General features: G+C 37.5%; 1 protein-coding gene and 1 long non-coding RNA gene across 2 annotated transcripts; both read right to left on the bottom strand.

The window, feature by feature from the left end:
* Nucleotides 1-84,661: 84,661 nt before the first annotated feature.
* LOC120526647 (triadin-like) lies at nt 84,662-285,532 on the bottom strand. Its single transcript, XM_039749804.1, has 17 exons — nt 285,529-285,532; nt 285,405-285,434; nt 281,667-281,687; nt 281,399-281,425; nt 245,832-245,867; nt 243,929-243,961; nt 239,425-239,445; nt 213,861-213,902; nt 210,812-210,853; nt 209,479-209,526; nt 199,858-199,905; nt 181,271-181,309; nt 158,529-158,636; nt 154,267-154,314; nt 150,227-150,280; nt 143,589-143,618; nt 84,662-84,947 (listed from the first exon to the last, which is right to left on the bottom strand). Exons 1-17 carry the CDS (start codon nt 285,530-285,532, stop codon nt 84,820-84,822), a joined length of 759 nt encoding a protein of 252 aa, XP_039605738.1. The 3' UTR covers nt 84,662-84,819.
* Nucleotides 285,533-285,671: 139 nt separating this feature from the next.
* Nucleotides 285,672-287,237, bottom strand: LOC120525808. The gene is made up of 3 exons (XR_005633023.1): nt 287,089-287,237; nt 286,819-286,848; nt 285,672-286,052 (listed from the first exon to the last, which is right to left on the bottom strand). It is a non-coding gene; the product is annotated as an uncharacterized LOC120525808 (long non-coding RNA).
* Between the last annotated feature and the right edge of the window lie 1,121 nt (nt 287,238-288,358).

Here is a 288,358-nt window from a genome sequence, read left to right as displayed (position 1 = left end):
TGCTCTCCCTAAATCTACTACATCAGTATTTCTATTAATAGCTTTAATTTGAACAACATACAAATCTATACTAATAAAAGGCAAAGCCCTCACTCACTCACTCACTCACTCACTCACTCACTCACTCACTCACTCACTCACTCACTCACTGACTCATCACTAATTCTCCAACTTCCCGTGTGGGTGGAAGGCTGAAATTTGGCAGGTTCATTCCTTACAGCTTCCTTACAAAAGTTGGGCAGGTTTTATATCGAAATTCTACGCGTAATGGTCATAACTGGAAGCAGTTTTTCTCCATTTACTGTAATGGAGATGAGCTTCAACGCCGTGGGGGCGGAGTTTCGTGTGACATCATCACGCTTCCCACGTAATCACGCAGTACATAGAAAACCAGGAAGACTTCAAAAAAGCGCTCAAGAAAACATGCATTATATAATTGAGAAGGCAGCGAAACAATAAGAAGCGAGCGAGTGACATATACAACCATATTCATGAGTTCTGCTACTTCGGAAACAAAGCACGATGTAAACCTACACTTTAAATTAAGTTCATAGACAGGCTGGCGCTGGCGTTTGTAATTTAGTGCCTGCCCATATAAGGCCGTCCGTCAGCGGCAATCCAATAGCAAACTGCCACGGGTAAATATTCACGGGTGAAGGACTGTGCTTATGGAGAGGAAGATGAGATGGTCAGGGTGGTGTTTGACACAAACTCAGCGAAACTGAAAGTTTTAAGTGCCAGGACTAAGGTAACATTAAATACAGCCATGGACATAGCAGGAGATGGCACCAGCACAGCTGGGAACCTTCGATGCATGTACACCGAGTGGCTCACGTGAACTGACGCAGTGCACAGATAAAAGGCAACAGTTCCAAAGAGCTGAACAAAACCGAATTACACAATTGAAAAGGCAGCAAAAAATATGAAGCGTCTCATACATACAAGCATATTCATAAATCCAACTACTGCGGAAACAAAGCACACGTTGGAAAAAGTCAATGTCCCGCTAAAGGAAGACAGTGTAAAAAACCCGTGCATGCAGTGTGTCAGGTCTCAGATAAAGAAGAAGACGAGCTGTTTATTGATGCAGTAAGAAACGAATCGATGAATGAAACCTGTTATCTTTACAACGATTGACAAACGCGGAATGTAACTTGAACACAACACATCCTACAAATACGAACCTGATTGAAAGAAATAATGATAATCAAATCCTTGATGACAGCAACACTCAGTAACACTCACAAAACAAATACTGTATATTGACAGTCATGTTACGTTATTTTTAAAATGTTCCCTTTTCTTTTTCTAGCTTTTTTAACACACTACTTCTCCACTGCGATACGCGGGTATATATATATGTATATATATATAACCCGATCTACATACTCGAATAATGGATACTTTATTCGCCATCAATGATTGTTTTGGTAAAGCCATACTCAGTGTATTCATTAGATGAACGGTAAAAAGTAAGGGCGAGGGGAGGATGACTAATTGAGGCATGCAGGCTGTAGTGCGCGTCAACTCTATCTGAATTGCGCGATCACATTTGAAAAATATATCTTTTCAAGTTCTATTTAGTCCATATGTGTCAAACTCAAGGGCGGGGCCACATCCGCCCGGCGTGTAATTATATCCGCCCGAGATCATTTTATATACTGTATTATTGTTATTAAAGCCCGGTATATGAAGCGCTGGTAACACAATAAACTACAGATCCCATAATGCAACGCTAGCTCACACGATGCTGAAGAGAAAAGTTGATTCTGAAAATAGAGCCTTTAAAAACCGATGGGAGGCTGAGTATATGTTTACTGAACCCGTGTGTCTCATTTGTGGAGCTATTGTGGCTGTAATTACAGAATTTAATCTAAGACGGCACTATAAAACAAAACATCAGGGTAACCTGAAAGACCTGAATGCAATGCAGAAGATACAGAAAGCAGAAGAATTAAATAAGAATCTGACACTTCAGCGGACGTTTTTACCCGTGCACAATCACAAAGTGATTTCAATTGAGGCTGCTTTTATGGGAGACACAACCACTTGCCCCACTTTCCCTGTTGCCAAGTAATGTTAAACCAAGTCGTCACTACGGTGTTCCCAAATCGCACTTTGCTGATAAACTGAGCGCACTGAGTTTGCACGCGCTTTGGTGACTTTGAAGAACAAAAAGTCCGTCTACATGCGGCTCGAACCTTGTGCATGTTTGGTAGCACATATCTGTGTGAGAAGCTCTTCTCAGTGATAAAGACTAACAAAACAGCACACAGGAGTCGCCTCACTGATGAGCACCTGCAATCCATCCTGAGAATCTCCACAACACAGAACCTCACACCAAACAGAAACGAACTTGTGGCCAAAAAAGATGCCAGGCGTCCAGCTCTAAAATGACATATGAGCAAAGACAACTGAATGATTTGATTTGTTATTGCTGAAAGGAACACATTTTATTTATATTTCCAGGTTTTGTTATGCAGCATGTTCATATTTGAATTTGTATAATTTTGACAGGATATATTTTTATGGAGAGAAAATCTTTTGGGATATTTAAAATCTAAGTTTATTTTTTATAAAATATAAAATTACATAAGAGTAAAGAAATTTGAATGTTTGTTCTTTTAATGTTTACTTTATTTCTAACTTGTATAATTTAGACAGGATATATTTTTATGGAGAGCAAAATATTATAAGTTGTTTAAGGTTTGAGTTGATTTATTCAGGAATAATATTCCTGTCTGTTTTTACCATTCCTACCAAAGATATTTCTGTCAACTAAATAAAAATTCCTTCTATTTAAAATTTAAATAGAACTTGAACAAATACGATAGTTCATAATATCCACGCAGACTTGCACGTAAGAGCGGGAGTTATCCGTTTTAACAAGCAGCGTATTGCACTGATACGAAATAGCTGTGTGTGTATATATGTAGATATGTATGTATATGTATATATATGTTTATATATGTGTGTGTGTATGTATATATATATGTATTTGTGTGTATATATGTGTGTGTATGTATATGTATGTGTATATGTATAGATATGTATATATATATGTTTATGTGTGTGTGTAAATATATATATATATATATATATATATATATATGATAGCAACACTCATCACTCACAACAGTGACAAAACAATTACATTGACAATCATGTTACGTTATTTTCAAAATGTTTCCTTTTCTTTTTCATTGCTTCTTTAACACACTACTTCTCCGCTGCGAAGCGCGGGTATTTTGCTAGTAAACAATAAATAAACAAAGAAACACACATCAAAAACTCAAATATAACTTTTAACATCAAATGCAAATACCTTTTTTAAAATAATCAAAACGTGAAAGTAAATGTTTAGGAGTTTCTTTTTTGCATATTATAGCATCACACAACTACATTTTCTGAAGGCAAAGTCATCTGTAAGGTCATCAAACAATTGCTTCTGTTCAAGGTCTGAGTTGATGTTGATGATTGTCAAGCTGCTTATACATTATTGTGCCATGGATGACCTCAAGTGTGTTTTGAAAAACTGGTAATTGGAAGGGTTACTGCAATGCAAAGGGTAACACTTAGATTTAGTATTAAATGGCAATGACATGCCAATTGATTTCTTTACTTGACAAATGAAGGCCTGATTAGTAATAACAATAACAATAAAAATAATAATAATGGTCTGGGGTGTCAGTGTGCTATTATTCTTTGTTACTTGTTATAGTCAACAGCATCAGTTGTGACATGATACTTTAAGGATAAAGTTCTGCACAGGTATCCAGAAGGTTACTGGTTCAAATCACCATTACTGTCAAAAAAGATCCTGCTCTGTTGGGCCATTGAGCAAGGCCCTTAACTTGTAATTGCTCCAGGGGTACTGTAAAATAGCTGACCCTGTGCTCTGTCCCCAAGGGGTATGCAAAAACTAACAAATTCCTTATACAAGAAATTGTGTAAGGCAAAATAAATAAAACTAAAAGATACAACAGCAAAAACAATTCTAGTACTACTACTATTACCACTACTATTACCACAACTATTACCAATAAAAACAATAATAAAAAATTATAGTATTATTATTAAAAAAAAATGAAATGCAACTACTGTTACTACTAATAAGTGTAACATGTAAAATACTACTATTAATAAAAATGCTAATATAAAACCAACTACTACTACTAAATGTGTTTAATAAACGTACTTAATGCAGTGCATAGAGGGTCAAAAGGAAGCTGAATATTTAGATACTTAAAAAATCATTGTGTGTGTGGTTGGATCAACATGAGTCATATGCATACAAAAGAAATTTCCCAGGCCCATAAAGTTAGTTTTAAAAAAGGCTTAGTGAAAATTCAAAATAAAACAGTTCACACAAGAATAGAGGAAAAAGTTGATATGCACACAGAATAAAAGACAAAAAAGGAAAAATTGTTTCTTCTTTAAACTTAACTTTTCTTGTTAAACTTAATTTAAAAGTTGTGTTGTTCCTTTATGGCAAACTTATCTACACTTTACTTAATACAACCAGCATGTTCTATACATGCATGCATACATACATACATACATATTAAATTTGAAGAAAAACTGGAAAAACTGAGGTGTTCTAAAATTTTGAATGGTAGTATATGTACTGTGTACGTTACTTTTAAATCAAATAATAAATAATATTACGTTAACTAAAGTAATAAACTGAAAAATAAAAAAAATCATTTGCAAATTCCTCAGAGATAGTGACTATGCTGTACGTAACTGCTGTTAAGTGTGAGGCAGCAGTGCTAACCACCGAGTTGGATTTTCCTCAGGGTATGGCTGTTCTCATCTCTAAACTCTTAGTTGTACAATTGTAATTGACTGGTGATTATAAAGTAGTTTTATTTCCACAATTCGAGAACACTAGAGAGAAATCCATTCACCACCAAGGTTTGAGGTGCAAAACCAAGAATCAGCCATGTGAGAATAAATCAAAGGACAGGCTTACAAAAATGTTTTGGAATTCAAAGTCACATTATAAATGACAAAGGTTCAAATGAAAAAATTAAAAAAATAACACTATAAAGGATTGGCAAAGCATGAGCACAATCTGAATCAAAATGTAATGATCAAAAAAGCTATTGTACTAGCTTTAAAACACAAATATTTGATGAAACTCTGGGAAATCATGAAAGGTAGCAAAATCTACTGGAATTAAGTCACATAGTGTTTTTATAGAAATCCATATTCTTCTTCGAACTGGTGATTGTAAAATAAAAATTGTTTTCTATCACTTAAAATAAATTCCATTAACTTAACATTACTAGCACATGTATAAATTAAAGTAAAGAGAGTTTCTGCTGTATTACATACTTAAATACAGTTTTCAGCTGTTGTTTGACAAGTTTGATTAAAAGTTACTGGCTAAGCCAGCTTCACTCCCTGACGACTCAATAAGCTGTAGAATTTTGGAGCTTTGCTGCAGGATCTTTGCCAGAACAACACCAGTGTGTTTAAACAGGAGGAAGAAACAGCTGGGAAGTAATTTAACAGGTGTCTGCTGATTTACATTTGGCCTGAGAACAGAAAGAGAATTAATGTTCTACACAACGTACAAGCAAAAAATATTGGACTAGGAGGCATCATTTGGTCCTTGTTTTGTGTCTAGTGTGAGTTTATCTGCTGAATATAATACAGACAAGGATGGATCAAAAACACGTCTCCATAAATTAATATTGGCTCTTAAGTGTCTCTGGACATCCCATAACTGCAAAGATATTAACTGTGAAACTGAAAAGATCAGTAGTCTTTAATAAAACTGTGGTTTAAAATAAAACCATTTAACAGAATGTTTTATTTCCATTAAAAAGAGATTTACAGAACATTTTTGTTTTATTATAAATTGTTATGCAACACAATACAGCCATGTTTAACACAGAATTTAGCTGCTTAACTATTTTTTAACTCCCTAATTCCTTTGTGGATGCACTGCAGCATGAACTCTGACAAACTGCATCATCCGTTAAGTTGGGACCATGGAAGTAGACTGGGCACTCTTAAATAAAGCCAGGAAAAGTTATCGATTCATTTTATTCACTCTCCATCCATTCAGCTTTAACCCAGTTTACTGTTATGGGCACACACTATATTGAAAATTTGAACTTTCCATCTCAACATGGAAACTGGTTGGCTTTCAAACTGACCATTTATTAATTTGTTAATAAGCATAGCCTGACCTTAATTAAACAGCGACTCTTAATAGCTGTGGTTCTAATAATTTTTTATTGCTTATATTTTTTAAGGCGAATTCAGGATTTAACTGAGAAGAGTAAATGAAAAGCAGAGAGAAAATAGATGGGACAAAAATCAGGGTCCGTCAGAGCTGTAACCAGAAAAACACTAACCTAACATTTTTAAATGGCTTATCTCTTTGTTCATTTCAACTATTTTTTGATCAAAGCTCTTTACCTTGGAATTTCCTGAAGTGCAAAAACTATAATTCCCTCAATACTCTTGAGCCCTAAGACCGTATTGATCTTAAGTAGCAGCTCTTTACTACAATGGCACGGTATTTGATCAAAGATTTCTTTAGTTTATCTTTATTATTTTCACATGTTGAGATGTAAACTAATTATGCATTTAGTTTTATGGCAAAGGTTATGTTTAAATTGCATGGTCATGATTCACCACGTTGTTTATGTAATTATAGTCTCTATGTAGTTGGCATAGCTTAAAATGACTACTTTAAAGTTGTGCATCCGTCATACTCTTCAGATTTCTAGGTACCAATGATTTACTTTAAATAGTTTCATAGCTAATGTAATGTTTTAATTATACACAAAGGTTTGCCATACTGATCATGTGTTATACAGTCTCATTACAGTTGGAACCACATGATTAGCACATTTGAAAGCAGGTTACAATCATAATTCAGAAATTCCTTTTGTTCCTTTCATGGTTGTTATGTTTACTTCACATATTGGTTTAGGTGATATGTATTTGTTTTAAGCATTCTGTATATACTCTGCATTTGTCTCTTTAATATTTGTATCAGCAATCCTTCCTCAAGTCTTGAAGAATGTGGCCTGTCTCTCAATATGTGTCAGCTAATAGCTGACTATCACTAATCCACTACTCAAACTGGACAATTTAATGGGTCACTCAAAGCCCTTCCCTTACTAGCAATTACTACGTACATTTAACATCCGTCTCTTAACAAATCCTAAGGACTTGAAGTGGTTGTACCTTTTTTCTATACTTTTTTTTCTCATTGTTTTTCACTTGGGTTTATATAAGTAGCATGAATATATTTGTTAATATCAGCGTTTGTTCTCATTTATTTTGAGTTACTTTAAATTTTTTACTATGTTTATATAATTTGTAATCAACAGATATGCAATAATCATGTTTTTGACAAATTTTTTCTTTATGTTTTGTAATTGTGAAATCTGTTTTTTTCTTTTTTTCCGTTGTTTTTGGGTTGATTTATTTTTCAAATTATTATTATAATATTGATTTTGACAATTAAACTGATATATTTTTGGTATTACATACAGCATGTCTTTCTAGTTTATCCTGGTTTATTATTAACTAGCAAAATGCCTGCACTTCACAGCGGAGAAGTAGTGTGTTAAAGAAGTAATGAAAAAGAAAAGAAAACATTTTGAAAATAACGTAACATGATTGTCAATGTAATTGTTTTGTCACTGTTGTGAGTGATAAGTGTTGCTGTATGTGTATGTATATGTGTATATATATATATATATATATATATATATATATATATATATATATATATATATTGTCGCAAAAATGAGACATAGACAGATAAAGGTTTGGGGCAGCCACCCGTGTAATATGGTATCCTGGCTGCAAAAGTCGTTTTTATCAAAATAACCAGCACTGAAGTGCATACAAAGGAGTCCAAAATGAGACTGAGGAAAAAGGGAAAAGGGGCAGGTTTTTAAAGGGGAAGACAGGAAGTGAGGTGATAAGGATCAAGCACGTGGTCTTCAACCATTGGATCACAGCTGGACGTGACATCAGAGGGGCCGGAGCTGGTGAGGTCGCCTTCCATTGGCTCGGTCCCGGAAGTGATGTCAAGAGAGCCAGGTGGACTCCCCCGGGAATGGTCTAGAGGCAAGGGAGAAAAAGAGTCAGTGTACTCTGCCACATCCCGGCATGCCTCCGATCTGCCTTCACTCAAGCCCTTTAGCTGCCCCCCATGCGCACGTGTGTGACAATATATATATATAGATATATATACACACACACACACATAAACATATATATATATATACATATCCATATTTATACATATACACATATATATATACACACACATATATACATATTGTGAACGATAGGGGGCACTCTCGCTCCCTTGAACCCCTGTCCACGACTCCAGACACCAGGTAAAAGTCCTCAAGTTGACTTTATTTTTCTCCCACAGTGCACAAAGCACACTCTCCACCACAATACTCATTAACAAACAAATACTCAATAATAAACAATCCTCCAGCTCCCAGACGCGTTGCCACCCTTCCACCCAGCTCAGCTCGTTGTCTGGGAGATCCCATAGTCCTTTTATACCTCCTGACCCGGAAGTGTTTCTGCCCAATAGTCCACAAGTCCTTTTCCTTCCGGGTCAGGGTAAATAGTCACTTTCTTCAACCCGAAGTCCGTCGCTCTTCCTGTGACGAACCTCCGGGTCACAGGCACGAAGAAGCCCTCGGTCCTCCCTGCAGCTCCCTCCTGTGGCCCCCACGGCATCCAGCAGGGCTTTGCATAAAAACTCCAATGTCCATGATGCCCTGCTGGTCTTCTGGGGACCTCCACGCTGCAAGGAGGGCTCCACCTGGCGGCTTGGGGGTATTGGCGGGATAAATGGCCGGCCATCCATTACAGTATTCCCCAGCGACAATTATTATTCGGCGGCCTGCCCGAGAGGGAAGTCTTCTTCCAAGAGGACGTCCTGGTTGAGCCTTGATTAAAACGAACATCTTGGTCCCTGGAGAACCTAGGGGGAATATTATTCCAAATTGACATCTTGTCCCCCTCTCTCCAAGGACAGTTCCGCCAAATATGGCCCAACCTTCGGCACCCGTAACACTGCCTCTGTCCTCCTGGTATTCTTCCCCTACGGGACTGAAAACAATAAGGAACTGTTAGGTCCGCCCCTTTTGCTGGGAGAGAAACCCCTGCCGCCTCTACTGGTGCTTTTTCTCTTTTTGCTTCTTTCCCTTTCTTGTCAGGAGACCCCCGGTTTATTTTCGGGATCTCCTGCTTGATCTGGGGTTTGACCACAGTCTGAGTCTCTCTACTAAATGAAGAGAGCCCCTTTACTGTTTGCACCCCTCTTGATTTACAATTTACCGGCGGCGTCTTCAGGGCTGCCTCGCCCGGGAGTCAGCACTGTCTAGCTGCCCGGATCGATTAGCCCTTCCGCCGACCACTTTCGGTTAACGATACCGACCTCTTTTGTAGGGTACGCCGTGTATTGGCACCCGCTATTTATTAAAAGCGGGCACGGATCACCCCGCGTCCCTCTATTATTTACGATACGGGTCTCGCTTACCTGTATCGCCGCATCATTGATTATGGGAGGCTCCCCACCAAATCGCCGCACGTAGGCCCTCACCTTCTCCAACGGCTCTCTGGCTGCCGCTCCCAAATCCCCGACGATCTTTTCAATGGTCGTCAGGACCTGCAAGACACTCGCTACGGGATCGATTAGTTTTTCGAGCTCCCGCAAGTTTATACAATTATTTATTTCGACCGGCAGAACACTCACTTCCTTGTTCGCGTTACCTGCCGACCGGGAGCCAATGAGCACGCCCGCTTCAGGCACGTGCTCTGACGGGTCTCGTGGAGGCTTCTGGGATTTGGAGTTCTCAGAGGGTCGAGTTGCCTTCTTCGGCGAACTGCGGTCTGCCTTTAATATTTTTTCGTCATCCCGATCAGCTACTTCCCGACCCTCCTTAACTTCTTGTGTGTTGAGTGATGCCTCGCTCGCCTCCCCCTTCCCCTTCGGAAAGACCAAGTCCGTTCCTTCGGGCTTGAAGGTGCAAACAGCAGGACACGGAGCTCCTCCTTCCCAGAATGCACCGGGTTTGCTACCGTGTCCCTTGTCGGCTGCCATCATGCGGAAGTCGATTTCTAGGTGCTCTGGTGTCGACAAGAGAAGGCCGTCGTTTTCGGGGCAGTCTCCTTTTCCCCTCGGAGCCTCCAGGTGGTCATCTCCAAGGTACATGCACGGGACAAGGTGAGAAACAATAAAAGGATTTTTAAAGTCGTTCCCGGCACGTACCTTAGAGGGATCGTTGCTTCCTGAAGGGTTTCTCCGGACTTGTAAGGCCTCTCCTTAACTCCTCCCGAGCGTCGGCCATTGCACCTACGGCACTCCCACTGGCGTTGTCGCTTTGCTTGCCCTTCTTTTTTCCCATTTTGGACTCGGCGTTTTCGGGTTCTGGCGATGCTGTGGTGATTCCTGATTCTGTAGTCTTCTCGGGGTTCGTTTCCCACAGAAATTTTTGATTCAGGTCCTCTGCAAACGACGCTAGAGCATCCTGCCGACTACGCCACTGTGAACGATAGGGGGCACTCGCTCCCTTGAACCCCTGTCCACGACTCCAGACACCAGGTAAAAGTCCTCAAGTTGACTTTATTTTTCTCCCACAGTGCACAAAGCACACTCTCCACCACAATACTCATTAACAAACAAATACTCAATAATAAACAATCCTCCAGCTCCCAGACGCGTTGCCACCCTTCCACCCAGCTCAGCTCGTTGTCTGGGAGATCCCATAGTCCTTTTATACCTCCTGACCCGGAAGTGTTTCTGCCCAATAGTCCACAAGTCCTTTTTCCTTCCGGGTCAGGGTAAATAGTCCCTTTCTTCAACCCAGAAGTCCGTCGCTCTTCCTGTGACGAACCTCCGGGTCACAGGGCACGAAAGCCCTCGGTCCTCCCTGCAGCTCCCTCCTGTGGCCCCACGGCATCCAGCAGGGCTTTGCATAAAAACTCCAATGTCCATGATGCCCTGCTGGTCTTCTGGGGACCTCCACGCTGCAAGGAGGGCCCCACCTGGCGGCTTGGGGGTATTGGCCGGGATAAATGGCCGGCCATCCATTACAATATATATATATATATACATATATACACATACATCCACATATATATACATATCTACATATACACACATACATATACATACACACACATATATAAACATATATATACATATACATACATATCTACATATATACATTATATATATATAAACTCTTTGGGGCATCGATTCGTTTCTTACTGTATCAATAAACAGCTCGTCTTCCTCTTTATCTGACACGTGACACACTGCATGCACGGGGTTTTTTTTACACTGTCTTCCTTTAGCGGGACATTGACTTTTTCCACCACGTGCTTTGTTTCCGCAGTAGCTCCACTTATGAATATGCTTGTATGTGTCAGACGCTTCATATTTTTTTTGCTGCCTTCTCAATTGTGTAATTCGTTTTTTGTTCAGCACTCTTTGGAAGTGTTGCTTTTTGTCTGTGCACTGTGTCAGTTCACGTGAGCCGCTCGGTGTACATGCATCGAAGGTTCCCAGCTGTGCTGCTGCCATGTCGTGCGATGTCCACGGCTGTATTTAATGTTAGCTAAGACCCGACACTTAAAAGTTTCTCTCGCAATTTCACTGAGTTTGTGCCAAACACCACCCTGACCATCTCATCTTCGTCTGCATAAGCACAGTCCTTCACCCGGCAGTGTTTCTATTGGATTGCCGCTAACGGACAGCCTTATATGGGCAGGCACTAAATTACGTGGGAGGGGTAACTCCGCCTCCCACGGGCATCGAGCAGAAGTCTATTATAGTATATGGACAAAAAAATAGGTTCCAGTTATGACCATTACGCGTAGAATTTCGAAATGAAACCTGCCCAACTTTTGTAAGTAAGCTGTAAGGAATGAGCCTACCAAATCTCAGCCTTCTACCTACACGGGAAGTTGGAGAATTAGTGATGAGTGAGTGAGTGAGTGAGTGAGTGAGTGAGGGCTTTGCCTTTTATTAGTATAGATTTATCTCCCTGACATATCAGCTGCTTTGCCTGGTTGAAAATTAAGTTCTGGCTTTCCTGCGTTTCTTGCATTCAGCGATTGTTGTTTACTATCACTTAGAATAAATTCCATTAGTTTAACATTACTAGCTCATGTATAAATTCAAGTAAAGAGAGTTTCTGCTGTATTATAATATAGAAGATTAATTGTGCAAAAATTAAATGCATTCCAGTGTGTTAACTACATTAATTAATTGAAAACATATCAACCAAAACATCGATTGCTTTTCACTATGCCATGCAATTTTCTGGTCAGTTTAAAATGCAATACCAAAGTGCATTGCATTTTAATTCATTTTTGTAAATTGAATGTCATAACTAAAAGAAAAGTAGACATATTACATTTCACTCTGTGTGTATTGTATTTTTAATTGAAATAATGCTTTATTGTAGATGTGCCAAAACTAAAAGTTAGTTTGTTATTTTTAATTATATGATAACACCATGCAAAAATTAAATAGCCTACTTGCATATATATTGCATTTTAATGAAGTTAACAAGTTGGATAGCATTTAATTTTGGCATGAATAATCTTCCATATTTTTATACAGAAGACCATAAAACAAAATGATACCCACTATTTTTAGTGAAAATATACACAGAAGTCTAACCAAAACAGAGTCGCTAAACATGCCATGTTATTTAACTTAAATCTTGGACAACTCGAAAGAGTGCAATGTTGGCCTTTATACATTCACTAAGGAGAATAGAAAATCGAAGAAGATACAAAAAAAAAAATTACAAAAAATTAAAAACAAAGCAAAAATGATCACAATCATGACATATAGAATTTTTATAAGAAATTGAGATTGAAAGGGAATTTAGCTCAAAAGGTCTGGACCTGCCTTTCCATTCAAATACTCCTTGAAATAACTACATTAGACTGAAATGAGAGGTTGATTATCAATAACAATTTAAAATGGTACCAGGCAGCCATCTGTCTAAACTTTAATTTTTTTCCCCTTGGAACTGTGTGCCACAGGACTTTATTTGCTCTATAATATTTATGGAAATCAGGAGTAAGTTAATACTTTCATAGAAATATAAACAATTACATAATCTTTTTGATAACTGCTTACAAAATGAAATTTTGTGGACTAACCTTCAATTCAATTTTTATTGTCCGAAGAGGAACATTTGGTTAACCTGACCTTAACTTTAAAGTGTTCTGGTAAATGCAGCATATTAAAGAAAAGCATGACAGTAAAAAGTGTTCAATCGTATTTACTTAATATTTAACACTTATATAACACTTTTTTTATTTCATATACTTTGTTATTCCCCAATTGTCTTTCATATAACTTATATAATCCTTATATAATACTTTTGCATTCAGTTATATGAACAGGTGGAGCAAGGGCCAGGAGATGAACAAGTTTAAAGGGCAAAAATGAAAGAATAAAGGGAATAAGAGAATGTGTGGGTCAAAACCAAAAAAATCATACGGCAGGAATTCCAATAATAAAAATGTAAATCAGGAATTGCTGGTGAAAAGTATCCAGAAAAAAGGTTGGGCTAGGGTTTTTCTCCCTACCTATACTGATAAAAAGTTTTCTGAAGCAGACTTCTTTTTTTTACTTGGCTATTCAATACATAGCAGCATCTTTAAATACATTTTACCTGGATGATGTTACATGATATTTGGCAATGTGTCACATGCTTAACAGCAGTTTATTGCTTAAAACAATATGACCGTGGCCAGATGTAATAAACAAAATTGCTTGGAAAAAAAGATCAATAAAAGAAATAATTGAAAAAGGAATACTGATTTTGACACATCATAGCTGTTAAACTGCTGATAATAAGCCTCCTTGTAAGTAAGCACATTACCATTCACTGAACTCATAAAAAATTATTATTGTATTGTTTCCCCAAGCAATGGTCACAGTTTAGCAGGATGGCCAAAAGTTGAAGGACGAAAACAATTTGTGCCTGAGCCAGAAACCAGAAGACATGGCCATCCAAACTGTCTAAGCCTAATCAGAATTCATAGTTGAGTTTTAATGCAATCTAACTACCTACCTCATAACTCCAGTAAAAAAATATAGCCAGTCAACATTGAAATATCTAGACCTGGAAAATGGCAAATCAAATTGCATTATTTCCATCTCATTTTAGATAAAGGTTTTATGCTCAAAATGAATGAAATGTTATAGCATATGATAAATCAAGAGCATGATTATTGCAGTAGTCACTAATCGTTTTACAAGACACTGTGAAACAATGTGGTTACGACTGTTTCTTAAGGTCAAGACTGTGGTATTTTAAACCTCTTGTAATGTGTTAATAATTTGAAAAAAACCAAAAGACTATTAACAAAAGATTCACAGCAGTTGAACAGTGCTTTACCGTCACTGTTATTGTACAGCAAGGGCTGTTGCCCTTAATCAAATTTATTTTTTGGTTATTTAGTTTTTTTGTTTAACAGAGCAAGATGCAGAGGACAGGAAGATATTGAAAAAGATGATTCACTGTCGCAATCCCTAATGGGAGCATTCAACAGAAGAAGTCTTTTTGTTATTATTTAAATACGATTGTTTCATATTATATTAATTCTGTTTATGGGTTTGCCTTTGTATTTTTTAATATTATAATTTTCTTTCATTTTGTGTGTATTTGTTATCTGCCCTACCTCCTGTATGTGGTGCCAAAGGTGGAGGGGCCACCTAATTAGGCAGACAGGGTACTGGCCTCTGCAGTACTTAAACTGAAACTTTTGATTGTGGTTAATTCATATTTCTCACTCTCTCTTTTATTTTTATTCTCAACTGGATTTTCTGGTAAGGTATTTTTATTTTTTTTTATTTTTGGATTTGTTTATCCTAAAAGTAAAATTGTATTTTACTCTATTTTTGCCATTTTCTCCTATCCTTATTTGTTGTTCTTTGATACAACAGTTAGTTTAGGATCTTAGCATTTCAGCTTTCACTATTTTTCTTTTTTCCAATTTTGTGGCCTTCATGTTATTTTTCAGCTTTTAACAGCATTGACGCCATTTCTGGGTCTCTGCAGGTCTCATGTATAAACGGTGCGTACGCACAGAAATGTTGCGTAAGAACTTTTCCACGTTCAAATCGCGATGTATAAAACCTACACTTGGCGTAAAGCCACGCACTTTTCCACGGTACCTCATGCCTTGTCGTACGCAAGTTCTCCGCTCGGTTTTGCAAACTGGCGGCACCCAGCGTCAAAGCAATGCTACTGTTCTTGTGTGATTACTCATTATTTTCATGATGCGGCTTTATAAATACACAGAAACTAACCGCATATTGTTTATTAGTGTAATGCATCTGATTATAATTAACTCGTAACAATATAATGGTCCAGGGAACAGCCATAGTATTCTAAATACCATAACTGCTTTAGCGTTGTTATTCTCACTTCTATTTCTTCTTCTTCTTTCAGCTCCTCCCGTTAGGAGTTGCCACAGCGGATCATCTTTTCCCATATTTCTCTCACTGCACGACTCGGAGTATTTATATCACTGTATCTGAGTGTGAATCACAGCAGCAGCTGATCGGAAAGAGAATTATCGGTATACGGCTTTAAGGACACGCTACCTCAGCCACTGCAAAACGTTTCAAAACCTTTCCTGTACGGACCTTGCGGTTCAGAAACAGTTTAATCCCAAGAACTTTAAATGCACTCAATCAATTGCTCCTTGTAGAACGGTTTGTACTTATAAGTACAATTACCCCACTGTAAACTTGCACTACAGTTATAATATCTCATAACCTGAGCCACTTTATAAAGCGCGTATTTACATATGATGACGATATCATTTTTAAGGTGAAATGAAGCAAAATATGTTTGTTAAATTATACACATAAAACTTTAACTTCATTTAAATAATCTATATTCTTCACTGGGAGTGTCGTGAAGGATAGAATAATTAAACATGTACTACGAAGATATTTCAATGTTCTTTAAGCGTTTTGAAGAATCGGCGCTAAGCTTACAGATGGCTTAACGTCTATTACAGAGCTGATTTTATGGCGATCGGTTACTTGGGGAAAGAAAAGCAAGGACTCTTGGGCGCACGCAATATATATTGAATATAAAACAGAAAGAGAAAATAACAACACAGCTAAAAACGCAGCGACACATTTCGACAAAAGATAAATGCTTGTCATGAGCACGAGGCTCATGAAACACATGTTTAATAATGTGCTTTAGCTCCTATCATCATGAAAATGACATCACGTATACATCTCAGTATTTTAGTTATTCAGAGAGCTGTAATATCACAAATGTAATGGACTCTGTGTCCAGTTGGAGGAAGAGAGCCAGTTTAAGAAGCAAGTAGTGATTCACACACATAGATCACATACGAGTAGAAGATCAAATACAAAACAAAGCATTTAACGTGCTACTTCAATTACGATGTAATTTTGAGAAACTGGTTAATTAAACGATTTTAAGATGAAGTTTATAATGTTCTACTAAATGACAAAATAAACTACGTGATTAAAGTGGAAAATTCGAGATTAAAGTTGACATTTCGTGCTTTTTCCCTACCGTGTGCCTTTTTTCTCTGTACCCTAATAAACTTTCATATGACACTCAGACAGTGGGCTTACAACTCTTCTTTTCACGGCAACTTTGATATGTGACTTCTTTTTTATTTCCGGCACTGTGCGATTTTGTGAATGTGAGCTTTCAAGTTTCTCCAACACGCTATGTCACTCGATCAACTTCATTTTGTTGATTATACCACGGTTTATTTGAACAAATAGTATGTTTTTCCTTTGCCTCCACTTGGTATTCGCTGAAATTCTTATATTTTCCCCGTGCTTTTCCCATTGTCTTTTCACAGAAGGCTGCGCTTAAGGGCGATTTATATTGATTTGCATATTCAAATAGGCGTAATTCTGGGAGGATTTGGGGCGTTACAAAATCGCGTGCCAGCGTTAGTTTTCACGCTGATCGGGATTTATGTAGCGGGAGAACATGGAAGTTGGAGTATGCACAGATTCCTGCATCTGGATTTTTCTGTGCGTAAGCACATTTCGGCTTTTGTGCTTACGCCATGTTATAGTGCGAGTTCTACGCACGGCGTTATACATGAGGCCCCTGGTCATTTGTGAAGGAGTGTGGAGGCCTACTCACCTCTTTGTGGTGCTTTGTTGTTGCAGGATTTCACAAGAATCATCAGAATTACAGTATTTATCATGCTCTTACCAAGGCTCTCTCTGACACCAGCTTCCTATATTTTAGTTTGTTAATTTTGCCATGTTTTGTTAATTATTTTGTAATATTTTATGTTATTCTTCTTGCTACTTTCCTTTCATTTAAGATGTGTTTTGTCTTTATTATTTTATTAAGTGATCTTGTAATGGTTATTGTAATTTTGGTGTTTTTGTGTTATTTTTTGTGGCTTCGTGATACAGCACTGCCTGAAGCCTATTTAATTGCACAGCATAATGACAGAGGAATTTGTTTTCTTAACTTTTGTTCTTTGGCTCCTTTTTCTTGCATTTGGGAAATGCCCTAGAGAATCAGTGAGAAGATTTATGATGAGAGTACACATTTTCAACTGTACATTCGTATGTCATCCATTATGGCTGTTTCATTGTAAATTAAAGTTAGTTACTATCGAAAGATTTTAAGCTCAACTTAAAATAAAGACTACTGTATAGATGATCATTGAAATTCACCAAAGTATTTTCCTCAGCGAATATGCCATATTTTTTTTCTGTACAGTGTTTGCTGAATATTCTCCTGGTGCCCCATGCATAACGCCATGCGTAGAATTCACACTAAAACATGGAATACGGACAAAAGCGGAAATGTGCACACACACAAAGAAATTTAGATGCATAAATTTGTGTGTACGTCAACTTCCACGTTCTTCCACTCTATAAATCCTGGTCAGTGTGGAAAGCAACGCTCGTGCACGCGCTTGCCGCCCCACCCCGACTTCTCCCAGAATTACGCTTCTTTGAATATGCAAATCAATATAAATAGCCCCTTATGTTTTGCATTCTGTGTAAAGATAATGGCAAAAGCACGGGTGAAAATGAATTTCAGCAAATACAAAGTAAAGGCAAGGAAAAGCGTACTATTTATTGGTTTAAGCAGTGATATAAACAACAAAAGGAAATTGATTGAGTGACAGAGTGGTGGAGAAACTCGAAAGTTCGAGTTCAGAAAGTCGCACAGTGCCCGAAATAAATAAGTAGTTGTCAGATATCAAAGTCACAGTGAAAAGGTGAGATGTAGACCACCGTCTAAGTGTCATATGGAAGCATTTTAGGGTACAGAGGAAAGAAAAAAAATAGGGACACAATGGAAAAAATGTCAACTCTAATCTCGAAATTTCCATTTGTCACAAAAATGACCATCAAGCATTGAGAAGGTTTGGGGCAGCCACCCGTATAATTGTTTCCGGCTGCAAAATTGATTAATGAACAAAGACATGTTCATTCAACTGAGTCCAAAACAGATTCTCTGGAGACAAGATGGTGGCTTTAAACCCCTTATCAAGCGGGGTCATTTTTGCTAAATCGCTTGTAATTTGACCTCTCCAAATTAGAATCATTACTGTTATTGAACTATCTGGAGTATAAACACATGTTTGGTCTCTTTGTAAAGGTAACTTTCTCTAGTTTCACCCTTACTAGTCAGAATCACTGTAGGTGTGACTGATCAAAAGTTATACACATCAGAACTCACAGAAAAAAATAATTTTTTTGTTCTCGCCTAAGTTTTTTTGTGAAAATAAAGGCCTCTATAGCTGCAGTAGGTAGGTGGGGACAGAAACACACTATGTACCAACAGAATAACTTGTTGACTACTCACATTTCAAATTTGAAAAGAATACCTGTATAAATGACATTTTTACACCAGTTTTTATGTGGGCATGTCCAGGTGCTTTTTAGAGGGACCATTATCCACATTTTGGAACGTATGGAAAAAGTGTAATAACTTTTGAATGTTTCAACCCACATATATCAATGAGGGCTCTACTGAAAGCTTACACCTAAAGGAATCTATATCTACACACAGTGTCACTCTATTAGTTATGGAAATTCATATTCCATAATAAAAACAATAAAAAATACACATTTCAATATAAAAATAGTCAAAACAAGTCTTATGGGCCAAAAATATATATATATATTTTATTTTTTACTTTTTTTTTTATAAAATGCACACAAACTATATATATTTTTTTACAAACTGTTACAACACAGCTCAGCGTTTTTCCATGTGCCACTGATTGTAGCAATCCCTAGCAGGCAGAAAGCACAAGGGCGTGTCACATGTCGCTCTCTGCCATTAGACGTCTCCTGGTCCGATTCATCACTGTCACGCCGCGTACATGCCTCTACTACTTAATCGAGAGTGTATTTACGTTTATCTGTACTTTTATCCATATTTAAAATGCGAAAAAACTTGGTGAAATCACAATAAACAACCACGCACCAAGTCTGCAGACTGGCACAAATGCCAGCTTCGCGCAGCTCCGATCGGTTTTGTTTACAAGTTAGCATGGCAAGTTACATATCGGCGTGCTCAGCTGCTCATTGGCTGTAAGTTTGGAGTGTGGAGTTTGGAGTTTGGGTCACCCCCCAGACCCCTCGTAATTGGCCAACTTAGGTGTCAATCAGAAACTAACACTTCCGTGTAACATGCTTTAGCATGGTTATTGCTGACAGAAACAAATTACGTCTGATATGACCAATAGAAATGAAAAAAAATGTCGGAGCTAGTCTCAAGTTAAGAAACGTTTTCTGGAGTTTTTGTCCCTTTGAGGATCTATCATGTGTTTTGGACCTAATCGTTTTACTGGATTATATTCCCTGGAGCCTTACGGACAGAATGAGATCAATATTGCTCGGAAATATTGATGTTTGACTTGCAGAGAGCCTTCAAAGGTAGGAAAAGTCAGCTCTTAAAAGTATTTACTTCTCTGTAAAAAAGGATTTAGTGTCAGTGCTGTGGTTATTGTGTGTCAAAATGGTTTATATCATCGGAAAGATGAGACTCTGAATTTTCATTTGATGTGTAGTATGTCGAGGTGCATGACAGAGGGGCATGCACACATGGCTGTGACGTCGTCCAATCGTCGTTATGTACCGGGACCGGTACGTGTGCATGTTAAGTGGGCCAGTACAGGAAGTGATGTCATCAATACCGGACGCGGAAGTGACATCATTGGCTGCCCCAGAGCCGGACAGGATTTCCCTAAAATGGTCTGCAAAAGATTGAGAGGGAAAATTAATGCACTTCGCGACCCTCTGGTCTGGCATGGAATCACATGTATTCAAGCCCTTTAGTTGTCTCCTAAACACATGTGTGACAGGGTCCCCCCCTCAACCCAGACCTGTCGGGTCGGGCGTTCTGCACCGAGAGGTCATGAACGCAGGAGAGAGCATCAGCGTTGGCATGGAGAGAACCCTTCCGATAAATGAACGAGACCTTATAAGGTTGTAGATCAAGGAACCACCTTGTGACTTGAGGGTTAGACTCCTTATGCAGGGAAATCCATTGTAAAGGTGCATGGTCCATGACAAGGGTAAACTCCCAACCTAAGAGGTAGTACCTCAACTGTGTAATCGCCCACTTAATCGCAAGAGCCTCTCTTTCCACCGCCGCATACCTGGTCTCCTGATCCAGCAGTTTCCGGCTCAGGAACATGATGGGGTGTTCAGCACCTTAGACGCTTTGGCTCAGCACTGCTCCTAGGCCTGTCCGAAGCATCCGTCTGGAGGATAAAAGGCAGTGAAAAGTCAGGTGCCGACATCAGGGCCTTTTTTAAGTCACCGAAGGCTGCCTCAGTTGTCTCAGTCCATACCACAGTGTTAGGAGCCCTCTTCTTTGTTAAATTAGTCAAGGGCACGGCTCTCTCCGAAAAGTGTGGTACAAACCAGCGGTAGTATCCTACCAAACCGAGAAATGCCTGGACCTGCCGATTGGTTCGCGGACGGGGCCATGTGAAAATGGCTTCTATTTTAGAGCACTGCGGCTTCACAATACCACGACCCATCAGGTAGCCCAAATATTTGGCTTCTTCCAATCCAAAGAAACATTTTTTTGGATCGATTCAAAGACCGGCTTCACCCAGCGTCCGTAATACCACTCGGACGTGCTGTAGGTGTTCTTTCCACCTTGCTTGCGCCTCCTCCATGTGACTTTTCAATATGGGTGGAATTTTTGAAATCTATCGCATAATTGCATGATATATTCCAAAATATTAGTCGAGGGAAGGGCCTCTCCTTCCCAACCTTCTTTTAAAATGTCAAATATGCCCCGGGGTTGTCGTCCATATAATAATTCAAAGGGTGAGAACCCCGTTGAGGCTTGAGGGACTTCCCTGTAGGCAGAGTACGAGGGGGAGGAGTTGATCCCAATTCCTCCCATCCCCGCGGACCACCTTGCGAAGTATTTGTTTGAAAGTCTGATTAAATTTCTCTACTAAACCGTCGGTTTGAGGATGATACACCACGGTTTTCAAGTGCTTTATTTTAAGTAACTTGGCCATTTCCCTGAACGTTTCCGAGGTAAACGGCATCCCTTGGTCCGTAAGGACTTCTTTAGGAACCCCAACTCACGCAAAGACTCCCATTAGTTCCTGTGCGATTACTTTAGAATTAGCTGAGCGCAACGGAACAGCTTCTGAATATCGGGTCGCATAATCCACAAGGAGTAATATTTATTTATGTCCTCAGGCCGAGGGTTCCGGGGTCCCACTATGTCGACCCCTATTTTTTTCAAATGGGACTTCAATTAAGGGAAGGGGAACAAGGGAGCACAGTCCCTCCTTGGAATTTGCCGCAGCTGACATTGTGGACATGAAATACAGAAGCAGCGAACCTCTTCGTTAATTCCCAGCCAATAGAAATGGAGCTTAATACGCTCTAGTTGTGTTTAAGGTGCCCAGGTGGTTTTGCCGCCGGAAAGTTTGTGGGATTAGCAACAGCTTCCGCATCCCCCCTCGTGCTCACTGACCCGATATAATAAATCTTTTTCTATAGCAAAGTGGGGTCCTTGTGGCATGGGCTGATTGGTGCATTGGCAGTTGACTAGGAAAACTGCATTCTTAGCAAATTTAAGGGAATCCTCATTCCATTGTACCCTTTTAAATGAGGTCAGTGTTTGTCTAAATTGAAAGCTCAGATCTGAGAGAGGGTCTGGTCTGACCTCAAGGGGCGGAGAGTCATCCTGTTCTAGTGAGACGTGGACAGATGACATAGTGGTCCGCGATGGTCCAGGAAGTTCCCCGTCCTCCTCTTGGTCACCCATATCTCTCTCCACTGGCTGAGTACATGATGTGGAGATGACTTGAGATGGCAGATTCCCATCTGTAACTAGGTCCAATTTCGTATTAGGAGAGATCAGTACTTCACTGCTTTTAATATCAAACCAGTCTCGCCCGAGAATCACAGCGCACGGTGGATTTGGGAGGACTGCAACGATGATTCTTTTAAGTGAACCTCCATGGCTGATGAAACATCGGGCAGATTATTAGGAGCAGATATCTCCATGCACACTGGTAATTCTGGTCTTTGTTTTTAACCAATGTCGCGGTAGTACGTATCGGCGATCAACAATAGAAATGTTGCTGCCGGAATCAAATAGAGTTTTTTCTTTGAAACCATTTACTATCACCTCTCCCGTATGAGCCATTAACAAGGTGTTTGAAAGTGCACACAATCCACCCCTCTCTTTCCATTTACATTCTGCCTCGCTCCCGAGCGAAGGCAGCTCCCGCGGAATGGGGGACTCCGGTTTATGCCAAGAAGGCAGATTAAGAGGAACATAATCTCTACAGCGTAGTCTTAAGGACCGTTCTGCTCTCCCAAATTGCGAGGCTGTCCTATGACCTCAATGAGCTCGTTACAGTAGAAAATTCTCTCCAGACCGGCTGGGTGAAATGCTCTGGCAGGCAATTTATTAATAGAAAGCAGGCCACTTTTTTGACTATTTGAAAGGTGATGCATTCAGTTGGCCTTAACCAACCTGCCACCTCTTCCCAGAGAGTATCAAGCTGCTCTCGGGTAGGCCGCTTAGAGTCAAATCTCCATTTTTGTATTTTTCTCACCTGCTGGTCTGGGGAATCCCCACTGTTCTGGGGCCTTAGCCCCAGTGGGGAGGACAGTTCTCTCCTCCGAGAAAGCATAATAAGTCACCATTGCTTCCCCCATAGAATCTAGCCCACATCTGTGTTTCTCATCGACACTCTCCCTATTTGATTTAGGTGGCCCGGAACTAGACAAAGGGAGCGGAGTCTGCACCGTTTCTTTCTGAAATCTGAGAGTTAATCCCCATCTGATAGCTCGGCCCAGGTACTCTCCCACCTGGACATGATTTAGGTCCAGTCCCGTTCTCTTCAGGGTTTTCTCCATCTTGCCGGCTACGCCACTGTCACAAAAATGACCATTAAGCATTGAGAAGGTTTGGGGCAGCCACCCATATAATTGTTCCCGGCTGCAAAACTGATTAATAAACAAAGACATGTTCATTCAACTGAGTCCAAAACAGAACTGATTCTCTGGCGACAAGATGGTGGCTTTAAAAGCCAGTACAGGAAGTGATGTCATTGGCTGCCCCAGAGCCGGGCAGGATTTACCTAGAAAAAGATTGAGAGGGAAAATTTAGGTCTGCAAAAGATTGAAAGGGAAAATTAGTGCACTTCACCACTCCCTGGTCTGGCATGGAATGACATGTATTCAAGCCCTTTTGTTGTCTCCAAAACACACATGTGTGACACACTTTAATCATGTAGTTTATGTTGTCATTAAAGCAGAACGTCATGAACTTTATCTTAAAATCTTTTAATTTACTAGTTTCTCAAATCCCGTCGTAACTAAAGTAGCACGTTAAATGGTTCGTATTAAATGTGTTCTTCTATGTAGTATGTGTGTGAATCACTATGTGCTTCTTAAATTGGCTTTTTGTTACGCTGACAGGACACAATACATTACATTCATGATATTACAGCTCACTGAACAATTTAAATACTAACTTGTATACTTGATATCATTTTCATGATGATACGAATTTAAGCATGTATTAAACATGAGTGCACGTTGGCAGTGGTAGTGACGAGCTGGCGCCCCATCCAGAGATTGCTCCTATCTCCCGCAAGATGCTTGCTGCGGTGTGAACGACCCTTGATGAAATACTTTATTGCAGCAGTACTGTCTCTTTCAAATGTACTAACCCTCAATTCCTGTCCTTCCTTTTCTTTCTCCAAAAAACCAATTGCCACACAATCAACTCTGTAATAAAAGTCAAATCATCTGTAAGCTTAGAACGCAGATTTTTCAAAACTTTTAAGGAACATTGAAATATGTTCATAGTACATGTTTAATTATTCCATCTGTCTGTCCATTCGGGGTCGTGCCTGTCTGAGCAGGCATACAGTATACATTATTTAAATGAAGTCAAAAATGTATGTGTATAATCTAATATACTGTACATATTTTACTCCATTTCATCTTAAAAATGATATCTAGAGCTCCAAGAAGATAACACTTGAAAATCTAAATCGACTTAGAAGCCAGTCGTTTTCAACTGTAAATATGTGCTCTCTTCTCTTGAAATTAATTGAAGTCCTTGTATTGTTGTATTGTATGGTACATTGAGATGCAATATGCAAATCCTCCATAAATTTGTTTTCCTATAAAATAATAATACAATAAAAAACAATGAAAATTACACAATATGAAAGCAAAAGTACAATATACCTATACATATAGTGCAGATATCACAACTATAGTGGAAGTTTACAGTAAGGTAATTGTAATTCTAAGTACAAACAGTTCTACCGGGAGCACTTGATGGACTGATTGTGTGTGTTTGAAGCTCTTGGGATGAAACTGCTCCTGAACCTTAAGTTCGTGCAGGAAAGGCTCTGAAGTGTTTGCCGTATGGATGGAGTTCAAATAAACTGTACGCATGGCCGAGGCAGCGTGTGCTAGATGCTGTATCATAATAATCCTCTTTGCAATCAGCTGTGATTCCATACTCGGATACAGTGGGTTAAAATACTCTGAGTGGTGCACCGAGATTAACAACGCTAAAGCAGCTATGGTATTTGCAATAGCTTGGCCATTCGTTATATTGTTAAAGGTTGATTACAATCAGATGCCTTAAATTAAAAAAATGATATGCAGTTAATTTCAGTGTATCTGATAAAGCAGCATCAGGAATGTGAATCTAAAAAATGAAGGGAAACCACACAGGAACAGTAGCACTACTTTGAAGCTGGGTGCGTACGTTAGAGATTGAGCTGGCGTGGAAATGTGTGTGGCTTCACACCAAGTTTAGTTTTTATACAGCATGATGTGAGCATGGAAACAGGCATACGCAACATTTTTGTGCGTAAATACTATTTATACATGAAGCCCCAGGTGATTCACAGTGTGGCCAGCTTAGACAATTTTTTATTTCCCAGTGCCCCATGATGCTTTGTGAGGCAAGCGTGATGTTATAAAGCTGTAGCAGTCAATGTTGGATGACACAACCTCTTTGCAGGTATAGAATTCTGATTCTAATAGTTAGCTAAAAATTAGTAGAAAACTGGCAAACGAATTTAAACAAAAAATGTGCGCATAGAAGGAAAATGGAAATGTGTTGGTGTATTCATGTCTAAACACTAGAATTACCAGAGCCTACTAGAAAACTCGTAAATCCGTCCCACCTTAAATCTTTTCTCACCTCTCCGTCAGTCTCTTTTGTCCTGTAAATGTGGCGATAGCAGCAAGCAGCCTGCTATCCCATCCCACCGCCCACCACCGCGGTTCAATTCACAAAGAAGTTTGACATCATTGATCAGAAGGTTCATACTAATTCAGCGTGAGCAGGAACACTCAAGAATAAAACTGAATAAACAAAATTCACATCCACAGTCATTCTCAGTCAAACACAACACTCACATCCACGTCCACAATTTTCCCAGTCTCATTCGCACACAAGATCTGAAACAGTTTTCAAATAAAGAGGGAGTATAACAAAATAAAGTTTGTACCACATCTTTATCTTTACACGGCGTCAGATCGGAGGGGGGGTGTGTGGAAGCTTCAACCTGAGTGAGAGAATAAAACTGAAAAAAGAAAACTTTGACAAGTACTATAAATTTACAGAAGCAAATAAAATGTATGTTTTTATTGTATGATATAAGCAATAAGAGCAGCTCACTACTCAAAATGGTAAATTTGGGAAGCAGCTGATATAGAAAGCGCGACCTCCTGATTGAAAGGCAGCAGTTCTTAGCATTGCAGCACGCAAGCTGTCGTATTAACCGCCTACCGTAACCTGCTTATTTCTTCGGTTAAATTCTTGAATAAAAGTGCACTTGCTTTGTTATACTTGTACCTTTTGTGAAAATGTTTATTTCATATTTGTATTTCAGGCTTCACACATTATACATTTTATGTCTACATTTTGTCAATCTATACTAATAAAAGGCAAAGCCCTCACTGACTGACTCACTCACTGACTGACTCACTCATCATTAATTCTCCAACTTCCCGTGTAGGTAGAAGGTTGAAATTTGGCAGGCTCATTCCTTACAGCGTACTTACAAAAGTTATGAAGGTTTCATTTCGAAATTCTATGCGTAACGGTCATAATTGGAACCTACTTATGTACATATATACCAGCCATAGCCGCAGCTCGGTCGCCGTGTGAGGCGGAGTTACGTCCCTCATCGTCACGACCTCCACATAATTGAGTGCCTGGCCATATAACGGCGTCCGTCACTGGCAATCCAATAGAAACACTCTATCGCTAAATATTCACGGGTGAAGGGCCGTGCTTATGCAGATGAAGATGAGATGGCCAGGGTGGTGTTTGGCACAAACTCAATGAAACTGTGAGAGAAACGTTTAAGTGGCGGGTCTTAGCTAACATTAAATAAAGCCGTGGACATCGCACGACATAGCACAAGCACAGCTGAGAACCTTTGATGCATGTACACCGAGCGGCTCACGTGAACTGACTGTGAACGCAGTACGCAGACAAAAAGCAACAGCTCCAAAGAGTGCTGAACAAAAACCGCATTACACAATTGAGAAGGCCGCAAAAGAATATGAAATGAGTGACGCATACAAGCATATTCATAAGTGCAGCTACTGCGGAAACAAAGCATACAGTGGAAAAAGTCAATGCCCAGCTAAAGGAAGACAGTGTAAAAAAAACCCTTGCATGCAGTGTGTCACGTCTCAGATAGAGAGGAAGACGAGCTGTGTATTGGTGCAGTAAGAAAGGAATCGTTGAATGAAACCTGTTATCTTTATAACGGTTGACAAACACGGAATGTGTTGAACACAACACATCCTCCAAATACGAACCTGATTGAAAGAAATAATGATAATCAAATCCTTGATGACAGCAACACTCATAACAGTCACAAAACAATTACATTGACAATCATGTTACATTATCTTTAAAATGTTTCCTTTTCTTTTTCATAACTTCTTTAACACACTACTTCTCCGCTGCAAAGCGCAGTTATTTTGATATATATATGTATATATATATATATATATATACCCAGATCTACATACTCTCAAATAAAGGAACCACACACCATGGCGCAACGGAAGAGGCTTCACCTCTAGCGCTGGCGTCCGAGGTTCAATTCCTGAGAGTGGGTGCAGTGAGTGTGTACGCCTGATGAGCCCAGAATTAGGGCAAAACACGTGTCGCGTACTCTTTGCATTAATTGACAGTAAAACTATTTCAATATATATACAGTATATATGCACACACATACATATATATTAGTGCTTCCCGATTCATTTTACCCTCGCACCCCCTGTGACTGACGAGGCCGATTTCGCATCCCCTTGGTTTGAGAAGAAATATGAAAAAATATGAGGTTAACGCAGAAAAACAGATCACCAATTGAAGCTTTATGAATAATGGATACTTTATTCTCCATCAATAATTGTTTTGGTAAAGTCATACTCAGTGTAATCCTCATTCAATTTTCTAATTTTTTCGCGACTAGCCATGATTAAATGAACGGTAAAAGAGTAAGAGCGAAGCGACGGTGACTTATTGAGGCAGGCAGCCAAGAGCACAATAGTACGCGGGCTTGATGTGGTGCGCATCAAGTCGATCTAAAATGTGCGATCAGATTTGAAAAAATATTTCTTTTCCAGTTCTGTTTGGATATAAGTAGGTTCTATTTAGTCGACAGAAATATCTTTGGTAGGAATGTAAGTTGAATTTAGTCTTTAAATTTCTATGGTGAAGAAAAATGTATGCAATGATGACTAAATTTAACTTGCATTCCTACCAAAGATATTTCTGTCGACTAAATAAAAATTACTTATATTTAAAATTTAAATAGAACTTCAACAGATACGATAGTTCATAATACCCACGCAGCATTAAGTGCACGTAAGAGCGGAAGTCATCCATTTTAACAAGCAGCGTATTGCACTGATACGAAATACCCTGCCCATTTAATTATTTAGGAATGGATAGATAAATTAAGATTTTGTACAAATAACGTTTTTCATTTTTCTTCCTCGATGGATTCTGGCACCACAAGCAACAGTTGCTTGCACCCCAAAGGGTATATATATATAATGTGTGTGTGTATATATGTAGATATGTATATATACATATGTATATATGTGGATGTATGTGCATATATATATATATATATATATATACTAGCACAATACCTGCGCTTCGCAGCAGAGAAGTAGTGTGTTAAAGAAGTTATGAAAAAGAAAAGGAAAAATTTTGAAAATAACGTTAACATGATTGTTAATGTAATTGTTTTGTCATTGATATGAGTGTTGTTGTCATATCTATATATATCTATCTATATCTATATCTATATATCTATACTAATAAAAGGCAAAGCCCTCACTCACTCACTCACTCACTGACTCACTCACTCACTCACTCACTCACTGACTCATCACTAATTCTCCAACTTCCCGTGTGGGTGGAAGGCTGAAATTTGGCAGGTTGATTCCTTACAGCTTCCTTACAAAAGTTGGGCAGGTTTTATATCGAAATTCTACGCGTAATGGTCATAACTGGAAGCAGTTTTTCTCCATTTACTGTAATGGAGATGAGCTTCAACGCCGTGGGGGGAGTTTCGTGTGACATCATCACGCCTCCCACGTAATCACGCAGTACATAGAAAACCAGGAAGACCTCAAAAATGCGCTCAAGAAAACATGCATTATATAATTGAGAAGGCAGCGAAACAATAAGAAGCGAGTTCTGCTACTTCGGAAACAAAGCACGATGTAAACCTACACTTTAAATTAAGTTCATAGACAGGCTGCCGCTGGCGTTTGTAATTTAGTGCCTGCCCATAGAAGGCCGTCCGTCAGCGGCAATCCAATAGCAAACTGCCACGGGTAAATATTCACGGGTGAAGGACTGTGCTTATGGAGAGGAAGATGAGATGGTCAGGGTGGTGTTTGACACAAACTCAGCGAAACTGCGAGAGAAAGTTTTAAGTGCCAGGACTAAGGTAACATTAAATAAAGCTATGGACATAGCACGAGATGGCACCAGCACAGCTGGGAACCTTCGATGCAAGTACACCGAGTGGCTCACGTGAACTGGCGCAGTGCACAGATAAAAGCAACAGTTCCAAAGAGCTGAACAAAACCGAATTACACAGTTGAAAAGGCAGCAAAAAATATGAAGCGTCTGATAAGCATATTCATAAATGCAGCTACTGTGGAAACAAAGCACACGGTGGAAAAAGTCAATGTCCCGCTAAAGGAAGACAGTGTAAAAAAAACCCGTGCATGCAGTGTGTCAGGTCTCAGATAAAGAAGAAGACGAGCTGTTTATTGATGCAGTAAGAAACGAATCGATGAATGAAACCTGTCATCTTTACAACGATTGACAAACACGGAATGTAACTTGAACACATCGTACAAATACGAGCCTGATTGAAAGAAATAATGATAATCAAATCCTTGATGACAGCAACATTCAATAACACTCACAAAACAATTACTGTATATTGACAATCATGTTACGTTATTTTTAAAATGTTCCCTTTTCTTTTTCATAACTTCTACTTCTCCACTGCGATATGCGGGTATATATTTAAATGTATATATATACCCCTATCTACAGTACATACTCTAGCATAGACAAGCCACATGCTGTGGCTCAATTGTAGAGTCTTCAGCCTCTAATGCCGACATTCGAGGTTCGATTCCCGAGAGGGATGCACTGAGTATGTACGCGCGCTACTGATTCATTTCACCTTCGCATCTCCTTGGTTTGGGACGTATGAAAAATATTCGGTTAACGCAGAATCATGTTACGTTATTTTTAAAATGTTTCCCTTTATTAGCACAAGCACAGCTGAGAAGCTTCGATGCATGTACTCCATAACGCGTTAAAAATAACGCATTTAATCACACTTTCAATTCCAAGCAAACGGGAACTTTTGTCAATGCATCATTTCCTGGTACATCCATTACACTGATGCACACATCACAGCTACAAAAATGTTAGAGTCGGAATAAAGCGCGTTCCTACGACTGATCATTTCGACTTCCCGAAGCCTTGATAAAAGCATGGTTTTGTGCACAATGAAAAGCAAGCAAAATTAGATGCATTACAGAAAGCGGACTTTGTGGCTCTTACTGGGGATCATTGGACTTCCGTGACCGTTAGTAATTCTAAATACATCTAATTACAAAATGTTCAATGATCACACTGTTTTAGCCTAATGTACAAAATAATTTTGGCTAAGGTTACTCAGAGTTTAAAGATTAAGTTGGTCAAATTACCTTTTATGTTTCTGACTTATTTTTTTTAGAAGAAAAACTGCACTTTATGTTGAAATTTTGGTTATTATTATTTAAAGACAATACTATTCTGAAAATCTACTTAAAGTACTTAAACTACCACTTTATTTTTAAGTCTGCCCAATTTTAACCAGGGATGATATTTTTGTTTCTGTTTTGAATTCAAATGCAGTTTAAAGGCTTTTTTTCATAAATTAAAACAGCTTCAGTTTACAATATTCATGTACATGTCTATTATTTGATTCTGTCGCCCACTAAAACACTTTTAAATTAAAAAAAACATTTGCGATTTGGGGCAAATTTACGTGTCGATTACATACGATTAATCAAGATTAATTCTTACACAGCCTCTAATTAATTGGATTAATTTTTTAATCGAGTCCCACCTAATATATATATATATGTGGATATATATATGTAGATTTGTATATATAAATGTGTATATACAGTATATATGTAGATATGTATATGTGTATATACAGTATGTATATATATGTATGTGTGTATATGTATATATATATAACTGTGTATATATATGTGTATAGATGTATATATATATATATATATATATATTTATATATATATGCCAGCAACACTCATGACAATGACAAAACAATTACTACATTGTCAATCATGTTATGTTATTATTAAAATGTTTCCTTTTCTTTTTACTTCTCGCTGCCAATGCAGGTATTTTGCTATATATATATATATATATATATATATATATATACAGATATATATATATATACAGATATATATAAATATATATATACAGATATATATATTTATATATATATATAAATAGATAGATATGACAACAACACTCAATATCAATGACAAAACAATTACATTAACAATCATCTTACGTTATTTTTAAAATGTTTGCTTTTCATTTTCATAACTTCTTTAACACACTACTTCTCCGCTGCGAAGCGCGGGTATTTTGCTAGTATATATATATATAGCAAAATACCCGCTTGGCAGCTGAGAAGTAAAAGAAAAGGAAACATTTTAATAATAACGTAACATGATTGACAATGTCATTGTTTTGTCATTGTCATGAGTGTTGCTGGCATATATATATATATATATATACATGTGTACATATATACACACACACATATACTATGGGGTGCCAAACAGGCAAATACATTGATTTTCTGAATATATAAAGTCGGCGTCAATATATAAAGTAAAAACTTGAATATATAAAGTCATTCCGAATATATAAAGTCAAAACTTGAATATATAAAGTCACTGTCGGAATATATAAAGTCAAAACTTAAATATACAAAGTCAGCGTCGGTATATATAAAGTCAAACTTGTTTCTGAATATATAAAGGCAAAAGTTGAATATATAAAGTCAGCGCTGGAATATATAAAGTCAAAACCTGAATATATAAAGTCAGCGTCGGAATTTATAAAGTCATTCCTGATTATATAAAGTCAACATCGGAGTATATAAACTCATTCCTGACTATATAAAGTCAAACTCAAAATATATTGATTGAAACGACTCTGAACTGAACTAAGTTAATAAAAACATATTCAGAAAAATAAATTAAAAAAACACTGTTCGGTTAATGTTTTGAAAATGATGCATGTGCCCTGCCCAGGATTGTTTCCTGCCTTGCGCCCAGTGTTGGCTGGGATTGGCTCCAGCAGACCCCCGTTACCCTGTGGTCGGATTCAACGGGTTGGGAAATGAATGGATATTCCAGCGCTGACTTTGTATATTCCGACGCTGACTTTATATATTCAAGATTTGAGTTTATATATTCCAGCGCCGACTTTATATATTCTGACGCTGACTTTATATATTTAAGTTTTGACTTTATATATTCCAGCGCTTACTTTATATATTCCGAAATATTCCTATGCCGTCTTTATATACTCAGGTTTTGACTTTATATATTTGGGAATGACTTTATATTTTCAAGTTTTGACTTTATATACAGTAATCCCTTCTCGATCGCGGGGGTTGCATTCCAGACCCCCCCGTGATAGGTGAAAATCCGCGAAGTAGAAACCATATGTTTGTATGGTTATTTTTATATATTTTAAGCCCTTATAAACTCTCCCACACTGTTTATAAATATTCCCCGCAGAGTTATACAGCATAATAATTGTATTCTCTTAGATATTAGGTAAGATTCATTGAAATTATGTATATAAGCACACTGTTTATATACAGTAAAACCTAAATATTATTTTAAAGATATTGAGTGTCTCCGATATCACATATGGTACAGCCATTACGATAGACAGGCCACCAGCAATATATACATTACGCAACGAAGAAAAATAGTATACAGTAAATGTGTGTACAGTGACACTAAACGTACGTACATGTACTAAGTACTGTAAGTAGAAAATTAATTATGGTTACTCACCAACAATGACACGATGACTTGTCCGATAACAATGAGATAAATTTTACTGCACAACAAAGGAGAGCGTTACAGTTCTTCCAAAGTAGCCACTTCAGGCGATTGTGTAGCACTGCCGTTGTTCTTCTTCTGGCAGTCTTCAATGCAAATCCCTAAAGCAGATTCCATCCAGACTACTGCCTTATTACATCCACTTACAACTCGTTTTGCACCCTGGTTAAAAGGACACTGTGGCTGTAGATCTTATATTCCTTTCCTACTTTTTAAATAAAAAGAATCGTAGCCTTCAGCAAATCCAAAACGTTTACCTTTCGGTAATCGTTAACATCTTCCGTTTGCGCTTGGGCACGGCCCCTGAAGCAGTAGCAGATCGTTTTGGAGCCATAATGAAGGGCTTGACTATGCACAAAGATAAACACAAAAGAGCACAACTCTTTACACAGAGAAACACATTGATGCTGAATGAGCGAGACGAGACTACCTGGTTAACACTGCATTCAGCAGGCAGGAACTTAACTGCGTACTCTGATTGGTTAGCTTCTCAGTCAGGAGAACTTAACTGCGTGCTCTGATTGGTTAGCTTCTCAGTCATCCGCCAATAGCGTCCCTTGTATGAAATCAACTGGGCAAACCAACTGATGAAGCATGTACAGGAAGTAAAAAAGACACATTGTCCGCAGAACCCGCAAAGCAGCAAAAAATCTGCGTTATATATTTAGTTATGCTTTCATATAAAATCCGCAATAGAGTGAAGCCGCAAAAGTCGAAGCGTGAAATAGCGAGGGATTACTGTATTCAAGTTTTGACTTTATATATTCAGAAACAAGTTTTGACTTTATATATACGGACGTTGACTTTATATATTCAAGTTTTGACTTTATTTATTCCGACAGTGACTTTATATAATTAAGTTTTGACTTTATATAGTTAAATTTAGTCATCATTGCATAAGTTTTTCTATACCATAGAAATTTAAAGACTAAATTCAGCTTCCATTCCTACCAAAGATATTTCTGGCAAATAAATAGAACCTACTTATATCCAAATTCAAGCTATTGAGCTGTCGCCTGCCTGCCTGAATAAGTCACTCTCGCTTCGCTCTTACTGTTTTACCGTTCATTTAATCATGGCTTATGGTGGAAAAATTATAAAATGGAAGGAGGATTACAGATACGTATATATGTATGTGTATATGTAGATATATATGTATATGTGTATATGTATATATATGTTTATATATGTGTGTGTATGTATATATATATATGCATGTGTGTATATATACAGTATGTATGTGCATGTATATGTATGTGTGTATATGTAGATATGTATATATATATGTATGTATATGTATATATATGTTTATATGTGTGTGTGTGTGTATCTATATATATATATATATATATATACTGTATATATATGACAGCAACACTCATAGCAGTGACAAAACAATTACATTAACAATCATGTTACGTTATTTTCAAAATGTTTCCTTTTCTTTTTCCTTACTTCTTTAACACACTACTTCTCTGCTGCGCGGGTATTTTGCTAGTTATTACTAAAACATGAAAAACATTTCTGTGTTAACAACGTTTTTACATAGATTGTCGTTGACATGGAACACACATGAAATGTATGTACTGTATTCCAGCACTTCACTGGAAGATTAACACTGAGCACTGACAAACTTCTTTGTGAATTGAACTTCGGTGGTGGGCAGGGGGATGGGATAGCAGGCTGCTTGATGTTATCGACATATTTACAGGACAAAAGATGCTGACAGAGAGGTGAGAAAAGATTTAAGGTGGGCCGGATTGACAAGTTTTCTCGTAGGCTCTGGCAATTCTAGTGTTAAAGTTAATGTCTTTTTGTGTGGACTTATATGATGACCTAGTATATAATAGTGAGCTTATCTCCTTAATAATACTACTCAGAGTGCTGCACAGTTAGTGTAGACAGGAAGGAATGAAGAATGCATGTCCTTTAGCGTTGCACTTATTTAGAAGCAGTGTTAGTGAGTGAGCAAAAGCATCATGGAAAAAAAGGACACTTCAGTTTGAGAGAGTTGGGTGTCTGCTATCGAATCTGTTCAGGGCAAACCTTGAATTCATTCTTCCTGTATGATACTATCTGCAAGAAACTTTATCGTTCTGATATTTAATTCTAATAATTTTATCTCAAAGATGCACGGTGGTTGGTATGGCTGCCTCCCAACTCGGGTCAGACTTTTGGCCACAATTAATTGGTTTAGAATAATTTCTTTAGTCGTCAGTAACACCTAAAAGACCATTGCACCTTTATAATTTACTGAAAACTGGCTCAGTTTCTCCTTCCCCATTGACTTAATTACATTTCCCAGAGATTGGCAACTTTTCTAGACATTACTACAATTTTGTTGAGCCCAAGGCTACGTGAATTCAGTGGAGTTTGCTCATCACTATTCAGCAGGTCAATAAATCAATAGTATCACTATGCTGGTTTTAGTGTCTTTAATCATTATCTTAAAGAGTGTACCTCCATCAAGACTTTTTGAGTGTACTTGATGTTTATAAAATAAAACATCTCCCAAGTATTCAGAGAAGGTTGAACATGACATACTAAACTTTCAAAACCAATTTTGGGTTTTATTGATAAATTCCTAAGTATGCAAACCTGCCTCATAGCTCCAGAGCGCTGTTTCTGACATGGCTATGGTCTGTGTGGATTTTATGTATTTTCTTTTTATGGGTTTTTCCTAGGAAACTCTCAGTTTCCTCCCACATCCCAAAGATGTGCAGATTATTGCAGTCAATTGTAAACTGGCTTTTTGTGAATGAGTGTATTCCTGTGTGGCTTGGCACCTTGTCCAGAATTATGTCACCTTGTGTCTTGTTTTGCTAGAACTAGCACCAGAAATTCTGTCACTGAACTGGACAAACAGTTTAAAAATGAATGGAATATTGAACAAATACAATTAAAAAGTGACAAAACAGAAGAATTATTCAAAAATTACATAAGTGAATTAGAGTTGTTTAGTAATTTCTTTGTGACTATAATAAGCATCAAGAAAGAAACAAGGCTTTTTCAAAACCGTTCTATGTGTTTCCCCAGTATTGTTTATCATCATGTTTTTAGTCAATAATTATTGATTACTTTGCCTTTCTGTTTTTCCTATGTTGGGACCTTAAACTAAATTAAGAAGCTTTGAAAATCAATGAATGGATGGAAGCTTTTTCTATCATACATCTTGCATCAGAATTGTCTAATTAGGCTTATGCATCAGCATGTGGTCTCAAACCTTTCTTCTGGTATTAGCTATCATCATTTTAGTTTATTTTTTTTCACTATGAAGTGCTCTGAGAGAAACCTCTAGGGAAAACGCTACTTAAAAATAAATCCCTGCTCTTGACATGACTGTTGTTTAACGCAGTTAATTTGGACTTCCGGTTTTTTTTTTTATTGTTTTCTCCTTTTCAATATTTTCTGTTTAAATTGCATTCAGTTGTGTTTGATTCCCTGTGACTGAATAGCTAAACATTAGCTGTCTTATTCAAACGGATAATTAATTATTGAAGAGAGATGAGTGATAAAGAAATAAAAAAGAAATACAAAACACAGCATAAAAGAAACAATGGCTACTGACAAGTGGGAACATGCTCCAAAAGGCAAGTTGTTCAGAGGAATATAATCTTGAGAATTACAACACTAGGCGGCACTGAGAGAAAATGAACATGTTTTTATAACGCCTTTCTTTAAAGTATTTAAAACAGAAAGTTTTCATTATTTTTCTTTATTGGTTCTTTTACTTGATGCTTTAAGAAAGTAAGCTGGAGACAGAGTCTTGTATAAGATATAGGAAGACAAGGCTGTGCAAACTTATTACTAGACAGCCACATTCATTGTGACCATCAAAATCTAAATGCTACATTTAAATAACTCCTTTATTTTGTAAGACTCTTTGTTCAGTGTCTTTGTGTTATAACCTTCTGACAAATATTCACATTGTTCAGTGTACTACATTTTTGTCTGTTTGGTCTGACTCAGGTATGCCTTTCTAAATGGCTGCTATAACAGATGTCACCTCATCAAATTGACTTTTTAGCAAAGAGGTTATGTAACTGAAACAAATCCATATAAACAAAATGATATACTTTCACAAATCCTACAGATCTACTCAGCTGTTTTAAAGAAAGGCAAGATTTTAAAATATAACTTTTTTTAAATACAAGAGTGAGCAAACAGACTTACAATTAGGCATGTGGTTCCATAACCAGCTCAAAGCAGCAGCTGATTGTCAGATTACTCACAATAAAAATGTACAGCCACTTTGGCCCTCCGGGACATTGCTTGTGCAATAAGAGGATTACAAAATACTGTGGGATGTGCAGCGTACTTAAAGATAAGCCCCACTACAGAGGGAATAAAGTCTCACAGCGAGAGCTGGCACCTGCCTTCCTCTCCCAACACAATATAAATTGTATTGCCTGTGAGAGATTTAAATTTTATTTATAGAGTAATGTATAGCTATATCATCTTTTCATGTTTAAGGGTTGGTTCCTGAGAAGCACAGTTGGTTCTGGGAAATAGTGAATATGAGTGGTGTGGACAGTAGGGGGTGCTTCAGCTCCCTAAACACCTAACACAAATATACACAAGACACAAGTTAAAAGCCAAAGAGTCTTTACTGTGGGAAACTAATCCCCAAATGTTTCCCACCACAGACGCAAGTATGCACAATAAACAGCACAATAAAGCAATTCTTTGTCTTCTGTCTGTTGCTTCTTCCTTCACACCAGCCCACAAGCTTTGTCCACTTCCTCCCAACTCTGGCTCTGCGATGCGAGGAAAGCAGTTCCTTTTATTTTAGCCTTCCCTTGAAGTGTTTCCGAACTTCCACAGAGGTGGTCTGTGAGCATTTTCAGGTGAAGTGGAGATCCCATGATGAAGGTCCTCCCCAATGATTCAGCTCCTCCTTGCGGCCCCCAAGGGACCCAGCAAGGCTGTCTTTCAGAACTGCAATACCCGACATGTCCTACTCTCACCCAAGTGGAGATCTGAGTCTGGGCTTGCTGTCATCTAGAGTCCTGGGGGAAGACAAAGCCCTGTGTGAGCTGTCTACTCCATTCTTCCACCCTAAGGGCATTCTGGCCGGGTAAGTATGCCAGCCATCCCTCATAGTGGCTAATGGAGTACTGCAGATATGCCATCATAATGAATGCAAGGACTTGGAAGGACTTGTGCAATAAATATTTTATTCTTCTCTAGCATTTTTAGTTATTTTATTTGTATTTCGTTCTTCTATATCATATAGCTATACTAAGTAAATAAGTGAAGTAGATTCATCTAAATCATATAGCAATGCAGAGTAAATAAGTGAAAATACAATACATTTAATTATTTTTAAGGATGAGAAAGAGAATGCAAGAATGTAAGAGACTGTCTTACTTAATTAACTAAGTTTTAATTACTGTATATACTTGCGTATTAGTCGGATCTTGAAACCTGAAAAATCAATCATAAAATCATACCCCTACTTATAAGCCCGTTCAAAAATACAACACAATTTTTTTACATCTTCTTGCCTCCTCCAATTTTGCACCAGTTTCTCTGACACATCGAATTTTGTTCCAGCAGAGCAGTTACCAATTTCTTTCACCACTTCAACGACTTTTAATTTATAACAAGCTTCATATTTTCTTCTGATCGAACGCGCCATTGTAGATAAGGGATGCTCTTACAATAAAGGTGTATGAGGGTATGAGATACAAAAAACACAAAACAGCGCCAATGTCACTTCAGAATAGTTCACGTATTACCATGTGGCCACCCAGGCACAATACATAGGAAACAAATGCAGTGTGCTCCATGGTTACTCTCTCAGGTGTGCATTAGCATATCATAATCTCTTGGACCAATAGTGTGATTTTTCCGCATTCGACTTATATGACTGACATTATAAAATATCGGAAATTATACGGTAAAATCAAGCCCCGACTTATCTGTGGGAGAACTTAAATGCGAGTATATACGGTAAATCATTTCCCTAACTAACAGCATCAATAACTCTGTGCTTAGGTTTAAGACTAAGTAGACCGATTGAGTAGCTTAGTTAATGAGTCCTCAAGTTTGGTCATGTAAGGTGTAGGAAATAGGGTGGGATTTCACACAGTTAATTAATTATCCATTTTGCGTTTGGTAATACCATTAATTAATCAAATAATTTGGCAAGGCTCCTACTTTATTTATCTTACCTTTCTTTGTAGTACAAGGCAGGTCTTCAACCATAAGACTTGTATTAAGGCATCTCATAAACCTTAAGAAACAGAATAATACAATTTATTGATAAACAAAATGATTATAGAAATATGATAACTGCATATTGTGACCAATAGTACTGCACTCCAAACCTCATATAAAACTATACAAACACAACTCCCTGGTGCAAACAAATGATTTATTGCAAAAATACCTTTCCAATACAGCCTTCTTTATCCAGCACCATAAAATATACCCTTCTCTCTGTCTTTCCTTTTCTCACTCCATTCCTTCTCAGTGAATTTTTTCCTCTTGTCCTCAGGTGAGGCAGAGGGCTCCTTTTTAAGCCAGACCCTGGAAATACTTCTAGTGTTTGAACAAGGTCTGGAGAAGGTACTGCTGGTTCTTTCAGAAGTTTCTACAAAGTAGGGACAGTTCATCCCTGTAGCTACCCCTGGTGGCACCCATGGCATGCAGCAGGGCTGTCCCCCACGACTATACTTTCCAGGTTGCCCTGCAGGCAGGAAAATGGGAACAGAGACATAGGGGCATGGTCCTGTAGTGTGTCAGGGGAGTATATACTCCGAAATAGCTAACTCTTCTAATCATTCCATTATTCCAACCTCCCACTCCACCCTCCCTTCCTGGCAAGGAACCACCCTTCTTCCTGAAGTGGATTGCCTGACAATCCTCTATGGAACTTATAACATATATGTTAACATATAAGACAGAATGCAGACAGACTAGATAAACAAATATATAACAGAGAGAGGCTGGCTATTTAGTCGCTATTTTGAGTTTTAAATTATCTTGGCACAGTAAATATTTTTACTAGTCTTTAAAGGTGATGTCCAATGTTGTGTGCAGTTGTTGCTTCATGTTCAAGTGGAGGATTCTTCTTGCATTGGAGTACATTCTTTCTCTATGCTGCATGATCCTTTGTTTGTGATGCTGTTTTCTCAGCTTGCTCTCTACTATTAGGCCCTTTGCTGTGTCATCTGCAACTTCATATTTTAAAACATTACTCTTGTTGGCACAAGAGTTTAGATGTTCATATTTCCTTCTTTCAGTTAACGGTTACTTCTTAAGTTTTGGGTAACAGCTTTGGTTTGGCAGACTGGATCTTAACTTTATGGTCCACAAAGAGAAAATATTGTCAGTTACAGCTACCTCAAATAGGTAGTGACTCATTGCTTTTAGTTTCAAAGAGAGATTTTGCAAGGTCATGTTAGAGAGTGTGAGAGCCGAGTATTCCCCTGAGAGTTTCCACAGTGTGCCCTCAGAATTCTCCAGAGAGTGTGAGTTCCTCTGTCAGAGAGTATGCGTGGGTACTTCTAGTTTTGCTTCTAGTTCTAGTCTCACGCTATGAGGAGAGCTAAGCGGGCTTACGCACAGAACAGAGGATTAACAAACACTTTAGCGGCACCATGTCACGCATGTGACAGGACGTTCAGACAATTATAAACTACAAGCCCAACCCACACAGCAGTGACGGTGATGCCTCCCTACCGGATGAGCTGAAGAAGTTCTTTGCATGGTTTGAGGCACAGAACAAAGAGCCTAAAAGAAAAGCAACGCCTCCCTCCACTGACCAGGTACTCTGTCTCTCCACAACTGACGTGAGGAGGACTCTATCCAGAGTCAATCCACGCAAGGCTGCAGAACCTGACATCATACCTGGCAGTGTGCTCAAAGAATGCTCCAGTCAACTAGCTGGTGTCCTCACAGTACAATCCTCAACACATCTCTAAGCCAGTCATCAGTCCCAGCATGCTTCAAGTCGACCACCATTATACCAGTGCCGAAGAAGTCATTAGTGACATGCTTGAATGACTAACGACCAGTTGCACTTACGCCAATCATCATGAAGTGCTTCGAAAGGTTAGTCATGTCACACATAAAAACTAATCTCCCTGCCTCCCTTGACCCTCTTCAGTTTGCATACCGCTCAAACAGGTCAACTGAGGATGCCATATGCTCTGCCCTTCACCTCTCCCTGACAATAAAGTTTGCTTTGACTTTGACTTGACTTTGACTTTTTAAGAAGAAATTCTAACCTCTCCTGATTGGATTAAAGTCACTTCCAGCTGCAAAATAAGTGTCTCCTCTTGGCAAGTTCTTCTGTTTTTCCAACCAAATTGTTATTCTTTGAATTATACAGTAGGCTGTTGTTCTTGCTTGAGTGTTTTCTGCATCTTATGGATCAAGAATTCTCTGTAAATATGTCAGTGCAACTGTGGTTTACACCTTTGCTATCAGATGAAGTACAGGCAGATCTTAGTACTAGCTGGAGTTTATTTACTTACTTTGGAATGTAAATTGTGAATTTTGTGCAGCTGGATATCTGTTACATCTGCTGCTTGGGGTGCCACTAACGCCTAGCAGAATGGGCAATGCCCACTTTGTCCTGCAAGGCTGTAACAGCTCAAGGTATTTACTCCAACCTAGTTTCGTATTTCTGAACTTGTTATTCAATTCTATTACTTTCATTTTGCCAGCCTAATATTGTCTTATATTGTATTGTACATTGTTTTCTGAGGATATTATTGAAATGATTCGAAACCTGGAAAATATTAACAGTTCCTTGCCATTCAGTTCTTCAACCTCCTTTCTTTAAAAAATATTTGATTCAAATTAATAAGAATAACTATAACCTTAAAATAACCCTAACGCTTAGCAGAATCCTGGAGGGTGCATGGGAGTTTGCCCAACCAGTCTATATGTGTTTTGTGGACTTGGAAAAGGCATTCGACCGTGTCCCTTGGGGAATCCTGTGGGGGTTGGTCCGGGAGTATGGGGTACCGAACCCCCTGATAAGAGCTGTTCGGTCCCTGTACAACCGGTGTCAGAGCTTGGTCCACATTGCCGGCAGTAAGTCGAGCCCGTTTCCAGTGAGAGTTGGACTCCGCCAGGGCTGCCCTTTGTCACCAATTCTGTTCATAACTTTTATGGACAGAATTTCTAGGCACGGCCAGGGTGTTGAGGGGGTCCGGTTTGGTGGACTCAGGATTGGGTCACTGCTTTTTGCAGATGATGTTATCGTGTTTGCTTCATCAGGCCAAGATCTTCAGCTCTCTCTGAAACGGTTCGCAGCTGGGATGAGAATCAGCACCTCCAAATCCGAGACCGTGGTCCTCAGTCAGAAAAGGGTGGAGTGCCCTCTCAGGGTTGGGGGAGAGATCCTGCCCCAAGTGGAGGAGTTCAAGTATCTCGGGCTCTTGTTCACGAGTGAGGGAAGAATGGACCATGAGATCGACAGGCGGATCGGTGCGGCATCCGCAGTGATGTGGGCTCTGCATCGGTCTGTCGTGGTGAAAAAGGAGCTGAGCTGTAAGGCAAAGCTCTCAATTTACCAGTCGATCTACGTTCCTACCCACACCTATGGTCATGAGCTATGGGTAGTGACCGAAAGAACGAGATCGTGAATACAAGTGGCTGAAATGAGTTTCCTCCACAGGGTGTCTGGGCTTTCCCTTAAAGATAGGGTGAGAAGCTCAGTCATCCAGGATGGGCTCAGAGTAGAGCCGCAAGCCAGATGAGGTGGCTCAGGCCTCCTGGACGCCTCCCTGGTGAGGTGTTCCGGGCACGTCCAACCGGGAGGAGGCCCCGGGGAAGACCCAGGACATGCTGGAGAGACTATGTCTCCCGGCTGGCCTAGGAACGCCTTGGGATTCTCCCGGAAGAGCTGGAAGAAGTGGCCAGGGAGAGGGAAGTCTGGGCCTCTCTGCTTAAGCTGCTGCCCCCGTGACCCGACCCCTGATAAGCTGAAGAGGATGAATGGATGGATGGATGGATGGATAAGAATAATTTAGATGATGAACTCCTTTGTCATTGTTAGTTTGCATCTGGTTAAGAACACAAGAAGCAATCTAAACCAGTGAATTTTACACACATTTTCATTACAGTAATAATATATTGACATTCAGTACTTTATCTCTATATATACTGTATATAAAATCCAGCATCTTTCAGTCTGTATGTCTGTCCGCTTTTCACAAGAGAACTAGTTAACGGATTTAGATCAGATTTTTTTCTATAATTTGCTTCAACATGCCGGTTGATTTTACGACTTATATCAATGTATCATAGTTCGCTTGCGGTACTGATTTTTTGTGCGAATCCAAGAGACGCACAGCGGGCTGAGTGGAGTGGGGGCAGGGCCCTCTTCGCTCACACGCAAGCTTCGGTATGTTCCTTACCTCTGCTTAGGTAGCAAACGAGAGAACTACTTAATGGATTTAGATCAGCTTTTTTTCTATAATTTGCTTGAACATTCAGGTTCATTTTGCGACCTCTTTCATCATGCTAAGAATCATAGTTCACATGCAAGAGTGATATATTTGCGGTAATCTGAGACAGAGGCTGTGGGCCGAGGGGAGGGGGAAGCATGACGTCAGGAGTAGGGACTCGGTCAGGGCCCTCCTCACTGTCCTGTTCCACTACTACAAGGACGGAGCTGCAGGGAATGGCTAGTATAGACTAAAAGAAACAACGGCATCACACGAAAACACTTTGCTGCTCTTTAACTTCTGCCAAAATAAAAATCCAAATTAATTATCTCATACTGAAACAATATAAGATATAAAAAACGAGACACAAAGAAAAATTAGACTATACCATTACTGCGCACCATTGACACAGAAATTCTGTGGAGCAAGAGATAAATGTGCTGGGCTTTCAAATATGCTTTTATAACATGAAATAACTACCTGCAAAAAGAAAATTATACAGTATTTGTATATACTGTATGTATTTTCCCTTGGAAAAAAATGTACAGTATATTGTAACGTAAGAGCTTGCATGGACCAGCAAGCAAAAGATCAGCTCAGCATTGACCCCATTAAGGAGAAGAAAAGTGAAGAATTAGGGCTTTGGCCAGGACTTTGGAGCATCTGTACACAGATTAGCTGTATCATATCAGTTTGTTTATCAAAGTAAACAGAAAAGGAATCAGGGATTTCCAGCAAGGGTTAAGAGTAGTTTTGCTACAATTGACACTAAAACAAAGAGCCTCTGCTTGATAACAGATAGGTCAAGTGAAGAAAAGTCTAGAAATAGAAAAATGTGGAATGGCAAAGCAAATTTAATAGAGAGAATAAATGTAAGAAGATCTGTCAGGCCAGACCAAAAGGATGAACATAGAAGAACAGTTGCAAAAACATGCATAAATGTGCCTGGTGTGTTCAAAGAACAGTACTGATAGTTTACGTCAGAGTACAATCCCCAACCATATCATTTACATGGAGTGGAATATAATTGTTAACAAAAATTAAATTGGTTTTGTTGACAGTTAGGATGTTCATAACTTTTATGGACAGATTTTCTAGGCGCAGCCAGGGTGTTGAAGGGGTCTGGTTTAGTGGACTCAGGACTGGGTCACTGCTTTTTGCAGATGATGTTATCCTGTTTGCTTCATCAGGCAGTGATCTTCAGCTCTCTATGGATCAGTTCGCAGCTGAGTGCAAAGTGGCTGGGATGAGAATCAGCACCTCCAAATCCGAGACCATGGTCCTCAGCCGGAAAAGGGTGGAGTGCCCTCTCAGGGTTGGGGGAGAGATCCTGCCCCAAGTGGAGGAGTTCAAGTATCTCGGTGTCTTCCGGGAGGGGCTCAGAGTAGAGCCGCTATTCCTCCGCATCGAGAGGAGTCAGATGAGGTGGCTCGGGCATCTGATCAGGGTGCCTCCTTGACGCCTCCCTGGTGAGGTGTTCCGGGCACGTCCAACCGGGAGGAGGCCCCGGGGACATGCTGGAGGGACTATGTCTCCCGGCTGGCCTAGGAACGCCTTGGGATTCTCCCGGAAGAGCTGGAAGAAGTGGCCGGGGAGAGGGAAGTCTGGGCCTCTGTGCTCAAGCTGCTGCCCCCGCGACCCGACCCCAGATAAGTGAAAGAGGATGGATGGATGGATGGATGGTTGGATGGTATGTTCAAAGGCTTGATTCATCAAATATATCACCCAGAGTACAAGTACACTTGGTAGGTCCGGGCTGAAAACCATTTGTGGTCCCTCCAGTGATAGCCATGTTATGAAAAATAGAATTGATGAACTCATTTTAAAATAACAGTCTAAATCCACTGTACTAATTCCCTTCATAAATGTAAACACTACATTCATGTCTTCTCTTAATCTTCCTTTGCTTAAACTGAAAAGGCTGAGCTCCTTTAATCTTTCCTCATAACGTAACCCCTGTAGCCCTGGAATCAGAGGTACTATATCTTTTTTATAAAAAAAATTGTACACAGTACTCCATAACATGCCTACTCAGTACATTATAAAGCTTGAGGATATGCTTCTTTGGGGCTAGAAAAAAAATGACCTTACATTGAACCAGTACTCAATGTTGGGGATGAGGAATTTGAGTGGAAGCATTGCACTAACAAAATGAATGTGGTTAAGAATATTCACTTTTATAATAACCAATCTAGATCTGAAAGACACAGGCATAGATGACTATGAAGTCAGAAATTTTATCATATTACAGAGTGTCCGGTGATAACAAAGAGTGATGGTATCTTGCAACAAGGAGAGATTTCAATGGCTATGTACTTAATTGATATAACTAAAAGGGTGTAAGGGGGAAATTAACACAATGTACAAAGCAAATTTAAGGATAAAAAAAATATTTTGACCAATTTATTTTGTAACCTGAAAGACATTCATAATAATGAAATCTTTTTCAAATATGTGAGAAATCATTAGGCACATTGCAGCGATTGCAGACATTGTTTGGCATGTTGTAATGAGACCAGTCTGATCCAGATGAAGCAGTGTGTGTATAACACATTATAGGCACCTCGCCAGAAACTTGGCCAGAGGTTTATCGTCCATGGTAGTTTGTGCACTCTCCAGTTCTTTGCCTTGTTTTAAATAGAGAGCAACTAAGGCTGAGTTTACAGAAGGGTTCAGCTTGTTCTGGGTAAGAGCAGTATTCAGCATCTGAATATATACTGATTTATGGTGAATACAAAATAGCAGATTAAACCTCAGAGGACAGCCCATCTTGGCCAGTGGCTCTGTTGGCTCTTATTGAGTCCAGACCATCTTTTAGATTTGCCTTGGTAAGTAGGGAATCAAGTCCCTCCTTCCCCAGTTTGTTTAATTGGGATAGGGGTAAATTCTTAAGTAAAGCAGAGAGTTCAGCTGGAGAAGAAAATGAGTTTTCAGAAAATAATTTTGAGTAATGTTCATGAAAGGATTTGCTATTGTGCAGTGGGCCATGGATAGTGGTGCTTGAATTATTTTTAAAGGCAGAAATGAACACAATAAATTTAATTCAGTTCTTGTAGTAGAAATAAAAGCTTTGTGGACAAGGCCTTTAACGTTGGGGTGTTTTTTTTCCCCAAGAGTGGATATTTGTGCCTCTAAACCATGGATCCTTTCATGACATGCCTGAGCAAAGCTAGCAGAGTAACCTATGGTAAAATCCCTAATTGTGTCTTTAACAGTGAAACAAACAAAAGTGGGATTGTGATAGAGTTAGAATTAATGGTTAATAATTGTCCAACAAAGAGCACAAAAATCAGAATTCCTAAGCAAAGGAGTACTGAAGCAACACCTTCTGGTACCTTTCGGGCTATGGGCATATGGATGCAAGAGTAAGCACAGCAATTGTCTGGCAAGGAGGCCATATACAAGCTTGAGTCAGCAAGAGAGAACATCAGTGACTGAGAGACAAGAATGCAATTCAGTCTGAACCGAGTACGAAAATGAGTAGAACAATAGGAGAAAACCTTAGCAGGCGGATCAAGCAAGTGAAACGAATCAGTCAGGTTCATGATATGATGTAAGATTGCAAAGGGAATTGGTAGAATTGGGCACATACTGATGAGGTGAAACAAAAGATCTATCAAGGACAGGAATCATTAAAAATTAAAAACCTTACTAAGCCTAATATACTGTAGAGCACTTCATATCCCTTAATCACTGCTACATTGATCTTTCTGTTTGTGTTCTTTCTCACTTTTTAAAGAAAAACAGAAAAAGCTTAAGTTCATTCTCATCCTCGGATCATACATTTCTCCAGGATTTAATGAGTGACTTACTTTTTAGTCTCTTTCTTCATCATCTCAAATGGCAGGTTTTTCAACACCTACTCTAGCTTTTCTTCTTTCATATGCACTGACTTGCCTTCCTCTCCTATATTATGTTACCATCATTTTTCCTTTTCAGTTGCACACCAGATGAAGGCTATACAGACGAAGCGTATCTTTTGCCTTATTTCCTTTTTGAACATTAATTAATACCATGCAACGGTAAGGTAAGGAGTGCTATGAACTTACTCTCTCTCTCTCTCTCTCTCTCTATATATATATATATATACCCCTACAGATTTTATTTTTTTCTCCAGCCTTTGGAGTTTTTTTTTGTTTTTTCTGTCCACCCTGGCCATCGGACCTTATTCTTATTCTATGTTAATTAATGTTGACTTATGTTTATCTTTTATTGTGTCTTCTATTTCTCTATTCATTTTGTAAAGCACTTTGAGCTACATTTTTTTGTATGAATATGTGCTATATAAATAAATGTTGATTGATTGATTGATTGATATACAGTATATATAGGGCTGATTTTAGGGAGTTTTACTTAATGCATACCAAAGTTTAAATTATATTTAATTTCTCTTAATGTGTGGCAGCAGTTATCAAATTCTGTTAAACATTTGCATTTCACTAAACAAGGACTCTCCTGCCTTTGAAATGATTATTGTCACATAAACCACAGCAATACAGTTTCCATTGACATTGTTTCTGGAAAGATGTCAACAGTCCTGTTGTCATTTAGCAGACTAAATCCCACACTGCTGGGTTTCTGTTTGTTCTGCTCCTCTGCTGACCATCAGCCTATGCAGCAGCTTATTTATCTCCATACCATGTCTGCAGCCAACTAATCCAAAGCTTAGTTTATGGTTTGCTTCTTGTCTGTACAGTTGGATAAGTCAAAGTCAAGCAGCAGCTGCCTTGTCTCTGTTTGTATATGCAATAAGCCAATCCATAACCACATAGACAGCTGCTTTCTTTCTGACTTACATGACAAGTCATGCATCTTCTACCTAAACATCAGTAGCCTTGTATGGTTTTAGTACTCACAGTCACCTAATCCAACCCAGGCAGATAATACCTTGCTTCTGTTTGATCTGCAGTCCAGCTAAAAAGTCTGTGATGATATCACCTGTCGTTGATGTTTTGTATTTTGGATATGAATTGAACCTGACACTTGAATGGTTTTGGTCCTGGCTGTCAGACCTTACTTTATTCTTTGTTGCTTAGTTTTGCCTAATCTTATTTTTACATTTTTCATCTTTTTTCTTCATCTTGTAAAGCACTTTGAGCTACATAATTTGTATGAAAACGTGCTATATAAATAAATGTTGTTGTTGTTGTGGTTGTCTTTTTATCAAGACCGACTGTGTGTGTTTCTGGTTCTGGGAATTCATTTTATTGACTCATTTGAGAAATGAATTTTCTTTTATGGAAGAATTTCTTGTCAATTACCCTTGCTTTGTTTCTGTGAGTTTGTCTTGCGCTAAGCTTTGGCTGCTAAAAATTAGCGTCAGTACGAGAATAAAAGTACATATTACTATGTATTGTAAAGTCATTACTTTACTTTTAGTCTTGCCTTATTATTTTCCTGTCACAATTCACAGCTGGATTGTGACATGTAGAAGTTGCCTCATTAATTGATGCTTGCAAGCATTTTGAGGACCTCATTTATAAAACAAAATACTGCAGCTTGGCTATTGCTGCTTCTGAAAGCTGTAAAGAAAAGTGTTGTTTTATGAATCCCTGATTATTGAAATAACTATTAAATAATTAAGGATTACTTTACTTTTGCTTTTGGGTGGTTGGTGAAAGAGTTTTAGGGACTTGGACTGTTTAATGACAAATAATTCTCAGGAAAGAAGATTTAGCTTCATCCATCCATCCATCCATCCATCCATCCTCTTCGCTTATCCGAGGTCGGGTCGCGGGTAGCAGCTTAAGCAGAGAAGCCCAGACTTCCCTCTCCCCGGCCACTTCTTCCAGCTCTTCTGGGAGAATCCCAAGGCTTTCCCAGGCCAGCCAGGAGACATGGTCCCTCCAGCTTGTCCTGGGTCTTCCACGGGGCCTCCTCCCGGTTGGACGTGCCCGGAACACCTCACCACTTATTCTTAAAAGATTTAGCTTCACAACCTAAATATTCTTTTAAGAAAACATGGGTTTTTAAGGAAGAGTTCGGAGTTTGGGTTCAGTCTTAAGACTTCTGTCCTTTTAAATATGAATAAATGATCTCAATAAGAAAGTACATAGAAAGCTACAGACATTTGCAGATGACACTAAATTAGAAAAGAAAGAAACACATAACCAGAGACAAATCGTAATCATAGTCAAATACCAGGACAAAATTATTTGTAACAGGAATTCAGTAATAACAAAGAATGAATGCAAAGACGTTTTGGGAGTATCCAGACTTGGACAAACAGAAGTGCACAGCTTGAACGTTAAACCTTTGATATCACACACAGCATACATTGGGTTGACTTTACCTGGCTTTTAAAAATAACTAGCACCTTTAAGAAAATCAAAATGTCATTGTTGGAGAATATTACTTATTTTTAATATTGTTAAAAATAACTGAATTACAAAAACAAATATGACTGTAATATTTCTTACTTCTAAACAACTTTTTAGATAAATAAATAAAACTGAAAGCCTGATCATGACAGCCATGTTGTGTGTTCATTTTTCATGGGCACCGCCACTTTCTCTTTCTTGTTGCCATGATGCTGTTTGTTTACAGGGCTCATGATGCAATTGCCACCAGACCTGTAAGATCATAGCAGTCATGTGATTTAACACTAGAATTTCCAGAGCCTACGGAAAAACTCATAGATCCGAGTTTTATACAACTCTATACAACTCCAAGCAACTGACACACAGGTAAACAGACTTTAGCTGAGAAAACTGTGTGCTGGTGGGGGATGTGATAGCTTGCTGCTTGCTGCTTATCAACAAATTTAAAGGACAAAAGACGCTGATGGAGAGGTGAGAAGCAATTTAAAGTGGGACGGACCTATGAGTTTTTTCGTAGGCTCTGGTAATTCTAGTATTAAACATGGCCAATTGTGTTAAGATGTGTCTAAACTTTGTTAGAAAATGAAGAAAAGGACTCACAACAGATGCAAAATTTTAAAGGATAAGTTTGGTATTTTTCAAGTTAAGATTTATTCTTCACAGACAAGGTATAATATGAATTTACCACACCAGAATTATGTTCTAAAATTAAGGGTTTTGTATAAATTTAAAAACTATCTTGCATGCACTGGTGCTTTAGAATGGGGCACAAAGCATCACTGGATCACGAAGGAGCCTGTTCAGCTCCCGTTGCTCTGCCACGGATGTCAAACTGTCCAGCTCCATGCCTATAATAGAGCTTGTCTTCCTAAAACCATAAAAATGTACGTCTTTTTTTCCAGCCAAGACAGTTGTTGAGTATTGATTCATGTCTTGCAATGGAGAAGAAAAAAACACCAATATTATGATATTCAGCCATTTTAAAAGACGACCAGCCATGCACACTACCTAAACACTTGTCTCCTTCCACAATAACCTCCTCTCAAAATACAAAATCACAGAAACTGTTTGTGCCACGTGGTTGTTTTCATATACTTCTGTATTTTATGTGAAATCTCACACAAATAGTACCAGGAAAATGCTATGAAATTATTATTTCCAGATCCCTTTTTTTGTCACAAAAATGTACCTGAAATACGGAAGGCCTTTTTTTTCCTTTTCTCAAAACTCAAACAGGGGCATATTTGATAAGTTTTAAAACGTTTATTTTCTAGGGGTGCAATGTACATTTCCTCCACATTAATGGGCTAGTGCAGACAAGATATATTTTAAAATGTATAGGAAACGTTTAACTTTAGTAAACAATTTTAAGTGGCAACGTTTTTGAGGAAATAACTGTCTTGAAAAATATTGAAGTTATCCTTTAAGTGAATAAATTTCCATTTGAATTCTGTTTTTGTTTTTGGTTGTGTTTAATGATTACTAATTTAAATATCTTCTACAAAATAGTTAGGTCTTTAGCATATCAGTCCTTGGCTTTGACTGACTATATCACTTTGCAATGCCCTTAAAATCTCTGTTTAAATAAAATAAACAGTTCGGGATAGCTACAATAGCTATGCTAAGTGATGAGGTTTCTATTACTTGTTTGTGAAATTCCAAATGATTTCTACTAAATGCCTAGGTAAGAATGAAGAGAAGTGTTTTTTGTTCTATGTGCTTTTTATGGTACTGTGCTGTAGTGGGAATGAAAGACAAGCAAAGACTTGTCCCAAGAGTCTGTCTGTGTCAGGGTTAGCCGGCTGGTGCACCCCCGGTGGCCATAATATATAATACAGAGTATATATCATTGCGCTTTTACAGAGTTCTTATATTTGTGTCACTGACTGTCTTTGCAGGGACCTTGAATTTTGATGGCTGGAGCCACAGCCTGCTTGATGAACAAGGTGTGGAAAGCAGCCCGGACACAAACAGGCAGACACCGATGGTTTAATCCCAAACATACATTTTTTCGTGCTCCAAGTGCCTCTTAATGAGCTTCCAGCGGCACTTCCTGGTGTGGCGGAAGTGCTGCATGAGCACCAGGAAGCACTCCAGGTGTCCCTGGTTTTTCTTCCTCCACCACCTCCAGGTGTGGCAGAACTGCTGATGTCCAGGGCTCTTCGGGCATCCGGGTGCCCCCAGGCTGTGACCACGGGCCCCTATAGGGTTGAGCTTCCATGCTCTGTTTCTGTGGTCCCCATACCAACCAGGGCGGTTGCCCTCTCATGGTCCGGAGGAGGCATAGTCCCTCTTCCGGTCCTTTCAGGCTTCCTGGCTACTTACTGCCCCCAGCCACTCACCACAAAGGTCACTGGCGAGCAGAGCATATTCTCGATGAATTTTGCTGATCAGCACTACCCACCACCCTTAAAAACTATAATACAAATAATGGGACACGAAAAATAAATTAAACTAAACAAGTAAAAGAAGATAATTAGCAGTTGCAACGCAATTAAGAGACAATGAACATTAAACATACTACCTGAATAAAAAAAATTAAACCACAATAAAAAAAGAGACAAGAAACAAAATCCAAGAGTAAGATGCGTGACAAAATCATAGCAACCTGAAGGTCTGCATTTTCATGAAAATCCTGCAGGACCCCACTCAAGATTTTGTAGTGCAGTTGATGTGAGAAGTTACTGTAAGACTTTATTAATTAGGTCAGGAGCAGGCAGTCAGAGAATTGATGGACAACCAATAGAATTGCTTGTTAAAAAGTAAATCAACAAAATATCAGCCCACTATAGCAGTGTCGTCTGCAAACTTTTGCACGTGGCAGGACTCCGAGTTGTATTGGAAGTCCGATGTACGTATATAGGCTGAATAGGACCGGAGAAAGTACAGTCCCCTGTGGCGCTCCTGTGTTGCTGACCACAATGTCAAACCTGCAGTTCCTGAGATGCACATACTGAGGTCTGTCTGTAAGATAGTCCATGATCCATGCCACCAGGTATGAATCTACTCCCATCTCTGTCAGCTTGTCCCTAAGGAGCAGAGGTTGTCTGAATTTTTTTTTAAAGTAAATTTGCAGATGATTTATTACGGCATTGTGGTGCATACTATATAGCAACTAGTAAAGTCAGGTGCAAAATTTCAGATTACGGGTTGGAGTTTTTTTATGCTGTGTTAATAATCCATTAGTAATATTAATAATTGCTATTTATGTATATATCAACTATATCAATAATATAGTTGAGAGTATGATGAGGGTTTTGTGGGTGTGGTAGAAAGCAGACAGAAACAGGAGGGAACTTTATTTGAGGTTGACCTGGAATGGGTTGAAAGTATGTTAAGAGTAGTTGAAAGTGGGATTGAAAAAACCTGTAAACCAGACTTGCAGAGACCTCACAAGTGGGAGAAAAAAAGTGCTTTCAGAAAACAATAGATCGAAAATATCATGAGCAATGCCAGGTAAATGTTCTTGTACAGAAATTTCTCATAATCCACTGTGCTTGACGGGTAGAAAGAAAACCATAGCACAGTGTGTTTCTTTGCTTTACCTTGGATTAATGCACATGGAGGGTACATGTGGAGAATTCACATTTCAGTGTAAATCATCATTGTAGTACGCCTGTGTAAGGGAATAACCTCTGTAGGAATTTGTAAAGTGCCTACAACTGCACCTATCAGTTTACCAAAGGCATTGTGTAACATTTGTACCCAGAAAATAACCAGCGGAATGATGAGATAATGATGACAATTAAAATTTTATATTTTGCTGTCCGTAAGAAGTTCTTTTTTAGTCACAGATAGATTGCAGTGACTTTTAATCTGTTTAATCATTTTGGGATCAAGATAAAGGTGTGTTAAAGATGATACCCTTTATCAGTATGCTGATTGGTGCAAACTAAAGTGCTTCTTAGCTCTGTTATGAAAATGATTTTTTTTTTTATTTACTTGAGATCATTGCTTTACATTTTTCCTCAGTCTTGTCCCATAAAAAAAAACTCACACTGTTCAGCTCCATCTGAACTATTGTGGTGCTGAGGTATCACCTGTTGCGTGGCTGCACTTGGGTCCTAATCTGGATCCTGAGTTGATTTCTCGTGTGGTGGGTGCGGCAATGCACTGTATCAGTATGTGCTCCTAACCTCCTCCTCCTTGTCTTTGGAACTGGGCTGTTCACATGGCAAACTCCTTTAGGTTTGTTGTAATAAAGCATGTCCAGCAGATGCAGCTATTTGTAACAGTGATCGTGGCTTTTCTTTATTTAAAATGCTAATTTCTCTTACATCCTGGAAGCTGGTGAGGAGAGACAGTCCGAGTTTGTAGTGATGCCACAATACATTATTTTCATATAGCAATGCTTGCACACAACATGTTTCATACAAAGCATTTTTTTTCTTTTCCTTCTAACATTGTCATTTTCTAATCAGCTAATCCAGACCAGGGTTGGAGTCTAACCCAGCTAGCAAAGGGCGCAAGGCAGGAACAAACTCTGGACAGGGTGCCAGCCCATCACAGGGCAAAAATGTACACGTCCACACACCAAACACACAATGCTTTAGCTCTAAGGGGTTAAAAGCTAAGAATCAGGACTGCAATGAAGATGAATAGGCACCTGCACACAGACTGAATGTAATGTATCTGACCAGTTATCCATATAGGGAGGAGATGCTCCCCATGATGCTCCCTTCTAAGAAGATTTCCAGGCAGAGTGAGAGAAATAGCATTGGAATAATTCCAGTAAGAAACAAGGGCAACTTTTGCAGTGGCTGTCGCTAAAGTAATTAGCCTTTGATGGATAACAGAAGATACAGTGAAGGAAGGTCTAGTAGTATAAAAATGTGAGGAAGAAGAGGAATGTTAACAGACCGATGTGATGGAAGAAAACTAGAAACACCAAATCACAAAAAATAAAAACTTAACACTGCAGAGCAATTCAAAAACATGCGTGGAATTGTTTTTATTTAAATACTAGGTGTACATTATGTAGGCATAATTTATCAAGTATATTGTCGAAAAAACCAAACATAAGAGTCATAAAAAGGTTTGGGGCAGCCACCCGTATATTAGTATCCTGTCTGCAAAGTTGCAAAATGTATAACAGCACTGATATGCACATCCTGTATATATACTGTGAATGGGATCCCAGATTGGGGGGGATTACAAAAGAGTTCGGAAACCTCACACTATGAAGAAGAAAAAAAAGGATGATTCAGCTTCTGATTGATAACTGTGCTGCCCACAACATGCTTCCACATCTAGATAACGTTCGCATTGAATTCCCCCCACCCAATTGCACAGCAGTGGTTCAGACATTGGATTTAAGCATCATTCGCACCCTGAAAGTGTATTATTGCAAGAAAATGCTGAGAAAAATTCTCATCAGCATAACTTGTAGACAGGAGAAGATTAAAATTAACGCGGAAGAAGCTATTGAAATGATTGCAGACGCAAGTTAAAGAAAGCACTATAGCAACAAATACAGAATCTCATTATAATGAAATTTTCATATATATATCATATAGTCTGAGCCTTTGAGTTCTTCTGCAATAAGGGCATTACATCTAATATTAACTAAGTTTGCCTCTATACTACATTTTCAGAGAGAGCACTGTTATTCTGTTTTTGTGAACATAAAATCATCAGCTTGGGAGTGTGCTTCTGGTGCAATATGATTGGAGATTTTATAACTTTCCCACATCAGATTAGAGAGGCTTCAAGGACTAAGAGATATGCCTGTTTCAGGAGATTAGTGAAAATCGCCTGCAGTCTTGCTGCCTGTGAATTAAGTACAGTATTCCCTGTGAGCTGTGAAAAAAATTTCACTTATCAAATGAGATTTATTTCTGATTTATAGCATTATTAACTGTTTTTTATTCCTTGGTTTTGATTTCTACACTAAAACTAATAAGATATAATAGCAGAATAAACAGTTGTTGCAGGAAAAGCTTGGAAAATTATCACAAGTTGAAGCTGCAAAGCAATTTCTCTGCAGAAATTAAAATTATTAAGAGAACTAAACTGGATATTGTTGTGTCTACAAAGTACACCGTTTCTCACTTGCTGGAATGCTCTTTATTTTTCAAGCCTCGAAAACACAACAACCGAAGGAAGGTGCACGCTATTCTCACACATGCGCGCATGCAATTACCATTACAAACATCATGTTATCCAAAATTCCCCCCCCACCCCTTCCCAAAAGTCAAGTATTAAAGGATGTGGCAAAATCCCGTAAATGACCTGGACGTTGACGGACCCGCTGGGGTCGCTGCTGTTGAGCAACTGATGGTTGGGAGATCTGGGGTGTCACTTCACATACATTGCTACAGCTGTCATCTGATGGAGCTGCTGACCTAAAATGGGTACTATGAAACTCAGAACTTGGTATGGTAAGGTCAGGTGCTGACACTTTATGCAGGTGACGGGCATGCCAGCAAGAGCCATCCTGTAACAGAAATGTGGCTGGCCCCAATTGCCTAGTAATTTGAAGAGGTGAAGAACGAAAGGAGAGCAGCTTATCAGCATGATGTAACTTCTGTACTCTCACCCAGTCACCGGAACTGATATTAGGCAACTTCACTCTGTAGCACTGATCAAATTGCTGTTTCATTTTCTTTTGCACTTGTCTGACTTTGACAATTGCTGAGAGTGCAGAATGATTTAAAGCCATTGGGCAAAGACGATCTAGTGGAAGTGGGAGTTCCCGACCCATCATTAACTTAGCTGGGGATTTCCCAGTGGTTGAGTGTTGAGTTGCCCGGTAGTGAAGTAGGGTTTGGTTGAGGGCAGTATAAAAATTGCAACCTCCTTGAGCAAGATGTGCCCGGATACCATTTTTAAGTGACTCTCTCAACCCCTCCATTTTCCTGTGGGTTATAATAAGCTGTCTTGCGGTGTTCAATGCCATGATTCTTTAGGAATGATGCGAATTCTGCTGAGATAAATTGAGGCCCATTATCAGTTGTGATTACACGTGGAAGTCCAAAACGGGCTATCAGAGCCTCCAGTATGTTGATCACAGTCTTTGTAGTGACTGTACTCACCGGAACAACTTCAAGCCACTTAGAATGCAGATCATATATGACCACAAGAAAACGATGATGGGGAGGAGCGCTGTGAAGTTCACCACAAATGTCTAGCTGCAGGTGCTCCCATGGGTGTGCTTGCCACTGAAGGGGCTGAAGTGGTGGAGGAGTAGGTAACCCTGTCTTTCCACTAACCAGACAAGCAGAGCAATCCTTAACAAGGACTTCTATATCGTTGTCAATACCTGGCCACCATACCCGATCTCAGCACCTCTGTTTCATTTTGACAATTCTTAGGTGACCCTTATGAGCCATCGCCAATATACGAGACCACAAACTTTGTGGAACCACAGCACAATAACCCCGAGCAATGCAGGTGTCATTCCAACATGATAGTTCCTCTTTTACACGTGCAAATGGGATCAGCTCATCGGATACATGTTTGGGCCAGCCATCTCTAATAAAAGTGCATAATAATTCGAAAACAGTTTCCTCTTCTGAAACTTGCTGAAGCCCTGTAAGTGATACTATATCCTGTAGCGGTCTATGCAGCAGCTAAATTAGGTCATTGTGTCAGCAGTTTGGTTGTGAAGTGGCTCCAGTGCTGGTGTAAAGCATGACACTAGGTCAGCTACTACATTTTCCCGCCCTGGCTTAAACTCCAGCTGGAAATTATATTGTTGTAAACAATCAGACCACCTATGTAACTGGAGGGGCTTATGTCCTGTTCCAGATGTTGACAGCAAAAAAGTGAGAGCCTGATGGTCTGTCCTCAGAATGAATGGTCTTTCATATAAATAAGTTGTTGTTTTAGGAGATGGAATGCTTCAGCATCTGCAGAGGTCCAATCCCAGGGTGCATCCTTTTTTATGAGCTTGCGTAGTGGGGTTGTGATAGCTGAATATTGTGGCAGGAAGCTTAAGTAATAGGATGTCATGCCTAAAAATGAAGCAACTTGTGCAGCTGAAATGGGTTCAGGAAGACTGCAAACAGCATCCACATTGGACTGCAAGGGTTTAATGCCTTCAGCTGATAAGTGGAACCCAACAAAATCAATTTCTGATGCTGCAAGGATACACTTCTCTTTATTTAAGGTGAGGTTGTGTTTTGTAAGCTGCTGTAACACACGTTGTAGCCTTTCATTATGGACAGAGAGTGTTCGTCCGTGCACTACGATGTCATTCAGATACACAAATACTCCTGATATCCCAGCCAAGAGTGATGACATTATTTTCTGAAAATAACTGGGCGCTGAGCAAAGCCCAAATGGCATACGGGTATAACGGAACACCCCAAGGTGTGTGACAAATTCAGTGAGATCCCTACTATCAAGATGTAGTGGTATCTGAAGGTAGCCTTGTCGTAAGTCCAGTTTAGTAAAAACAGTGGAACCATGAAATTAAGATGTTCTCTCCTCAGCTGTTGGTAGTGGGTATCTGTCTGGGACCACAGCCGTGTTAGCTACACGAAAGTCAATACAAAGACGCAACCCACCTAACTTTTTACGAGCAATTACTAGATTGGAGATCCAGGGTGATGCACTAACTGGTTCTATAATCCCTTCCTCCACAAGCTGTTTCAACTGTGCAGTAACATCATCTCTCAGTGCTAGTGGTGTTCGGCGCAGTGGCTGAATGACAGGAGGTATGGACGGATTAAGTTTGGGCTTGTGCACAAACTCCAATAGGCATCCTAGGCCATTAAACAGTGCAGGCAATTTCTGCACCCATGGAGAAGTGACTTGCAGGATTTCTGCACCATCGTAATCAAGAACAGTAAATCCGAGTCTGAGGAAAAGGTCAATACCCAGAATATTGGCTCCTTGCTTTGTAACATAAAAGCAAAATTCAGAAAGAGATCTTGTTCCATAACGAACATGTAACAGCGATGTTCCCAGAACATCAATCTTAGTGTGCCCATAACCTGCCAAAGCTATTGATGGCCTCTGCAAAGGTAAGTGAGAATAAAACTGCTTGTATGTAGCATAATTAAGAAGAGACACTTTAGAACCCGTATCCAAAAACAAAGGTATACACACATCCTGTATATATACTGTACAAGTCTTGAAGTTAGGAGAAAGAGACTGCACTGCATGGATAGATGCTGGTGCTGAATGTGAAGGTGAGGGCTGCCCAGATGCAGACACTTGGAACGAACGACAGCATCTTGCAAAATGGTTTAATTTGTTGCATTTTCTACATCGCTGACCTCTTGCTGGGCAACTTGTGTCCCTGTGCTGGTGATGGTTAGATCCACAATTCCCACAATATTGTCCTGAAATATTGGGGTTTCTCCACGCTTGCAGGATTGGGGCAGCTGTCTCGGCAAAGTTATCACTGAAAACGGGCTGTAACGTCTGCGCTGATAAAGCAGGAGCTGCTGTCAGCTGCACCATGCTCTGCTGATTCAACCTGGCACACAATCTCTATCGCTTTCTCTAGTGCAAGTTCGTCAGATTCCATCAATAATCTCTCCCTCATAGGTGCACTATGCATTTTCTCTATCAGCTGATCCCTTATCATCTTGTTTTGAAGCAGACCAAAATTGCAGGGCCCCGCTAATTCCCGTAGCACGGCTGTATATTGTGGGATTGACTCACCCGCCAACTGACTACGCTGACGAAAGTGAAACCACCGTAAAAGGACGCTTTGTGTTCCAGAAAAATGCTTCTTGAGGGCCTGAACTGCCACGTCATATGAGTCGGCTGCCCCCAATGTATGAAAAACATGCTGCCCTTCTCCGCCTAGACAATAAAGCAAGACGTCAGGTACGGAGTCCAAGCCAAGCGTGATCAGATAAGTTTGAAAAGATTCAAACCAGCGAGTCCAAGGCACCGAAGGATCACCAGGTAAAGGTAAGAAAGGAGGTGATGGCAGCGAAAGTTCAGCCATTCTTGTCGGCAAATGTTGTGTCTACAAAGTACACCGTTTCTCACTTGCTGGAATGCTCTTTATTTTTCAAGTCTCGAAAACACAACAACCGAAGGTGCATGCTATTCTCACACATGCGCAAAAACATATGCGCTCACTTTCCATGCGCGCATCGAATTACCATTACAAATATTATGTTATCCCGCAGATATGTGTAATGCATTACATTTTATTCATGCACAAGTGTAGAAAGGTTGAGGAGGAAGTACAAAAAATGGAGAACACAAATGATATTGCTACACAAATGAAAGCATTTTTTTTTTCTATTTAAACTATGGAGGCATGGACCAGAAACACCTCCTGATGCTGAACTCCGAACAAATAGTAATCAGTTACAGATACACAAAAACTATTTATGAGTAACAAATTTAAGAATATAAGGTTGGGTAAGTTCACAAGATGCATAAACAGGATACAGGTGATCAGAAAATTAGAAAAATTATGCTCACGCTTGGCACAGAAATACACAAAGATCACAATGTAATTTAAGCAATCCCTCCTTTTCATCCTTCCATACCATACCATTTCCTTCAAACCACTAGGGCCCTCTCTTCTTTTGTTGGTCCTGCTAATGATTCTCCCTCCACTTTCAACTACTAACGCAACAAGTGTGGCACTGGAAAAGAGGTTTAATACTGCATGAATGACTCCTGGGGCAAGGAATCGCTTCAAGAAACCCTTGAACTGTCCTTCTAGAACTGTCTGCCTTCTAGAACTCCTTCTAGTAACCACATATATCCCTGCAATCCCTAGTCATTTGTTCTAACTTAATAGGCTAAAGTAATGGCTTCCCTGACATCCAGTAATCATCAAAGGAATGGAAGTAAAGGTTGTATGGAGACGCACAGACTCAGTAAGTTAAGTAGAATGGGCAGTGGGTATAAGAGTGCGCTCTCTAAGGGCAAGAGCAGAGAGAAGTGTACTAGGCAGTGCGGCATAAATACTAATAACTTAATTACAATTACTACCTTAGATGAACAACGTATTAAAACTATAAAAACAGATTATAGATTAAATAAAAAATACACACAGAGCGGCGCTAACAAAAAAAACTCTTTCTTTTCCAAACACCAATGACACACATAGAATTCAGCTCTGCTCCTCCGAAACATTAAATATGGCACTATTAAATGTTAGAGCATTAACTAACAAGATGTTTTTTATCAATGATCTTATTAGTTATTAGAAAAATTTTTTTTATTGCACTACGTGCCTCCTCCTTGAACCGTCACCTTATCGTGGTGGAGGGTTTTGCGTGTCCCAATGATCCTAGGAGCTATGTTGTCCGGGGCTTTATGCCCCTGGTAGGGCCACCCAAGGCAAACTGGTCCTAGGTGAGGGATGAGACAAAGAGCGGTTCAACAAACCTCCAATGATGAGCAAACTTTGGACGACGTTTTCCCTTGCCGGGCGCTGGTCACCGGCCCCCTCTGGAGCCAGGCCTGGAGGTGGGGCTCGATGGCGAGCGCCTGGTGGCCGGGCCTGCACCCATGGGGCTCGGCGGGCACAGCCGAAGAGGTAACGTGGGTCCTCCTCCCCATGGGCTCACCACCTATGGGAGGGGCCAAGGAGGTTGGGTGCAGTGTGAGTTGGGTGGTGGCGAGCGGGACCTTGGCGGTCTGATCCTCGGCTACAGAAACTGGCTCTTGGGACGTGGAATGTCACCTCTCTGAAGGGGAAGGAGCCTGAGCTAGTGCGCGAGGTCGAGAGGTTCGGCTAGATATAGTCGGACTCACCTCGACGCACAGCTTGGACTCTGGAACCAATCTCCTTGAGAGGGGCTGGACTCTCTACCACTCTGGAGTTGCCCCGGTGAGAGGCCGAGCAGGTGTGGGCATACTTATTGCCCCCACTGGAGCCTGTGCATTGGGGTTTACCCCGTGGGCGAGAGGGTGGCCTCCCCGCGCCGGGTGGGGAAGGGTCCTGACTGTTGTTTGTGCGTATGCCAACAGCAGTTTGGAGTATCCACCCTTTTGGAGTCTCTGGAGGGTTTGCTAGAGGGCATACCTTCTGGGGATTCCCTCGTTTTGCTGGGAGACTTCAATGCTCACGTGGGCAATGACAGTGAGACCTGGAAGGGCGTGATTGGGAGGAATGGCCCCGATCTGAACCCGGCGGTGTTTTGTTATTGGACTTCTGTGCTCGTCATGGATTGTCCATAACAACACCATGTTCAAGCATAAGGGTGTTCATATGTGCACTTGGCACCAGGACACCCTAGGCCTCAGGTCGATGATCGACTTTGTGGTCGTGTCGCCGGACTTGCGCCATATGTCTTGGACACTTTCGGGTGAAGAGAGGGGCGGAGCTGTCAACTGATCACCACCTGGTGGTGAGTTGGCTTCGATGGTGGGGAAGATGCGGTCAGACCTGGTAGGCCCAAACGTGTTGTGAGGGTCTGCTGGGAACGGCTGGCAGAGTCCCCTGTCAGAAGTAGCTTCAACTCCCACCTCCGCAGAACTTCAACCACGCCCCGAGGGAGGTGGGGACATTGAGTCCAATGGGCCATGTTCCGTGCCTCTATTGTTGAGGCGGCTGACCGGAGCTGTGGCCGCAAGGTGGTCGGTGCCTGTCGTGGCGGCAATCCCGAACCCGTTGGTGGACACCGCGTGAGGGATGCCGTCAAGCTGAAGAAGGAGTCCTATAGGACTTTTTGTCCTGTGGGTCTCTGGAGGCAGCTGATAGGTACCGCAGGCCAAGCGAACGCGGCTTCGGTTGTTGCTGAGGCAAAACTCGGGCATGGGAGGAGTTTGGAGAGGCCATGGAGAACGACTTTGGACGGCTTCGAGGAGATTCTGGTCCACCGTCCGCGTCTCAGGAGGGGAAGCAGTGCAGTGTCAACACCGTATATGGTGGGGATGGTGCGCTGCTGACCTCACTTCGACGCTAGGGTCGGTGGGAGGAGTACTTCAAGACCTCCTCAATCCCACTAACATTCCTTCCAATGAGGAAGCAGAGCCTGGGGACTCTGAGGTGGGCTCTCCCATCTCTGGGACTGAAGTCACCGAGGTGGTCAAAAACTCCTTGGTGGCAGGGCCCCGGGTGGATGAGATACGCCGGAGTTCCTTAAGGCTCTGGATGTTGTAGGACTGTCTTGGTTGACACGCCTCTGCAACATCGCATGGACATCGGGACAGTGCCTCTGGATTGGCAGACCGGGGTGGTGGTCCCCTCTTTAAAAGGGGACCGGAGGGTGTGTTCCAACTATAGAGGGATCACACTCCTCAGCCTCCCTGGAAAAGTCTATTCGGGGTTCTGGAGAGGAGGGTCCGTCGGATAGTCAACCTCGGATTCAGGAGGAACAGTGTGGTTTTCGTCCTGGTCGGAACAGTGGACCAGCTCTTCACCCTTAGCAGAGTCCTGGAGGGTGCATGGGAGTTTGCCCGACCGGTCTACATGTGTTTTGTGGACTTGGAAAAGGCATTCGACCGTCCCTCGGGAATCCTGTGGGGGTGCTCGGGAGTATGGGGTACCGGACCCCTGATAAGAGCTGTTCGGTCTCTGTACAACCGTGTCAGAGCTTGGTCCGCATTGCCGCAGTAAGTCGAGCCCGTTTCCAGTGAGAGTTGGACTCCGCCAGGGCTGCCCTTTGTCACCATTCTGTTCATAACTTTTATGGACAGAATTTCTAGGCGCAGCCAGGGTGTTGAAGGGGTCCGTTTGGTGGACTCAGGATTGGGTCACTGCTTTTGCAGATGATGTTGTCCTGTTTGCTTCATCAGGCCGTGATCTTCAGCTCTCTGGATCGGTTCGCAGCTGAGTGTGAAGCGGCTGGGATGAGAATCAGCACCTCCAAATCCGAGAGCATGGTCCTCAGCCGGAAAAGGGTGGAGTGCCCTCTCAGGGTTGGAGGAGAGATCCTGCCCCAAGTGGAGGAGTTCAAGTATCTCGGGGTCTTGTTCACGAGTGAGGGAAGAATGGAGCGTGAGATCGACAGGCGGATCGGTGCGGCATCCGCAGTGATGCGGCTCTGCATCGGTCTGTCGTGGTGAAAAGGAACTGAGCCGTAAGGCAGGCCTCTCAATTTACCAGTCGATCTACGCTCCTACCCTCACCTATGGTCATGAGCTATGGGTAGTGACCAAAGAACGAGATCGCGAATACAAGCGGCTGAAATGAGTTTCCTCCGCAGGGTGTCTGGGCTTTCCCTTAAAGATAGGGTGAGAAGCTCAGTCATCCGGGAGGGGCTCAGAGTAGAGCCGCTGCTCCTCCGCATCGAGAGGAGTCAGATGAGGTGGCTCGGGCATCTGATCAGGATGCCTCCTGGACGCCTCCCTGGTGAGGTGTTCCGGCACGTCCAACTGGGAGGAGGCCCCGGGGAAGACCCAGGACACGCTGGAGGGACTATGTCTCCCGGCTGGCCTGGGAACGCCTTTGGGATTCTCCCGAAGAGCTGGAAGAAGTGGCCGGGGAGAGGGAAGTCTGGGCCTCTCTGCTTAAGCTGCTACCCCCGCGACCCGACCTCGGATAAGCGGAAGAGGATGGATGGATGGATGGATGGATGCACTACGTGCACTAAAATGTGAATGAAATGTGGCTTAGCTCAGATGCTGCTGCAGTTTAAATCGAATCTGCACCTCCGAATTACAGTTTTACTCGTGCGGATCGCCAGGGAAAGAAGGCCGGCAGTTTGGCAAACATTTACTCGTGCCAGTTAAAGTGTAAAGATGTCAGTTTTGATAAATTCAAGTCCTTTGAGTATCTCGCCATTGTTATTCATGGAGGTTCTCACTTTCTGGTATTATCCATGTATAAACCTCCTAAATTTAACGCGTCTTTCTTTGAGGAATTCTCAGACTTAATGTCAATTTTAATTACTAACTATGACACACTTTTAATAGTCGGCGACTTTAACTTTCATATCGATAATCAGTGTGACCAAAAAGTAAAAGAATTCATAAACCTCCTGGACTCTTTTGATTTGAGACAGCTCGTTAATCAGTATACACATAAAGTAGGTCATAAGTTAGATTACCAAAGGACTAAAAGTTGATGTAAAGCAGGTCATTGATATTGGTCTATCAGACCATTTTCTTTTACTATTTAATATAGAAATAATGATAGAAAACATTCATGAGAAGCATATTGTTAAAAAACGCTTCTTTGATTCATCAGCAGCTTTAAAACTTGCAAACATTCTAAGCAATCAGTCAGTTTATAGTACTAACTATAATAGCGAGGATAATGTAAATAGTAAGGTGGAAAAATTTAATACTAAGGTAAGAGCTGTTGTTGACATAGTTGCACCTGAAAAGACAGTTAAAAATCTTCTAGCATTGTTATACCATGGAAGACCCAAAGAGTGTCTGATTTAAAGAGAACATGCCGGAGAGCTGAGCGTAAATGGAGGAAAACTAAACTAACTATCCACTATGAAATATTGAAGGTTGAAATAACAGAATACAATAACACAGTCCGTCTTGAGAGGCGCTGCTATTTCTCTAAGATTATAAATAACAATGCTAGTAATCCCAGAGTCTTATTCTCTACGATTGATCGTCTGCTAAACCCAGGCAACACAAAGGAATGCCTCCAAAATACTTCCATTGAAACCTGTGAGGCTATTGCTGTATTCTTCAATCAAAAAATGAATGATATTAGAAATAATATAGTATATCTCCCCAACACTGCGGATCCTCCTGAGCCCCAGTATTCCGTTATAAACAAATTAAATTCTTTCACCAGGATAGATTTACCTGATTTACATAAAATAATTTCTCAACTGAGACCCTCCACTTGCATCCTTGACCCAATAACATCAGGCATGCTAATTGATAATATTCTTGACATTTTAAACTCGTCATTAGATACGGGGTCTTCCCAGACTGTCTTAAGACTGCTGTAGCTAAACCTCTACTCAAGAAAATTAATATTGACCCCTCTGCTTTTGAAAATTTTAGACCCATTTCTAACCTGCCTTTCTTAAGTAAAATTTTTAGAGAAGGCAGTCATTATGCAGTTAAATAACCATCTCAATAAAGATGCTATTCTTGATAAATTTCAGTCAGGTTTTAGAACAAATCACAGCAGAGAAACTGCACTTGTTAATGTAGTAAATGACTTGCGGGTAAATGCAGACAGAGGTCATTCATCTGTTCTCATCCTCTTAGATCTGAGTGCTGCATTTGACACCATTGATCACAATATTCTTAGAAATCGCCTTAGTCAATGGGTGGGCCTCTCTGGCAGTGTCTTATATTGGTTTGAGTCCTACCTGGCAGATAGAAAATTCTTTGTTAGTTGTGGTAATTATACTTCAAAGACACATGATATCCGATATGGTGTTCAGCAAGGCTCTATCCTGGGTCCGCTGCTCTTCTCAATCTACATGCTTCCGTTAGGTCATATTATCTCGAGGCACAACGTGAGCTACCACAGCTATGACACACAGCTGTATTTATCAATTGCACCCAATGATGCACACAATGACCCAGACATTGTTATTTCACTAACACAATGTCTTACTTGTGTTTCTGAGTGGATGAATAGTAATTTTCTCAAGCTAAATAAAGAGAAAACAGAAATTTTAGTGATTGGCTATAATGGAGACAATGAGATTATTAGAAATAAACTTGATGCATTAGGATTAAAAGTCAAGATGGAGGTAAAAGAACTTAGGGGTAAATGTTGACTGTAACCTGAATTTTAAATCACATATAAATCAGACCACTATGACAGCATTCTTTCACTTAAGAAACATAGCAAAAGTTAGACCTCTTATATCATTGAAAGATGCTGAGAAATTAGTTCACGCTTTTGTTTTCAGGTGTCTAGATTACTGTAACGCACTCCTTTCAGGACTACCCAAAAAAGACATAAATTGTTTGCAACTAGTGCAGAATGCAGCTGCTAGAATCCTAACTAGGAAAAGAAAATCCGAGCACATTTCTCCAGTTTTGATGTCACTGCAATTGTTACCTGTGTCATTCAGAATTGACTTTAAAATCGTAACCTTAGATCCTCAAATGAGTGTCTGCTTAGAATTCCAAGAGCAAAACTTAAAAGAAGTGGTGAGGCGGCCTTCTGCTGTTACGCACCTAAAATCTGGAATAGCCTGCCTATTGGAATTCGCCAGGCTGATACAGTGGAGCACTTTAAAACACTGCTGAAAACACATTACTTTAACATGGCTTTCTGATAACTTCACCTTCATTTAATCCTGACACTCTGTATATTCAATTCATTATAATAACTATTCATGGTGGCTCTAAAATCCGTACTAACCCCTACTCTCTCTTCTGTCTCTTTTCCCGGTCTTCTGTGGTGGCGATCTGTGCCATCACCACCTAATCAAAGCACCGTGATGTCCTACATTGATGGATTAAAAGCCAGAAGTCTGCATGACCATCATCATCAATTCCTTCTAAGAGAACCCTAAATACAAAGAGGACTGTTTCATTTATGTTAGGTAGAATCCTCAGAGGGGGCTGGGCGGTCTCGTGGCCTGGAACCCCTGCAGATTTTATTTTTTCTCTCCAGCTGTGTGGAGTTTTTTTGTTTTTTCTGTCCTCCCTGACCATTGGACCTTACTCTTATTCTATGTTAATTAGTGTTGTTTTGTTGTAATTCTTACTTTGTCTTTTGTTTCTCTTTTCTTCATCATGTAAAGCACTTTGAGCTACATTATTTGTATGAAAATGTGCTATATAAATACTGTAAATGTTGTTGTTGTTGGATCAGCTGAACCTTTGCCACCCTGCAGAGTTTCTTCACTAAATGTGGAAGTCTGCCATGAGGGTCCTAGGAGCACTAATTTTCTATGCCATTGTAATACTTTATGTAAATGTATAGACATTTATTTTTATTTATTTCATTGTTTCATATTGGGTATATTCAGTATGGGTTTTTGTGCGTTGGCTATTGCAACACTGTAGTTTTCTTTTGCAATCAATGTATCTGTCAATCCATCACTAAGACTGGTTTTCTCTCATACCACTGCATGTCCTTCCTTTATCTTTATGCCAGTACTCCAGAAATCAACATTTCTGGGTTTTCCATAGTGTTAAGAAATTGAGCATCACCAAGCAATTTTAACTCACCTGTACTGGCACAGCTAGATAGGTTGCCATTGCTAATTTATTTTCTGTTCAGGTGTATTCTGACCAAATTACTGTCTTGAGCTACTTTCAAATACCTGCAATATGGTCTTTGCTGAGGCATCCTTCTCAATGTAAACAGACGTAGACCTAACATTGCCTTTATGTATCACCCTGGGAAAATGTACAGTCAAAGTTTTATATCAACCACTTGTACTTTAATTTCTACATATCTTTTATATCCATTTGAATGTGAAAATCCAGTACACTCATTTTCAAACACCATCATCATCTTCAGTTTAATAGCCATTTTTCAATTTTATCCAGGTCAGTTGGTTGCCCTTTAAATCTTTTTCTGCATCTTCTGCAGCCTTTGGCACCCCTTGAACTGAAACTCATTCTAACTCCACTTCCAGCTATGTATTCTCTGCCCTCCTTCTTGGCCACATTCCCTCTAGCCCGTCTTGGTGCACCTCTTCCCCAATCATCTTCTGCTTTTTTTTTTGCACATGTCCAAACCTCCTTCGTATGTTTCTCCTCACCAAGTCTTTCTGATACAGTACAATACAATACAATACAATTTATTTTTGTATAGCCCAAAATCACACAAGAAGTGCCGCAATAGGCTTTAACAGGCCCTGCCTCTTGACAGCCCCCTAGCCTTGACTCTCTAAGAAGACAAGGAAAGACTCCCAAAAAAACACTTGTAGGGAAAAAATTGAAGAAACCTTGGGAAAGGCAGTTCAAAAAGAGACCCCTTTCCAGGTAGGTTGGGCATGCAGTGGGTGTCAAAAAGAAGGAGGTCAATACAATACAATACACAAAACAGAACAAATCCTTAATACAGCATAATAATTAAAATTTTACAAGTATGGACCAGAATTTAACAGTAGATGATATCACATAATATGATTTGGATTTGTTTAGAGTCCTGGAGACCTCCGCCATCAAGCTGGCTCCCCCATTTGGCCATTCAACAGCTGAAACATTGCTTGGCCAGCCAATCTGATGAAAGGACCCCTCTGCCCCACAATTCCTGCAATCCTCCATCAGGGATGATTTTACCATAAGCAGGCACAACAACTTGGCAGGTGGGCCGTGGCACAGAGTGCCACATTTGAGTACCGAGAAAAGAAACAGAATAGGTGAGGGTTATAACTCAGCATTCGTATTCCTCTTATCCCATGACAGTCCACACATCCATCCAGATTTCTTGTTCAAATCTCACTTCCAAAAAGTATACTACTCCTCACTTTTCTATTTTTAAATATGCGGTATTGGGTCATACATCAATTCATTTGTTCAGAGTTACAGGCCTTGCACACGTCGTGCCCTGCTTTAAATTTTTCTTAACAATATTAATTTGCAATCACTTATACTGCAGGCATAATTTAATTTTATAGGTTGCGTTGTAAAAAGGTTTCTTTCACATAATAATAATAATAATGATGATGACTGTATGCAGATATCATTCATGAAAAATTGTAAAAACGACCCCTACTCATGTAACAACACAAAGGCAAATACACTCTAATAATTTGCACATCACTTCAAAGTGAATGGTGTGTGATGCCATTAAATGTAATGCACTTACACATTAAAATGACCTAAGCAGTCATGTAATGACACATCCTGCACAATCAAAGATATACGGTATAATTACGTCTATGATCAGAGAAAATGGCAATGACTGTGTCTCTGATATGAATATGTGCAACACTGGAGCACCACAAGAACAGTCCTGTCTCCTATAAATATAAGTCTTGTCACTTGTAGAAATTCTCAGATGATTCTGTACTTATTGATTAATGGGGTGAGGCAGAGTACAGGAGTCAGGTATAAAAGATTACTTCTTGGTGCAGAAAGAAATGTTTGTATGTTCACATCAGCAAAACAAAGGAACTGGTCATTGGCTTTTTCCCACACCAAGGAGCCTTCATGTCCAGTCACTATTCAAGGAGTGGATGCAAAAGTGGTGCAGTCTAACATGTACTTGGAGGTCCTCATTAAAGACATGTTAAACTGGTATCGTACCACAAGGGAACTATGTATCAAAGGGCAGAGCAGGCTCTTTTTCTAAGGAGACTGCGTTCCTTTAATGGGGGAAGTGACATCATTTCATAAATAACCCACCAAATCAACAGGCTAATTAAAATAGCAAGCTCAGTTACCCCCCTGGAGGTAGTAGCAAAGGAGGGAATGAAAACAAAACTGAGTGCCATTATGAAAAATTTTGCACATCCTCTTTCTAACATACTGACACTGAGTACTTTCAGCCAACAAATTGTTCAGCAGAAGTGCGTCAAGAAACACTACTGGGACTTCTTTATACCAACAGTAATACTTCTGCATAATGCCTCCCTGTGACAGAAGTTAGAAATTTCATTTCCTTTTAATATTCTTCCTTTCTAGTCATTCTGTTGTGTGTTAGTGTGTGTTTACATATTTATTTATCCATTTATCAATTATTTATTAAAAGTTCCATCTAGGCGAGTTTGGAAGATAGATTAATGGACAAACATGAGAATAGCTTATTTTGCTTTGCTAAAATAGTTGGCTGACAGTATGAGTTAAAAAGAATATTCTAAGACTGAGTTGATCCTTTCACAGAAAGTGAAGGATTTCTCAACAGTTGTCGATGCTTTGACATGTTTTTAATGAACTGAGACTGTGTCTGAAAGAGAGGGCAAACCAATCAGAAGTAGTTCCTGACCACTAATATACTGCAATAAGAAAAGTGCAGGCAGGTCTCGATATTCCACCTTTTCATCATCTGCAATAAATTCACTTCCCCATTCCAAATTGCAATAATAAGCGGTTTCAGGAAATGAACCTATTAAACATTATTGTTCTTTGGACAGGTTTCTCAAATAAATGGGACTATTCTGGTCATGGTGTAAGATATGGCAAGCAAGAAGGGCTTCATTTGTAAAAACTAAGACATGGAGGGCTTTCTTTGAGTACAAGGTTAGTGAATAGAAAAGAGGAATGAAAAAGCAAATTGTTGGAAATCCAAAAAACAATGCAAAATATTCTCATCCTAGACTAAAAATTCCTTCTTTAATTAACCTATGAAGGATTTTTTTATGTTTATTTTAATGCCCATCTCCATCATAAAAAACTTCATCATCATGATGTCATGTGTTGTAATGTTGTAGACTTGTGTAAAAGGCAATGGGTATCGTTACCAGAAACAACATGGCAATAACCATGAAAGACAATGAAAAAAATGACATAAACATAGCATTAGGAAATAACAGTAATACAAATCAGAATTCTCATGCACTTGTGACTGGTACATTCTGCAAAACTGCAACATTAGCCTTTGCTAACCAGAGCCACCTTTAAGAAATGATTGGCTCATTGGTGGGTTACGTTTAATGGCAATCAATTATATTTTCATTTGATTTACATTACATGTGAGAGGTTCATTTCGTTATACAATAGCCTATTACCTTGTCGCAAACCCCCAGAGACCAGTGAAGCACAAACCTCCTAAGACACACATTAATGTTTATGATCTACAATGCTATATAAAATTGCAGTAAAGCATTATATCCATGTGTATGACGATGAAATGCCAGATACCCTTCAGTATTAAATACACATCAGCAGCTTTGCAAAAGAAGAAACAAAATCTTTGCTGAATATCTCAGTAATTTATATGGTTATTTACTGCTAACCGGTTTCACTGACTGTTGATTTTCATTCTAAAGTTTTTTTTTCCTTATTTAATGGGCCATTTTATAGATGTATCCTTACCCCTTTGCTAATTTATGTAGGGTGTTTAAATATTAAACACATGGACCTGGTCATGCTCAATTTGACTACAAACAACATACATTGAATTTCAATGAGCTTTACGACCTGGATGAACTGAATAGTCTCCTCTTCATTGTGAAACTTCTTCAGTCCTTATGCATGTTCAGGTTTAATACTTGTTTCATAAATATAATTAGAAATTGGCTTTTGTCTCACTTTACATATAGATTGAAGAATTTACATTTGTAAATAAGTCCCTTTGCAACAAGAAAGTTTACAAACGAAAACAGTGCAATCCCACACAAGCTGAGCAGAAATGAGAATCAGACTCTGTCAGCCATGCGACACAAACAGATTTGTAAAGAGCTGAAGGCACTAAAGATGGATAGAGCTATAGGACCCTATGTGTTTCAACTGTGCATCCATTAGCAAACAATTGACATGTGTTCATTCAGTGAGTGCACCCATTAAAACAATGAAAACAGGTATGTAGTCTAGTGATTTGAAAATCCATCCATCAGTTTTCAAAACCCACTTAATCTCCTTCAGGGTCACAGGAGCAAAAGCCTTTCCTGGAAATCAGGCAGGTTCTAACAGTGGTTGGGCCACAGGACATGCAAATGCATGGCCACAACTGATCTGTTTAGATCAGCCAGCTCCTTTCCAACTAAAAACCAAAACAGTTATAATGTGTGATTTATTTATAGGATTATTTCAAAGAATGGTTAAAATATTATTTTACATTTAATCACTTGATTTGTAACACTATATTTTTCTGAAAAAACAAATTAAAGAAGAGCACTTCAATGCAAATGATAGCACTATTGGGTTCTGCCAGACATTTGCTTACACTACAAGGCCTGTTAATGCCTGGTTAACCATTTTATTCAAACATAACACTGTTGACGGCATGTATATGATAGACAGCATTTGAATGCTTCACCGACTTTAACGCACCATTGCTCTGCACAGCCTCTATCAGGTCACTACAGACATCTCAGATAAATATCTTTTGTGCACAGGTTACTCTTTTGTCTCTTTGTGTCTAGATTAGTTTTTCCATTTATAAAACATCTAAAGTACAATAAGGGAAATGGCTTTATATCAGTGGCAGATGACTAAAGTCAATGCATTCATTAACTTGATACACTGTGCCTATAAAAATTATTCACCATCTTGGATTTGTATTTTTTGTTATACAACTTGGAATCACAGTCAGTTACTGTGCATTTGGACTTTTTTGACACAGATCAACACAAAAATGCTCTTTAATGTCAAAGTGAAAACAAATCTTTGGATAGTGGTCCTAATGATACATATGTTAAATGTGTTACATATGTAAAGCCAGGAATTGGATAAACCTAGCATTACCTAGGTAAAGCTTTCATTATCTAAAGAGATTACCCGGGTAAAGTTAGAAACTCATATGTTATTCCAGCTTTACCCAGGTCTGCTGGATCTTGCGTTCTTTACCTGGGTAATGCCAGGTTTATCCAATTTTTGGGCTTTACCCATAACACATGTAAAACATCATATAAGCATTCACTCATCTTTAATATGACACACCTCCAATACTATTGTAGCCAATTTGTTTTAAAAGCCACATAATTAAAGTAGTTCCTGACCACTAATACATTGAAATCAGAAAAGTGTGGACATATCTCAGTATTCCAGGTTGTCATCATCTGCAATATACTAACTTCCCCCATTTTGTTTTAAAAGTCACATACTTAGTTCAATTGAGAATACCTGTCTGTAGTCAAAGTGATTAAATTGATTGTATTATAAATTATCTGGAAGGTCCAACTTGTGGTGAGTCAGTATTATGGGCTAACCTATATAATGAAGACAAAAGAGTAACTGCGTGAAAGGTACAAGTCAAGGGATGAAGACTAAAAATATCCAAGTCACTGAATATCCCTTGGAGTCTGGTTAAATCAGTAACTGAGAAATGGAAATAATATGACACAGCTCTACACTAGTCCATCTACCACAACTGAGTGACCAAGTCACCTAGAAGAGCTCAGTCTGGATGAGGTTGGAGAGATTGTGCAGACATCGACTGTTACCCGGGTGCTTTATCAGTCACTGGTGTATAGCAGAGTGGCAAACAAAACGCCATTGTTAAAAAAACACATTCAGCTAGATCAAGCCAGAAGGTGCATGGGAGAATCTAAAGTTGCCTGGAAGAAAGTTCTATGGTGTGATGAGACCAAAAATTAACTTTTTGGTCTAAAGATTAAGCGCCATGCTTGAACACTACACATTACCATCCCCACCATGAAGGATGGTGGTGGCATGATCATGCTCTGGGGGATGCTTCTCTGCAGCAAAGCCTTGAGGGCTTGTGAAGGTAGAACGTAAAATGAGTCCATCAAAATATAGGGAAATCTAGGAGGAACACCTGAGGCAGTCTGCAAGGTACCTGCACCTTGGGAGAAAATTCTTTTTCCAGCAAAATAACAACCCCAACCATAAAGCCAAAGCTGTACAGGAATTGCGCCATTGATATCATAAAGTTGTAGAGTCAGAGTCCAGATATCAAACATAATGAAACTTTGTAGCTGCACTTGAAAAAGGATGTACACTGACGATTTCCATGTAACCTGACAGAACTTGAGCAGTTTTGCAGAACAATGGTGAAAAACTGCAGTATCCAGATGTGAAAAACAGAGACCTGAGGACTCACACTCAGGGCTGTCATGGCTGGCAAAGGTGCATCTACTAAATACTGACTTGAAGGGAGTGAATGCAATCAAGTATCTTGTGTTTTGAATTTGTGATTAACTGCTGAGGTCTATTTTCACTTTGACATTAAAGGACTATTTTCCATTGATTAGTATAAAAAGGCCAAATTAAATTCACTGAGATTCAGTGTTGTGTAGCAATAAAACATGAAAACTTCCAAGAAGGCACTATAAAGTAAAATTTCAGTATATGTTACCTGAATTGCTTTTGCATTTTTCTAATAATGAAATTTTATTTCCTAAATATTTCAAATAAATGACATACATAAATACCTTCTAGAATGGTAATGTGGTTTGAGCTGCTACTTCCTCACAAGTTCAGAGTCCTTTGTTCAAACCCGGCCTGCAGACTAACTCTGTTCCGTCAGCACATTCATCATTTTATATGCAAGTTTGTTTTTTTCTCTTTGAGTTTTTTATGCAGAACCACGATTGTTAGGTTAAAAACTGGATCTATGTGTTGGAAAATCAATGGATAATATTTGACTGGCATAAAAATTGGATCAATAGAAACAGTGCATGATTTATTTTGATCATAAAAAGATCTCATAGGATATTTTCATTTTAAATTTCTGTAGTGTAAATTATATGATTGCTAAATCTAGGTATAGAGCAGGGGTCCTCAATCACGGTCCTGGAGGGCTGGAGTGGCTGCAGGTTTTCCTTCCAACTGGGTTCCTAGGATCTCAGTCCTTGCTGATGATGAAACTTGGTATTGAACTGTATGTCTTGTTAGTGCTTTCATTCATCCAAGAGAAATTGTAATTACACTGTAGAGTTTCTTTACCTGAGAGTATTATCCATGTGTTTTGTGGACTGGAACAGAATTAAACTTAATGCTCCTTCCAATTCACCTCTCATTTATTTCTAAACATTTTTTTTTAAAAACAGACACTTTTAATGGTGCATATGCACAGGTTTAAAAGGAAGCATGTTGGCTGGAGAGCTGCTGGTTTATTGGTTATCTGCATTTTATTATTAACTAATGTCTGATTAACAAAACAGTTAAAATTTTAAATCCAGCTGCTAAAACTAGAATAGGCAATTAAGGGTTCTGAATTGTAACAGGCAAGATAACTAAAATTAAGCCCAAAAATGGATTGCTTTAGTAGTAAATAAACGGGCTCTAATTAAAAAATTGGTTGAAATGGAAACCTGCAGCCCTCCAGGACTGTATTTTAGGACCTCTGATCTACAATGTAACTAAAATTTGTCTTTGATGAATAACGGCACTAACAAGGCATGCAGTTATAAACACCAACTTTCATTATCAGCAAGAACTGAGTTCTAATTAGGACACTGGCTGGAATGAAAACCTGTAGCCACTGCGGCCCTCCAGAACCGTGACTGAGAACCCCTGGTATAGAGTATAATTGCCAAAACTTAATTCCACAGTGTAGTTTGTTCCTATTTTTTACTTATGGTAAAAAAAAAAAAAAAAACTTTCTTGATTTAATCTTTTTTTGGTATGTTCTTTACCATCTGCCACTGGCTAAACAGTATCCTGAAACATCATACTGCCATATGGAGTGGAAAGGCAGTGCTGGAGAGACACATCACGGCAGCTGTTCTGCTATACATGACTGTGCAATATAAGGGACACCTGCAAATTCACTGTTTAGAAACTTGTGATTGTTAAAAAAAATCATTGACAGCCAGGCAATAAGCTTCACTGTCTGGCAGCTAATGTTAATAAGCTGCAGCTCCTTTTTCACGATGAGTTTATTTATTCTGGTTTTTAGTCGCTCTGCGGCACAGTAGCATCATGGTCATTAAACCTGTAGTAATATGTATTCTTCAGATAGTAGGCAGTTCATTTTTATTCTGTAGGCTTAATTACAGAATGTATTATGTATCAAAGAGATGTCCTCACTTCCTATGTAATGTATTCTTCCGTCACCAGTACTTGCTGAAGGGAACAAATCACCTTTGAATGGAAGATCAGTCATTTTTTTTAGGATAAACTCTTGCAGTCCACCTTTGTTCCCTTTTGCATCCATCCAACAGTACATCCGTTCATTCATTCATTCCCTGAACTTGTGTTTTCCAATGAGCAGTCGAGGAGAACTGGAGCCAAACTTAAATTAAGTGCCACTTTATCGCGGTGCAAACACAGCTACTCATCCCTCAAATTGGATTAGTTTACATTTGCCAGGTATCTTTTGATTATGAGGGTGAACTGGAATACATGGAGTAAACCCACTTGAACAAAGAAGCAATGTAATGAATAACCAGACTGAATTTCTGGGTGTGTCAGAAGTGCTGCAGGGAATTCAGTCTTCCTTCCAGCAGCACTCCCAAATCTGGCGGAGGAGTGCTGCATATTCCAGTCCTGGGGCTATCCCGGTGCCCCTTGGCGGTGGCCACGGTGGAGCATAGGGTTGGATTCCCCATCTCAGTGGCCCCTGTACAACCCAGGGGTGCTGCCCCCTTATGGCCCAGGGAAAACACTGTCTTCCTTCCAGTACGTCTATACGTCCGACATCCCGCTGGGGTAAGGTCCCTGGACATTTGTCACACAGGATATCAAATGAATAATAACAGAATGAAAAAAAATTTTTATCCATAATATATTTATTTCTATTATCATGTATCATACAGAATAGCTTTAGTAACATTTCATCTGTAGTACCTCAAAAACAATGCATTGATTGATTTATACATGGATGACATTTGGAATAAATATTATTGTTCCATATGAATCTGCTATCACTTTTATCAAGGAAGTAGCTGAGCAATCATTAAGTTAACAGCAGAACTTCATCTTCACACTTATTGGTCTTATTGTTTTACTTGCTTGGAAAATAAAATTGTTAACACTAATGACTTTAAAGGAATACTCCACCCAAAAATTATATTTTTTATGTGTTACTTACCCTTTAGTAGTGATGATTGAGTCTCTTGTAGTCATGGTGAGCAGAGATAAACAAAAAGTTTTTAATATAATACAAGCCAAAGGTGACCAGTGCTATACAATGGCAAAGAATATGAACACCGTGTTTAGCATTTTGTGAACAAACAACTACATGACTGACATGTGGTTTATGAGACATGAGAAATATGATATTATTTTTCTCTCCATGGATGCTTTTCACTGGCCACTATTGGCTTCTATTATATCAAAAAACATTTTATATCTCCGCTGTCTTTGAAAACATGAGATTACATTTACATTTATTTGCTTAGCAGACACTTTTATGCAAAGCGATTTACAAAAGAGGCAAACAATTGAGTAATATTATGCTGGGGCCCATTTGTTCAGCAAGTGTAATAAGACTAGAAATAAACATTGATTGGCACAAGTGAAAAGCTGTACTGTAATAACTCATACATTTACAATCATTGATTACAGTCACTAAAACAATTAAACAAATTAACCAAGAATGTAAAATATCGCAGAGCAAAGTTTTTTCTTTTTTTTTCCTTTATCAATTCGACAGATATTCACATAACAGATGGGTCGTCAATCACTTATTAAATACACTGAGAGAGTCAGCAGTACAGGTGGAGGTGGGCAGCCATCACAACAAAACACACAGGGTAACATATATTTCCTTGAAATTGACCGATAATAAAAACAATTGACAACAGACACTACAAATATGCAACATAGGCACCAAACGTGTCCACCCCAATCCACCTGAAGACACACGTAAATACAGTCACTTACCTGCTTACAACAGACTGTTTAATCATAATTAATTTATATCCTTCACAGGACAGGAAGATATGGAAAAACATGATCCGTTGTGACAACCCCTAATGGGAGCAGCCAAAAGAAGAAGAAGAAGAGGATTGTGACAGAAAACTGAATGCCATTAAGTAAACCCTTTTGCATCTGTAAGAGGCATGCCTATGTCACATAGTGGTAACCCATCCCCAGAATTAAATCAAGGGCTGAAACCAAATGAAGTGGAAACGTTATTTTCTAAACCACATTTCTATACATTTTTTCATCTATTTTTATTCACAGCAATGAAATACCTCACACATAGTTAAAATAAGTGATACCCAGGCTTTCACATTAATATTTGTTGATGTTTAGGTGAGTTAGCTTTTTAGAAGAAAATAAATGATCATTTCAATTTCTTACATTTGATTATTATACAGCCACACTTCCATCTTTTAATGACTTTTACTACTGTATTTATAAATATTATGAAAGTTTACTGCTAATTAATCTTATCCTGTATGTACTGTACAGGCTAAGCAGAAGTACAGAGTGTGGCTAATCTCTTTATTTACATCATTTATCAAAGAACAGGGTGCTGAACTGTACAGGACAGCTAATCACACTAGGACTTCAATTCACTCTAAAGCATTACATTTTACAAAAATTTTTTGGACAACGCTTTAAAAAACTACAAGCATTTCACTAGTAACTAATCATAAATTTAGATGTGATTGATTAATATTTGAATAATAAATGAGGAGATCATGCAGCCATGCATTTTTTATTCCAACATCTAAGGCACTGTCTCAGGTTGGTGTACCAGTCCATTGCAGGTCACATTCTTGCACACACCAACCCTCATACTGTAGAGCTGCCAATTAACCTAACATGTTCCAATATGTCTTTGTGAGTACCAGGAGAGAAAGAAGCAATAAAGAACCTTGGAAAACATGTCATAGTCATTTTTTATTTATCTTTATTGATTTCTTAAAAATTACATTTACAGATCTCTATATTGATAATTGTATTGCATTTTTATGCTTGAAGTTTAATCTTTCAGTTACATTTTCCTTCTATATACAAATTATAAACATTGTTTAAATCAACCTATTCAACATCCCCCACCTCTCACCTACATCTGTTCTGCTGGGTGGAAAAAGTAGCAGGATGTAAATAAGGGATCAGAAGAAAAGATGCAGCCAGAAGGTAGGCAAAGATCATATCCAGAAAATCAAGAAGAAAATGAGAACTTCGGAACTTGAGAGTCAAAAAGACCAGCAAAAAATTTCAACCATGAAATCAAAAATGAGAAAAAAAAGTGAAAGATGGTTATTCTAGCAATCTCAGATTATAAAAAAATTCATTGTATATGAACTTTTATTCTGTTACCTCGATGACAACACATACCCCAATGAATAAACAAATAATGGCTCCTATGAAAAGCAGTGAAATGATGCTTAGCTTTAAGCATGTTTAATTAGAGCCAAAATGAAAAACCAACAAACAAAATGTAATCTCCTTAAACAAAACCACAAATGGGTGCAAGAATTTAAAAAATATCCTTTGGCAAATCAAGAAAAAATTAATTTAAAACAACATTACAGGGAGTCCTCGGGTTACAACGTCTTGACATACAACATTTCGAGTTTACAATGCTCACTCCTGTAAAAACCTAAAAAAATTGAGACATGAGTTACGCCATTAGCGTCGTACTTACAGACTACATTGGCGAACTAGTTTGGTTGCGCACAGCAGAAGAATACGCAGTAATGCAGCGTGAGGGAGTTGGCAATATAGCTTTGTTGCTCATGGAGGAAGTGTTCTGTTTGTGTGACTTTGTGGCCCTTATTATGGCTCCTAAACGAAAGTTACAGTCTTCAGATGGTAGTGCTTCGAAGAAGAGGAAAGCCATCACAATGGAAGTGAAATTAGACATTGTAAAGAGATCAGAAGGAATAAAGGTAAGGAATTTTTTTACACTCATTTTTTGTCATTTCTTCTGTTACTACAGTACAGTGTACAGTACAGTATATTTATGTCGTTTTCCTTTTTCTGTGACTTCTGTGTTTTCATGATCTACAGTAGATTATGATTTTGCAAATGTGTTAGGATAGGTAAGTGTGTGTTTCAATTTACACCAAAATTCAGATTACATCACTGTTGTAGGAACGGAACTGTGTCATAACCCGAGGACCCCCTGTATAATGATATCTGTTCCTAAGGCAATAGTGGCTATTGTGGATAAAAATCTGGGCAATGTCTCCACAGCATATGAACCGTTTTAAAGAATTTACCCAAAATTCAGGTTACATCACTGTTGTAGGAACGGAACTGTGTCATAACCCAAGGACCCCCTGTATAATGATATCTGTTCCTAAGGCAATACTGGCTATTATGGATAAAAATCTAGACAATGTCTCCACAGCATATGAATTGTTTTAAAGAATTTACCCATTAATAATCCAAGGGAATGATTGGAAAAGGACTTTTCAATTAAAAATTCAGAAAAGGAATGGAGCTTAGCCTTTCAAACATTACATTCAATGTGCCAAGCAAATCAAAATTCAACTATATACTGTATATCTTGAAAAAGTGGTACCCCGGAGAACGTCCACCTTGTGACCGAAGTCATCAAGTGCCTGCATTGCTAATCCACGTAGTTTGTGTATTACCTCTCAGATAGCCTTGGATTTAACATCACTTCCAGTGCCTTAATGGTAATTAAAGTGGGATTAAAGTATATTATGTAAATTTGGTTTTAATATTCTATACCACATTACTTGTACAAAATGATATTCAACTGGAAGAATCCCAGTCCTTCTTCTATAATTTAGTAGGGAAGCAATGCATTAGATGATCTCAAATTAGGAGAAATCAAATTCTCTTTAAGCACAGAACTTCTCAAGTACTCATTAATATAATTTTAAAATAAGCACGCTGAGCCCGTGCTTAACTGTTTTTACTCTCCTTGCTGCTTTATCATGTACAGTATAAGGAGCTATTTCAGATGGAGCTCTCTATTTGCATTACACTCTTTGTCAGGTATGGACTGACTTTTTCATTTTTTTGAAGCCCATTGCTGTATTTGCTATGCTATTCTTATTTGTTTGATTCAATTTTATTCTGTTATAATGTTCTATTTTTTAAATAAAGGAGAAAAATTGGCTTATCCAAAGATACACTGTAAAACAGATGTTTTAATGCTATTTAATTCACATAGTTACATACAGTATTTCATCAGTTGGTGTTCACAAATTAACTTTATTAAGCGCTTTCATTCACCACATAACAAAGAAATCAACAGAAAGTTAATGCTATGAATAATAAAACCCATGCCGGAAAAAAACATAAAAATAAGGTTTTAAATGAAATATATTACAAAAAATAGCCTATTATTAATAAATTAAGCTAAACAAAGATCATATGATTCATGGCAACGAGACTTTGTCAAACATATAGAGTTTCAGCCTTCAATAAACAAACACTTCAACCTAATCTTCCTTTTTTCAAATCATACATTCCTATAACAGGCTTCTTTTTATTTTTTATCCATTCTAGATCAACATTGTTTCAAATTATCCTTCTTTACCACACATGCACAGTAGCCACCATATAAATATACAGTATATATACATATAATCCTTCCATGCTGTCTGAATCAAAACTTTTAGACAAGGCAGAAAAGCAAACACAGCATAAGCCACACACTCACACACATATCAAGAAGCAAGCAGCTGAGAGAATAAAAGATTTATGTGAGGGTCACTTGTGACCAGTTCATTTCAACAGAGCACATTTTAGCACATTTAATGGATAAATTAAAGTTGAGTTGTTGTGAAACCTAAAAAAATATATTAAATGTAGTACTTTAATACTATTTATAATGAATTGTCATTGATCACTGTACTTTAATAGATATGGTTTAGGATAGCTAATTGTAAATGTTCAAAATTAACAGTCATCTTACAATTCATCTTACATCCAGCCTTTATGCAAAGGTCTTTAGCTTTTCTTTTCTTTTCTCTTCTCTGTTACCCATAAGAATAGATTAAATGGGTCTGAAATTTATCACAATATATATCTCCCTTCCATTTTTACCTTGTCACATCAATACAAAATGGAAAAATAGATGATGCCTATATGTCTAAAAAAACCTTAAATATTGAGATGTCATTTTAAAAAATATTGAGATGTCATTTTAAAAAGCAACATACCGTATTCCACCAGAAACAAATTAACTGTGTTTTATTTCTGCTGGTATGTGTTCTTATTGGAATGCATAATAAGCATTCTAAATGAAGAAACATTGGAATCTTGAGGTGAGCATTACTACTATAGTGTTCTTACTAAGTAACTACTCATCAACTGCAGTGTCTGTGTCAATAAAGTATAACTATGTGCAGTTGGATCAAACATGATGATAATTAAGTATGCATTCTATAAGGGATAACACTGGAATTATAAAAATGAACATTATTAATGTGGTCACAATATTTTGTCATTTTCTTAGTTCACGTGTACTTATATAACAGTAAACTAAGTAAATTCCGTATCTGTGTCAATGCAATGTAACATTTCATTACCATATACTGTAATGGCATGTATACATTTTCTTATCCAACCATCTGCTTTTTGAACCCACATATTCCAGTTCTTGGTTGCTTCAAGCTAAAGCCAATCCTGGAAATATTTGGAACAAAGCAGAAGCTGGCCTCACCTGGAGTGTAAGACCATCACTGGGCACTCTCACACACACACAGTCATATAGGAACAATTTAAAGTCAGTGGTTAACATGTCATGATAAATCTGAAATACATTGTAGAAATAGTTAAGTTAAACATGAGATTTTAGTGTAATTAATGTGTAACGTATGAGCAGTCAGCAAAACTTCAGACAAGTTAAATTTAGTGTTGTGCTAAAGTGTACTATTTTCCCTGGGAACCTTTTTTCAATATTTACATATTACAGCACAAACTTTCAGTTTTTCTAATTATTTCATGCTTTCTTATTTAAAACAAAATCAAACTACTATTTTTACCATTTTTAATGAAAAAAACAAGTACACTAGGTAAAATAATGGAAGATTTCTGTGTAGATTGGTTTGAAGCACCTTGCTCCCCACGCAGTTTCCAGCGTTTTTGGGGCCCTAAACAGTATACTTATTATTGGATGCCCGTCCACCTCCTCTGTGTGAGAGGGGGTCCCCCAATAGCTGAGGGGCCCTAAACAGTCACTTAGCTTGCTTATGCCAAGAAATTGACGCATTGGCTCCCTCTATTCCCTGGGCACACTTTAATAGCTGGTAGCGACTGAATAAAAGAAAGCCAGTAAACTAAAATCTAGAATTTTTAAAACATTCCCACTCTTTCCATATATCACAGCACTGCAGCGATGAAAATGCTATTTACAACTAAAATTTACAACAGGAGAAATATTTTGCAAGAAATATCTACTCATTGTTGCATATTCACACCAAAAAAATACTTTCCATAACAACCATCTATCAATATAAACTAAAAAAAAGCTACAAACCCGCATGCAGCAATCTGAATCAGGCAAACTGAATATCGCTTTCATCCAAATACTGATGAAAAAAGATAGTAATTTATTAGTTTTTTAAGCACCTAAAAAATGTAATTTAAAATAACAAATAAATTAAAAATCATCATTACTTAGAGAAAAATGGCTAGTATTACTATAGGATACCAAATTTTCAGATTTGTAAAAATTGTTCAGTCACTATATCTAAATTTTAAAAATAACACTGTATTAATGAAGCTGAACATATTTTTACTCACTATACCCATTTAATCCAGTTATATGGTACAAGAGAGACTAACCCAGCAACAATAGGCATGGATCAGAAGCCAGACCTGTATAGGGCCAGTCCATTGTAGTTAATCAATATTATGAATATTCAGAAATAAATTTAAGACAACCTGTGCAATTAGTTTAAATCTTTTTTCAGACCGAAAACCCCATTTCTATTATAATGCAGTAGTTATGTTGTGCTGTTACTGTAAGACTTCGGCTTTAGCAAGTATAGTTATTTTCTGTAAACTTTACTACTAATAATATGTTTACATGTATATAGCATGTTAGTTCACCACAGTCTAGAATTAATTTTGTAAGCTAGTGTATACTCAGCACAACTTTCATTTGTTATATCGGTTTAATTGTCAAGAGGGGTCTGAAAATGTATATGAAGTTTAATTTTGTCTGGTTACTACTGATAGTCATTTGTGGTAAACTTGCTAAAAACTATGAAACTAACCCTGAGTTGTTTGAATTTCCCTACCCTACTATTTCCAAGAAACCGACCTTTCATATATGTATTTTACCAAAAGGAAATGAGAACACAAAGAAAAGCATATTTAAAAGCAATGCAGCAACAGCACCAGGCTCCTAATCAGAATGGAGCACTTAAATCATCCTTATCTCTGAAGAAGGTTTACTCTTCTAGACAAGGAAAATAAAGCAAAAAAAAACTTCATCCTTCCAGTCATCCATCTCTCCAGTCAGCAGAATACTGTTTAAAATGCCAATATCCGTCTCTGATCTCTATAGCATGACCGAAAGCCCCACAACAAGTTTGTAGTGCAAATTTCCAAAAATCCCTCTGACTCCTTGGTGTTAATGTCCCGGTGCTCTTGTCTCTCTCTTCAGTGACTGTGGATTTGGGTTTAGCATTGGAAAGGGGAAACCAGTGTGGTAGCCATTATTTCCATCCACAAATACACACTGAAAGTAACGCATTGTGCCTGTAATGAGAAAAAAAAAAAAAAGTTTAGCTTATATATTGGCATATAATAGTAATGACATGTATTTCTGCTTCAGACATGAATTTCAAAAACATTGTCTTTTTGAACAGTTTATGATACATATAGACTTAAGCAACAAAATGAAACTAGTTAAGGTATTTGTTAAAAAATCATTTTCATTATATACAGTATGATGTGTGTTTCTATTTATTTTTTTAAATACAGGTTACAGTAATCTTGGCTTACATCAAGATACAAATAAGAATATAAAAGCCCCAATGTTTTTTCACATTCATTTTTAATTCATTTTCATCTATCAATTTCCATTTTATACTTTCAAATGAATAAAACTTTTTGTTAAATCCACAGCAGCTGATGCTATCGGACACATCATCAGTGATGTTCCTGGAATCATTAGGTGTTCTGAGTCTTTCAACATCATACTCCCTCATCCAGGTGACAGAGATGGAACTGAGTAATCAGCAGCTTGTTGTCTAGTTTGTACGCTAGCTACTTAGACCCTGACTCTATTCTCCCATGAGGCCATCCATCGACAGGCTCTCTTCGTCACTTCATTGGTCTTGTGGATGGCTCTCCTCCTTCCACTGCCTACTATACCAAGAAAACTGAGGGCCTTGTTTACAGAGCAAACTGCAAAACCCCTGTAACCAACTTCCACAGGAAGGCGCCTGGTTCTCCATCCTGCTTGCTGGCATCTTCTGACCAGTCCCGCATATTTGATGAGCTTCATCTCAGAGGCCTCTTCTAGACGTTCTCCCCATGGGACTGTCATTTCCAACATCGCCACTTGTTTGATAGACACAGACATGTATGGTCGCATGACAGTGAAAGCAGTGTGACTGGGGAACGTTAGCTGTCATTTGAGGTATACCTACTGACAATACCTTGCTGAGGCGTAGATGCTTAAGGATGATTTTCCTGTGTTGTTTTTTTTTTTTGGTTGCTCTAACAAAAGCAACTAGTGAGGAACAATACTGCACAATTCTGATTTTGTCACCATTTTCAATCATCTTGTGCTTTTGTATGCATGGGTTCCCAAAAGTAACCTACAACACTTGATCACATGCAGACACAGTTAAGCAGCACAATCAGTTGCTGGCTGTTTAGCTGAGCAGTAGAAATTAATACATGTGATTTCCAGCATCCCAAGTAGGAATTCCCAATTGTGCCATTTCAGGGAGTATAGTTGCTGAGAGAGAGGCTTTGGTTGGGTGACACTTTTACAGATTCCTCAGCCAAACAGCACATCTCTGCTGAGGAATCAATAGTCATTTAGTGATGGTTTGTCATGTAATCATTATGCATTTTTGAACTCCATGAAGGTAGGTACCATGAGGTACTGTATCATTACAAAAAAGTTGTTGTTGGGTGTTTAAGCACAAGGTCAACTTATCATACAGAACCGTGGTATATTTTAGGTAAATTAATTTGCTTTATGACTTCACTGTCATTTTATTAAGATTGAAATGTCTATCGTAAAAATATAAAACATGATTTATTTTGCTGATATTTCCATCAATAGACATTTTCAGTGCACATTCTGACTTAACATACAAAATCGGGTTACGAACATCGGCAGAAACAGATTTCATTTGAAACCTGAGGGCCATCGTTATAAAGAGATCAGAACACAGAGTACAGTTCAGTATAACAATCATCACAGTCATGCAGATATTGTGCTTAAAAAACATCAAACTGAACACTCAACTGCTTTCCCTACCCAATGTATATTAAGACAACAGAGATGGTTTAGCTGAGGTCAAGCATGCTTACTTTAAAAAAAGCATTCTTTTTTTCTTGTCAAATTTAAAAAAATCTTAAATCATTGCTTGAAAAGAGAAATACATTTTTGCCCAATCTGAGGTGCTATAAAGATATCATTTTTAAGAGTAAAGAGATATGATTTAGGATTATTCAAGTTAAGCAAAATGAGCCTCTGTGCCAACAGTGTAGTGTAGGAAATTACCATACCGCAATAGATTTTTCATTATATAACATTATCCTATCTGGTGTTAATTTGATTATTGGTGTTAGAGAATTGGGAATGATGTTAGATCATAGACCATCAGATAGATTTTTAATAATTTTAACACAAAAAGAACACACCCAAAACGCATGACCTATCAAGGTCAAGTGATAACATCACTTGTTGACAGTTTATAACTAATGTCAGGCTTGGGTCACACAGTTGCACAGATTCATTCAGGGTTTTCAAGAAACATAAACTTTGATCGTAAAGAGCATAATAAAGCATAAAGAATAAAGCAGAGGATGTCTGGGGAGAAGAAAGACAAGGCAATAAGACAAAAGGACAGCTGCTGTACAGGCTTTTAAATGTTCGAGATGCAGATCACGTGGCACAGTAACAGCAGCAATCCAGCAGCTAATCAGAGGAGGTAAAAAACTATTTGTTTCCCATTGTATCACCATTTAAGAGGGGGTTTCGGAGGAGCGACCGCATCTTCTAGGGGTGCGTTCAGCCCCACTCTTCACACTAAATATTTTACAGTTGGGCATTTTTAGTTCAAGTATGGCATGCTCTTGCACAGATTTTAAGGATGGATGAATTCCTTTTCTTATCTAATAATAAACTTCTTAAATTTGTTGGTAAAACATAGAAATCCTATCTGTATGTTCAGCACAACAATCCTGCATTCCTTGAGAGACAGATATAAAGATGAGGAAAATGTGTCATGTTGCTTTTAAATAATAATGTGTTGCTAATAGATAGGCATCCTACCTAATAACTTCCACAGAACAAATACTGTATAAATAAAGAAAATGAAATTATGAAGAAAAGTCATGGGAGGCTTTTACCCAAAAATGTCTAGGGTTCTCTGAAGTCAAGGAAACAGTATGGACTCCTTTCAGCACAGTGTAGTACCTCCTAACGCAGACTTATATACTTTACAGAAAATCACCGTCTCTTGATTACTGTGCTTTGTTCCCCCACATCTAAGCAGCATGGAGCTCAATTTATATAGAAACTCATTATGAAGACTGTGTATTTTGCAAACCTTCCACAAAAATTTCCTGGCTTATTTACGCTAGAATACTTGGTGTTATATTTTATTAAATACAGTGTATGAATTACTTGTGTTTTTTAAGGGTCAGGTGTGTTATCCTACTCTGTCATTTCGAAGGAGAGTTTGTATGCTAAGTCCTTCTTATTTACTTCCAGAGGGACCCTTTTACAGGCTGCTGAAAGGACAATCAATAGGGGATGATGACCACAGCCAAACAGACTTGAAGCATTTCTTGTTTCCTTCTTTATCTTTATCACACTTTTGTCACTATCCTACCTACTGACATGAGGGCTTTTTTAGTATGCCTTTTATCAATAAGCCCCGGCTCAGTCTAGCAACAAATGTTAACATAAAGAATTCTTGTTATTTATTGTGCACACTTTGTAGTGAAATGGTGAATAAAACTGAGTATCTATTATTTAGTAGTGAACATCTGACAAAATGCATGTTTTGTCAAAAGGTTTGAGTTTGTTTTAGAATGTTCAAATATGCCAAACATCAACGATTCAAACACCCAGGCATCACAAAGTGCAGGTGAATCGTGTAGTCTCTCCACAGGACCCAACTGAAGGTTATGAGGTATGAAACTAAATTTAAAAGTTGTAAGAAAATGTGGATGGTTATGTTTTATTAATGTCACCGGGAGTCGGCAGTTATTGTGCAGATGAGCCCCTGAAACAATTGCTTCTGGAACAGAAAAAGCGAATAATCAATATTCAAATCAATCTTTTTGCACTGCAAATCCCATATAGTCGTGAAAAAAACAACATGTGTGTGTTTGGCATGGTAGCATGTCATTTTTTAAGTAAATTTTGAAACTAATGATTACAGGCAACTTAGTAATCATCATATCATTAGTGATCACAGGTTGGAGTATTGTTTCCTTTTTTTCCAATATTGTAGAATCTTCTGTTTCAAGAATCCATTCAGGCTACAGTTAGATCCATAAATATTTGGACAGAGACAACTTTTTTCTAATTTTGGTTCTGTACATTACCATAATGAATTTTAAATTAAACATCTCAGATGCAGTTAAAGTGCAGACTTTCAGCTTTAATTCAGTGGGTTGAACAAAAAGATTGCATAAAAATGTGAGGCAAGTAAAGCATTTTTTAACACAATCCATTTATTTCAGGGGCTCAAAAATAATTGGACAAATGAAATAATTGGAAATAAAATGTTCATTTCTAATACTTGGTTGAAAACCCTTTGCTGGCAATGACAGCCTGAAGTCTTGAACTCATGGACATCACCAGATGCTGGGTTTCCTCCTTTTTAATGTCTGCCAGGCCTTTACTGCAGCGGCTTTCAGTTGCTGTTTGTTTGTGGGCCTTTCTGTCTGAAGTTTAGTCTTCAACAAGTGAAATGCATGCTCAGTTGGGTTAAGATCAGGTGACTGACTTGGCCATTCAAGAATTTTCCACTTCTTTGCTTTAATAAACTCCTACAGCTTTGGCTGTATGTCTTGGGTCATTGTCCATCTGTATCATGAAATGCCGCCCAATCAATTTGACTGCATTTAGCTGGATTTGAGCAGACAGTATGTCTCTGAACACCTCAGAATTCATTCGGCTGCTTCTGTCCTGTGTCACATCATCAATAAACACTAGTGTACCAGTGCCACTGGCAGCCATGCATGCCCCAGCCATCACAATGCCTCCACCGTGTTTTACAGATGATGTGGTATGCTTTGGATAATGAGCTGTTCCACACCTTCTCCATACTTTTTTCTTGCCATCTGGTAGAGGTTGATCTTGGATTCATCTGTCCAAAGAATGTTTTTCCAGAACTGTGCTGGCTTTTTTAGATGTTCTTTAGTATATTAAAGTCCAATCTTGCCTTTCTATTCTTGAGGCTTATGATTGGCTTGCACCTTGCAGTGCACCCTCTGTATTTACTTTCCTGCAGTCTTCTCTTTATGGTAGACTTGGATATCGATACGCCTGCCCCTTGGAGAGTGTTATTCACTTGGTTGGCTGTTGTGAAGAGGTTTCTCTTCACCATGGAAATGATTCTGCGATCATCCACCACTGTTGTCTTCCGTGGACACCCAGGTCTTTTTGTGTTGCTGAGTTCACCAGTGCTTGCTTTCTTTCTGAAGATGTACTAAACTGTAGATTTTGCCACTCGTAATATTGTAGCAATTCCTCGGATGGGTTTTTTCTGTTTTCGCAGCTTAAGGATGGCTTCTTTCACCTGCATGGAGAGCTCCTTTGACTGCATGTTGGCTGTTCACAGCAACATCTTCCACATGCAAGCACCACACCACACCTCAACTCCAGGCCTTTTATCTGCTTAATTTATAATGACATAACGACGGACTTGCCCACACCTGCCCATGAAATAGCCTTTGAGTCAATTGTCCAATTACTTTTGAGCCACTGAAATGAAGGGATTGTGTTAAAAAAAATGCTTTAGTTGCTTCACATTTTTATGCAATCGTTTTGTTCACCCCACTGAATTAAAGTCTGAAAGTCTGCACTTCAACTGCATCTGAGTTGTTTCATTTAAAATTCATTGTGGTAATGTACAGAACCAAAATTAGAAAAAAGTTGTCTCTGTCCAAATATTTATGGACCTAACTGTATATGCCTAATTCATGTACCTTTTAGAAGGAAGAATCAGAATGTTGATTGGCAGTGTGAAAGAACATTTGTGGGAGGAGGAGAAAGTAGGCAGAAGCAGGAAGAAATGGATGGAAGTTTATTAGACCCAGATGAGAATGGATTCAAACAGTCAGTGTCATGCAGAGTAGACAAATATTGCACTGGACTCCAGAGATGGTTTTTGTATGGCAGTGGGTCTGAAAATGCAGTTTTTTACATTCTTCACCAAAGAACACTGAAAATATATTTAGTGTTCAGCAAGGTGGGGCAGATAGCAGTGTTGCTACTTTTCATTACTTGAACTAAATGAACACGTACAGACCTTTAATTTATCGAGTATATATCACACCATACCATTTTCCAAACCTGTTAATTCTGAGCAGGGGCATGGAGGGCCGGAGCTTATCCCAGCAAAGCATAATGTGCAAGGCAGGAGCAATCCTTTAGACAAGGGAGCCACTCCATCACAAGGGAGCACACTCACACTCACACTCACACACACACACATAAGGGCCAATTTAGCATCATCAATCCACAGGACCTACATGTCTTTGGACTGTGGGAAAAAAAACCCAGGCAGATACAGGAAGAACATGCAAACTCCACACAGGATGGACCCAAGACACAATACCTGGTCTTATTACTGCAGGGCAATAGCGTTACCACTGTGCCACCATGCCATCCATACAGTATATACCATTATCCTTTATTCAATACCATCATGAAGCACTTTAAAATATACAAATATAGGACAGCAGTTTATTTACTGAATGTTTTTTACATTTAGTGTACCAGATAGGTTTAATGATTTATAGCCATGTCAAACAGTAAGTACACCCCATGAAATGTTTTTCATTCTTAAGACATGTGGATATATCAAGATTTGACCTTCATTACATAGTATGTATAGACAAAGGTGATATAATAAACATTGTGCCACATTTACATTTGGTAGTCCATTGTATAATTTAAGTAAACATAAATGCAAACTTCACATGTGGAAAGATTAAGTACACCCATACACCTATCACTACCTCAAATGCCTAAAATTAAAATTGGATGCAGAAGATCACAACATCAATACATGTTCTTGGAGGAACCTGCCTTGTTTAAACTTTAGTTTGCTTTGTTGTTGAAATGTTTCCATTCTTAGATCAAAAGAGCTCTCTGAGGCTATTCAAAATTAGCTTACAGATCTCTATGAGTCTGGGAAGGGATTTAAAAAGGTCTCCAGACAATTGGAAATCAGCCATTCCAGTGTCTGGTAGATCATTAACAAGATTTCACATAACTGCCAACTTGTCCATGCCAGGCCACCCCAGCAAGTTCAGCCTAAGAGCAGAACACAAGATGCTAAAAGAAGGCTCTATAAAAACCCACAATTTCACTATGGGACCTACAGGTAGTTCTTGCCATTGTTGACGTCAAAGAACAGAAGTCTACAATTAGAAAGAACTTGCACAGATCTAGATCTACATGGGAGGTGTACTAGGAGGAAAACTTTGCTGTCCAGAAAGAAGATCAGGAGTAGACTAAAGTTTGCCCATGAACACTTAGACAAAAACTAGGACTTCTGGAACACTGTGCTCTGGACAAATAAGGCAAAGATACAGTTTTTTCACCACAGTATCAGAAGATATGTATGGCAAAAACCAAAGAGAACATTTGATCAGAAGAACCTGATACCAACTGTAATTATGGTCATGAAACTATTATGGTTTGTGGATGCAGAGCATGGGTAGCTCACCATCATAGAATTCTCTATAATTTCTTCATAATATCAGAGGTTGTTTGAGTTTAATGTGAGAGACCATCTGTCAGAATGTTGAAGATCTACTGAAAGTGGACCTTTCAACATGAAGATGACCCTAAATATAAAAGTAAATCCATCATGTAATGGCTAAAAAGTGATGCTGTAGGAGGATTTGAAACTGGCTATGCACACAAGAGACCGCTTAAATATTACACAGCTGAAAGCATTCTACATGGAGTAGTTGGAAAAAAATTCTCCAAGTTGATGTCATAGACTGGGTGCTAGTTATAAGGTATACCTACTTTAGGTTGTTTCTGGAAAATGCAGCAATACCAACTATTAGAGCCAAGGGTGTGCTTACTTTTTTCAAAGATGAAAATGGCATGTTTTTATTTTCATTGAATAAATTATTGCAAAATCAAATTTTCACTTATTTAAATTACATCACCTTTATCTATTAATACTGTTTAAATTAAATCAAAATCAAATCTTGATATGCCTGCATATGTTATGAAAGATAAACATTTCATGGGGTGTACTTACTTTTTCCCATGACTTTAAGTGCTGCACAGTGATTTAGGAGTAGGGATTGAATCAGCATCCTGGTGCTTTAGAATTCAATCTCTTTACTACTAGCCTACACTGCTGATTTACTGTAACTTCTAGCTGGGTTGTCTTGCACGTGGAGGTTGTATATTTTACCTGTGTTCATGTGAGTTTCCTCCTATATACTGTCAGGTTAAATGTCATCTATAAATAGGCTACATGAGTAAGTAATCACAACAAATACCAGACATCTGCCCTAGGCAGGCTACGCTACGTTAAATCAGTCAGGATACCTTCAAGCTTCCTGAGACCCTGTGCTGAAAAAAGCAACTAAATGATCTTGCAGCAAATATTTCTGATGCTGAAAAGAATTGTCATCTTTTTTTATAACTCTGTGAGGCAGAAATTGCCAAAACTCATTTCTACTTGTGCCTGAGATCTGTGTTCAACAACTTGATAACCTAAGTATATCTGTCACTTAGAAAGGATGAGCTGTACTACAATAAAATGTCAGAATGTGATTGTGTGCATGTACATTTTGTTTATCTAAGGAAGCCATCAATTTGGAAAGAAGTAACAGTAAAAATAATTACAATTTTTCCATGAGATGTATGCTGTTTAGACAGAATAGCTGTGATACTTTGACATTTCTAATGATGAGTTAGTATTAGGGCGGCAGAGTGGCTCGTGGGTAGTGGGTTCGCTTCCCTGGTCCTCCCTGTATGGAGTTTGCATGTTCTCCCCGTGTCTGCGTGGGTTTCCTCCAGTTTCCTCTCACATTCCAAAGACATGCAGGTTAGGTGCATTGGCGATCCTAAATTGTCCCTGGTGTGTGCGTGCGCTCTGTGGTGGGCTGGTGCCCTGCCCGGGGTTTGTTTCCTTTGTTGGCTGTGATTGGCTCCAACAGACCCCTGTGACTCTGTAGTTAGGATATAGAGGGTTGGATAATAGATGGAGTTAGTATTATTTGTTTACATTAAAACTGCAAAAGAGATATTATATGATCATGTGTAAGAATATGGGAAGTCTAATGGTGTCTGAATATTAAATATTTTTAAATTGCCTTCTGATGGACTGCTAGCCCTATAAAGGGTTAATTCCTTCCTTATGCAACATTTCTGTGATGTAAAAAGCAGGTGTAGGTAATGAATGAATTTCATTAATCACAATGGAGTATTGGGGCAGCACATTGGTATAGAGGTCAGCAGTGCACTCTCATCTTAATCACAGTCTGTGGACTTTGCACAATCTCTCTATGTCTGTGTAGTTTGCTCTTTGTTTCTTCTCCCACATGCATTTGATAAACTAGTTACTTTAAACCGTGGTGCTAAGAAGAGTATGGGTGTGTGCCTGATAAGATCCCTATCAAAGTAGTTAACTGCCTTCACTCAGTGCTTTTGGGACTGCCACCAGTGACCATAGATGTGGTTTCATGTGTGTTGGGTAAAGTGTGGTGGGTAAAGTCCTACTGATGTTACAAATAATTATTTAGCACCTTTCATGGTGAAGTTTTCTCAAGCAGTTTTGCACAAATAGCCATCCAACTTGCATTTTGTGATAATAAATGAATAGGTACATGCACAGAATCTGTTGTGAGAGTCCTGGGGGGCAGGGGTTGAGAAGAAGATGTGAGGAATGAGTCTTTTGTAATCCAAATAGACATGACTTTGTCGGAATTTTCATTGTGGCTTGGGTTTATAGTGATTTCATGCAACTTTGCACTCCATGAGTGGCAGAGTGTTGGGATATTGGTGAACAAAGGCTGAGTAAAACATATTAAAGTGCCACTTTAAAGGTTTGCCAACACAAAAATGGCTTGCATTTGGGATGAGGTATTTTCATCATTATTAAACCCTGATAAGATTCACTTTCATGTGTGGGTTTTTTTAATACATATGCAAATGGTTTGCTTAGTATTTTGTATTATGCAGTTTTGCAAAACTGTAATTTTAGTAACCCAAAATTTAAACGTATACTTAACTTGCATGTTATGGTTTTGCAGCTGTTCATATAAATTTATCTCTTTGTCTAAAAACAATAAAAACAGATTTGTCTAATCATCTTACTTGAAGATAGATATATAGTGTGGCGGACGGCGACTACCACCTGGAGCACTTCCTGGTGGGCTATAAAAGAAGCTTGCAGCCAATAATCAAGGCGCCAGAGTCAGATATTTCTTTTGTATTGTGTTGGTGTTTTGGCACTGTGCTGTGGCTGGGGGACACGGGGAAGTTGTGCCCTTCAGATGAAGAAAAATAAATTTGTGTTTTATTTTATGTGTGCCTCTGTGTCCATCTGTGTCGGGTTGGGAGCCAATAGAGCACTTTTGTTACACTGGCCTTCTGTGAGACAGGAACCTGTGTAAATTTGTGTGACGACCTAGTACAGCAGCACAAGCATGCACACCGGAAAAAAAAAAAAGAGGAAAAGCTCCGAGTAACAATGCACTCGATGGGGAGGGCTCACAGGCCGCAGCCCGGACCAGGACCACAGGATCCGCAAGGATGGAGGTAACGGACCCAGGGATGATCGGCCCTGGGAGAATTATTCTGTTTTTGCGTATGCCTACCTCCTAGGTGCCGAGGGGCTGGATCCCATTTTGTGGTCGTGAGACGCCTGTCTGTGGCGTGACGGCACAGTGTGCTCCGATGGGAGCGACGCTGACCTGGGGCCTCTGTTCAACCCTGGACATCGGTCAGGGCGATGAGAGCCCAGATGACCTCCCCGGCGCAGGGTTTCCTGAGGAGGAGCAGGAATTCCTTCTTGTGGCAGGTAAGGGGGTGGAGGGTGTGTGTTGGCTCCCCGCTGATAAAAGAATACAGACAGTGATGACGAACCTCCATCCCGATTCCAGAGAACACCCGAGGGTGAAGAAGGAGCAGGGCCTCAACGGTTCGCGGTTGGCAGGGCTGGACAACGTAAGTATAGGTCCATCGCCGGCCGAAGAAACTAACATCCTGTCGGCTGTACGGGACCTGGAGGATGTCCTCCAATCCATACAGACCTTATTCCAGGTCTTGGGGCTACTGCAGGAGATGCTGGAGAAGAAGGTCAGTGCGATGTTAGGAGCCATTCTGGGTTGGCTGAAGTGTTGTGACGCTGGATTCCCCAGCCTGTGTGATGCTGTGGTACAGGTAAGTGATGCCTGTGCCATACAAAACAAGGGAGGGCCAAGCAAAGGGACAGCGGTATTGATTGGTTCCACTAGCCGAGTAGCCACACCTCCGACACAAGACACCGCCGTGATGACTGATTGTACGGCAGGGGCAGGACTGACTGAGGTGTTTCCCAGCACCCGGCTGAGAAGTGTTGACTGCCAAACGGTCTCAGCCCGCACGCCGGCATCAGTCTCACATGCGTTCAAAGGGGCGCAGACGGCAAGTGGTCCCTCTTCTTCCCATAAGGGGACCCAGACCGTCAGTGCTCCCCAGAACAAGAGAAAGACCTGGAAAAGAAAGATGGGGACTCCAAACTGTGTGCAGCATAAGCCCTTCCACCCAGAAACAGTGGTGGGCTGGGCTGCAAAGGGGCAGAGACACCATGCACCCTCAGCTGGACGGACATCTGGGCCACGGCTGGAGATCTTGTCCATGGAGGACACCTGGAGGATGCTGGCATCAGGGCAACACCTCCCGGTTTGTGTTTTTCTTTTCAGGATGGAGCCGTGGACCAAAGGATGCCAACTCCCCATCCTGGAGGAGACTAGCCCTCGCAGTATGAGCCACTGTGCCCTACAGTGCTAAGCTGGTGGAGGGACACTGTGGCAAATGTTCCTTTGGCAATGGATCCAGGGGAGCAGCCATGGGATACACATTATGTCCCCCAGGTTCATTTGGTGGCAGCCCCCCTGGGTTGCATTGGGGCCACAATTTTGTTATACTGGAGCACATCCCTGTTGGGCTCCGTTACCACCACCAGGGGGAGCTGCAAGGCTTCCTTAGCCGGTATGGGCTATAAAAGAAGCCTGCAGCCACTAATCAAGGCACCAGAGTCGGGTGGAGGAGGAGGACGAAGCTGTCTGGGAGGAGTGGAGGACATTTCTTTTGTATTGGTTGGTGTTTTGGGACTGTGCTGTGGCTGGAGGACATGGGGAAGATGTGCCCTCCAGCTGAAGAAAAATAAATTTGTGTTTTATTTTACGTGTGCCTCTGTGTCCATCTGTGTCAGGTCGGGCACCAAGAGAGTGCGTTTGCTACAATAGATTGATAGAAAGAACCATCAGAAACATTGACCATCATATCCATATTTTTTGTTTTACTTTGCTTTTACTTTTGTGTTCATCTCTTTCTTATATAAATGCTGTATTTCATCCTAAAATGTTGTATCATGTACAGTGTTTTTTTTCCAAATTAAAATTATCCAAAACATTCAGGGACAAGAACTACCAGACTAGCTAGCTATATAGGAGTTTTTCCACCGGGTTTTTAAACAAGGTCTCAGGAACTGAGAGCATCACTGAACATAAGGTATGAAAACTGACACCAGCTATGATGATTTTTGTTTTCTATTAAATAGGCTGAAGCTATGTGTTTTAATCCATTCTTATTTAATATGATGTGACTGTTTGGTTCGGCTACATCAGCCTTAACACCATGTGAACCCAGAACTGTCAACAACATAACTGGGATGAGCCGTGCAAATGAGGAGACAGACACAGAGTTAAGAGTAAGTGAAGAAAGCACTCAGGTGCTTTTATTCCGTCTAAAAAGGGTTCAGATCTCCAAAGTGCAGTGTTTCAAATAAATAAAGTCAATAAACACTCCCTAAAACATGTGCTTAACATGGGGATAAAATTAACCATAAATAAATCCCATAAAATCCAAATGTAAAACTATGAAGACATTAGGTTCTTTTCCTTGAGTTTCCTATCTCACCTAGCACACCCTTGCCAAGTCTTGTAGCCTGTGGGGACAATGACAGCTGCGATCACATCTCATCATTTTATATGAAATTAGAGCATGTGGCATAAACAAATTACATCTGCAATAAATTGCTGATTGTCTACAGGAAAGCAAGAGTTCCCTTTTTTCTTGTGAGAAATGTTATAATGGACTTTCTTCCCTATATTTCAGCTGTTAGAAGTATTTTAATACTTCAACAAATGGACAGTCAACAACAACAACATTTATTTATATAGCACATTTTCATACAAACAGTAGCTCAATGTGCTTTACATAATAAAGAATAGAAAAATAAAACACACAATAAGAAAACAAAATAAGTCAACATTAATTAACATAGAATAAGAGTAAGGTCCAATGGCCAGGGGAGACAGAAAAAACAAAAAAACACTCCATACGGCTGGAGAAAAAAATAAAGAGTCAATGAGAATTATATCTGCTTAGTTCACTGGAATTATTTTAAGAATTCCTATGACATGTTTAGTATTGTCATAGGAATGTTTGGTGTTAAATTAATGCTAATCTCTTGGTGAATCTTTCTGAGCTATTTTCTGAGGGGTATGTATCTGTCATTTTACCTCTACAAAATCTTTCTATAATTATGCATATGAAAAAAGCTTTCCCCAAATAAAACTGTGGATTTTATTACTTTTGATGTGTCAGCCTCTTCGTCCCATTGTTCGTATTTCTTGGCAGCGAATGGAACCGGTATTAACTCATGAAGATTCTGTCATCTTCATTTTGCATTGTTCCATTGGATGAAGTTTGGATGTGCTTTTATCTCTGACTAACTTTAGCTTTTAAGGGTATATAAGGGTATGTTTCAAGTGTAAAAAGAGAAGATTAGTATCTCTGACACAGTGTGCATTTCTTGCATTCCATATTTTGCCGTTTATTTAAAATTTATTCAACATTTGTTACTGTGTATCTTTTGAGTTTGCTATTAATAAATTGTCAATTATTATACTGATTATCTGCCTGCTGCCATTGTAATTGATGCTGAAAAGGTGTATCCCCTTTTACTGTGGACAAACACTGGACTTCAACCTCTGAGATTCACAGTGTAAATATACTTATTTGGTGAGCATTTGTCAACAGTTACTCTTTGAATTAAATGTAAGACATGTTAAGTTAAGCCATCTAGCCTCTGAGGTTTTTATTCAGAAAAACACACCAAAGAACAGCATTTAGCCTCAAAAGTTGCATATTTAATGTTATTTATTTAACACAAGCTAAGATAGAAAGTGAGATCATGAGTTTTTATTGAAGAGAATATGGTAGTTAAACAGCCTTAACCTCTAAAGTTACGAAGCAACTTCAGCTTTTTCTATTGCTTTCTAGAGGTATGTGAACCAAAGCTTTGCAAACAACAGAAAGTCAGGCTAATTCAGTTATTACAGTGATTTATATCATAAAGATAAAATTTGTCTCATAGACCAAACTCAATAAATATTAGTCAGATTAGTAGTCCATGCACCTATACTGTTGTTGGTTAGGAGACGTAGTGGAACTGTATAAGTTGAAACTTAACATCTGACAAAGATCATGGCCAGGTAAAAATGCATACATTATATTCAAAACTGTGGCATCCCTAGTATTACGTCTTTAGCAGACCACATTGAAGAAAAGTACACTGGTTGTAACAGGAGGTTGTAACATACATTAAACCTCGAGACTCCTCAGAAAAGAGCTCTGTATGTTTCTGTACAACTTATATGTGCCATCCACACTAGCCACTCTATTATTCTGATTGACCTCCAAGTATTTATAAGTTTACACCACCTCCTCTCAAATTATGGTGATCTCAGGAGAACGCTAACATGCTGGAAAGTTCACCATCATCTCCTTTATCTTTAGTTCAAATCCAGATAGTTCTCCCTACACCACATAACACAGTCCTCCTTCATCTTTCTGCAGCATGCTGATTGTCCCAAATACAACCTGCATTGGAATCTCCCAAACTTCTGTGGATGGCATAAATTGAAGTTTTACTTAAAATCCATGTTTTGGAAAAAGGGAGACATGACATTTAATAGAGTATTGCTTACCACCATTTATTACCCACTTTCTGGGGCCACTTTCTGCTGTTAGCATGATATTCCATGATCTAAGACACGGTGTGGGTATCTACTTGCATCACTATAATCCAACCAGAGAAGCTCAAGAGTGTTAAAAGCACAAGAGAAATAAAAAAACAGGCAAACAATCCTAACATTAGGCATTATCCAGGTAATAGTATAGTCTGTGGGGCATATCTACACCCGTTTGTGTGTGGTGGGCAAATTTAAAGGGACTAGTTATGTATAACCAGAAACTGTTGTTGTTTCAGGACCAGTCTTTCAAAGATCTTTATGATGTAAGAACTGCTCTGTAGTCCTTAATTATACTGGACACCCATTTTTAGGCAATGGATCTATGAAGAGTATTGTTCACACTCGTGGCACCCTATGCAGGTTCAGATGAAGGGTGAATAGATAAGTTGCTGAAGGACTCCACAGTGTTGTCTGGCACATTCCCTTAAATTACGTCAGACTTCTGATTTACAAATCATTTCATGTTGTAATCTGATTTATGAGGATTCCTCATCATCAGCAATTGATATTTGAAAAGTCAAACAAATGTCTACAAGGATAATTAGTTTGTTAAATTGATACATTGTTTTGAAATCAATGTCCTTAGAATTTATTAATGCAACTTCTTTAATCTTTTTGGTAATGCTGTATTTAATCTGAAGTTCATACAATAAATAAAGAATACTTGTTTGCAGGTTACCTTAATATTCAATAATTAACATTTTAAGAGTCTGGATAAAAAAGCACATAAACCCCACATGTGCTCATTAGAGTTTTATGTAAATATATTATTATATATTATGTATTATTATATTATAAACACATATTATAGAGGAGCAAACAGCACCAGACAAATAAAGGAACTGTAAATTTACAATTTCATTATATGTTTGGCTTACAGTCTTTTTGATACAAAAACAAAAGCATCCCCCTCATAATGAAAGGAAAATGGATACATTAGGGAAATTCTTTCATTTAACTGGTGGCGGTGTAACAATTAGGAGGAGAAAAGAGCTATAATTGCTACTTGGTCTTTATCTAATAAGGAGATCTTGCTGGATCATTGAGCACTGAGCATAAAATCGTTTGACAAATGGGTCTCTTGTCTTGAACATCTCATCTTAGCTTTCGTCCTAAAATATTAAGGGCCTTTCTCCATAATACCTGACATAACCATATTTTATTACAAATTATAGTAATTGCGAACAAATACAATATGTGGCCAAAAGTTTGTAGACATCTGACCATCATACCTATATAAGCTTGTTGGACTTCCCATTCTAAAACCATGGGCATTAATATGGGGTTGCCCCCCACCCCCAATTTTGTGGATATAAAAGCCTTCACTCTTTTGGGGGATTCTGGAGTGTGTCTATGGGAATTTCTGCCTATTTGGCCAAAAGAGCATGTATGACATCAAGGTACTGATGTTGGACAAGAAGACCTGATTCACAATCAGTTTTCCAGCTCACCCAAAAGATGTTTAGAAGGGTATATTGTGATGGACAGCTGGCAGCTTATCCTGGCCGACACATCCAGGCCGCTAGATGGAGTCCTCCTTGCAGCATAGAGGTGCCCCGGATTCCCGCAGGGCATAATGGAAGATGGTGTTTGAATTCACAACCCTGCTGGGGACCATGGGTGCCACCATGTGACGCTGCAGGGAGACACTGAGATTTGTATTTTCCCTATAGCCCAGAAGTACTCCCAAGTCACAGGGAAGGAGGAACAAAAGTACCTCCGGGCTGGAGAAAAATAAGAGTCTTCATCTGCCCTGGAAATGCTATGGAATCACATGGATGGAAGGACAGAAGCACTTCCGGGTCAAAGACTATTTAAAGGATTATGGGAAACCCAGAAAGCAGAGCCGGAGTTGGGTGGTAGCAGGCCTGCCGCCAGGCATATTTGGGCTCCAGACAACTGGGTACGTGTGGGCCCCTCTGCCTTCCACCGGGTCCCCACATGCCAAAAGCTTCAAATACGTATACAAAATGATTGAAATGTAGTTTATACGACAGCAACAATGCTGCATTTATGAATACCATACTTGATGAATTAAGTCTTCTCGCACATCAAAGTTTGACTGCGAGAAGGAAAGCCAGTGCTAACAGAAGCTTGTAACGGAATTGAAACAATACATTAATGAGATAGGCCTATGTATTATCTAATGTGTAACGGTACAATTATACCAATGCAATGAATAGGAGTAACATCTGAACATTTTAATATATACTAACGGTTAGGGTTTTCTACATGGTGTACAATCAGTATGGTAACTTGCTGTATCAGACTTCAAAGTTTTAAAAAAATCCGGGTGATCCAGAATCTTTAGTGATACACACAAAACCAACGCACACTTGTCACTGCTTTAAAAGCAACAATAAACACCCAAGCGAATAAATGATCAAACTACGGAGACGGACTGCTGCTACACCATACACGTCAATATCCACGATAGTGCACAACAATATCGCTGTTGTCTGAGACAGAACAGCACCTGTGTGTGTGAAACGGAAGTATTTAATTACAGCGGTGAAGTCAATCCATTATCCACGTACCTTGTACAACAAACATACTACTCAACGTCAAGCTCAAGGACGTCGGCGTCTGCTCTCCTTTGTCTTTGAGAAGCATGCTGCTGCTGGCCCACTTTGACAAGCGTGCTTCACACGACACAAGCACGATATCTACTTGCGTGGAGTGTTCGGCTATTAAAACACTCACTTGTATTGTTGTAAGATAAATGATTTAACTTCTCTATTATATGTAACTTGAATAATTGTCTGAATATATATCTACGCGCACAACATCAGCAGAAAAAAAATCAAGCATGAAGGGTCCCCCTTCCGTTAGGGCCCCGGACCAGAGTCCCGTTTGTCCCCACCTGGCGGCGGGCCTGGTGGTAGTGTGACGGGGCTGCTGGGAGTGGAGGATTGCTTTATTGTATTATTATTGTTTATTGATTGGTTTATGGTGGTGATTGCAGTGCAGCGTGGCGCAATTGAAAAAAGAAAAGAAATTTAAAATATTTCTGGTACTTTTACCTGGTGTCCTGAACATTTTGTCTGCGGGGTTTGAGGGGCGACAGAGCCCTCTAGTGTCACAATATGCAGACCACTGAAGTTCTTCACTATCTTTGTTGAACTGGGTTGCTGGAACAGAAAGCAACCTTGCCGAAACTGTAGCCACAAAACTAAAAGTGTACAATTGTCTAAAATGTCTTTGTTTGCTGTATTATTAACAGTGACCTTCACTGGAAACAAAGGGCCTAGTCCAGACCCTTAAAAACAACCTCAGACTATTATCCTTCTTCCACCAAACTTTGTATTAGCTAAGTATTTCAGAAGGTAGTGTCAGACTGCCAGATAGCGAAGCGTAATTCATCACTCAACCATCCATGGACAGAGTGCTTTAAACACCTCCAGCTGATGCATGGCATTGCACATTGTGATCTTAGGCTTATGTGCAGCTTTCTGGCCATGGAAATCCATTTCATGAAGCTCCTGATGCAATTATTGTGCTGATGATGCTTCCAGGGGCAGTTTGGAACTCTGTTGTGAGTGATACAAGAGGGGATAGGCATTTTTTATGTGCTATGCACTTCAGCACTGAGTTGCCCTTTTCAGTGACTTTGTGTGGTCTGCCACTTTGTGGTCAAGCTGTTACTGCTCCTAGGCACTTCCACTTCACCTTAATACCACTTACTGGTGACTGGGGCAGATCTAGAAGAGCAGAAATTACACATACAGACTTGTGGCAAAGTTAGCCTTCTATGACAGTACCATGTTTAGTCACTGAACTTTTCTGTACGACTACCAATGTTTGTCAATAAAAATTGCACATACTGTATTTTTGATTTGATGCATCTAATAATAATGGGTGTGGCTGAAACAACAAAACTCAATCATTTGGAGAAGAGTCCACATACTTTTGGCCATATAGTGTAGGCAGAAGAAGGTCATACAAAGGCAAAGTCTAAGTCCAAATAAAACAAAACACACATAAAAACCCCGATATCATCTTTGCATGTCTACAAATAGATTTGTCATATCTGCATGCTGGGGTATGTGACTTTTTCCAAAAAAAATGGCTGGTCAAAGAAATGTCAACCAAATCCAAGCCACATTTCTTTACATGTATTTGAAGTTCATTTCATAGTTCAATACACTATTCTATGTTGGTAAGCAATATACTTTTGTATTTGTATGAGGTAACATCACTGTTAATGTGCATTTTGGGATTTGCAAAAATCAGTCATGTCTTGAAGTGGAAGGAAATATTCAACTGGTTTTCTCCACAACCTCAAATTGACCATTGCATCTAGAAGTCAGATGGGGTTGGTCTCATTATCAACCGATCAAGTATATTTCCATATACATACACTAGCTGATGCAATAAAGTTAACATTTAAAATACTTTATGTAATTTATAATTTTACATGTTCATCACGTGATGGTGTAAATTAAAAGTGAAGTTATTCTACCCATTTTGAAACAATTGTATATATACAGTCATATGAAAAAGTTTGGGACCCCTCTTAATTCTTTGGATTTTTGTTTATCATTGGCTGAGCTTTCAAAGTAGCAACTTCCTTTTAATATATGACATGCCATATGGAAGCAGTAGCATTTCAGTTTATTAAGTTTAAGTTTATTTGAGTAACAGAAAATATGCGATATGCAATATGCATCATAACAGAATTAGACAGGTGCATAAATTTGGGCACCCCAACAGAGATGTTACATCAATACTTAGTTGAGCCTCCTTTTGCAAATATAACAGCCTCTAGATGCCTCCTATAGCCTTTGATGAGTGTCTGGATTCTGGATGGAGGTATTTTTGACCATTCTTCCATACAAAATCTCTCCAGTTCAGTTAAATTGGATGGCTGCCGAGCATGGACAGCCTGCTACAAATCATCCCATAGATTTTCTAAGATATTCAAGTCAGGGGACTCTGATGGCCATTCCAGAACATTGTACTTGTCCCAATGCATGAATGCCTTTGTAGATTTCGAATTGTGTTTTGGGTCATTGTCTTGTTGGAATATCCAACCCCTGCGTAATTTCAACTGTGTGACTGATGCTTGAACATTATGCTGAAGAATTTGTTGATATTGGGTTGAATTCATCCGACCCTCGACTTTAACAAGGGCCCAATCCCTGAACTAGCCACACAGCCGCACAGCTTGATGGAACCGCCACCAAATTTGACAATGTCTTGGAATGTGGTGTTCTTCTTCTGCCATGCAAAGCACTTTTTGTTATGACCAAATAACTCAATTTTTTGTCTCATCAGTCCAAAGCACTTTGTTCCAAAATTAATCTGGCTTGTCTAAATAAGCATTTGCATACAATAAGCAACTCTGTTTGTGGTGTGAGTGCAGAAAGGGCTTCTTTCTCATCACCCTGCCATACAGGTGTTCCTTGTGCAAATTGCGCTCAATTGTAGAATGGTGTACAGATACACCATCTACAGCAAAATGTTTTTGCAGGTCTTTGGAGGTGATCTGTGGGTTGTCTGTAACCATTCTCACAATCCTGCACAAATGCCACTCCTGTATTTTTTTTGGCCTGCCAGACCTGGGTTTAACAGCAAGTGTGCCTGTGGCCTTCCATTTCCCAATTACATTCCTTACAGTTGAAACTGACAGTTTAAACCTCTGAGATGGCTTTTTGTAGCCTTCCCCTAAACCATGATACTGAACAATCTTTATTTTCAGATATTTTGGAAGTTGCTTTGAGGATCCCATGTTGTCACTCTTCAGAGGAGAGTCAAAGGGAAGCACAACTTGCAATCAACCACCTTAAATACCTTTTCTCATGATTGGACAAACCTGTCTATGAAGTTTAAGGTTAATCAAGCTAATCCAAACAATTTGGTGTTGCGAGTAATCAGCATTGAGCAGTTACATGCATTCAAACCAGCAAACTTACAAGGGTACCCAAATTTTTGCACAGCCAGTTTTTCACATTTGATTTAATTTCATACAACTAAATACTGCTTCACTAAAAATCTTTGTTCAGAAAACACTACAGTACTCAAATGTTCCTAGGAAATGAAAGATATACCACTGTTATCTTTTTTTTGAAAGTTTTTTTAAATTATTATGCAGGCTGAGAGGGGTCCCAAAACTTTTTTATAGGACTGTAAGCACTAAATTTCCAGAATAAAAATGCATGAATTTAGCCATTCACAAAAGAGCTATTTACTGTTTTTTTATTGTTGATTTTGTTGCATCCTAATTCATAATCTGACCTCAAAACATTGTCTCCCCTTTGGTATTCTAAATAAAATGTTCTGTATATGGCTTAGACATATCAGGCTACGGATATTTCAACAGAAAAAATCTCTCCAAAGCATGACAGTATGCAATTTACTCATCCATCCCTGTTAGGCAAATGGGAAAGTGCTGACTGATAGCATGAATTTTCTATCAGTTTTTGCTGATGCATTCTGTTCTCATGGAAAATACTTTGCAAATTGACAGTCATAGTGTAACAATGTCCAGAATGGGATTCTGAGACATGCCTTCTCATCAAGAAATGCATAAAGGCATGAAAATTATTCACAGTTTCATTTTTTAACTGTTCTTTGTGGACCATAACTTTTCTGCAGAATGCAGAGAGCTTGCCTTGTAAGGAACATTTGTTGCTGTGCTGTCCTTGAGTGACAGGCTAAAATCAATAAATTTGTCAAGAATGTCATTAAAGAACCAAAATACAAGAAGCCATTTTTCATTTATAAGTAATGTGCAAGTATGGGATGTTTCTCAAACAGAAAAACATAAGGCTTATTTTACAATAATACAATTTAAGATATTTTCATTAGAATTACAATAATTATGGGAATCAGGAGTTTGCTGTATTGAAATGCCAGTTTGGTGAACTGTTAAAAATATGCACAACAAAAACGTGCAGCAATAAATGTTTAAACATTTAAGGTAAGGCAAATGCTTTTTCCATTACATATATAGTACACATAAATATATAATTTAAATGATGATATATGATATGATATACAGTATATCACACCAGCCTTTAACTGGTGAAGTAAATTTGGACATAAAGTAAAACACTTTCTACAGAGTAATTTATACAGGTACTTTGTATTTCACAACAATTTTTCAAAATCCAGTTATTGTTAATTAAGCAAGATAACACCCATGAATGCAGAATTATTTTAAATACTTTGACTTTAGGCTATAAAGCACATGTTTGCTGTTAAAAGGGCTTTATAAAACAACATTTGAGTGACTGGGACTGACTAGCGTGATTTTTTCTTTTCCATCTTACACTTTGTAGGTCATAATTACTTAAGGCAGTGGTTCAGTTCAGTCTTGGGGGTCCCCTGTGGCTGCAGGTTTTCATCCCAGGTAAATTCTTCTTTTAACTGGAATTCTGTCTTTGTTAGGGAAGCTGCTATTTCTTAGTTTCCATTTTTTTTGTCAAACCCAGAATTCCAAACTCTCTATGAAAAAAATATTACCAAATGACCCAAGAATTTGTTCGTGTTTAATATTCTGTTAACTGATGCCAAATCTTTTGCGATTTTACCACTGAAAATCTTTATTTACTGGAAATATATTGTTTTTTATAAAAAAGAGCTAAAAATATCATAAAGAAAGTATGGCAAAACCAAACATATATAAGGAGAAATAATATGCACAAAAGTAGATGCAAACTTACAAGCATGTAAAGGGTAACTGTATTGTAGTGACAAATTATTTGCCATGACCCGCAAAAAGTCTAAAAGCAGTTCTCATCATTATGTAGGCATTAACTATTGCAGACAGTAACCAAGATGGACATATCTTGATTTGGATGTCAATGTCATCCTGCTCCGCATGAAAATGTAAGACTTTTGAAATGGGTATGTGACGGTAAACGGAAGCCCATTTTAAACTGCAAGAACAGACATGATATTTATTAAAAGATATTAACAAATCTTCAATTTAGAACACATGTAGCATCTATATAATAAAAGGCCAGCTCGGTGTCCGTGTCCGGGTCCATATTCCTTTTGGCTGTATAGCCGCCCCGTAGAAAAGCCCCAGTCCGTCCCCTCTCAGAATTCCTGCTTACCCCCTCCGTTCTTTCCCCTTTGCTTTTATTTTTCCTGTTCCCGAAAATCTTTTCAAAACAAAAGTAAAGAAATAGACAGAGCGTCACATTAACGTCTTCTCCCCTCTGCCTATTAAATAATCAATAAAATGAAATAAAAAAATCAAGAAAGAAACAGAAACCACAACCTACCCTTACAGCGTCCACCGCGCTTCTGGCGTTACATTCAAACATGTGGTGTATGCATGTTATGAGGTGTGACGCTAATTAACGCCCGTACTATAACAGATTATATTGTTCATATACTATTAACTATTTACAGGGATCAACACTTTTGGGGAAGTTCATAACAAACCAAAAAAAACTAAATTATAAATAACATGTGCACTTGAGTATTTCGAGCCCCGCGTCTGAGTCAGATGCTTACCCTGGTCACCAATTCATGTGTTTCACTATGCCCACTATGCCTTTCCGTCTTCAGCTACCCATGTGCACTTGTACGGAGGAGTCCTTACGGAACAATGCCGAAACGCAACTAAACCTGCTGTTGAGAGAGGACACATTACAGCGTGATCATGAAGCAAAGAGGCAAAGGTGTGACAGTCGCTCGCAAGAAATGGACACTCGGCATTCACACAGATTAGCTCAACGATGCGTCTGTGCCACACAACGAAAGGCAACTGAAACCCCTACAGAGAGAGAAGACAGATTACACCGTGCTCGCGAAAGAAAGAGGCAAAAGCGTGCCAATGAGACACCCGACGAGAGGTCCTTATGATTGAGTCCTTCAACTGTGGTCATCCAACGCGCAGCGTAGCGCGCGCCAAGTTGCTAGTTAATTAATAAATACCATGATTGTGAAGAAATAAATTCAGCTTAAAAAATACCACACCAAACCTTTAATGTGTTACATGTCATATCACTTCAAAGTTAATCAATGTATTACATGTTCAGACACATAAATGTTTGACCAATGTGAATGTTTTTAAATGAACATATGGAGCAGGGCCAGTGCCACCATTAATTAGGTATTTGTCTAGGGCGCAGATCATAAGGGGGGGAAAAACCCAGCCGCACTGTTAGCTATCAAACAATCGGTTGGCACACTTATAAGCTTGGCTTGAAGTAACATATTTTGTCATTGTTCTAGATGAATGTGTGGGTGTATGTGAGGGCGATGCCATGTTCGATTGTAGCCAGAATAAGTGATGGCTTCTAGCAAAGATCCACTGAATAAACTGGACAGAAAGTGGAATGAGGGTTGGATGGACAACTGTAACCATGTTTATAACAATTGGAGGATAAGAGTGAAAATTTCTTTTTTGGACCTATGTATAGAGCTAAATTAAAGAATTAATAATCTTACCATCACTTCAGCTCACTCAAATACATGACAATACATGGTAAAACAATTGTTAATTTGTCATTACCATCTTGAAGCATGCACAAATAACCATAACCTATTGTCTATGGGGGAGGAGTTGAAGCTTTTGATCCATCAAAAATTACAATCTCCGGATTTTGATGGACCTCAGTGTTTTAGGATCCCCTGATACCAAAAACATTGATATCTTGATGATGGGTGTGCGTGTCTGTGTCTCACAGTTTCTTGAGGATGGTCTAGAGCTAAAACATCTGGATGGAAAAATACCAAACTTGAAACTTAAGCCTGTAATGAGATGACGATGTGCTGATTAGTTTTTGAGTCAAATCATGCAAGAGTAAGAGGCACTCTAGAAGAACTCTCAAATACCATAATTATGAATTCTTCTTGTCACTTACTATCACACTGACCTTTTTTATGATCAGAAAGATCAGCATTAGAGCAGTAAATAATTACTGAAATGTTATAAATAATTTGGGTAACTTGGTTCCTAGGGCACAAAGCTACTGATGCTCACGTCCGAATTTTTACTTCTCAGGTAACTAATTCCATAATGTGACAAAAGTGGCAATAATTAAATTATTTTTTGCCTTGAAAGTGCAGCAGAGCTTTCCCACATAATTTAATGAAACTATACAGGTTGTTTAAATAATAGATGTCATACCCAGAATTCTGCTCTGAAAAACACAAACTTGCTATGTGCCATCACTTCATATTGGTACTGAATAAAAAGGCATATAGTAAATGCATGGTATCAGTGTTTATAGTTTAAACTTATAATAAAATTGTAGTCTTAATATTTTTTTGAGTTGCCATTTAAAATAAGCACAGACTTAGGCTATATGTCTATCATCCATGACCGTAATATGAGTATTCACATGCTGGCAGTCTATGCATGGTCTCCTGAATTTGATTGTAGCCGGCAGTACTAATGATTCACTAAAAGTTTGTGTTTGAGCCAATTAAACAGTGGCTGCTCAAGCTTATGCAAGCACTTTAAGTAGACACATTGAGAAGGAAGATTTGGCCTTTATATTGATTTTCCATGGTGTTTAAAAGTATTGTGATGTGTGAGCCAGCCAAGTATGGTTCAAGTATTTGTAACAAGAAACAACTGAATTATTTAAGGATCAGCGAATGAAAAGTGACAAGCTCTGTTTTAGACAATTACCAATTAATGCAGCCACTTACTTAAATTACTTACTTTAAATTCCTTAAATTTCATTAACTCTTAACTTCCATACACTATTATTTCAATGTTACTGATAGTCTGTACTCAGATAGTTGACATTTATTATTAATTTGACAGAATTGTATATTTATTGTTTTTTTCTCCCACAGATCTTTAAGTATTTTGCGTCTTCTTAAGTATTGCACCAGGAACTGTTATTTTCTGAATTAATGTGACTTAAAAACAGTACTTACATTGTACTGTTAGGGATAGAATGAATTAAATTACATCTGGGTGGGATAGCAGCTAACACTACTTCACAAGTCCAGGGTGCAGATTCTATGACCATTGGTTCTTCTCGCATATCCAAAGATGCCGGGATAGGCTCATGCCCCAAGTTACCCTGAATAGCATTAAGTGAGCTTGGCAGTTGATGTATGAATGTCTGTTTGAATTACATTATCATTAATGTTTTGTGATGTTTGTAAAGCTGCTTGGCAATTAATTGCACTTAAGTTAGCTGAATGGCTCCTCCATACTACACATCTCCCTAAATCTGCGAAGATGTCTTTATAGATATCCTCCATATCAAACATATTTTTTTAAATAACCTAAGCAATATACTCAAATAAAATTTAAGGTATGATCCAGAATTCCAAACCTGGCTTCTGTCTTAATCTACTTCAGATGTTTAGAATATGATAATTGGTAAACCAATAAGCACCAAAAAAAGTAATAATAATTGTGCTAATTTAACGCATAAACTAACACTGCATGGTGTCTTGTAAATGATTGACTGAGATCACTTTTTCCAGTTCAGGGTTAAGAGGAACATTTTTCTATTAAGGTTCTATGTAATGAACAGTCCTAAATGAAACTGAAGTCCATCATCAGATATACTCATATATGTACTTACACTATGCTACAGTCTACTGGATTAAAAACAAATTTACATCAAGCAAATCTTGGAACATAAAGAGATGATGTTACATTCCCCATTAATTGGCAATGTACATGTGGTCAAAACCTACCTTAATTACAGTAATGCAGCATACATTTTGGGCTAAACTCAATCATCGTTTGAACACACTTCACTGTTGTGCACAAGTGGATTTTCTGGAAATGGTTTACTTAACAACACTTTATCAACACAAACACACATTTGGGATACTGTAAGCATTTGACTGGATACCTGACATTTGTCGTTCCATTTGGGTAGCCATTAAAGACCATTGAATCAAGCATTTTGAAATTTTCCTTTGTCAATGAAAAAAAATGTTCTCTTCCACCACTACAAACAATGCTGGGTCACTGTCATTTTTGGGTGGACTATTTCTTTAAATCAGTGGTTCTCAAATTCTTTTTGAGGGTTCCCTGTGGTTGCAGGCTTTGATCACACCAAGTTTCTAAGCAGTGAGTCATTTTACGTTTAATCAGTATCTTTGTTAGTAGCGTTCTTTGTTTTGCATTTAGAAACATATAGTAATGTGAAATTTACATTTAAAAGAAATTAAGACGTGAATTTTTGACATACTCGGATGGGCTTAAACTTTTTAAATTTCAGTGAGAACAAAAGTGAGGTCCTGATGTTTGGGCCATGGGGTATCAGTGGTTCTCTTCATATGGATTTGAGCTTCCTGAAACCTTAGGTAAGATCCATTGTAAAACTTCTGGGTGTAATAATGGATAGTGTTTTTTAATTAGATAAATAGATAAACTCAATAATTACAACTAGTTTATTTAAACTGAGACTTTTATCTAAAGTTAAGTTTTACTTATTGTTTCCCGTTTTTATTTCATCCTGGCTACTACTGTACATTACAACTGTAATTTGTTTTATGTTAGTGCCAGACAGGCTTCTATCTCACATGTAGAGTTGGTCCAAAATGCTGCAGCTCACCTTCCAATAGGAACATGCAAACAAGAACACATTGCCCTGTGCTGTCCTTCCTGCACTGGCTTGCTGTTCGTTTTAGGATTGATTATAAGTTTTTATTGTTTGATATAAAGAATTTAATGGCCTAGCTCTCTCTTATCTCTTCAACCTTTTACATTTGCATTATATATTCCATCAAGATCACTCAGGTCTATAGACCAGTTGCTTCTGGAGGTCCCAAAATCAAGACTAAAGTGTGGGAGACGTTGTGCCTTTGCAGTCATAGCACCCAGCCTTTGGAATGGGTTACCACTTCATGTTAGGCTGGCTCCTAATTTGCCTATTTTTGAATCATTTCTTAAATCACGTTTTTATTCCTTGCCTCTTAATCTAATTATAAGAGCCGTGTTTGTCTATTTTATTTTGTTATTGCTTATTGTCTTTTGTACTGTATTATTCTTGAATGCACAGCACTTTGGTCAGATACTGTTGTTTTTCAGTGTACTACATAAATAAATTTGACATTTATTCTGTATCTTTAGATGCTTAACTCTGTCTTGTCATTTTTTTTTAATTTAATTTTTCTGTTTAGATTGTCTGCTTAATTGCATCTGAATAAACCATGAGAAAAACAGATGCCAGTGCAAACAATACTGAATGTTGAATGGCAACTATTTCAGTCTCACCCACTTGTGGGCTTATTAGTAAATAATAGAATCAGTTAACAGAATATTAAATACAAACAAATCCTCGCTTCATTTGGTAATATTTTTTTCATAGCTGATTTGTAATTCTTGGTTTGACAGAAAAAATATGGAAACTGAGAAATAACAGCTTCCCTAACAAAGACAGAATTCCAATTAAAAGAAGAATTTAGCTGGGATGAAAACCTGAAGCCACAGGGGACCCCCAGGACTGAACTGAACAACTGCTTTAAGTAATTATGACCTACAAAGTGTAAGAGGGAAAAGAAAAAAATCATGCTAGTCAGTCCCAGTCACTCAAATGTTGTTTTATAAAGCCCTTTGAACAGCAAACATCATTTGAGTGTGCTTTACAGCCTAAAGTCAAAGTATTTAAAATAATTCTGCATTCGTGGGTGTTATCTTGCTTAATAAACAATGACTGGATTTTGAAAAATTGTTGTGAAATGCAAAGTACCTGTATAAATTACTCTGTACAAAGTGTTTTACTTTATGTCCAAATGTACTTCACCAGTTAAAGGCTGTCTAAATTCAGTGAGTATAAATGTAAGATGAATTTTACAATGAATCTTAATGATATGTTAATATGCATTACTCTCTATGGGTTTTGCACATGTTGTCAAGGAGATGAAGTAGTAAGAAGTATATATCATTTGCTTAAATTTCTATGCTTTTATTTTAGTGTTGCCCTAAATCTGATGGTGGGAACATAACATTATTCTATTAATCACAAGTGTAGCCCACCAAATGACTAATCAGACATTCAATGAAGCTACATTAATTATTACCATCAGACTACAAAATCATATTACCTTTTTATTAAAATTTTGTATAGTTGTTCACTGCTGTTTATTTAAGATTTCAAGTAAACTGAAGATTATATTCATCTAGTACAATATTCTGAATTCTCAGCTTGATATGGAGTAACCCCGGGTACAGTGTAGGTCACTCAGAAAGGTCATAAAAATAGTTGTAGCTATTATTAACAAAATTACCCTACAATTTGTTGCTACAAATATCAGGCAAAGTTTCAGGCAAATTGACTACCGTATATACATAAGTTAATAAGATAAGTTCTCCTGCGGATGTCGGGACTTGATTTTACAGTATAATTTCTGTTATTTTATAATGTCGGTCGTATAAGTTGAATGTGGAAAACTCACGCTATTGGTTCAAGGGATTATGATATGCTAATGCCTACCTGAGAGAGAAACCACGGAGCACACTGCCTTTTTTTTCTATGTGGGTGCAGCAATGCACTGTATCAGCATGTGCTCCTACCCTCCCTCTCTCTCTCTCTCTCTCTCTGATTATGTCTACATGACCACACTGTAATACCAAAACTATTTCGAAGCAACATTTGCACTGATCTGTGGTTTTTGCATCTTACACTCTCATACACCTTTATCATAAGAGCATCCCTTATCTACGATAAGGTTTTAAATTAAACATCATTGAAGTAACGAAAGAAATTGGTAACTACAGTATGCTGCTGCAACAAAATTTGATCAGTCTGAGAAACTGATGCGAGATTGGAGGAGGTACGAAGATGTAAAAAAAAAATATTAAGTGTCACATTTTAGAATGGATGTATAAGTCGGTGTCTGATGTTATGATCAAATTTTAGAGGTTTCAAGACCCGACTTATACACAAGTACTGTATATACGGTAAGTGAACATCACTGCAGCTGTCAAGTTAGGTGGAAGAGGTTTAATATTGTCTGACTGATTCTCATCAGAACAGTCTAGGAGGCTTCTTAATTGTACAGATATATTGTCTAAATACCAAACAATAAGGTGCAGGCAAAGTATACAGGAAAACAACAACAACAGCAGCTTTATTCTGCTAAGAAATACAACTGTGATTAAAAAAGAAAATCTGCAAGGACTGATGGTTTATTCTACTAACAGTTCATGGAAAGACGAAAAATCTGCTCTATGTTAAATCTTCTTCTTCTTTTTCATTTGGCTATTCCCATAAATATGGCAATAAAACTGTTCAGACATAATGGGTAAAACTGATGTAAATCTTTCCATTAAGACTTGCAACTTTAATCAGTGCCGAAGGTTCTTAAAACAAGCAAAGTCACAATGACTTGACATTCAGTTTGAGCTTCCAGACGTTTTATCTAAATACTTGTATTCATCATTGCTAATTTAAGAGCTGAAATAAGTATATATCCTTGCCGGCGGGATGGTGCAGAAGTGATAAGAGCTACTGCCTGTCATCTGACGTGCCTTGGGTACAAATTTTGTAGCTGTTTGGAGTTTGATGTGTGAACTGTTTGTTTGATGACTTTGTATTGGTATATGTATGTGACTAAGTGATTGGACTCGCACATACCCTTTGCTTCCTGGGTTTCAGGCACTTGATGACCCTGAATTAGATTAAGCATGTTTATAAATGTAGTCACTTTATTAAGTATACCTATCTAGTACCAGTTAAGACCCACTTTTTATTCCAGAACAGACTGAATTCACCAACGCATACATTTCTTACTGTATGTATTTTTTCTCAGGCTGACACCATAGCATTACAAAATTCTTCCCTATTTTTTCATATATTCATGCTGCAAACCTTCTATTCCATTTTATCCCAAATGTTCTCTACAGGATTTAGATCAGGGGACTCTGAACGCCATTAAAGTATCTTACTGGAAGATTCATCAGACCAGATGACATTTTTTCATTTTTCAGTCTTGGCAATCACTTGTCTACTGTTGCTTCTTTTTCTCCGTGTCTAGCTGAAATGAGTGGAATCCAGTGTGTTCTACTACTGCTGTAGCCAATCTTCTTCAAGATCTCACACACACTACAGTACATTCAGAGATGCCAATCTGCACACCACTGCACAAAGAGCTATTATTTATGTATTTATGCATTTTCTTTTATGCCTATCCACTTTCTACTGACCCCTCTCATTAATACAGTAAGATGTTTTCACCCACAGTACTGCTTATTGGACTTTTTAGTTTAGCACAATGTTTTCTGTAAATCTGAAAGACTGTAGCATAGGAAAATCCCAATTTTGGCAGCTGTTTATGAGATGCCCAAACAACCATTTTTGGCACAAACTGTCACACCAGGTTCAAAGTCACTTAGATCATACATCTTTCCTATTTGAATTTTTGATCAAAGAAAAACTAAATCTCTTGATCATGTCTGTATAGAAAATTAACTGAGCTTCATTCATTATCAGCTGTACCTAATAAAGTTTAAACTGAGTCCAATTTTGCAGTATACTATGTAAAATACATGCCCAGGGGAGTGTTTGTGTCTAGTCGAGGCCCTTATCCTGTGGGGAAAGCTCCAAGTACTTGCAACCCACAATTGCATTTGAAAATTTGAAAAATAAGATGAGCAGATGGGTGGAAAAAATTTTCTCTCTCTGATACAAGAACTGTGACATATGTACAGTTCAGAACAGGGAGTTATATTTACACCCTCTACAATAAGGTATTAAATGTTACTCCTGGAGGACCATGTCAGTTTCAGACTGTTATGCTAACAAGTTTTTTAATTTATTTGAAGTCTGTGCTTAATTAGCCTGTTTCTTGTAATGTATTTGTATTCAAGAGTGCGGATGCAGAATCAAATTTAGTAAGATACAAATTATTTTTTTTTTTTGCTTTCTGAAACATGGAAGTAAATTTGTTGTCTGGCCAGCTTGATTAATACTCATCTGTATTTTTATTGTTAAGCAAAATTGCTTATAAAAAGGAAGTAAGCTGCACGGCTATGGCTGACAATTCATACGGTTACTGTGAAGAACAAAGAATACTCTTTGAAAATAGATACACCCCAGGTGTCATTAGTGATCCATGGTTTCTTACTAGAACTAAACAGATTGATTTCATAGACACACAGTCTTCCATGCTTATTTTGCTAAATCTAGGTATGAAAGTTAAAACATGCCTTAGATCTGTTTTGTTGAAGTCTACAGCAGTAATACATATTCTGTTACGATGTAAACATGATATGAAAACATGGAAGAAACACAAGCTGAAAATTGCATGCAGTGGCACTCATGACAAACGTATTAACATGTACAGCTGCTTACAGGTTGCAGACTAGAGACTAAGCCTATCACAACAACACTCTCTCTCCCCTGGATAAACTTAAGTCATTTTAGACCTGCATTGATCAAAAAAAACTTGACCTATTCAAATTCTTGTCTGAAGCACAGCATGATGCACCCATCTCTGCTTCTTTGAATGTCTTAAGGAAGTTCTTTTTAATTAATCTATCAAGCATTCAGTCTAGGTAGTCTTCCAGGAAGCATTCCAAAGGCCTATAGTGACCAAATATCAGATGTTTTCACAAATACCTTTAGTGCCTCACTGCTAAATACACAGTTCTCATCTGCTTCAAAAAGATAACAGTGTCACCCATGGCTAATTACGCTGTTATGCAGTTAAAAAAAGAGTATTTTTTATAGATTGCAATTCAACATTTAACACTGTTGTACCGCAACCTAATTGACTTGGGAAATTGTGCCACCCACTGCAACTGTTTCTGACTTTCTAACAGGAAAACCCAAACTTGATTTGCAACATCTCTTCCTCCATAGGAATGCACAACACATGTGGGCTATTGTACCCAGTCTCCTGCTTTCTTTAATGTTTACCTATAACTATGTGGCCAGAAAGTTTATTACAATTACTGATATACCACCATTGCAGGCCTGATTACCAACAATGAGATGGCTTCTAAGACAGTGTTGCCTTGATAAGAGTTACTCTGACTTAATATCAGCAAAGTCAAGGCTTCTGGGAAGCAGGCAGCAGGCCACACACTTGTCTATATTGGTGGGGTACTGTGAAATTTGATAGCAGCTTTAAATTTCTAGTTACCATCACTAATGACCTAAAATGGAGACAAGTCATCAAGAAGGCACAAGATGTCTAACGTAAGTGTGGATGGTTCTAGCTGTGTTCTTCAGTATCTACAGCTGCATACTGGAGTCAACCCTTACTAACCTTCATTGCAGCCTAGTACAACATCAGCTCAGCTCAAGACCACAAAGCACTACAGAGGGTGACAAAATCAGCTCAGGAAATTAGTGGCACACAGTTCTTTATTCTTCAGGGCATCTGTTTTACATGATGCCTTAGAAAAGCAAGACATCAAATTACTAAATAGTGACTAATACTAAGACCTGCATGAGTGTGTCTTGAATATATTGGCTGTTTCACTTCATAGACGTTGGTATATTACTGCCACTAGTCTGTGAGAGATACAGTATATACAAATGTAAAACAATGATGACAACATTTATTTCTATACATAAGTATGTAGGTCAAAGTGCTTTACAACATGTCAAAGAAGTAGTTGTATGCAAAAGAAAAAGAAATAAAAATCTGATAAGAATAATAATAAATAAATTGTATGCAACAGATAAATAAATGCATATTTACATAAGAAAGATATATAATTAAGAGAAACAGAGTCCTTAAAATATAGTATTGTTTTTTTAAGTTTAAGTGACAGTCTGATGATAAGGTCAGAAGACCAGGGAGAACAGAAAAAAAAACTCCAGTTAAGCTAGAGAAAAAATAAAACAAAATCTGCAGGGTTTCCAGGTCAAAAGACTGCCCAGCTCTCCTGGACATTCTGCCTAATATAAATGTTCTTAAGTCATTCTTCATTGTTTTTTTTTTGTTGTTTTTTTATGGCTTTGTCTTAGAAAATTCGACTCAGTGGGTCTTGTGACAAGTTGGGGTATCCACTTTCATTCAGACATCTGCTGGTTGCACAGAATTTTGATGAGTTGGTGGTGATATTGCTATAGTTGTGTAACCTTGAACTGGTATTATTGAAATAGGATGGTATCTGGAACCATTAAATCAGCCTTGTGTGTTTAGACTAGATCAGATTAGATAAACTGTATTAACCTCAAAGTGAAATTTAGATGTATACAGCAGCAGGAACATAAAAAACTAGGATACAAATTCACAGGACAAATAATATAACTAATCAATTAATCGATAAATAAATAAATTTACATTGTGCAGAAATTTCAAAATGAACTTAAAGAATATGTCAGGAAAATGAATAAGTGTAAATTGTTGGACTGGCATCACATTTGGGACTGGTTTCCATCTTGTGCTTGATTATATTGGGATAACTGAATTAAGATTCTTCCATATTGGAAAGAAAGATGGAAGAATAAATGGAAAGTGTTTCAACCTAAATATCTAAAATTTCTCATCTTGTCTAATCTTGTGCTGTTAAGTACTACAGAAGCATGCAGAATATAGGAAGTGAAAAGTAAATTCAATATTAAAACTGGCCTAAGATTGAGAGATTTTGGCTACAATAAAAAGCTCTAGTCACTACCATTGTCACAGATCTGAACTGGGCATTGCTGACCTAGGCTGATGTTGTAAGCATTTTATAGGTGTGCTCCAGTTCTCAGAACATGGATACTCCTTAAAAATATTCAACAAAGAATTAGCATTATTACTACTATCCTACTAAATATTAAAATTGGAATTCTTAATTGTAATTCTAAATTGCAAAATTGAAAAAATAATGAAGGGAAGAATAAGAATCTAATTTTGGCTTAACATGTTGCTTTCATAAAATGTAATTTACGGTCATACTGACAATCCACAGTAAAAAAAAAAAAAGTGATAGTACGGAAGCTTATTTGAAGTGTTAATAATTGTCACAATTATTTATGTATGTAAATGACTGCTAACTTAAGAAGAGAAAGGGGAAAATTGTATAGATTTGATCTAGAGAAGACAACTGACCTGGCGCTGTAAGAAGTGGTGAAGTGGACATTGAGAAAGTTAAATATGAATAAACGATAAGTACTTGCAGTGAGGTCAATGTATGAGGAAGTATTGCCATTCATCAGGACAGCAAATACAGATAATGAAAGCTATTAGATGAAGGCGGGGCTGCACCATGCATCCATTCCCAATCCACTGCTGTTTGTGATAGTGATTAAAGTGGTAACCAGGGAATTGCGTAAAGGATTGTCATCTTCAATGGCAAAAAGTGAAGCAGAATTCAAAGGGAAGAAGTGGAAAGGTAGAAAAAAAGGGTGGTTAGAGGCAGGGAAGATCTGCTACTTAGGTGATATATTAAGAGTAGATGGAGATTAGGTGGAGTTGCCAACACAGAAGTGTTCACAAGGGAGAGAGAAAGAAATTCCCAAGTTATCCTCCATTCTAACTGTTAAGAAGTCTCACTAACATTGAAGGATAAGGTTTATGAAAGTTCTGTTATGAGCCCCATGCACTATGGGAGTAAGGCATGGTAGATGAAAGTGGAACATGAAGTAAAACTGGAACAAATACAGAGGTAAGAGTGCTCAGGTGAATGTATGGATTGTCCTAGAGTGAGAGAAAGACAAATGGCAAGTTAAAAGAAAGACTTGTAGAGGCAACAAGTTTGGTATTGAGGAAAAAACAAACTTTGTTGGTTGGAACATGTAGCACAAAAGGCAAAGAATGGTTGGGTGTAGAGTTGCACAGAGATGGAGATGGAGATATGAAAAGAATGGGTTTCACCTCAAATTATACCTGGAACCATGGAGAGTAGAGGTAAAAGATTTGGGGCAACCAGATAAGCTGAGTCAAGGCAAAAATGGCATTTAAACTAGTGATTATGAGGATGATTTAAACAGAGACTGGATTTGCGTATAGCATTATTAAGTGTGAACCTTAACTCTTAATGCCTTTTTTCCCATGCAACCATTAGCTTAATTGCTGCTGCTCATTACTCTGTTTTCAATGTTGGAGATCCTATTTTTTCCAGCATTGGGGGTCCACATTACTCACAATATCATAACTTTATGACTTAAGTGTAAAACTGTCATATGACAGTGCACCAACTTCCTGAGGAACATTTCTTCTGAAGGTATTACTAAATTATCAGTACTACAGGGTGAAGCAGAAAAGACGGACGTTTTTTACAAAATCACAGAATTGTTAATTTTTTCTTACAAAGAAATTTATTGAAAGATTTGAGTTCATATTGAAATAGCATTTGACAAAATCAAGTGTGGAAAACAACATCTCCCATGTGGTGTCTGTTATCACTGATGCATTTCTGAAGGCGTTCATGGAAGCTGGCCTCCACTCTTTTCAACATCGCTCTGTCCATAACGCACCAAATCATCATTTTCGGGCTGTGCAGCGGTCTTTCGTGTAATTTTTTTGGATTTTCAGAATCCCAATAACAGCAATTCTGTTTATTCACCAAGCCATTGAGATAAAAATGAACTTCATCACTCATGAACAAAATGTGGATGTCATTTTGCTCAAAAATTGCTTCCATTTCATGTGTTAAGTTCAGTCGCTGTGCGTAATCCCCGACCTTCAACTGCTGCACAACGGCCAATTTGTAGGGATGGAAATGCAGGTCTAAATGCAAAATATGCCTTACCAAATGATTACTGAGGCCAAGTTCAGAAGAATGTTTCTATGGATATTGAAATGGCAACGAAACTCACGCTGAACTGTGTTATTCTTGACAAAACTGTCATACACAAAAACACGGTGTTCTATAGTCCACGGCTCCATGGCTTCAACTAAAAAGAAAATAAAAAAATGCTAAGACTTCGTGAACCTAACGCCACCTACCACACATCTGTCACTCCACCTAGTGGTGAGTTCTAGCCATTTCAAAGACGTCCATCCTTTCTGCCTCATCCTGTACTTCACACAAGTATAATAACATGTCTCTTGAAGTCTTTTTATGAAAGCTATCTGTAGAACCTAAAGCAATTTGCTTTAAACCTGAAGGTTGCTGGTTTGTTTTCAACCTCTGACTAACAGTAACAAGTCTTTGCCCTTGTTGGCATAGTTGCAGCAATGACTTCACATATTTCCTGCTCTTTTTTTATTGATATATAGTACCTTACTGTCGACTTGTTAAAGGAATACTCCACCCAAAAATTATACATTTTTTTTAAATGTTACTTTCCCTATGTAGCTTGTAGTGGTGGCCAAAAGAAAGTACATCTTGAATATTCAAACTCAACGGTACCAAAGCTTTGACCAATTCTGGACAGCAGCAAATGGTGTGAAAAAGTTCATGAAAAAATTAAAAATTCTTATGTAACTCACGTTGCATAATCCACATGTTTACAATCTATTTCAATAATTAAAATGTACAAAATGTGTGCATTTTTGCAAAAATATGAATAGTTAATTTATGGAAAAATGGTGCTCACAGCAAACAGGAAAGATGTCATATCCTCAATGCTGTGAGTATGATTTGAACATCTGCCTCTCCCCTCATTTATTGATCAATAGTCCTGTATTTAATTCAGACGCACAGCATTGTGCGAATGACATCTTTCTAGTTTACTGTTCGGAAACTTGAAATATAATTTCCATTCAATTATTGGTGACAAACCCACAAATATGCAGATCTATGAACTGCAAACCCGCAAATCGAAGGGACTGACTATTTGTGCGTGTGTGTGTGTATTTATATACAGTATAAGTAATTAACTAAGTAATCAACAAATACCTTAGCTTTAACCTTTGCAGTTTGCCATGCAATGAATCTGTTTCGATTACATTCCATTTGTTATGGCATTTGTAAAAGCAGTGTTAATTAGTTTTCATCAGCAAGTGTTATTTGAAGTGAATTAGCCCTTGTTCATTATTATTTACTGATAATTTTGCCAGTTTACGGGAACTTTTTTTCCCCAGTACCCCACAATGCTTTGCAAGGTGAGCGCGACATCTCCCGGAGCTGTAACAGCTAACATTGAATGGGACTACCCCCACGTATATAATGCTGATCATTTGCACAACAGACTCTGACTATAAGTTAGTTGGTGGTAGAACAGATAAGTAATAACGCAGGTTCTCAAAATTGTATTTTTATGAAACATACACAGCCCAATTAACGAGTTATGTCTTCTTGTTGCCAAATGTGGAAGTCGATCTTCGAGTTCCACATTAGTATAAGAGAAAGGTATGCATGCCCTATGCATGCATAATTAGCCACATGGAGATAAAAAAACAAAAATTGAAGGAACCTGACACCCCCATCACAAACCACAGGAGACTCTATGAAATAATAATAACAATGAAAGATTTATTACCATTTAAAAGACGCTTCTATGTTTTTGATAGAAGAAAAAGTGCAAAGCATCAGTACAGACAGTTTGGAGAACCTTCAGCACAGCTTCAAAAAATAGAATGAACCAGAAGCTTCAACCATGACACGCCATTTTGAATTTTCTGCCTTTAAATGATCTATGTACTTTTTCTGACGTTTGATTACAATTTTGGTACTTCCACTTTTCAGTTCACTTTGGCACTGCTGCTGCACAGCTCAAGTCACCTTTTTGGCCACAATATTTGGTCGAATATAGATGGCAGATGTTTTCCTAGCCCTCAGGGACACTTTAAAGATGATTGCACCATTATAATCCAGTCACATCGAGTTAATTTAGTCCTTCCCCATTGACTTCAGTGCATTTTGCCAAGTTTGTCGATATTCACAAACACTTATGTGATTTCTCTGAGCTACAGGTGAAGTGAACCCCATGGAGTTCACTCATCAATAGTGTTAATGTTTGTGATGCTCCATCTACTGGAATGACAAATTAAATGCATTTTATTACTAAAAATGTTTGTGATGCAATCTTTTGGAATGACAGAGACATGGCAACTTGATGGGCCACAGACATTTATTGTTTTATTAAAGTGGAGATTAATTTATAGGAATTGTGTTAGGAATTGTAAACACTCCTTATGATACCATTTATATTTACATTGGATAAAAGCATCTGCCAAAATATAATAATAATGATATTTAAGCAGCATGTTTGTAGCATTTAACTCAGAGCTTTCCATACTTTTTAGCTTTCCATCTTTTTTGGTTATCTTTTGAATCATTCCTTCTAGACATAATGTTGGGGGTCATGCATTTAAAACAATTTAAAACGAAGTTTCACAATTAATTTTGAATCCTTTCTCAGTCACAGAATGGTGTTTGCTCACTCCCTGTGTGTTTCCAGACGGTTTCCTCCAAATGTTCCTATTTTCCGTCCATGTTAGGTGAATTGACCCTTTATGAACGAGTGTGGCTGCGTATGAGTTCGCACTGGGATCGACTGACACCTGGTCTAGTGTTGATTCCTTTCTTGCGCACAGTGCTTTGTAACACTCTTGTTCCGGAAATAGATTATGTAGGTTCAAGAAACAGATTAATGAATGGAAAGTCAATGCTGTTTCCACCATTAAAACATAATAATGTGTTTATGAACAAAGAATAAAGAATTGTTCAGAAGGTATTATTAGTGGTCCTTTGTTTATCTGATCATTACAAGATAGAAAATTGCTTTTGTAAGCTAGAAAATACTTGAACGCATTAATACAAGAAAAAAAAATATTAACATTCACTTCATTTGCACTGAAAATCTGACAAGTGCATAGAAAACAGAGAAAATCTAGAACAAGATCCCCACTGGACCAAAATGTAGCAGTTTCCCACACACTTAATGTGTGAATGCAGAACGAATGCTTTCAATTCATTGAGTATTCTGCATTTAAATATGGCTTCAGTTCTGCTTAGCTAAGAGCCTATTGTCTAGCAACTGGATGAGGCAATTAGGGTGCTCTTCACCCCACCCCCAGACTTGAATTTTCAATTCAGCACATTGAAGAGAGGGTAGCAATAAAGACTGAGGTGGAGTAGGCAATGACTTACAAAGCCACATGAAGCCAGGCAAATGGCAGGCAGCTGTTTTCTTAATTTGCTATAAAGCAGTTAATTAGATGTGTGGCCTGTCGATTGTTGTGGGCTGCACTTCTCCTAATCTCAAATTCCAAATCCCCTTTAATTACAGTGCTTTCATGGGTTGTCTGATAAAACAATTTGCTAACAAATACATTTGTTATTCAAATGGAATTAATAAATCAAAGCATACTAATATCTGCTACACTGGCTGAAAGTATACATTTTTTGCTTGGGTGTATCTGTTCTTTGTTAATGCAGGACTTGGTCAACAGGAATTCTGAATTTTAATCGTGTCTTAGAATTACATTAAAACATGCAACTCCTAATAAAATGTAACTTTCTCATTTATTTTATTACGAAAGACTATTTTTGCAGTAATGAGACACATTCATTCGAGCACCAATTACCTCAGCATGGGAAAATGATCTAGGAATGGCAAAAGACATCAGCCAAATGATTATGCAGTGGACTGTGAGGAAAATTAAACAAGACACATGACAATGTGTGAAAACAGGCTATTTGGAGGATATAAAAATGATTGTTACTAGAATATAAAGGAGTCTGCTACTATAAGGACACACAAATATACAACTCCAAATCAGAAATAGTGAAATATGTAAAACGCAAAAAAAAAAAAAACACAAAAAAAAAAAAAAATCTCAGGGATTCTTACATTTACTTTGACCTTTATTTCATTTCAGACAGTATGAATGCAAGATATTTCGTGTTTTATCTGGTCAACTTCATTTCATTTTTTAATATACATCCATGTATGCATTTCAGGCCTGCAACATTTACCAAAAAAAGTTGGGACAGGGGCAAAATAGGGCCAGTAATGAGGTAGAAAATATTAAATAATAATGTGATTTCAAACAGGTGTCAACAGGTGATTGTAATCATGAGTTGGTACAAAAACAGTATCCACGAAAGGCTGAGGCTTTGAGGAGCAAAGATGGGCAGAGGATCTCCAGTGTGTCAACAAATCCATGAGAAAATTCTGGAAATGATTAAAAGCAATGTTCCTCAAAGACAGATTGGAAGGGATTTGCACATTTCTCCCTCTACAGTGCATAATATCATTACACAATTCAAATAATCTGTAGTCATTTCAGTGCGTAAAGGGCAAGGACTCAAGACTAAACTGAACACTCATGATTTCCGATCCCTCAGATGGCACTACATAAAGAACCATCACTCATCAATAGCTGAGATGACCACATAGGCAAGAGATTACTTTGGCAAACCTTTGTCAAGCACTACAATAAAGAGTTCATCCATCCATCCATTATCCAACCCACTATATCCTAACTACAGGGTCACAATGGTCTGCTGGAGCCAATCCCAGGGCGCAAAGCAGGAAACAAACCCCAGGCAGGGTGCCAGCCCACTGCAGGATGTGCACACACACACCAAGCACAATTTAGAATCACCAATGCACCTAACCTGCATGTCTTTAGATTGTGGGAGGAAACCCACGCAGACACAGGGAGAACATGCAAACTCCATGCAGGGAAGACCCAGGAAGCAAACCCGGGTCTCCTAACTGCAAAGCAGCAGCGCTACCCACTGCGCCACCATGCCGCCACAATAAAGAGCCACACTTACAAGTTCCACTTAAAACTTTACTGTGCAAAAAAGAAACCTTATGTTAACCATGTTTAGAAGCAGCATCAACTTCTCCAGGCTTGGCAGGATCCGGGATGGATCATCGCACAGTGGAAATGTGTATTGAGATTAGGGGAATCAACATTCCAAATCTTTTTTGGAAGAAATGGAAGCTGTGTGCCCTGGACCAAAGACAAAAAGGACCATCCTAAAACCCAGGGTCTGTCATGGTATGGGGTTGTGTCAATACCCTTGGCAATGTTAATTTATATCTCTGTGATGGCAACATTAATGCATAAAAGTACATTGAGATTTTAGAGCAATGTATGTTACCTTCAAGATGACATCTTATCCAGGGATGTCCCTGCATTTTTCAAGAAGACAATTCAGAACCACATTCTGCACAAATTACAAAGGCATGGACGCAGAAGAAGAAGGTATGGGTATGCTTGCAGTCCTGAGCTGTCCCCAATAGAGAATGTGAGCAGAAGTTTGAAATGAAAAATGCAACAATGATAACCCCATACTGTTGCACACCTTAAGACGTGTTTGCAGGAAGAATGGCACAAAATAACACCTGAAATGCTTTATCGCTTGGTATCCTTAGTGTTTAAGTGTTGTGAGAAGGAATGGAGACATTACAAAGTGGTGAAAGGTTTACTGTCCCAACTTTGTTTGGAATGTGATGCAGGCCACAAATGCAGGGATGGATGAGTATTAAAAAATTAAATGAAGTTGACGAGACAAAACATGGAATAGCTTGGGTTCATAGTGTCTGCAAAAAAATAAAAGTCAAACTAAATGTAAGAATTTCATTTGAATTTTCATACTGTCCCGACTTTTTCTGATTCGGGGTTGTACTTGTACAGTATATATCAGGGACCAGTCAGGAAAAAAAGATTGGCTTGTAAATATATAAATTGGTTCATATATAGATATATACATTGGTTTTATTACATCCATTCAGATATATATATACTTTGGTTTAGATTTATACATTGGTTTCAATATATCTGTTCAGATATATATAAGAAGATTATGAGAGAATTCAGTCTCTGGGGAAAGTAAGTTTTAGTTTGTGGGTTTCACATACACAAAAATATCTTAGTTTAACCACATACTTGAATGAAAAAAAATGTAAAAGGTATTACTTGTCAATATACTTTTTGGGCTTAGCATACAATGCATACATGAGTCAATTTTATTAACTTCATTTTATATTTAAACTGCCCCTCGGCCCAAAACATCACTTATTTGTTAAAAAGGAATATTGTGATCAACCTGTATTCCTGGTCACTGATCACCATTCAGAAGAAACCGCGTGGCTCCGGTTTTCTTTACACAAAGATGATCATCCTTTCAGCAAAAGACACTCTTACCCTTCCTGACATAGACTGTGCTTAAGTTAAACACTGCCAATAAGGAATAAAAGAAATCACTGCGCGGCTTTTAGTCAATGATAAAATAATGTTTCATGGGGTAAAAAAAGGGATGCACAGTGGCTACAATCAACGCTTTCTGATAACTCATGGGACTGACAGAGGAAGCAAGAGTGGTCAGATGTACAGAGCAGGTGAGGAGGTAGGGATCTATCAGTTTTGAATAATGAAAGAAAAGTGTTTTAGAATTGACGACCCTCAACCAAGATGACTTGTGAAATAAATTGTGCCCAAAAGGTATGTATTTTTTGTATGAAAGATCTACAATGATAACAATATTGATGCAATGTTGAAGCAGAACAGAGAAGCTAAACTTAGGTGGCTGTGCTGTGCCTGCCCAAAAATGCAAACCATTCCATTTAAAGTGTTTTATATATCTGAACCAACCTATATATCCAAATGAATGTACCTCAACCATTATATATACTGTACCTGAACTGATGTATATATTTAAACTGATCTATTTAAACCAATGTATATATTTAAACCTATGTATGTGAACTGATCTTTTTTCCTGAACAACCCCTCATATAGATATACAAACATATAACATCAAAAGTGGGGCAAGATATGAATTATAATTAAAAGACTAAATGAACCTACAACGTCAGTGCATTAAGGTTGTCTAAAAATAAACAAAAATCATAAGAAATGAAAAACCATTAATATTCAGTAAAACAAAAATTAAAAATACCTTGGCTGTAAATATTAGATATGATTTTCATCCACTCTTCATTAAAAGTCAATGTCTTTGAAACAGATTTTTTTATTTTACATAATAACAGTAGAGAATAAAGAGGGCTCGTCCCTCTAGTGACCGGAGTTCAATATGTGGATTAGTGCATAATTTCCACAATATACCCATGTCCACGTGAGCTTTACCTGGATTCTCCAGTTTTTCCCACATTTGTTATTTAGTGTCTCTGTACTGACACAAGTATTAGGAAGGCCAGGCCTGTGCATGAGGGTAACCTAATGTGGAGTGACTTCCTGTCCATGACTATTTTAAAGGACATAAAACAAACAAGTTACAATTCCTAGGTAATAATACATAATAGCTAATGTCAGTTAGTCAGAAATTCACCCAAAAAGAGACTCTTCAAATGCTTCTTAAACACATTGATGGCATCAAAATTTTGAATGGAGTTGGGCAGCTCATTCCACCACCCAGTAGTTATACTTGGAGTGTCTGGACTGAGATTTGGTTCCGTGCAGAGGTGGCATCACCAGATGCTGTTCATTAGCAGCCCTAAATGGTCAAGGGGGAGCATAAGACCTCACAAGTGTATATATACTGTTGTTGATCAATTGATTGATTTGTAGGCAAGTATCATGGATTTGAACTTAATACCTGTCTTTACAGGAAGCCATAGTAGTGATCTGAAAAAAGTTGTGATATGTAACCATCCCAGCTGGTTGAACATCAGATGTGCTGCTGCATTTTGAATACATTTTATGATGACCCTTGCGACAACAGTCCAGTGTGGGCAGTATAGAAAGTGAAGCTAGGCATGGTCTATAACTTTGGCATGTTTGCTAAACTGATTATCTGCAATAAAGATTGGTCTCATTGGTTTTCACTATTCAATGACAGTGATATTTATTTTTTAGTTTAAGTTTAGTATGGAATTTACTATTATTGAAACTGGTTTAGTTTTGAGGTGCGTACATTATCAGTAATGGTAGCATTTAGTACGGAATGAGTGAATTTCTAGTCCCTGCCCTTCCCGTTGTGCTTCAGGAATGAAATTCTTACCAGGCTCCTTACTAAATGTTTTTGCATAGATTTATGCAGAGTCTCTTTTTGTCAATTGGACTATGACCCTGATTTATGCACAGACCCCACTTTGTTGCATAATACTGCCTGTTTGGTGACCTTGAAGCTATCTTTAACCAAGCAACATTAGAAGTTCCTGTTCTCTTTGAACAAGAGGCCCAACAAATAGGAATAAAAAATGCAAGGGAGTAAGTCCCAGTAACTAGTGTCATTACCAGTCTCTTAGTATTTGCCTGTGTTATATTTTATGGTCTGTGATTGCAAAAAAATACAATCTACACATTGTCCACGAAGCTATTTTTTCTGTCTAACTGTTAAAAAAAATGAAAAAAGTAATCTTGCTCTTTTCATTTGTAATCTGAGCATATATGCAAAAGACTGTGGCTTCAGGTCTTTTCAGTTAAACATATCTATTGATTTCAAATTTGTTTATTAGAAAAAGGAACAAACAACAAACAGGAGGAAAACAGTAATGGAATTTTGCAATGCTGATTGTTTTAAATATTGGAATCACATGAGAATAACATTTACAGAAATGTGGTAAATGGCAAGTACATTGAAAGAGCTTTTTGTACAGCAAATATATTCTTTGAAGTATGCATAACTATTTATTAGACTTAATAATATATGTTACAATATAGTAATGTGGGTAGCGCTGCTGCCTTGCAGTAAGGAGACCTGGGTTTGATTCCCGGGTCCTCCCTGCGTGGAGTTTGCATGTTCTCCCCATGTCTGTGTGGGTTTCCTCCAGGTCCTCTGGTTTTCTCCCACAGTCCAAAGACATGCAGGTTAGGTGCACTGGTGATCCTAAATTGTCCCTAGTGTGTGTTTGGTGTGTGTGTTTTTCCTGCGGTGGGCTTGTGCCCTGCCCGGGATTTGTTCCTGCCTTGTGCCCTGTGCTAGCTGGGACTGGCTCCAGCGGGCTGCATAATGGATGGATGGATGATTTTTATCATTGTAATCTAATCAGCATCTGAATAAATTGTAAAATATCAACATTTCTTACCATAATTATATATTGTCTTTTGTATGTTGTTACATGTTATACTTGTATTAGTAATTTATTACTATCACACACAGGTATTTTTCTTAGATGAGGTCAAGCATGTTTTTTGGTACTAAAGCATTTTGCAAGGAAAAAAAAAAGATTATGGTGTCACGCTTGCACATCGGAGGGACACCTTCTGGGATTGCCTGAGGTAAAGACTACCACTCTCTTATCTCTTTGATCACCCACAGCTTAGGGAAGACACACATTGATAGCAACTAACCAAGACCCTTCCGGTCCAGGAGCTATAAACGCAAGGTGCTCCTGGAGGGCTGCATCCAATTCAGGAGATGAATCACCCACATTACTGAGCTCCTATTCACAGATTAAATTGTTCTGCTTAGCCTGTAAATTTACTGCCAATGGCTAAGAGTTTGCTTTGTTACTATGCAATTCTATATACTGTTATTTTCAGTTTCTTTATTTCTCAAGTAAATGTGGTATTCTGGCTGGCACCCCAACATTTCTTCTTGACCCCTGCCATTCCTTCGACTGATGATAGTGGTTATACTGGAATGTCACCTGTTAGTTCCTGAAATATCTGGCAATTTCTTATTGGTGTATCTTTATATTAACAGCAGAATTTATGTTTCTTTGTTCACTATGAAGAGCTTTCTTTTTCAAGCCACATACTTGAAATGAGAAACAGGACTTGACATATGTTTTGCCTTGATCTGGTCTCTTGGAGCAGAGTATGTGTCATGAAATGTTACAGTGTGTTCTGTTCAAACAGAAAGAATGGCTTGCAGGTTGTGTTGGTTCAATTCCTCCCCATTTCACAATTTTTTTATTATAATTCAGACATTACCCGTCATTACTTTTGTTAAGGCCCCAAACAACCCAGGATACAACCTTATGGAATCTATAATGAAGTTGGGATGATCATATCATTAAAAAATCAGGCATACAACTTCGAATACAGGCTATACGGTGTCTCAATGCAGTGGTATGGAGAGATCAGTAAATCTGAAAATGTGGTGAGGATGATGGGAGAAGTCCTTATGATGTTTGATGGCTTTGAGCAGAAAGAGCCACAGTGAAGCTTCTTAGCACCATGATGAAATGAACCAGCCATAGAAAGTGGTCAAGAAGAACTTACCAAGGGGTTAGTAGAATTATTCAGGATGTGCTCTAATATTGTCATCATCATATTTTCTGCCATTATCTCCAGTAATTTTAGAAGCAGTCCTAAAATGCGGCTGCTGTTTCTGGTCAGTTTAGTCAATGTGTCCGGTATCCCCTAAGCTGGTGTTAATCCTAACCAAACCTCCAAACCTATCCAAACCTCCAAAAACGGACCATCCTGCAGAAATTTACACCACTAGACTAACCACAACAGACCATTAGAACATCCCTTTAATGTTATGGTTCTGCATGTTCAGAGAAGGAGACACTGGGGCAACTAAATAAAACTGACCTTAAATCTGTGGATAATATGGTGTCAGAAAAAAACAAAAACATTTACAGACCTTGGTGTTTGGCATTGGGGTACACACTGTTCTCTGTTGCTCTGTAGGCTCAGGGGACAGCAGTGTTATAGGGCAGTCATTTTCATGTTGTTTCCTGGCCCTTGTAAAGTTGTTGCTTCAGCATGCTTTGCCTTCAGGACCTGTGCAGTGCATGGAAGTGGGGCGTAGGGCAGTTTTGGCACATGTTTGTGTGCATTTCTGTATTGGGTTGAGTGAGGACGTGTTCACTTGAGTAAGCGGGTCATTTTGAGGTTGTTTATTCACATGACAGGCACACAGTTTAAAAAGTGCAGCATACTGTCATTAAGAGGGTAGAGAGAGAATGACAAGCTCTGAGATCAGGAGTGTGCATGTATGCAATCAAGGCACTAATAATCAAGTTAGTGATTTAGCTACAGGCATCCAGCATAATGCCAGCAGTTGAGCTGAGGTGTGAATCCTTGAAAAGACATTATGGAGAGGGATTTGGTTATAATATATTTAAATTAGAAAGGTTAGGCTTATTTTCCATGGAACAGTCAAGACTGTGCAAAAAAGACTGCAATTATTTGTTGATAGATGTTATTGTGCCATATGTGCAAGTTTATTTTCTTTCCCATTTTGAAAAGTTTAAAATCTGATTTTTATGAAGATTTTTGAAGTATTTATTGCACAAAAGTATATGATTACAGCCTCTAATTTTTCAGACTGTTTTATCATTGTAACAAACTTTGATTGAATTTAAGAGGTGTGCAATAAAAAGATTTGTTTGAAAGACCCTTGTGGGTTCACCTCTACTCTGACTCGCTAACTAAAAACTGACAGGCATTCTTGGACAACGTTGGATAGTACGTAGTTTTCATCAAAATACCCAACAGTTTGTAGCACACAAAGAACAATTTAAATCTCATCAAAAAGAAGAGCCTGCTACTGTGTGTTTAATATAATTCCATGATGTTAAATCATAATCCCTGACTGACTTAAGGTTTGGGTTCCGAATACTTATACCAGACCTTGGCCTGCAAAGCTATAATCCAGAATCATTGGAAAACAATCTCATAATTTTTTTCTGTTAAATTTTTCCTAGACAAATATGTATGCAATACTGATACATATGAACAAGAAATAAATACGTGTGTACAGAAAAGTAAAGCAAATGTTTGATTAAGTAAAGCTAATTGTTATTATTCTACAGCAAGGATTTTCTGTTCTTGTTTTAAAAATTATTACAATGGTCCACGTATCTTCACATTATTAAAGCTCTTTTTCATTTATTTTTCAATATAATATATTTCAATAGAATAATAAAATCTATCCTAACAATGGATGGGGTGCTACTCTCCCACCAAAGAACACCAACAGCGTACTGACTAAAATTTTTAATTAGAACTTCTGGAGCATGTGAGGCAGCAATGCTACATACTATAGCAGTGTGATGGCCCATAGAATACATTCTTTTGACACATATTCAATTACCTATAAAGCAGAAAACTCCTTAAATGTAATCTGGTAGTCTGATGGTTATATATGTGTTAAAAAAAAGAAAAGAAAAAGCCAGTTATAACTTAAGGCCTTATGTCTGTGAACAAGTTTGGTGGATAGTCACTTGTCTAGACTTTTCCTAAAGCCATTATATACTTCTTTTCACATGGAAATAAAACATTTACAGTACATAGTCCTTAAAATGAGACAAGAGCATAATATTCCTTAGGAGTCACCTTCTCTGAACTTGTACTCTAGAGAGTGCAGTACTAATTGGTGATCGTGTCTTTTTATTTACCATACTATCATGCTGCAGACAATGATCTCTCAATGACACTGATCAGCGTCATAACAATTAGTTTTTTTTCCCACCTCTAAATCTAAAGATTTAGATAAATTAAGGTTAATCCATGGCACTGTGGCTCTTAATCATCATTTTATGTACAAAAATGTCAAGTCAGTTTTTTGGTAATACTGTGCCTCCCAGTGGCCATGGAATAAAATGTTTAGAAGAAGTAAATACACTAGGGTAAAACTTCTCCCAGAAGACAGTTGATCAGTTTATAAAGTTATAATGCAGTATTCATGTTGCATACATTTTCTTACAATTAATCATAAATTAAACCTGCTCTACAACGCATGGGATGGATCAAATTATAATTAAGAAAAAATAATATTGCAGACATTTTTGATTTCTGAAGCACATCCACTACTAAAAGAGGGATGCCAATCCCCATTCTCATCATGTCCAAAATGGAAGAAAGATTAATCCCACTAAGAGCTTCTCATCCAATAACCTGCTATTTCCTGGGTTTGTCCGGCTCTACCAGCTGCCCACATGGTAGTAATTTGTCACTTCTAAAAGTTACAGCGGACACTAAAGGTACAATTGACAATCAAAAAGTGTTTGCAATGTTGCTAAGGGATGACTGAGAACAGGGGCATCTTTGACATTTCACCATCAAAACGGCTGTTATTAAGCAACGTGATTGCTGGCTTTTCTGCTTTCATTTACAGAGAAGGTCCTTTGAACAGGTCACTGGGAAAATTTCTATAGTTTTTAGCATCACCCTTCAGATAAAACATTACTTGATGTTCCTTTGGCAGTAGAAATGGCTGTTGACCTATACATAAGGGGAGTGTGACTTTTCAGGGTGCTTATGCAGGAATGAGCATTACATTCAATAGGCATTTTAGTACACTACTGTCAGAGGTCGATAGTAACGAGTTACATTTACTCCGTTACATTTACTTGAGTATCTTTTTAAAAAAATTGTACTTCAAAGAGTAGTTTTAGTGCACCATGCTTTTTACTTTTACTTGAGAACATTTCTGATGAAGAAACGCTACTCTTACTCCACTACTTTGGGCAACACTTGAATCGTTACTTTTTTCCATTAGATACAGTACGCTATATTTTTGCCAGAGATAATCCGCCAGTGGATCTACTGCATGACTGTTTCACCAATCAGACGTGGAAACAATAATCACAAGACTCCATTTCACTAATCAGACGTAGCAACAATAATCACATAGCTACATTTTACAAATCAGACGTAGCCATGCAGTCACATGATCACACACAAACTGTTGCGTTCTAGTGGCACAAATTCCTCACAGACAGCGGACAGGGAAAGAAAGAATACTGTACATGAAAAATGAGAGCCAACTCCTGCTGAAGCTTAACTATCACTTCACTGAGTGAAGAACAAGCGCGTTTTAACCAAATATGCATAGACACAGACAGTCAAAGTAAAGTAAAGTGAGACTTCTTGTACGTGCACAAGCTGCCTTGTTCTAATGTTATTTTCTATCAGCTGTGCTATTTGGAGGGCAATTGAATATGCAGAATTATAGGCTACTGTCAGTATACAGCAGGGGTGCCCACACTGTTTTCGGCTTGCGAGCTACTTTTCAAATGACCAGGTCGAAATGATCTACCTACATTAAAAATGATATATATATATATACTCTCAAGCCGCCAGATGGAGCCCTCCCTGCAATGTGGAGATGCCCCAAATTCCAGCAGGGCATCATGGTATTTGCAGTTTTAATGCACAGCCATGCTGGATAACGTTGGGGCCCCCAGGGGACGCTGCAGGGAGGCTCAGAGACTTATATTTTCCATACAGCCCAGAAGTACATCCCAGTCATGGGGACAGAAGAAATGACGTACTTCCGGGTTAAAGAAAAGAAGTTGCCAGTCACATGGACAGAGAAGAGAAACACTTCTGGGTCAAGGACTATAAAAGGACTGTGGGCCGAGTTGGGAGGGTGACTGAGCTGCTGGAAGGTGTGGGCGATTTATTGTAGTGTGGATTATTGATTTATTGTATACTGTGGAGGTGGAAGTGCTTTGTGCACACTTATTTGAAGAAATTAAAATATTTCTGACTTTTATCTGGTGTCTGGCATCTGATCTGAGGGTTCAAGGGGATGACAGTGCTCCCTATCTGTCACAGTGGCGTAGTGGGCAGGATTCTCTGGCGGTCAGTTTGGCAGAGGACCTGAATACATTTTCTGTGATAGAAGAACCCCAAGAAGACAGTGTCAAGATACGCAGAAAAATCGCCACAAACCCTGTTACCAAGTTCGTTATGGGGAAAAAGAAGGCAAAGCAGAGTGGCAGCGCCAGTGGTGGATCCAAGCTCATCATGGTCGATGCTCGGGATGAGCTACAGAGCGGCCACACGAGTCGGAAGGGGCCTCTGGAGAAGGAAGACTGCCACAAGGTATGTGCCGGTGATTTAATTGATAATATCTTTAATATAACTCCCATGCACATACCTCGGAGAAGATCACTTGGATTTTCTGAAGGGGAAGGGGGAGGCAAGCGAAGTACTGCTCACCCCATGAGAAGGTAAGGAGGGCCAGGAAATGATTGGTCGGTCTGCTGACAAATTAATACAGGCAGATCACAGTCAGCCAAAGATGACGACCCGGTCCTCTGCAAAAGAGAACTCCAATTCCCAGAAGCTTGTGCGCAACCCAACTGAGCACGTGCCAGGAGCAGGCGTGCTCATTGTCAGAAGGCAAGGCGAGTGGTAGTTTGAGCCTACCTCCAGCCGAATTAATTAATGTTATGAACTTGCGGAAACTGGAAAAATTAATCCAGCCTGTAAGTAGTTTTTTGCAGATTGCCACTGCAATAAAGAAGATCGTCGAGGAGCTAGGAGCAGCGGCCAAAGTGCCTTTGAGAAAGGTGGAGAAATACCTGCTGCGTTTTAGTTGAGAGCCTCCCGTAATGATTGATGCGGTGGTACAGGTAAGCGAGACCTGTACTGTACATAATAGAGAGGCGCAGAGTGAACCAGGCCCTGTGATTGATTAATAGCGTGTGCCAATTCTCTGTGAACCCTACAAGGGAGTCCGGAACATTGACCGAGAGGGCGGGAGAGGGATTGATCAAGCTGGAGCAGCTGGATAGTGCTGTTTCCCCGGAGCGATGCGGTTCTAAAGACGCCACCACCGGTCACTTATAAATCAAAGGGGATTCAAACAGTAAAAGGACTCTCTTTGACCCATAGAGAGACCCAAACTGTGGACAAGTCCTAGATTAAGAAGGAAATCCCAAAAGAGAAATGGGGGTCTCCTGACAAAAAAGAAAATTGAGCAGAGAGATCAGAGGCAGCTATGGAACCCTCATCAGTGGGAAAAGGGATGGAGCCAGAATTTCCAGTTCCGCACAGGGAAAATAGCAAGAGGACAGAGGCAGTGTTATAATTGCCGACGAATGAGCCATATTTGCCTGAAACTGTCCTTGGAGAACAGGGGATAAAGTGTTATGATATTATGATGTTCCCCCTAGTTTCTCCAGGGAATACCTTAAACGGAATGATCAAGGTCCGATCGGAATATCCTCCTAGAGGAAGACATCCTTCGCGGGGCTGGACGCTTTGAACCATGGTTCTTCGCTGATGGGGGAGTATTGTAGACTATGGCCAGCAGCTTATCCTGGCCAATACCTCAAAGCCTCCAGATGGAGCCCTCCCTGCGATGTGGAGATGCCCTGAATTCCAGCAGGGCATCATGGTATTTGGAGTTTTAATGCACAGCCCTGCTGGATAACGTCGGGGCCGCCAGGGGATGATGCAGGGACGCTCAGAGACTTATATTTTCCAGACAGCCCGGAAGTACATTCCAGTCATGGAGACAGAAGAAATGACGTACTTCCGGGTTAAAGAAAAGAAGTTGCCAGTAACATGGACAGAGAAGAGAAACACTTCCGGGTCGAGGACTATAAAAGGACTGTGGGCCGAGTTGGGAGGGAGAGTGACTGAGCTGCTGGGAGGTGTGGAGGATTTATTGTATTGTGGATTATTGATTTATTATATACTGTGGAGGTGGAGTTCCTTTGTGCACACTTATTTGAAGAAATTAAAATATTTCTGTCTTTTATCTGGTGTCTGGCGTCTGGTCTGGGACGACAGCACCCGATATCTGTCACAATATATATATATAGTATACTGAGTAAAGTATACTGAGTATACTTTATACATAAAATATATGTTGTCATACCTTGCATAACTGAATAACCCTTATGGCACAATAACAATTCAATACATTTATGGTCACTACAGTATTTGGATTTAATAATCTTCATGTGGGAAAAGGCTGACTCGCATAAATAAGTAGAGCCGAATAATGCAGTCAAGGAGGTAGCACATTTCCTCACACTTGGGTACTTATCCTTTGTGAGTAAGTTCCAAAACTGTCCATGAGTCCCATACTTCAACTGAATGTCATCCTGTAGCGTCAAAATCTCATCCTCCACTGTAGAGGAGTTTTAGGTGAAACAGTGTTGCAATTTTTGATGCGGGTGAATCACTCTCAACATCTTCCCTAAATGGATAGCACTTAAATGTAGCGATTGGCTCAAGTAAAGCTGAGTCTTGAAACCATCTGTCAAAGTCTGATAGACAATTTTCAATTTGCTCAGTGTAGAGTATGCTGTCAAGTTGCACACATGCCTTCCATTGCGTCTCCAGCTCTGACGCGAGGTTTTGGATGTTCCCCAGATCAAAATGCTGCAGCTTTGAGGACAGATGTTGCATTTTTCGTTTAAAAGCATTAACTAAGCTAATCATATTGACCATGGTTTTCTCTTTTCCTTTCAGCTGTATATTAAGCTCATTCAACATGTTGGTCAATTCAGAAAAAAATGTCAAGTCTAGCAGCCATTGATCGTTATTAAGTTGCTTGTATTCTGCATGTTTAATGACAAGGAGAAACACCTTTTTCTCTGGTCAGGGGTCTTGAAATCTCAGCAGGAATTTCTCCCCCGTCATCTGTCTCAACGAAGGCCTCTTTTATCATCTCCCCATCTTGGAAGGACTTCTTATGCTTAATGATCGAGTGACTCACCCGGAACGATGCTTTGGTGTGTCTGCCTTTGCTTTTGAATTCAGCTGAGTGAAAAATGACGGCTGTTCAATTAACTGCGATTCTAGTCCCCTCTCCTTTCTCTTTCTCAGATTGCTTTTTCGGAAGGAAGTCAGATTCGTAGTTTTTATGAACAGTTCGAAAGTGCCTTTCCACGTTTTCCTTCTTTGGAATAGCAATGATAGATTGACAGATCAGACAAACGCACTTCAATTGTGCGATTGTGACATTGTGAGAGAAAAAAATCCAGCCTATAAAAACAAATTTTTTTTAAAATCCCTTCTTTAGTCGATATAAATTGGAAGGCTAACTAGATCACTTAGATAGCCGGAGTTTTGCAGTAGCTCGCGCGTTTGATCGTGCGTGCGGGATGACCAGTGTGTTAGAAGAAAAGAGATCTCAGACTGGCAGCCCTGTATGTCATTCAAGTGGCAAATGCCATAGGGAGGATATATGATAGACTAACATTTTAAAAAAAAATTTCAAATGCAACGCAATCTACCTACACTACCTTTCTGATCTACTGGTCGATTGCGATTGACGTATTGGGCACCCCTGGTGTATTGTATATTTTGTCACTGTAAGTAGTCTGCACTGTTCAAACATACATGTTACCTACTGTAGGTATTGGCTTCAAAAGTTTGTTGTGAAAAACTGAGATTTGTAACTTTGGGTTATTTGTGTATCTTTATTTTGTAAAAATGTTATTTATTTTTACTCATTTTTTTATTTTATTATTTGGAAATAGCAGAATTTGCACATTATTTTATATTTTTGCCTGTCTTATTACAACATTTCTAAAAAATAAATAATGTATTATGATCAAACAGTTACTCAGTACTTGAGTAGTCTTTTCACCAAATACTTTTTTACTCTTACTTGAGTAATTTTTTGAATGACTACTTTTTACTTCTACTTGAGTAATATTATTTTGAAGTAATGCTACTCTTACTTGAGTACAACTTTTGGCTACTCTACCCACCTCTGACTACTGTGTATACCCTGTCAAATACCTGGTTACCTGCTCTTTAAACTTTTTTATATTTGTGAGATATGACCTACTCTGTCCTTAGCCATGCAAACTATTCCAAAACACATTACTTCTGATTTTCTGCCTTGCCTAGATTGCTTATTATTTGCTTTGAAATTTTTTAGAATTTTTCCATGACTCAAAATACAATTTGATGCTAATCAGAATCCGATTTCTTCTTAGGTCACAGCAACCTCCTGCCTTATACAAAGGTATAATATTATCCCGCTTTCAGTCTCACTTGGAACATGCTTTATTTTAAGAGACTGATAGGAAAAAGAAATATAAGGCATTATGACTCCAGTTTTATTTTTAGCTTTGCATTATTCATTTTGTTACAGCATTATTCAAAATTTGATCCAGAGAGATTGCAATATGTCTAGCAGGAAGTGAAATAGCAACATGAATGCAGAATGACAAGATTGCATCTGCTGCATAAACAAACAAGCATATAAATAAATACAGACATATATAAATGTATGAACAAATATTCTTTGCATGAAAAAGTGCATACATTAATACTTTAGCTAGGTCAGCTGACCCTTTTAACTTTTAGTTATAGAAGGCCCATTTATGGGGAAATGCTGTTTGTGCTGGAGGGTAGAGAGAGTAGTGCACTGTGCTCTGTTTGCCAGACATTAATGGTTTCATGCCTTGCTTATTTTATAACTTGAAAAACAGAAGACTTATTTGGGATTTAATCTGCTCAGCAGACGTCTAGTGCAAAACAATTGTTAATGCTTATATGCACAAATATAAGATTGCTAATATATATTTCCCCATAAGATCAAATGTCAAAATGTTAATCAAAAACCTTTATACAAAATATGCATTTTCTATATGTGATTTTACTGTGTAAATGTGCAAATTAGGAGCTACACATAAAGTAAGATTCTGAATCACATATGTAAGTAGAATTTGCAAAGTTGTCATTATCAATGTCAATTTATTTAAAATAACATAAAAATACTGTAAATAATAAATAGAAGTACGATTACATAATCACAATGAGGAAACCATCAGTATTACTGAAGGTCACGGAAAGCAATTGAATAGAAATGAAGAGGACTCCTTTATGTGATGAGGTAAAGAGTTTCACAGGCGAGGAGCAGCAGCTGTAAAAGCCCTGTCCCCCTTAGTTTTACACTTGGTACGAGGGACAACAAGAGACAACTGATCAGAAGATCTAAGCACTCTGGATGGCTGGTGTAAAGCACACAATTCAGATAAATAGGCAGGAGCAAGCCCATGTAAAGATTTAAAAACTAGCAATAAGATTTTAAAATCAATTCGAAAACTGACAGGCAGCCAGTGTAAGGAAGCTAATATTGGAGAAACAGAATCAGACTTTCTTGCCCCAACCAGAAAGCGAGCGGCAGCATTCTGGACCAACTCTAACCTGCGTATCAGGGATTTGCTAATCCCAGAATACAGCGAGTTGCAGTAATCAAGGCGAGAAAAGATAAAAGCATGAGTAGCTTTCTCAAGATCCCTAGAAGATAAAAAAAGCTTGATCTTACCTAAAAGACGAAGCTGGAAAAAGCAACTGTTAACTACAGAATTAATCTGTTTCTCAAAAGATAGGTTACTGTCAAAAATAACACCAAGATTGCGGACTTGAGGTTTGCAAAAGACAGAGAAAGAGCAGAGAGGTCCAAGACCAATTATGAAATGGATTCTCTTGGCCAAAAGGTGGCACTGCATACAGGATGATAATAATAATAATATATTGTAACAAGAGAATGAGCCCTTGTGAACTGTACTCCACCTGTTGAGATAAATAAATCTATCTATATAATGCCAACTGTCTATTATTAGAACACGTATATCCCCATTGAACAGATAAAAAAAAAAACACAAGTTGAGAATAAATAACAAGATAGCAGAGCACTAAATAACCAAATACAAGCAAACCCCAGCTATAGTTCTATGCCTACTTCCACTACGTACTCATTTTACCAGCAACACTAAAACGCTCTATTTCTAAATCCCCTCTCTCTGCCTCCCTTCATCTCTGTCTCATGTCTCTGGCCTCTTCTTCCCACCACTGAACCCTTGCTCCAACTCTCTTCCTGACTCCATACGCAGTCCTATGTTATTACATAGCTTTAAACACCCTTAAGAGACCACGTCTTTGATCAGGATGTGCCCCTTCTTTTTCTCTTAAAACACTAAGCTTGAGCACCAACTGGAATCCATGCACCTGTGAACCTGTAGCAACACTAAACATCTGGGTTTATAAGGCAGCCTCTTATCTTAATTTTTTCTTTTTCACGACAGAATGCTGTCAATGCTATTAGCTGTCTATTGCTTTGAGGTCTATAGGCTTTGAGGTTTGTTTGCCCCTTTGCTTTTCCTCCATAATTTCTCTTTCAGTTCAGAGATGCAGGCACCATTGTGTAGTGAAAAATCATGGAGGAATGTTCTCACACTCCTGCTGCTATTCTCTCTCTCATACTTGTGCCCTTGTCCTTCACACCTACAGGGTACTACACATAACACTCCCTATCACCTCGAAGTGATGCCTATCTCCCTTCATTGACATGATGTGTTTTTCTCTCCTTTCCAGTGTGGATGTCTTTTACTCCAGCAAATGTTTCATGCAGATCTTACTTCTGTTTTATTCTATTTAATTCAAGCCAATCTAAATAGTAACACTGATTAGTTCAAAGTAGTTTGAAGGCTAAACAATATGCATATCTGCAAAACTAGCCCTGGGCAATGTCTACATGCCTTTGCTTTTTTTAAAAAAAAGGTTGCTCAAATATATATAATTATTTTTACAGCATTGTTTCTATATTTATACAAAGTTAGCAAGCAACATCTCATTTAAAAAACTGGTACCAGCCATGAGAAAAAGGAAAACAAACAAAAAAAAAATAGCAGAGAAAATAATATAGCACCTAAATGGTGCCCTCAATACTGCCAGGTTCTTGCATCACAATATCATGTCAAAAATATCAGTATCACAAAGCAGTAAAATATACTGTATATAAATAACTTAATTTAAGAGTATTATGTGACTGAGCTTTTGTGTAGATGTTAGCTACACCAAAATCAATAACTATGAGGAGGAAACTCCCTTTAAGCATTCAGTTTTCATCAGGTTAGATATAAAAGTAAAGAAAGTGTATAGAATGTTGTGCAGTCTTTTTTTAAAAAAAAAATCCCATTTTATTCATCTGAAAAACATGCTGTACCAGAAACCTAACTGATGGCAATTTGTGAATTAGAAATTCTTTTGTTAATTGTACAACATGAAATCTAATAATGTTAAAATAAATTGATGGTAATGTGTAGTTAACATTTTTCATTAATTAAATCATTAAAAAAAATCACTAAAACAGTTATCATGTAATTTCTAATCTAATTTATGGCCAAGGAGATTGAAATCTATCTGGGCAAGGACAGGCCACAGGACCAGAAGCATTTTGTAAATGTGAATCACAGAATTCTATCATAAATAATCATATTGAATAGTCTTAAATTACTGTAATATTATGGAGATAAAACATAAGATAAAAACGTTCAGGGATTTGAAACACTGTTACGTCAGTTATATTTCAACAAAATCTATTGGCACACTTACTTGATTGCTTTGATGTTGTCAAGTCTTCTGCTGCAAACAACAACAAAAATCATGATTAACTAGTATGCTTTAATTTAATTTTATTAGTTTTGTATATTTAAAAAATAAGAAGTAAAATATCAAAACTTATCATTGTTTCTGCGTTATATTTTGATGGTGATGTCTTTCCTTTCACTTTTCTTAGTTTTTGATGATATAATAACCAATACAAATATAAAGTGGGCATTGTAAAATAAACTAAAATTACCATTTTTTAAGGTAGCTAATATTTTTGTGTGTTTATAGATATACATTTAAGTATAGTAAGCAGTACAACAGCATTAAATCTCCGTCTGACAGGTTCCACATTAATTTCACCCTGAAATGGAAATGGACAATTGTACACTATGCTTGCCTAACTTGTACCTTTTAAGTATAACATATGTGGCAGATGGCCGTGGCCCATGCCTGGTCGGGACGCCCCTTTGACACTGGATCCGGGGGAGCAGTTACGGGATGCACACTACGTCCCCCGGAACACTTGTTGGTAGTCCCCTGGGGTTGTATCGGGGCCAATAGTTTGGAACACAGGAGCTCATTTCTGTTGGGCTCCGTGGCCACCGCCAGGGGGAGCTGCACGGCCTAACGAGCTCATCTGCGCGGGAATGTAGCCACACGGGGAGGTGCACCCGGAAGTAGGTCAATGAGCACCTGCAGCAATTCCGGGTGGGCTATAAAAGAGGTTGACAGTCACCACCCCAGGCGCCAGAGTCGGGAGGAGGAGGAGGACCAAGTTGCCTTGGAAGAGTGGATTTTGGGTGTTTTTCCTATGGTGGTGTTTTTGGGACTGTGTTGTGCCTGTGGGGATTACAGAGAAGACATGCCCCACAGGTGAAGAAAAATAAAATCTTTTTGTTCATTTATACGTGCCTCTGTTGTCAGTCTGTGTTGGGTCGATGCCTATATAGCACATTTCCCACACATAAAATAACCTTAACATAACATTCTTATATCTGTTTTCAAGCATAGGGAGAATTTAATGGGCTCTTGTTGAATAAGTTATGGGGAAGGGAGCAATATAGTTGGTAATTTCTTTCCTATTTCTGCCTGTAGAATGGAGAAGGATACCCCAGAGCAGTTCTGACATCACTGTCTCCAGAAGACCCACCTCTTTTGGCTTTCACGTAGTTAAAAAGACTCATCGGAAGTCAGGGTTCATTCACAGACCACCTTCTCAAGAGAATGCATCTTTCTACTAAGAAGATCCTTTATTAAATGCTAGATCATATATGACCCAGGCTCTGTCTACCAGACACCCCAGGATTTTTTTCTCTTTAATTCTTTGGAATCCCCATTGGGTGCCCAACTGTTTTTCTTTTTACCTTCTTATATTTTAAATTGTTTAATGTGATTTAGGATCTGAAGGGGCCAGAACCTATGGCAGTACCATAATGCAGATGGCAACAACCAGCTCAAAACAGGGCACCAGCTCATGGTAGGACCCACCCATGCACGAACGCACATTCACACTCAAACAGGGTCACTTCAGAGTCACTAATGAACCTCAACTGCACGTCTTTGTGTTAAAGGAAACATGCATGCAGACAGAATATACAAATGCCACATAGTTGGCAACAGAACACAAGTTTCAAACGTAGGATGTGGAGTATACGATATGTCATTCTTACACTATGTATTGCACATTTCTGTGTTCTGAATGTCTGGTATATTGTTTAAAATTTATTGATCTTTATTTTTTTTTTCTTTTAGTGTATGACATCAATTTCTTTTTGTTTTGACAAGCAAGACAAATACAAATACGCATTACACAAGGAAAATGTAAACATTATTTTAAACTCAATAAACTTACATTGATGACTGCTATACAGGTCATGTGATGAACATAAACACTGACAAAAATGTAACTGCTGGCTTTATAAACCCCATAAAAGGATACTGCAAAGACCTCTACATGCAACTAGTCACAACAGACAAAAGATAGATAGATAGATAGATAGATAGATAGATAGAAGTACATTAAACAGACAAAAAAAACTTTGTATTATTAAATATGAAAAAATATGCAGTGATTTCAGACTTTACATCAACATTAGCTAAAATTCATTGTAAGTTAAATCTAGTACTTCAAACGTTCCTTTCCTATTACTTTTCCAGAGTATGAATTTATTACATTGAAATACGTGATGCAGGTCACCCACCACTAAATGAAAATTGCCAAAATTAATTCAATGCATAGTCTACCAATACTATGGCCCTCTGTAAAACTGAGACTGAATACATTTTTAAACAAAACACTGAGTATTACTAACTAAATTGTACTCTTAAGGTTAAGGTAATTTTTGTTCCAGTCTGCTCATTATGGTTGTCAAAGTGAAATTCCTCATTTCTGAACGACTACTACAAAGCTGTGCTCTCAAACAGAGTTACAGTCATATGAAAAAGTTTGGGAACCCCTCTCAGCCTGCATAATAATTTACACTACTTTCAACAGAAAAGATAACAGTGGTATGTCTTTCGTTTCCTAGGAACATCTGAGTACTGGCGTGTTTTCCAAGCAAAGATTTTTAGTGAAGCAGTATTTAGTTGTATGAATTAAATCAAATGTGAAAAACGGGCTGTGCAAAAGCGTGGATCCCCTTGTAATTCTGCTGATCTGAATGCATGTAACTGGTCATTATTGATTACTTGCAACACCAAATTGGTTGGCTTAGCTTGTTAAGCCTTGAACTTTATAGACAGGTGTGTCCAATCATGAGAAAAGGTATTTAAGGTGGTCAATTGCAAGTTGTGCTTCCTTTGACTCTCCTCTGAAGAGTAACAGCATGGGGTCCTCAAAGTAACTCTCAAAAAAGATCTGAAAACAAAGATTGTTCAGTGTCATGGTTTAGGGGAAGGCTACAAAAAGCTATCTCAGAGATTTAAACTGTCAGTTTCAACGATAAAGAATGGAATGAAGAAATGGAAGGCCACAGGCACAGTTGCTGTTAAACCCAGGTCTGGCAGGTGAAGAAAAATACAGGAGCGACATATGTGTAGGATTGTGAGACCCACAGATCACCTCCAAAGACCTGCAAGAACATCTTTCTGCAGATGGTGTTGTTCTACAATTCAGCATAATTTGCACAAAGAATGTCTGTATGGCAGTGTGATGAGAAACAAGCCTTGACTGCACTCTCGCTACAAACAGAGTCACTTGTTGTATGCAAATGCTCAGTTAGACAAGCCAGATTCATTTTGGAACAAAGTGCTTTTGGACTGATGAGACAAAAATTGAGTTATTTGGTCATAACAAAAAGTGCTTTATATGGCGGAACAAGAACACTGCAATCCAAGAAAAACACCTGCTACCTACTGTCAAATTTGGTGGAGGTTTCATCATGCTGTGGGGCTGTGTGGCTAGTTCAGGGACTGGTGCCCTTGTTAAAGTCGAGGGTCGGATGAATTCAACCCAATATGAACAGATTCTTCAGGATAATGTTCAAGCATCAGTCACAAAGTTGAAGTTACGAAGGGGTTGGATATTCCAACATGACAAAGACCCAAAACACAGTGAGAAATCTATAAAGGCATTCATGTAGAGGAAGAAGTGTTCTGGAGTGGCCGTCACAGTCCTCTGACTTGAATATCATCGAAAATCTATGGGATGATTTGAAGCAGGCTGTCCATGCTCGGCAGCCATCCAATTTAACTGAAATGGAGAGATTTTGTATGGAAGAATGGTCAAAAATACCTCCATCCAGAATCCAGACACTCATCAAAGGCTATAAGAGGTGTCTAGAGGCTGTTATGTTTGCAAAAAGAGGCTCAACTAGGTATTGATATAATATCTCTGTTGGGGTGCCCAAATTTATGCCCCTGTCTAATTTTGTTATGATGCATATTGCATATTTTCTGTTAATCCAATAAACGTAATGTCACTGCTGAAATGCCACTGTTTCCATAAGGCATGTCATATATTAAAAGAAAGTTGCTACTATGAAAGCTCAGCCAATGATTAACAAAAATCCAAAGAATTAAGAGGGGTTCCCATACTTTTTCATATGACTGTATAGATTGCATTAACAAAGCTTCTTTCCAATGTACTTATTTGGATTTAATGTATCCCTGTTGGTCTTCCTTTCACATACCCACACCCAAGCAGACCCTGTGACCGTGTAAACATGGGGAGATGTGTGAGTGGGCCCTGTGACAGTTAGTGCTGTTTCCTCCCTCAAACCCAGTACTGCTAGAATAGGACCCCAATACTAAATTGAATTAAGGGAGTTTGAGTTTGAAAAATATATTTAGAAAGAAGTATATCAAGTCCTTTTAAATTTTCAGAGTAATTCTGACACAACTACCCCCTGTATATAAGCATCATTAATATTACATTAAAATATGATTATATTATACAGTATATACACAGTTACCCGATATAACCAATTAGTGCGTTTCAAAGTTCTAAATCAATGAAAACTTTCACCATATCATGTACAAACATTTCACATGAAAAATTAAACAAAAGTCATATTAAAAAATCACCAGGGGCCTCATGTATAAATGGTGCGTATTCACAGAAATGTTGCGTAAGAACTTTTCCATGTTCAAATCGCGATGTTTAAAACCTACACTTGGCGTAAAGCCACGCACTTTTCCATGGTACCTCATACCTTGTCGTACGCAAGTTCTCCGCTCGGTTTTGCAGACTGGCGGCACACAGCATCAAAGCAGTGCTACTGTTCCTGTGTGGTTAATCCTTATTTTCTTGACATGGCTTTATAAATACACTGAAACTAACCACATATAGTTTATTAGTGTAATGCATCTGATTGTAATTAACTTGTAACAATATAATGGTCCAGGGAATAGCCATAGTATTCCAAATACCATAACTGCTTTAACCCTAACTTTCTTCTTCTTTCAGCTGCTCCCTTTAATGGTTGCCACAACGGATCATCTCTTTCCATATTACTCTCACTGCACCACTCGGAGTATTTATATAACTGTATCTGAGTGTGAATCACAGCAGCAGCTGATCTGACAGAGAATTATCTGGATACAGAATCAAGCACACGCTACCTTAGCCATGGCAAAATGTTGCAAAGCCTTTCCTGTACAGACCTCGTGGTTCAGAAATAGTGTCATCCCAAGAACTATAAACGCACTCAATCAATTGCTCCTTGTAGATCTTTTTGTACTTATAAGTACAATCACCTCACTGTAAACTTGCACTACAGTTATAATATTGCACAACCTGAGCCACTTTAGAAAGCACATATTTACATATGATGAAGATATCATTTTTAAGATGAAATCCAGCAAAATATGTTTATTACATTATATAGGTAAAACTTTAACTTCATTTAAATAATTTATATTCTTCACTGGGACTGGTGTAAAGGATAGAATAATTAAACATGTACTACAAAGATATTTCAATGTTCCTTAAACGTTTTGAAGAATCGGCGCTCTAAGCTTACAGGTGGCTTAACTTCTATCACAGAACTGATTGTGTGGCGATCGGTTACTTGGAAAAAGAAAAGCAAGGACTGCAGCGGCGGCCACACCAATATACACTGAATATAAAACAGAAAGAGAAAATAACGACACAGCTAAAAACGCAGCGGCAAATTTCGACAAAAGTTAAACGCTTGTGTCATGAACACGAGGTGGCTATGCAGTGTCTGCAATGGACGTGGCCATCCACCGTGCATAAGATACCATATTGACATTGGCGGGCGAAGGTGCCACCGATTCTTTCTCTAACCAGGGCCGCCACAAGCCTAGAGCTGCCCATGAGTACTGCTGCAATAAATAATTTAATCGAAGTTTGCGCACAATCACTGCGCCGTGAAACCCATGTTTAATAACGTGCTTTAACTCCTATCGTCATGAAAATGATATCACGTATACATCTCAGTATTTTAGTTATTTAGAGAGCTGTAATTTATGATGTTCTACTTTAATTACAAAATAAACTACATGATTAAAGTGGAAATTTCGAGATTGAAGTTGACATTTCGTGCTTTTTTTAACCACTGTGTGCCTATTTTTTTTTGTCTGTACCCTAATAAGCTTTCATATGACACTCAGACGGTGGGCTACGACTCGCCTTTTCACGGCAACTTTGATATCTGAGCTTTCAAGTTTCTCCAACACGCTATGTCACTCGATCAACTTCCTTTTGTTGATTATACCATGGTTTAATTAAACAAATAGTATGTTTTTCCTTTGCTCCACTTGGTATTCGCTGAAATTCTTATATTTTCCCCCATGCTTTTCCCATTGTCTTTTCACAGAAGGCTGAGCTTAAGGGCGATTTATATTGATTTGCATATTCAAAGAGGTGTAATTCTGGGAGGAGTTGGGGCGGGACAGAAGGCGCGTGCACGAGCATTACTTTTCACGGGACCGGGATTTATGTAGCGGAAGAACGTGGAAGTTGGAGTACGCACAGATTCCTGCTTCTGTATTTTTCTGTGCGTAAGCACATTTCGGCTTTTGTGCTTACGCCATGTTATAGTGCGAATTCTACGCACGGCGTTATGCATGAGGCCCCAGCTCTGCAATTTAAAATGCAATAATTATATAATTATTACTCTAGGATTATTAATGAACTCTTACAATGTAATATATTGCAAATAGCAGTCATACTGTACCTTTTGGTTTTCCTTCTTTAGGAGCTGCCTTTTTCTCAGGAACTAGAACCTTCTCTAAATAAAAAAATGGAAAATATTTACAATCTGAATGCCAACTGACATGCTATGATAAAAATGACAGTATTATTAAGAGATGATCACAAGCTCACATTCTGGTGTGAAAAACAGTGTCTACATGTAATGACAACTTTGCTATGACAATTAACAAATCACAGGGACAAACATTCGAAAAAGTTAGTTTATTTATTAGAGAGAAAGAAACGATATTCACTCACGGGTAGTTATGCGTTGCGTTTTCATGATGTAACTCCAAACACGGAATCAAAATTCAAAGCGATATTGATGAAAAGTTAATTCCAAATATTGTTTTTACTGAAGTTTTACAATAAAAATGTAAGTTTAAAATTTATTTGTGTGTTAATTTCAAAGCCAAACAGAACAAAAATGTATAACAGAACAAATACCTCTTACACAACATGAAACCTAATTTTCTTTCAATTTATCATGTTTTACTTTTTTTTACTATGGTTAATTAGACACTGTCATGTATAATAGTTAGGTCTATTATGCATATCTAACAATTCCCATGAAAATAACAATCTATTTAAATTGTACATCCGCTTCTAAATACATGAGCGGCAGAGCTACGAAGTGGCTAGTGTGTAGCGCCCGCTGAGGTGTTGGTGAGTGAAGCGAGTTGGGGGGAGAGCCCTCTAGTTATAATTAATTTCTAAAATATATCTTACAGTATGTTATTTCTAGTATTTAATATCTTAACAAACATTTTTGAAAAAAAATTGCAGTATACAGAAATAGCAATAATTTTCAAATTTTACAATACATTCATCCATCCATCCATCCATCCTCTTCCGCTTATCCAAGGTCGGGTCGCAAGGGCAGCAACTTAAGCAGAGAGGCCCAGACTTCCCTCTAACCGGTCACTTCTTCTAGCTTTTCCGGGAGAATCCCAAGGCGTTCCCAGGCCAGCTGGGAAACATAGTCCCTCTAGTGTGTCCTGGTCTTCCCTGGGGCCTTCTCCCGGTTGGATGTGCCAGAAACACCTCACCAGGGAGGTGTCCAGGAGGCATCCTGATCAGATGCCCGAGCCACCTCATCTGACTCCTCTCGATGCGGAGGAGCAGCGGCTCTACTCTGAGCCCCTCCCGGATGACTGAGCTTCTCACCCTATCTTTAAGGGGAAGCCCAGACACCCTGCGGAGGAAACTCATTTCAGCTGCTTGTATTCATGATCTCGTTGTTTTGGTCACTACCCATAGTTAATGACCATAGGTGAGGGTAGGAACGTAGATCGACTGGTAAATTGAGAGCTTTGCCTTGCGGCTCAGCTCCTTTTTCACCATGACAGACCAATGTAGAGCCCGCATCACTGTGGACGCCGCACCAATCCGCCTGTCAATCTCACACTCCATTCTTCCCTCACTTGTGTACAAGACTCCGAGATACTTGAACTCCTCCACTTGGGGCAGGATCTCTCCCCCAACCCTGAGAGGGCACTCCACCCTTTTCCGGCTGAGGACCATGGTCTCGGATTTGGAGGTGCTGTTTCACATCCCAGCCGCTTCACACTCAGCTGCGAACCGATTTAGAGAGAGCTGAAGATCATGGCCTGATGAAGCAAACAGGACAACATCATCTGCAAAAAGCAGTGACCCAATCCTGAGTCCAGCAAACCAGACTCCCTCAACACCCTGGCTGCGCCTAGAAATTCTGTCCATTAAAGTTATGAATAGAATCGGTGACAAAGGGCAGCCCTGGCGGAGTCCAACTCTCACTGGAAACGGGCTCGACTTACTGCCGGCAATGCAGACCTAGCTCTGACACTGGTTGTACAGGGACCGAACAGCTCTTATCAGGGGGTCTGGTACCCCATACTCCCGGAGCACCCCCCACAGGGTTCCCCGAGGGACACGGTTGAACACCTTTTCCAAATCCACAAAACACATGTAGACTGGTTGGGCAAACTCCCATGCACCCTCCAGGATTCTGCTAAGGGAGTGGAGCTGGTCCACTATTCCGCGACCAGGATGAAAAACACACTGTTCCTCCTGAATCCAAGGTTCGACTATCCGACGGACCCTCCTCTCCAGGACCCCCGAATAGACTTTTCCATGGAGGCTGAGAAGTGTGTTCCCTCTGAAGTTGGAACATACCCTCCGGTCCCCTTTCTTAAAGAGGGGGACCACCACCCCGGTCTGCCAATACAGAGGTACTGTCCCCGATGTCCATGCGATGGTGCAGAGATGTGTCAACCAAGACAGTCCTACAACATCCAGAGGCTTGAGGAACTCCGAGCGTATCTCATCCACCCCCGGGGCCCTGCCACCAAGTAGTTTTTTGACCACCTCGGTGACCACAGCCCCAGAGATGGGGAAGCCCACCTCCGAGTCCCCAGGCTCTGCTTCCTCATTGGAAGGCATGTTAGTGGGATTGAGGAGGTCTTCGAAGTACTCCCCCCACCGACCCACAACGTCCCGAGTCGATGGCAGAAGCGCACCATCCCCACCATATACACTTTTGACACTGCACTGCTTCCCCCTCCTGAGACGCCAGACGGTGGACCAGAATCTTGTCGAAGCTGTCCGAAAGTCGTTCTCCATGGCCTCCCCAAACTCCTCCCATGCCCAAGTTTTTGCCTCAGCAACCACTGAAGCCACATTCCGCTTGGCCTGTCGGTACCTTTTAGCTGCCTCCAGAGTCCCACAGGATAAAAGGGTCCGGTAGGACTCCTTCTTCAGCTTGACGGCATCCCTCACCGCCGGTGTCCACCAACAGGTTCAGGGATTGCCGCCACAACAGGCACGATCACCTTACTGCTACAGCTCCAACAATAGAGGCACAGAACATGGCCCATTTGGACTCAACGTCCCCCACCTCCCTCAGGACATGGTCGAAGTTCTGCCGGAGGTGGGAGTTGAAGGACTCTGCCAGACGTTCCCAGCAGACCCTCACAACACGTTTGGGTCTACCAGGCCTAACCGGCATCCTCCCCCACCATCGAAGCCAACTCACCACCAGGTGGTGATCAGTTGACAGCTCCGTCCCTCTCTTCACCCGAGTGTCCAAGACATGTGGCCACAAGTCCGACGACACAACCACAAAGTCGATCATCAAACTGAGGCCCAGAGTGTCCTGGTGCCAAGTGCACATATGAATATCCCAATGCTTGAACATGGTGTTCGTTATGGATAATCCGTGACAAGAAGAGAAGTCCAATAACAAAACACCACTCGGTTCAGATCGGGGCATTCCTCCCAATCACGCCCTTCCAGGTCTCTTGCCCGCATGAGCATTGAAGTCTCCCAGCAGTATGAGGGAGTTCCCAGAAGGTATGCCCTCTAGCACCTCCTCCAGGGACTCCAAAAAGGGTGGGTACTCCAAACTGCTGTTTGGCGCATACGCACAAACAACAGTCAGGACACGTCCCCCCACCCGAAGGCGGAGGGAGGCTACCCTCTCATCCACTGGGTTAAACCCTAATGTACACCTCAACGCACAGCTTGGATTCTGGAACCAATCTCCTTGAGAGGGGCTGGACTCTCTACCACTCTGGAGTTGCTACAATACATTCATTATACTAAAAGATACTGAAATATGTAAAGTATTTTAAAACTCACATTTTATTGCATATTAATATAGGTAACAATGAAAATAGAATTTAAATGTATTTCATTTTGAAAGGGTTTTAACATAACTTTTAAAGGTAAATGAAATGTGTGCATGTATAATATTTAAGCAAGTAGCAAATTTCTTAGGGGAGTGTGCTAGTTTGTTTTTTTTTGTGGTTGGTTTTTAAAGGTGACACTGACCTTTGATTTGATATACTGTCTACATTAATACCAAATATCCACAAAGTACAGAAATAATTGATTTAAAGATTGTGTGGATTTGGCTGGACACAGTACAGCAAATAAAGAGAAAGAGATGCTTGGACCTTTTTGTCATGGTAGTAAAATTTCAGTACTGAATGCCTATTTCAAGAATCTAAATGCCCAAGCATTCATCATTCACTGTAACATTACCTGCTTTTGGGGAGTGTGTAATTTTTTCATGTTTTTCAGAATCAGTCTCTGTAAAAAATAATAGAATTTTATGCCAATGAATAAAATTAAACAATTATTAATGTTTGAGACATTTCACATTCATTTGCACTTAAATTAATTATTTTTTGCTTCTTAGGACACATGCACCACTGAGCTACAAGCTTCTAAATTTCAATAGAAACAAAAAAGTGTATTATTATAATTTATGCATATTTTAATCAACCTCATCATCATCGACAAACTGACAATCTCTCAGCTCATTCTTTTTGGGGACAAAATTGATAAGACTGCTGAGTACTGAACCACCAACATAAAGTTTACAATGTTGTGTTGTCTTTCATCAACATGGCAAGAAAGTATATCGGCTGTCACTTTGTGCTACAATATTTTACTGTAAGCTCCACATAAATAATACCACACTCTGTTACATTCATTAAAGCAAATTGATTTTCTTAGCTGTATGTAGTATGCAGGAAACATAACCAATAATTAGTCCATAACTGTGCATTATAGTTTGGTTAAACAGGCATAAAATGACTTTTCCAGCATTTGCAAATTTTAAGCTTAGACGTTCTAGTATTTAGCCACAATTTGAAAGTATTTATACATTACATATGTAACTTATGAAAGAAGGCTTCTGTGAAATATTAACATCCAGAAACAAACTAGAAATAACACAAAGGTGAATACCAAGCACAAAACCTTTCTTATAACCAAAAACTTTTCAGAATATTCCAATTGTAGTGATTAAAATAGGAAAGAAAGGAAATATATTGTATGGACTTGTATCATTTAATGGAAAAAAATTCAAATAACATTCATTTTTGTAAATTTAAATAAAGTAATTTAAATAAAGAGCAATCATCAGAACCTGATACTGGCTATATATATATATCACAACGATTTAATGTCTGAGTACTGTCATATTGTAATTCGTCAACCAATCTTTGTTTGGATCCATTTTTTTAAACCAAGCCTATTGGACACATTTGAAGAACCAAGACCTTAGCCACATACATTATAATTCAGCTTGCTCTTGGTCCTATTGTATCAAAAACTCTTGTTCTGATGTTATGCTGACTTCTTGCATTTTAAAATCTGTTTGCTTGAAAATGTTCAATCAGCATTAAAAATTAAACTAAGTGCTATTTTTCTCTGAGGTCCAAATGTTTTCTTGTCACTGCCTATTTTGGGATGAGCATCTGTGTTTCTGAATAGTCATTTACATTCAATCAAACAGCTTTAACATTAGCTGTTAACATCTTAAAGTGGAAACCTTATAAACAGGAGAACAGAATACTCTATTTCAAAATAAAAAAGAAAAACCCTTCCTTTATTATTGACTAAAACACATGCAAAACCATCAATGTTCGAAAGAAAAAAGTCTGAAAGAATTTAAATATCTAAGGCATAAATATTTTGTAGACCATTGTTAAAGGATGTGAAACGGTGTGTCTTGGTGGTAACATCCCCACTTTTATAAAGACAGAGACAATTTTTAAAGGTGATTGGTTGAGTTAAAGTTTGAGGTCATTCCAGGAACAACAGAAATCTCATAATAATAATAATAATAATAATAGATTGTATTTATATATAATCTTTATATATAATATGGAGACCTCAGGAGATATCCAGGCAGCTAGGAATCAACAAAGATTTTCCAGAAAGAAATGCTGGAGTTATTACCTATTGACAAGGATAGACCACTCAGGAAAAATCCTGTGTACTTGGCCCTTTAAGTTCTCAAGACTCAGGGAGTACCATGATTTATATTGCGAGAAGAGGGTGCAGTGGGATGATGGCCCTGAGATTTTATATACTTCCAAAATTGTTCTAGGACTTGACCCTCATATGACCCTTAAGTTGAGAATGAATGCAAAGGATGGTATTACTGGAAGAGAGAAAGGATAGCCAATTTCGGTATACAAAGGGGTGCAAGGGTAGTAGGGTGTTTCATTTTTCCAAAGATGTGATTTTCATATGACTTTGCTTACACCCCGAGTCTCAGTGATGTAAAAGATATATATGCCAAATTTCAAGAAGAATGGATAATATTTAGGGGTTGCACACATTGATCACTTTTATTACAGTGTACCTAGGAGGTTGGTCTAAAAACGACTTCAGTTTCAGGATCCCAGGGGCTCTGCATCAAGCAAGGTGGATGGCAAATGAAATATATGCACTTAAAATTGTCCTCTTCACTAAACAGTTAAATATTCCTGAACGAGTATTGAAAGGAATGAAACGGGTTGCACATTTTGTCAGACTCATATTTATTCGCTTTTGGCACGAGGCAAGTGTAAGTTGATGGGCTCCAAAGAATGATGTGGATATGCTACAGCTTCTGAGCACTTACCCAGATGCAGACGTCAAAAAAAAGTGGTCTCACAGTTGCTAAGAGACACCTTTGGTATCTGTCAGAAACAAACGTAGGATTGGCTTTTTTGGACGAACGTATTACTCAGGCTAAAAAGGAAAATATGACTAAAAATTTAGAAACCAAACCTGCAAAGAAAAAGGAAATGAAACGATTAGAGGGTAAAAACCTAGTTTTTGAAGGAAAAGACCTGAGCCATTTCGTTACTAATAAAACAAAGACGTTCTTTGAATTGTTTGGGATCCCCGACGTGACAGAATACTGCAGTGATTCTCTAAGAAGCCATGTGAACGCTCTTAAGATGGTCAATGATACCGCAGAAAAAGGAATTGCTCTGATAAAAAAGTTTAACGAATCGGTCAGGGACGAACAACAAAAACAATTCTTGTTGAGAGTAGTCAAGCATCACAGAAAAGTCGCCACCAAGCGAACAAAAGAAGGGATTGCATCGTTCAAAGTTGATTAATATAACACATGTTTTGCATACTACCTATTAATCTTAGTGTCTAGTTTTAATATTATTTTAAGCTTGTGATTTCTAGTTTTCCCAATAAAAGTAATTAACATTGAAAAATCTTATTTTTTGCCTACTTTTACAAAACTGATTAAAGTGTGCAACCTCTAAATATTATCCAGTCTTCTTGAAATTTGGCATATATATCTTTTATATCACTGAGACTCTGGGCGTAAGCAAAGCCTGCAAAAATTTTACATTTTATTTTTTGCCTTAGAAAATGAAACACCCTAAAGGGTAGAAAGCATGCTAGATGATAAAAATAAAAAGTGTACTGCAAACACTTTCTAAGAGTGTTTTTTCACTCCCTTATTATTAGAACATTAGAAAAATCTAAATGAGAACAGGCCATTCAGCCCAGCAAAGATCGCTAGTCCTATCCACCAAATTCTTCCAAAATAACATCAACTCTCTAAAGTCCTATTATCATCTGTGTCCCAGTGTTCTTGATGAACTTATTTTAAAGTAACAATTTCCCTTCATAATTTTAATCAGTTCAGTCATGTCTCCTTTTAATCTTCTTTTTCTTAAACTGAAAAGGGTCAACTCTTTTAATATTAACTCATAACTTATTCCCTGCAGCCCTCAAATCAACCTTGTTGTTCTTCCCTGGACTTTTCCAGCGGTGCTATGCCTTTTTGTAGCCTGGAAACCAAAACTGCACACAGTACTCCAGAAGAGGTCAATCAGTGTCAAATAAAGCTTCAGCATAATCTCCTTGGACTTGAACTTCACATATGGTATGATATAACCTAACATTCGTTAACCTTCTTAATAGCTTCTGAATACTGTCTAGCAGTTGATAGAGACTAGTTCACTACAACTCCTAAATCCTTTTCATAAAGAGTACTCTTGATTTTCATACCTTCCACTGTGTATTCAGATCTACGATTTCTACTTCATATGTGTAATACTTTTAATTAACTTACATTACATTTCATCTGCCACAAATGTGCCCAAGCCTGTATGCCGGCCAAATCCCTCTGAAATGATTTAGCTTGGTATCATCTGCAAACTTAATCATCTTGTTATTTATATTCCTGCCCAAATCATTTATATACAGTATATTAAAAACAGCAGTGGCTCAAGCACTGACCCCTGTGGAACATCAGTCTCAACATCAACCAATTCTAATAGGATGCAGGGGATTATGGTGTGAGGAATACTGTGTCTGAGCCAATTTTGTACACATACCTCACAGATCCATGCACATCTGGTATCTAGCTCCCTGGTGCAGATATCCCAGAATTAAATCAAGATAACTGATCTTTTCTGTAGTAAATATATTTTCTCAACTCCTTGATTCCTTATGTATTGTATAATTGCTAAATGGTTTGCTTATTTACTTACTTTGTGGTTGTGTCTTATCGGAGAGTAACATTTTGGATGGCTGGTGCTCTGGATAAGTGTGTTTCGAAGCAGAATGGATGGATGGATGGTGGGTACTCAATGGTCTATCTGCAAAATTAAGAAAACAAAGACTTCACATATAAAATAATATATTTTACACGTTATAAAGTAAATAAATCAAAACAAAACAAAAAAGTAAAGAGATGATATACTGAAAAGGACAGTATAAAATATGCTGTTTTTAAAAGATTAGTAAGGTGTCTGTCAACATCACTGAGCAGCCTAGTGGCCTCCTTATTGTCCCAATATGCATTTGTCTGCATCTGTTGCCCTCTGTATATACACTGCATTATACAGTATATACAATATATTCTGTAGTATACATTGTATACATAGTGCAAAAACAATGTATACTCAATGTACAATCAATATTACAATCAGGCCCTTGTTGGGGCTTTTCTATCACTTGTACACTATAGTTCACTACAATACACTCAGAGTGCTTCTTAGGTCCTCTGGGATCCAGTCAATTTACTGTCCTCACCTGACCATCCTGACACATTGACCTTAATTATTATTAATTATAATCCTGTTTTTGATTTCTGATAAAATGTGTTCTAAAATATAATTAAATAAATATTACATTCATACTTTGCTTAGAATGCTAGAAATAAAATGATAAACTACATAGATTGAATACATTTTCATTCTCACAACAAACACTATGGAATTCATTTATCGCTAGAATCCCTGATGCTTATGAAAAAACTTAATCCTGGGCCTCCTTAAATTTCTTTGCACCTCCTCAACAGCGCCTTTGTGTTCCAAATGTGTCCCATCACCCCCACCGACGCGGCTCAAGTCAAACAAAGAGTTCTCCCAGCTCAAGTCTGTTTATCTGGGTGTGAGGTAGGTCTGAAATTGTATAGGGGAAATGATACAGTACAGTTGTGCCTGAAAGTTTGTGAACCCTTTAGAATTGTCTATACTTCTGCATAAATATGACCTAAAACATCATCAGATTTTCACTCAAGTCCTAAAAGTAGATAAAGAGAAACCGGTTAATCAAATGAGACACAAATATTATACTTGGTCATTCATTTATTACATATTTGTGAGTGGCAAACGTATGTGAACCTCTATGATTAGCAGTTAGTTTGAAGGTGAAGTTAGAGTTAGGTGTTTTCAATCAATGGGATGACAATCAGGTGTGAGTGGGCACCCTGTGTTATTTAAAAAACAGGGATCCATCAAAGTCTGCTCTTCACAACACATGTTTGTGGAAGTGTATTATGGCACGAACAAAGGAGATTTCTGAGGACCTCAGAAAAAGAGTTGTTGATGCTCGTCGAGCTGGAAAAGGTTACAAAATCATCTCTAAAGAGTTTGGACTCCACCAATCCACAGTCAGACAGATTGTGTACAAATGGAGGAAATTCAAGACCATTGTGACCCTCCCCAGGAGTGGTCGACCAACAAAGATCACTCCAAGAGCAAGGCGTGTAATAGTCGGTGAGGTCACATTGGCTAATGTTGATGTTCATGAGTCCACCATCAGGAGAACACTGAACAACAATGGTGTGCATGGCAGGGTTGCAAATGTCTCCTAAAAAAACATTGCTACTCATCTGCAGTTTGCTAAAGATCACATGGACAAACCAGAAGGCTATTGGAAGAATGTTTTGTGTACGGATGAGACCAAAATAGAACATTTTAGATTAAATGAAGGGCGTAGCGCTGCTGCCTCACAGTTAGGAGACCTGGGTTCGCTTCCCGGGTACTCCCTGCTTGGTATTTGCATGTTCTCCCCGTGTCTGTGTGGGTTTCCTCCGGGTGCTATGGTTTCTTCCCACAGTCCAAAGACATGCAGGTTAGGTGGATTGGTGATTCTAAATTGGCCCTGGTGTGTTTGTGTGTGTCCTGTGGTGGGTTGGCACCCTGCCTGGGATTGGTTCCTGCCTTGTGCCCTGTGTTGGCTGGGATTGGCTCCATGTGACCCTATGTTTGGATTCAGCAGGTTGGAAAATGGATGGAGATTAAATGAAAAGCTTTATGTTTGGAGAAAGGAAAACTCTGTATTCCAGCATAAGAACCTTATCCCATCTGTGAAACATGGTGGTGGTAGTATCATGGTTTGGGCCTATTTTGCTGCATCTGGGCCATGACGGCTTGCCTTCATTGATGGAACATTGAATTCTGAATTATATCAGAGAATTCTAAAGGAAAATGTGAGGACATCTGTCCATGAACTAAATCTCAAGAGAAGGTGGGTCATGCAGCAAGACAACGACCCATAGCACGCAAGTCATTCTACCAAAGAATAGTTAAAGAAGAATAAAGTTAATGTTTTGGAATGGCCAAGTCAAAGTTGACATTAATCCAGTCGAAATGTTGTGGAAGGACCTGAAGTGAGCAGTTAATGTGAGGAAACCCACCAACATCCCAGAGGTTGATACTGTTCTGTACGGAGGAATGGCCTAAAATTCCTCCAAGCCAGTGTGCAGGAATGATCAAAAGTTACCGGAAATGTTTAGTTGCAGTTATGGCTGCAAACTGGGGGTCACACCAGATACTGAAAGCAAAGGTTCACATACTTTTGCCACTCACAAATATGTAATATTCGATCATTTTCCTTAATAAATAAATGACCAAATATAATATTGTTGTCTCATTTGTTTAACTGGTTTCTCTTTATCCACTTTTAGGATTTAAGTGAAAATCTGATGATGTTTTAGGTCATATTTATGCAGAAATATAGAAAATTCTAAAGGGTACATGAACTTTCAAGCACACCTGTTTATTGCTATTTGGAACACATGTATTTCATGTGTGTTCCTTGTCTACAACAATCTGGGTAAATGTAGGATGACAGAAAATGTGAGGCAAGAAATGTTGAACACAAAATTAATGCAGAAACTTTTTGCATGTTATACTAATAATGACAAAATGCTGACATGAAGTGTATAATGTGTGAAGACTGAAGTCCAAATCTCAAATAAATATATGTATACAGTATGTATATGTATATTACTGTTAAGAAGCCCATAATCGAAATGCAATAGTGTAAATCAATTAGTATTTTTGTTAAAAACTAGAAATGCAGTAGCATCAAGGCTGTAATACAGTCCACCAAATGTAGGATTACCTTATCTCAGGCAGCAAATGTGGCTGCAGTAATTCTTTCACACCATTTCTTTATTTTTTCATCCATCCCTACTTCTTACTAAGCATCAAATTTGAATAAACTAGGGCCTCATTCATAACACCGTGCGTAGAATTCACACTCTAACATGGCGTAAGCACAAAAGTGGAACTGTGCTTAGGCACAAAAAAATCCAGATGCATAAATCTGTGTGAATGCAAACTTCCACATACTTCCGCTACATAAATCCCGGTCAGCGTGAAAAGTAACGCACATGCACGCACCTACTGTCCCACTACCTCTCCTCCCAGAATTACGCCTCTTTGAATATGCAAATCAATATAAATAGCCCTTAAGCTTAGTGTTCTGTGAAAAGGCAATGGCAAAAGCATGGGGGGAAATACAAGAAGTTCAGCGAATACCAGGTGGAGGCAAGGAAAAAGTACTATTAGTTGGTTTGAACAGTGGTATAAACAACAAAAGGAAGTTGATCAAGTGACATAGAGTGTTGAAGAAACTCAAAAGTTCACAAAGTTGCACAGTGCCCGAAATAAAAAAGAAGTTGCCAGATATCAAAGTCGCTGTGAAAAGGCAAGTCGTAGCCCACTGTCTGAGTGTCATATGAAAGCTTATTAGGGTACAGAGAAAAAAAAATAGGCACACAGTGGGAAAAAAACACGAAATCTTGAAATTTCCACTTTAATCACGTAGTTTATTTTGTCATTAAAGTAGAACATCATAAACTTCATCTTAAAATAATTTAATTTACTCAAATCCCATCGTAACTAAAGTAGTACGTTAAATGCTTTGTTTTGTATTTGATCTTCTATGTGCTCTATGTGTGTGAATCACTACATGCTTCTGGGCTTCCTCTTCCTCCGACAGGTCACAGAATCCATTACATTCATAATATTACAGGTCTCTGAATAATTAAAATACTGAGATGTATACCTGATATCATTTTCATGATGATAGGAGTTAAAGCAGGTTATTAAACATTGGAACACGGTGGCGCTGTGATTGTGCGCGACTTTCGATGAAATAATTTATTGCAGAAGTACTGTCTCTTTCAAACGTACTAACCCCTAATTCCTGTCCTTACTTTCTTTCTCCAAATACCCAATCACCACACAATCAGCTCTGTAATAGACTTTAAGCCATCTGTAAGCTTAGAACGCCGATTATTCAAAACTTTTAAGGAACATTGAAATATCTTCATAGTACATGTTTAATTATGCTATGCAGGAACAATCCTGAAACAATCCTGAATGGAGCGCTAGCTCCTTGATAGCGCAGCGAAACCATGTCCTCACATGTTTAATTATTAACAATATAGATTATTTAAATGAAGTTAAAGTTTTATCTGTATAATATAACATATTTTGCTGCATTTCATCTTAAAAATGATACCGTCATCATATGTAAATACACACTTTATAAAGTGGCTCAGGTTGTGCAATATTATAACTATAGTGCAAATTTACAGTGGGGTGATTGTACTTATAAGTACAAACAGTTCTACAAGGAGCAATTGATGGACTGATTAAGTGTGTTTATAGTTCTTGGGATAAAACTGTTTCTGAACCGCTAGGTCTGTACAGGAAAGGTTTTGAAGCGTTTGCTGTGTGAGAGCATTTCAAATAGGCAGCATGGCTGAGGCAGCGTGTGCTTGATGCTGTATACCCATAATTCTCTTTCCAATCAGCTGCTTAAAGTGGTGCAGTGAGAGTAATATGGAAAAAGATGGTCCGCTGTGGCAACCCCTAACGGGAGCAGCTGAAAGTAGAAAAAGAAGGTGCAGTGAGAGCAACAACACTAAAGCAGCTATAATATTTGGAATAGCCATTCCGTGGACCATTATATTGTTACAGGTTAATTACAATCAGATCCATTAAACTAATAAACAATATGCGGTTAATTTCAGTGCATTTATAAAGCCGGGTTAGGGATGTGATCTAAAAAAGAAAGGATAACTACACAGGAACAGTAGCACTGCTTTGACGCTGGGTGCTGCCAGTCTGCAAAACCGAGCTCAGAACTTGCGTACGCCAGGGTATGAGGTACCATGGAAATGTGCGTGGCTTTACATTAAGTTTAGGTTTTATACATTGCGATTTAAACGTGGAAACAGGCTTACACAACATTTTTGTGCATATACACCATTTAAAAATGAGACCCCTGGTGAGTAGTGTTGATCAGCAAAATTCATCAGAGCCTTTTTTACTGCAAATATGTTGCGTTCGGCAGTGACCTTGTACGCCAAACATTTTGTTTGAAATTAGCTGCCCTGCCAGCTTAGGAGAACATTTTTTTCAATGTGGCCCCTGAGGCTTTGCAAGGACAGCACGGCATCATAAAGCTACAGCAGCCATGTTCAGAACTTTCCCGTAATCTTTCTGTATGTTTGTTGGTGATATGATCTTCACTGGGTCGCAAAACATGAGGAAAAAAATAAATAAGTGCATTACTACAAACAACGGTTCTGTGCAATATTGTTCCCTTTCTCTCTTTGCAGTTGTTTCCATCCCCTGTATTTTTATCCCAAACACATTTAAATAAATAAATAAAAACTTGCACTGCGGTGAGCTGACACCCTGCCCATTGCTTGTTTCCTGCCTTGTGCCCTGTGTTGGCTGGGATTGGCTCCAGAAGACCCCCATGACCCTGTAGTTAGGATATAGCGGGTGTATTGGTACTGGAGCACTGCATAGATATTTATAATTGCAAATTAGCATGTGTTCAGCTACGATCCTAAAACAAGCCATAAAGAAACACTCCCATCATCAGAAAACACAGGACACACCATGAAATAATGCATTACTATTTTCTTGATGAAAATATCTGCACAAATAAACTGGAAATCTAAACAGACATTATAACTGCACCGAAAGTCCCATCAAACCATGAAACGAGTCAGTTCCATGCTGCCACTCAGTGGCATGGAAAATGTGTACCGCAAGATTGGAACTCCGGGAGCACAAAGATTTGTAAGTTATTGACTTATTACTAGTTTATGGTAGTTTGCTGTATTTTGTTTGTGGTATTCTTACCATCTGCATATTTTGTTTTTTGAAGCATATAATCAGTCCCGCATAGTTGTAGACTTTTCCCTAGCCCTTACAGACACTTAAAAGAACATTGCAACATTATAATCCACTAAAAACTACAGGGTGGTCCACATCTAATTATGCAGATCCAGATCGTCTAGATGACTTTGATTTATGCGCAGATGATTCCAGTTCAGCGTGAAGATGATTCTTCATGTCATTAGTTTGCACACTTCTCGGTGGTCCGGGATTTTTCGGGTGTTAAGTTATAGCTTAATGAAAATTGCATAATTAGATCTGGACCGACCTATAGATCAGTACCTCCTACCCCATTGACTCCAAAGCATTTTGTGGACATTTCCTTGAGTTTGCCAAACTCACAGAAAAGCAAACTCTATTAAGTTTGTTATCAGTAACCATTCAGTGTAATACTGAAAGCATTGTGCTAATGTTCTTAAGTAAGTAAAATACATATTGTTATAAATTATCCATCCATCCAGCCAATATCCAACCCGCTAAATCCTAACTACAGGGTCACAGGGGTCTGTTGGAGCCAATCCCAGCCAACACAGGGCGCAAGACAGGAAACAAACCCCGGGAAGGGCACCAGCCCACCACAGGTAATAAATTATTGTTGTGCAAAAATAAAAGTAAAATCAAGCAATATAATAAAACCAAGATGCAATATTAAGAGTAAGGAATCATTTTAACTTCGAAAGTGGTTGGAATAAAAAGCTGCAGCAACTATAGACAGGTATGACTATTATTGTTCAATGTAAATATTTTGTAAAGAAGAAAGAGAAGCTGTAGAGATAAATGTTGGTTTAAATGATTTAAAAATAATCTAAAATAATCTAATAATATTACCTATAATGGCTTTATTGTCATACTGTCCATACATGGTATTGCAGCATACATGTTTTACATATCTTATATATAAACGTCTGTGCGTGGAAGTGTGAGACTACTACAGCAAGAAGCTCAGAGAGCTGGCAAGGCAACCCCAAGTTAGCGAGTCGGAAGAACAAAGTGACTCTGTTGCCAAAGTAAAACCGCCGGAAAAAAGAGAGAAACTCTTACGCAAGCAAGACAAGCACATTGGCAAAACAGTTTCCCTTTTACTTTTCCTCTCGCCTCTAATACACAAGCGAGGCAAGCACGTCAGCAAAATGAAACCAGTAGTTCCTTTAAATTACCTGACATCTCTACATTTCATTTTTTTTTCTGACGATTTCAATAGTTTCTAGCACCCTGGGCTTACACAGCTAGTAAAGTATATAATTGTATACTTATAGCATAAAGCCCTGAAAGTGAGGAAGAGTTGAAATGATCCACAATAAAGTAAAACACGGAAAGTATAAATACAGAAGACTATAAGAAGACACCAATTTCTCCAAAATGATAATAATGGCCAATAACGACAAGAACCTAAGAACCAAGTATACAGGTCTGGGAGCAAGTGTGAATATCGATCTGCAAGGTGGCAGTTCAATAAAGCTCTGAAAGCTGAAAAAAGTCACTTATAAAGTTCAGCTGGAGAAAAACTTTAGCAGTAACAGCTAGGCAGTGTGGGGTTCTCCAAAAAAACTTACAAATTACAGTTGAAGTGCTCCCAAGCTCCATTCTCCCCCAATTTGGATAATCAGCTAAATGAGTTTTATTGCTGGTTTCAAAAGGACATGCGATCCTGCTTGAACTCTGACCCTTTTCCTTATATACCAACAGTCCCCCTCTCTCCCTCTCACAATAATTTCAGTGTCACCATCCTCCCTTCATTGAAGTTCGATTCACCTTCTTCAACTTCCTTTCCACCCCACCCTATATTTTCTGTGAAGCAAGATGATGTACAAAAACGTTTCAGAAAACAGAATATCAGGAAAGTGGCTAGCTCTGATGGAGTCTTGCCTGGTAATAATAATAATAATAATAATAATTAATAATTCATTTTTATAAGGCACTTTACTTTAAAATTTAAACAAGGGCACAACAAAATAAAAACAAAGATAAAATAATAATTAAAGGCAATTTTGTTAATATGCTCTCCTAAATAGAAAAGTCTTTAACTGTTTTTTAAAACAACCCACAATCTGCTGTGTTCTCAGGCTCCCTGGTATGGCATTCCAGAGCCATGCTGCAGCAATTGCAAAGGCTCAGTCACCCATTGTACGAAGTTTGGTTATAGGGGGGCAAAGGCAATAGATATCTGCAAGATGAAGGTTTCTCGTAGTTTCTCGTAGTGGATTGTAATATAAGAAGTTCCATAAGGTATTGTGGAGCATTTCCATGGATACACTGGTGAGTGAGCAAACAAAGTTTATATTCAATACGGAGGTGAATAGGGAGCCAATGAAGTGACTGAAGGATTGGTGAAATATGTTCATATTTCCACACCCTCATTAGGATCCTTGCAGCACTATTTTGAATTTGTTGGAGCTTTTGAAGGCTCTTGCTGGGTATCCCAATGAGGAGTGTGGCACATTGTGGCATATCATGACAACACAGCCACATAATGACAGAGTTTTCCAAAAAAAAAAAACCAACTCCAAAATTATAAGAGCATAGTGAAAACTGAAAAAGAGTATGTTTTGACTCCAGAACAAAGACAAAACTTGTGGCCAAGGGAAACCGGAGCCTAAAAGCAATTTCTACACATGGTATTCCACCATGAAAAGATTTTATGAAGTCTGTTTAGTAAGTTATGTACTATGCACAGTTTAAAATTGTATTAACTTGTATTTGCATATTTAAAGGAATGTACTCTACGTGCTCTTCACTCATTATCCCTGATAATAACAAATAGATTGTTTTTTTTCCAGCACTGTTAAACATATTCTAAGGGTTTTTTTTTTGTCCAGTGTCTCCATGATAAAGGAAACTGACCTATCTTACAGTGAGAAAAGTCAGTAGGACCTCCATTTTCGACAGGGTTGAAAACTAAATGCAGGAAAGTTCTATGAAAAAGAGCATAAAATGATTTGCTTTTAAGAATGCAATTCAAAGTAATGACACCAAATCTAAATGTAAATATAAGTACTAGCACATTATTTTCAAAGTGTCCTAGTTCTGAATCATTGGATATTTGGTATACTTAATTCAGATTTTGGATAAGTGCACACCAATTACTGCATGAACATTCATACCAGAAGCCCTCAAAGCACAAATGTGTTTCCTAATAAGACAGTTGGAATTTTAGCAGCACAGCAACTCCTTATGTTTTTGGCCCATGGAGCTGCAATACCCTCAAACAAGGCCATCTTATGCTACAAATTTAGTTGTGTAAATGGGAATACAGTGAATAAAATGAAAATGTTTCTGAAAGGTATTCATTTTACTGAATTAATTTTTCCCCATCGGTAACAAATTAACAGTATGTTGGTTAGCAAGGAGCTGATTAACAGACAAATACAATTTTTATTAAATACTATTGTCTTTTGAGTCTCATAGTTGAGAAACTGAGAAGATTTTCAGGGTCTTAATACATAAAATAATTTAAACTTAGATTACATTTTTTGTGACTATAAGCACTATACATAATGTAATATTTGAAACTAACAAAATGAGAACCATCATGCAAATTTATGAGAAAGAGAGATACATCTCTATTGTCATTGTCACTTTTTACAAAGCAACATCGAAATTGAAGGTGCTGTTGACTCACTGTGAGGCATAAGAATTAAAATAAACAAGAAAAAGAATAGTAATGAGTGCATTACAAATATATGCAAATTACACTTGTCATGTACATATTGCACTGGCTGACTTAAGGTCTATATTGCACATTTAGAGAATGATACGTTACATTTTTATTTGAGTTCAGGGCCATGATTGCTTTTGGATAAAAACTGTTTTTAAGGCGGTGTGTCCTGGTTTTCATTGCTCTATATCTCTTGCCCGATGGCAAAAGCTGGAAGAGGCAGTGACTTGGATGTGTTGAATCCTGTGAAATGTCTATTGCTTTTTTGTGGCATCGGAAGATGTAGATTTGTACAACCAGTTGTTCTCTCTGCTGTCCTGATGACCTTGTGGAGTGCTTTTCTTTCTGCTCCTTCATTTTTTGTGATGTTGAGAAGCAGGTTATTGGCTCTGCACCACTCCGACAGCTGCTCCACCTCGTCCTTGTATGCCAGCTCACCCTCCTTGCCCGAGATGAGTCTGACCACCCATCGTGTCATCCGCAAATTTTATGATCTTGTTGCTGTGGTGGGTGGGAACACAGTAATATGTGTAGAGGGTGTAGAGGGCTGAGCACACAACCCTGTGGCGTCCCAGGTGTTGAGGCTGAGAGCAGTGGAGATGTGGGGACCCAGTCTGACTCTCTGGGAGCGAACAGACAGGAAGTCCAGTATCCAACTGCAGATGGGTGATGGAAGGCCCAGATCTGTCAGTCTGGACACCAGTCATTGTGGGAGGATGGTGTTAAATGCCCAGCTGAATTCCAAAAAGAGCAGTCTGACTTAACTCCCCTGCTGCTCCAGATGGGTCAGGGCAGCATGAAGGGCTATAGCCACAGCATCCTCTGTGGATCTTTGCTTTATAAGCAAGTTGAAAGGGGTCCGGGTCTACTGGCAGACAGGTGATGACATGACTCTGTACCAATTTCTCAAAGTACTTCATAATGACAGATGTGAGTGCCACTGGGTGGAAGCAATTCAGATTTGTGATGTATTTTTTCGACAGCAGAACAATGATGGAGGTCTTAAGGCAGGATGGGACAGTGGCCTGGGACAAGGACTGGTTGAAAATCCTAGTGAAGATTCCAGCCAGTTGATCCGCACAGTTTTTCAGCACCCGTCCAGCCACCCCACTGGGTCCTGCAGTGTTCTTTGGGTTCACCTTCCTCATCACCCACCTCACTTCATACTCTTTATGTTTTGTTGCTGTTGTGATTTTCTTTTTTTTGGAAGAATACTTGATTTTTTTCACATTGTATGAACATTTCTAGGTTTTATTATCCCATGATGCCAAGGAGACATATCCCATGCCAAACAGCACAATACAGGTAAGGGAAAACCAATGAAGTTGAGTACTGAGTATTTTTCCTTGTGAAATATGTATAACTGGTACATGGAAGACAAATATCAGGATTTTCTTTTCCTGCATTTTTGTCTCCAAATATAGGTATTACAATCTATATGCAGCAGTGCTAACATTTGTAGTATTCTGTTGGAATGTAAAAGGCAATGATTTAAATTACTGCTTGTAAATATTAAATGTCACTATTGCTGCAAGGTTCCTATATCAAATGCCCCATGTTTAAATTTAAGTTGTCTTTAGTTTTCACTAAAGTTTTTAGTTTAGTTGCACCTAAGAAAGAGCTTAGTAAAAATGTGCAAACTGCAAGCATTGCCATATTGAAATCAAGATCTTCAGGAAGCTACACATTAGTACACCTTTAACCCTAGTAGACATGCACAAATGAAAGGAGATTTCTATTGAATTTTAAATTCTTAACTGATAAAATTATAACAGTGACATGGTGAAATCGTTGCACTTATTCACAAACTACCGAGGACATTTTGTTTTCTTCCATCCTGAGTGGCCCAAATTCATCTCCATAGGCACTGATGCACATTTCCATAAATAAAACAAAAACTGAGAATGCACTGATACCTTAAAAAATATTCAAACAAGCTCATGACTATTATGAGAAATTTGTAACGTGAAACCACTAAATGTAAAGGAGTTGTGGTCATTTATTCATTAAAGCATTACATATAAATGGAGGCTACCATGATTATCTGTTCATTCATTCATTCATTCACCCTTATAGTCTTTATGTAGTTAGTAATTCCCTATAAAATCACTGATTTTAAAATACAAAAAATGTGTTAGTTCTATCTGACAAAAAATAATACAATGAAAGGTGGTGAACAGCCTGTCCTATAGGCCTCTTTTGGTAGAATAAAAAAATCTTAAAAGTAATTTGTCTGAAACCTGAGCAGAAGATGTGTTACATTTAAAATGTTTAAATCATGCTATAATTGTTCCATCAAAAAGAGGGGTAAAGACTTTCACACATGAAGGGTTTTTTAAGTAACAGTAAGATAAATAACCTTTTAATCAATTTCTTGACAAGAAATCCATACAAAACAATGAGTAAGAAGCACCTTTAAAAAGTATTATTTGCTTTTAAGTAAAGATTTAGGGAGGAAGTAGTCCTAAACATATTGAGCTATCAACTCCTAAAATTGTAAAATAGCAAAATCCATTAGAAAGTAATTCTATTGAAAAATTACCTGTAAATATTAGGCAATAAAGCTTAATATGGCTTCAGTCTCTATACTAATTAAAATGCCTTACCATTTTATTTTCAGCATAGAAATGTGTTATTTACATTTAGCAAACATACACTTTCCATAATCTTGTTTTGATATATTCTAATCATTTCAAAAATAAAAATGCTGCTAAAATATTTGTTTTTTTCCTCAGGCAGGTCTGCCTGCCTCAAGGAAAAAGAGTAAGTTGCTAGTTGCATGACAGAATTTGTACTTTCCTTGGAGATTTTAAGCAGAAAATATTTGTTTAAGATGCAAGTGTGGAAACAGGATTAATAAGGATTAAGAATGCTAAGTTTCTCTGATATCATAACTCTTCTGAATCTTAATGATCAGATGCCAACAACCAAAAATGTAGCAGACTACACTTCTAAGAAATAATAAACAATAATAAAAAATATCCTTAATTGCTGATTCTCGTTTTTAATTCTGGTGAGGATTGTGCTATTATGTTGACCCATATCTATCCCTCGAAACCCTCTAAAACTTCTCTTGATGTATTCACGAGGTCTGTCAGCTATCATTTAATAAAACATTTCTTACAAGATGCCTAAATCACTTCAGTTGGTTCCTCCCAGCAGCTCTATTGTGAGGTCCACTCAGATTGCCAAGCTCCTTCCCAGTCACAGAGAAATGCAAGCCTATGGGAGAGACTCCTTTTGGATAGTTTTATCATTTATCATTTTTTTCTGTCTCTATTGCCTTCAGCATCTAAGCAGGAATGATAACAGGAATGTAGACTGAGTGGAAAATCAAGAACTGCCTCCAAGCACGTAGCTTTTGTTTTACCAATGTCCAGTACAACTTCAATAGTACTGCTGCTCTTGTACCAACCTGTTAGGCAATTTCATAGCTGCTTTCTGTGAACAATATCCCAACACTTCTCCACCTGAAGTGGCAGTTGTCTTCTCACCCACTCAATGAAAAGTAATTTTTTCAGGAGAGTACAATTCACTGTCATGTTTGTAACTTCACTTGCCACAAATCCCAGTCCGTTGATGTTGAAATGAAACCATTGTCTACAGATAGCAAAGATGCAATAAGAAGGCCTCTAAACTTTAAACTCTCTTATCTGTGTCTTGCAAAACAAACACCAACAGGAAGGAACAAAACAGGCAAGTTTAACACACCCGGTTCAAACTGATTTGGCATTTTGAAAAGAAAAAACTGCCTCCATACACAGTATACTGTAGATAAGGAGACTAAAACAAAGAATCACAGCCTCAAATGTCACACATTGTTAGAAGCCTTCTTATGGTCTATAAACCATATATAGACATGATTACAAATCTCTCATGAACTTTATGGAAGAGCAAAGATTTGCTTCACTATTCCAAAGCCAGGAAAGAATCCATGTTGTTATTGTATGGAATATCCTGCACTCTGACATAGGCTTTCCTGAATAGTTGTTGTTTTTTGTATGTAGAATATAACTTCTGTTCCACCACTTGAAATAAGGAACATTAGCCAAGTCTACCATTTATGAGGTGATACCCTTGTTCTCCATTCAAAAAATGACAATGCTTGTTTAACAAAACACCCTAACAACATAAAGCACCTTGAATATTTCTGTCTGAATTTCTTCTTCTCTCACAGCTTCACCAATACAGAGTTTCTCAGCCTCAGAGTAAGAAGTAAGAAGTAAGCCCAAGTAGTAAGAAGAAAGTAGAAGTAAGAAGTAAGTACGTCACCAGAAGTAAGCCCAACCCCACCAGATGCTTTAGGCACTGCCTCTCTTGCATACATTTCAATAACTCAATTATTCACAGAAACCTGATTTCTAAAATACCATGTAAAACTTTATTCTGAAATCAGCTAATTGGGCTCTGAGAAACCTTGATTAACAGAGTTAGATTTCTCTGCAAACTACCTGAATATTTGGCCATGTAAACCCTTCCTCAGGTCACTATTAAGGATTTTGTAGTCTGCACATTTATGCTACACTTTCTCAGCATGCGCACATATTTACTTCACATAACCGTTCAGTAGCCACAGGTAAAAGTGTCCAGAAAATACATTTATAGACACAAATGTTTAAGTAATCATATTTTTCCTTCTCCTGGCAGAAATAACTTGTGTCAATATTTCAGACATTGCTAAATCTATGCTGAAAAGCTGACCGCACACAGCTAAGCTCAGTAACTCAATTGCGAGAGCAGTCAGGTAACGCATTAAAAGTAATGAAAGTAGTGTTATGTAGTCCAATTATTTTTTAAAGTAACAAGTAATGTAACAAATATTTTGCTGAAGTAAAAATATTTGCATTACTATTATTCTAGCAGCACTTGGGGTAAGACAAGAAACACAAGTACTGGCTCCTCTACACCGCACAATCACATAGCCAAGCATAAAAAAGTTTGCTGCATGCAATCTGGTAATGGAAGCCTATAAATAAAGCATCAATTTAACTAAAAAATATTAAAAAAACACACGAAAATTGTCACAGGCATCATGCTTATTTTTGGATTCACAATGGTCAATAACGTTTAACTCTTTTTTGATCAGTTTAATGACGTCAAAGCATTTTGCCGAAGGAGAACTTTAAAAGATTACTAACGCATGTAAATGTGGATTTTTTTAAGTAATCAGGTTTCTACCTTAATTAGGTTATTCATCTTAACCCAATAATGGGTCTGCATGTAAATTCACTGAATGTGTCTCTTTGTGGCCATTCAACATACAGGTATTAGCAATGATCCTAGACAAGGCCATTGTTCTCCTAACCTTACTAAAAAATGTCCTTTAAATATAGGACAACTTTCTTGTAACATGTTATTGAAAAACTAATTTGTCCCTTAATGATGGCAAATATCAATGCAACCTAGATTCACGACTGTGATAGACACCAACTACTTTTTGGCCACATCTCCACCACTTCACCACTTCCATTACTAAATCTTGATTATGTGGACTGTTTGTTCATCCCTGTGATGTTCAAAAACAGATGTGTCAACTAGGCTGTCCAAACACACCTTTTAACCTGTTTGTGCCTTCCTGGTAAGTTAAGCTATCAGTTTAGAATTTTACTTTAATTGATGGTCTAGAAAACATACTTAGATGAAATGAGTACAAGTTTAAAATGAGTACAATACAGAGTCTATTTTTAGACACCATTGTGTTAAAACACAGTATTGGCTATGGCAAAATTGCAATTAAAACAGAATTCAGTAACATGAATGTGAATGTATGATTTTTGATGGTCTATTGTTTCATATAGTGCTGATTCCTGCCTTGCAAGTAATGATGCTGAACAATACATCAGCATTCCTCAGCCCTTTGATAGACTACATAGATCTAGTTAATTGACTCTTTTTAATTTTATTATTAAAAATTTGGTAATGCTACACTTTTGGAATCCAACATACTAATTTAATGTATCTGTAGACAATAGCACAACTAGCTGCTTCCTAGCAAATTCACTGAGTAACTCAAATCTATTGGCTAGTCTAAACTAAAATCAGCAAGAAAATCAAAATATATATCTTTCAGCAGAACAAAAAAATTGTGAATAAAAGCCTCTGGCAAGACTGTCATGGTATTTCACAGTGTCCTTATCATGGTTGAGAATTGCCTCGCCTGTAGCTTTGCTCCTCTTCAATATAATGACGTGTGGATCTGTTTTCATTTTCTTCATAAAGTCAATGGCGCTGTTGTTTATTTGCAAGCTGTTTGGCATCTGGTTTTTGGAAAATATCAAAAAGATACTCTTCTCTGCTGAGATATTGAATGAATCAGTATACTTCAAATAATGTATAAATGAATTGCTAATGAGTCTTACAAATTATTTTGAACATGCTACCTCCGTTCTATACATTACATGACAGGCTTTATGTCATCCGAACTGAACAGCAAACAACTGTTCTACACTTGTAGGACTACAACATTAGCACTTTCTTTGATGAAGATGGAAAATTCTTGCAATAAGTCATTAACTGTCTCTGTTCCTTGCCCTTTGTCAGTATGCCATTTTACTTCTCGATGATATATTCCTCTTTCAGTTGCATCATTCACTTCCTCATAGGAGCTGATATTTCACAAAAGTGAATCAAGCTTGGATCAGCTGTCTACTGTTCTAGTGGTTTCTTTTAAAGCAACTTAAACCACCCCTTTGCTTTTTTTTCCATAAAGACATCAAAGAAGGATGTTGTTTTTTTCTGTTACCAAGTCCTCCAAGTTCCACTGTTCAGATTAATTTGGCATCTTAACATGTTGAGCAATGTATTGTAATGGTGGCCACTGCAGGCTTTGTATCATCTTTTCCTATGTTTCTGCTGAGAGTGTCATCAAAAATAGCTAAAAAAGAATTTTCTGTTTACTGCTCGAATTTCCATGAAACTCCAACATAATACTAGAATGTTCTAGGAACTCCACCATGGCACTAGAATGTTCTGGGAACTCCACCTTACTACTAGAAAGTTCTCTATTTCTTTTTTTGTTGTTTACTAATCACTAATCACAGAAACCAAAGCAAGGGTACATATGTATTAACAACATTTCTAAATGTTTCACAGTCAGGCCTAAATTGCACAGATCAGCAAGCTATCCCAAATGGACAAAAATAAGTCTGGTTGCTAAATGATTCTACGAACATCTGCTCTTTGCAATAGTTTGTGGACCAGCCTAATGTATATAAATACTATAAAATGCATTAGGAGAGTTCTACATTTTTCTTAGATGACAATCTTTAATTTGTTTCCAAGAATAGCTGTTAACAAGCAAATGGTATTGCAAGGATCCAAGAGTGAAAATTCTATTTTTCTTTCAAATATTTTGTAGCATCCGGACAATGATATGGAGGTTGGGAGCATGCACTGATTATGGCCCGTTCCTGCACCCACCACACGGCAAACCCAATAATAAGGTTTGGAAGAATAACATGTTATGCATATTTACTGTTCATTTGACAAGACATGTAGCTAATAAGGATTCCTGACTATTCGCTACACCATCCCATGATGAACCTCTCTACCTAGAGCCAGGAAATGAAGATGTAAGTAATACCTTACGATTTTTGAACCAAAGGATGTCTTTGATGCAGACCCAGTGCTTAGGCCCTTTGCCATGTATTGCTTCTTCTTTTGACACTTTGAAAGCTTGTGTATTTAAAATATTCACCCACAAATTAAAGAAACACTGTGATTTATGATAAATTATCACACTTTATACTGAAACCGCCCAACAAGATAATGGTGCAGCACTCTGCATTGTGAAGATTCAAGAAGCTAAGCACCTGTTTTACTGCATGTGTGAACTCATCACCTATCAGCAGTAACTCTGCATTGTTTATTCAAAACATGCACCCTGGTACCATTCATTTCTTGTGGTTTAACTGAAACAGTAGGGTAGTTGCAAATGCTATGTGAGTGTGCAATTGCCCAGCTTATAGACATACATGAAGAAAATACTGGAAGATAGTTTTTTTTACTATATGTTACTGATCAGTACTAGCATCATAAACTGTCACTTCCATGCTTATAGTTCTTGCCAAGCCAGGGTACAGGGCCCTCACACCAACACTTTTAGCTGCATAGTTTCAAAGCTGCTACATCCATTTTGTGGTGGACTACCTGTCTGCCCTGATAGACAGGCACTGCTCATCACTTGTCCAATACAGTCCCCACAGTGAAGCATGGCGGTGGCAGCATCATGCTGTGGCGGTGTTTTTCAGCTGCAGGGACAGGACGACTGGTTGCAATCGTGGGAAAGATGAATGCGGCCAAGTACAGGGATATCCTGGACCAAAACCTTCTCCAGAGTGCTAAGGACCACAGATTGGGCCGAAGGTTTACCTTCCAACAAGACAATGGCCCTAAGCACACAGCTAAAATAACAAAGGAGTGGCTTCACAACAACTCTGTGACTGTTCTTGAATGGCCCAGCCAGAGCCCTGACTTAAACCCAATTGAGCATCTCTGGAGAGACCTAAAAATGGCTGTCCACCAACGTTTACCATCCAACCTGACAGAACTGGAGAGGATCTGCAAGGAGGAATGGCAGAGGATCTCCAAATCCAGGTGTGAAAAACTTGTTGCATCTTTCCCAAGAAGACTCATGGCTGTATTAGCTCAAAAGGGTGCTTCTACTAAATACTGAGCAAAGGGTCTGAATACTTAGGAACATGTGATATTTCAGTTTTTCTTTTTTAATAAATCTGCAACAATTTCAAAAATTCTTTTTTTTTGTCTGTCAATATGGGGTGCTGTGTGTACATTAATGAGGAAAACAATTAAGTTAAATGATTTTAGCAAATGGCTGCAATATAACAAAGGGGTCTGAATATGTTCCGTACCCACTGTAGTCACAACTGTCTTGCTCTTGAATTGTTCCACATAGAAGACATTGTTCTCATATTTCTCATTCAGACCTCTAACTCTGACATACTACAGGGCTGTCAAATAAAAAATTCTTCAGGGCCAGAAATAATACTTTTTACTGTATAGCCAACACCGACCAGAATATATCAACAAATAATTACTGCCACCTTTTCTTTACAAACAAAAGATGCAGGTAACTCTCTGCTTATCATGTTCATAATTTCATCTCTCTTGAAATTGTTTTCTGTTTTTATCAGCTTTTTTTTTCTTGTACATTTCAGCAGGTTATGAAATCTACCAGTAGCAACAGGACCAATATCAGCATTGACTAAAAAGAATTACATCAGTTCAGAAAGCAGCATGTACAGATGTAAGAATCTGTATTCAATTCCAACTACATCCTTTTACCCCTGCATTAACATATGTCATAAATGGAAATATCAAAAAACTGTGTGCAAACACACTAGTGATTGATCACACAGACTACATTCAAAGTTGGACAGAAACAAATAGCGTTCACATTTAACACAAGTGAAAATGCAAATACATTTTCTATGCACATGTAACAATCAAGTCAGCGGAGAAGACAGAAGAATCATGTTGGGTACAGTCAGGTAAGTCAGGGAAAGTTAAAACGCCTACATACCTGTCAGCATTAAAAAGTGAGCGGAATGGCTATCATCTAATTCATGAAACTGTAACATCTTTGGCATCAAGCTAAAACACTAAAGTTCTTTATGACAGTGACACATATCTCTTTCTTTTCACATAATCTACTTGGGACATTATGAGCGGCCAGTTTTTGTTCTAAGTAGTAGTTAGTAGCTGCAGTGCACTATGCTCTATAGATAAACGCTTGAACACATTGAGGATGAATTTTAATGCCAGATGTAAATGTAATACAGCTAAATAAATATGAAATGCAAGACAACGGATTATTTTGAGAACACAAATATTCATATAAAATGTTTTGAATATTGCAGAAGTAGACCACTTTTCACACAGATCTGGCCTGTGGACCTTGATTTTCACACCTCTGGCGCATTGGCAAGGCCAGACCTCTACATGGACTAACCTGTGAGATACAAGGGGCCTGAGATTAATCAAGATTAAAAAATATTTGTTCTTTTTTTTTTCCAAAGAAATATTCCTGCTGCTACACTGGCCAATCAAGTCCACATCAACCCCTTTACTGTTATCTCTGAGTTAACCCCATGAGCCACTAGTTGCACAACATTGCCATACCTGAGATCGTATGTCTCCAGTGAACTACATGTAGTGATGGATGGCCACTGATGGACAGAATATGAGGCAGCATCAGAGCTGAATATGGGTTATAGGAGTGAAAAGTGCAAGTAGAAGAAAGAGATTTGTTGTGTCATAATAATGACAGTTTGTCAGTGATTAGTGAGAGTATTATAGATTTTAGTTCACTGATAACGAAGCATATAAAGTGGAGGATTTTGAAAATACAGTAAACTCTGACAGCACTTCTGAATGTAAATGATGTAAGAAGAGCTTTTAAAAACATTCAAAGCTGCCATGCCCTGATTTCAGGGCACAAATCTAATTTATCAGGTATAGATGATCTCTTAAAAAGTTGTTAATAATGGCATATTAGCTGTAATTATGGCAGTGGTGAGAAATACTATTGGTATGTAAAATCGATCACTGCACTTTACATACCTGAGCAAAATGTTGTTATGGACAAATCACATGGATTGGAAAGGTAAAAACAAAATGTACCTGGTTCAATTACTAAGCTACCATGTTTCCACTGAACAACAGGTATTAATTATTGATAGCTGGACAAAAATTCTCAGAGTCTGCAAAATGGTAGAAAAACTAACTTTCAAATATTTTTTATTTTATTTTCTACATGTATTTTGAACTATTTTTAGTTTTCATTTATTCTTAGTTTTAACAGCTAAAAATACATGATATTGTGAAAAGAACTAGGCGCCGGAATCATGTTTTTAAAATGTTTTTCTTCCCTCTGCTCCTTTCTCTCTCAAAATAAAGTCTTGAAAGAAAAGGTTTTCATTATTTTTAACATGTCATACTGTGCCATGATGGCTATTAGGTATAATTCTAAGCCTTGACATTGCATACTTTGCCCCACTCTATCTATATCACTCATAATCTCAGATGCCATTTCTATGTTTTCCCTGATATCTATATTTCTATTACATACTCTCAGACTACCTGCTATTCTTGTAAAGTGACTATTCACGTTTAGACAACTCCTAAGCTTTGGCATTACATACTATTTTTTTCCTAGGTGGGGCTCAAACAACAATTCAACCTCTCTCTTAGGTCTGGTCCTGCATACTTGAATGATGACAAGTTTGAAGACCGTGGAGTTGTTTTATTTTGGTGGTTATGGCTCAATGTCTAAAATTTGTTTCCCCAGAACAATTTCATCATGGTTTTGAGCTTTTATTTCTGCTTGTTTCTACCTCATTGCCCTGGCCACTTTAGGCCTCTTGATTTTCTCCTGACTTTTGAGAATACAAGGGCCCTGTTTTCCAAGATTCTATTAGCCAATAGCTATAGATTAACCACTATGAACCTTTCATAATTCAACCATTCCATTCCGTGCTTTTAGGATTGCTTGAAGAGATGCACTTCTAATTGTTAAAGATAAGTGCAAAACATATATTTCACATTCTTATTACATACTTGATTGTGTACTTACCTACACTGTTACATGGGTTATACTGTAGTAAAGTAGGCAATTACTGAGTAAATACAGTGTACATACAGTGTAACAAGAGACCCATACTTTATACATTCTAATAACGTCTAAGTACATTGTAGGTAAACAGATAATTACTGAGTAATTATAGCACAAGTAGACAAGAATAAGAGACACTTTGTGTGAAGTGTTACCACATGGTAATCCAAGTGTAGAGCTATGACTGCAGCACTCACCAACTCGGCCAGCAGTGCTTTTCATGTCACCAAGGCCCACAGTTTCCGTCAGCTGACTTTTTGTCTTTACTTTTAGAGTTGCTAGTTTTCACAGAATCAAACAGGTGGACATTGACCCCGAAGCATGATTACTTGCATAGCATGACTCAGTTTTTTTTTTTGGCCACTACTGCCATTTACTCATTGCTTCCTGGATCTTCTGTTTAAAGTGGTTGTTTAGAAATAGTGTCAATGCCACTTGTTCTAGGCTTAAATTACAGTGACTAGACAGTGTTTTATCCACACCTCCGTAATTGCCAGGAGGTACAATTAATCTATCATATGCTGAGCAATACAGATGTGAATCGCCCTCAGTAACATCCTTCTCTTCCTCAGCTATATTTCCAGCACTTTTCTCATACTGTATGCCACAATAAACACAACTGACCAATAGGAGTCATTATTAAATGACTCAATATCATCTCTAGGATATTTCTGCCACTTCTTGGACATTATAGAAAGGTGTGATGCTGGGGTGAGTGTTCAAAGCTGCAACACTTACTGTGCTTGGTTCTCATATACAGTACATGTCTGGACGCAAGTCTTTATTTCTGGAGATAGTTATTAATCTTAGTAAATCTAGACTGCAAATTCATAAGTGTGCAGTTTAATACTTAAAGAAGTCTGAGTTCTACGTACAGGGTGTCAAGCTGAAATACCAAACCAAGTAATTATGTGAAGTGATGACAGTTTTATTAAGAATCACTAAATGATGCTCAAGATAAAAAGGTACAATAAACAAAATTGTCAGTGAAAAGGAAATAATTTAGAAATGTTTTAAGGGAAAGAAAGGATACTCTGCATTTTTAGTATGTTAATCTTAATATAAATGTATTTATGAGAGGTCCAATATGAGATCACACATTATAAAATGATTATGCACATTTAAAATGGTTTATCATGATTACTAGTATTAGAAGGAAAGCCAATCTTAACTTTCACTTGGCTCTGAAAAGCTTTGATTTTAAAAAAACATATGAAGTTTACTTACCCTTCAGGAGTTGCTTCTCTTCTTTTGAAGTAGGTAGATCTGTTTAGGAATTTAAAAATGGATTAAACATTGTATACTATATGTAAAACATTTTTAATGGCAAAACACATGAATATAGTGTGGCACCATAAACTAGAAGTCACATGTATTTGCATATGTATCAGCCCTTTGAATGCTATTGGCAGAATCATTCATGAAAACCTTCAGAAATTTATAAAAAGGTAGAGAAATCAATAAACAAAAGAAAAGGTCATACTGATGTTTTAACAAATATCCTTAAAAATTGGTGTCAGCTTAAACCAGCTTATACTATAGTTATATTTGGGAATTATAAAAGGAGAGGGGTTTTCATGTTGTTTTCTCACATTCGGAATAATATAAGGAGTCAAAACATATAGGAAATGGTGAAATTATTTTATAAAAGACACAAGGGAATGATTAATAAGTATGGTAAAATATTAAAAAGGAAAACAAAACAATGCCTGTAATGGGCTTACACATAGTATTCAGGCTATTGATCACATGCTGAGCCCACCACTCCAGTACTACTGAAACATCCCTGCTTCATATCTCTACATTTTCTCTTACACTCATATATAATAATTATATATAATTATAATTAAGTATATATAATTATTTTATAAGTATAAAATGGTTATTATTATATAATTATAATTATATATAATAATAATAATATTAATAATTGCATACTTCTTCCCTAAATTAACTTTAAACTACTCTTGGGTGCAATTTCAGGGTCTGGATGGCCTTACCTTGGCTACAAGGACAATAGTCTAGACATCCTTCTTGCAGTCACTGCTGTCCTAGAATCCCTGAAGCCCCATGTAGGTACTAAAGTGCTAGATTTGTTGGGCAGAAGGCCAAGTCTGTGTTACTCCTGCCAAATACAAACATTCTAAAATATTTGCTGATAGGCCTCTTCTTTAAAAGAGTAACATGCTCACTACCCTCTTATCTTGGAGCCTGGTAATGGCCTGTCCTCTTGCCAAGCCTCCATTATCTCTACCTCTATTTTAGACTGTCAAGCGCAATTAGGGAAGCTGAATCCTGGAGGAATATTTCCCTCTTCCTCATGATAAAATTCTCTTTTCCTCAGGAGACACCTCACAGTGGCCTTATTCCTGCACTTATATGCCAAATTGTATTCAGTTTTCCTGCCACAACCTAAAGACACTGGTGGATTGGTGACATCTTTTGGGTTAGTTTTGTTTTGCAACTGATACCTGATCTCTGTAATTCTAGAATTGTTTTAAATGGGTTCATTAGATGGACTGATGGATATATACATATTGTTGAGCAACTGACTCACAGTGGATCATCGTTGGCCATCCCCTTTAACTGCAAGTGAGATTTGAAAGAACCTTTCCTATTTCAGGGAACATCCAGAAGCAGCCTAATGAAAACAGGAGTGGATGTGTAATCGCACAACTGAAGTGCTCAGTTTGACAGGTGACAGATTAATCTTCTTTACCCACATTTTCAAAACTGTTAGCATACTGGTACATATGAGGACAAGGGGAGGAAAGTGGCAGTAAAATATATAATGTTGCAACTTAGGAAAGAACACCTTTATTATTTCAGCTGAACCAAGAGTGGCAAATGGCCTAATGTTGGTATTCTTCAAAAAATCCAAGGTTATAATAGTTGTGCTTTATCAGTAATTATTCAGATACCAGTAATAGCGCACTGCACGATAACGTGCAGTGAATACACTTGACTTGAACGTTCATTGTTTTCATACTCTCTCTCTATACGTTTAGCATTATTTGTTCTGAGGTTGATGCGCTTGCTGCTTCCTGAGCAGCTCTTCTTTTCTCCACCTTAGCGGCCTGCTTCTTCTCTTCTTTCATCGACATCTGTTCTTGTTAAAACTGATTAAGTCAGTGTTTGTGTTGCAAATACTTAGTAGGTTTTCTATAATTTTACACTTAAGTTGGCAATCTGCCTCAAGAATGATTTAAAATATGAAGAGGTAGGGGAAGTGACGGCAAAGGTGGTAGGGATGAGAACGGCGCCTGTACGCATGTGCTACACGGTCACCCTGCTTGTGAGAGTTGATTCTACAATAAAATAAAATAAAAAAATAAACAAACCTTAGAGGTCAATCATCACCCCAAAAGCGGATAATAGACGTCACATAGTATATGTGTACCTAATTTCAGTTCAATATGTCAAACGGTTTGCAAGCTACAGGTGATTTAATATCCTGGGCAGACAAACGAACTGCCAAGGTAGTGTATTATATATAAAGATTGTACATAGTAAGTCAGGCCTAACACACTTAATCTTGCACAGTACCCATACAGCCCTGTGATAAGTGGTAAGAAGGTACCCTTATCAGATCATGGAGGCAGATGGTCAAGGTAGAAGTTGACAAATGTTGGCCTATCAACCATGTGTTTAGTTCCATACACAGCTTAACTTCTTTCCTATACCAAATGTTCTATTTCAATGTCACTACCGAACCTAAGACTTTGAAACACCTAGCTATCTCATTATATGTCCTCTCAATCTTCATAGAGGAACAAATAAATGTATTGCTCTATTAATAGGTGTTGCTCCAAGTCTTTAACCAGCAGCCTATACACCAAAGTCTACTTAAAATAATGACCAAAGTTAATAATTAAGACAGATAAACATAGGAGTATATTATCAAAACACAAGGACATTTGTTAAGTCAAAAAGAACATTTAAATTTTAGTAAACATAATTACTGAATACTGGTTAAACAAAGAGTTGGGGACATGTTACACAATAATCAAACACACTTCTTAAAACAGCTGATAGTTTTATTATTTCACATTTTATAATTAAAAAAATGTGTTTTAGGTTAACTTTCAACTTTAAATTGTTTGCTTTTGCTTACCTCAATTAGAATATATAGGGTGGTCCAGATCTAATTATGCTATTTTCATTATGCTATAACTTATTAAGTTTATTACATAGAAAATCACCTGAAAAGTCCTGGACCATCGTGAAGTGTGTGAACTGATGACATGAAGAATCGTCTTCGCGCTGAACTGGAATCGTCCCCGCATAAATGAAAGTCATCCAGGTGATCTGGATCTGCATAATTAGATCTGGACCACCCTGTACTTATGAATATATCTCAGACTTTTTACAACTTGATAAGCTATTTTTGGCTAGCACACTGATCTCTATGTCAGTATATCTTTAAAATAAAGTTACACATTAAAACTACTTTAGGAAACTTATTAGCTCTTTTGGTAGGAAGTTACTAAACTCAATTAACAATTAACAATGTCTATCAATTTCAGGGTTTAGGGATTACCATATCCTGTTTGGGTAGCATTGGATTCAAAACAGGAATCAAGCCTGGATGAGATGGTAATTGAGATCAACAGTAGAATCTTGTATATCTGTAAATTATTATGACTAAACATGATACAGTTATGAAAACTCAGATCCTGAAATGTTGTTCTTCTTTTCTGAAAGATACATTGGGTACAGTTGTAAATTACTGCTAACAACTACTATATTCAGAGTTACAGCTGCCTGTGAAAAAAGCCAACAGATAAGCCACCTAGTATGACAGCACATATTTGCATAAAACCAGTTTCAGTAAGCAAGAAGAGATTATAAATTATCGTAATCAGAACAGTTATACTGTAAATGTATTTTTAAATTCTACATGACTTCCTATGGGGCAGCACGGTGGCGCAGTGGTAGTGCTGCTGCCTCGCAGTTAGGAGACCTGGGTTCTCTTCCTGGGTCCTCCCTACGTAGAGTTTGCATGTTCTCCCCATGCCTGCGTGGGTTTCCTCTGGGCACTCCGGTTTCCTCCCACAATCCAAAGACATGCAGGTTAGGTGGATTGGTGATTCTAAATTGTCTGTAGTGTGTGCTTGGTGTTTGTGTGTGTCCTGCGGTGGGTTGGCACCCTGCCCAGGATTGGTTCCTGCCTTGTGCCCTGTGTTGGCTGGGATTGGCTCCAGCAGACCCTGTGTTTGGATTCAGCGGGTTGGAAAATGGATGGATGGATGACTTCCTATGATACCATAATGGATTAAGTGAGTTTAAAGGATGTTAAGTTTTGTTAATAATTTAAGAGTTAGTTTATTTTTTAAGGTATCATAACATTCAAATAATTAATAAAAGGTCCTTGGTTATTTATTTCTACTTAGAAATTCACTTCTGGGAGCACAGCGTTTTGGCTGTGGCATGGATTTTAAACTATACAGCTACTAGTTCAACTACAGCCTCTTACTCTTACTGTGTGAACCTAAGCAAGTCTTTTACTTGGTAACTACATCTTTCTGCCGGACAGACAAGGAAGACCCAGAAGTCTTCTAAGGGCTCCAGATTTCAAGACCTCAGTTAATCCAGAATTAAAAGCTTTAAATGATCAAATGAAAAGATCTAGCACACATTGTAAGGTGACTGCAGTCTCACTTATGTCACAATCCAATTTTTTTCTGTGTTCTAAATATATTCTAACAATTACCTCATTGTTTGGTAACTGTTGGAGCCATTATTATGCAGTATTTCTCTGTATATAATTGCTCTTGCTTTTATAAACAACTGTAACACCAGTCACCAACAATAGCTTTAAAATTAAACATGGGAAATTTTCAGGGTACATTTTATGGTGTGCAACCCTTCACAATCCAAAAAGCAGACAGTATGTGCCCCCTACTGGAATGTTAGTAACAATATCATATGTGTACAATATACTTAATATCAAAATATCAGTAAGTAAAATGAAATAAAATAAGTAAAAATGAATAAACAATACCAAAAATGTGGAAAGGAATATCAAAAGAAATGACAATAGGTTAGCAGTTACATTTACATTTTGTTATATGTATCATATTGTGTTTTAACATTTTCCTAATGAGAAATAAGCATATCCGATTTGGTGATTGCAGCCTGTATGGCAAAAAGTGTTTTGTAGAACCTGCAATAGCCATAGAACTGGCATGAATAAATAATCTGGATTTTGCCAAATCAATCTGCTGTTTGATGAGGAAATGAGGTTCATGTTCCCATAATTAGCTTATTATTAATCATAGGGACACATTGCTCATATATATATATATATACCTTGGGAGCACTGTCAGGTGAACTGAATCAATCTGGGTCACATACTGTGTGTGTGTGTGTGTGTGCGTGTGTATGTGTATATGTGTGTGTGGTAAAGACTGAACCTTTAACCTCTGTGGTTATAGTTCAAAGCCTTTATCATTAGTGTGGGCACACTTGTTACGGACCTGACCTCACCGACTAGCCATCTACACTGGAGGTTTTTTCAGGGTTATTCTCTACAAAGTTTTAGGTATCGGGAGCAAAACTGAACGAGTTGTATGGAAACAGAATAAAGACTACACAAGGTAGCTGATTTGTGTTTTTTATTAAATAAAGTGAAGCTATGTATTTTTTATCATAGTGCCTGAGAAAGTCAATGTGTTGCATGTTGGTTGAACATGCAAATTAAGAATAAGTATTGCTGTTAGTACTACTACTATAATCTTTACAGGAAACTGTAAATTAAATAAAGTAATACATATTAAATGAATATATATTAATTTAAGTCCCTAATACCTGTATTAGAGATAAGACAGTTTTATAGAAAAAACTTAAATTTTATCTGGGGCTTAATTTCATGAATGACCGAAACTGGAAATGTATGCTTTATACAGAAATTCCAGATGACTTTTTAAAGGATTCCACATATTTAGTGTACAGTAGGTAATGGTGAGAATGTGTCCAGTGATAGGTTGGTGATCCATTCATGGGTCATGTCAAATACTGCCTACAACCTCAATATCTTAAATTGACTTATAATGGTTTGAAAATGAATGGATGAATGTTAATCTGTTCTTTATGAATTTAATTAATATACATAATGTTTTTTAAAAGACTCCTGCTAAATCATTGTATAAATTATTGTAAAAAAAATAATAACATGCTAAATAAAATTCATTCCATGGTGGTAAAAATAGTGTAAAAATTAATAAAGGCAGGTCTATCTATACAATATTAATAGTGAATAAAATTAGAAAAGACAGACACATTATTGAGTTGGTTGGTGTGGATGTTTAGGGTCTGGAGACTTTAACAAATTAAATTCTTTCACCAGGATAGATTTACCTTATTTATATAAAATAATTTGTCAATTGAGACCCTCCACCTGCATCCTTAACCCAATACCAACAAGTTTTTTTAAAGAAGTATTGGGCGTACTAATTGATTCTTGACATAGCAAAATCGTCGTTAGATATGGGGGTCTACCCAGACTGTCTTAAGACTGCTGTAGTTACAAGAAAAATAATCTTGACTCCTCTGCTTTTGAAAATTCTAGAACTATTTCTATCCTGCCTTTCTTAAGTAAAATCCTAGAGAAGGCAGTCATTATGCAGCTAAGTGACCACCTCATTAAACATCCTATTCTTGATAAGCTTCAGTGTGGCTTTAGAACAAAACACAGTACAGAAACTACGCTTGTTAAAGTAGTAAATGACTTGCGGGTAAATGTAGACATAGCCTGTTTATCTGTTCTCATCCTCTTAGATCTGAATCCCGCATTTGATACCATTGATCACAATATTCTTAGAATCGCCTTAGTCAGTGGGTGGGCCTCTCTGGCAGTGTCTTAAATTGGTTTGAGTCCTACCTGGCAGGTAGAAAATTATTTGTTAGTTGTGGTAATTATAATTCAAATATACATGATTTTCTGTATGGTGTTCCACTAGTATCTATCCAGGGTCCACTGCTCTTTTCGATTTACATGCTTCCGTTAGATCAGATTATCTTGGGGCATAACCTGACCTACCACAGCTATGCCGATGACATACAACTGTATTCATCAATAACACCTGACAACCCCGACTTTCTTAATTCACTGATACAATGTCTTACTATTGTTTCTGAATGGATGAGTAGTAATTTTCTCAAACTAAATAAGGATAAATCTAAAATCTTAGTGATTGGCAAAAATTGACATAATAAGGGTATTAGAAATAAACTTGGTCCATTAGGATTAAAAGTCAAGACGGAGGTAAAAAATTTAGGGGTAACTATTGACTCTGACCTGAATTTTAAATCACATATTAATCACTAGGGTATCATTTTTTCACTTAAGAAATATAGCAAAAGTTAGACCTCTTATAACATTGCAATTTGCTGAGAAATTAGTTTGCACTTTTGTTTTCAGTTGACTAGATTAGTGTAATGCACTCCTCTCAGGACTACCTAAAGAAGACATCAATCAATTGCAACTAGTGCAGAATGCAGCTGCTAGTATCTTAACTAGAAAAACAAAATCCAAATACATTTCTCCAGTTTTGATGTCACTACATTGGTTATCTGTTGTCACACATGTGCGCATGGGAGGCAGCTAAAGGGCTTGAGTAAGGGCAGTTCCGAGATATACTGGGATGTGGCAGAGTGCACTGACTTCCGGGACCGAGCCAAAGGAAAGAGACCTTGCTGGCTCCGGCCCCTGTGATGTTATGTCCAGGCTCGCACCAATTGCAGAAGACCTTCATGAGCCCGACCCCTTTGACTTCACTTCCTGTCTTCCTCTTTAAAAGCCTCCTTCTTTTCCCTATTCTGTTTTGGACTTGGTTTTGTGCACAGCAGTGCTATATTCATTTGTTCGACTTTGCAGCCAGGAAATCAATTATACGGGTGGCTGCCCCAAACCTTTTCATGACTCATATGTCTCGTTTTTGCGACATTGGCGTAGTCGGCAGGATGGAGAAGTCACAGAAGAGAAGGGGACAGGACCTGCAATACATCCAGGTGGGAACGTACCAGGGCCGAGTTTTCAGGCGGAGAGGGTGTCCCGTGGTTCGGAGTGACCCAGTACGAGCTCTACACCCGGCACGCTTCACTAGGCAACCTAGGCAAGCCAGGGAGTGTGCGGGAGGGGCTAACAGACTTGGGCTGCTCCGGAAGGAGGAGGCAAAAGGGGCTTATTATGCTCTCTCAGAGGAGAGTGCCCGCCTCGCTGTGAAGCCAGAGCCCAGAATTCCAGCTAGGGGGTGCCCCAGACTGGCAGGTGAATAGAGTGAGAAACTCAACAAGCCTGGTCCTTATGGGCAAAGGTAGGGCAGTGGCTACGGCCACAGGAGAACAAGCCCTCCCATGTAATAGAACAGGTGGCCTGCTACCTGCTCCTGAAAACACTACCTCATGGCTTCACCCAGCCGGTCTAGGGTAAACAATTTCAAAATATGGCAGGTGGAGGAGGAGGAGGGGTTGGTGTGCTCTGACTAACCCGTTGGTGATCCCACATATAGGCATGGTGATCGTAAACAGGCACAAAACTACTGCTTTGTTCGATTCCGGCAGCAACATTTCCATTGTTGCCCGCTTATTTGTGCTACTGCAACAATGGTTATCATTTGAGAACAGTATAACCTGTGTCCACGGAGAAGTCCGATGGTACAGATCTGCCTGTTGTGTCATCAGCTACGGAGGATCGGTTCAGAAATTAACTGTGACTGTACTTCCAGATCTTCCACACCCGGTGATACTAGGGCAGGACTGGTCTAAAATTACAGTAAAAGCGGTGAGACACACACCACTCCTGGGGTTTACTTGGGCCTAGTTACAGACGGGAATGAGCCGTCTCAGGCTGCCTCCACGACGTGTAACCAGCCGGCAGAGAGAGATGAAGCAGCCGCAATGAGTGATGTGGCAACTCCCGAACCGTCGCATGCCGATACATCATCCACCAGTGCCGAGACGGAACAGGAGAAAACCACGCCCCTTGAAGTCGGCCCTGACCCTCTCTCCCTTTTACAGTTTCACTTTAGAGAGACGCCGGCTTCTTTTAAAAGGGAGCAGTGGAATGATGACTCCCTTAAGTTTGCCAAAAATGCAGTGGTCCTGGTCAATGGCCAGTGCACTAACCAGTCGATGCCACAAGGTCCTCACTTTGTGCTAGAAAATGACCTTCTCTATCGTGTAGATGAGCATGACGGGCACGAGACACGGCTACTGCTAATCCCGCGGACCTTCCAGCGGCAGGTCTGTGAGTTAGCACACGTCCATCTCCTAGGTGGCCATTTGGGCACCGAGAAAACCGTGGAGTGGAACAAGCTCTGATTCTACTGGTCAGGAATCAATGAGGAGATTCATCGCTTTTGCACTTCCTGCACAGAGTGTCAATTGGCGACAAATTCCTAGGAGGGATCATGCTCCTCTCGTTCCTATTCCCCTGATTGATGTTCCCTTCCACAGAATTGGGGTCGATTTAGTCAGACCTCTAGAGCCCTCAGCCCGGGGACACAAGTACATTTTGGTCCTTGTGGATTATTCTACCAAATACCCCGAAGCTGTTCGCATGGGAATTACTAGGGGTCTTTGCGCTCGTGGGCATCCCCAAGGAAGTCTTGACAGACCAGGGGATGCCTTTTACCTTGGAGACATTCAAGGAGACTGCTAAGTTACTGAAAATAAAGCATTTAAAGACCGCGGTGTATCACCCTGAAACCGACAGTTTGGTAGAGTGGTTCAATCAAACTCTCAAACAAATGCTGCGTAAGGTGGTAGGCAAGGATGGAAGGAACTGGGATCAGCTCCACCCCCTCGTCCTTTTTTGACTACCGGGATGTCCCACAAGACTCCACGGGGTTCACCCCTTTTGAATTATTGTATGGGCGACAACCCCGGGGCATATTAGATATCTTAAAAGAAGGATGGGAAGAAGAGGCTCTTCCTTCTACAAATATATTGGAATATATCGTGCAATTACGCAATAGATTTGGAAAGATTCGGCGCCTCCTTAAAAGTCACATGGAGGAGGCTCAAACAGCACAGGTCCGTTATTACAACCGTGGCACCGCTCTCTGGGAGTTCCACCTGGGAGATTGTGTCATGGTCCTAGTACCTACCTCCCACTCTAAGTTGCTTGCCCATTGGCAAGGTCCCTACAAAGTTAAGAAGAGGAAAGGACTCGTCGACTATTTGGTGAGTCAACCCAATCGTCGGCCGAGGGAGCGGGTTTATCATGTAAACCTGCTGAAACCGTGGAAGGACAGGGATCTTGATCCCTCCTCCTGTCAACCCCGCTCACTCTTTGCTCACACGGCTAGCCTTAACTTTGGTGCGGATTTAAGTGCCAGACAACGACGGGAGCTGGAAACAGTTATCCTGTCTGTCTGGGAGGTAGTGAGTGAAAACCCTGGACGGACCTCTCTGGTTGAGCACGATATTGTGACAGAACCTGGAGTTATAGTCCGAGAATGTCCGTATCGTCTTCCCGAGGCAAAAAGGGCTGAATTGGAGCTTGAGATCCAACACATGCTGGAACTAGGTGTGATCGAGGAAAGTCATAGTCCCTGGTACAGCCCAATTTCTTGGTCACTAAGCCTGAAGGGAGTTGGCGGTTTTGCAATGACTTCCGTCGGCTTAATCAAGTCTCCCAGTTTGATGCTTATCCAATGCCACATGTGGATGACCTCCTCGAGAGGCTTAGACAGGCTCAATATTTGACCACACTGGACATGACAAAGCGGTACTGGCAGGTTCCTTTAATGGACTCCGCGAAGGTTAAGACCGCATTTAGCACCCCTAGCGGACACGACCTGTCAAGTCTGGTCTTACTTGTCGCACACGTGTGCATGGGAGGCAGCTAAAGGGCTTGAGTAAGGGCAGTTCCGAGATATTCTGGGATGTGGCAGAGTGCACTGACTCTTTTTCTCTCTTGCCTGCAGACCATTCACGGGAGATCCCATCTGGTCCTCTTGACGTCACTTCTGGGACCGAGCCAATGGAAGGAGACCTTGCTGGCTCTGGCCCCTGCGATGTCATGTCTGGGCTCGTACCAATGGCAGAAGACATTCATGAGCCCGACCCCTTTGACTTCATTTCCTGTCTTCCCCTTTAAAAGCCTCCACCTTTTTCCTATTCCCTCAGTTCTGTTTTGGACTCGGTTTTGTGCAGAGCAGTGCTATATTTATTTGATCGACTTTGCAGCCAGGAAATCAATTATACGAGTGGCTGCCTCAAACCTTTTCATGAATCATATGTCTCATTTTTGCGACACTGTGTAACTTGGAACTGACTTTAAAGTAATGCTTATGGTTTACAAAGCCTTAAATAATCTCTCTCCATCCTATATTTCAGAATGACTTTCACCTTACACTCCAAATTGTAACCTTAGATCTTCAAATTAGCATCTGCTTATAATTACAAGTGCTAAACTTAAAAGAAGTGGTGAGGCCAGGCAGCCCTCTGCTGTTATGCACCTAAAATCTTGAACAGCTTACCAATAAAAATTCACAAGGCTAATATTGTACAGTGGAGCATTTCAAAAACTGATAAAAACACATTATTTTAACATGGCTTTCTCATACATTCATTTTAGTTTAATCCTGATACTCTGTATATGCATTTAATTATCATTATCATTCATGGTGGCTCCAAAATCCGTACCAACCCCTACTTTCTTTGCTGTTTTTTTTCCAGTTTTCTCTGGTGACGAGTTGCGCCACCACCACCCAATCAAAGCACCGTGATATCCCTACATTGATAGATTAAAGGTCAGAAGTGCACATGGCCATCATCATCAAGTTCTTCCATATGACGCCTGAAAACCATGAGGACTGATTGTGAGGTCATTTATGTTAGGTAAAATGGCTAGAGGGGGCTGGGTGGTCTTGTGGCCTCGAAACCCCTGCAGATTTTGTTTTTTTTTTCTCCAGCCATCTGGAGTTTTTTTTTTTGTTTTTTCTGTCCATCCTGGCAATCTGACCTTACTTTTATTCTATGTTAATTAGTATTGCCTAATCTTATTTTTTATATATTTTGTCTTTTTTCTCTTTCTTCATCCTGTAAAGCACTTTGAGTTATATCATTTGTATGAAAATGTGCTATATAAATAAATGTTGATGTTGTTGTTTGGGCTATGTGTGCATATTATAGGTAGATTATTTTGGATAATAAAGTGAGATTCTACAAGAGTGGCAAAAGTAGAATTTAATGAGTCTGTAATGATGATTAAAATAAGGCTCTGAAATGAAGAGACGAGAACTAGGTTAAATGACTGCACAAAATAAAGTTATTTCTCCTACTTAGTTTTTTGCTGCATATTTGTAATAGTCAGTGATCATTTGTCTGTTAAATGTCTTTAGAATATGATTTTGAATGATAAGTTTGAAAGAAGGAAACAGCTTTCTGACAGTTAACATCTATTAAGTGAAAAGTGTAAAAAGACTCTGAATAACTGTCAGTTCAAAGTTTTTAGGAATGTTATTACAAATGTTTCCTCACACTCCTTGCATTTTTGGGAACTCCTATTAAGTACTGATTCAGGATGTGCAATTTTTGGGGGTTGGTGGCTGAAGACATTGATTTATTTTTAACTGATTTCACAAAAATGCTTGCACCCTACACCCCATCTGAGTGCAAAACTACTATTTCTGACGTGGTTTAAGAGCACCAATCTTGAACATGGATTATGTTTTGATATCTGATCTGTGATGTCAGAAGCATGAGTTTAGATATCCTTATTATTATGAGACCCAATGATAAAAGGACGACATAAAGTCACAAGATGAGCTGGAAGAGAGCAGACCAGATAAAGAGCATACTGAGAACATACAGAGAATGAGAGAACCACAACAAAAGCACACACGCACAGCTGACCAGAGAGAGTTGAATGTAACTCTACAAGTGTATCTGCTGCCTGAAACTATAGATCTTGCACTTTCAGGTTGAATGGTTTAAAAAGCCCACATTTTATTTGTTTTTGAATATGGCATTAGCTTTAATATTTAAAAATTATAATTTATTAAGCCTACTTTCCTGCTTGTACGTTTTATTCAAAGCCTTCCGTTGGGACTTGGGAAAATTAGATCTTTTCTCAGCTAGGCCAATGGATGTAACAAATAAGCTACAGTGACACTGACCCCTGGGTGAAGTCTCAAGGTAGTGGAATATACCAAATGCAAATGCATTGCAACTGTGAACTGTTTATCTGAAAAGGCTGATATGTTTAAGAATAGACAAACATGAATAGCAACAGAGGTGCAACATACAGCAGTTGTATATAGGAAAAGAATCTGTGCATTCGAAAGGGGACTTAAGTTTTATTCAAAGGTGCTCACCAAAAGCCTTTCCCACAATAAAACAATTCAGAGTGCAAAGGAAACAAATCAACACACCCTCATGGGAAATTAAATTAAAATCCAATTTAAAAATGACCACCATTAGTGAGATACCTTAAGCATTTAAGATACATAAAAGCTCAATAATCATGATTAAGCTTTATGAAGTCGTGGGAATAATAACACCATTGACCTTTTCATTACAGTTTAAAACAGGCAAGCATGTTAATAATAAAGCCTTGTGAAACAATAGCCATGCAGTCTCTGTGGGCACACCAGCGCGGGTGCAACTGCTCACTATGCACTACCTATGTTGTGCCAGTGTTTTATACACAAAACTAAGCTGTGCTGTAGGATGAACTGACTACAGACATTTTGAGCAAAATCTATCTGTAGAAGAGATGAGCAAAACTGTAAAAACAACAGAGATGAATGAAACCAGAATCACAGTTATTAAACAGACAAAGGTCATTTCGATAGGACTTTAAACACTAAAAACAGTAAAATCGAAACTCAGAGACAGAAACCAACCAAAAATAGAAACAAAAAATGTTATCATTATTTTAATAGTGAGGGAGTTGGAAATAGTCCTTTCCACATTTATATATAATACGCTACTGTGACTGCTTGTTTGTCTGTCCAGAATTTTAAATCACCCGTAGCTCGCAAACCTTTTGAACTATTGACCTTAAGTTTGCTACATATATGCTATGTGACGTCTACTATCCACTTTCGGGGTTTGACCTCCAAGGTTATTCCTCTTTTTATTTTTATTTTATTTTATTATAGAATCAACTCTTGGCAGCGGCCAGTCGTGCGGCGCATGCATATGGGTACTGTTCTCATCCCGACCACCTCCGCCGTCACTCCCCCTTCTTCTTCATAGCTTAAATCATTCTTCAGGCACATTAAATACTTAAGTGCCAGCTTAAGTGAAAAATTACGGAAAATGTACTAAATAATTGTTAATCAGTTAATCAGTTTTAATGTGAAAATATGGCGACAAAAGAAGAAAAGAAGCAGGTCAGTAGGGTGGAGAAAAGAAGAGCTGCGCAGGAAGCAGCAAGCACATCAACCTCTGAGCAAACAAATGCTAAATGTACAGAGAAAGAGTATGAAAACTATGAATGCTCAAGTCAAGTGTATTCACTGCATGTAATTATGCAGTGCGCTGTTACTGGAAGAAAATAATTCAGATAAGTAATTTGTTTAACTTCCATCCTTATGTACAGTAAGTTAGCTGAAGCATGCAGAACACTTGCTAGTCAAAATTAACTGTGTACTTAGCGACCGGTGCAACAATTCAGAAGTGAATGACAAACAAATTACAGGACAACAAACAGAAAAGATGGCAAATGAATGGTAAATTAAATGTTTATGAACCAAATGCTGAGAAATTATAAAAATAATAACAAAAGCACCTTAAACCCACACTGAACCTTACAGACAGGAATTGACAAACCTCATGCCAGTTTCTCATCAGTGATCAGGGGAATTATTAACTGGCCCGATGACGTAAGGAAAGTGAAAATACTGTAGATAATTGTTCCCACTGACATAAAATTCTACAGTTGAATTTATTTGTGGTTAGAATAGTTTATTAAAAGTACAAAAAGCAAAAAGCCAGTTTACCCGTTGTGGAAAAGAGAATAATGGCAAAATTGGATGCCATCATGAAAAATCCCCTCCAGGAGGTGACTGTCTTGGAGCACTTTTAGCCACAGGCTCATTCCACCACAGTGTTCTAAGAAGCGTCTCTGAGGAACTTTTCTGCCAACTGCTATCCGGCAATTCAATGCTTCCTTCCAACATCCCAAATTTAACTGCAAAATTAATTTTGCAACTTCTACACAATATACAATTTATTTATCTATCTATTTATCGATTGTATTATTTGTCCTGTGAGTCTGTATCTTTGTTTTTTATGTTTCTGCTGCTGTATGCATCTAAATTTCCTCTTGGGATTAATACAGTTTATCTAATCTAATCTAATAAGAACTATACAATGGAGAAGCTGACATCATAGCATTAAGGTCTATGTGGGCAGCATATAAAGTGCCCTGTGGTGCACTGCTTAAGGTAGATCATATGTTGATGGACTGAGTGAGCGCAGCCATATCTTTCACTGCAATTTAAACATGTCATGTGTATTAACAATTATAGACCTGCCATTTGACAGAAACTCAAAAGTGAAAAAGTCTGACAAAATAATAATCTCAAGTGTGATTATCAAGATGAAATGACTAGACACTCACTGCTGATAATAAAGGTTCCAAGTGAATATAAGAAAGCAAATGGGGACAGGCACAAACTGAGAATAGCACTTTCATCCACAGCTCCCTTATCATATTAAAACTGATTTTCCCCTGTTGATGTAAAAGGTGCGCAAAGAAAGCAGAGTCATTGAACCCAGGTCCTTCTGGATCCTTCTTATCAGGAAGATATAGGATGTGTGTGGTGCATATTTTCAAATGGCCTCTGGTCAAAGATGTGATTTTCTAATTAATATTAGTAGATGTGATTATTTATTACTTATTTATATTGATTTTTAGTGATTTTTATAAAATACTCTAGATTAAGGTTTTAAGAAATTATATAAATTATACCAAGAATAATAAATTACACAAACATCTTGACAGTTAAACCTGGTTAGCTGCTTCTCGTAAGTTATTTTAGCTATCGTTGTAATTATGCTTCAGACTGATGTGACAGTTCAAAGTGCTGCTTAGAGCTACGTTATGTTGCATTTACACTTTTCTGACAGGATGTCAACGGCCTGCCATTTTAAATTAGTGAGTTTCACAACAACTTATGTTCCTTTACAGAAAATGTGAGTCAGCCACATTTTGTGCCAAAAAATATCTTTGGAGATAGAAATGTTTAAAATGCTCTCAACAACTGCAACAGTACTACATTAATTTAAATTTTATTTTACTAGCTGACAATGCACTGGTTGGAAATGATAGAATATGAAAAACATCCGAGTTCCTGCAGTAAACACTTTCTGGTTCTCTCTGTTCCAGATTTTCTGTAATGAGCATGGTCTTTTCTGTTTTTAAAAAATAAAAATCTTGTGTCAAAATTAATCACATAGCATTAGGATGTGCAGCCTCTCATTAGGGTGGATAGGCGATTAACTTCTGTTTTTCTGTTGAAATCATTTCATTTTCAAACTACTGCATCCATTTTAAAAATAGTCTTTCTAACATATAATTGACTTTCTGCACCTTTGCTAATGAAAGCCTTTAGTCCAGAATGTGCACTAAATTATAAGAGTCAGGCCCTCTTAAAGTTTCCAGGATAAACAAGGTGAGGATCTTAGCAAAAGGGAATATAAAGTCTGGAAAACTCGACCTGTCAGTTTCAAAAAATGCTCAATTGGTATCCATATTTTAATCAAGATTGAATGCCAATAATAGTGCATAGTACAGATGGAACAACAGATGTAGTTTATAGTCTTTCATGTATGTTTCTATTTTAAAACCTTAGCAGTCTGTAATATCCTTTTAATTATTTTTTTGCTTCTTTGTAGCCTGCTATTATTGATACTTTGAATCCTCCTGGTGATGGAAAAATATTGTCAGATAGATGAGGAGCAATAACCTTAATGATGACACATTTTCATAAAACAATTGCTTGGAGGACACACACACAAAGACACTAGTGTTTTATTACATGGTCGAAAATGACGAGAGCTGCAAGAGAAAAGTACTTAATTTACAATGAACATAAATTATAACACCTGCACATCAGTGCACCGTACAATGTTGAGTTAGTCCATGATGGCCACTTAACCGAAATCAGTAAGACTTTCATTTTCACCCTGGGACTCCAGATGTTTATTATTTTCCCCAGTGTCTGTGACAAGTAGATGCTTTGACACCATCAGACTCATTTAATCTACTTAAGGATCACATGTTGAGGGTGAAGAATGCAGCCTATCTCAGCAGCACGTGGTGCAAGGCAAAAATCAACCATGTATTGGGCACCTGGTCCTTGACAGAGCCCACTCTCCCTCTCTCTCTCACACACACACACCCTCTTATAGGGGCCCAATTTGGAAACTTGAATTAACCCCAACACACAGGTTCTTGAGATTAAGAATTAAAAAAAAATAATCTGGGGGTTTGTTACACAGAGATATACATGGAGAAAGTAAAAAATATACACAGAAAACAATCAAGTGTAGGATTTAAACTCAGGACGCTGAATCTGTGTGGTAGTAGTAGTATTTCCAACATTTAGAGCATTCAGTTTTCTTTACATATTAAAGTCTGAGTGATTACCAGTAAGAGTTATTTTAACTGAAGGCTTTCACCTAATTTGCATCCTGCAACTCTGCACATACTCTAAATTTAGTTTGTAGCTCAAACTATTTGCTCTTTTCTTCTAACCTTGTTTTTCATATTTTACACTAAAACTGAGAAGTCATTTTCTTGTGTATTGCATAACCACCACGTTCTTTCATACTTATCATAGTTATCATACTATATTAACCCAATAAAATACATTTAGTTTAATTTTAAGGTTGTTTTTGTATCACTGTATGGAGCAATTGATGATACTACATCTGGTAACTGGGGTGGAACAGTGATTATTGGTGGTACATCACAGATTTAGTATACTTAGTACAGCTTCTGTGCCTCTATAATTTGTGATGTTTGCATGTTCTTCCTTGTCTGTAAAGTGTTCCCTTCTACATCTCAAAAGATATGTAGTTTACAGAAATTGAAGACTGTACATTGGCCCTGTGTGACGGTGTTTGTGTTTCGTGCCATATTCAGCATTATCCTGACCTTCCAACACAGTAAGGCTCAATGTGATTAAGTAGGTTTAAGACTGTTGTTTTACATTAATAAGTTATAAATTCTTAGTAAAGTTCCTTTAGTTATTTCCATTTTGTGAGATTTGCTGAAATTGTCTTGTGACTAATATCTTTATTCTCTCCTGAAGACACTCTTCTCTGGGTTTTACATTCAGCTCATGACATGTTGGGGGAATACCCTGCAGAATAAAACATCACCAAAACAATCTTTCTTTTCCAAAGTTTCTTAATACATCAGTCTAAGGTTTATCAACCAAACTAGAAAATGTTGGAAAAGCTTTTTGTTATTATGTGCAGCCCAAGCAAAAATGTATCTATTAATCTTATATATTAGCCAAGGCCACACTATGAAAAATATTCTGCCATACAACATTACTTGTGGTCACCCCTGGTTTTATACACTGCTGTGACTACTACAGTGAGTCATTTTCTCTATCAGTTGTTCCAAAAACAAGTCTATCACATCTGCCAGCTGCTTTTTGTATATCACCTCATCATCAAGTGTCTCAGTATGTTTCATTTACACTTTACTTCTTCCGGTAACTTAATTTATTTAGACTTGTTTACATCCTGATTTCCCTTACATGAGTTTGAGGAACTGTGACAGTTTGCTTGTGTTGCAATAAATTAAATATGATTCAACACTGTTAGGTTTTGCTTACCTTTCAATGAAGGGGTTGTAGGAGATTTTGGTTTCGCTTTTTCATGTTCTGCAAAGAAAGGTTTAGCATACAATTAGACAGCACCAATAGTAACAAACTATTACAGCAATATTAATTAAAATATATTCAAGTGGTATTTATAAGAAACAATTGAAATTATTTTTTTTGGTTTAAGATGAAGCCTCAATGCTTGGTTATAATGGCAAAAAGAAAAGGCTCAAGCTAGACAGTAAAAAACAAGGAAAACTGTATGGATTCAAACTCCAGACCTAATTTCTAACTGTCGGCCTAGGCAAACCTGCCAGACGAATTCAGAGTACTTCACACCATGTGGCATGTCAAAAGAATGAAAAACATTAGATTCAAGTCAGAGGTCAAGGTCGCCCACCCCCAAACAAAAAGGTGACTTGTGCTCTGCATCTTAAGGGTGTGTTGTGCCCTAATTGAAGTAATCTGATTACCTGTTTTTAGATAGATAGATAGATAGATAGATAGATAGATAGATAGATAGATAGATAGATAGATAGATAGATAGATAGATAGATAGATAGATAGATAGATCTTTATATCTTTATTGTCATTGTCACTTTTACAAAGGAACAACAATATTGAAGGTGCAATTTGAAAACATCGAGGAAAACTGACATTTATGTATCGGGTGATACTATGGACATCTTACTAGTTAGTGGAGATGACCACTTTAAATGGTTAGCCTAAGTCATTATCCACAAATTAGGTTACATGCATTTTAGTTGTGATTTACATGGATTTAATGCAGCACTATGGAGAGAAGATCAGGGACACACTGGAAGGATTATATCTTTAGGGTGATCAAGGATTTCTTTGTGGAACAAGAAGATTGGTGTTTCCCATTGCCACCATAACCCTCATGAGAAAGAAATAGAATTTTTCTGGGACTGTTCTAGTATTATCACTTCTCCTGCATTTCATATAATACTATAGAAAATACACAGATTTACAGTATGTACTTGTGAAAGTATACATTTTATTAAAGTACATTAATAAAGATGTATAAAAGTTGAAAAGTTAAATTGATATTATTGCTCTGTTTATCAAAAAGCCATTGTCAGACAAGATATACAAATTTATTTTACTTTTTATAAACAGGTGTCACGGTCTCTTTATCTCTGTTATCTCAGGTGACTTGTCTATTTGTTTCTTCTAATGTAACAACACTTACTTGTGTGCTTCTCTCACATCCAGACAGCTACTTAATTTGCTTTAGCACTTCTACAGGTTTTTGTTTTCACCAACTTGTTTTATTAATTGGACTCCCTGCCTAACTAAGCAAGCAGCTATTTCTCACTTTCTGTGTTTTGGGGTCAACACCGAAATTACAAAACTCAGTTTGCAAATTTTTTATTAGAATGCACCAAGCATTTATGTGTGTAAGATGTAGATAACTGAGTGATTTTTTTAAACTTGGGTTTTAAGATTTTCATCATCATCATGATTTCCATTCTGGCATTACAGGTGTTCTGGTTCTTTAGTTCATTATATACATTATCTACTAATGAGCACATTAGGGGGTCGGTTGCTGAAGTAGATACAGCCTTTCAGCGTTCAGTGTCCTCTGCCTGGATGTCTGCTCTGCTCATTGTTAATTGTCATTATTAGGATATAAATAAGAGTAAATCACACAGAAAAAAGCAAACTAATAGGAAAACAACAAAAGAGAGTCAAGCATTTAAAGCTATAGCAAAAATACAAATATCTGCAAATGTATTGTAATGTAGAAATCACAATGCTGTGGATGCAGAAGAAGAGAAAGGGAAAAAGACCAGTGAATTAAATGAAATCACTTAGATTTCATGGATTGTAAAACTAGTTACAGATAATACACATAGGATCCCCGGGAATGTGTTTGAGAACCACTGGTCTCAACCAACTGAAACTTTGCATGGGATGAGTTTTTATATTTCCTGAAAGAAAAGCCATAAAAACTGTGTGGAGGTGCCATTTTAGACAACTTTATTTTGCAAATGACCTGTAAGTTCCATTAAAAGGGCAGCACTGTTCATCTCAATAGGCAATCATGGATTCCTTGCAATCTGCTTAAGGGTGCAGAGTTTTTTGTTACAGGGAAATATTCTTTCTCAGCCAAGAAATTGTAAAATACATCCTCAGTGTATCTACTGTATATATGTGAACCAAAAGGATTTGTTGAGGGGATGCTTCATCTCACAGTGTATTTTAGGCCTATCTAGTCTCTTGTTACTTCTCTGTGAAGTCACAGTTTTTGAGGCTATTACCTAAGGTACTACTAGTCCCTTGTAGTTTTTTATATATGTATATATATAATCCGTTCAGCAATTGTTTAGCTTTAATCATGACAAAACAGCTGTTCCTCTATCAGTCTGTCTACTCTAGCAGTGGTTATTTTAGGAAATTGGCTTCAGCCTGCAAGGGAGAATTTAAAGTCATGACCCTTCAATATGACCTCAAGAAATTATTTATGCCAGGCAATCATCAATGAATAAAACATATTTCATGATGACTAAAATACAAATTAACAGCTACAACATGAGAGTAGCAAATAGCTGGATAGATGGAAGTTCCATTATATTCAGTATGCTTTGAAGCCGATCACTATGTTTCATCTCTGCATTAATTTACAAAAAAGCTAAATTCTGGGTCAAGATAGTCTAAAGTCCATTCCAGCAGTGTCGTGAACCAGAGGCATAGCGGAGGAGGCGGTCCGCCCAGGCGGCACATTTTTGGAGGCGGCATTATTGCCAAATGGCTCAGTACAATTCGTGTGTAAGTAGCAGGGTTCGTAAAAATATCACTCATGAATGAAAAAATCATAGTTCTCTGATTTTTTTAATCCACAAATGCTTCGAAAAAATTTTCAGATTGTCCTTCTTTGACAGCATCAGGCACAGCAGTTGAAATTTATGATGCAATAACAGAAATAAACATAAACATTACACCGATAATAATTTCTAGGAAGATAAACAATGAATTTACAATTTATAATTTCATTTTGTTATCAATCTGAATGCGTTCTTGCTCTGCGCAGAAAACATCCCCACCTATCACTTGTACACTACACTGGTTCTGGTTTTCGCAGAGTAATTATATTAAACTGATAATTGCAACATGGCTTATCAGTGCATCTATACTATATACTTGTCTAGTTGATGCTTATAAATAATTATATGTGAAAATGTATTGCTGTTTCTCCATATATGAATAAATCAATGCAAAATTTATCTTAATTTTTCTGTATACGTCTATTTAATTTTTTATATAATAGGTTAACATATTCAGATATGTTGCAGGGTGGCAAATTGAAGCACTGCCTGCCCCGAGCGGCATGAACTCTAGCTACACCACTGTCATGACCTAATGTGATGCCAGTTCAACACAGGGCACATTTACAGGCACTCCAATAATCATACCAGGCCAGTCTGTAGTTAACTAACATGCATTTTTTTAAGATGTTGGAAGAAAACTTAAGAAACAGGAAAATTACAGACAATGTGAAAATAGCACAAATGCAGTAGCCTGGGCTGAGATTCCAACCAAATTATTATTATCATTATTAATTATTTTAATCTGTCTGTTTCCCACCTGAGAAAATTGGAAAAATACATTGTGTGCTAGGAGTCACATGTAAATTGTTGCGTATACTGTACAAGGCACTATTTTTCCAGAATTCAAATTAACAGCAAAAGTCATGTGAAGAATAATTTCTTATAGAAAGTCAAATGATAGCCATATAAGAATGAGAGGTTTCATTTTAATTCTTACTTAAAAGCTTTGGGATTTATTTTAATCTTTCCTCCTCCTCCTCCTCCTTCTCCTGTTCTAAAGTGAACATATTCATTGTAAAATATCTCTGTATGAATGCCATTGGTTGTACATCCTTAATCTGCATTTAGCAGAGGAGTGTATTACCTAGTTCTTTACTGAAAAGAAACAGTTTTTTCCTTTCTTCTTCTAGCAAAATTCCACAGCACCCTGTCATTTATTTGTCATATTCAAATTCTATCTGGTGGTGGTAATTGTAAGCTACAACAAAAAGTTACAAGAAATCAAAAGAGAATGTATTCTTTTTGAGATTAAGCTTTTCTTATTTATAGTGAAATATAAATCGCTGGTTTCATTTTAACTCTAAGCTATTCGATTTTTACAGTGGTGATTAAAAAAAAGCAACAGTTTTAGCTTAGCAGTTCATATATTAGCTATAGCATGAAGCTGTATGAAACAAAATTATACTCAGAAAAAATGTAATCTTCTAACTGAAACATGTTCACAAGTAATGTGCTTGGGAAGACTAAAGTGAATTAATCCAGGATGTATTCTTTACTGAGATTATTTATTGTGAATTTGCTATAGATAGGTCGCCATTTCTTTTGATAAACAGTAACATGCAGAATGTATGACTGTTTGAAATTCTTTTGTCATTTTGTAATCTAAAGTACGGCAGTGTACTCACACCATTTGTGATCTGTAGTTGGAACAACCAGCAAGGAATAGCATTTTATGTTAATCATGTGGTAATGAAGGGTAATCTGATTTATTTACTTAAAGCCACAAGAAGGGAGAATTTACAGTAGCTGCTATTAAATATATTATAGTTCATGAGAGGCTCTGAGAAGCTCACTCTATCTGGTTTTCCCACGGCAGTGCTTATAGTGCTGTAGAAATACAGGAGCACCAGAAGTCTAATGGAGGTAAGCATGGTAGTTCAGGGACTGTGATGTCATCTGGAACCCCAGAAGTTGTAAAAGCTTCTTACAGACACACGGCAAGGAGTTGGGAAGCAAGTTTGGCATTGGGCTCAACTGACGAGAAATAAAAGCTAATTTAGAAGAAGGCGTGTGTTATTAAAAATGGCAAACAAGGAGTACACATTGGTACATTGGGTAACCTTCCACTACACATGGTAGTCATGAGTTGCTACATGTGTAGGTAGCCTGTTATGATTTTGATCTTAGTTATATTACTTCTTCTCTTCTTTTGTGTTAATTTCTATTGTAGTTTAATTAAAGCCCTTTTTGCTGCTATTTTGAGACAGTCTGTGAGCACTTACTCCTGTCCACTGTAGATATATCCTCTTACTTAAGGGTAGCTATAACCTGTTTTATATGTCATATTAACAACTAATTTCTGGTGGCCAATTTTTATTAATGCAAGTGGGCACTTTTTATTATTATAACAACTAAAATGCAACTAATTTAATTAAGGCATACACAAAACACATGTGAATAGTAGAAGAGGGAAAGAGATGCCATTTTAAGTTAGGAGTAATTACTGCATGTACAAACTAATTCAATGGCTGATTCTGGAGTAACACACATCTATAACCAATAGCCAAGACTAATCACTTATGTGAGGTGGTTTTAATATAACAGAACAAAGGCTGCTCTACAGGAACTCTGAAATAACGACTAATTTTAAATTGATAAGTTTGTTTTCACAAAGATAGCCTTAAAGTTGGGAGTCATTTGGAAAATTAGAGAATCAGGTGTTTGGGATTTTCTAAATTTGATTTAATTTGACATGCTGATCAAATATTACTTCTTATATGTACTATTAACCAGCTAACATCTTCTTAACATGTTGATGCAAACAAATCTCACAAAAGGAAATGTCACAAACCTGACCTTCTGATAAACTTTTTTTGAAAAGTGTATTGTTACAAAAGACTATGTGTAAATGAAGATATCCTGATTTATCTTGATATTCATTAATTCATGTGGCAATAGTAATGAGCAAACCCTAGGGAGTTCACTTTGTTGTGAGTTTCAGCAAAATCACAGAAATTTTTGGGAACTTCGTTAAATATGCCGAAATGCATTAAAGTCAATAGGAAAAGAGGAACTGAATTATTTTTTAGTGGATTGCAGTACATTGGCGCAATGGTCTTTTAATTGGCCCTGAGGACTAGGGAAGCACCTACCAACTAAGCTGGACAATTTATTGTGGCCAAAAATGTGACCTAAGCTGTGAGGCAGCAGTGCAAACCACTGTGCCTTTAGAAACAAAATACACAGATAGAACAATAGCCACAAACAAAATCCAACAAATAGCCACAAACTACCAAAAAAGTGAAAAAATACACCATTTCATTCACAGAGATCCAGTGTTTGGGGCACTGAATGGCCATGCCACACAACACTTTTTGAAGTTGTGCTTCTGCCGGCATGTGTAGCAATGCAGTATGCTGGTATTAACTTAGCTGGCATGTCTTTTTTGTTTCAGATCTATTTGTGCAGATGCTTTGCATATTTTATTCCATCAAGGAGAGAGAAAGACCTGGTAAGTACAGTAGTTATAATCTTTCATTATTAATATTATTTCAGAAAAACAGGAGATGATGGGCTACTTAAGTTTTGTTTTGACTTGTTGTTAACTGTGTTGCTAATTGCATATGCTTACAGCCAAGATACAAAATTAGCCATGAGGCAGTGTTCAAATTTTTTATTTAATGTAACCCAAATGTAAATACTGCAAGTTTTGTTTTTGTTTAACACACAAGCAGAGTGCTTATCTAGCTGGAGAAAGGTGTGGGCAGTGACATTATATATACATGTATGCAACGCAGATGAGGTATTTACTAAAAATGTATGTTTACAATATGCATATGTGATAGTTCTGTGCATGGCTGTCACGGCTCTGTGATGTCACACTTATATCAGAAACAATCAATGGGTGCTGGGAAAAACATGTTCATCTAAGTTAGCCGCATGGCTAATTTTCCAGAAAATATTCAGCAAACAAAGTCACCAGCGAACACAGCATATTCGCTGGGAAAAACACTGGTGAAGTTCGCTGATCAACACTATATAGCAATCATACAATGTCTGATTTTTATTTTTAGTACTGATTTTAAGAAGTATACATTTTTCATTTATAGGAAAAAAATGTAAGTGAATAAATTTAAGTGCATATGTTAAGAAAAATTTGGTGGTCCATATTAGACAGTTTAAACTATATGCTGAATTCCTCCTAAATTAATAAAAGCAACCCCAATTGTTGTTACTCTGAGCAGAATTCAAGATCTGATATAATTCCTGTTTAATCTATGCTTCATTCAATTTAGTGATTGTGAAATTTAGATCATCAGATTGAATGTTTTTACATCTACATTTTGTCTTCCAGTAACACACTTTTTCTTCTATATTCATATTAGAAACTAAATAATAAACAACCTTCCCAGCTTCTGTCATCTTTCCCCACTCACAGTGTAAAAAACTAAGGTGAAACAGGCATGTATGGGGCATGAAGATTGAAACAGCATCTCCAAAGTAAAGAATTTCAAGGAACTGAAAATAAAATAACAAAATAATGAACCCTGCATCTATGGAACTATGAAAAAAGGAATCTCTGAAATAACATTTCAGTACAGGAATAGAATTCAGATGCTCATAAAATACACTCTAGTTCAAACATGCCATAATTCAGCTAAAATTGTTTATCTTTCAAATAAATCTCAATTAACATTGACTAAAATATGGCCAGGGTAAGATGCAACCAGTGAGCAAGGTCACCAAACGTTTACATCACTAAACCACATATTTTGGGAATGTTCTTCTTTTTGGCAAGGCATCTGTAGATCTCTTACTCATATAACCTTGAATTTAAAATCACTCCAGGTAAGTTGAAAGAAACTTTTGAATAATATCATACAGATTAAAGTGTGCTATAAAAATATTATCCTGAACTGCACTATCTGCATGAAGTTTTATTTTGGTCAGCTGGAAGGGCGTCTATCCACGGGAAAGCGATGTACAAGAGTATATTATCTAAAATAGAAACAAATCTGATTCTGTTTAAGAGAATCCATTCAGATTTTTTCAGAACTTGTTAAGAACTCATTCATGTACAGTAATTATAAAGTAGACATGTCAGGTCTGAATCTTTTTACTTTATTGCCTATTTAAAAATCGATATTGAGGTGCTGTAGTCATACTGCTCTCTTAGATGTGTGTGGTTGAGTGGTGAGTTTCATGGTTTGATTTTGGAACATACTATTGCAACTGCTGTGTTATTCTCATTTGTTTCATTGGGCTGTTTTTATGCTAATTTTCCGAAATAAAAGAGTTTCAAAAGAGCATTAAGCTCATGATTTAAAAACAAAACAAACACAATATATTTGAAAAGGTTTGTTATTTTAATATATATATATATATATTAATTGCTTAAAAAAATAATAAACCAAGAAATTAAATTCAAATTGTCAACTTTCAAAGCAGCAACTTTATTAAACAATTTCTCAAACAAGCTCTTGGGTCACTCTTACAATATATTTAACCAGGGTTTCTGTTTGTTTGCTTTTGTGAAAGCACTTTTCTAAGTAATTTAAAATGAATTAAATGATAGCATAAAGTGATTTTAGATGTTTTCTTTTTAAAAATCGTGCTGTTTACTTTGTGATTTTTTCTTTTTGTTTGGCTGGCTGTCTGGCAGTATTGGATATCTACAGTTATAGCAAATCTGTAACTCTACACAAAAAGATGATGATTTTCTTCAATTAATGGTATAAAAAAGTCACTGTACACTTTTTCCCAAATTGAGTTATGCATTTAAAATGGTTGAAGGTTGGTAACTTTCAAATTATTTCAGAGAAGAGTTTTCTTTAAAAAATCCTTTTCTTATTGATCTAAAGTTAATAATAATAATAATACGTGAAGAATACAATTTGTCTGTGACCATGACAACTTCCTAGAAGTATTTCCAAATCTGCAAAGGATTAAAATTCCATTAACATAATTTTAAAACAGTTTTAATTTTTCATGAATATGTACATCATTACTTTAATTGTACATGAAGTTAGCAATGCAAGCTTGTAACAGTTATGTCAGTTATTGCTGATTTCACGGCATCTTATAAGTGTCTATTTTCAATTTTTTTGGGGAGTCTGCACATTGGTGATGAACAGCAGTCAGTCTGCTTTGACCACTACACTGGATGTCATGCCAAGTTTATTGTTGTGTATACATGGTGAAATTAAATAAAAATGCAATTTTGATATCAATAAAAAATATCTATACGATTATTGTGATATTTATTTTTTTTAAATCCACACACATTACCACTCTGATAGCATTTTTTCCATTCCTGCATTATTGCAGTACCCACAAATAAACATTTTGCCATCTAGTGGTCATTTCTGCTGGTGCTTGAGCTTTCAATGATAACATACACTGCATAACTGAAATGAGCATTTAATTCAGCTGCATCTATAAGTAAACCATTAGTTAAATATACTGTAGAATCATCTCTATTAGTTTAAAATAATTATTACAACATTTATGTATTTCTTTTTTTAATCTGTCACATTTAAATATTATTGGACAGGAATATATTGCAGATATATACACCTTTGTACACACCCACACCCCAAACATGTCCTAATATGAGAGTATTTATGTGTGTGCCTGAAAATGCTGTGCAGTGGATTAACAACCATCTGAGGTTTACACATACTTTATGCCCAAGTTGCAAAGACAACCCTATAGTAGACTAGCTTGGTTCAGAAAAGCATGGACTGGATATAAATTGAACATACAAAATAATTAGGAATATTTACTATCTAGTTATATACTTCAACATATTTTAGAATCTGAAATAGATTAATGAACATACCTGCATCTTTCACTCTTGAAAGTTTCTCTTCTGTTTTTTCCTGAGTAACTAAACAAAAGGAATAAAATGCATTTGAGCCATATGATAAACATACAGGTTATAACTGAATAATTACAATAACCTACCTTTTTATTATTGTATTGTTTAACTATAATTAACTGTTCCTTGTTATTAAAATTGCACTTCTATTGATTTATGTACAGATGCCGATTCAAACTCACTTAATGTGCCTCAGGATTACTGTGGACTAAAGTCAGCTCCAGCATCATGATGCACAAGGTAGCAACTAACATTGCACAGGCAGCAGTACAGTGCAGGGCCCACTCATCCTCACACACGCTCCCATGGGACAATTTAAATTTAATAATTCACCTAACACAAGTCTTTGGGATGTGACAGGAAAACTGAAGGACTCAGATGAAAACCCATGTGGAAATGAGGATGCAAACACATGTAATTACTGGGTGCAGAACTGAACCCAGTATGCTTGATTGCTTGATGCTCCAATCATTGCATCACCATTCTGCCCTACGTTAAGTGGATTTGTATTATGATGCTCTGTAGCCAATGTGGGACTTCTTGGAAAGATGACCAGGATGTTTCAGATTTACTTTAAACATAAAATACTCCTTAGGCATACAGAATGACTGTCATTTTTGCCTTCTAAGAAAAAACATTAACAGCTACTTTCTGTGCCAGTTAAGATTGATTATTGCATGCAATGTGAATTATTTAAAAAACAACATACTTTCATAGTGATATTTGTGTTGAAAGAGAAAATTAATAAATTCATATAAAGGAAAGTGAACTAGGAAGCCTTTCAAGGCATGTAGTGAATCATGTAAGAAGACATACAACTTAAACTCTTAATCCATAGAGAAGGCACCATGAATACAGGTGTTTATCCTTCAGATAGTAATAAAAATTTGATAAGTGAAGAGGCACAAAATAGGTTTTAGAAGTAGATATACATCCTACAGTAATATATAAAATGTATGTACAGAAATGAAATGTTCTTATTTTTGATTGGTTTTAATTATATTGAATAAAAATAGTTTAATATCTATCCTGTATTCCATCCTTTCTCTATCAGATTTTATGTATATAGTGTAAGAGTTAACAAAACCATAAAACAGTATTTCTGCAATAAAAAGTAAAAAATAATACTGTAAATAAAGCAAAGGAAATTCCTAAGCAAACAGTAAAAAGTTATTACAGCATATACAGCATTTTTCTGAAACTGTACACATAGGTTATGGACTCTTATTGCAAATCTGCACTCATCTTCAACTATCGAAAATGCACAATTATAACACCTTATGAAAAATGATACCTTTCTTTGGTGGGGATATCTTTTCTTTTTCAGGTTCAGGTGCTGTAAAGCAAGACATGATTAAACAGAGTAACTGTATTGAAATGTATTCTTAAAATAACAACACTCTAAACAATTTTTTTTCATGATGGCACAAAAGCCAGAATGTTCTTAAGGAACAGTCAAGATTTCTTTGCCATTGTCTTACTTTTCATAGCATCTGTGATTAATAACCATGTTTTTCAACCATCCATCCATTTTCTAAACTTTTTTTTTTAAAGTACTGAGTGCAGATGCATCTCTGTGAGCATCCGACAGCAGGCAGGATGCAACCCTGAATAGGATGGCACTTCATCACAGGGCACATTTTGATACATACATGCAAAAAAGGCTGATGTAGAGACACCAGCAAACACAATATGCCAATCTTTGGGGCTTCGGAGGAACATGAAGAGAAAATAAACACAGACACAAAGAGAATATGCTATTGGATATAGATAGTGACCAAGCTTGTTTATTATAATAAAAGGACACAAAACCCATTAACTACTGTACATATAAACAATATAAAGAAAATATTCAATTGGTGAAACATTTTTTCAGTTTCTGTTGTAGTGGAAACAGCATACTGTAAAGTTATATTTGGTACTCCTGAAATGCATGCAGATATAAAGTCCAAGGCATAATAAACACTGTATGTCCTGCTGAGGCTAAGCTGTGAATCTGTGATCTAATAACATAACATAGCAAGCTCATCATTGAGTAATTCTGACAACAGCAAACCCATCTTTTTTTATTGATAGCAGGAACGCACCGTGCTTTTAATCAGTTTGTCTCTTTTTATGCAATGTCTGTCTGTCTGCATTAAAAACTTGGCTGAAGTGGACCAATTTTGTTGAAATATGGCACACTTATTTTTCAATAAAATGTATTGAGACCATTCAATTTTCATTGAGATAGCTTGAACAGAGCACATCCACAAAGTTTTGAAATTTCTAAATCTCCCATTAGTACTAAACACAGGGAACTCCAGTTTCTGTACTACATCTTGCCTGAAGAAGGGGCCTGAGTTGCCTATTTAGTTAGCCAATAAAAGGTGTCATTTTGCTTGACTTTTCACTAAATCTCCCATTGAAAAACATTAGCGATTCTGTGAACATAACTATCTTAAAACAGAGAAAGATTCTGTGCAGCTTCAACTAAAAATGACTTTATTGTTCAATTTATCATGACAGTGGTTATACCAGTTTGTATATTTTCCACTTTTTCACCTCTGATAGCAGCAAATGACAGCAAACAAATCCCCAGTACAAGTTAATATAACACCAGAATGTTGCATGAATGTGTAGGAAGTTACTCTTCATCACCAGCTGTTTGCCAGGAGTAATTCTGCATTTGCAAGTGCAGCTGAAAGTGCAGAAACTCTCCATCAACAAGTTGTTTCTGGTTTATAATGAGTACAAACAGAAAATAACCAATGCATAAGCATTTCACTCTTCCCAATACTTTAAGTTGTAAAAGGTAAATTAAATGATCTTCACATGAAAGCTTGTGGGGGAAGGCTTGAAGGCCTTAATAGAAAAACAATTTTGGTTGTCCATGCAACTGCTTACAAGGAACATGTTGCCCTCTATAAGCAGGCACTACAGAGAACTAAGACTGCTTACTATGCTAATAGCATTCTATTTGGTCAGCACAATACCTGAATGCTTATTGCTACTGTGGATAAGCTACTTAAACCTGCAAATAACTTTCCATTGGGTGCCTCTTCTGACCTTTGTCAGAAATTTCTGTCCTTTTTAATAATACATTTGACCTAAAATGTTAAAAAGCTTTAGCATAACCTCCTTGGACTTGTACTCTACACATCATGCTACATAACCTAACATTCTGTTAGCCTTCTTAATGGCTACTGAGCACTGTGTTTTCAAAGCTGCGATTTTTAACTTCCTAAATGTAATACTTTACATTTACTTGCATTACATTTCATCTAACACCAAATGTGCCCAAGCCTGTATACTGCCTAAGGCCCTCTGTAATGATTCAACAGCTTCTACATTATCTGCCAAATCACCAAACTTGGTATCATCTACAAACTCAAATAGCTTGTTATTTATATTATGGTCCAATTCATTTATATATAAAGAAAATAGCAGCAGCCTCTATCAATGACCCTTGTGGGACATCACTCTCAACGTCAACCAGGTCTGATAGGACTCCTTGCACCATAATACTCTAGTTCCTGAGTCTGGGCCAATTTTGCACCCATCTACACACAACACCCTTAACTTCCACTTCTTTTAATTTCATGCCCCACCTCTCATGTGGCACCTTATTGAATGCTTTCTGAATGTCAACATAAACAATATCATATGTTCACTTTGGATGCTCACTCCCGAATAAGGCACATTGCCTGCATTGTGAGGGAGCATCAGTTACGGCACGATGGCCATGTGGCGCGTTTCTCCAAGGGCTCGTAAGATCCACATTGTTGGGGACCCAAGTGACTGAACCAGGCCAAGGGGTTGCCCACATAACACCTGGCTGCGGCAGATTGAGGGTCATTTCCAGAGGATGGGACAGGACCACGTGTCTGCCTCGGGGGTTGCAAACTGGGATCCCGAGTTGTTTCGTTGTGTAGTGGGTGCGGCAACGCACTGTACCAGTGCATACTCCCCAACTTGACTTGACTTGCTCACTTTGGCCAGCAGACTATACACTACATTCTGTTGGAAGTGTGTTATCTTGACAATCTACTTCTAGCCAGATAGTTCACAGATATTGGAATTACCGCCTGATATAATAGCAGATGGGCTACAAGTCAGGTTTTGTATTGGTGCAAAAAGTCAGCACCAAAAGCAAGACCTGTGACATACAGTACCAGTGGGGAAAAAGGCAAAGAAGGGTCTGGATTTTAAGTGTATGAATACAGGTTGGAAATAAAATGATTACATATTGAGAGTCCATTTAAAAAAAATATGATTGCTTTGTATAGTTTTACCTAACTAAAGACAAGCCAAGAAAGAGATTTTAACTAATCAATCAAAGATCTTCATAAAAATGGACTCACCTTTTTTTGCTGCAAAAATTTTTTCTTTAGCAACATCAGGTTCTGTAATTTATATAACAGAAAAAGCATACAAAAAACAATTAGTCGTGTGTAGCACTTCATCTAATGTTAGTTGCTGCCTTGCATCCTTTGTATTTAAGATAGGCTCTGACTCTCAACAATACTACCATGGTATAAATTGAGTTTATATGATAGGTGGACAGGTATGTTTAAAAAGCAGTTTTAATGACATAAAAACTATACTTTACAAAGTGGGCAGGTCCTTCATCATCACTTTTGTGCAAGTTAAAATATTTAAAATATTATTTTGAATTAACCACAACACAAATGAAGATGCACAGTGACAAATTTTATTGGAAGATACATTATCAGACAAAAATGCATTAAATAATTATTTTTGGGAATTCTCAAGTCTTTTACAATTAAACAAAATTATCTAGACAGTCTTAGATTTTGAGAGATACAGATCTGCATTACATTTGGAACAACAGCAGCATAAAGCAAAGTGACCCTCTCTGATACAAGGGGAATATACAAATTCCAAATATATGATAACCTTGTGTAAGATTTGAACCCAGGGTGCTGAATCTGTGGGGCTGTAGCACCAACCCAGGCTTTTTAAAAACATGACAATGATATTAACAGTGAAAATGGAAAATGAATTCAGATTAAAAATGTTATAATGTATAAAATGGTTGATAGAAACATCAAACTGATAATGGACTATTGCAATGAGGACACCAACAACAAGATAAGAAAAATCATTTCTTTTGATTTCTCTCCTATTCTGTTCTTCTTTCTCTTTTTTCCTTTCTTATCTCCTACTCTAATATCCTCCCTGTAATTATGGGCTGTTTATCTATAAGTTAACAAATACTTTTAAGAGGCATTATGAAAGATTCACACAAGATATCATGTTTCTTGATTTGGTGTCTTGTCTATGTAAATTGGGGGACATATTTGGCATAAGGCAGCACACGTATTGTGACAGTCCAGCTTCTATTCTACACCACGTTGATCATGTCATAGAGGCTGAGAGACGCTTCACCTTAGAGTTTACAAAGCCGACATGGATATCACAACAGTATATGCACAAGACACAGCATTCAGTGTGTATGTTCCATAACTAATTACAACTCTCTTCCAAACACAACCAGAGCCATCAACAGAGTTTTCTACAATCTGTGGAAACCTTGGGACTTCTACGTTAATGAGACAAAAAAACTTTGTAAATTCATCCAGAAGTGGAGATAAAGATCACTCAAGTACTGACAACAAGAAGAAGTGCATCTGGAGTCAAACTTTCAAAGAAGCACCTGACTTTGTCAGCAACATCCGACCCTTGTGAATGCACCTTTTTCAAAGAATGGCTAGGAATCAGTGAATAAAAAGACATCCAAGCTGAAGCACAACAGAATAAATCATTTGTGTAAATACTGTAGAATTAAAGAAAGACTGAGCTTTTGTCATTTCTTCATTCTTAAACCATCTTCCCGTTAGGCAGTCCCAGTCACTGACATATTTAAGGTGTTCCTACTCCTCACCTGTCATGTTACCCAAAACAGACACCTGCTGTCACGTATCACCAATCATCAACGCTGAGTTTCATTCAATGCTTTACCATCCTTCCTGTCATACACATGAATAAGACACACATTTTCTCTACATACGTATTCAATATTAATAATAGTAACATGGCAATAATGAGAAAAGGCACAAGATGGGAATATTTATGAGATGACCTAGGGCATCAGGGTGAGAAGGTGTCTTGTCTCCCATTACTTAGCTCTTGTTTTACACTTCTTAGTCTATTAGCCACACAGGCAGGCATTACACTGGGACCAAATGCAATGGAGAATACAGACAATGTACACCTTCAGAAGTGGAATAAATCTGCTGTATACTGAAGTATTCTACTGCCGAGCATAAAAATACAATGTATAACATTTCAGACAAACAATGAGTTTTGTTAAATTATAAAAAAACACACCATAACTGCTATATGTGTTGTCACTTTTTTGTTAATTCTCACCAAACATTACATATATATATACGGGCAATGAATATGGGTGATATCTTTAAAATAATTTAGATTAAATTAAAATAAATCAATATCAGAATATATTAATAAACAAACTGAGTAGCATTAGCCTTTAGGAAATATCAAAAAAGAGTGTGAGCTGTCATTTAGAACAGAATGCATTGTTAGCAGTATACGCACTCTGCACTGAGATGATGTCACTCAAAATAAAAATAAAAATGAAAAAAATATATAGCACAGTCCACATAAACTCACAGTTCTTAATTTTTCATTTTATAATTAACTGTCAATATCACAAAAATTGAGTAATTTTAAGATGATGACAAGTCTGCTACAGTCAGTTCAGTAAATGCTCCCTTTAAAATGTTTGTGTTTACAGCATATAAGAATCTCAATGAAGCGGGACTCGTGAGTAGTAATGAATAATATATGACACTGAGGAATTATAATGCATAATAAAAGGAACAAGTAAAAATTATGACTTCCTAAAGCAAACACTGTAAATGTAGGCATTTCAGTTTATAATTTAAGAAGCATGTATGTGTATTTTCCTAACCATTTAAGAACTAAGTAAGTCATCGGTTATACTAAACAGTAACAAACAAAACTTAATAGTAGATAGTCCAACAAGTCAATACAATTAAATGAAGTGCCAGTCTAACTCCATTAACAATGAAGGTTCACACTGTCTTGCTGAATGTTTGGTAGGCACTGATTGGTTGGAACTATAGAGATTTGTTCTAAAAGGGAAGTGCCTTATAACAATCAAAAGCAAAAACACTTTTAAGTATGTACTCCACTGTAGTTTATGTTCCATTTTTCTACAATATAAATTCATAACACCAGTATCCCCAAAAACTCAAATATGAAGTTTACTACATTTTACAGTGAAACTTTATATATATATATATATATATATATATATATATATTGTGGTCCCGGGCTTGTGCCTCCTCCAGACCGAGAGGGGGCATCCGTCCTGGTTATGCTGGGAGCCTCAGGTACAGGGCTTGGAAGCCCAGCCCTGTAGGGACCCGTGGCCACCGCCAGGCGGCGCCCCGATGCCGGTATATCCCATGTGGTCCCCGGCTGGGGCTGGAGCCCGGCCAGGACACCCAGGAGGACGAGAGGAGGGCTTGTTCCTCCTCCAGACCGAGAGGGGGCGTCCGTCCTGGTTCTACTGGAGGCCTCAGGAAGAGGGCTTGGAAGCACAGCCCTGTAGGGACCCGTGGCCACCGCCAGGCGGCACCCCAGTGCCTGTTTATCCCAGGAAGTGCCAGGGGGAAGATGACAGGGGACACCCGGACGGCTTCCGGGTGCGCAGCCGGCACTTCTGCCACACGGGGGTGTGTCTGCGGGAGATTGCCGGGAAGCAGCTGGAGCCCATCCGGGTTCCTATAAAAGGGGCCGCCTCCCTCCAGTCATTGACAAGAGTCGGGTGGAAGAGTGGCAATGTCTGGAGAAGGGAGGAGGCGGTAAGAAGAAAAGAGAGAGAAAGAAAGAGAGAGAGAGAAAAAGAGAAGAAGAAAAGAGAAGGCATTGGAGTGGCCAGGACTGAGGGGTATTGGGGTTGGTGAGCAGAATTGTAAAAAGAGGAATGGAGAATAAACCAGTCATTTCCACTACGCATGTCAACTTACTGCTTCGAATTGTGGTAGGATGGGATTAATTTCCACTGCACATGTCAGCTTGACATTTCAAATCCTTACTCATCGAGCTTCGTTTGAACTACGCATGACATCGCCATTTTTCAAAAACTCAACAGAATTGTCATGCAAAATGAATGTTTGTGGATCATCAATTCATTTTAAATGATTGTATCTGCTAATGCTTAGTGTCAAGAAACAAAACTATAAATATATATATTTTACAAATGCCAACTGGTAGAATGCATAATGCTGCAAAGAAGAACTTTAGTAATACAGGTTGCAATACTTCTTTCACCATAATAGTCTTTTCTCATAAATATCCCTCCTTTGCATCTAATCATTAATTTATATGGATATATCAAAAGTAAATGTGTGTCTTGTTTCACATGTATTACAAAACAAAACATTTGACAGAGGATTTCAATCGCTGTTATGGCTAATAATTGCAGGTTTAGGAGTTTGAATTATTCAATATTAAATTAATCAGGAGGAATTTCTTCTTACTTTGATTGTTAACAGCGGGGGTTACATGGTAAACGTGTTAGTGACTGGGATTGTACTTATGTAACTGGAAGATTGGTTAGGAATGGTACAGACAGGAGAACTATTATTTTTATTTAAATAAATGTTTTATCATTATGCTGTGTTGTGACAACATAAATCAACAGAAAAGGAACACCCTTATGGACCCTTTGGACATGCCTTCACAGTTGTTCCTTGTCTATCCAGTCCTGCACAAATGACCATACAGCACTCCTTTACCCTCCTGTCTTTCTCTCTGAATCCTGGCCTTTCTCTCTCTTTTCAGATGTCATCAACTCTTCTCTTGACATAATAGACCCTTCAATGTTAAGCCAAGCTGACCTCTTACCTGCCAGCAGCCCTCAAAAATGTTATGCAGTACCAATCACTGAGCTGCAGACTGATTTTTTTTCTGTTGATTCAGTTAGGGAGCCAGAGGAGTCACCCTAGATTGAAAATGAAACTGAAGCTCTTCACATCTCCAGTCTTACCACTAAGGAAAACTAACAAATATCCATTCCAGCTGGAGGTGCATTTCTTTAAAAAGGGCAAGGATTCCTAATAAATGAAAGTTCTGCTGTGTATAGCACACTGGTAGTATTTTCCAATACAATATAAGTTCTCAAGGTAGTACAGAAGATTGGAATAAGTTCTTAAAAAGGGCTGAGGCCAAGACAGACTCTAAAATTAAGCACATAGGAAAAGTTCATGTAAGGGCCAAAGTTTACAAAAACTTAAGGTACTATTCTTTAGTGTATAAGCAGTTTGAAGTGACCCCACCTGCATCTCATACTGTTTTCTTTTTTTAATAAAGTAAATGCTAATTTTTGATGAATGTTGGTGGCTTCAAATGGCACAAAGTTGTGTTGCAGTAGAAAAGTTACTTAAAGAAGGAAGTAACAGGGATAATAGTGTAATTGCCTGGTGTTGCCATTATAATCTGGATTCAGAAAAAAACATGCACACATTTTTGCAAGTCAACAAACAGTATGAAGGACAGAATAAGAGAATAACGTGAACATTTGGTGACCTTGGACCTGTTTGTATGAGTTGCTATATGGCTTGCATTCCTGTTTCCAATGTCAGTAGAGAAGTGTTGCACTTTACATTTGGGCTCAGGAGTAAGTTATCAGTTCTGTACTTGCCTCACAGAATACAGACTCAATTTATTCACCAACTAACCAACATTTCTAATAAATTTTCACTGGGAGCATTTGCTCAAAAAGAAAATGGGAAATAACAAAAGGAATTACGCCAAGACATATTCAATACAAATTTTATAAAATTACAAAACAGTTTTGATACAAAATTACAGTATACTAGGACACAAAAGAGCTAATGGCACAATAATCCATTATAATCTTTGATCTAATATCTTTAAAAATTAATGCAATAATAATGTGGAGATTCTGAACTTTAAAGTATCAGGTATGGTATGTGTAAAATGAATAAAGATGTACTTAATTCCATGAAAGTTATAAGAAAAATGGTAATGCCAAAAAAAAAATTATATAGAATTAACAGATGACAACTATCCTATATAGCAAGGGTCCTCAGTTATGGTCCCAAAGGGCCACAGTGGCTACAGGTTTTTATTCCAACCAGCTTTCTTCTTCAAAGATTGTCGTTGCTAATAATGAAACTTGGTATTTAATTACATGGATTATTAGTGCTTTCATTCTATTAGGACAAATCTTTATCACGTTGCAGATTTTCCTTTTTTGAGAACATTATTCATATTTTTTGTGAACCAGAACAGATTTGTACTCATTGACCTTTTCCTTTTTTCTCTCATTTATTTAAAACGTTTACTTAACTTCATGAAACATATTCACAGTTTTAAATTGATCCAACTGAGCTGGAGAACGACTGGTTTCTTTGTAATTTGCATCTCTTTATTAACTATTGGTTTATGAAGAAAATAGGAAACAATTACAACCTAAATGAAGCTATTTAAAAGTGAAATAAGCAATTAAGACTTCTAAGTTGTAACAAATGAGATCAAAATCAAGCTCCAAAAAAAATGCTTTACAAGCAAATAAATCAGTTCTAATCAAGAAATTGGTTGAAGTAAAAACCTGCAGCCACTGTGGCCCTCCAGGACTGTAATTGTTGACCCTTGCTGTAGATTAAACATTGACTTTTCCTTTTTTTCCGTTTTAAAAATAATTTTTAGACACAATATTAAACACCATACAAAATTAATACTAATAGGTAATGCTTTATTAAGATTGAACAATATACAGTAACATTGATTCAGATTAGAATGAAGTCTCTTACTATACTCAAAAGTTTGCATGCAGCTACCAAATATCACTCATCGTCTAAACATGAACATAGTTGTTCTCACAGCAAAATGCGTGTAGTCAAATTAGATTCAGAAAATCTTAACTGAGGTCACCAAAACACCGAAATATTAAACTCTGATGGGGCCAAAATATGATCATCTTTCTTGGCATGTTATATAGTATTATGTCAGAGGGGGACATTTTTTGTACACTGAGTCATTCCATTTCTCTCTTAGGAAAAGAAACATGCAAATATTACATGTAAAGCCCAGCAAATGAACAGGCAATAGGCACCCATTGTTGGCAGTGGGAGTGAGAAGTTAAAAGGCTGTCTGCAGATTGTAAGTATTTGCTGTCTTGCAAAGGAGTCGCTGCTTTGAAGTCTGGCCTTGGAGGATGTCTGTATTTACCTGACTTGGAAATATTGCTTTCTAAACAGCAGATCTGTACTCATTAATGGTTGGTAACAATACATTTTGTTAACTTGTGTTTCCATTATTTGTTAAACCCAGGAAATTTAGATGTGCCATCATTTAATCTGGTTGTTCAGAACTGATAATTGCAGGGACTGAAGGAGATTTAATCTCTGGCCAGGAGAAGGCAGGGGGAACAGTCCACAGAAAACGCTGCCAAGGCACTCGGACAGAGCACAGGGGCTCGCAGGCTGACAAGGGTACGTGGCTGGCACGACGTGAGGCACAAGGACGGCAATACTTCCAGGGAGGAAGAGACAGCTCTACAAGGAGACGCCGATTGTGGGTCCAGCGAGAGAGGGAAGCCGCATGAAAGGACCGAGCAAAGTTGGCAGACAAGAAATAAGGCGTGCCTAATTCACAGCAATGCAAGGAGCCCAGGGTGGGAAAAAAAGGAACAACGAAGAGACGGCGACAGGGATTCCACGATTTTGACAAAACTTCTCTTGGGAAACGAGTGTCCGGTGAACAGAGTGCATCCGTGGACAGTTGAACAATTAAGTGTTGGGGTAACACTGAGAACAAACTGGGCTTTGCACCACTACAGGTTGTATCATCCAATTCTGTTTTTAATGGACTTTTAGAGTGTGGACTGTGTACTTTCTTTTCTAAAAAAGAAATTTTCTTCATGATACTGTTAGATTTGGTTTATGTTCATTTATCTTTTTAATGTACTTATTATTGTCGGGTGTAATAGAAGTTACTGTTGCTTTTCCTGAAATTACTGTTGTGTCTTTCATTGTGTGTTTACTCACCGCCCAATTTAAAGAAACCTGTGTACTATTATTGGTAAATTTCAGGAGTTCCCAGTCTCTTGATAAAACTGGGTGGCGTAGTCGGATATTTAAATGGTGTCTAAGTTAGATTACCTGTAAGTGTGACCAGACACCTGTTACAATTACAACTGAGAAAGTCTGTGGAGAAAAAATGCTTAAACAACATCCATTTACGTAGCTTTACTAGATGACCAACATCCCTGTTTTTGGGCTGCTTTAAAATCATGCTAGGTCGGTATCTACTCATTCTATCAACCTGCTATATGAAAATATGTGGTCAGTCAACTTTGCCCTATCCTGGAAGTATCTGGCCCACAGTAGAAATCAATTCTGGACAGGATACAAAGTCTATCCCAGATCACTTACCCACAATTACTCATGCCAGGCCTAGTAAGAGACATGCAATAACACACACGTATTTGGAATTTGGTAATGTATTCCTGTGCTAACGAGTACTTAATTGTATTTATTTACTTTAATTGCAGAGATATTCCGGATTACAATATATTGGCTAAGTATTGAAAGCTTTGTATGTGTGATTTCATTTAGCATGAAACATAACCACTAGACTTAGGGATGCTAAGAGAGTGTTGCATGGTGTGAGGCTGTTATTGCTGACCAACGTTTAAGAAAGGAAATAAAGTGTTTGCAAAAGTGTTTTCTCTCAAAGTAAAACTGCATACAGTAATTAGTATAAAGTAACACCAACTTCCATTTAAAATTTCCTAATGAGGATGTCTCTATTTTCTTATTTTATAAATATAACTAGCAAAATACCCGCGCTTCGCAGCGGAGAAGTAGTGTGTTAAAGAAGCAATGAAAAAGAAAAGGAAACATTTTGAAAATAACGTAACATGATTGTCAATGTAATTGTTTTGTCACTGTTGTGAGTGATGAGTGTTGCTGTCATATATATATATATATTTACACACACATAAACATATATATATATACATATCTATACAGTACATATACACATATATACACATATATATATATCTACATATACACACATACATATACATACACACACATATATATATATACATACACGCACACATATATAAACATATATATACATATACATACATATCTACATATATACACACCCAGCTATTTCGTATCAATGCAATACGCTGCTTGTTAAAACGGATAACTCCTGCTCTTACGTGCAAGTCTGCGTGGATATTCTGAACTATCGTATTTGTTCAAGTTCTATTTAAATTTTAAATAGAAGGAATTTTTATTTAGTCGACAGAAATATCTTTGGTAGGAATGGTAAAAACAGACAGGAATATTATTCGTGAATAAATCAACTCAAACCTTAAATAACTTAAAAGAACAAACATTCAAATTTCTTTACTCTTATGTAAATTTATATAAAAAATAAACTTAGATTTTAAATATCCCAAAAGATTTTGCTCTCCATAAAAATATATCCTTTCAAAATTATACAAATTCAAATATGAACATGCTGCATAACAAAACCTGGAAATATAAATAAAATGTGTTCCTTTCAGCAATAACAAATCAAATCATTCAGTTGTCTTTGCTCATATGTCATTTTAGAGCTGGACGCCTGGCATCTATTTTTGGCAACAGGTTCGTTTCTGTTTGGTGTGTTAGTCTTTATCACTGAGAAGAGCTTCTCACACAGATATGTGCTACCAAACATGCACAAGGTTCGAGCCGCATGTAGACGGACTTTTTTTGTTCTTCAAAGTCACCAAAGCGCCGTGCAAACTCAGTGTGCTCGGTTTATCAGCAAAGTGCGTATTTGGGAACACCGTAGTGACGACTTGGTTTAACATTACTTGGCAACAGGGAAAGTTGCACTGGTGCATTTGTGTCTCCCATAAAAGCAACTTCACTTGAAATCACTTTGTGATTGTGCACGGGTTAAAACGTCCTCTGAAGTGTCAGATTCTTATTTAATTATGCTGCTTTCTGTATCTTCTGCATTGCATTCAGGTCTTTCAGCCTCACTGATGAGCACCTGCAATCCATCCTGAGAATCTCCACAACACAGAACTCCCTGATGTTTTGTCTCATAGTGCCGTCTTAGATTAAATTCTGTAATTACAGCCACATTAGCTCCACAAATGAGACACATGGGTTCAGTAAACATATACTCAGCCTCCCATCGGTTTTTAAAGGCTCTATTTTCAGAATCAACTTTTCTCTTCAGCATCGTGTGAGCTAGCCGCAATAACTTGCAGCATCATAAGCTAGACTTGATTAACGCGGTAAGTGTTCGGCAAGGCAGCTGAAGCGCTGCATTATGGGATCTGTAGTTTATTGTGTTACCAGCGCTTCATATACCCGGGCTTTAATAACAATAATACAGTATATAAAATGATCTCGGATATAATTACACGCCGGGCCGGATGTGGCCTGCGGCCCTTGAGTTTGACACATAAGGACTAAATAGAACTTGAAAAGATATATTTTTCAAATGTGATCGCAATTCAGATAGAGTTGGCGACACTACAGCCTGCATGCCTCAATAAGTCATCCTCCCTCGCTCTTACTTTTTACCGTTCATCTAATGATTACACCGAGTATGGCTTTACCAAAACAATCATTGATGGCGAATAAAGTATCCATTATTCGAGTATGTAGATCGGGATATATATATATATACATATACATATATATATATATACCCGCGTATTGCAGCAGAGAAGTAGTGTGTTAAAAAAGCTATGAAAAAGAAAAGGGAACATTTTAAAAATAATGTAACATGACTGTCAATATACAGTATTTGTTTTGTGAGTGTTACTGAGTGTTGCTGTCATCAAGGATTTGATTATCATTATTTCTTTCAATCAGGTTCGTATTTGTAGGATGTGTTGTGTTCAAGTTACATTCCGTGTTTGTCAATCGTTGTAAAGATGACAGGTTTCATTCATCGATTCGTTTCTTACTGCATCAATAAACAGCTCGTCTTCTTCTTTATCTGAGACCTGACACACTGCATGCACGGGTTTTTACACTGTCTTCCTTTAGCGGGACATTGACTTTTTCCAACATGTGCTTTGTTTCCGCAGTAGTTGGATTTACGTATGAATATGCTTGTATGTATCAAGCGCTTCATATTTTTTGCTGCCTTTTCAATTGTGTAATTGGTTTTGTTCAGCTCTTTGGAACTGTTGCTTTTATCTGTGCACTGCGTCAGTTCACGTGAGCTGCTCGGTGTACATGCATCGAAGGTTCCCAGCTGTGCTGGTGCCATCTCGTGCTATGTCCATGGCTGTATTTAATGTTACCTTAGTCCTGGCACTTAAAACTTTCTCTCGCAGTTTCGCTGAGTTTGTGTCAAACACCACCCTGACCATCTTATCTTCCTCTCCATAAGCACAGTCCTTCACCCGTGAATATTTACCCGTGGCAGTTTGCTATTGGATTGCCGCTGACGGACGGCCTTATATAGGTGGGCACTAAATTACAAGCGCCAGCGGCAGCCTGTCTATGAACGTAATTTAAAGTGTAGGTTTACATCGTGCTTTGTTTCCGAAGTAGCAGAACTCATGAATATGGTTGTATATGTCACTCGCTCGCTTCTTATTGTTTCGCTGCCTTCTCAATTATATAATGCATGTTTTCTTAAGCGCTTTTTTGAGGTCTTCCTGGTTTTCTATGTACTGCGTGATTACGTGGGAGGCGTGATGATGTCACACGAAACTCCGCCCCACGGCGTTCAAGCTCATCTCCATTACAGTAAGTGGAGAAAAACTGCTTCCAGTTATGACCATTACGCGTAGAATTTCGATATAAAACCTGCCCAACTTTTGTAAGGAAGCTGTAAGGAATGAACCTGCCAAATTTCAGCCTTCCACCCACACGGGAAGTTGGAGAATTAGTGATGAGTCAGTGAGTGAGTGAGTGAGTGAGTGAGTGAGGGCTTTGCCTTTTATTAGTATAGATAAAAAATAGAGAGTGAGAGAAAGAGAGAGCCTGTTAACATTTGTAAAGGATGCTTTTCTCACTGTTAGCAATGTTAAAGATTTTGACGAGAATTTTTGGCTCTCATTTTATCTGCAGTCTGACATAATTAGGCAATGTGTTTCACCAGCCTATTGTGCTGCCTGATGGCTAATGCTGTTTCGATGAACTTGAACATAAACTCTCTACACCTTAAAACCAGTTCAACTATAAGGCAAACAGTGAGTGTCTTCTATCTGTTCAGAGTTATATTCTTATGAAAAAAAAATGTTCAACATTATATTATGTAAAACGCATATGTATGTTTTCTTCCTCTTTCCCTGATCTGTTATAATTATCTGACAAATGAACAGCAGTTAATGGAAAACTGCATGCTCAATGGAGTGTACCATCCCATGCTGAGTGAATGCCGTGACATAATTTCAGCATGTGATTTTTATTTTTCTGTCTCATGCTGTCTTATTCAAATGATACTGTATTATTCTGTGGGTGTAAATCAAGCACTAATATGTTACATACAGTCATTATCTTCCTTCATTGTCAGCAAATCTGCACCTACAGTATATATATATATATATATATATATATATATATATAATAATAATAATAATAATATATATACTGTAATAATAATATATGCTGTATGTGCAGATCAACTACAAACCCTTCTGTTGCAACCAGGCATTTATCCAAATACTTCATGGCTCTCAAGATAATATGTAGAATTGTGATGTTTAATTGGGAATGTCCTTTTCAAAGCACATAGTTGCTTCTCTTTTTCTTTGAGATGTATAATATAGATGTTTGTATTATATTTTCCACCATTGTGTGTATATTACTTGATCCTGCTTTCTCTATTAACGGGTTGTGGGGGGTCACCCTATCCCAGTACCATAAGGCATATATGTGAATGTACACATAAATAATAACCAGGCTGAACTCAGGTTCCTTTAGTAATTATGCAATAATGATTACACCAGTATGTCACTCATTTTATTATTCTTGATACAGCAAACAGTATACAACTGGTGTTTGAGTTTATGTGTATTTATACGTTTAATCCTACTTTCAACGAGTAAGTAGAGAAATCCTCTTCTTGGGAACAACAGATAAGCACTTTAAGGAGGAGCTGAGCTTCTTTTAAAGGTTTATTTCTAATGTTAAGCCGGTAAATATAATGCTGGACAACTTCTGCCAAGTTCCAGTTATTTTCTGCTTTGTCTTGCTATTTAGTGGAGATTCTGACTGTTTCAGAAAACTATGGACATTTATATGCTGGACCACTAGGGCTGGCTAAGTTTGTGTGATTTACTGCTTAGATTCTAGTCCAAGAAATCTGGCTAGAGACTGCTGTTTCTGTTACTCTATATTGGGAACAAGGTGGCTTTTGTTTTGCCTGGTTTGCTGAGACAAGCTAAGCAGCCTAATCCATGCCCTCTCATGGCAACCCAGTACATCTGTTTGTTTCTGTTGAAGAATTTCATTACCTGAAAAACTGGATGATAAATGGCTTCCTAATCCATCACCCATTTAACCTCACTATCAACATACTTGGTAATATATCTAGTACAGCTCAAAATACTTTCTTTACACTTTCACTATTATTATTATTATTCCTATTATACATTCTGTGTACGTTACCATTTTTTTCAGACTAACAGACTAAATATCTTTAGCAGTAGAGTAACGTAAGCAGAATAGAGAAATTGTAGTATTAACAGGAGGAAAGCAAACTATATAAAATGAAGTACGACACAGAAAGTTCTGCATATTAATAGATTTCGGAGTACCATAAAACAGTAAATTGCAAAAAGCACATTGTCATGTACTTTTTTAATCAGTATTTTCAGATCACATACAGCATAATGGAACTTGATTGTTTTGGCATACCATGATAGTATTAAAACTAATTAACCAAAACATAAGTGATTTGATGAAAAAAAAATCTATACTGCATTCATGCCTCCCAAATTAAAGAGGGATAGCACTGGAGCACTGCTTTTATTGTTTCATCTTCACAATACTTAAACTCAAGTTCATTTTAAGAGCAGGGTATCTTATTTCTTGAGTATTTATGGGTTTCCTTATACACTTCAGGGTATAACTGGGTAAGTTGGGCGATGGACTGCTTCTCTGTCTCGAGATTATTCCTAAAGTCTGCCCCAATTATTCAAATGAACGTGTCATAAAGTGTGATTCATGTGTTATCATATTTATATTCAGATCAGAACAATTTAACAAAACATTAATCTAAGAGGCTGGCACCCTGCCCGGGGTTAGTTTTCTGCCTTGCACCCTGTGTTGGCTGGAACTGGCTTCAGCAGACCCCCGTGACCCTGTAGTTAGGATATAGTGGGTTGGATATTGGATGGATGGATGCATTAATCTAAGATTATCTACTGTATTTAGACAAACGAAAACATTAAAAAAGCAAAACAGTCAAATTGAAAATAGTGTTACAGTGGGACTAAAATGACCAGACATTTACATAATTCAGTAGGAACTGATGTTAGTCTGGAAATTTTAATGATACATATTAGCAATTTAAGATATTTTCTTATCTTGTGGGGAAAAAGTTCCCTCACCTAATAGTCCAAATGAGTGCTTGTAGCTCTTATGCTGGTAGGCTGTGACTTCCTGGTATCCAATACATATTACATATTAATGTCAGTGACACTGGCCAGAATAAACACAGTTAAAAAAATGAATGGACTAACACATGGATAAATGAAAGTGTGAATGCATACTTAAAGCTGACGTTTTATGCATAGTCATGCTAATAATTACTATAACAATACCTATATAAATTGGTGTATTTTGAATATTATCTTTGATGTTTTGTTGCACTCCTGTTACAAAACAACAAACTACTTATATACTCGCGAATAACTTCTCCCACGGATAAGTCCGGACTTGATTTTACTGTATAACTTCTGGTATTTTATAATGTTGGTCGTATAAGTCGAATGTGGGAAACTCACGCTATTGTCTAAGAGATTATGATATGCTAATGCCCACATGGGAGAGTAACCACGGGGCACACTGCCTTTTTCTTCTATGTGGGTGCGGCAATGCGCTGTATCAGCACATGCTCCTAACATCTCTCTCTCTCTAGTGTGACCACACGGTAATACCCAAACTATTCTGAAGCGACGTTTGCACTGTTTTGTGTATTTTGTATCTCACACCCTCATACACCTTTATTGGAAGAGTATCCCTTATCTACGATTGAGTGTTCAATCAGGAGAAAATATGAAGCTGGTTTTAAATTAAACATTGTTGAAATAGTGAAAGAAATTTGGAACTGCACTGTTGAAACAAAATTTGATGTGTCTGAGAAACTGATGCGACATCGGAGGAGGCAAGAAGATGTAAAAAAAAATGTATGTGTCGCATTTTTGAATGGGCGTATAAGTCGGGGTCTGATTTTATGATTGATTTTTCGGGTTTCAAGACCCAACTTATACGTGAGTATATATAGTATATTACAGTACAACATGAACCAGAGTATACTATATGTGGATAATAAAGTAAACTGTTATTAATAAACTGCAATTTTCCATTTTACTTTTTTAGTAATAATTTATATTACTCTGTTTTATTCAGCTTCTGGTTTTTTTCTGCTTTGTAGGAATGAAGGGGACGAATTCTAAGACTGGTCAAAACTGTATATCTAAGTATGTATTGTGAATACATTTTTTAATGATTGTAATAAACACGTAATTAGGATATTGTAATAGCAAATCATTATAAAATATCCTCATTTCTGACATTGTTTTACCATTTTTATTCAAATAAAATATTGGTTTGTTTTAATGTGTTGTGGCTGTTGGCTTATAAAATATAAGGGGTCACAAGGAAATAAAGGTTGGCATAGGATGGGAACACAGCATTGACAGTGGATATGTATATTAGCATGCCAGAAAAGAAAGTAAGAGGTCACATTAGAATGCATTAAGTCCCGCACATGTAGAAAGTGCCCTAGAAGCAGTACACCTGAGAGCACCTGAAAGAGAAACAGCAAGAATGATGATCTAAGAAGCCACCACACCAGTGAGACAGAGGTTCAAGATCTGTATACAGACTAGTTGCCAAAATGATCTTAACCTTGTGTTATTTGCAAGGCACAATTTGTGACTTCAGTTTGAAAACTCTGAAGGAATCTTGTAATCATTTGCACCCTGCAGTAAAACCAAATAATTACTGAAATATAAGTTTCTCATTTTAACAATATGATGGATATAGTGCATATAGTTTTTTTTTAATTTACACAAATTGTAATTTATTTCTCTTCATGTACTCAAGAAAAAGTGAGTGACGCTATAAACTGTATAAGCACATAAGTTACTGGATTAGTAACTGTCAGTTACTAATACTTATGAGTGTCCATTAAAGTATATAAAAATATAAGAACTTCAAGGCATTTGAAAGGCAAGTAGATAAAAACAAATATGAAATCCAAATGCAGTACTATACACACAATAAATGACCTTGAACTATATCTTCAAATTGGTGGTCGTGTAATTTTGTTGTTCTGTTTCTTAACCTGAACAAGATCAATAAAGGATATCTCTGCTTTTAATACATACTAATCAGCTACCTTATCCTAAAATGTGGCAAAGCTTGAAATCTTGTGTACAGTATATGGACAAGCATTTAGTGCAAAAGTATGCTGAATTACATTTTGCAAATAGCTTACTCTATAAATTACACTAGAGGGCACTATTGTATTGAGGTCTATAATTGGAGAATTCTGAAACTGGCAGAACTGCGACTTGGATCTAATGTACTTTTGATTTATTGCAGTAAACAAGATTAACAAAGAAAAAAAAGAGAAAATGCAAATCTGAAGATATAGGGATATAATAAGGGGGAATTAAGAATAAAACAAAAAGTTCTGTGCTTGGTAGAAGCATACTGTACATCAGTTCTAAGTAATTTGAAAGCTACAAAAGAATATTAAAACTAGTGTTGATTGACCTTTAAAATTACTTTTGATACAGATTACATTTTAATCAATAATGTTAGTAGTAAATAATGTGCAGAGAAATGGTTCATGGACAATTTCCTTGGGTGAGTTAACTGGTTGAAAGATGAACTTAACTTCTGAATACTGAGTGACAAAAGACTGTCTCCATGTTTATACAATGTCCTCGGGGTTTTATAATTCAGTATTGTTTGCACTATTCTTTTAACAGTTAATACATTTTCCAGAGCTATTAATGGTTGAAAACCCTTCATATAAATATAGAGTGGCAGATGGCCAGGGCCCTTACCTGGCTGGGACACCCTGATTATGGAAGGACCAGGGGAGAGAGTATTGACCATTTCTCCCCAACCTACTTAGGGCAGCCCCCTTGGTTTCCAGCAGGGCCACAGGTCATGAGCATAGAAGCTCAACCCTTCTGGGGCCTATGACCACTGCTAGTGGGAGCCTTTACATTTGCAGGGCCCTATTTGGCAACGCTTCTGCCACACCCAGATGTGCTGCCAAAAGCAGCTCGTTGGAAACCTGGAGTCCTTCTGGGTGCCCTATAAAAAGGGGCCAGTCTCCAGAAGTCAACGGCCAGAGTTAGGAGGAAGAGGACAAAGCCTGAGGAGGACTGAAGGTGGAACGACTGGCAGCAATAGGGACTGTGTTGGGCTCTGTGACTTGCCGTGGAAGACAACAGTGTAAATAAACCGTGTGCTGTGTAATAATTGGTGTCCTGCCTGTTTGTGTCTGGGTTAGGGCGGCTGTATGAGCCCTGGGCATCAAAATAGCTATATTTTCTTTATACTGAGTTGTTCAAATACCAAGATAAAACTGTGAAGGTGAGTCTATTAGTACTGCAACAAATGTAATTATTTTACTATTATTCTAGCTTTTCTCACAACAGGAAAAATTTGACCATGATATGGCATATTTAGAAAGTATTGCATTATGGTTAACATCTACCAATAAATAGAAATCTTCCTGTTTTGCAGAAGTCTGTTAGTGAAAAAGAAAATGTCTATAGGCACACCAGCAAAAACCCAATGTTTACAATGTAATCAATTTCAGTTTGAAAGTCAATCAATTTTGCAACTATATCATAAAACTTTTAAAGCCCAATTCAGGCAAATGAAAACATTTTACTGGTGATTTTTGGGTACTTGAAAGTTGATAGTGATAAAAGCCAGCAAAGCAGCACAATGCAAACAAGTAAAAAATGCAGTGAACTACGCTCAACGAAAACAACCTTATACCACCAGCAAAATGCCTACAGACTGAAGAAGCACATCATCTCTAAGCCACAGCTACACCACAGAAGCAGTCAGCAGCATCCATTACTTTAAATGAAACATCTTCAAATGTGGTGTCTTCATTCTGCTATCTCATCATATCTTTATCTAAGCATGCTTTGATATCCTCTCTGATGATACATTTGGTTTATCTGTCCAAAGCATTAAAGATAGTTGTGCCCAACGCTGTTCTCTGGTATAAGTGAGAAAAGCAACTCACACACCTCAAAAAGGCCAGAAATGTGTCCAGCAACAATTTTGGTTGGACATACAGGTAAAATTGAGGGACTAAAGTTCATCAGATTTTTCACCTCGACTTCAGATTCGGCCTGTGAGGTCGATCTCTCCTCATTGAGTGCCTTACACATGAAACACCAATTTGGCTGCAGAGTGATGAAATAATAATGAGACAGGAAACTAAGAAGTTGAATATTAGACCCCCAAGTATGCAACTCACTTATCCATACTGAGAACAGATACTTAACACTCAGCAACATGTCTGGTGATCCTTTTTAATAGTGAGACCATAATTTGAAGAGCAAATGTTTTCAGTTTTGATATTAAAATAGCTTCTGGAATTCACAGTATTTGTTTATAAGGCTCTTACTGGACCTTCATTTTTACTTTGATCCTGTAAATTATCACTGCTAATATTTATTCTGTAATTAGGTTTATTAAAAGAATAATATATCCAATAATTTCAAAAGTCATTATTGTTTTCTTAAATCAAATCAAATATCCTGTTATTGTCAATTCACTATATGTACAGAACATACAGAAGAATCGCAATACTGTTTCCCTCTCATCTTCGTAGTACAATAAAATATAAAATAAAATATATAAAAAAGTATATAGGTATAATATATAAAATAAATAAAATTAAAACTTGTAAAGTAAACCTAAGTACAATGTGCAATAGTCAGTAGTGCAAAAGCCACTTACAGTAAAATGTGAGAAAGTGCATTATAGAGTAGCTTATGAGATGTACAAAAAGACAGACAGTTAGCAGCAGGTGTAATATCAAGTCTTTATATAATACCAGCTGAAGTACGGTATTTGGTAAATAATGACTCTTGTTATGGTCCAGGGGCAGGGGGCAAGGTAGTAGACAGAGTTCAGCATCCTAACAGCTTGGTGGATGAAACTGTTTGACAGTCTTATGGAGTGCACCCGGAGGCTCCGTTACCTTTTTCCTGAGGAGAGGGGGCTGAAGAGGGAAGAATAAGGGGTGGGAATATTCCCCAGCAATGCTAATGGTTCTACGGGTGAGGCGGGTGTGGAAAATGTCCTTGAAGGAGGGTAGTGGGGCACCAATAATCTTACAGGCCGCATTCACTATACATTGCAGGGACTTCCTACAGGAGGCAGTGCAGCCTCCATACCACACAGGGATGCAACCAATGAGGATGCTCTTGATTGTGCCCCGGTAGAAAGAGCACATGATGGAGGGTGGAATTTGCACTCTCCTCAGTTTGTGTAGGAAGTAGAGGCGGGTTTGAGCTTTCTTGGCCAGTGATGTAGTGTTATCTGACCAGGAGAGGTCCTCGGAGATGTACGTCCCCAGGAACTTGGTACTACTCACCCTTTCCATAGCTACACCGTTGATGGGCAGTGGGGGCTGCTGAGAATGACCTCTCCTGAAATTGACCACAATCCCTTTGGTCTTACCCATGTTCAGAAAGAGATTGTTGTCTTTACACCACTGGAACAGTTGGCTCACCTCGTTTCTATAGTTGGCTTCATCATTATTGGTGATGAGGCCGACCAGGTTGTATCGTCCGCAAACTTGACAATCTGATTGGAACTGTAGATTTGTACACAGTTGTGGGTCTGCAGAGTAAAGAGTAATGGGCTGAGCACACACCCTTGTGGGGTCTCTGTGCTCAACGTGATGGTCTTAGAGGTGTTATTGCCGACTCGCACATTTTGTGGCCTCCCTGTAAGAAAGTCCAACACCCAGTTGCAGAGAGAGGTCTTGAGTCCCAAGTGGCTGATTTTTTGTATTAACTAAAGAACATTTCTGTAATTGATTAGATTGGATTTAGTATAAAATCTTTATCGTCACAAACACTGCAAAAGCGCAGTGAAATTCTTGTGCCATAGTTGCAATGATGTATTAATAAATACAACAGTAGCAGAAGATAAAAAACTGAATAAAAAACATTAATAAATAAATGCAGTAAGTAAGATAAGGGTTAAAAACAGGGTAAATTACAATACAATTACACAAAAACCAGAAGGTGGGTACAGTACACAGTGCATGGCAGGTAAGATTAGCTTACTGGGAATTCAGTGACTTTATGACCTGGGAGAAGAAGCTGTTCCTGGAGCAGGTGGTGCAAATATTGAGGCTCCAGTAGCACTTCCCAGAAGGCAGAAGTGAGAACAGGGGTTGAGCTGGATGGCTGCCACCAGAGAGATGGATTCAAATCACTCCAGACATCTGGTTAAGAAGATGGTATGAAGCTGTGGAAGGTCACCCTAATGAATTTAGAAGTAATATGGACGGTCCATTGGAGGAGTTTGCAATCCTGACAGGTCAGGTTACCAAATCAGAGGATTCTACTATACGGAGGATTCTACAGTTTCATCAGATTAAACTATTTTTATATTTTATAAACAAAATCCTAAAACACTGCAACCTGTTTGAAAAGTTTCAGGCTTAATTTTGCACAAGTCCTATCACGGAAATAGACATAGGTCATATGCAATTAATGCTATAATCACTATTCTTTCTAGAGATTAATGCATATTTTAGAAAGATGAATTCAATCTTTCATTAAATCATTTGCAGAATTAGTTTGATCTCTTATTCACTGTCATTAGGTAGTTTACATTGTGCCTATTAAATGGTATCTATTATGTGATGAAGTTTGATGATATGGTATGATGCTCCATAGGGGCCAATCTCTTGCTATAGTGAAATTAAGAAATAACATTTAGTAAAACAATAATCATCTTGAGTTGTGTACTGAAGAACCTCATGTGTACTATAGTTATTAATAAATACTAATAAAACTGATCTCACTGAGCTATGAAGGATAATGATACAAAATAGTACTAATAATAGCCAACTCTTAAATGCTGTGTAAAAAGAAATCTATTCTTTTCACTAAGCATTTTTCTTTCCTTTTTCTCTTTTTTTCGCAAAATAACACCTTCTTCCTCTGTTGACCAGCCTGCCCTGACCTCATACATCTTTCTTGCAGAGAGGACTTCACTTTGTCACCAACAAATCGTCTCCTCGATCAGACCCTATATTTAATGCAGTAGCAACTTACTATGCTTACCCCACTTCTTGAATACATTTAGTTCAAAATGATGCTGTGAGAGTCTTGATATTCCACTCAGGTTACTTGCCTACAGTGACCTCTTACCAAATAATGAATTGTTTTCAGATCTAAGTAACTGACTTATAAAAGTGTTTGTTCCAAAACTTTTTATACATTTTAAAAATACTTGCTTTTTGTTGTGGCTATAATTGGGGTCTATGGAGCATCAATGTAAATGCTGAAATTAATGTATAATGTTAACTATTATTAAAACCTTGTGAGGTTAGTTTTAAAGAAATGGACAGTGCAAGAGGAACTGAATTAAACTGAACATGCAGTTTCCAATCAGTTTCTACTGTTGTGAGATAACTGAAGCTTTGTCACAAAAACAAAATCAAGAAGAACTAAAATTTAACTTCAACTTTAGAATGTTTTTCTTGAGGGGAGAATATTTCACGTCTTAGCACAATGCTATAAAGGGCACCATCATTTTTGAAGCATGTTGTTTATTGTTGCCATAGTGTTGCTATGCTTAGATGACTGGGGTTTCACAGTGTGTGACATCACAGACATAACAAGATGAACGTTGGTGTCATGTACTTCCTAGTTATCTGAGATTGCAAATTCTTCTTAAAAAGTCTAGAATGTGACTTATGTTTATTACACCTACTGTAAAACTAACCCATATTGAAAAATTCTCAACAACATCTCTACCATCACAGTTGTCTTAGGGATTTTAAGCTGCCCTCCCAGATGTTAAAGACTTTCTATAAATCAACTCTCTGCAATGTGTGGTGTGGTGAGCAGAAAACACTACTGGGTGGGCACTCTATAATTTCCAGGTCATCTATACCATGTGATGTTGGACCATGGCAAAAAAAAAAAAAATATCAGAGATATCAGCCATCCCAACGACTGGCCACTTCTCCATTCTGCATTCAGAGAAATGCTACTGCTGCCTGAAGATCGGTTCGTAGAGACTGAGGAGGAGGAGCTTCTTTCTGCAGACCAGCCACATTCTAAATGAGGACAATGCGTAGAGCTACTGTACTGTATATGCTGCCCTATAGCTAATTTAAATAGTTCATAGGTTATTTATTATACAGTAAATTTTTGTAACATTAATCAAATGTTGCCATTGTCCATATTGATATTTACTAATATTTAAAGTGTCAAGTATATAATATTTATTGTCTTTTTATATTCCTATAATGCACAGTCAACTAAGCATTTTGCTACATGTTGTACTGTGTATAACTGTATGCGACAAAGTATGATTTGATTTGTTTGTTTTGAGCTATGACTATGTTTTTAGATTTTTGTTATTGCTTTGGGACCAGTTTATTTATCTTCATATTTTGTCAAACTTTGAGTATGTTACAGCATCATTTCAACTCCTAAACCTAACCAAAAACAAAACTAGAACACAACCACTAACAAAACAACTACAAAATGGCAGTGCCCACAGGAAGATACAAAAATATTTGAACACCTTCAGAATAAGATTTAATGTGAAAACAAATGGAAGAATTGTATTCAGGGGCTTAAAAGGCCCTGGTGATTGAGAAAGACTTCAAAATAATGTTTCGGAAACATAAAAATAAAACTTAAATAAAGGCTAATCATAACACGTTGAAGGTAAAATACAGTCAAAGACACAATGGACAGGGAATGAAGTCAAAATGCTTTGTCTACTATTATTTTGTATACAGTTTTTAAATTTCAGGTATTAAATATTTCAAAATGTCAAGAGATATGCTCTGTATATATGTGGCAAAATTACTATTTTAGGATTTATCAAAATGAGCATAAACAAATAATAATTAACATAAAGTATGGGACAATAGGAATTTTTAATAAAGAGTACAGTTCATTTCTGTTTTATCTATAAGGTATGCAGTACAGCAGTGAGTTCAACTGGTGAACGTTCTGTTATAAAAGCACTTAAGCTACAGGTGACAGAAATAATTGTAAGTGTAAGAAAGCTGCATCCTTCTATAAACCAGTAATTTTCTGTTTAGTTGACTTGTATTTATTTCCTAATTGAAAGAACAGCAAAGCCATTTCATTGAAATGAAGTTTTCAAGGCTAAGCACATGAACACCTTCTGGCTGAAGGCCCGCTACAGTAAAATAGTGAATGCTCTTCTTTTCTGTATTACAGATCTTCATAATAAACCATATATTCAAACTGGTGAGCTGCAATTTAGAGCCAAATAATCTTTGTCCATTAAATGAGATAAGAACAATCTATTCAAAAACTAAAATATATCATTATAATCTGTGTGTAAAATAACAAAGTACATTATAATTATATTAGTAGAATTTGTTTTAACAATTTTGAATAATATATTAGGTACAGCCAAAACATTTTAAGATTGGCTGCTATGTGCTACTACTGTAGTTGTAAGTTACCATTATATGCATGTTACATGTTCTGGTCTCACACTATAATAGTGCTAAGTGTTTGGTTGTTTACTTGCACTCAGACATTGTTTAGTAAGATTGAAAAAAGGTGCACATAGTGCAGTGGCTAACTGAAAAATGTTCACTTTGAGCAACCGGCTAAAACAAAATGTTCACCAGCCTTTGGATAAATCAGCAAGAGAAATTCTATAGATTTTATAGTGCATGCAAGGTTATCAAGCACAAAGCAGTAGTGTTATTACTATTACTTGTTTACATCATAAATAATACATCATATAATAATAAATAATTACATCATATATGAATATCTTCATTGGTAGTTTTAAGAATAGGTTCCATTAAACATTTTAGTATATAACATAACCATTTCAAACTTTTAACTCATTGCATGGTCAGCCTAAATGTGCAGCCTGTAAACATCTCTGCTTTTTGCAATAAGTTAAAGTAGAACATCATTTAGTGTTACAGCTTCTTGTAAAATTGCATTTCACATTGATCATCAACAAAAAATGGGAGTTGGGAGTGGCAGAGAAGTATGTAAGAGTTGTACAGGATATGTACGAGGGAAGTGTGACAGTGGTAAGGTCTGCGGTAGGAGTGATAAATGCATTCAATTTGGAGGTGGGAATACATCAGGGATGGGCTCTGAGCCCTTTCTTACTGTATTTGCAGTGGTGATGCACAGGTAGACAGACGAGATTAGGCAAGGGTCCCCGTGGACTATGATGTTTGCGGTTGACATTGTAACCTGTAGCGATAGTAGGGAGGAGGCTGAGGAGACCCTGGAGAGGTGGAGATATGCTCTGGAGAGGAGAGGAATGAAAGTCAGCAGGAACAAGACAGAATACATGGGTGTAAATGAGAGGGAGGTCAGTGGAATGATGAGGATGCAGATGGTAGAGTTGGCGAAAGTGTATGAGTTTAAATACTTGGGATCAACAGTACAGAGTAACAGGGATTGTGGAAGAGAGATGAAAAAGAGAGTGCAGGCATGGTGGAATGAGTGGGAAGAGTGTCAGGGTTAATTTGTGACAGACGGGTATCAGCAAGAGTGAAAGGGAAGATCAACAGGTGAGACCGACTATGTTATATGGGTTGGAGACAGTGGCACTAACCAGAAAACAGGAGACAGAGCTGTAAGTGGCAGAGTAGATTGTGTTGGTTTGGACATGTGTAGAGAAGATATGCTGAATATATTGGAAGAAGGATGTTAAGGATAGAGCTGCCAGATAAGAGGAAATGAGGAAGGTCTAAGAGAAGGTTTATGGATGTGGTGAGAGAGGACATGCAAGTAAAGGGTGTAACAGACCAAGATGCAGAGGACAGAAAGATATGGAAAAAGAAGATCTGCTGTGGCAACTCCTAACAGGAGCAGCCTAAAGAAGAAGAAGGTTGATCACCAACAAAAGTCAAAGTCAGTCACTAGGAAAAAAAGGAATTGATCTACGATAGGAATGTTTTACTCATGGCCAGTTGTATGTAAATGTTCAAGACTAAGAAACTCCAGTGAACTACAATAACAATATTTATTCCCCTGGTTAAAAAAAAATACTGTATACAGAAAAGTACTTAGCTAGTTACATAGTACAATTCTGATACATCCAAATAATTGATGGCACTGTAACAGAGGATAGAACTGCAAGTTTTATATTAAAATACAAGAAGAAAAAACATTAAAATCCAATCAGTTTTTTTATGTAATGTACTTTGATTTTTAAAGGAACAATGATATCTTGATAAAACAGGAATTGACTGCATTTTAAATATGAAAGGTGTGGGTAATATGCAACCTTTTGGGACAGAAGACTGTACTGGGTGGTACAAGGAGCAACTATTTCAAGAACAGGAAAAAAAAAAATCCTGTCACTCAATAATACAAGTTTAGTTTTAATTAATATAATTTCTTACCTGCAGTTGTCACCTTTTTAGCTTTAGCAGAATAAAAAAAGGCAGAGTTAGAAACTAACAGTCAAAAAATATCAGTCTTCAATATAAAATTATTCTGATAAAGTAAACACAAACATTTTCATAGTATGTCAGATAAAATTGATTTTTTTTACATCTGGTGACAATATTTATATTATCTGTGTGGAACTGGTAATCAGGTAATTTGATCAGTGGCTTTTAACACTGATGCTAGGTTTTATTTTGTGTTTTGATACACTTTCCAAATTTCCAAATTAGCACACTGTCTATTCTTTGTTTAATTACACATCTGTGCGTGTGATTATATTCAGCACATACTAATTAATTGTGCATGATTTTCTTTACTGACCGTTTCAGTGAATTGTGTGTTGCTGTAGATGAACCAGTCGTTATCAGTTATTGTTTTATTACCAGGAATTGTTTTGATTTTATTTAGCAAAAATGGGATGATATAAAAACATTACACTTGCTTAGATTTAATTTTTTGCACTCTTCCACCACATCTCAGAGTGCATGTTAGGCTAATTGGTGACTTTACCTTGGACCTTTGTAAGTGAGTTAAGGTTGCGTGCTTGCGTGTGTGTGTGTGCGTGTCAGTGTACTCTACAAAGGACAGGATAATATAATCAAGGTTTATGATTTTTGAACAGATAAAGTGAATTAATAAAAGGATAGATATATTACTGTCATAATCTTTTATTACAGTATGCTACTGTAATTTTTATTTTTTAAGCAGCAACATCCAGTTCAATTGCCAATGCTTGAGTTTACTGATTGCCCCCAAAATTCTATTATACAACTTTCTTCAGTCTTAAGGGTATGGCATATTCTTTAGTTGTTATTCAAAGCTATTTCCATCCATGTTCTTTTAAACGTTCCTTTGGTGGCAAACGCTTAACGTTTAGAACAGACCATACTTTGATACCATTTGTCACACTACTCTTCTTAGTAGATTCTGTTTGATTGCCATTACCCACAAACCACTAGATTGGTTTAGATTCTGTCTCTCAGACCACACTCAGTTTGATCAGTTGCTCTGCTCCCCAGCTTTGGAACTCACTACCATCTGAGCTTAGACATATTGAATCCTTCTTACTTTTCAAATCTAAACTTAAAACTGATTTAAGACTGCTTTTTCTCTTTGACTACAATTGCTCTGCCTGATTTTAAATTTTGTATTTTAGTTTTGTTTATAATGCTCCTTTCATCTATTGTTCGGTGTCATTGAGTGTTTAGAAAGGTGCCTAGGAATGAATACAATGTTAATGTATTACCAACTTTTTAAACCATCATTTTCCATTTTTCTCTCCACATACCCAAATAACCAATATGTTTCTGTTTATCACAAAATTTACAACCACAGCCATATCAATCAACTCTGTATCTGTCATCTCCTCGCTCATAAAAACATCATACATCCCTCTGATCTTCCACATTTTCAAAGTAGTCTTAAAAGAAGCATAGTTTGTGCTTTCTAACATGATTAACTCTGTGAATGTCCAACTGAAACATGCTCACAATACCTCCTCAATTTGCTTATTGAGATGTACAAATGCTTACAGTTTTTCCAAAGTTAGTTAATTTTCCTCAAAACAAAGATTGCAGTTGTTTTTACAATGGGTATGAAACCAAACTGCATCATATTCATTCTTCTGGTCCTTAATGTTTATTAGCATTTTCTCATTCATCCACATTGCCTGTTCTAAAGGTTAAATTGCTGAATACATTCCAATAATCTCACTTTTCCAGTCTTCTACAAATTTCCATTACCTTACAGTAGGTCTACTGGTTGAACAACTATGAAATCTTAAAGGAAGATGCCACCCACAAATGATATTTTTATATGTTACTCAACCCATGCAATTTGTAGTGATGGCCAAGTGAACATTTTAATCTCATGTTTTCATGCAGAACTGTGATAACAAAGTTTGTGATAAGGGTTTATGATGACCAACACTGGACAACAGCAATTAATATCAAAGACATTCATGAATAAATTTTGCATTACTCATGTTGTTTAATATTCCACATGTCAAGGCATAAAGGTGTATGCTCAAAACATCTCAAACACTTATTTTTACAAAAATATTTTCAACTGGAAAACACTCTCATGAGCAAAAATTGAACATGCTCAGATGAGAGCAAGCATTTGAATGGTCTTTCTTTTGTACATTTCATACTCAACAAGTGTATTAGGTCTGGTAAAATCATAAATCTGAGGTACTCTTAAGGCCATATGCAAGTCAGGGCTATCACTTAGTACTTTTAGCTGTCTGTAATTTAGATTTTTGTAGAATTTAAGCTGTTTTAGACTTGCAGAACATTTCTGTTGATACCTTTCTTTATAGAGTTATAGTGACCTTATTCTAACCAATGATGCAGCAGTATAATTATCTTTTTTATAATTAATTGAAAAAATGCATCTTGTTTGCCATGTAAGCATTCACTGTAAATGGATTGCTTTATTAGTATTTATAAACTCTGAGCACATTTGTGTGCTTTCATCTATGCACCCATTTTCTAAACTTGCTTATTAAGTACATGGTCAGAATGAGGCAGAAGCCAGGAATAAGCTACCAATGGGATGGTATTCAGCAACAATACACATCCACACACACATCCCCCTCAGTCTTACGGGTTAATTTTTCATCTCAACTCATTCTCAGACCGGCTCAATCTAATTCATGGTTGCTGGGAGGTCAGTGACCATTAACCTGTCCTACATATTCTCAATCTATATGCTTCCATTAGGTCAGATTATCCCAGGGCACAATGTGAGCTACCACAGCTATGCTGATGACACACAGCTGTACTTATCATTAGCACCTGATGACCCAGATTCTCTGGATTCACTAACACAATGTCTGACTTGTAACTCAGAATGGATGAAAAGTAACTTTCTCAAGTTAAATAAAGAGAAAACTGAAATCTTAGTGATTGGCAATAATGGATACAATGAGGCTATTAGAAATAAACTGGATACATTAGAATTGAAAGTCAAGACGGAGGTAAAAAGCTTAGGGGTAATTGTTGACTGTAATCTGAATTTTAAATTGCATATTAATCAGATGACTAGGACAGCATTTTTTCACTTAAGAAACATAGCTAAAGTTAGACCTCTTATATTACTAAAAGATGCTGAGAAATTAGTTCACGCGTTTGTTTTCAGTCGACTAGATTACTGTAACGCACTCCTCTCAGGACTACCCAAAAAAGACATAAATCGTTTGCAACTAGTGCAGAATGCAGCTGCTAGAATCCTAACTAGGAAAAGAAAATCCGAGCACATTTCTCCAGTTTTGATGTCACTACACTGGTTACCTGTGTCATTCAGGATTGACTTTAAAATTCTGCTTATGGTTTATAAAGCCTTAAATAATCTCGCCCATCGTATATATCGGAATGTCTGACACCTTATATTCCAAATCGTAACCTCAGATCCTCAAATGAGTGTCTCCTTAGAATTCCAAGACCAAAAGTTAAAAGAAGTGGTGAGGCGGCCTTCTGCTGCTATGCACCTAAAATCTGGAATAGCCTGCCAATAGGAATTCGCCAGGCTGATACAGTAGAGCACTTTAAAAAACTGCTGAAAACACATTACTTTAACATGGCCTTTTCATAACTTCACTTTAACTTAATCCTGATACTCTGTATGTTCAATTCATCATAATAACTATTCATGGTGGCTCTAAAATCCATACTGACCCCTACTCTCTCTTCTGTTTCTTTTCCGGTTTCTTTGTGGTGGTACCTACTCAAAGCATCATTATGCTCCAACAATGATGGATGGATTAAAAGCCAAAAGTCTACGTGACCATCATCTTCAAGTCCTTCCGTGAGAACCCTAAATCCAAAGAGGACTGTTTCATTTATATTAGGTAGAATGCCCAGAGGGGACTGGGCAGTCTAATGGTCTGGAATCCCTACAGATTTTATTTTTTTCTTCAGCCGTCTGGAGATTTTTTTTTTTGTTTTTTCTGTCCACCCTGGCCATTGGACATTACTCTTATTGTATGTTAATTAATGTTGACTTATTTTATTTTCTTACTGTGTCTTTTATTTTTATATTCTTCATTATGTAAAGCACTTTGAGCTATTTTTTGTATGAAAATGTGATATATAAATAAATGTTGTTGTTGTTGTTACATGTTCTTGGAAGGTAGAAGGAAAACCAACATATCCAAGGTAAATCTCACAAAGAAAACATCTAGGTGGGAGATTCAGACGCAGGGTGCTGGATTCACAAGGCAGTAGCACTTCCCACTGCACCACTATGCTACCCAGAGATTAATTTGTATTTGCTAATTTATTTAAGTACAGAATTTTTCAACAGTGAGATGAAAATTAGTAGCTCATTGCATCTGTCTAAATGAGAGATGAGAATATGGCATTGACTTAGTGAAATTCCATCTGGAAAAGTTAATTACTATCAATAGCTCACTCAACTCACTCAAAAATGAAATACAGTATTGTTATTTTACTCTACCTTCAGTGATTACTTTTGTTTTTTCTTCTGGAGCTGAAATAACAAAGTAATGAATTATTTTTATGATGTAAAACAAACAGTTTTTGTTAAGTATGAAAGTCAGTTCCTTTTTTTACTTGTGATATTTTTTTTAAAATATAACATGCTTCTTACAAAAGCAACAAAAAAATCAGCAATAAAAAAGAAATTTAAATGGAATTCAGATTTATCTTAAATTCACCTGGATAATGTGTTATAACTAATCTTAACAAAGACTTCTCTTCAATAAACCTGCTTCTACCATTTTCTTATTAACCACAGTAATATTTTTGTATATATTTTGAACTGTGACAGTGCACACTTACCAACGTTTTACGTGACAAATCTGTTCATTCACCCATCTATTTACCATACTTGTTATGTGTACAATTTAATACCTGTGAAACTGAGAGTTTTGCAGGCTTAAGTCACAAATGGGTGGCCCAGACACAATGGGTGCAAACCCTGTTTTCATGCTCCTGTGCTAATGCTGATATTTAACTGCCAAACAGTAGCTTCTGCTATTTCTTCTATAATTTCAAAAGGGGGCTTACCGTTGTTGGCATGTATGAATAACACCAGAAAATGTCCGGGTTAAACATGCAAAATTGTAAAAAGGCAGTATGGAAAACATACAGACGTCGATGCTAATGAACCAATCATGAGTGAAGTATGGGACGATGCATAAAAGTCTGCGTCTAGCATAATTGCTTCAGGGAACTTTATTTGCTGTTGTTTTAAGATTAGATATTAAAGCATATATATTGATCAGATTCTAAAATAAGAAAATTACTCTTCATCCAAGGCAAACAGAATATATAGCCTGGTTAACAACAGACAGGGCCATGCCTTCCTTTTTCAAGAGTGTGATGAGCTCAGGTTGTAGTATATTAGGAGTGAAGTGAGGGAGCGCACACAGTGCTCCTCACATGATAAGAGAACTTCATAGAACTTTCTGGAATAGTAAAATTGAACTGGTATTTTGAGAATCGTATTGCTTCTACGCTCAGCTTTTTTCAGTTTCAACTCAGTAATATTGTTTATGTCTGAAATAAGTCTTTGCAAGTTGGCTACTTTCCAGTTTGTGCAATAAGTAAGCAAAAGAAATGCAGAACTAAAATCATTCCTTCTTGCCAACTTATTTTGCTTTAGATAAAAAAGCAACGTTTGTGTCCCTGGAACTGTTGTGCATGGTGCACAGGTCAGGATCCCTTCCCTTGTACGAGGAAGCAAATTGGCTTAACTGCCATGGCAGATTGTTCTAACATTTTAATAAGTGAATTCTTGGTAAATTCTGATAAAAATTAATGTTGAAATTTCTTGAGTTCTATGTGTATCTACTTTATAGTATATATTATTACCTTTTCTAAATAAAATCAGTTAGTTAATATACTGTACAATATATAATTCCCTCATCCTCGGCAGTGAAATCATACCTGAAAACAGACTTAATGAAAATTTTTTTGCATGCCACAAAAATAATCAACATTACCCATTTACAATATAATAATAATAAAAATAAAATCAGGAGCTCTAAAAACAGTTATATGTATAGTGCATTATTATGTATTTAAGTATATTATTTTTGTTTTCAGGGTGCAAATCGCAAATGTATGGTATGCAAATAATTTGAAAATAACTGCATATTATTTCATTAAAAATCGTATTATAATTTAGCTTATAATTGATGATGAGTGAGGGCAAGATTAATTCCCCATCTTCTGAAGGCAATTTGAAATAGTTGTTTCTCAATGTGGCACAAATAAACTAAGTTAATTACTTGCCTATATATAGAAACCAATCCAACATAAATCCTGAATGCAAATTGTGACCTCGTTTTATTTAATTAACCATTACTTGGATAATGACATGAACCACTGCCTACCTTTAATTGCTTCTGAACGAGGTATGTGCAGCCTAGCTGTAGGGAAAAAAAATATCACATCAGCATCTGAAGAAATATAAGAAAACACTTGTCTTGGAAGAAGATTATTGTTAATAAATTAATCCAGACCTGAAACTTGTAAAATAAAAAAAAATTTGTGTAATGTTATATATTTTAAGGATATTCTTTAATGTCTTAAATCTCAGACATTACTTCTTTTGGCCTTATCAGAAACAGAATGAAGGAGATGAAATCAACAGATTTAAAATGAATAAATTGTAGTAGTTTTCCACAAAGAACTATCCCAATGTAACTTTAAAATGAAAAGGCTGCAAGGAGCATAATTCTACAAGTGGTATGGAATGAATGGTAAGGAGTTCATCAGCTAAACCAATAGCTGTTTTCTATTATTTAAAACAAAGCTAAAACGAAGCTATGTATTGTTTAGCATTGTATTCATAAACATGTTGTGAAGCTGGATAGCTTTAGTAGTCAGTAAAGAAAGATTAGTCAGCAGATCCATTTCTATTTAATTATTACCTTGCCGTAATATATCTACTTTTGAGGTACTATTACTACTACTACTAAAAATGTATCCACTAGACCTCACTTCCTATTTTTTCTCAATTAAGATATCCAAGTGATAAAACACATTAGTTGCTTTAGAGTTTGCTTGTGACAGGAGATGGCAGTGTAAACAATAGAATAAAAAAATCTTTCTAAAAAAATTGCTGACACAAGAAAGCAAAATATTACAAAATTAAATGAGTGAGTAAAATAAGCATATGCTGGATTCAGCAATTTTACTTAAAGAATTTGTCACTTGTGCATGTTTTTGGAGGGGTTTGGTAATAGGATGAATAACCTATTAGCATAAAGCACCACATTAGCAATTATTAGCTGCCCAATACTTTCTTTAGAGGCAAGAATTTTCTCTTTCATTGTTATATGGGAGAAGAAACTGAATATTTTTTCAGCAGTAGATGGCAGCATTATACATAAAGATAATAAGGGCAAAAAGTTTGTTAGCAACTTCTTTAAGGACTGAAAAAACAAGTCAGAAGATGTTTTTTTTTTACTTAAAATATAACCAGCCTAGTGATAAATAACTTATTACTCCTGTGCAGTTTTTGGTAATCTAATCATTTTAATTATGATAGCACTAAAATGTAAAATGTACACAACTCCTTATTGGTTTATTTATGGATCCAACCCACCATTCATTTTCTGGAACAGATTTGAGTAATCTCATTGGCATGTTCATTGTATAGACATGTTATTGTGAAATAATGATGAGGGATCCTCAAATCAGTTACATACACATCTAAGTATCCTGTGCATACCTGGCAAAAATGTAAATCTCAATTTCATAGATAGTTATATTGATAGAACTTTTATTTGTCCCGATAGGAAATCTGGCTTTTTGCAGAAGATCGAATTCATTAATCAATCATATTACTGTATTATATTATGACAAACAACATACCCCACCACCTTAGTGACTGAAAAGAAAGAAGAATTTTGACTTGGTAATTACAGTCTCAATGAAGTATTATGCAGGCATATTGCCATCGGTATAAAGAAGCTCCTGAAGATGACACACTCCTGCTGAATGATTTGTTAGTTGAAAGTATTCAATGTTAGTGTGTCAGAGAGAGGATGTGCAGCGTGGTTTATAATGGCCATCAGTTATATTTTCATTCTCTTCTTCGCTACTCTGTCTAGGGGGTCCAGACAGTGTCCCGTAACTGAGCCTGCCTTCTTATTCAGCTTGTTAATTTGGTGTGCCTCTATTGAAATAATGTTATTCTTGTAGCTCACCATAGAATAGTAAAGCACACTAGCCATCACAGAGTTGCATAATATGTATGGTATGTCAAGGATGTCAATACACACACATTAAAGGAACATAATCTCTTAAGAAAAACAAAGTCTGCTATAGGCTTTCTTATATAATTCCTCTGTGATATTGTTGCCTGATTTCCACAAAATGTGGCACATATGATGAAAGTGACACACGAATTCAATGATCACAAACATAAAGTCCTGGGACTAGTTTTCAAACTTTTGTTGCAAAAATGTCAATATGCAGAATAGTATATCTGAATACATCATGGAATTAAGTAAAGGACAGGAATCTTATTCTTATCTTTTTAAGGTTTCTGATTAGCTGAGCCATTAGTATGGCAGGGTGTAATGCAAAAATATTTCTCCAATGTGCCATACGTGTTAGATTAGATTTAAACTGGGGGACCAATTAAGATCTGCTGTCATATGCTACAGCTTCCCCAAACCTTGACGACAGGGACTGTTGATGTATGCCTTTCACTGTAAAATTCCTTTCTACAGGCCTTCTGTGGACCCATCACTCTGTCCCAGTCTGTAAAAAGGCTTATTAGTAAAAACAAATCAGCACCACTATGCCACCTCACCTACTCTTCCTCAACAAGTGTCAGAGAAAATTACTGCACTGAAATCACAAGGTATAAGTTAAAGATCATGATTACAGATCACAAAGCAAGAACCCTGCAAATTTGTTTTTCACTAATGTTAAGTGACAGGCTAAAGGAATTAAACCTCTTTAGGCTTAAGCAGAGAAGTCTACTTGGGAACCTCATCCAGGTTTACAGAACTCTCCAAGACATTGATAAAACTGAGCCACAAGACTTCTTTCAATTAAATAGCCAATCCCATACCTCACGTGCATTTAAGATGTACACCAGGAAGCACTTGAAACAAACACTTGAAATTTCATTTAAAACAGAAACACACACAACTTTTAAAATACATCTGATTGAGATTTTGGGGGCAGATTAGTTAGCTGAGTGAGCTTGAAACAACATACAAGCCAATCCCTATCTGTCTCTGTCATTTTCCAGATGTCCTGAATCAAGTCCATGAATGTGTCAATTAATTTACTCATTGCTGCTGCTCTCTTTACACAGTGGAGATGTTCAATCTAATTTCTGTGCAGCATGTCGGATAATCATGCTATCCTTCTGCATTCACATAATCAAGCCTTTCCCAGTTTAAATGCTGGTGAAGCAATGCAACATTATTTATTCAAATAAACTTCAAATATATATATATATATATATATATATATATATATATATATATATATATATATATATATATATAGTTATACTGATTACTGATGAAGACAAGAAAACTTAATATGACAAGTAACATTATCCTTACATTATTGTGAAAGACCCATTAATACCTAATGCATACCTAATTTGGTGGACATTGTATATTATAAGACATTGATGGTAATGAATTAAGGTTTAAGGCCTTTGATATTACAGGTAAAATGTATTTTTCATTCAGCTGCAGTACATTTATTTGAACAATGTTTTAAATGGTGTTATTGTATAATTGAGCTGAGGTTCCCTCAGGGAGTCATTTTTATGTCTCCTTTTTTCATTCTTGATTCTTTTATTTATGTTGATTATGTGCATCATTCTTTATTTTTGATTTTGTCTATGTATATAATCTTCCTTTGTTATGATCCATGTGATTTTTGGGTGGTCCACCAAGAAGCGAGGACACCTACCAATCATTGGCAGGAACTGCCCTCTGCCCACAGGGTCTTCCACAGTTCCTGGTGGTTCATTGTGAATGTATGTAGAGATTTGATGAGTGATACCTGTGTTTTGTAGTGCTTTGTGATTTTAATCATATTTTTGACCATTTTGCTCTGTTTTTTGACTTTGCCATTGGATTGTGTTTTGGGATTTGTAAACATTGGGTTGCCCATGCTGGCAGCACATTTTTGCTATGTATACAGAGTTTCATACTGTATACTCACAGAGCATTTTTGTGATAATAAACACAGTATTTTATTTTATTAAGATCCTATGTGGACCTTTTTGTATCTAGATGGGGTTTTTGATGCGAGTGGGCATTTTGGAAGTGTTCCTGGAACTCCAGTGCTTTGTGACTGTCAACAAATGGTAATAACTGTAGTTTAAGAACATTTAAGTGATTACATTGATGAAAAGGTGAAATAACACATTGATGACAAAAGCATAGCAGTACATAAAACCATATTTAAACAATGTTGAATAAAATTGTGCAGCTTGCTGTCTTAAAATATCAAACATTCTAAAAATGTGTAGTAAACAGCATATTAGAAAAGTAAGCCACAATATTAATTAACAAAAGAAAGTCTTTTCTTGCAAGGGTTCATGTCTCTAAACAGAAAATGAACACATACAGTACATTCCATTTTATTTGAGTTTGCTCACCTCATCTATGTAACCAGTCTGCATGTCTACAGGTAAATACTGAATCCATACCCTGTTTCCAGTTCTTTAAGTAATGGGTATTGTTTTAAACCTTATCAGTAGAGAACATAAGACAGGACATAATGTCCTGTTTTTCTCAATTCTTGTAGACTAAGGTACAAAACTGAAAATTTCTACACAGTACAGTAATCCCTCCTCGATCGCGGGGGTTGCGTTTCAGACCCCCCCGCGATAGGTGAAAATCCGCGATGTAGTAACCATATGTTTGTATGGTTATTTTTATATATTTTAAGCCCTTATAAACTCTCCCACCCTGTTAACATTATTAGAGCCCTCTAGACATGAAATAACACCCTTTAGCCAAACGTTTAAACTGTGCTCCATGACAAGACAGAGATGACAGTTCTTTCTCACAATTAAAAGAATGCAAACATATCTTATCTTCAAAAGAGCGCCGTCAGTAGCAGATAATGTCAGAGAGAGCGCTCTCGCTAAGAAAAGCAAACAATCAAAAAATCAATACGTGCTTTTAAGTATACAGAAGCACCATGATAAAGCGGCATTTTGTAGAGGAGCCTCCGTGTCCTCTGTGCAAACAGCCCCTCTGCTCACACCCCCTCCGTCAGACAGAGAGAGTGAGAAAGATAGAGAGAAGCAAACAAGCGCCACGCGGGAAGCATATCTTATATCATTGAGGAGTTTTAGTTAATATGTAATACATGCTCTGATTGGGCAGCTTCTAAGCCATCCGCCAATAGCGTCCCTTGTATGAAATCAACTGGGCAATCAAACTGAGGAAGCATGTAACCTAAATTAAAAGACCCATTGTCCAGAAAGCGAACCAGCGAAAAATCCATGATATATATTTAGATGTGCTTACATTTAAAATCCGCGATATAGTGAAGCCGCGAAAGTCGAAGCGCGATATAGCGAGGGATTACTGTACAATATAAAGAATTTGTATTTAACTTTAACAACAGTAGAAAAACAGAATCATCCTAAAAATCAAAGGTGTTAAATATTCCACAAATAGAAGACTTTAATGGCGATTAAAAATTTCTTATCCAGTGTAACACTGCATACAGATGTAAACAGATAATAAAGTGAGTAATAAATAGAATAAATGTTAAACAATGTGGCAACATTCTTTTGGACTGTTAAGACTGCATCAGTACCTTGCCCCTACATTTACGTATTTTGCCAGGTGTATTTTCTTTTTCCTTGGTAGTATACTTTATTAAATAACCTGTACATCTCTTGAACTTGGAACTTAGGTCTCCCATGTGCTACCATCATAATGGCCACAGTTACCCTAGTGAAACAGGGTTAGAGTAAAACTCACACTTTTCACAATTCTTCACTATGGCATAAGCTATGGATTGTTGCTTTACTTTTAGCCCTTCTTTTCAGTGTTCCTTCCTAAAGAGTCAAGTTTGTTTTTCTTTTCAGTTCTCAATGCTCATCTCTTTTCAATTAGCACTGCCCTGTATTTTTGAGTTCTTTTGTATTACATACTTGATAGCATTGTAATTCTTTTTTGAAGTATATTTTTCAGTTAGATTTTTGATTAATTTATGAGTTATTTTCAATTGTATTGTGTTTTAATTTATAAGGCACTTCTTTTCTGTTTAATAATTATTCTCTTTAATAATAAATAAATTTCTTAATAGGTCATTTTGTTTATGTATCGGCAGCAGTGTTAGACCTTCCTGTTAAGGAAAATCATAACACTAGTCAACTATGATATATAGAAAGCTTCATTTACATGCTCACTCTACCTTTGTTGGTCTTTAAAGGTTGTGACTGTATCCGTTTTTGAACATATGAAAACAATTTTAGAGTTATGAGAGACCCACAAAATATTCTGGCAGCATAGACTGTAGATACACATTAATCCTGAGCAGACGCCCTCTTGTACACGCAGACAAAAAAAAAAAAAAAAAGAAAAGAAAAAGCCAATCAGCTTAACGCTAATGTTTTGGAAAACCTAGTACTTACAAGTAGAACAAGCAAACATCATACAGACAGAAATTGAGCTGGAATTTCAACACCAGCGAGACAACAGTGCTAACCATAATTCTAGCATAAACAATGGGAAAGGAGCCATATAAAATGTATTATTATTATTATTATTGTTGTCGCTATTATTATTATAAAACATGACATTCTATATCAGTCTGAATGAATACAGATTTGAATGGGGTAAGACTATTCTGGCAGCATCAGAGCATTAGATTTTAGCCAAGGATGCTACATAACAGCAAAAATAACGCCTTTTTAAAATTACATGTAAATCTTAAAAATGAATGTACAGTAATCCCTCGCTATATCGCGCTTCGACTTTCGCAGCTTCACTTTATCGCGGATTTTATATGTAAGCATATCTAAATATATGATGCGGATTTTTCACTGATTCGTGGGTCTTTTTACTTCTGGTACATGCTTCCTCAGTTGGTTTGCCCTGCTGATTTCATACAAGAGACGCTATTGGCGGATGACTGAGAAGCTACCCAATCAGAGCACGGAGTTAAGTTCCTGTGTGCTGGATGGACTGCCAAATTCGATTCTGCTACATTAACCAGGAAGTCTTGTCTCGTTTATTCAGCATCAACGTGTGTCGCTGTGTAAAGAGTTAACTTTTGTGCACTTTTCTGTTTATCTTTGTGCATAGTCAAGCCCTTCGTTATGGCTCCAAAATGATCAGCTCCTGCTACTGCTTCAGGGGCTGTGCCCAAGCGCCAACGGAAGATGCTAACGATTGCCGAAAAGGTACAAGTTTTGGCTATGTTGAAGGAAGGGAACAGCTACACCGCTGTAGGACACCATTACGGCATCAATGAGCTCTCCTTTGTTGTGCAGTAAAATTAAACTCATTGTTATTGGACAAGTCATCGTGTCATTGTTGGTGAGTAATCATAATTAATTTTCTATGTACAGTACTTAGTACATGTATGTACATTTAGTGTTACTGTACACACATTTTACAGTATGCAATTTTTCTTGCATTGTACGTATTTATGGCTGGTGGCCTGTCTATCGTAATGGCTGTAACATATGTGATATTGGAGACGCTCGATATTTTTAAAATAATATTTGGGTTTTACTGTATATAAACAGTGTGTTTACATACATAATTTCAATGACTCTTACCTAATATCTAAGAGAATACCAAGGGTTTATGCTGAATAACTGTGCGGAAAATGTTTATAAGAGTGTCGGAGAGTTTATATGTGCTTTAAATATATAAAAATAACCATATAAACATATGGTTTTTACTTCGCAGATTTTCACCTTTCTTATATATGTTTAATATATATAAGTGTCCTCAGCTGAACTAAAATCAAAAAGATTCATCCTTTAACATGGTCATGTCTACAGGTACATCTTAGCAAGTAACAACTTCTGTGTCTGCAAAAACTAGTATGACACATGCAATAGTAATTTGAAGGATGATCAGCAAACTGCAAAGGAAGATGTAGGATGTTAGTAGTGCATAGATATATTTACCACCACAGGAAATACGACACTTACTGAACAAAAATGCTTAGCAAAATAAAAAAAAAGAAGCCACTAACAGAGTTCATTTTATACCTGATTCACACACCACATGAGGCATATGCATATCCCATGTGTTTTTTTATGTGTTTTAAATAAGTGTTAACATACTGTATATAGATTTATGCATTTTCATAAACTAATTCCACATGTATCTGCATTTAAATAAAGGTCTCTACAAAATCAATATGTGTACACTTTTGTTGAGCTGTGTGATATGTATTGGTGTTGGCCAATTTTAATGTCAATCATGTAGACTGCAATCCAAAAGGAGTGTTGATGACAAGGACAGCATTCCATACATCCCTCCATAGCATTTGCATCGTTTCTAGGGAATGGAAGAGTGGGCTTCCTATATTAAGTGCTTTCATTTGCAAAAAATACCCTAATGCTAGAATGGTGCATTTTTGTGCATCTTCATAGGGTAAATTATGTAGCATATCATATTTTTGAAAATACACTGAACACCATGGTGATACAAATGGGGCCACAAAATATTGAATTTCCTGGTGTGCTCTGAATTACTTGCATTATATGCCCGTAGAAATATTACAAGAAACTGCTTACGTTGTACTTTAAGGCAAATACAATAAAAGGATAACTCTTACAAAATATTTCATAGATACAAGAGTAACAAGCAGGCATCCTTAAATGACACTTGTGGCCAAATAGCAAATCATTAAATAAATGCACAGTATTAAACAACAGACTTCTGTGCATGAAAAACACATTTTACAGTTTTAAATAACAAACATCTGTTCATGAATAAACATTATAATCTGTAAGGAATACATAAAGGTAAATAAACAAATGCAGGAAAATGAAGACTGCATTAAAGGGGTGTTGATCGGTAGCCTTGAGTGCTCTGGGAATTGATCCCTTGCTTTCATTTCACAAAATTTTCTCTGTAAAACGGTTACATTATGTGACTAAAAATGAAAATGCCTTTAAAAAATAAATCTATGGAGTAACACTTGATTAAGATGATTTCAGTTTTAGTTACAGATGTCAGCAAAGACACACACTGTCCATTAGCAGCAATAGAAAACCAATTTTAGTAAGATGAGCTAATTATCTTTTAAGGTTTATTTATTTCTGTATAAAGGTTTGAATGTTTAACATTTAGTTCATTTGAAGTTGTGTTTGAGTAGCATTAGTTACTGACAGGTAGCTTGTACTATGACCCATATTTTAGCTTGGCCTGGCAACTACGGTTTCTAGGGGACTGGTGTGTGAGGCAGATATTATAATGCTCACTAGCCATTTGAATTATGCCATAAGACAAACAGCATGTTCTTGAAGCTCCAGGTGGTCATGAAAATCTTTACATGATTGATCTCTTGGACAAGTTTACCTAAAGTGTTCAGTAAAAGTATGACATCTAAAACCATGGCTTAATCGAAGAATATTATTACATTAAGCTCTCAGATAAGCCTAACATCACATGTCTTAAGCACCATCATTTGGATATCACCTTAGGCTGCTTTATGGCCATCACATCTTGATGTTTCCCTGGCATTGACTCAAACCTCATTCACTTTGTTTCCTGCTGTGATTTTTATTTGTTTTAGTTATGTTTCATTCTTAGGATGTTTGCATTGAACCTTCAATATTGAATTTTTACAACTCTTTATGTCAAACGTATATAGTATTCATTGAAAAGTGTTTTGCACTGTTTTATTTGCAGATATATATGAAAGTGTGTTCAATACAATAAGTGTACTCCCTAAAATGTATCACTTAAACCAGATTAATACACCTTTATAACAGCCTTCAATATATACTCTGAAAAACTAGAAGAAAAAAAACAACAACAGTTTTGTATATGTTTCTGATTGTTGGTCAAACAGTTAAAATGCTTTAATAAAATAAATACATCTTCAAACAGGGAACACAGAATCACAGTTGGGGATCATTTGCTGTTTGCAAAACATCAAACACCATTCAGCAGCAGTTATGGATTAATTAGACTGAGATATTTGCAGTATCCAAAGAAATTATTTCAAACTTATGCTTTGAGGTGCAGCCAGAAGGTTTTGATTATCATAATGAGAAGATAAAAAATGCAGACCTAACTTCTAAAACATTTTTATTCTTTTGTCTTTGATACAATCTTCTCTGATCAAGTTAATGAAATCATTTTATATGAATATGGCCACCTTGAACGATATGGAAAATGCAATCTTTGAAAGACATTAAAATTAATTACTTTAACAACAGTCATACACAAACATTTCTAAAGTTTTCATTAACCAAACCTGTCTAATCTAGTTCAAGGTGGTGACAACAGAATCTACCCTGTCAACACTGGTGCCACCGCTGATACAAAGAAGACAGTAGCAGAGGCACCAGCTCAGCCCTTCACAATGACACTCAATTTTCTTGGGATAATTTGGGATAATTACAATTGACTGAACACTTTATCATGGACTATAGCACTGTATTGCACTGTGCTTCATTGCAATTAAATGTAAAATTTATTGTATATAAAAACAACATTTTCAAGTAAGTGTAGAGTCCTAAACAATAATTATGCACCAGTGAGTTTATGCTGTTGAAGCTCAGGCTAGAACACATAGTTTTAATGACTAACAACTGTCATAAACAGTGGAACTGCATTATGTCTTACTCCAATCCTATTCCAATCTGCTGATCTCATAAAATAAATAGTACAAATGGCTAGACAAAAAAAAGGGGCACAATACCACTGCTTTTTCATGAATATTTCTGCACGTTTCTACAATCCCTGTGCTTCAGAGATACAGAAGGCAGTTCTTAATGTTCATCTAATGGCCCTAACTAATCAAAGTCAAAAAGTAAACTGAAATGGTTAATATAAAAACTAATTGAGGTAAGTCACCAGTCATAAAAATTAAAAATATAAAGGTTCAACACTTAATAAAATTAAAATGAAAAGGAATTGACAGGTGAAAAAAGTACATAAATGATAAACTAAAATAACATGGTATGAACTCACCCAAAATGCCTAAAAATGGCTGTCAAGACATCATTCTGATAATATCTAGAATGTGGCTTTGCACTTTGACTTCAGGTTTTGTTTTACCCTTTTGGCCTGGTTATAACAAATAATTACACTGTGGATTGTTAAGTCTACTGCATGTCTCATTTAATGACTTTTCCAGTGATTTTTACTCTTCTACATAATATTTGCAGGTTGCTGGCAGTTGGCGGCACGTTCCCATGAAGCCAATTGTCTAATATGATGTACCTAAAGAGTGAGATGAACTAGTCTGCGACTGGCTAGGATAAAATTAAGGGATGGGCTGTGCACTGAAAAAAGAGGAATGGCAGGTTGCTACATTTATACAAATGTATTTTCTTTATATTACATATATCATTTTTCTTCCACTTTTGAACATAACTCAATCAATCATGTTTAATTTATTGAATTTTGTGGGATGTGCAACATAGTAATTTCAGTCATTTAGGTAGAAGTCAAAATAGTTATATTTAGTCCTCACCGGAAATTAGTAAGCACCAAGCACATTTATCGTCAGCGGAGATTGGATAACTTGGCAGTAAAGTCATGTGACTTTCAAAGAAGAAACAGGTTGTGGGTTTGAGTTACTGTTGCCAGTTAAGAGCAAAAAGTTACTGAAATAAAAGTAAAAAAAAAAAAAAAAACTCACGAGAAATATTTAGATATTCATTTAAAACACTTAATCACACAGACTAACATTACTCCATTTTGCGTTTTTCCTCGTATTCTATTTTAATCTTTTATCAAACTACTAGACATTAAGCTTGTTACAATAACGGGCGCTAGAACAGTATTGCATAAACATTAGTAGGAACAGTCTATATTAAATGGCAAGGGACCTTGTATGTGGCTGTAATATGTGTCACTGTATTGTGTGCCTTTAATTTTCTCTCTCAGTAATACTGGTTTGTATTTCTGTAAAATGCCTGTAATTTTGTCTGACAGTACTACAGTGGAACCTCGGTTCACGACCATAATTCGTTCCAAAACTCTGGTTGTAACCCGATTTGGTCGTGAACCGAAGTAATTTCCCCCATAGGATTGTATGTAAATACAATTAATCTGTTCCAGACCGTATGAACTGTATGTAAATATATATATTTTTAAGTTTTTAAGCACAAATATAGTTAATAATACCTTTGAATGCACAGTGTAATAGTAAACTAAATGTAAAAACATTGAATAACACTAAGAAAACCTTGAACAACAGAGAAAACTAACACTGCAAGTTTCCGCGCTATAGCCTAACAACCTGCTCGCTAAAAACACTTTGTGTGTGTGTCTCTCTTAAGTGGGCGCCTCTGTGTCTGTGTGTGTGTGTCTCTATCGCCTGTGTATGTGCCTGTCTGGCTCTCTCGTGCCTGTGTGTCTGTGTCTGTCTCGCGTGCGCCTGTTTGTGTGTTTGTCTCGCGTGCGCCTGTGTGTGTGTGTCTGTCTCGCGCATGCCTGTGTGTCTGTCTCTCACGCGTCTGTGTGCGTGTCTGTCTCTCGCGCGTCTGTGTGTGTCTGTGCCTCGCGCGTCTGTGTGTGTGTCTGTCCCTCGCACGTCTGTGTGTGTGTCTGTCTCTCGCACGCCTGTGTGTGTGTGTCTCTCTCTCTGCACACACAGGGAATGAACAGGAAGAGACTGAACACGTGCTGTGTGGCCCCGCACAAGCGCACTTCACCAGAAGACACACACACACGTACACCTGGACACACACAGGGGTTTTATTAAAGAGGATGCTCACTCGTTATGGGTCAGCTACTTTCAGCATTGGTGTTCATTAGTATTATCATAAAATTGCTCAACCAGATAAATACTATTGATACAGACAAATAAATCATACATCAGAATACAATACAGTTGCCGAATTTACTCGTTTGAAAATAAAAAAAAATATATATATATATATTTTGTGAAAGAAGGTGCCAAGCAGCAAATTTTGCACTTTATATTTTACTAATATTTAACACTAGCAAAATACCCACGCTTCGCAGCGGCGAAGTACTGCATTAAAATTTTTATTAAGAAGAAAATTAAACCTTTTTAAACTGAGGGAAAATATGCCAATAATTATTTGTTAACATGACCAAGCTGTGTGCTGAGCTTACTCTTTAATCGGTTTCAGTTTCTTGGTTTGTTTCAATTACGACAGTATTTGCAGGATTTGTTGTGTTGAAGTGACATTCGGCATCTGTCAAGCGTTGTAAGCACACAACCGGTTTCATCGATAAAATCACATCCAGCTTTTGAGAGTTTAAACATTCATAAACATCAAAGTGTCCACTACTGAAATCGTCACCTGTGAATCTACCGAACCGAACAATTCAGCGGCAGCCAACAACTCACATGCAGAACCATAGGTGAAGGACTTAAGCATTTCACTCTTATAGTGCTCCTGTGTAGTATAATTATATCCTGTACCGTCATCAGTCCACACCTTGAACCTGTCCCAGTCATTCAATACGTAAGACACAATGTTCCTCCGAATATCAAGAGTGAGCCTGATATGGCCGTGCAATATGTAACAAAGAGAATAGAAAAGGTAGGTGCCATTTCCGGGCATGGAAACCACTGGGTAAGTGAAAGTTCTTTGATCGATAGTGATCACCTCGATAGACATGGTAATGGGGGTTGGAATGATAAAGGAAATGGGTACCTGAGAAATGTAAAGTAATTCTAAAATACCTATACAATAACTATAATTGTAATAAACAAACAAAAAAACAGCGGAGAAGCCGTGGATTAAACAAAAAGGCTGTAGTTATCAGTAGGGAGACGTGAATCCCGTGGCGAAGCAAGGAAGGGAATGTAGAGACCGAAGCAACGGACGGTCTTATATAGGCAGGCAGCCAACAACGTGGGAGGCATTGGGATGGGGGACCCAACGTTACCTCACACGGTGGTCGAGCTGCAGGCTATGGACGTATATATGTACGTGTAACCCCCTTGCACTACCAATCCTTTATCGGTAGACAAAGGCCTGAGCTCTTTATAACGGTGTCGCAACCTCTATTGTTGGCAGGTTCACTATAGCCCAATTTAAACCCGGTAATGCCCAATCCAAGCACTGTTACTCAGATATTTTATAAAACCAAACTCTTTACTTAATTTGAACATAAACAGTTTTCCCAAATACAGGGGAGTATTTACAAATATATATACATACAATACATAATAAATTATTTACATCTATACAATACATATGTGTCCGAAACTACTGGTGAGCTCACCCAGGACTTATTTATACAGTCAGTAAATGTTACTCACTCCGTTGGGGGCCCCAACCGTAGCTCGGGTGCGTAGTGGTCACACAAACAAAACAAGAACTGGCCCCTTCACTTGAAAGTTTATTCAAGCCGAATTAAAACAAACAAACAAAATAAGCACCAACCTTGTTTTATATCTTCCTCCTTATACTCAGGTACCTCCTTTATGCTTCCATCACTCTCTTTCTCAAACACCCTCTTTACTCGCTGATTGCCATTTCTGCATTTTTTTGTCCTGCAAGCCGGCTTTCCTTTTATCACCCAACTCCTTTTATGTTTTAGCCATGTGCTAACGTTATTTCCTCTTTCTGTCTTTCCGTCTTGCTGCGGCGTCTTGCCTCAACAGTGCCTCTCTTTGCTCTTTCTTTCTTGTTTCAGCGTTTTGCCTCAACAGCGCCTCTCTTTCTGCAACTCTTCTTTACGTCTTGTTTCGGCGTGATGCCTCAACTACGACTCTTTCTGCAACTCCTTGTTTCGGCGTGCTGCCTCCACAGTCTCTTCTTTCCACCACCTCTTTTTTTTTCTCCCTCCTCCCACCAATGGGCGACACATATATATACTCCACGTTACCCAACCCTCACAGTTAGGATTCAGTTAGCGTTGGGAACCCGTGTACCAAATTTCTTGAAGATGGGCCCATAAGTAACAAAGACTGTTGAAAAGTTCAATATAATGGGCCAACAGTGGCATCATACCACCGAAATAAGTACGTACATTGGTTTTGGTTAGTGAAGGGAAGCCGCCTACCAAATTTCGCGAAGATGGGTCATAAATAAGAAAGTTCAACATGGCGGACGTTGTTGACCGTTATGACCATTACGCGTAGAATTTCGAAATGAAACCTGCTTAACTTTTGTAAGTAAGCTGTAAGGAATGAGCCTGCCAAATTTCAGCCTTCTACCTACACGGGAAGTTGGAGAATTAGTGATAGTGATGTTGGAAAGTTCAATATGGCGGCTGACAGTGGCGTCATACCACCGAAATAAGTACGTACATTGGTTTTGGTTAGCTCAGGGAAGCCACCTACCAAATTTTGTGAAGATGGGGGCGTAAATAAAAAAGTTCAACATGGCAGACATTGTTGACCGTTATGACCATTACGCGTAGAATTTCGAAATGAAACCTGCTAAACTTTTTTAAGTAAGCTGTAAGGAATGAGCCTGCCAAATTTCAGCCTTCTACCTACACGGGAAGTTGGAGAATTAGTGATGTTGGAAAGTTCAATATGGCGGCGGACAGTGGTGTCATACCAACGAAATAAGTACGTACATCGGTTTCCGTTAAAAGTTCAATATGGCGGCCGACAGTGGCATCATACCACCGAAATAAGTACCAAATTTCAGCCTTCTACCTACACGAGAAGTTGGAGAATTAGTGACGTTGGAAAGTTCAATATGGCGGCCATACCATCGAAATAAGTAAGTACATCGGTTTCGGTTTGCGCAGGGAAGCCGTCTACCAAATTTTGTGAAGATGGGGCCATAAATAAGAAAGTTCAACATGGCGGACGTTGTTGACCGTTATGACCATTACGCGTAGAATTTCGAAATGAAACCTGCTTAACTTTTGTAAGTAAGCTGTAAGGAATAAGCCTGCCAAATTTCAGCTTTCTACCTACATAGGAAGTTGGAGAATTAGTGATGAGTCAGTGAGTGAGTGAGTGAGTCAGTCAGTCAGTTAGTGAGGGCTTTGCCTTTTATTATTATAGATTTATTCTATAATATATATAGTTACATAAATATAAATAAATGTATTTTATAATATAACACTCCAAGGTACTTTTTGTGTTCATATTTAGTTATACATTGGTCATGGCATTCTGGAAAAGCCAAAGAAGCTGTGTTCTTGTACAACTGTTGTACATTTCAGCTTTTGAATACTAATCTTTTGTATTTTTGATGGTTTTATTGTTTTTACCAAATAAAACTAGTTTTGGTATAAGCAAACCTGTTTATTTCTTATTAATAACTTAGAACATGAACTATTAAATGATACTGGAAAAAGTATAATTGACAACCTAAAAAGGTATAGCTAAGTAACTCAGTGAGGTGCATTTTTTTAAAATGTTTATAAAACAATTATTAAAATATTATACTTTATTGACATGGTCATTTAACATAATGTAATTCATTTAACAGAGAATGAAAAAGTTTCATTAATTTTATATAGAAATATCATGTTTCAGGATTTATTAATTTTGTGCATTAAGCATAATTAAATAAGTTTTGATAAAAACAATTTTATTATTTGCAACTGATGTACATATTTTGTTATTTTAATCTGACATGCCATTTTATTCAGTGTGTATGCAGGCTGGCAGGAGAATGAATGCTCACCTGTAAGTACATTACATACAACATATCGACGAGAAATAAGGAACTTGCATGTTTTGAATCTCACAAACAGACCAGAAGCTCATCGGTCTGATGCCTTATATCTTATATACCATAACAGAATGGAAAAAAACGTCAGAGATTTCTGCTGAACTTGATACAACTTTTAACCCTTTGTAAAACACTGTCCTTTCAGGCAACACACTTATTAGCAGCCATAAAACAGGTGTGCATGACTGTGATTGTGCTGGAAGATCAGCATTTAGTTGGTAAATGTGAAATGGGCTGTGACTCACAGTCATGTAATTTGACATGGTGCAGTGATGAGATCAGCAAATATGATGTGCCCCACAATAAAAAGTCATGTAACGTGACATTGGTGTTAGACAACAAATTTAATTAGAACAAACACATCTCCTCCTAACTATAATCATTTCCAAGTTTCATCCATGGAACTTGTAACAACAGTATGACATACCCAAACAGAAACTTGGACTTTGTTTCTGAAAACTTAAATTGGATTCCAGTGGAAAAAAACTTTTCACGCCACCCACCCATCGACACATTTAGCCATAACCCTTTTCATCAGCTGTATTTGCTGTGGCTTACTTATAACATAGATGATACATTCTACCAAAACTTGTTCATTATTAAGTAGAACATTTTTAAACAAACTATGGCCAGCTCTTGACGCCTGGATGTCAGTTTTTTTCCACACATAGTCTTTAGCACGTTGCATTTCATTTCTCATCCTTCCTCCTATTTTCATTTACCATTTTGTTCCTCCTATTGCAGGTTTGCTGTGTTATTTGCACATGTGTTATTTGCCTGTAATGATTCCACTGCTTTATTTGTTCCAGGTATCTTGTTTGTTATATTTTGAGTAACAGTGTCTGCATGTTTTGATTTTATTTCTGTGTGTACATCCACTCATCAATTTTCTGATGATGGAAATTTGCTTACATGGACATAATTATACTTACCTGTAGTTTGTAACAGGAGGAGCGCCTCATGTGAGCCATGTATAATACAAGCAAGGGGAATAGCACAGAACAAATGAAAAACAAGAAAGAGCAGTTTCTCTGGCCTGCCCCAACAGCTTCTGAACAATTGCCTGTCATTTGCCCACCATACTACCAAACAAAAACACTCCATTCTCACCACTCATTTCTTTCTCTCCCTCTCCAGTTTCTTTGTTTTTACCTCAAATTAGATGTACCCTTGTCCTTAATCCATTCTCCAATTATAAATTCCACAGGCCTCTCTCTCTCAGATATATTTAAAAGCCATCTCAGGGTCATTTTCAGCCAAGCCAAAGAACTTCTGGGTCTGTGGGAGTGTTCCAACAGCTCCAGAGGACAGCAGGCAAGAACTCCCTCTAGTGGTTTGTGGAGTCCCTGCAGTTCTGAGTTCTCAGATGCACTTAACTATCCAGCTATCCAAGCAATCTACCCCACAATCTGCATCGTCTGAGGGAAACAAGACTCCCATATGTGCAAATTCTAGAAGAATTTCAGTGAATACCAAGTGGAGGCAAGGAAAAACGTACTATTTGTTGGTTTAAATAGTCGTATAAACAACAAAAGGAAGGTGATCAAGTGACATAGAGTGTCGGAGAAACTCAAAAGCTCAAGTACACAAAGTTGCACAGTGCCCGAAATAAAAAAGAAGTTGTCAGATATCAATGTCACCGTGAAAAGGCGAGTTGTTGACCACTGTCTGAGTTTCATATGAAAGATTATTAGGGTAAAGAGAAAAAAAAAATAGGCACACAGTGGGAAAAAAGCACGAAATGTCAACTTTAATCTTGAAATTTCCACTTTAATTACATAGTTTATTTTTTCATTAAAGTAGAACATCATAAACTTCATCTTAAAATGATTTAATTTACTAGTTTCTCAAGTCCTATCATAACTAAAGTAGCATGTCAAATGCTTTGTTTTGCATTTGATCTTCTATGTGCTCTATGTGTGTGAATCACTATGTGCTTCTGGGCTTTCTCTTCCTTCGACAGGACACAGAATCCATTACATTCGTAATATTACAGCTCTCTGAATTATTAAAATACTGAGATGTATACTTGATATCATTTTCATCATGATAGGAGTTAAAGCATGTTATTAAACATGGGAACACAGTGGCACAGAGATTGTGCATGACTTTCGATGAAATAACTTATTGCAGCAGTACTGTCTCTTTCATACGAACTCACTCCCAATTCCTGTCCTTACTTTTCTTTCTCCAAATACCCAATCGCCACACAATCAGCTCTGTAACAAACATTAAGCCATCTGTAAGCTTAGAATGCAGATTCTTCAAAACTTTTAAGGAACATTGAAATATCTTCGTAGTACATGTTTAAATATTCTATCCTTCCAGTGTCACACCAGTCCCAGCAAGCATACAGCGCGAGGCAGGAACAATCTGTGAACGGAGCTCCAGATCCTTGCTAGCGCAGCAGAGGACAGCAGTGTCCTCACGTGTTTCATTATTAACAATATAGATTATTTAAATGAAGTTAAAGTTTTATCTGTATAATATAAACATATTTTGCTGCATTTCATCTTAAAAATTAAATCATCATCATATGTAAATATGCGCTTTATAAAATGGCCGAGGTTGTGCAATATTATAACTGTAGTGCAAGTTTACAGTGAGGTGATTGTACTAATAAGTACAAACAGTTCTACAAGGAGCACTTGACGGACTGTTTAAGTGCTTTTATAGTTCTTGTGATAAACTGTTTCTGACCCGCAAGGTCCGTATAGGAAAGGTTTTGAAGCGTTTGCTGTGTGAGAACAGTTCAAACAGGCAGCATGGCTGAGGCAGCATGTGGTTGATGCTGTATATCAATAATTCTCTTTCAGATCAGCTGCTGGTGGTGCAGTGAGAGTAATATGGAAAAAGATGATCTGCTGTAGCAACCCCTAACGGGAGCAGCTGAAAGAAGAAAAAGAAGCTGCAGTGAGAGTAACAACGCTAAAGCAGTTATGGTATTTGGAATAGTTTGGCCATTCTGTGGACCGTTATATTGTTACAGGTTAATTAGAATCAGATGCATTAAACTAATATAAACAATATCCAGTTAATTTCAGTGTATTTATAAAGCAGCGACAGGGATGTGGATCTAAAAAAGAAAAGGAAACCACACTGGCACAGTAGCACTGCTTTGACGCTGGGTGCCGCCAGTCTGCTAAACTGAGCACAGAACTTGTGTACGCTAGGGTATGAACTACTGTGGAAATGTGTGTGGCTTTACGGCAAGTTTAGATTTTATACATCGCGATTTGAACGTGGAAACAGGGTTACGCAACTTTTTTGTGCGTACGCACCGTTTATACATGAGGGCCCTGGTGAGTACCCCTTCAGAAGTTATCATACTTGAAGAGTAAATTAAAAAAGTGGTCACTTTCTAGTTGAAAATAAAATCATCACGTCTGCTGAATTAATAATAATAAAGGTACAAAGAGCTGCATAATGGTAAGGATATCTCTCTGTCAATAGCTAATGTCTAGCAAATGAATGAATGGTTCAGCTAATCAGTCAATACTGGTCTTAAAGTCCATTGTCTTAGATTGACTATGCAGATTTTTGCTTTACTAATCATCAAAAACAAACACCATTTTGGGTATTTTATTCGACCCCTGCCTTAATTTTTTATTTTAGAGTGTCAATCTATATATACAGTACATATAAAGAAAAATGTCTGTCTGTATGTTCCCTATGCAATCCTACACCATTTGGCCAAATTTTGCATAATTGCTCCCTAGGACCATATGGACAAGACACAGTAGTTTGGAAATCAAAATCTTGACCCTGAGGGGTTCCAGTGTCATTTCACGTGTGCCACCTCATCTTTGCCACCTGCTGTCACAGAGCAGGTGAAACATCCAAACAGACTGAAGCCAAACTAGTAGACAAAATGAACAGAGCTTAACATTACTAAACTGGGCAACATCATATACCGTTTCTCTCTATTATAATATAGAAAGGAGTATCTGGAGCTTTTGCAGGGGAGTGTTGGGTGAAGCTTAATTGGGAGTGGAAGTGCAACCCAACACAGAGGAAAATCAAAAGGTTGTTCTTTACTTAAAGCTTTGATGACTCTTCTTCATAATGTAAGCATTACGAACTGTTCATTTTGGCAGTCGGACATGACTGCATTCATGGTTACAATTCAACAAGGAGTTACCACAATTCTGGAAAACAATCGGACCCAAAAAGAACACATTGTCGACTCACCAAGGCACAAATATTGATATAGAGTGAGTGCAGATGACAGATGAAACAACTCGCAAAATCAACATAGTCACCATTTAAAAAAAACACATAAAACCTTTGTTTTCATTCCTTAATCCATTCTACAAACATATCCAGGTAACACTGGGTACTTTGGATAGTAATAAAATAACAACAACAAATGATAGCCATGTTTCATATAGCCAAGAATTACTTGTGAACAGTTATCTCTCCTGTTCCTCATGTAACATTTGTTTAATATACTTGATGAGTAGAACACATGTTAATGAATGTTGTCCATTAACTCTTTATAAATTCCTAACAAAAAATTGAATTGAAATGAAGGATAAAATTGACAAAGGTTAACCTAGTATTCTTTATCATTCAAAACTAAATGAAAACTGTAACAAGCTGACCAAAGGAATAGTCAATTTAATCTTAAGAATTAAGAATGCATTCACCAGCCATAGGATCACATTTCGGTGCATCTGGTCATACATAATTTTTCTTTCTTTTTTTTTTACAATCATTGTCTCTTCTAGTTTTATATACAGTCGCACTCCTTAAATCTGAATAATGCCATCAGTAGAACTAGAAAAACTGACTTGATTGGAAATTGCTTTTAATTACATTTGCATCTAAGAACAATAATGAAATCTTGTTGACCTGTGAGAATTCAGTGTGTGACTCACAATCTACATAAAGCATCAGAACCTGAATCTCATTGGATCGTTTATACCCTTCTTGAATAAATGTAATGCTGAAAATATAAGTGCCTTTGACTGGTTTTTGGACTAAAACTATCAAATTATTTAATTGTGGTAGTAAGGTATTGAGGTGGAAAAGTGGGTAATGTTTGTGCTTCACAGTTCCAAGGACATTGCTCAGTTCAAAGCTGGTCCTGGCCTATGTGATGAGACTGTATGCTGTGCTTGCTACTACATTATTTTTCCAGAAAAGTTGGGCTTTACTGCAAATATTCAAAGAAATGCCTATTTTGTTAATTGGGCATTGGTTTGAGTGAGTGTTGGTGTGGATGTGTGTAAATCAGAATGCACTGTGAACGACTGGCATCCCATCTAGGACTAGTTTCTATAGTTACACTGCCCAAATCTGCCCATTCTGTTCAAAGATCCTAGAGTGAATAGTTGAACAGAAGAACATTGTGTTAATGTGGTTAATGTTTCTAGCACAGAGACACCACTGATTAATTTACTGACTGATAGGCAGCCATCTGCTAATTTTCCACAGGATTCACTCCTCATACCGTTATATTTAAGCATAGTCTTTCATACCACAGACCATCAGTTTTCAGTTCATCAACTTGCAAAACTTAAGTGAGATTATTAAGTGAAATCTTTTCCTGTTTCAAATTATACTTAAGATTTGAGTATGCACGGTATAATAAAAGAGATGAAATGTCTCAGAGATAAAATGTGTTCTTTCTCTAAGATTCATCTTTGTCCTTGGTGCAACCGGTTTATGTCACACAAAAAAATATTAACTTTTAGTTTTATCTTAAGAAAGGGATTACAGCATTTAGTTTTATCTTAGAGAGTGATTACAGCAGAATTGCCCACTGGGAAAAAAGCTGTGACAGTAGAATACAATAGCATATATACAAGATGTGTAAGGCACTGAGCCAATCAGAACTATAACTACAAATGAATATGGAAAAGATTTTACCAGGAGAAAGTTAATTAATTGTCTGCATTGTACTTCCATTTTAAAGATGGCTTGAAAAGATTAATTCAACTATTGATGTTATGACTTCTACTTTAAAACCTTCTTCAATAACTGTATAGAGTCCACCATACAACTGAGATGATAATCAAGAAAATTTCATAAAATAGCATGTTTAAAAAAAAAACTCACTTTCTTAGTGGGAAATGGGGCTGACTTAGCTGGTCTCTCACCTGCACTGCCTTCTCTTATTTATATGAAAAATTTGCTGCTGTGGCTTAGTCAAATTTGTGTTTCATGGTCTAAAGTCAAAAACCTTAAACGGTGTATAGCAATGAACAGTACTAAATATACAAATTAGATAGATTAATATGCTGCTCTTCACAAACAGTCAGTGAAAACATTAATTAGTAAATCATTCAGTATTTCAAAATGAGTCAGCTACCTAGAAAGAGTCAGACCTGCAAAAAGCCTGCATAAAAATGACATTAACACTTAGAGATACCTGTAATAGAAGGATGATGGCACCTTTCACCTTCTGAATAGCTACCACATGCTTGCATGTATGTTTTATGTAGCATAATTTAGAAAGCAAAAACAAAGACATTTCTGAGATTACCTTAAATTTGGGTTTTATGAGCTTTGAAACAATACTAAAGACTGATACTACAGTAAACCCTTGCTATATTGCGCTTCGACTTTCACGGCTTCACTCTATTGCGGATTTTATATGTAAGAATATCTAAATATATAACGCAGATTTTTTGCTGATTCGCGGGTTTCTGTGGACAATGGGTCTTTTTACATCTGGTTCATCCTTCCTCAGTTGGTTTGCCAAGTTAATTTCATACAAGGGACACTATTGGAGGATGGCTGAGAAGCTACCCAATCAGAGCGCGCAGTTAAGTTCCTGTGTGCTGATTGGCTCAACACTGGAGCTCTGAATTCGATTCCACTGCATTAACCAGGAAGTCTTGTCTCATTAATTCAGCATCAGCGTGTTTCGCTGTGTAAAGAGTTAACTTTTGTGCTCTTTTGTGTTTATCTTTGTGCATAGTCAAGCCCTTCGTTATGGCTCCAAAACGATCTGCTCCTACTACTGCTTCTGCGTCAGGGGCCGTGCCCAAGTGCCAACGGAAGATGCTAACGATTGCCGAAAAAGTAAAAGTTTTGGATATGTTGAAGGAAGGGAACAGCTACACCGCTGTAGGACGCCATTACGGCATCAATGAGTCCACAATTCTTTTTATTTAAAAAGGAGGAAAAGAATATAAGATCTACGGCCGCAGTGTCCTTTAACCAGGGCACAAAATGAGTTGTAAGTGGATGTAATAAGGCGGTAGACTGCCGGAAGAACAACGGTGGTGCTACACAATTGCCTGAAGAGGCTCCTTTAGAAGAGCTGTAACGTTCTCCTTTGTTGTGCAGTAAAATTAAACTCATTGTTATCGGATAAGTCTTAATGTCATTGTTGGTGAGTAACCATAATTAATTTTCTACGTACAGTACTTATTACATGTACATACATTTAGTGTCACTGTACACACATTTTACTGTATACAGTTTTTCTTACATTGTACGTATTTATTGCTTTTGGCCTGTCTGTCGTAATGGCTGTAACATATGTGATATCGGAGACGCTCGATATCTTTAAAATAATACTTAGGTTTTACTGTATATAAACAGTGTGTTTACATACATAATTTCAGCGAATCTTACCTAATATCTAAGAGAATACAAAGGGTTTATGCTGTATAACTGTGCGGGAAATGTTTATAATAGTGTGGGAGAGTTTATTAGTGCTTAAAATATATAAAAAATAACCATATGAACATATGGTTTTTACTTTGTGGATTTGCACCTTTCGTGGGGGGTTTTGGAACGCAACCCCCATGATCGAGGAGGGATTACTTTATTTCAGTATTGGTACTGTTATTTACTAGTACAAACCACACTCTGGAGATGCTGCACAGAAGATTAATGGGAAAGCGAAACAATATTATTAAGAACCTAAGACCATTATTCACATTCACCTTCTTCATCTGTACCTTCTGGAAAACAGTACAGAAGAGACTAATGCACTTATAAGTTAAATCCACAGATCACAAATGACTGAAGAAATGGGGGGAGTCTCCTTACACAGTTAGGAATCCTTTATAATAGAAGGGCAGTGGAGACTGAATCAGAGGACTGTGTGTTCCCCCAGTACTAATGGCATAAACCTTCTGGTATGGTTCTAGTTTGGACACCTGCAGGGCTGCATGGGAGTTGTTGTTCAGATGGACAGCCCTGGTGGGGTAATTGGGTGCTGCTGGGGGTAGGCTCCCCTGTCAGATGAAAGGTCTCCATGAACGGGAAGTGCCTCCTGGCTACATGTTATGATTTGTAATTTTGTTTATTTTTTTCCCTGGGTATTTATTCATTTAGGGCAGCATGGTGGCACAGTGGGTAGTGCCTATGCCTCGCAGTTAGGAGACCCGGGTTCGCTTCCCGGGTCTTCCCTGCGTGGAGTTTGCATGTTCTCCCCGTGTCTGTGTGGGTTACCTCCAGGTACTCCGCTTTCCTCCCACAGTCCAAAGACAGGCTGGTTAGGTGCATTGGCGATTCTAAATTGTCCCTAGTGTGTGTGGGCTGGTGCCCTGCCCAGGGTTTGTTTCCTGCCTTGCGCCCTGGGATTGGCTCCTGTGGCCCTGTAGTTGGGATATAGCAGGTTGGATGGATGGATTTATTTATCTTACTTGGGGTTGGTGGTTAAACCTTAGGAATCTAATTGTGCTACTGTTTCTTTTTTTATTTAGTGCTTTATTTAAAAGTTCATAATTTTTGTTAGCATAATTTTCAACATCGTTTTCTTTTTTTTAAAGACATTGCCATTTTGAGAGTCAGACATTCTCCGTTTTCTATGGCAACGTCCCATGATCATTTGGGGAGTGCACAATTGATGACGTCATATAGCTACTCGGTTTGACTACTATTCTTATTGTTTCCCTTTGATCTTATGTACTGTATTTCGTATAGCTTACTAAGCATCAGTCGTCAAAACAGAAGCCATGATGGCAGCCCTATCTCTTCTATACTAGCACATCATCATAGCTGTGTGCTCAAAGCAAACAAGGAAGCACTTGGGATCATACAAAGATGCCGTTTCCTGCAGCATATGCCTAACACAAATAGGAACAAGAGCCATACAGTTTGGGTCAGGACAAAGCGGAATATATGCTTGAAATGGGAAACTACTGCCATGGCCGCTGTGCTGTGGCTTGCTGTTTAAGAAACATTCCTTTCATATTTGAAAGCTATTTGAAAGTGAATTTTCTCTGTGGCTGAACTAGACCCAGAGCAGGAAGGCACAGCACAACCTGTCTCACACACACATTCAAACAGCTTTCAAATCTGAAAGAAACAAATTCTCCAATAACTAAGTTTTACCATTGCAGGATCAGCAGAAGATGGTAGCGCATAAAACACTTATGGCACATTGTTTGGAGGTTTTAAAGTCACATCACTTACATGCCATTCTGTTCTCTCCCTGTCCTGTCCAGACCACCTCCTGTGCTGCTCTAGTCATTGCTCTTGTCTCTCTTTAGCAGAACGCTTCTGAGAAAGATGCACTTGAGTTTTTTTTTTAATCTGCTGGGTCATCGCTGGATTAAGCAGACAACTAAGAAGTTGTCAGGTTTGCTGAATGGTTGAAAAATGGCTCCAGCATAAATTAAAGCTGAAATACTGTTCCTTCCAAGTGCCAGAATTAAGTATATGCTGGCCCGGTTCTCTCCCATCTGCCCTTAAACCAACAATATACAGTATATATACTGTATAAAGTACAAAATTATATATATGTTTGTGGTATATGGCCGGCTTGTCATCCCAGCCAATACCCCCAGGCCGCAAGATGGAGCCCTCCCTGCAGTATGGAGGTGCCCTGGGTCAGGGTGTATAAAAGGACTGTGGGAGCTCCCAGATGGGGAGCTGAGCTGGGTGGAAGTGCGTCTAGGAGTGGTGGATTGTATTTGTATTAGTGATTATTGGTGATTTATATGAGTATAGTGGAGGAAAGGGTGCTTTGCGCACTATGGCATATAAATAAAGTCAACTTGTAGACTTTTTCCTGGTGTCTGGAGTCTTGGACAGGGGTTCAAGGGAGCGATAGCGCCCCTATCTATCACATGTTGTACTCTGTCAGTGATGTGGAGTGGGGTTCATGGCTGGTGAGGCACTGATTCCTTCAGAATCAGATTTACAAATATATGAACCCAAAAGAGCTGCTTATTCACTATTCAATTGGTAGCATGCACACAACTGCTGGTTATGTTTCATATCTCATCAGCATTCTAGGTAAGGTACATATTTGGCTAAGAAAAGGCTGTGACATTTATTGCAGTGAGAGAGAGCAGAAAGAGCGCATTTGCTCTGCACCCTCCATGTGTTCTAAATTTGCTGTTGCAATTCCACAATTCATACTCATTCAATACAAATGAAAGTATAGAGTGGTGTACAAATAAAAAAACGGATATCAAATTTGACCTTAATTAAAATATTTAGTTGTTTTAAAAACTATTAATTCTGATGGTTTAATCAATTTTAGTACAGACTATTCAGTCATTTCCAACTCGCTATATCCTAACACAGGGTCACTGGGGTCTGCTGGAGCCAATCCCAGCCCACCGCAGGGTATACACACACACACACACACCAAGCACAATTTAGAATCGCCAATACACCTAACCTGCACTTATTTGGACTGTGAGGAGAAACCGGAGGAAACCCATGCAGACACAGGGAGAACATGCAAACTCCACGCAGGGAGAGTGAACCCAGGTCTCCTTATGTCGAGGCAGTAGCACTACCACTGCGCCACCGTGCCACCCCACAGACTGTTCAACAAAAGGGTAACAAAAAAAAAAACAGAATATTTTATTTAAGGTCAAAATTTAGTTTTTAAATATTGGATTGTTTTTTTCTTAGTCTGATCCCATTTTTTATAAAACTGAAAACCGTTTTTCTCCACGAAAATAATAATTTTAAAAGTCTTATTCTTCCATTTTGGCAGTCAGTCAGAACAAAAAATAAAAATAAATGGAACGCTGCAGTGCACTTGACTTTTTGATATCGCTAACTTAATTGGTGCTTTTGCGTAGAAGAACAGCAGCAATAACCACCTATTGGGCTCACTTGTGCCCCCTTTGGGGCAGCACGGGACTGTCTTCCTCACCTTGTGCCTTTACACTGTGGTTTTACGTCTGATCAGCAAGACTAAATATGTCACACACATTCATTAAAGATATTAGCCAGACTGTGGAAAGTCACGGTGTATAATGAACGTGTCTGCAAACATTATATTGGCAGCATGCAGAGAGAAATCAACAGGCACGCGCCAATTGCATTCATAAACCCAGTGTGTGAGGGAGAGTGTAGTCTGAGGTGAGGTGAGGCTCGTCACTGCCATACCTCGCTTTGCTCCCCTGTATTTGAACAGGAAATGCGCAAAATTTAGCAATTTTGACTATAAAAATGATTAAAATTATTGGAATCATTCAGAAAACAAATTTATAGCACAGACCAATGGACAAATTTATTTTATGTCATCATTATTCATTTTTTAAAGTTTCATGATGACATGCCTCCCTTGACCGCACCTCCCTGTTCTGTGTATGTTTTTTCCTAATGTGTTTATCTTTTTGTTGTCACTGTATCACCGTCACTAATCTGAGGAGAACATTGCACTATCAACACATGAAATTAAACTTGGACCTAAACTTCAGTTATGACAGTATACCTAATGATATTTTTGGGAGATTATGAAAAGAGTATGGGCTTTGGGGATGTTGTAGGTCAATTCTGATTTTTTCTCTCATATGTGACACAGATCTATCTTTTCAAAGAAGTGTTAACAGCAAAAAAAAAACATTTTTATGCTGGATTTAGACCATTTATATATGTGGTAAGTAATTTGTTACTGATGTATGGGACCTGAACTTGATCTGCTATTAAATGTTTGAAATTATATTATCTGATGAATTTTACATTGCTGTCTATGTGACCTTTGTCATATCTCTGTAATGAAACTAAACTTGAATGACAGTACTTATTCACCATAGTTCAAAATGACACCTTTTATTGGCTAACTAAAAAGATTACAATATGCAAGCTTTCGAGGCAACTTAGGCCCCTTCTTCAGGCAAGATGTAAATATCTTATTTATTGTAAGTATTGGAGCTTGCATATTGTAATCTTTTCAGTTAGCCAATAAAAGGTGTCATTTTGCTTGGCTTTTCTCTACATTCATAATGGCTAACACGGTACAACACCCTAGTACCATATTTCAATGTAAAGAATGTGGCAGACTTAATAAGTATTTGGGGTGACCATTACCAACCAAAAGATCCCAATTACTGTCTCTTTCCTAATGGAAATTAAGCATTTTGACTATGTATTTTTTCAAAATTGTCTTGTGGAAAGATGCTGAATATTCTCCTTAACATTCTGAAATTACCAAATCACTGTTTTGCATCCAAACAATCCACATTCACCCTCACATGTACTTGCTCCTCTGCCATTGTCACAGGTTTCCATGTAAAGTGCAAGGTAGTGACAATTGCCTTCGATGCAAAAGTTATAATTTTTCAGTTTCAATTTGTCTCTCTTGGCATTGTCAGATGAGTAATTTTCAGACATTCTATACTATAAACAATGTTAAATAGCATAGGAGCCAGCATGATGTTGATGTTCATGATGGTCTATTACTTTTCATTTAATGGATTTGTTTTTACTGTTGTTTGTGTATGGGACAGAGTCTCACTTTGTATAATCTGATATCATATTTAGATCGCTTACATAATTAAACTGAACAGTCAGCAAAAAAAAAAAAGAGTCTAGTTTGAAGAATTCCTCAGTGTTAAGGACTAGGTCTCATCACTTTCAGGCAACATGGGTAGAGCTCACACAATCATGCCTAGAAAAACCATTGGAAATGGCACATTTTATTTAACGTTCAGAAAAAGTTGTGGGAAATCAAATTAAAAGTGTTGAACATAGCAATATTAGCTTTTACATACTGATTTTTGTTAAATATCAAATCAGTCGTAAAATTCAATACATGGCCCATCAGCAAATCATAGGAAACTAAAGCTTATCCTGGAACCTCTGGTACTGACTTAAAATCAACCCAAATAATATACCAGCCCATTATGGAGCATTCTCATACATATTTATATCCACAATGACACTTGGTTATAATAGTTTACTGTTGGTATAATATTGTAACACATGTATGTCTGTGAAATGCAGGTGAAACCCAAGGAAATGGAAAAAAAATTGGGTGAGAAAATGTAGATTATATAAAATTACCTTCCAAAAACTAAACTCTAATCCCCAAATCTGTAAAGCAACAGCATGGCCAAGAATTTGCCTGTTCTATAAAGATGTTGTTTCCAAAGGCTTTCCTAACAGCACAAGAACCAAGGCACTCCATCTAAGATGCCAGTTTATCACATCACTCAATTTGACCATGTCACTTGGTCCGGCAAAAAATCATATCAGTCTAGATTCTTTATCCAAAATAATGTGAAGTTAACTAAACCAAGGTTCAAATACTAACAATGTCTGCTGTGCTACACTGAAGAAAAAGAAGTGGTTTGATTTAAAACTGGAAGTAGTGCTGTCAGCCTTACAAGCCAATATCAGACATACAATATTTCAGGTATTATAAATAAACATGATTTCAATGTACTTTTTATTTGGGTAGTTAAGGATAATGTCTTTTAACACTAAAATTACCAGAGCCTACGAAAAAACTCATAGATCCATCTCACCTTAGATCGTTTCTCACCTCTCCGTCAGCGTCTTTTGCCCTTTAAATGTGTTGATAAGCAGCAAGCAGTCTGCTATCACATCCCCCACCGGCGCACAGTTTTCTCAGCCCAAGTCTGTTTACCTGTGTGTCAGTTGCTTGGAGTTGTATAGAGTGAGAAGTCAAGCAGAATCACACCTTTTATAAATACGATATCGTTATTTGGAACACATGCATTTCATGTGTGTTCCGTGTCTACAACGATCTATGTAAACACATTGTTAAAAAAGAAACGTTTTTCATGTTTTAGTAATAATTGACAAAATGTAGACATGAAGTTTATAATGTGCAAAGCCTGAAGTCCAAATATCAAAGAAACACTTCACAAAAGGTACAAATATAACAGAACAAGTGCGCTTCTATTCAAAAATATAACTGCAGAAAAACAACACGCAACACACATTTACTATGACTGCTTAGGTGGTACAATGGTATCAACTGTTGACTGGTAATCAAAATTTCACGGGTTCGATCCCCGACAAGTCTTTTTTGAGAAGTTAGCTGCTTTTAATCTTAACTATTTTATAATAAAAACATACATTTGATTTCAGTCTGTAACAGCCGGTGTAAATGTATGATACTTGTAAAGGTTATCTTTGGTTTTTTTTTTTTTATTATTATTTAGCTTCATTCTCTCAGTCGTGTTCATGATCCTACCCTACCCCCTCTGACAATGCTGTTTTCACACAAAGATGCGCTATAGCTCTGCAATCGGTAGGAAGTAAGTAATTTTTCAGCTGTAACACACTATGTTACCAACCAGTGAATATTCATCTGATCATGCAATCTTTCTAAAATTGTCGGATAAGCATCATCATAGTCATCGGGGAGACTTACTTAGTTCTATGGATGGCTAATTAGTGAAAGGTATCTGGAACTAGAACCTGAGGAACAAAACTTAACAAACAAATTAAACAGCTTAAGCCAAATCATACTGAATAAATAGTGGCGAAAGTTACGTCAAGCAAGGTATGACGTTGCGTACAGTATGCTAAGTCTTCATCAGGAGAAGCCCTTATCAATCTCAACTTTGAAATGATTGAAAACAATTAGTTCCCAAATTCTCAACATGGACTACAAAAAACATTGCTATCCAAGTCAAATTCAAAAGCTGTGGGACAAAAATGAGTAAAGCAACAATCGAAGTATATTTGTGACCTTTTTACTGTGCTCGAAAGAAACTAGAAAACATATGGTGTCTGGGGGACAAACATATTGCCATCTTACCTAACATCAATCCAAATACCCTTTATTGGCAGAAGCACATATTGTTGACGAAGACACTGAGTTCAAGCAGATACTGGAAACTGCTAAAAGTTTATTGAAGAAGAATTTTAATCTGTAAATTACAAGTCTCCAACAACAGGACACAGAGATAATACACCATAACATTTACTTTTGTTTAAGAATGACATACAGTAGATGAGGTGGAAAGAAGTTCAGAGTTCAGAATTACTAACAAACTGCTTGTAATCAAAACTAACAGCAGAGGTGATATCAAGCAAAGCAACAGCATGAGAAATGCTACAGATGTTAGGCAACAAGCTGCAATGGCAAAAAAGAGCTAGCAAGAATGATATCACCTATGCCTTACTGAAGTATTGAGCTAACATATGCAGGTACTGACATCATAGCTGGTTAGGTGAATGAGAAACCAGAACTTGAGACTGTCCCTAATAAACCATCTTGAACACAGAGGATCCAAATTACCATCAAATTCTACAGAAAGGACTATACTATACTTGGCATAAGTTGTCAAGCACATCAAATCCACACTAAATTTAATAAGATATTGAAGAAGTCTATGGTAGCGACACAGAGGAAGCAGCACATACTATTAATATGTAGTTCCAAACAAAAGGGCAGTGACTAAGGATGATTTAACAGGAGTAGTGACCATTACCATTAAACAAGTTAAAACTTCTGGACATAGATTATTGTAAACTTTCCAAATTGAAAAGAAAAGTGTTAGCACGTTAACACCATGTCTTTATCATTATCAATGTTTGTAACATCTACATTTATATTTCTACGATTAAGCTTAGGGAGCTGATGCAAGTACATCAGAGGGCACAATCAAGCACAAGATGTCACACATTCATAAAGGGACAGTTTAAAGTTACCATTTAACTTAATATACACATGTCTCTATGATGTGACAGAAAAACCAGAACCACAAAAGGAAATTCTACAAGAAGACAAAAACATACAAAAAACCTAAAAACCCCACACAAACAGGGCCCTGGGCCCAATATTTGAATGACAAACTCAGAAGATGTTTGAGCACTAACAACGGCACCATCATGCTGCCTTTATTAAATTATTTCTAATATTTCATTTATAATAGATATTTTCTCAAAATTATTGTATTTTAGACTCTTGTTTTCTTTTGTAAAGCTGCTTTAAAGATGGTCAGAAATATGAGCTAAAAAAGAGCTGAGGCACAACACTGCCCAAATGAAACTGAAATCTTTGGATAGACGTTAATAGTATGCAGAAATCACATTGTACACAGAAAAATTGCACAACAGTAAAGTAGGCAACACTCAATGGAAAACATTGTACAGTACACACAATACAAGCAGGTTTCTGAATAAAATCGTGAAGCCATAATATTGCTCCTAAATAAGCTTTATTTTATGGACTTCTGATTTGTACTTCCTCTGTTAAGATTTTATTTTGATTGTAAGATAAATGGTAACATACAGCATACAAAAAAATCATAAAAATCATAAAACATGCAAAACAGTTGCTCAAATGTCTTTAGATGACTCGATTAAAAAATGTTTTTAAAAGTATTTTGTTACCAAGGTGTTATTTAAATGCGCCTAACATCAAACTGTGAACATTAATACATTTTGCTTCCTTACTTGTGCCTTGTTAATTAGTAGCTCAGCTGCTGACTGAATGTACTTTTTATAAGCATATTCAAGCAATTTTGAATGTATGTTGCTTTGCCTTATTGTTAATGGCAAAGAATGTGCACATGCATTATCTCTAACAAGAATGTGATTTAATAGGTATGTAATTTTGAAATTGACTTTATTTTCGAAGTATTTATATCCATGACGATGGCTGTTTTTGTGTGAAGCCTAAGCCTTTTCCCATGGTTGAACTAAGAGGCTATATTTTCCTTGTAATAAATTTGTCTTAAAAGACCATATTTTTAGGTACAACATTACAAGTATACTGTTAATTTAAGCTTTAAATAAATAGCTTTATTGCAATTTGCTTGCCTATTTTAAAAGATGCATTATGGAGTTAAGCAATATCAGACAATATTGAAGCTATAGTATGTTATAAAATATTAAAAATGAACACAAATTAAAGACTACTTAATAAGTGTTAGTTTCACATTCCAAACATCAGAAAGTGTAGGTGCTCCTTAACAAATGTGACAATGTGGTAATTTTCTAGGTTTTGACGTATGAGTCGCTGTCTTGCACCCCAAAACACGAGGCTGAGTTTCAGTACTTTAGCAAAACCAGCTTTATTGAACTTTAAACAGGAACAGCACAGTTATTTATTGCAGCGGAATCAACCACTCTCCTATACACAACACAGCAAATGGGCGAAGTCGTGGCCTGGTCAGTGGACAAGTTATACTGTTCCCTGCATTTATAATTCCCCTTGAATCACCCATCGGTCACAGGTGTGTATAGCGAGATCTCGATTAGCTGTATACTGTATACACTTAAAGGTTATGTGTTTTCCAATGGAATGATCTCTCCTCCATCCTGGGCTGAATCAAGTTTATTGCTGTCAGAAGTGTTTTACAACTATGAATAATAAAAGATTAAACACTAAAATTACTATGTATGAAAGGCAGAAGTGCTTAAAAACCCTGATATGGAGATTAACTCATTATAGTATATAGTGGGGCACTACTTGTGCTTTGTAAGTGCTCATTTTGACTAAAGCAGATAGCCTAGTTAAAGCTGTTCCATCTTAGACTGAGGCTAGTACAGGATATTAACCTCTCTATATGTCTTTCATTTTAAAGAAAACAAAGTATTTTACCTAACTGAATGAATTGCTTTTGAAAGATCTAGTCTGTAATACTAGGGTGTTGTACCATGTTAGCCATTATGGGGGTAGTGAAAAGTCAAGCAAAATGACACCTTTTATTGGCTAACTAATAACATTACAATATGCAAGCTTTTAAGGCAACTCAGGAGCCTTCTTCAAACATATTGTATATACTGCATATTTTAATCTTTTTAGTTAGCCAAAGAAAGATCTAGTCAACATAATTAATTGCCCCAAGTACTATTTAGGTAACAGATTATAACAAATTGTATGCCTCAAGGGCAGCATGGTGGTGCAGTGGTAGCGCTGCTGCCTCGCAGTAAGGAGACCAGGGTTTGCCTCGCGGGTCCTCCCTGCGTGGAGTTTGCATGTTCTCTGCGTGGGTTTCCTCCCACAGTCCAAAGACATGCAGGTTAGGTGCATTGGCGATCCAAAATTGTCTCTAGTGTGTGTGTGCCCTGTGGTGGGCTGACGCCCTGCCCAGGGTTTGTTTTCTGCCTTGCGCCCTGTGTTGGCTGGGATTGGCTCCAGCAGACCCCTGTGGCCCTGTGTTAGGATATAGCAGGTTGGAAAATGGATGGATGGATATATAACTCAACCTCCTGGCCAGAGTTATTCAATTATAGACCATATATTAAAATGAATTTATGTGATAAAAAGTGTAATAATTATTATGACTTTATTGTTAAATACAATCATATAACAATATTTTTAATTGTATATTCTGCCCTTGCCTTACTAAATCATTTCCCAAATGTGGCACTATACTCAAAGAGTGTAGGTAAAAATATTAACAATGAGATAACACCATGTCAGAAGTTAATTCATTTGTTTCCTATTTCACCAAATCAAATATAAACTTGTTTAAATAAACTCTGTGCAGATTATTCAACTCTTTTTAAATCAGATCTGAGCTTGAGTGTATGGCGTATCCCTAAATAAAGACACTCTTGTATAACAGCACCAGCATGCCATAAAGGTGAATATTTGGATTTGTGGCTCTGCCAAAAAAGTTCATGTTGTGTAGAACTTTAGTAAAAAAATAAATACATGAATTAATAAATTAAAAACTTCTTTTTTTCTGTTTCACTTCCAAAATTACCATGTCAGGTGCTGCCCACCCAAGGCCCTAAACTGGATAACAGCAGGTTTGAAAATGTAATGTTATGTTCCTTAAACAGCAAATTCACATATGCTTGTTGCAATGTATTTTAACAATTTTAAAAGACTTAGCCAATGCAGAAAGCAATCTTATCTTCAAATCAAGGATTACAAAAACACATACTTCATATCACATTTATAGATTTTACTTCTGTCTTACTTCTTTGCTTTAAATGATATTAATTCACATTAAAAATCCAAAATCTGCAAACCTTTGTCTTCTGCTTTTACTAATTTCACTGTAAAAAAACAAAACAAAACAAGGATAAACTTTAAAAATATAATTTTCCAGTACCATTAAATGCAATCAAAATTAAAAGACTTTGCTAACTCCTTTAATGGTTCCTACTTTCAGTAAAAATGATGATCATCTTATTAAAGTTGAGGCTATTCTAACATAAAACACTGTTTTAAAAAAGCATTCATATTTAAAATAGAAATTCTACGAAAAATTCATATTTGAAAATATAGTTATAGTACCTTCTTCCTTTCCTGGTTTAGCTGAAATAGACAAAAAAAAAAAAACAGCCTAAATTAGTGACCCTACATACTATAAAAATTCAGTATACTACAGTTTTCTCAATTGCACCTTTTTTTGAATGACAATTAACATTTGTGAAACAATGTGCATAAACACTACACCACTGAATCACTTATGCATAACAGAACGCCATTTGTCATTGTTTACCACAAATTATAAATGTTATAGCACACGCATGCAAATAATCAAGTTGGCCTAACTAGTAAGTGCTTATGTCTTGTCGATAAAAACAAATGATGTATCTTCTAAGCTGAATAGTTTTAGACTCTGACCTATGTATGTATCTATGTTGTTGCACACCTTCTTGTTTATCACCACGTTTGGTTATTTTGTACCTTTTTTTATTATCTATTATGTGTTTTTTTCCTGTTTGCATATTTATAATGTCTGCCATTGTTTGCACTTAAATTGCGTTGTACACCTTTTTGTTTATAGTCACTATATTTTATATATGTACATTCTTTCCTTTGTCTACTGTGTTTGCACTGCTCGGGGGGATGCCACCTCAATTTTGTCGTACTGTAAGTGCAGCGACAATAAAAACATTTGAACTTGAACGTATCACTTTGTAAGCCATCACATGCAAATCTGTTCAACCAAGAGTCAAAATCAGTCAAGCACATATTCAATAAATTGCAAGTTGTAGTATTGTTGAAATGTCTGATAAAATGATAGATCTGAGTTGCCTCAAAGGCTTGCATATTGTAATCTTAATCACCAATAAAAGGTGTCATTTTGCTTGACTTCTCACTACATTTATAATGGCTAACATGGTACAACACCCTAGTACTTCAGATCTAATATCAACCAGTGACAAATGCTATGGAATCAGCTTTAAAAGTTAAATTCACAAACTATGAATTTTTGAATACATTTATGTGGCAAGGGCTCAGCAGAGTTGCAACAAATCCTGAATGTGCAGGAATCTGCACAGGATATCATTGAGTAGGAGCTGACAGAGGATGAAGAATAGTAAAGATGTTTGGTGGAATGGTGAGAACAACAGAACACAGAAATAATACAGCAAACACATTAAATTGTCCCTAATAAAATAAAGCCACAATTGTGGACCATATAATAAGTCATAGCCTTACAATGGCTGGGGCTACTCAGAAAATACTGCCTATTGTTGTGTCTTCCATCATTCAAACATTTCAAGCAGAAAACAGGCACCTAATCATATAATACTGTATGCTTTCATGCTGCTGCACTTAGGTCTATTATAGTAAGTAAAATTTCATGTTAATAAAGAATCCATGTGCTCTGCTATAAAGTTCTAAGAGATCTCTTGCTGGTGGCAAAACATCACACTTTGACAGAAGATGAACTCTGCAATGTGGTGATTGCAGACAATTCGATCAGACCTAGAGGGGTTGTGGCATACATGAATTTGACATGAAAAATTGTGTTCTTAAGTGCAGCATTTTTTTATAAATTAAAATATACAAAGCTTGTTTAAAATGAACTTTACAGAGCATTGGTGCAAATCAATTTATACAATAATTGTGAAAATAGCTTTGACATGAAAAATATTTAACTTATTTTTTCATATATCACAAATGATGAAATGTATTTTTGTTTGTCTAACATACCTTCTTTCTTTTCTGTTTTTTCTGTTCTTGCTACAATAAAAAAGAGCTGTTTTAATCAAATGATATTTAATAATAATGTAAATGACAGCATTTTTAAACTTTACAGAGAAATAAACTTTCCTTCTTTTCCAACCTACAGTATCTGTTTCAACTACCGTCACACACATGAGCAAGGTGAACAGCTTAAGGGTCTGAGTGATTGTGAAGACAAGAGGTGGCAACTGTAATAACAATCTCTCTTCTCCTAATTCTGCAGAAAAGAAGGTTGACACCATTCCACCTATGAAGTTGCTTTGGGGGTCTGACCACCTTAAACTGCCTCTTCCTCGCAGAATGCCTCTTAAATGAAGATAATGCCACCTTGGCAGTCAGAATGGAAGAATAATGGGAAGACTTGCCTTTTGTACACTTAAACCGCATTATTTTTCTCGTTTTCATACACTTAAATATACAGGGTTGGCCTCAAGCTGCCCTAAAATTCTTTCTTTGTTTTTGTCTCTTTACTCTACATAGAACAAAAAAAAAAAAAAAGTTTACTTAATTATTTTCCTCAAGAAATGAATTCATATTCATAAAGCCCACTTCCATTTAACGAGTTATTTAGCTATAAAGTACAAATGTATATATTTAGAATAACACAAAAATGTTGAAACACCAACAAAACAGGATATAATATACATAAACAGATAGCTGTTTATATTGTGTATATCGCACATTCTGTATATACATATATATATATATATATATATTACTGTATACATATTATACACAGTTTTATATCTATCCAGACAAATTTACTTTGGGCCCTATTTAATCATGTAAATTTTGACTCCTGTTTTTGCTACTTAAGGTACGTTACTTAAGTTGTGGAGCTGTACAGTTTTTTTTAAGCAGGATTGAATGGGAGGAACCTTTTCTGAAGAGAAATGTTTTTTTTTTCTTTTAAACTGAAAAGAAGGCAACCACAGAAGGATCTGAAATAAAGAATTTCTCTGCAGAGATCTGCATGGCTAAAGTGCCAGCTAAAATGAAATGTGCTGGAATTTCTGTAATGGCTGCCAGTTTAAAGGATTACAGATGCCAGATTCTTTGAAGAATGAGGCCATTGGAGGTCTGTGCACTATAGGAAAGAAGCCAATGTTATTGCATTAAATAGGAAGTGTGCTGCTGAAGTAGTGCCTATAACTAAGCTATCAGAGCTGGCTCAAGGGTACATGGCACCCCTAGACAGTGTTGGAAGCAAGTACCTGTGATTTATAAATGACATCAGAGAGCGTGTCCTCCTTTGAGCTCAGCATGCTCGTGACAACTTGTGAAACCAATGGATGGAATTGCCCCTTACATACTATAACACTTGCAACGGTAAGTAAAATCAAATATGTCCCCTTGGAAATTGGCGCACTCACGACAGCATATGAATTTGTAATTTTGGCCCCCATTGTTCATCGATTCAGAGTCCCCCCTCCCAAGTTATGCAGCCTCTAGGCTGGTGTGCCTACTTGGCCTTTGCACATTTCCTTTCTACTAATAATCAGCTTTCTGTTAACTTTTGCCAAATCTCCATTCTGTGTTTCATTTTTCAGATTAAGTTTGACAACTGTGGGACTCAACAATTTGTTTAATCAGAAAAATGTTCAATAGATGTATAGTGTGCAAGTTCTTATTCTGGGCTTGTTGTAGCATTATTTTGAGTTTTTACGTTCTAAATTTTGTAGCATTTATTTCAATATATTCTCCCTTCTTTCTAATTGCCATTGAAGGTTTGATTGATGGGTTGTAACTGAGATAGTGACTGGAGGGCTTAGATTTGACCTGGTCGCCATAATAATAAATCAAAGACTGGTAGCCTATTGATTTCTACTGAAAACACTGTGTGCCCTGAGAGGTCCAGTTCTTTGGTATTCAGAATCTCCACAATACAATAAAAACTAACCTGCTGTATCATCTTTCTTTACTGTTTTTTCTGGTTTAACTGCAAAAAAGTAAACAAAATTATTTACATATAATTAATTATTTAATAAAATTAATTACAAAACATGTTATTGTAAAAAAAAAATGCTATATTAGATTGGATTTATAACATACCTTCTTTCTTTTCAATTCTGTCTAGTTTAACTGCAATTAAAAAAAAACACTACTCGTTTTCTTGTAGAATTACTTAGTAACTTATTACTAGAAAAATATCTACAACATAAAATTATGTAAGCACCCATAGCATACCATCTTTCTTTTCTGTTTTTTCTGGTTTCATTTCTATAGAAAAAAAGTATATTTAATTAATACAATAATGTAGTTAATATTTTAAGATTAAAAAAATATGTAGACATTTATGAGAAAATCATCTTGGTACAAATTGGCCATAGCTAATACGTTATTGATTTTAAAGGGTATTTTAGTAATAATTGAACTGTTGAGGGAGTAAATTGAAATCCTGCTTCGTGTCCCCAGTAGCTAGCTAGCTAGGACCAGTGCAGCATCCCAGCCTGTGAAAACACACTTGATGGTGTTTGCATTTTATTTAATTGTTCACATAGGTGTTCTCTCCTTGTGTAGATGAGTGATGTGTGTCCTGAACAGGACTGGCTTTTCATTCAGGGTTGGCATGGGCCTTGCACTGATACAGCCAAGAAAAGTTAAAGCTCTTTACAGCACAGTCTTAAAATAACCAGGTTACAAAAATGAACAAAATAATGTCAAACATACCTTCTTTCTTTGGTATTTTGTCTGGTTTAACTGCAAGAGACAGAAAAATAGTTTTGTGAGTAATTCCTTTAAATGACTTAGAAATTAATTATTACTTGGCAAGTGTGTACATTATAAAATTTAAGTACATTTCTAACTTACTCTGTTTTCTTCAGTTTATTCTGGTTTGATATAGAAAGTGAATATTTTTAAGTATTTGCTTATTTATTATTTCCTTTATTTCTTTAAAATAATAAAATATAACATCTACTCTCTCTATATATAAAATCCTAAGCCTGAAAGTCCAACGATTTTATGTGAAATTTTTATGTCACTTTTTTTGTCACGCTTTAATTTGGGCTTATTTTAAAACCTACGTATATATGTTTGGTATCATTCTTTTCAGAATGTATCGAACTTTACTGTGATGTTGTTAGATTTTCAGATTCTAATTCCATTTTTAAATTATAAGCTAAAAAATATCAAGAACTCATATCCCACAAGACGAGACTTTGTTCCAAGAGATTTAACTATGCCCTGGGGTGGAAATAAAAGAGAAAGAGTAGGACAGCTGCTGTACAGGCTTTTAAATGTTTGAAGTGCCGCCAGCACGGCAGCAGCAGCAAGCCAGCAGCTGATCAAGCAAAGACAAGGTAAAAAAATCACCCCTGTATTTGTTTCCCATTTTATCACCGTTTTATCACAGGGGGTTTTGGAGGAGCAACCGCATCTCCTGGGGGTGCATTCAGATCCCCTCTTCACTACGCGAGCAGCAGAGATGTGAAGAATGAAAGAAATGAATTGATTTTTAACCAACCTTCTTTCTTTTCCACCTTTTCTGGTTTAACTGCAATAAATAAAATAAATAATTACTTGAACTGTTTATACAATATTGTTACTAAACTTCTAGTATGTAAAACTGTACAAAAGCCCACACTTGATTTTGATTGTTTTCAGTGATTTTGAGAAATGTGCAAATACAATTTACCAGAAGTTGGTTCTATTGATTACTACACTGCTACCTCCACATTTTTCAAGTAACTGGATTGGAAAAAATAATAGGTGACTGGATGGATTTCTCACTTACCTTCTGCTTTTCCGGCTGGCTTTTCTGGTTTAGCTGCAAAATAAAGAAATGCAGATTTCTGGGCCATTCTTCCCAAAATTAATTAACAAAATGTCTACAGTGGAAAATTTGAAAAATTATTTTAAACATGCCTTCTTTCTTTTCTATATTGTCTCATTTTTGTGCTGTATGGAAAAAATTATTTCTTTTTTCCTCCTCCTCTCCTAAACATGACAACATCTTTTTCAAAAAGAAATCTGTGATATTCAATTTAATGTAAGCATTTCTAGAATACCTTCTTTCTTTTCTGTCTTCTCAGGTTTAGCTAAAACAGAAGCAAAGTTTTTTGAAATTATTTCTCTTAAATTACTTATTTAAAAACTAGTATATTATTCTTAAGACAAGATTTTAACTTACCTTCTTTTTTTTCTGTCTTTTCCGGTTTAGCTAAAACATAGAAGAAATACGTTTTAAATTATTCCCTGTACAATTTTTTAAATAATGCAATTACTAAGAAAAATATTTTTACTCACCTTCTTTCTTTACCGGTTTAGCTGAAACATAGAAGAAATACTTTTTTAAAATTATTCACTGCAAATGTATAATACTGTAAAAAATTTTTAATAATACAGTACAATTACTAAGAAAAAAAAAATTCACCTTCTTTCTTTTCTATCTTTTCTGGTTTAGCTAAAACAGAAACATAAAGTTTTCTAAATTATTCCTGCAAACATATTATTCTAAATTAGTAGGATATAATTACAAAGAAAATGATTTTAATTCACCATCTTTCTTTTTTGTCTTTTCTAGTTTAGCAAAAACATAGAATAAACCCTTATTTTAAAATTATTCACTACAAATGTATAACACTGTACAATTTTTTTAATAATACAATTACTAAGAAAAAGATTTTAACTCACCTTCTTTCTTTTCTGTCTTTTCTTGTTTAGCTAAAAAAGAAACAGAAAGTTTTCTAAATTATTCCCTGTAAATACATTAAAAATTAGTAGGATATAATTACTAAGAAATCAAAATTAATTCACCTTCTTTCTTTTCTATTTTTTCTGATTTGGCTGTAATGAATAGTAAAAAATTGAGTAATTACACATGTAACATATATAATTTGTTAATAATATACAATATTAAATTTGAAAACATTTCTAAAATACCTTCTTTCTTTTCTATTTTGTCTGCTTTACCTGCAAAGAAGTATACATAAAATTGTGAGTGATTCTTTCAGTAATACTATTAAGAACATATACTGTACTTTACAGTATTCTTGGACCATAGA

The sequence above is a fragment of the Polypterus senegalus genome, chromosome 3, assembly GCF_016835505.1.
Source record: "Polypterus senegalus isolate Bchr_013 chromosome 3, ASM1683550v1, whole genome shotgun sequence".
Classification (NCBI taxonomy): domain Eukaryota; kingdom Metazoa; phylum Chordata; class Cladistia; order Polypteriformes; family Polypteridae; genus Polypterus; species Polypterus senegalus.
This window is presented reverse-complemented; position numbering and strand designations above follow the sequence as displayed.

Bases quoted from the DNA above. Each gene is read 5' to 3' on its own strand.
- LOC120526647 (XM_039749804.1), bottom strand. The intron at 281,426-281,666 runs GTACTATAACTA...GTTTTTTTACAG, and splicing joins TAAACCAGGAAAGGAAGAAG to TGAAATTAGTAAAAGCAGAA. The intron at 84,948-143,588 runs GTAAGTGTGCCA...TTCTCATTACAG, and splicing joins GACAACATCAAAGCAATCAA to GCACAATGCGTTACTTTCAG.